This window comes from Homo sapiens, chromosome 14 (assembly GCF_000001405.40).
Source record: "Homo sapiens chromosome 14, GRCh38.p14 Primary Assembly".
In the NCBI taxonomy this organism is placed as follows: Eukaryota; Metazoa; Chordata; class Mammalia; order Primates; family Hominidae; genus Homo; species Homo sapiens.
In genome coordinates, this window is record NC_000014.9 from 96,654,565 (window position 1) to 96,942,922 (window position 288,358).

At 42.8% G+C, this 288,358-nt stretch overlaps 1 protein-coding gene and 2 long non-coding RNA genes across 12 annotated transcripts, besides 14 other annotated features; all 3 read left to right on the forward strand.

Annotated features, from left to right (window-relative positions):
• Window positions 6,083-6,172: an enhancer, noted in NCBI's record as "active region_8989". NCBI's record gives its function as "activates an Ori minimal core promoter by ATAC-STARR-seq in GM12878 lymphoblastoid cells {active_cell/tissue: GM12878}" and the evidence as "EXISTENCE:reporter gene assay evidence [ECO:0000049][PMID:35858748]".
• LOC105370645 (uncharacterized) lies at window positions 9,231-27,263 on the forward strand. Its single transcript, XR_944179.4, has 3 exons — window positions 9,231-10,202; window positions 12,831-12,915; window positions 26,631-27,263. It is a non-coding gene; the product is annotated as an uncharacterized LOC105370645 (long non-coding RNA).
• Window positions 21,563-22,228: an enhancer, noted in NCBI's record as "NANOG hESC enhancer chr14:97142464-97143129 (GRCh37/hg19 assembly coordinates)". NCBI's record gives its function as "activates a minimal SCP1, AML or CMV promoter by ChIP-STARR-seq in primed H9 embryonic stem cells {active_cell/tissue: H9 hESC(primed)}" and the evidence as "EXISTENCE:reporter gene assay evidence [ECO:0000049][PMID:30033119]".
• Window positions 39,237-39,837: an enhancer, noted in NCBI's record as "NANOG hESC enhancer chr14:97160138-97160738 (GRCh37/hg19 assembly coordinates)". NCBI's record gives its function as "activates a minimal SCP1, AML or CMV promoter by ChIP-STARR-seq in primed H9 embryonic stem cells {active_cell/tissue: H9 hESC(primed)}" and the evidence as "EXISTENCE:reporter gene assay evidence [ECO:0000049][PMID:30033119]".
• Window positions 44,640-44,839: an enhancer, noted in NCBI's record as "active region_8990". NCBI's record gives its function as "activates an Ori minimal core promoter by ATAC-STARR-seq in GM12878 lymphoblastoid cells {active_cell/tissue: GM12878}" and the evidence as "EXISTENCE:reporter gene assay evidence [ECO:0000049][PMID:35858748]".
• Window positions 55,790-55,849: an enhancer, noted in NCBI's record as "active region_8991". NCBI's record gives its function as "activates an Ori minimal core promoter by ATAC-STARR-seq in GM12878 lymphoblastoid cells {active_cell/tissue: GM12878}" and the evidence as "EXISTENCE:reporter gene assay evidence [ECO:0000049][PMID:35858748]".
• Window positions 86,293-86,793: an enhancer, noted in NCBI's record as "H3K4me1 hESC enhancer chr14:97207194-97207694 (GRCh37/hg19 assembly coordinates)". NCBI's record gives its function as "activates a minimal SCP1, AML or CMV promoter by ChIP-STARR-seq in primed H9 embryonic stem cells {active_cell/tissue: H9 hESC(primed)}" and the evidence as "EXISTENCE:reporter gene assay evidence [ECO:0000049][PMID:30033119]".
• On the forward strand, window positions 86,627-136,049 carry LINC02299 (long intergenic non-protein coding RNA 2299). Its single transcript, NR_146552.1, has 4 exons — window positions 86,627-86,647; window positions 89,597-89,705; window positions 98,705-98,762; window positions 135,808-136,049. It is a non-coding gene; the product is annotated as a long intergenic non-protein coding RNA 2299 (long non-coding RNA).
• Window positions 87,129-87,178: a silencer, noted in NCBI's record as "silent region_6057". NCBI's record gives its function as "represses an Ori minimal core promoter by ATAC-STARR-seq in GM12878 lymphoblastoid cells {active_cell/tissue: GM12878}" and the evidence as "EXISTENCE:reporter gene assay evidence [ECO:0000049][PMID:35858748]".
• Window positions 100,740-101,550: an enhancer, noted in NCBI's record as "H3K27ac-H3K4me1 hESC enhancer chr14:97221641-97222451 (GRCh37/hg19 assembly coordinates)". NCBI's record gives its function as "activates a minimal SCP1, AML or CMV promoter by ChIP-STARR-seq in primed H9 embryonic stem cells {active_cell/tissue: H9 hESC(primed)}" and the evidence as "EXISTENCE:reporter gene assay evidence [ECO:0000049][PMID:30033119]".
• Window positions 108,211-108,260: an enhancer, noted in NCBI's record as "active region_8992". NCBI's record gives its function as "activates an Ori minimal core promoter by ATAC-STARR-seq in GM12878 lymphoblastoid cells {active_cell/tissue: GM12878}" and the evidence as "EXISTENCE:reporter gene assay evidence [ECO:0000049][PMID:35858748]".
• Window positions 142,700-142,899: a silencer, noted in NCBI's record as "silent region_6058". NCBI's record gives its function as "represses an Ori minimal core promoter by ATAC-STARR-seq in GM12878 lymphoblastoid cells {active_cell/tissue: GM12878}" and the evidence as "EXISTENCE:reporter gene assay evidence [ECO:0000049][PMID:35858748]".
• Window positions 142,818-227,045, forward strand: VRK1 (VRK serine/threonine kinase 1). Of its 10 annotated transcripts, XM_047431753.1 has the most exons (15): window positions 151,749-158,528; window positions 159,649-178,046; window positions 178,903-179,067; window positions 183,198-183,253; window positions 191,531-191,600; window positions 192,693-192,780; window positions 198,267-198,375; window positions 198,510-198,602; window positions 200,660-200,792; window positions 201,566-201,686; window positions 201,964-202,022; window positions 205,993-206,171; window positions 221,466-221,556; window positions 222,938-223,009; window positions 226,613-227,045. In XM_047431753.1, coding segments are annotated over exons 2-15 (1,269 nt in total). In that variant the 5' UTR covers window positions 151,749-158,528; window positions 159,649-178,045; the 3' UTR covers window positions 226,645-227,045. The 10 variants fall into 10 exon arrangements, with proteins under 10 accessions (NP_001397980.1, XP_047287711.1, NP_003375.1 ...); NM_001411051.1 differs by lacking the exons at window positions 151,749-158,528; window positions 159,649-178,046 and adding an exon at window positions 142,818-142,883; XM_047431755.1 differs by lacking the exons at window positions 151,749-158,528; window positions 159,649-178,046 and adding an exon at window positions 142,818-142,883 and having other exon boundaries at window positions 221,469-221,556.
• Window positions 142,910-143,199: a silencer, noted in NCBI's record as "silent region_6059". NCBI's record gives its function as "represses an Ori minimal core promoter by ATAC-STARR-seq in GM12878 lymphoblastoid cells {active_cell/tissue: GM12878}" and the evidence as "EXISTENCE:reporter gene assay evidence [ECO:0000049][PMID:35858748]".
• Window positions 142,910-143,675: a biological region, named in NCBI's record as "H3K27ac hESC enhancer GRCh37_chr14:97264045-97264576".
• Window positions 143,144-143,675: an enhancer, noted in NCBI's record as "H3K27ac hESC enhancer chr14:97264045-97264576 (GRCh37/hg19 assembly coordinates)". NCBI's record gives its function as "activates a minimal SCP1, AML or CMV promoter by ChIP-STARR-seq in primed H9 embryonic stem cells {active_cell/tissue: H9 hESC(primed)}" and the evidence as "EXISTENCE:reporter gene assay evidence [ECO:0000049][PMID:30033119]".
• Window positions 241,071-241,120: an enhancer, noted in NCBI's record as "active region_8993". NCBI's record gives its function as "activates an Ori minimal core promoter by ATAC-STARR-seq in GM12878 lymphoblastoid cells {active_cell/tissue: GM12878}" and the evidence as "EXISTENCE:reporter gene assay evidence [ECO:0000049][PMID:35858748]".

The window sequence follows — 288,358 nt, forward strand, 5'->3', positions numbered from 1 at the left end:
ATCTTAGCTCACTGCAACATCTGCCTCCCGGGTTCAAGTGATTCTCCTGCCTCAGCCTCCTGAGTAGCTGGGATTACAGGCACATGCCACCACACCTGGCTAATTTTTGTATTATTAGTAGAGATGGGGTTTCACCATGTTGGCCAGGCTGGTCTCAAACTCCTGACCTCGGGTGATCCACCTGCCTCAGCCTCCCAAATTGCTGGGATTATAGGCATGAGCCACCATGCCCAGCCCATTTTAACCATTTTTAAATGTAGAGTTCAGAAGTGTTAAGTGTATTCACTTGTTATGCAACAGATCTCTAGAACCTTTCCATCTTGGAAAACTGAAATTCTATATTCATTGAACAACAGCTTCCATATTCTTCTTCCTCTATCCTTTGGAAACCACCATTCTACTTTGCAGTCTACAAGTTTGATTGACTACTTTAGATATCTCATATAAGTACATATATAATATATCAAAATATTAGTATATCATATAGCATTTGACTTTTTGTGACTGGCTTATTTCACTTACCATAATATCTGCCAGGTTTATCCGTGTTGTACATGTGACAGGATTTCCTTCTTTTTAAGGCTGGATAATATTCCATTATATGTATGTACCATATTTTCTTTATCTCTCCATCTACTGATGGACGTTTAGATTGCTTCCACCTCTTGGCTATTGTGAATAATGTTGCAATGAACATCCTTTTTTTTTTTTTTTTTTTTCACATAGGGTCTCACTCTGTCACCCAGGCTGGAGGACAGTGGCACTACATGGTTCACTATAGCCTTGATCTCCTGGGCTCAAGCAATCCTCCTGCCTCAGCTTTCTGAGTAGCTGGGACAAGTGTGCACCACCATGTCTGGCTAATTTATTTTTCATTTTGTAGAGATGAGATCTCCCTGTGTTGCCCTGGCTGGTCTTGAACTTCTGGGCTGAAGTGATCCTCCTGCCTTGGCCTCCCAAATTGCTGGGATTACAGACATGAACCACTGCACCTGGCCTAATTTTGTTAATTATTACTTCCTACCTTTTGGGTCTCTTTCATTACGTCTCTATATAATTGTTATATTTTATTAAAAATAAGTTGATCTCTTTAATCATTACAAAATGTCCCTCTTTATCTCCGTTTGTCTTGGATTGACATAGCCACTCCAGCTCTGTTATGTTTACTGCTTGATGGTATATCTTTTTCTATCCTTTTCTTTCAATCTATTTGTGTGTTTTAATCTAGAAGAGGTTTCTTGTATATACCATACTGTTGGATTAAAAAATAAAAATCAGTCTGACAATTTCTGCCGTTTGATTGAAGTGTTTTATCCATTCACATTTAATGTCATTATTGGTGTGACTGAATTCATCTTTCATATTGCTTTTTGTTTTCTATGTGTCCCATTCCTTTTTGCTTCCTTTGTTTCTTCTTTCCACTTTTTTTGTGTTAGATAATTTTTAGCATTCTAATTTATTTCTTGGCTTAAATTTTTTTAAAAAGTTTATTACTTGTTTATTTTTTTCCTTCAGTGATTGATCTGGGGATTACTATATGCTTCTTAATTTATCACAATATGCTTCAGATTAATACTAATTTAATTCATGTAAAATACATAATCTTTACTCCAATATAGGTCTATTTCCTCCTCCATCCTATATGCATATATATGTACATGTGTTATAAGACCAACAATACAGTGTTATATTGTTTTCTCCAATTTTATATCTTTTAAAGGAAAAAAATAATATAGTTTTTTATATTATTTATATATTTACCTTTTTTTGGTGCTTTTCATTTCTTTGCATGAATTCAAGTCTGATGTTATTTCCTTGCAGCCTAAAGGGTTTCCTTTAGTGTTTCTTATAAGGCAGGTCTGCTAGCAACAAATTATCTGGTTGCTTTTTGTTTGAGAATGTCTCCATTTCAATTTTATTCTTAGAGGGATACTTTTAGTGATATAGAATTCTTAGTTGACAGTTTTTTTTTTTCTTTAGCACTTTGAATATGTTATTGCACTGTACTTGGGTTTTCCTTGTTTGTGATGAAAAGGCAATCATTAATCATATTGGTGGTCCCCCTTGTATGTGATAAGTTATTTTTCTCTTACTGTTTTCAAGATTTTCTCTTTGTACAATTGCATTATGATAAATCTAGGGTGGACCTCTGTGTTTATCCTACTTGTGGTTCATTAAGCTTCTAGAATATATCATGTTTTTCATCAAATTTGGGAAATATTTGCCATTATTTCATTATAATTCTCTCTCTCCTTTTTGATGGTATTGTGAAATATTAACTGGTCTTCCCACTTCCTGACACACAACTCCTAAAACTCTTGGAATCTCTGGAGTAATGTGTCTTTGTATGCTAATTACAGGTGGCTGGAAGCTCCAGGTGTCTTTAGGATGGGGACTGGTCACAGAAAAAACCAAGGCATGATTAGAGGGCTGAGAATTTCAGCCTCACCCACTCAACCTCCAGGATGGGGAGAGGGACTAAAGATTAAGCTAATCACTAATGGCCAATGATTTAATCAATGATGCCTCTGTAATGAGGCTTCCATATGGGTTTGGAAAGCTTCCAGATAGCTGAATATACAGTGATTCCTGGAGCTAGCATGACTGGAGAGGGCATGGAACCTCCATGCCCCTTCTCTCATACGTCACTCTATGCATCTCTTCCATCTGGCTGTTACTAGTATCCTTTATAATTACCTTAATGATAAATCAGTAAATGTAAATAATGTATTTGTCTGAATTTTGTGAGCCACTCTAACAAATTAATTGAACCTGAGGAAGGGTTCAGGGGAACCCTCAATTTATAGTTGGTTGGTCAGAAGCTCATGCCACAACCTGTGCTTGCTACTGGTGTCTGAAGTGGGGGCAGCCTTGGAGACTGAGGTCTTAATCTGTGGGATCTGATGCTATCTCCAGGTAGACACTGTTAGAACCAAATTGAATTAGAGAGTACTCAGCTGGTGTCCACTGCAGGATTACTTGCTTGGTGTGTGTGGATAAACCCAAACACCTATGGGGCCACAGAAGTATTCTGTGTTGTGAGACTATAGTAGGAGAAGCTGAGTTGGTTTTTCCTACATCGTCTACTTTCTTTCTCTCTCTTCTCCTAGAATCCCCATTTCTCATATATTGGTATACTCAATATTGTCCCACATACCTTCAAGGTTCTGTTCATTTTTCTACATTCGTTTTCCCCATTTAGTTCAGATTGGATAATTTCTATGATGTATATTCAAGTTTGTTAATTCTGTCTCCTGGTCATTTCAATTCTGGTGTTGAGTCCCTCTAATAGTTTTTTCATTTCCATTATTGTACTTTTCATTTTCAGAAGTTCTATTAGGTTCTTTTTAATAATGTATATCTCTGTTGATATTCTCTATGTTTTGAGCATTGTTGTCATACTTTCTTTTGATTTTTTAAATGACAGTTACCTTTAGTTTTTTTTTTTAAGAAAACACATTTACAATAGGTGCTTTGGTGTTTTCGTCTGCTAATTCCAACATCTGGCCCCCCTTAGACAAAATTTCTACTGACTGCTTCCTCCTTTTCCTTTCTTTTCTCTTTTTATTTATTTATTTATTTTTATTTTTTGAGATGGAGTCTCACTCTATTGCCCAGGCTGGAGTGCAATTGTGCGATCTCAGCTCACTGCAACCTCCGTCTACTGGGTTAAAGCGATTCTCCTGCCTCAGCCTCTTGAGTAGCTGTGATTACAGGCATGCGTCACCATGTCCAGCTAATTTTTGTATTTTTAGTAGAGACAGGGTTTCACCATGTTAGCCAGGCTGCTCTCAAACTCCTGACCTCAGGTGATCCATTTACCTTGGCCTCCCAAAGTGCCTCCTCCTTTCTTATCATGCTTTCTTGTTTCTTTGCAGATCTCATAATTTATCGTTAAAAATGGAATATTTTAAGATTATATATTCTGGTAACTCTGGATTTTGATCCAAGGTGGTGGTTGTAGCTGTTTGATTGCTGTTTAACAACTTTCCTGACCAATATCTGTGGTATCTATTTTACTGCAGAAGGCAGCTGCATATGTCTCCATTCAGTTCTTAAAAATTCTTTGTTTTGTTTGATTTTAAGCCTGGCTCTCTAGGACTAACCCCTGTATCTGTACAGTCTGTCAGCCAGCCAATGATTGTCAATGTTGTGATCATCCACCTTGGGCAAGTAAGGCTTCTACCTTCTACTGATATATCAGTGTGTGCAGGTAACGTGTTCAAAGTTCAATCTGCTCTGCATTTTTCTTTCGTATCTCTCAGCACATGTACGCATGTTCACAGTCTGTCTGGAAAGTCTGGAGAGCTTGGGCCCTCTCAGGTCTCTCCTGCTTGGATGTGTCAAGAGTTTATCAAAGCTCCCTATTGTTGTCTCATTTCTATATCTCCCTGTGAAATTTCTGGCTACTCTGCTGGTCCGTGCTTGCCCCAGTCAGAACTTCAATCCCAGGCTAGCTGAACTGATCATTCCTGTTCATTTGCCACTGAGATTGCTACTGTTCCTGACAATGCCATTGGGTGTGGAGTTTTTCAGTGCTCTACTCCAATCAAGCCAGCCTCCTCTGGCATCAAAACTACTGACTTTCATGACTTGACTGGTCTTGGGAGAACAGATCAGGAGTGGGAGATGGGAGCAGCCCCAGGCAAGAATGCTACTTACTTCCACTTTTCTTATCTGAATAACCAGTTCTCGATTTGGTGCGATTTATAGGTTCTGCAACGGATGTTTTTTTGTTTTGTTTTGTTTTGTTTTTTTAAGATGGAGCCTCACTCTATCACCCAGGCTGGAGTGTAGTGGTGTGATCTCAGCTCACTGCAACCTCTGCTGCCTGGGTTCAAGCGATTCTGCTGCCTCAGCCTCCTGAGTAGCTGGGGCTACAGGCATGTGCCACCATGCCCGGCTAATTTTTTTTTTTTTGTATTTTTAGTAGAGGCGGGGTTTCACCATGTTGGCCAGGCTGCTCTCGAACTGCTGACCTCAAGTGATCCACCCGCTTCGGCCTCCCAAAGTACTGGGATTACACACGTGAGCCACTGTACCCGGTCTGCAATGGCTGTTTTTGACATTGCTGAGTTTATCATTGCTCTTCACTTTGCTATACTGAAAAGTCTTGCTAGCATTTACATTTAAGGGCTCAGATTTAGAGGTACAGAAGACCTGGAGGACATCTGCAAGAACAAACCTTCTAGTAAGCAGATTTACTAAATTTGCAAATGCTGACTCCTTGAGAATGGTGAGAGAGGAGCCATTGAGAATCCCTGGATTGCCGTCCGTCCATCCATCCATCTATCCATCCCATCATTTATCAAACCTTTATCAAGGGTTCACTGTCCAGGCACTGTGCTAGGAGCTCAGAGAACAAACACAAAATAAGCACTCTTGCTCTCAAGAAAAGCATACAGGAAGGAAGAAAATCATGGTGACAGTCAGTGCCCCAGCAGTAGCTCTGAGAGTCTACACAGGATCAGGGTAGGTTGGGTGGGTTGGGGTGGAAGTGCAGCAGAGTAGGGTATTCTGGCCTCGAAATAGCTTCTCCAACAGCCCTCCCCAGCCCTGCATTCCTGCCTGACACACTTCAGTCCTTACCTAGAGACTACTGCAGCTATATCTCTCATGTCTAACATGGAGCCCACTTAGCTTTGGGGGGAATTGTCTTCCCTGCTTCATATCACAAAACTCTAGACAGCAGTTCTTTATCTTCAACTGAGAACTGTTTCATGCTCTGGCATAGCAAAGTGTCTGCAGACAGAGATAAGCTGTGTTTTCACATTTTTGTCTACAAAATTAATGATCTATAACTACAATAAAACCATCATCTCCTGTCACCAGTGGGGATCACAGGACATTCTAAGCTTAAAAAAACACCAGCAACACAAAATCTCAATGGCAAAAAGTGCAGATGTTTTTATTTTTCCTTTTCCTTCAATAGCGTTTTCATTTGTTAGAAACATGGAATCATAAAATGTTATTGTTGGAGCATTCCTAGGAGATTTTCTAGCCTAAGTCCTTTATTTACCAGGAAGGGGATGGAGGACGTGTTCAAGGATGCTGGGTCAGCAGGGGTGCTCGGTCCAGGACCTGGCCTCTCCATCATCAGCCTTGTTTTCCCTTCTTCAAGTGCCCATCAGTAAGTTTCAGTTCTCTGGCTGAGCTGGGGGGCCCCAGCCCAGTTCTTGAAAAGCCAGCTGCTGGAAGTTCCCCACCCTGCTCATTTCCTGCTGCCTCAACTGCACCTGCTGTCTCCAGACTCCGCTCCCTGCTCAGGACTCTGCTTCTGGCCACCTCCCTTATGCTTCTCTCAGACTCAGGGAACCTCTGAGGCAGGCTGACATTTCGCCTGTAGGCACCTGCATGGTGTACCAGTTGTCAAAACACTAAAATGTTTGCATTCCAATTGGTAAACAGCCACTGCCGGATCCCTAGAGGGCCCTCCCGCCTTCTCTTGACCACCAAGTAATCCAGCAGCTGAGGGGTTAAGAACCTGCAGGGGCCTCCAGGCCCCTGCTCTAGCCCTAAGGCAGATAACTGTTTTAATACCCTCCTGATTGTTAAGTATTTTCAAGACAAACCCTGCTAAAGAGCATGGACTCTGAAAGAGCATGGACTCTGCAGCCAGCCTGTCCGGGTTGAAACCCTGGTTTCTCTCCAGCTCTGTGATGGGACAGGTTGTTTAAACTCTCTAAGCCTCAGTCTCCCCATCTGCAAATAGGGATACACACTTCATAGGTTTGCTTTGAGACTCACACTAATAAAAATGTTCTGGTTTCTATCTTGCCAGTTCTCACTGCTAGCACCTCATACTTTCTTTCCATGTCCCTGCATCAACAGTGAGGATAACCTGGGGACTTGTCCTTGGGCTATACACAGCCACATACCAGAGGCTGGGAGAGGACAGAAGGCAGGCTCTGCCTGGGGATTTTTCTCCTGTATCATGCTGGTGAAGGCTACAACCTTCTGGGCCCTGCCCTCTGCCTGCCCCAGTGGACAACTGCTTCTTCCTGAGCAGAACCTCTGGCTCCACTTGAGCCAGCTCTCCCCTCCTGTCACCCATATTCCAATGATACCCAGGGCTGCTCTCAGCCCATTCAATGCCTTTGTGAGAGCTGAGAAAAGGTGGCCACTCTGGACAAGCATATGACTTGGCAGGTGAACCACAGGCTCAATTTCAGGCTCCAATCACACTCCCTTGGCCAGGCACCCTTGTGCAGTGCACATTCTGTACAACTGTATTTGGCATTCCTGCTGGCAGCACTCAGGAGCATTTAAGAAAAGTGCTAAGAGATTTGCAAACACTGGAGTATGTAAAGAAACAGCTAACTGCAATCATTAGTCTAAGCTTTGCTTCATAACCAAACAGCATGACTAATAAAGTGTCCCAAACTTGTCATTTATTTTCCTTTACTTTCACCTTCAGCCAACTCACACCATCAAGTGTCCCAAACTCTTATTATTTATTAATAATCATTTGTTGAGGGCTTACTGTGTGCCAGGCTCTGAAGATACAGACATGACTACGACCTGAATTTTGAGAGAGAGGCAGCTGCATAGACCTGGTGCTCCAGCCCTGGGCTGTCAGAACACTGCACTGGGGTCAAGGGCAGAAGGCCCTTCTGGGGCTGGGGTCCAGGATGAGTGTGTGGCCTTGAGCAGGGAGAAACCAGCACTCTTCTCAGCTGGGCCTTTCTGGCAGGGCTGGCCTTTGCTCTGACTTCAGCTCCTCTAGTAGAGAAGCTCAGTTTTCATCACTTCCACCTGCACCCTCCCTGGAAGTCCCTCAACTAATGCATTTCTTTCTTTGGGAGGCCGAGGCTGAAGACTGACGTCTTCGCCCCGTTGGTCCCTGGAGGCGGGCTGCTGCCCCATTTGGGAGAGGACAGTGCACTCCTTGCACAACCTTTCAAGTACGGGCGCGTCAGAGCAACAGCACATTCAACCTGTGCGGGATTTGCAGACCAGCAAGTTTTGCCGACGCGTGCTCCCGGAACAGAATCACCTTTTGTACGGTATTAATGTAAAAGTTTCATTTAAAAGACACCAGCTGTGGTCCTACCCAGGTTTATTCATATGGGACCTTCACTGGGTCAACTTAATACTTAACTACTGCTTATTATCCCATCAGTCTTCAGGGACAACCCATGATCTAATTGCCTAGCATTTATGTTGCTTGGTAACCACAAATAGAGAATAATAGTTCTTAAAGGGGCAGTGTGGAATTTCATGCCCCTGCAGTGAAGTACACTTCATTTCCCAGAGCACCCTGTGTTTTTTAATTCAGTGAATAAAAATGTGTAATGAATAATTAATTATGTGCTTGGAGGCACAATAGCTGTCTACTTTTGAATATTCATCAGCGGCATTATTAATTCACTAGAAATCCCAGGGAGGAATGGGATAGGCTTTTAGCCTAGCTGGAGGACTTAACGATAATGCTTTGCAACACGCACAAACTTTTTTAAAGCTGACTTTTCTTTGGGAGTCGCTTTCTGGGTAATTTTCCTCTTTTAAGAACATTTCGCCGTGGCCCGGATTCCCGCGGAGCTGGTGGGACGCAGAGACCACCAGTGACCATGAAAAAGGCCCACTCTGGAACTCCTGTCTGGAAAGTCCATTAATAACCAGGCTCACTCGCCTCGTGAGGCCCGGGGTGTGCTAATGGGAGCGAGAAGCCTGGCCGCAGAGGCAGGAGCCCCCGTTCACTTCCAGAGAAGAAAGCAGCGTGCGCACTATGCCCTCTCTTAGAGGGGACCCTCTCCTGTCGTGGAGATGGGGACCTCGGCCATCCCTCTGCAGCCTGTGATGTATCCTGCATGGCTCCTGAGTAGCCTCTGAGGCCAGTGGTGTCAGACTCAGGGCTGGGATCCACGCCCCTAGGCCTCCCCGCCCAGTTCTAAACACCGATGCCAAGGCACCTCTCTGCCAAGGGTCCTGTACTGTTTCCTCTGCAGTTTTCTGAGATCTTCCATGCTAGTATAATTCCTCACCCCACTTTCTCTTTTAGTCCCAGAAAAATCTTCCTGGCCTCTCAATTGCGAGCTGCCTGCCTGACGCCCGCTCCTTCCTCCTCCCTTAATAACATAACCTCTACACCACGGGACAGCGCGGCACCCCACTGGACGATTACACTTCCCAGCCCACCTTGCGGCGGGAGATCATCATGTGACTGAGTTCTAGCCAATGAGAGGCATGTGGAAGTTGCTGGGCGGAACTTCTGTGGAGTCTTTCTGAAAGCAGGTGGAGAAGGAGTCCTGCTTGTTCTCAGCCTTCCTTTTTTCCTCCAGTCTGGGATGTAGATGAGATGGTTGAAGCTCCAGCAGTCATGGTGGATCATGAGGACACTCTGAGGATGGAAACAATGTGCTTGGAGGTTGAGTAAGAAAGACAGAAGGAGCTTGGATCCCTGCTGACTGTAGAACTCTCCCTCACAGCCTGAAAGTACCTCCTTCCAGCCTTTTTTCACATGAGAGAAATGAACCTCTAACTTGTTTAATCTGGATTATTCTGGGCTTTCTGTTGTGTGCAGTGGAACCCAATCTTCATCGAGTTCCCCTTCCCAAGAGTTCTGTCATTTTTCCTGCATTCTTTTTAGATTTCATAGCATTTACTCTTTCCGATAGATGTGAAAATTCTTTGAAAAGTTAACATCTTGAATAATGAAAGATAGCCTGTGCAACCCACGCAGAAGTAGGAGCTTTAAGCAAAGTTTTGTAGAGAGGACTGCAGAATTTCTCTGTGTGTCTCGCTGGGACCTCAGAATTTTTACCAGAAAAGGCAGGAGGGGACTGCCTGGTTTAAGCATCTCTCCCTAACTGTGGTTTGGAAAAGTTTTTTTAATTTGAGAATTTAAACAGTCAATACAAGGATTATTCCAACCTGGTTGATCCATGCTCTGAAATGAGAACTCCCATAGTTTATCATCTCTAAGATACTAAAATGCACAATATTTTAAATCAAGGAAGGAAAAATTCTGCCAGCTATAATTGTAAGATGCATCCTGATTCCAGAAATGTTAAATGTGAAGAGGTTGCTTTTTTAGATCAATGAAGTATGGTACATATAGTTAACCAAACAGTTAACTTAAGCATCATTATCCACAAGCAGCCAGAGACATACTACATAGAATTGTGCTGTTAACTTTCTGTTCTGCTCTTGCCAAGAAATAGGTGAGAACTTTCTGTATCCCAAGCAGATTTTGTTCCACAGTAAGTATACCAGGAAGGATACCACTTTCTGGAATTAGAACCTTATTTCTTTTGGAAAACATATTTGTCTCTAGATTGCTCAAAGTTTACTTTCTGTACTAATTCTCTCACTGGCGATGCTGGTGGTTTGCCTGCTCAGTAGAATACCCAGTGATGGTTACGCATTACCCAGATGTAGATTTTCTGTCGCTTGATCTTCTCTTCCTCTTGAGCTCTGTGTTCTCTGTGTGTGTTGGGCAGGTTGCACTTGCATTTTGATGATAAGAGGGACTTTCTTGTCTCTCTCTATCAGATGCCATCGATGGCCTGAGGCCACTGGATCACTTGCAGCTGGGGTGGACTGTTTCCAGCCCACCGACAGCTTCCCACCTCACGTACCTGGGGTTCTCTTGTTCTCTGTCTATGCGCTTTTCCCATTATCTCAGAAGTGGCTCAACCAGTGGTGGATGAATGCTCCAGCCTACCCATCCTCTGATGGGCAATTCTGAGGCCTGCCCACGTGGCTTCTCGGAGGGTCCCCAGCAGCATGAAGGTCCAGATTCCCCCAATAGTAACTCCTTAGCACATGCTCGTTGGGTTTCTTCCTTTCCCTGTCTGATTTTCCCTACTTCTTCGCTTGTACTTACTAGGATTGTCTCCCAAGTAAGCTACCTGCACCAAAGTCCTTTCACCAGGATCTACTTTGGAGGGAGCTCTTTATCAGAAAAAGCAACTTGCTTATTGGCATCCAGGTTGAAAATGTTTTCTTCCAGTAGGCAGGAATGTTGATACCATATAAAAAAATTTATTGCGGCCGAAGCTTAGGGGTTGTGATCTATTGTGTATGTCACAGTAATGGCTCCAGATGAGTCCACCCCCAGGTCTCTATGCCTGTGTGTAGTCCCCTCCTGCCTTGACTCTGGTCTAGGCTGTATGACTTTCTTTGGCCAATGAAACAACAGCAAATATGATGCAGGTGGAGACTGTAAGTGCTTGCACATTTGACTTTGCCCTCTTGGGGGATTTCTGCCAACATACAAAGAAGTCTGGTCTAGCTGTCTAGCCTAGTGGAGGACAAGACACCATATTGAGAACTGAGGCACCCCAACCAGCAGCCAGCACTGTCAGATGTGAATGGGGTTGCATTCACATGGTGGCTCAAAGGCCCTCCTGCACCAGACTCAAACTCGTAGACATCCAATTGTTTTAAACAGCCCCAATAAGCAAATTTTTAGCCAATTAGAGTGAGCGTTATTTGCATATCCTACAAATCAGTGCCCAACATCTGCTAACCATAGATAAGATAAACCTTGTAGATATAAAGATCCCTAATTTGCAGCTCTCTGACCCAGACTCCCCTCTGGGCTGCTGAATAACACCACGTGCATGTGTAAGACTCCTCTCCAGTCTCCCTCTCCCCCAGGAGTTCTTTTGCCCTCCGTCTTCCCTTTGCTCTCCTTTACCCTTCTGAGTGGTGGGCCCTGGACAGCGTCATACCGTGAGCAAGTTTTCTTGCATGCAAACCTGTCAAAGTGGCACCCAAATAAAGTTCACTGTGTACTACTGCCACCTCATGGTTATATCTTTTTACCTGATCAGCCATGGAATCCCCCAAACCCACTACAGTGGGGGAAGTCAGAAAAGACCGAACCCACTAAGGCTGATGCCCTGGGAGCTGTAAGCTGCTGAGAGGCTGCAAAAGCAGGGCACGATGATGGAGTAGAGACCCAGAGTAAGGAGGCCAAGAGAAGGGGGCAAGGAAGAAAGAAAAGTCTGCTGGGGCCAGAGAGGGAAAAGCTCCCAGAAATGGCAGAGTGTCAGAAGAAAGGAGAGGACAGCTGGTTTTATTAAGAGTTGCTATAGATTATGTAAATAATGGTCAAAATTCCTATTTGGATTTCCCCACTTTCAATGGGACGTTGTTTTGGGACTGTAACATTTGGGTCCAGGCTTTATATCTGACGCACAATGAATATCCTTCCCATATCTTTTTTTTTTAACCCTCTAGTAAAGCAATAAAAAGTTTCTTAGATTTTTCTATTTCTCCAAGTTCTTGACTGAGACATACTGCATTTGCTTTTAACAAGTGAAAACAATAATACCCTGCAGTCATAACTTAAGCCATCACCATTTTCCTCAGCAAAGTCACACTTTTATGAAAGTTTGCCAAGAAGTTTAAGTGCGTGGATTTAGATCAATGAAGACTTTCTTGCATTTTGTTCTTAGCTTGAATTGAGACTGGAAGTCATATTTACATGTATCTTTTACTCCTGGGAGTATAACACTGTGCTGATAATAACTGTAGGAAAGCAAGCAAACTCTACATTCCGGATTTGTCCCTGCTACCCCTATGCTTCAAGTGAGGAGTGGAGGAATCATGAGTAATAAATATGGAGATAAGAGAATGAAACTGGGAAATCAATTTACTGCAAAATATTTGCATCTTTTATTAAAAGAAACTGTGTATGAGACCCATAACAGGGTGTGATGATTTATATTTTGATTTGATGCATCTGCTCCATGCCTCTGGGAGAAGTGACGTTGCCCAGGCATCCATGCGGGACTCTTCTTTCCCATTGATCTCAAAGACTTGTGGTGTATTAGGGTTCAGAGGGACTGAATGTTGATTCTGTACCCCTTATTTTACAGAAAAGGAAACGGAGGTCTGGAGAAATGATGCAGGTTGGTGGCAAACCCAAGATTCACCTGGAAAAAATTCCATTCTCCTCAAAATGTAAGAAAATGTGATAAAGGGATAGAGTAAGAAAATGTGATAAAGGGATAAAGTAAGTCATAGAAGTGTGCATATCCACAGCCTTTTACATCTTTGCTAAAAGTTAGGGAGACAAGAATCCTTGTCTCCTATTCTGATAAAAACACACATAAACACAGCCGAATGCACATTTGAATATATTTGACATCTCTTTTGACAGAGATGGGAGAAATCGTTCACTGAATATATACGAGACTTTCCCACCCCCACCCTCTCCCTACTCCAAGAACAAGTTATAGCCAACAGATCCTCTTTTGGTGATGTGGTGGGGAATTTGTGGACTTGCTTTTTCCCTCTCCAAACCCTCTCTGTGACATAAAAATTATTTTTAAAAAGTGATGTCCCCATTGGCTACTGCTGATTATTTGACAATATGTGAAGCTTAGGAATTTCTACCCACTCAAAACCAGAAGGCCTGTGATGGTTAGCATCTTCCTTTTAGGTTGTCTGCAGTTGATGTCATTTGCAAGACCATAGTTCCATTTGGCGGCTTCCACTCTGGATTGATCTTCCCAGGAATCCACTCCTCCCTTTCAGCTGCTGCCCTACAGATTCGTGATGCTGCATTGCTTACGGTCCCCCATGCTGCTCAGGAAGCTCCCAATATTCATGGCCAGTACCTTCTCCCATTTCCTATAGAGGCTCTTCCAGACTCTCTCCACCATCCTTACCCTCTTTTCCTCTCAGAGTGTGACTGTGCCTTCTACTGGCTGGGGTAAACAGAAGCTGTTTGGATGTGCATGCAAAGCGTAGCTATTAGACTGCCTGCTTTTAGCATGATGCCTGGCATAGAGTAGCTACTGGATTCATGTTTGCCAAATGGTTGAATTAATGAGGCAGCAACCCTGGAGGTGCAGGTCCAGTGGAGCTGGGGTTCAGTCACAATGAACACAGGCATCTATGGATTAGGGGAAATGAAAGAATCCATTTGGATGTACCTTGTCTTAGAGTGGAAAGACTGGGATCTAGAGCGAGGTCTGTTGCCAGCTGTCCACATGACTTGCAGGAAATAATCCGTCCCCCATCAGTTCATTCATTCATACATTCACTCGTTATCCCATAAACCATCACTCAGCACTTGTTCCAAGCTGGGCATCATGGTAGACAATGAGAATGCAGACATAGTGAGATACGCTCACTGCCTATAGCATGCTCTGAGTCTTGTAAGAGACGTGAATAACTAAGCTAACATGGTGTGAATAGTCATGAGGCACTGAGTCAGGGGCAGTTCCAAGCAAGGAGATTTTATTCAGCTGGGGCAGGTGGTCAGGGACGAGAAGGGCATTGGAGCTGAGGCTTGACAGATGAGTTGGAATGTGGCAAGTGAAGAGAGATGGGAAAACAGGGGCCTCTCCTGGGCAGGAGGAAACTGGGAGGGAAGCAAGTTCTGAAGGTCTGAAGGATTAGGAGCCTTTGTGAATTTCTACCTACAGAGGAAAAGCTGGTGGGAGAATATCCTTTAGCCGGGCCACAAAGTTCCCATGAGGCTGCTGGGGAATCAAGTCCAGGGCTTGCTGTCATTTCAGATGGAAAAGATGGCTGGTGAGAGGGGCACTGACAAGATTCCTGGTGTCTATTTGTTATTAGCCTTTTGAACTTGTCTCTGCCTTGGGTTTGCAGGACTCCCGGGCTTGCTTGCATTTGCAAACACGGAGTTTGCCTTTGTGGTGTAGATGAGGAAATTGGGTCCCAGAGACGACAAGACAGGTCCAAAGTCACATACAGCCATGTGCAGCCAAAATGTTAGGTGGCATTACTCACAGAGGCATTCAGTGATGAACTGAAAGTAGTGCTAGAAAGAATGGAGGTCAGAGGGAAGAAATCCACAGGACCCCATTCATTAGCAATCTGGTCCACACAGAGCTTTTAAAGGTTGGAGTGAATATTGGATGCTTCCTCTGCTTCTTGGGCCTATTTCTCCTTCTAATTCTAAAGTACCCCAGCTGCCTTCTGGAGTATTACCTCTTCTCCTTTGCATTCTGGAAGGAGCTGTCATTCAAAGGGCCCTTTACTTCTCTAGACAAATAATGGGCACATGACCCAAGCTCAACCAATGAGATTCTCTCCTGAAATTTTTGAGCACAGACAGACATGTATTATTAAAAAAGGGGCTGATGCTGGTTCATCGCAACAATGGCCTGTGAGGGACACTATATAGTCCTGGCTATCTACAGAACCAGAGTTGCCCTGGTCCTGTCTGTATGTATCTAGTCTGGCTTTCCCTTCACTTCCGTGAGGACCTCCATATATGTGGTCTTTGGGTGGGCTAATCTCTCTCACTTAGCCTCAGTTTCTTCATTCATATAGTGAGATAATAATACCACCTTGCTGTGCTGTTGTGATGATCAAGTGAGCCAATGGGGTGAATGAATGCATTCTGCAAACCGTAAAGTGCTCTAGGCATGGGAGCGGCTGTTATTATTGTGAATATTATTAAGGGACAGCTAGTGGTCACAGAAAGCACAGCCTGAGAGTGTTTCAGCTGGTCCTAATGAGCATTCATTGTTGCTTTCTCCAGTGGTTCCTTTTAAAATGCATCATGGAGGGAGCTCAGGGGGAATATACTCTGCTGAATTCATAGTTTTGCATACTGTTCATTAAAATGAGTTTCTAAAAATAGATTCAGGTCAGAGAAGGTGTCCCAGACAGGAACGTTTATCAGAGCTTGACCCAAATCCCTGTGATCTCGTTTTCCAACAGCCCAGCTGCCTGGGGAGACAGACCTGACCCGGCTCAGACTTTGTGGCCATTTTCTGTCTGTAGAGAGATGTGGAGCCTTTCCCTGCACCTTTGTGACATGAAGTCCCACCTGGCACCAAAGCCTTCTAAAGTGCTGGAGCCGAAGTGGGCTCTAGGATCCTGTCCTTTCCTGCTTTGAAATAGCTTTCTTCTTTGACAGCAGTTGGAGTCATGAGTGCAGATCTGATGGGCTCACCTGTCATGTGCCCCATGACTCCAATTTGTGCCTCTAGTCCGGGCTGATTTTCTGAGTTTCAAACCTGTGCAGGCTGAGCATCTCTCCTGGAAGGTCCATGAACCCACTTGCCTAGGATAAGCTCATTCCATACCACACCCCATTCCCAAACTTGGCCTCCTGCTCCTCCACCCACTGTGAGTTCAAGCCTGAGGGTTAGCTCCCCCACCGCCCCCCTCACACCCAGGCCCTGGAAAGTCCTGCTATATTCATCCTCTAAATACCTGTAGGCTCTGCCTACACTCTCCATCTCTCTCCATCTTCTCTTCTGCAAGCTCAGAGTGAAAAACCAAAAGCCTTTTTTTTTTCCCTGAATAGGAAGGAAGGGAAAAGAAGTAATGGTACATGGGAAGGAGAGGGATCTAGAATTTCTAAGGACAGACCCCTAAAAATCTCTTATTTCATACAGAGAAAAACTGCAGTTCTAAACAGGCAATAGACCAGGGCTGCCACTGGCCCATGGAATGTCTTTGTGAGAACAAGGAAAATGCGCCCTTTTCTCTAGGCTGATGTAGCCCTGTTCCAAGGTGCATGGCTTGGCAAGCAAAGTGCAGACTAGATTTCAACCTCTAATCACTGCCTTGTGCAGTAAGCCACGTGCACAACCATATAGGGCAGACTTGAAAATGACGCCTGAAATTCCACAACCAAAAGGCTGATAGGACTTCAGATGCATTTGGGGCTTTTTCCAGTGTACTCCTTGAGCTCATGGGGACCCCTTTCCCTCCAAAGCTGCAGCAGTATTTCAAAGTCACTGAAAATGCAGCCCCTGCCAGTACCCTCTGTCCTAGCATCTCAGTGGATTGGGATCTTTGTGATGAAGAGCAACAGGGTTTGCTCAGCAGTCATGACAATCTGGTGCTCTCAGATCAGAGGTGCTTTTTGCCTTGAACCAATGCTGGTGACACCTCGTGGCAAAAAAGGCAGTGCCTCCTTCAGTCCATCACCCATGGAGGCAGAAGCCTGCCCTCTTTATTCTAGAACTGAATTGTAGTCGCCTACATAATTTATAGAGGTGGTAATCACTCATTCGCTCAGAAAGTCATGCCAAATAAATGCCAATCATATCAGGCAAACTCTGAAGTCCTTCCCTGTACATCCCATATATGTTACCTCATAAAATTATCCCAACAGCTCCATGAAGCAGCATTATATCCTCATCCTCCACATTCACTAATAGGTAAACTGAGGCTTAAACATGGTTCATTGCAAATAGGGGCCAGAGCAGCATGGGCATGCACACCTTGAGTCCAAAACCCTTGCTCTTCTATCCTGCATCACTCTCTAGCGACCAGAAGATCTAAGTTCCTGATCCTGTTTGACTTCTAGGTCACTGTGATTTTGGGCAGGTGACTCTATGTCTCTGAACTTCCATTTCTTCATCTAAGAATGTCATCCCAGACTACTTTACAGGTTGTTACGATAAAAATAACAACAAAAATACTCAAAACATTAGGTAAGGCACTTTGAAAGGTGATCAGTGATATACAAATATGAGGCATTGCCAACTGATCCCAGCACAGGTGAGCCCCAGCAGGTCAGAGTAGTGGAGCCCGCTGACCTGCTGGCTGCCAAACAAGTCTTTACATTTGTAGGCTCGAGTGCCCTCCAAACAGCCCAATCAAAGTGGAGGAAGGAAACCCACAGGGTTATTTCCCATTGTACTTCTTTATATCCAATGATGACCCAGAGGCATCCCAAGTAGTTCTAGGAAATCAAAGAGATTTGGAAATGCATTGAAAGAGATGGTGGAGTCATGCCATTCAATTCATTTTCTCTGTTTTCTAAGTTTTTGGTGTTTTGGATATGACTTATAATGAAAGGAATCAATCTGTTATTTATTTATTTTTGAGACAGAGTCTCACACTGTCACCCAGGTTGTAGTGCAGTGGCGCCATCTTGGCTCATGGCAACCTCTGCCTCCTGGGTTCAAGCAATTCTCCTGCCTCAGCCTCCTGAGTAGCTGGGATTACAGGTGTGTGCCACCACACCTGGCTAATTTTTGTATTTTTTAAATTATACTTTAAGTTCTCGGGTACACGTGCAGAACGTGCAGGTTTGTTACATAGGTATGCAAGTGCCATGGTGGTTTGCTGCACCCACCAACCCATCATCTACATTAGGTATTTCTCCTAATGTATCCCTCTCCTAGCCCCACACTCCCCAACAGGCCCCGGTGTGTGATGTTCCCCTTCCTGTGTCCATGTGTTCTCATTGTTCAGCTCCCACTTATGAGTGAGAACATGTGGTGTTTGGTTCTCTGTTCTTGTGTTAGTTTGCTGAGAATGATGGTTTCCAGCTTCATCCATGTCCCTGCAAAGGACATGAACTCATCCTTTTTTATGGCTGCATAGTATTCTATGGTGTATATGTGCCACATTTTCTTTATCCAGTCTATCATTGATGGGCATTTTGGTTGATTCCAAGTCTTAGCTATTGTGAACAGTGCTGCAATAAACATATGTGTGCATGTGTCTTTATAGTAGAATGATTTATAATCCTTTGGGTATAATTTTTGTATTTTTAGTAGAGACAGGGTTTCACCATGTTGGCCAGGCTGGTCTTGAACTCCTGACTTCAGGTGATCTACCTGACTTGGACTCCCAAAGTGCTGGGATTATAGGCGTGAGCCACTGTTCTTGGCCTATTTTTTCAAAAGTGCAGTTCTTTCTGGTTACACATTGGTCAAATGTTAGGTTTCTAGCTGCCTCTCTGCTGCAGCCAGGGCGTTTCAGTGGAATTCAAAATTCTCCCTATTTTTCTTTTCAAATTCCCACCATCGAAGGGCAGACACTGGTTTTGTCCTCTCAGACCGTTGTGATGTTGGAGGTGGGCTGTGGCTGGTGAGGCAGGAGGCCAGTTGGAGGTCTCACTCTGGATGTTTGGCCTGGAGCTGTAGTTCTCAACTGGGGGTAGTTGTAGCTTGCAGGGGGACATTTCACAGTGCCATTTGTGTCTAGAGATATTTTTGGTTGTGTGACTGGGAAAATGTTCCTGGGATCTAGTGGGTAGAGGCTGTGGATGCTGCTCCACAACCTGTAATACACAGGACAACCCCTCCCCTTCTCCCCTGCCTGCCCTCCCCCACCAAAAAAAAACGTGTATGGCCTCAAATGTCAGTAGTGCAGGGCTGAGCGTTAAGAAGCCCTGGTATAGAGGAAATCTCTTGGCCTCTCTGGGCCTCAGTTTCCTCCTCTGAAAAACGCAGGTGAGGAGGTCATGCACTAGATGATGCCTAAGGTCCCTTAAAGCTTCAGCCATCTAATTTTATCTCTGGTTCCAGAGTGACTCAGAGGTTCTGCATCACTGGCTTCCTCTCCCTGTGACACCAAGACCCCATTATAGCATCTCCAATGCCAGGGCACCGCGTGACATGGCACTCAGCTGGGAGACACCAGCGGGGGGCCCTTTGCAGAGACAGTTGCTAGAAAATGCCAGCCTGGAAGGCAGACACTCTCAGCCCCCAAATCCTTTCTTTATTTGCTTGTTTTCCTGTCTCCTCCTTCAGTAAGGCACTGTGGGTTCTGCGTTGGCAGAGCTTTGGCTAATTGGACCTTCTCATCATCCTATCACATGAACACAGAGCCCAGCAACTGGCCCAGCCTTTCCAGCATGTTCTAGCTTTGGCTGATTTTTTTTGAGATGGGTCCCAGCAGCTGATATTTGATATCAGAGCCTCTCTCTCTCTTTGGCTTTTCATTCTACCCACTCAAGAACTTCCTCAGGCTCCACTTGGGCTGTGCCCCCTCCCATCCCTCATGCTCCAAGGTCCCTTTGTTCTTCTTCATCTGCATTTGAGTTGGCTGTCTAGTGGGCCTTGAGTCCTGACTCCACTGCATCCTATTTGTGTGATGTGATAGCTATGGAGCGGCGGCCCAGGTCTCCCTCCAGAGACCCTGCTGAAAGAGAGTCATAGGTAGAGAGCCTTCAGCTGCTACGTCTTCCAGTCCTAGGTAGCACTTACCTGAGATCATGGCCTTCCATGGTCATGGTGGGGTGATTGAACTGGACCATTTCTGCCTGACCAGGACTCCTCTTACAGGCAGTTTTTGCTCTGGGGTTACCCATCAGAGTGACCAATGCTTGCTCAGAGCTCCCTGTGGTTGGAGTCTCTTCCTACCCAATCCCCCTTCCTTCCCTCTGTCCTTTCCCAGGTATCGGACCTGGTGGAGTCATGCTGTTCAATACATTTTCTCTGTTTTCTAAGTTTTTGGCGCCCTGGATATGATTTATAATGAAAGGAATCAATCTATTATTTGTTTATTTATTCATTTTTTATTTTTAGACAAAGTCTCACTCTGTTGCCCAGGCTGGAGTGCAGTGCACCACTGTCTAAAGGCTCTCCCCTCCCACTCCTCCTTTGTCTCCCCTTCATCCCTCTTGCCATCTGCTTCTTGAAGGATCTGAACAGATGCATCTGAGCATGTCAGTGAACATCCCTGAGTCTCAGTTTCCTTGTCTGTGTAACAGAGAATCAGATTTGCTGCATTTCACAAGGTGATTTTGAGGATTAAATGACAAAAAAGATGTATAACTTTGTAAACAACGCAGTCAGGCAAATGTGATGCATTATTTTCTCCTCAAAGATTGCAGGTCTTAGGTCCCATTCCTTGGAGACCCCTGTAAACCAACAGCAGAAAAATGAGATTGCTTTTGATGTTTTAGTTGCAACTATTCTGTGTCAGGTGGGACTGCATCATGTTAAGTATCCCAAACTCCCACCTGCTAAATGCCAATAGCTTTTGCCATCCCCATTATTGCAACCATGAAAAATGACCTCCTACCATTTCTAAATGCCAGCTATTGGGGCTGCCTGGTTCCTGGTTGAGAACCACTGTGCTGAACTCTGTCCAGCTGATATGTTAGTAGGTTAGTAGATCCTCATCCTCCCTAAGTATACACTTCAACTTGGGCCTTGGGGGCCTCAAGTCAGAGGAATTAGTGCTGTGGACCTTCTAAACACTGGGCCAAGGCAAGGATGAGTGGTTTCTGGGGAGGAATTAATCACACCCCAATCGGGTGTTGGCACAATGACTACCAAGGGCAACACCTGGTATGGCACTGAACACTCTATTGACAAAATGTAACAGAAAGCCCAATCACTAGAAGTTCAAATATCCTGGAATGGGCAGCCAGAGGCTGGGTTTGGAAAGTTCCATTATGCAGAGATAGGATTTTTAGGGGACATCAACCACAGCCAAGAGGAATGGCTGGCAGCCAGTCATTATCAGGCAAGAGATCAGAGGTGTATCAGATCTATTAGAGCCCAGTTGGATTGTCCCAGTTCATCTACAGAGAGAATCTGATTCTTGAGGGGCTGACCTTGGATCCCCCTGGTGAGCAGCTACCCATGGGTTACAAGGTTCTCCTCTGAGGGTCTCACCCACCAAAGGGCCAGCAGAGAGCTCAGAAGGGAGGCTAGGAGGCTAGGAAGGGAGGCTCCAGGTGTCTTTTTACAGCCTTTGATAATGTAAGATTTGCTTTGTGGCTGCTTCTTCTATTTTCACTGACATCCTCTCTTATTTATTTTTTGAATGTAGTTAACATTTGAATATAGTTTTGTTACATGCCTTATTCCTTTATGGAATAAGAAGGTGGGAGAAACAAATTTGTGAAATAATAAATACACCTTTTGATGCACTCAAATCACTCTCATATCAGGCTGACTACTGTATCAGCCAGAAAGTCTGCCCTGACCATGGTCAGCAGCTACAGCTGGTGGGAAACTCCATCTTCCAGAATCTTCTTCACTGCCCACTTGGAAATGTTTCCTGCTGTTTATCTTCTCCAGGCATCTTGTTGCCTTTGCTTTTGATTCATGGCATCTGGGGAAATTCTTGCTCTCCAAGAGGCCATGCAACTCTAGATGAATCACTTAGCCTCCTACAGTTCCTTAGCTTTAAAGTTGTGATAACAACAATACCTTCTCTGCCTGACTCAGAGGGTCATTGGAGAATGGTTGAGAAACTGTAACAGAGGTGAGATCTTGTTTGCAAAAATGGCCACAATTGTTCTTCAGCCTGTATCCTTGCAATCCAATTTTGTAGCTCCTCTCAGTGGGTGACATTTGTTTCTTGACCCCATGAATCTGGTTTTGTGACTTGCTTTCATCAGTAGAGTGAAGCAGAAGTGATAGCATGCCAGTTCTGAACCTCCACCCAAAAGACCCTGCATGCTACTGCTTGCTCTCTTGGACTCCTGCCTGCATTGTGTGAATGTGCTCAGCCTGGCCTGCTGGAGGATGAGAGCATATAAAGCAGAGATGAACTAGAGGCTGCTTAGACCAACACAGACCACCCAAACCTGAGCCAATCTGGAAGCTGACTACAATAGAATGAATGAACCCAGTCAAGACCAGAAGACCCAACAAGCAAAGCCCAGTCCAAATAGCCCACACCTGGAGTCATAAGCAAAATATATGGTCACTTTTTGAAGCCATGCAATTTTGGGATAGTTTGTTATGCAGCAAAAGCTGACTGATGCACTTGGTGTACAGTAGAGGAAAGCTCAGTGGCATTAAGGCCAGGTATTGTGAAGCCAGGATGGGGAGATCTGGGCAGCTCTTGAGGAAGTGCAGGGCAGTGAGATTCCAGAGCAGCTGCCACCCCTCTGCACCCTCAGGTCAGGCAAGGAAGTGCTGAGCAGTTGGGTATCAGATGTCAGGGACCCAAATTGCATGCAAGCAGAAAAAAAATATCTAAGGTTGTTATTTATAGCAAAAATTTAAACAGGGAAGCTCTGTCAGTTTTCTGAATTACTGACAGTTGCAGAAATGTTAATACAAAGCTTTATAAGACTGGCCAGATGTTCGATATTAAACAAGCATCTGTTTTGTATAAGAGACTTTTTATGCCCCCAGCACACTGTCTCTTTCTCTCTCTCCCCTTCTCATCCCCCTTTATTTGTCCTGATCCCAGGCTGGATCAGGGCAATGGCTGAGGGTAATTGCCTCAGCTACAGTTTTATTTAGTTTCTGAATGCTGGTGTCCATGGTGTCAAAAATACACCCCAAAAAATAACCCTGGGAAAGGTTAATAATGGCCTTTCTGGTGTCATATTCTGCACTTTATATGTTGTGGTAATTATTATCATTAGGGCTGTAAGAATGTCTAGTTATCTTTCTTAATCACATACTCTAAAGAAGTACTTCTGAACACATATCTATTATTTAATCAAAATCTCACAGTTATTGGCATTTGTGCTCCACCAGGGCTGTGTTTATTTTCTGTTTGCGAGGGGGAGCTTTGCCTCCCAGAAAAGAGGGGGCCCCGAGTCCATACCCACTTTCATCGCTGTCATAGCATGTGACACTTGGTGCTATTAATATCGGAGACACCAAACACATGTTATTACTCCCCACTCCCCCTTTTGACTGCATTCTAGGAAAAGCACTTTTATTAACAAATAAAGGGTCAAACACATGGCACAGATGAATCTTGCTGCCTGGAAGAGGAGATTTAGTGGGGCTGAGACCTTTGGGGATATGCTGTTTCCAGGGAGGGAGAGCAAAGCAGGTCAGTGGGGGCATTATGGACTCCCTGTGGTGGCCACCTTGAGGCGTACTTACCCATTGCTCAGGAGGGAACTGCTCATCAGAGGAAGGAGACTAACCCCTAAAGGGGGACCACTATGCTCTGCTTGTTTTGAGGGTGCTTCAAACCTCTCTTCTTCTTCGTAATCCTCACAATGACCCTGATATGGTTTGAATTTGCACCCCTGCCCAAATCTTATGTCAAATTGTAATCCCCAGTGTTGGAGGAGGGACGTGGTGGGAGGGGATTGGATCATGGGGGCAGATTTCCTCCATGCTGTTCTCATGATAGTGAGTGAGTTCTCATGAGATCTGGTTGTTTTACAGTGTGTGGCACCTTCCCTCTCTCTTCTTTCTGCTCCAGGCATGTAAGACGTGCCTCCTTCCTCTTTGCCTTCCACCATGATTGTAAGTTTCCTGAGGCCTCCCCAGCCATGCTTCCTGTACAGCTTCCAGAACCATGAGCCAATTAAACTTGCTTTCTTTATAAATTACCCAGTCTCAGGTAGTTCTTTATAGCAATGTGAGAATGGACTTACATAGACCCTATGCAGAATGTATCACTGTCACATTTTACAGATAGAGAAGTCAAGGATCCGAGAGACTTACTTGCTCAGGGTCACATAGCTTGTGAGCTGGAACTTGAGGCTACCGCTTGCTTGATTCTAATGTGTATGGTTTTATCATAAAGCCATGCATGCTTCCCAGCCAGCACTGGCCAAGACAGTGGCCACTCACCTTGTGTAGCTACTGAGCACTTGAAACGTGGCTAGTCCAAACTAAGATGTGCTTTAGATAAAAAAACACTCACTGGAGTTCCAAGACAAAGTACCAGGAAAAAAAAGACTATTCATTAGTAACTTTTAATATTGATTACATGTTAAAGAACATTTTGTATAATACATATTGGGTTAAACAAACTATATGATTAGAACTAATTTCACCATTTTCAAAACTTTTAAAAATGTCACTACTAGAAAATTTAAAATTATATCTGTGGCTTGCATTTGTGGCTCACATTGTATTTGGACAGCACTGTCCCCAACTGTAAGTCTCTGCATGCTTCTTCAACAACAGTTTGTCCTATTGCTTAAGAGCAGTGCTTTTCAATTGGGGGTGATTTTGTCCCCCAGGAGACATTTGGCAATGTTTGGAGGTGTTTTTGACTGCTGCAGCTTGCAATGGGGAGGGTGCTACTGTCATCTAGTGGGTGGAGGCTGAAGATGCTGCCAAACATCCTACCGCACACAGGACAGTCTCACAACAAAGCCTTGTCCAGCCCCAAATGTCACTCGTGCTGAGGGTGAGACGCCCCAGCGTAGAGACGTACCTTGTATACTTTGTTCTCCTGCTGGGGTCCCCAGGGATGTCAGCAGTGATTTAAGAGAAAGAGGAACACTGCTGTGATGGTGTCTGTATTGGTAGTTTCTTCCTCCATTTCCCTCTAGAACACCCTCCTTCCTGATTTTTTCACAGAATTAAAAACCAACATCTGACCATAATTGTCACATATCCCTGCCAAGTGACCTATATTTTTTGGAAACATATGCAAGGGTGGCTGTATGTCTTCAATGGCATTTTTAAGTAGCAAACTTCTTCTTTCCAGAAGAACACACAGCTCAAGTGAGGGCAGGAAATGCTATTGGAGTTGGGAAGATCTGGCTGGAGGAGGGGAAAGGGGGCTTCCTAGAGAAGAATGAAGGAGGGCTGACCCTGTGTTGGAAGCAGGCCCTCAGACAGACTTGGGGTGGAGGTCTTTGGGGCTGACATGAGCTCCAGCTGGGAGAAAAGGCCCAGGGAGAAGGAGCTGAGCCCTGGCTTGGGACACCTACAGCAGTGAAAATGATCCAGGCATGTAGCAGGTAAGGAAGGTCATTTTGCATTAGGGGTTGACTCTCCCTGGACCCTGGCAAAAGCGGTGGATTCTCTGGGCAACTGAGGTGGTACAGTGCTCCTGGAGGAGTTAGATATGGCTGAGGCAAACCCACAGGGGCCTGACAAGTGGAGGCCTGGGGGGGAAGTATGGAGAGCTGAGGTGCACCCTTCCCACTTTGAGCAGAGGGGAAGTACTCAGAGGGAAATGCAGTGCTGCCAGAAACTGGAGCCTTCAGGAGCAAGCAAAATAACTAATTGGCTCCAGTTTAGGGTCTGCTATGGTCTGATGTTTGTCCTGTGTTGAAACTCAACACCCAAGGAGATAGTATTAGGAGGTGGGGCCTTTGGGAGGTGATTAGGTCATGAGGGTGGAGCCCTCATGAATGGGATCAGTGCCCTTATAAAAGAGTCCCCAGAGTGCTACCTCACCCTTTCCACCAGTGCTTGCTTTCTTTTTTTTTAAATTTTTTTTTATTTTTGAGATGGAGTCTTGCTCTGTTGCCCAAGCTGGAGTGCAGTGGTGCAATCTCAGCTGACTACAACCTCTGTTTCCTGAGTTCAAGCAATTCTCCTGCCTCAGCCTCCCACGTAGCTGGGACTACAGGTGCATGCCACCATGCCCAGCTAATTTTTTTGTATTTTTCATAGAGATGGGGTTTCACCATGTTGGCAAGGCTGGTCTTGAACTCCTGGCCTCAAATGATTGGCCCACCTCAGCCTCCCCAAATGCTGGAATTACAGGTGTGAGCCACTGTGGCTGGCCTTCCACCGGTGCTTTCTGTGAACCAGAAAGTAGGCCCTCACCAGACGCTGAGTCTGCTAGCACCTTGATTTTGGACTTCCCTGCTTCCAGAACTGAGTGCAATAAATTGTGAAAAATAATAAGCTGTTGTTTAAAAGTGACTCAGTTTATCGTGTGTTATAGCAGCCCAAACAGAATAAAACAGGACCTAAATGTGTCCCCAGAGGGTGTGGCCTGGAAAATACATTTGTTACAGTTGTGTAATGGGCACAAAACTCAGACCATTAGCTTATGTGTGTAAGAAATTTTACTCATTTTCTCATTGCTAGCTGTGGCATAAATGGCCAGCTATTCACCAGGGATTCATGAATCCCTTCAGGAATGTCTGGGAATGGCTGTCCAGCCAGGCGAGCCCCTGGCCCCCAGCATCTAGGTGGGGTCACCGACTACTTCTCAGCAATGTCATTGCTAGGTTGTGGGTAAGAAACAGATGTGTCTTCTCTACCCAATCTTTTCTCCCTCATTCTTCTCCCTGTCTCTTGAACAACTTCCAGGTGGCTATCAAGGCCTAAGATGATCTTGGAAGCTGCAGGCTGAAGATGGCAGGGCCTGAGTCCCTGAGCTACTGTGTGGAGTAGAGCCCCACCTCCTGCTGACCAGGAATATAGGCACTGGTGGTTACATAAGTAAGGAATCAACTTCTGATACGTACAGTCGCTGAGATTTGGGGGTTTATGTGTTACGGCTGCTGATGTTACCTTAATTTCTATTTTGAACCCTGTAGTGGGCTGAATTATGTTCCTGCCAAGAACTATGTCTAAGTCCTCATCCCCAGTACGCGAGAATGTGACTTTATTTTAAAATAGCATTATTGCAGATGTATTGAAATTATGGATCTAGACTTGAAATCATCTTGGATTTAGGGTGGGCCTTGAATCCAATGATGAGTGTTCTTAGACAGAAAAGGAGGAGATGCGGAGAGAAACAGAGAAGAGATGATGTGAAGCCTGAGGCAGAGATTGGGGCGATGCATCTGCAAGTCAAGGTTAGCCCCCAGCAGGCAGGAGTGAGGCATGGAGCATATTTACCCTCAGAACCTCCAAGAGGAACCAATTTTTCCAACACCTTGATTTTAGTCTCCTGGTCTCTGGAGCTCTAAGAAAATAAACTTCCGTTGTTTTAAGCCACCCAGTTTGTGGTCATTGGTTAGGGCAGTCTTTGGAAACTAATCCAAATCCCATTCCACTGACTGATGTTCACCCAGTTGTGATTCTATGCGACCTCACTGCAGCTCTTTCCCGCCTCTCTCCAGGGTTCTAACTATGTCCCAGAGCCTTGCATAATGCGTGGAATGAGGCCAGGAAGCACAGCGTCTATTGCTCAGTCATTAGCCATCCATTATGCCACTGGCTGAGATGTGCATCATCTTCTCTGGTCTCCAAGCTTTGACCTGCTGATGTGCAGCTGAGCCATCGCTCATCCTGACCTTAACGCCTTTCCACATCAGACTGTATGGAAGTCACTTCCGCAGGCCCTCTCAGGGGGAGGGGCAGAGGCCAACTCTTGTCCTGGCCACTCTGAGGCTTCTAGAACATAGAAGAGACTGTCTCAGGTCCTCTCTGCCTAATACCCTGTGTAGCCATTTATACCTTAATGTTCTTTCTCCAGACTTAGTGCACCTTGCCTCTCCCCCATCATCATCCAGAAAAAGAGGGACAGACCCTATTGCTCCCAAGTCCTGCCCCATTACTTCTGAGTTTCTTCTCAATCTCCACTGTGCCTCCTGTGAGCCTCAGCCAGGTTTTAGAGGCAGGGCTGCTAGGGTTCGTGTTCCCTTCTTGGGCACCTACCACCATCAACCCTCTTAATTCCCTCCTGCCCTACTCTCTCCCCAGCAAAGGAAGTTTTAATCTCTAGTGTGGTGTGGTAGGTGGAATTCTAAGATGGTACACACACCCTGCATCTCGTTTCCTTGAGTGTGGGTGGGACCTGTGAATAAGCCATTTACATACCTTTTATAGATGTCACTGCCATGATTAAGTTACTCATAGGTTAGTTAGTTGGTTAGGCTAGTAACCTGCCATGATTAGGTTACTTATATGTAAAGATGAAGGGATGTTGCAGATGTAGTTAAGGTCTCTAATCCGCTGGCTGTAAATGGTTCAAAAGGAAGACTCTCCTGGTGGGCCTGACCTAATTAGGCAATCCCTTTAAAAGAGACACAGTGGGAGTTTGTGTACTGTGAGTCCCCGGAGGCCTCTCCAAGAAGCACAGGCTTTTGTTGCTTGAGTTAGGGACGTCTGAGAAATGGTAGGTGGGTTGCAGGTATTTTGAGAGGCATTCACGAAGCACCTATTATGTAACAGGCTGTGTGTTTAGACCACAGGGCTACAGAGATGGGTGTGAGTTCACAGCCAGCAGGAGAGGAGAGTCACATAATAATAATGATCACCTTGATTGAACACATCTTACTTTATGCCAGGCTCGACTGTAAGTGCCATATATTAGCTCACTTAATTCTTCCCATGACCTTGCTATGAAGGTGATATTATTATTGACATTTCATTTTCACAGATGCAAAAAACAGAAAGGTTGAGTAACTTGCCCAAAGTTATACAGTCAGATGGTAATAGATCCAGGATTGAGGCCAACCGGCTCCAAAATCCACACTCATTACTACCATGCAAGACTCCCTCTTGGGATAGAGAATAAAAAGCATACAAGTCTCCCTCCCCAAAAACAAAATAATCTGGATCCTCTTTCTTATTCTCTGGTAGGGTTGACTACACCCTTCACTTGTGTACCCATAGAATTTTGTTAAGATAAACTTAGAAATTTATATGTGTTCACAGTTTGTGGAGAAGAAGCGGGTGTATTGGTTTTGTAGCAATAATGATGTGCAGCAAATCCAAATCTCCAGGGTTTTCTAAATAAGCATTTCCTTCTCTCTGTGGGTCTTATGGCCTTCAGTTCAGATCCACTCTTGTCCCAGGATTGGGGCTGAGAATGCAATGACCACCTTGGACATGCCTTTTCCTTGCAAATGGCAGCAGCACAAGAGCACCAGGTCACGCTGTGCTCCTTAACGCCCCACCAAGAACTGTCATACCATCCTTCCACCCACGTTTCATTGGCTACAGCAAAGTCACCTGGTCAAGTCCACAGCCAATGGGGTGGGAAGTTGACTCCACTCCTAAGGAAGCCACAGTGAAGGCAGGGAAGGAAGGAAGACTGGTAAGAAAATGACAGGTGGCTTCCAGGCACTGATAGGAAGGGGTTTGAACCCAGAAGACAGGGAGAGATGAAGCTCATCCAGAAGGATGGGACCTCCCCCTGAGGGCTCGAGGAAAGTGGGCGAGGTCTGTGGCTGACACCCCTGAGCCTGTAGGTGTGGGGGCAAGAGGTGGCAGATGTTCAATCTCAGGCCTCTGTTTTCCCTGCAGAGTAGTGGGTGAGTCATTCCCAGAGGGTGAGCAGAGGAGGCCACGCCTCCAAAGAGTGTAGAGAGGGTTCCAAGTGCAGCTGACTCTGGGAATGTGTAAGGAGAGGAGCAGGGCCACGGCAGAGATGGCTGGGCAGTTTCAGGGCCCTACTGAAGCTGTAGAAGCTCCTGGCCTCAGGATGGAGGTTTTCTGGCCCCCACCTCCCGGAGGCTCCTTCCTTTTGCAAAACTATGACCTCTCTTCTGCCCACCACATTGACGCTGTCTCTCAGTCTGGGAATGAATAGGATGAGAGCGGTGGCAAACCATTTACAAAGGGAAGTTATGCATCTGGCCAATGGTGAAGGATTTCTTGAAGTCATTGCAAGTGATATTAGAGAACTGGTTGAACTACTGCAAAAGCCATTGGCAAAAGGAAGACCCACCTTAGAAGAGTTAGTGCTTAAAGTATAATAAAAATTAAAAAAAAAAAGAAAAACAGAAATGTAAAAAAAAAGAAGAGTTAGTGCTTAATTACCATCATGAGTGATGATCTGATTGATGTTTTGAATGATTTCATATCAACGGATAGAGAAAAGCCTTTGAGACAATGGATTAAATCCTTGATTTTTTAAAAAATAGATTTTATTACTATACTGGGAGGCCAAACATGGAATGAAGGATGTTATAACCTGTTGTCTTGCAATTTTGTTGGAAAAATCATGCCCCCTCACCAATTTACCACTTATTCATTCTAAGAATTAATGCACAGCTGCTGTTATAATTTAAATTTTATTAACTTTATTAAAAACAAGCTTGATTTTAAGATTTTTAGCTTAACTTTTTAAAACAAAGTGCATCTGTCACATTTTTAACCAATCGCATGTGGATTTATTCTTAGTAGAGATCTCCCATGCCCAGCCTTGAAGGATTCATTTCTTCCTCATGCTGCCTGGGAACTGCATGGCCCTGTGGCTCTTTATCCTTTTTGAAAACTTGGCCCTTTGGTGATGGTCCTATTACAACAGAGTCAGCCCTCCTCTGGGCCAAGGCCATGGGAAGGGTATGTCCGGGGCCCATTGGTGGGAAGTGTTCTGTCCTGGATGGAGTTCAACCCTTTGTTGTGTGATATTACGATGACATGACATGTTCTGTGTCGTACCAAAAATAACTGCCTTGGAAATGAAGGCTTAGGACGTTACTGTTGAATTGCGTCACGCCCAATATGAAATGGGCTATAATTACAGTCTGGGGAAGTCAAAATACAACCCAGCATGGGGGAATTGTTAAAGTGATTGAAACATGGAAATGAATCTGAACAGAAAGGTCTAAATCTTACCTGGGTTAGCATTATTCTTATAATAAATAATCACAATAATCCCATACATTTTATAGCTTACAAAATTCTTCTTATAGATTAATTCATTTGACTAGGTTAGGGAGAATAAATCTTAAGGTGTAATTTCTCTTGGAAATATCAATCTCTAGTCTATACTACACCTGGCTGCCTTTTTAATGGTCCCAAAGCACAGCTTCCCCATTCATTCTCCAGCTCAAAAACTTTTAAAAACTTTCTGCATCTAGAGAATAAGCTCCAAATTCCTTATCCTGGCATTCAAGACCCTCCAGTACCCTGACCCAACCTCTCCTTGCACTGTTTCTCTCGATCCTCCTTGTCAGGCATCTCACCTTCACAACTAACTGAAGCACCTGCTTCCTAGGTGCACAACCCGGTTCCTGCACTGGCACCCTTGTCCACAGAGCCACTTCCTTGTGAATGCTCTTCCCTCACCTCTTCATAGGCATGTGGCTGAGCCAACCCATCTTGCAAGACCCAGCCTCCAGACACTTCCTGAGTTCCCCTGTGGACCTGGACTTTCTGCCTTTGTGCTCTCTTAGCACTTTCTCTGATTGTCCCTGAAGACAGCCTGACCTGTAAAAGTCTAATAGCACCCCCAACTTATTTCTTGCAACTGTAAGCTCCTTGTGGGCAGGACCCAAATTTGATCCTGCTTTGTATCTCCTTCCTCTGCTATTGGGGCCCTCCCCACCCTGCCAAGTGACCAGCCCAAGAATCCACAAAACCTTTTCTGTAAATGTTTCTGATAGTAAATATTTTCAGCTTTGTAGGCTATAAGGACTCTTGCAACTACTCAGTTCTGCCATTTTAGAGTAAAAGCGGCCATAGCCAAAATGTAAACAATGGGCACAGCTATGTTCCAATAAAACTTTATCTACAAAAACATCAAGCTATCAAGCTGGATTTGGCCATGGGCTGTCGTTTGCTGACCTCTGGTTCAGCCAGTGTTTAGCAAAGGTGTTATGTAAATGTTTGTTGATTGTTGGGATGGATGGGTGGGGGTATGGATGAATGGATGACAGAAAGAACAGCTTGTGAGTATTTGGAAACTGGGTTAACCCAAGTACATAAAGTCGGAGCCCTGCTACTAACCACATGGCCACTTGCAGAAGAGGGAAAAAAGAGTTGCCTGTGTTCAGGGAGCATTGCCTCGCTAAGAGGAGGATGGTCTCTGAGAAAAGCTGGAGGGGCCCCTAGGTGTGGTGGCATGGGAGAAGGGTTGGAGGGTGCAGTGAGGCCAGCCTTGTGGATCAGTGATGTGAGCAGTAGCTAGCAGAGAGCAGAAGCTTGCCATAGTCCTGCCCAGGATGCTGCGCCACTTAGCTCACTCTTCTGTCACCCCATTGAGTAAGGAGGCTGGCGTCCTGGGGTTGACGCCTCCATGGAGTTGATATGGTTTGGGCAGTGTGGACCTTCTCAACTAGTATTGTTTCTTGTCTACCTTTAGTTGGCCCAAAGCCAAGACAGTGGCCTCCATCATCCAGAGAACCAGGCAGGTAGGTCCTGAGTAGCCTCTCCAGTGTGGCCAACATCGTCCTGTGCCATAAAACCTGGAGCCTGGCACCTGTACCCCTGAGGAGGACAGCTGACATCCATGTAACCCTTTATTGTCCACACAGGGCTCTCTGTGTCTCACCCCACTTGATCCCTCCTCCAACTTTTCAAGGTAAGCAGCAGTTATTATTACTGTTCCCATTTGCCCTGGAAAGAAACAGGCTTGGAGAGTGTATGCAGATTTTGCTCAGGACCACAAAAGGTGGCTCTGTCTTCTCTCCAAGCAGAGAAGAAGGTGGCTCTCAGGAAGCCCATCTCCAGCCTGGGGCTCCCTGACACCAGCTTTGCTACCCCGAGGTGGGGCCCATCCCTTGCAGACACTGCCGTGTTGTATTTGGTTTGAGTCCCTCTGTCACCACGGCACACAGGTATGTTCACCAGCTTTCCACAGGATTTGCAGAAACCCTCACCTTTAGGAAAACTGTTTGCCAAGGGAGCCCCTTTCAAAGGGCCGTGACAGGCACAGTTGAGGATTTAAACTGGGACCCACATCGGAAGGAAGGGCTATGAACTGCTGGGGCTGATACAAGGACAGGTGCAACATGGAACTGATGACCCACCAGACATTTAACCATCCACATATTTCCAAGCTGAAAGTGGAGAATTTTTCCGGCTTTCCCAGGTAATTAATGATCTGCTGATCATCTGAATTTCCCTCTCCTCCTTCTGTATAACGATGCAGGCAAAAGGAAAACAATAACCACATTTCTTAAAAAGAATAATATTATAGTGATAGAGTGGTGGTATAATCTCTCATCCATGGTTCTTTGGATAAAAATGCTTCCTTGGACAGAAATATAATTCTCTGTAATAACACCCATGATTTTTTTCCATACACCTGGAGAGCTAGGGGAGAACTTTAAGAAGTTGACGTGGAACACAAAGTTTGCTTTTTGTATTCTGTCAGATGGGCAAGTTCAGGACCAAACCATTTAAGAACATTGGGGAAATAACTTGAAATATAATGATCCATTCAATACTTTTATCTTTCTTTTTTAAGAGGTGAGATCTTGCTATGTTGCCCAGTTTGGAGTGCAGTGATTATTCACAGGCGAGATCATAGCTCACTGAGGCCTCGAACTCCTAGGCTCAAGCGATCCTCCTGCCTCAGCCTCCTGAGTAGCTGGGACTAGAGGTGCATGCCACCACACCCGGCTCTATACTTTTACAAATAAAACAGGCCAGGAGTGGTGGCTCACGCCTGTAATCCAAACACTTTGGGAAGCCAAGGTGGGAGGATTGTTTGAGCCCTGGAGTTTGAAACCAGCCTCGGCAACACACTGAGACTCCATCTCTATAAAAAATACAAAAATTAACCAGGCATGGTGGCACACACTTATAGTTCCAGCTACTCGGGAGGCTGAGGCAGGAGGATCATCAGAGCCTGGGGAAGTTGAAGCTGCAGTGAGCCGTGATTGCACCACTGCACTCTAGCCTGGGTGACAGAGTGAGACCCTGTCTCAAAAAACAAAAAATAAATAAAATAAAGGATCTTGAGATCCTCTTCATCTTTCTAATTTTTTCCTTTTAATGGACAAGAGAAAAAAAAATGATCAAATTATGACATGAAACAAAAAGGAACCCAAATGTGGGGTAATACGCCATTTCCTTCCATGATTCTAAGAGGGACAATAAAAACATCCACTTGGGAAGGGAGGCCCCACTCCTTTCCTCTCTTTGCCAAGGTTTCCGCTTGTCCCTGGATCACTTCTTTTACTTCTTAAGCCTCACTTCTCTTTCCTGTCTCTACCTCCTCCTTCAGTGTTTAAAGCTGTGCCTCCCCACTCTCTCAACATTTTAAATATTCTTAATGATGCAACCTGAAGTTGCCATGGCAACTAATTTCCTTGCTGAGGCAGAGGTAGAGGCCTGTGATCAGCCTGCCATTGAAATCTCCAATAATTTTCCTTTTCTTTCAAAATTAAGTAGGGCATCTCAAGTGTTCCACTGTGGTTTTCCCTGCCCCCAAAGAATCAGACTCCCATGCACTGAAATATCCAGTTATTGCATTTCCCTGGTATCTTTTATGACTTCCTTCTTCACTGGCATACACACTATCCCTCTGGAAAAATAACAACAACACAATCTTTGTTATTTCTCTTTTGTCAGTATGAGAAATGGTTCTGATGAAGTCTAATGACATTTGATGGGTTTTCCCTCCTCTCTCTCTCTGTCTTCTTAAAAATTGCCTTTAGTTTCCCATTCTTAAAAACAAGTTTCTTTCTCCTTGAATCTTGAGGACAGCTTTGTAAATAGCACTTCCATGCACAAAACTATTTGAGCCCAAGATGCTGCACTGGTGTCACCATGTGGACTTGCCCGGGAGCTGTGCCTGCCTCCTCTGTGTGCCTGAGTGGTTCTCAGTACAGGTGGGGCTGGGTGCCTTCTCTCAGGATGCCACTATTCCTGTAGCACCTTGAACTAGCCCCATCTTTCTGCCCTTCCTGCTCCCCATCAGTTCCTCCAGCCAGGGACATCCAGCTCCTTCCTGTAGCAGGCCACTGAGTCTGCTCTCCCCAAAGTCCAGTAACTCTGTAACACAATGTCAGTGTGGCATGCTTCCTGCCTCAGTTTCCATGGAGAGACCTGTCATTAAAGTGAGCAGGAGAATCTACAAAGGAAACAAGGAAAAATCAGTTCTGTGGTTCTGGGGCCCTCAACCAGGTCCAGAATATTTAAAAAGGAGTCAGAGTGTGGAGCAGGGAAGGGTTTTGCACAGAGGCCATCTCTGGGCAAGTTGGGCTGTGCTGAGGAGGGGGAAGGTGGAGAAGCAGGGGGCGTTTACCGTGGCTCTTCCCACTGCTAGCTGATGAGTCCAGTGAATACTTTTCAGTTCTTCTCGTAACCTCCCTAGGCCCAGGACACTGTTATTACTTCCTTCTTTTTGAATTCTTTCCTTCTTTGGCTTTTACAATAGCAGTCTCTCTGGGATTCCCTGCTACCCCTCCAACTATTCGTTCTCAGGACCTTCCCAGTCATCCTCTGACACTGACATTTGCCAGGGTTACAGACTCAGTTGCTGCTTCTTTCCTGCCCCCCTCCCCCACTCTCTGCGCCATCTCATTGTACCATCTGTACAACTATCCCAAATGTGCATTCCAATCCAAAGCTCCCTTCTAAACAAACTCTACACCCATGCAACTGGCTCCTGAAAGTCACATTGGGCTGTCCCACAGACCTCCAACTAAATAGGTCCCAAACATAACTCAACATTTTGCCCTCACACTCTTCCTTTGGTCTTATAAACATGGTAAGTTGTATCATCATCCACACAGGCCAGAAACCTGGGAGGCAGCTTTAAATCTTCTCTCCCACAAGCTCTGTGGTCGACCAGTTACCAGGGCTGTCAAGGTTCCATGTGAAGAGCCCCCTGGGCTATGCCCAGCAGGGCTCACCACCCCTTGGATGGCCCCCTATAGCAGCCTCCCCTTCATGGCACCACCTGCCACCCGTCCTGCCCTCTCTGCCCCAGAGGAGCTGTTTCTCCAATGCAAACATATCTGGGACAGGACCCTGCTCAGAGCAAACCATCCTTGCCTTGAGAATGCAAGTCCAAGTCCCTATTATGTCCTTCAGGTCTTGCAGAGATTTCAAGGGTCAGCGCAGGGCAGGGAATGCCTCCAGGCTGAAAGGAAATAGGAACAAAGACCAGAGTTATTGTGAAGGTCATGTTATTGTCCCTTCCTCACACACGATGAAGCAAAGAGGGGGTCTCTGCAGTATACTCGCAGTGCACTGGGACAGAGCCAGGACATGAACTTGAGCCTTCTAAGTCCTCTGCTTTTCCTAGAGGACTAGGACTCGTTGCTGCAGGCAGGGGCCTTGGAGTCTTTTTTCCTCTGTCCCTCAGACCCATGGATACAGCCCACAAACCATGACAGTGTGACTGTCTCTTGCCACTTGGCTGGCTCGGTTATTCATTCAGTTCCCATTTGTTGGTACACCTGCTCGGGGCCAGATCCTATGCCAAGTGCTGGGACGTGGAAACAAGTAAGAAACTCTCTCTGTCCTCCAATACCTCCCAGTCCTAGGGAGTGTTTGGGAGCTGGATGCTGGATCAGACCCCTATGAAACAATGGTGGAATCAGGGGAACCTCTTAACTTTTCTAGCTACCAGTTCAGCCTCTGTGAGATGAAGGAAATTATATTTTCCTATGGCTGAGCTTGGGAGCTACACAGGCCTGGGTCAATTCCTGGCATCCCCACTTAGTAACTGTGACCCTGGTCACATTGCATAACTACACAATCTTTGTTTCCTTACTTGCAAAATGGAAACAGTCAGAATCTCCACCTTACAGGACTATGGCAGTAGTCAGATGAGCTGATGCATGAAAAATACTCACTGCAGCAACCTAACCTCCAGTGAGCACTTGGGATACCTGAAGGAGAGAACTTAGAAGGGGAGTTGGTCAGGAAAGGTGTGCTGGGGGAATGAATGGCTTAAGTTAACGTGTGGGGATAAGAAACAGCGAGGGAGTGTACACTGTTGCTGGGAATGTGAGTTAGGGTTGCCATGATAGACAACAGTGTAGCAGTTCTCACCAAATTACCATATGACCCAGCAATCCCTGTTGGTTAGATACAAAGGAACTGAAATCAGCACCATGTAGAGATATGTGCACTTCCATATTCAATGCAGCTTTATTTACAATAACTGGGATACAGAAACAAAATATCCATGTCTCAGACAAATGGATATACATAATGTGTCTTAGTCTGTTTTGTGCTGCTGTAACAGAATACCGGAGACTAGGTAACTTGTAAAGAAAAGCTTATTCTCTCACAGTTCTGGAGGCTGGGAAGTCCAAGATCAGGGCACCTACATCTGGGAGGGCCTTGCTGTGTCCTCACATGGTGGGAGGCCAAAGAGCAAGAGAGTACCCAGCTCTCTCTGTCAAGCCTCTTTATAAGGGCACCGATCCTATACATGAGAGAGGAGCCCTCATACCCTAATCACCTCTTAAACCCTTACCTCTTAATATTATGACATTGGCAACACCTGAATTTTGGAGGGGACATATTCAAACCATAGCACAATGGAATATTGTTTAGCCTTTAAAAAAGAGATCCTGCCATTTGTGACAATATGAATGAACCTGGAAGATATTATGCTAAGTAAAATAAGCCAGACACAGAAAGAAAAATACTGCATGATTTCACATGTATTTGGAATCTGAAAAAACAAACTCATGGTGGGTACTGGGGAGAGGAATGGGAAGATGTAGGTCAAAGGATACGAAGCTTCAGTCACGTAGGATGAGTAAGTGCAGAGATATAATGTATAACATGAGGACTGGAGTTTAATAATATTGTATTGTATACTGGACGTTTTTTAAGAGTAGATTTTAGGTACTCTTACCACACACACACACATATGAGGTGACTATGTGAGATGATGGACATGTTAATTTGCTTGAGTGTGGTAATCATTTCACTATGCATGTGTATATCCAAACATCATGTTGTACCCCTTAACTATATACAATAAAAAATAGCAAGAGGGAGTGTGTGTGTGTGTGTGTGTGTGTGTGTGGTGTATACTATGTGTGTATATGGAGTGTTTGTGGGTGTGTGTGTGTGATTTTGTCATATGTGCATAGTGGTGAGAGATGAGGCTGGAGAAGGAGGCTTAAGGGTGGACTTAGGTAACCAAAGATGACCTTGGGCCTCGTTAGGTGGTTTTGGCTGTAACCTGAGGGGCCCTGGGAGCCACTGGAAAGTTGGTTGCAGGTAAGGTGATGTGTGGCCTGGTCCCTCCAGCAGGCAGGACTGTGGGGGATAGCCTGCAGGGGTGAGCCAGGGAGAAGAAAGGATGGCCAGGAGCTGTCTGTGGAGCCCCAGGGATAGAGGCAGGCCACGGACCAACTGGCGTAGAAAGTGTCTGGATGACTCCCATGGAGCCACCAAGCGAATACCTCTGAGCCCCCGATGGGCAGGTGTGCGCTGGTTGCGGGCATCAGGACACAAATAAGCCCAGCCCCTGTCGCTGTCATGTCCCTGAGATCTGAGACGAGTACACAGCTCTCTCCACAGATTCTTGATTTCTGATTTTCAGGCCTGTGATTTGGCAGCTTGGAATCACTATTATTTAGCACCTAAAATAAGTAGTCCCTGACACATAGTAGACACTCAATAAATATTTGGGAAAAGAATGCATGATTTCTGGGTGCATTTCCCATCTTTGTTCAAATGGCAGAAGTATTCATGTCTTGATTTAAAGCAGAAAGTGTCCTGAATTAAGGCCTTGGCCTGGCCCTGCAGACAAGCTCTGAGTGTCTTCAGCTGACAAACCTTTCCAGCCTCAGTTTCCTTCTGGGTCCTGCTGCCCTCTTCCCCTTGCACCAAGGTTAAAGGAGAGAACAGATGTGGTGCTGTTTTTGCAAACGGCAGAGGCTAAGAGGTCTTTGCTACAGTTTGCTGCATGAGCGGCTGGAGCAGTGGAGGGGACGGGACAGAATCCATCCCCACTAGCCTCAGGGCTATGCCAAGGGAGACTGCATTCCAGGACAACAGCAGGGCTCTTCTGCACTTTCTATTTTGTCTGCACCCGGGAGGTATTAGGTAACTCTGTGAAACCTAAGTGCCTTAAGGGATTAGAGAAATTCAATTAAATTCAGATAACCTTCACACTCATCATCCAATTTGCACATACCAAACCAAACAGACCCCCAAATCATCTCAAGTTCACCCAGCACTATCTCTCTTCTCTTTGTATTCCTCCTACTATCTACTGAGATAAATGGAGGTCCATGAGGAAAATTCCTCCCTTTGAGCCTTTTCAGACCTCCTAAGCAAAAATGACTTATCCAGCATCATTGGAGGTTAAAGAATGGCTCAAAGCCTTGAATGGAAACAGAAAGTGTATCTATTTACTTGGAGAGTTTCCTCTCCAACTCCTTCACATTAGGCATCAATAGCGCTGGTGGAACAATGCCTGCAACCCATCTGGCGGAGGAGCCCCAAAGCAGAAGGCAATGTGATTGACTGCGAGTCAAGGTCTCCCTGTGATGGAAGGAGAACACTCGGTAGCGATGATAAAGCACTCGGAAAGTAATGATGTACTTAAATGTACATATGAAGCACTTTTAATGTTTCTTCTTTTGACAAAGAGAAAACTGAAGTGGGCAGCTTTGGTGAAACGAACACCTCTGTCCCTAACTTATGCTGAGTGGTTGATCTAGGAATGTGAGCACTGTCAACAAAGGCATTATCACCAACAAAGGATTCTTTTAGAGGCTGAGAAGCAGGCCTTTGACTCTGTTGCTTTATCTTTGCCTGTGAAAACATTTCTGTTAACATGCTGCTGGAAGAGAGAGGTACTCCACCAGTGTCTGCAGGAGACAGACATTTGGAGCAAAACTTGTACATCAAGGAGGTGAGACAGTATGGCAGTGAGGGAAAAACATGCTAGATTCCTTTCCAGGAGAGATGGGGTCTATTTCAGGCGTCTAAGTTAGCAGACGGCAACCTAAGGAGCGCCCCACGGAAAGAGATGTATTGGTTAGCTATTGCTACAAAATGATGCATAACAAACCACCCCAAAACTCAGTAGTCTCAAACATCACTTATTCTTACCAATCTGCAGGTTGTCTGGGCTCAGATAGCAGCTCTGCTTCACACTTGGATCTGGTGGTGCTTGGTGGGGCATCTCTGCTCTATGTGTATCTCCTTTCTGCGCTCAGGCTAAGAGACAGCAGCTACCCAGGTGAAAGGTTTCTTACAGGAATGGCAGAAGCTCAAGACAACAAGGTCTCCTAAGGTTTAGGTCTGGAAATGTCCAGCTTACTCCTGCCCATATGCCACTGCCAAGGAAGTCACACCACTAAGCCCAAAGTCAGGAGGTAGGGAAAAGCGCTTTGTCTACAACAAGGCCATCTCAAGCTTGTGAGTGCAGGGAAAGGTGAGGAATTGGGGCCGATCATTTAATCTGCCTCAGGAAATGGCATCTGCTGAGCATCCACCATGTCCCATTCACATATGCGGGTCTGTGATACATACTTTCTCATTTGTTTTTCTCAGCAGTTCTGGAAAATAGGCATTACTATTTCCACAGATGAGATTTGACAAAGGAAAGTAACTTGAAGAAGCTTACACAGCAGCGTTGGGATTAGTACTTAGGTCGGCCTGATTCCAAAACCTAGACTTTTCCTGGCCATGCCACTGACCCATGCTGGGATTTTTCCTTTGGCAAACAGGACTGAAATCCCATTTTTGCCTCCCTTCACAAGCTTGTATGAAGCTCAAACAAGATAATGTATAGAAAATTGCTTTTGAATCTCAAAGCACCATATAAATGTAAGGCTATGTTGTTTAATATTATCCAAACCTTCGCTGTGATTAGTATAGAATTTGAGTGAGGCTACCTCAGTCCCAGTTCCAATTAACTTCATGAGTAATCCTGGTCATGTCCTCTTTCCTTGGTCTACCCCACTCTTTTCATTTTGAAGAGGGGATATGAATTATAGTATTAAATAGTGATGTTTTGAATGGCCATGGGCAAAAGGGATGGGATGGTTGACTTTGGGCACCTCTTGCCTCAGGCCTGACCTCGCCATTGGCTATTCCATTGGCTGGTGGAGTTGCGATCCCCCGGCCTAGCCTCTGACTCTCTGTTCTGCCATTCTCCTTAGAGCCTGTGTCCTTTTGCCCATTGGCATCTTCCTGGCTTGTTCTGACCTCTAGGATCAGTAAACAGCCTCCATTGAACTGATTAACATAACTAGCCTTATTTTGCCTTGACCACATTGCTTCCTGGGCTCCACCCTTCCTCTGGCTTCTCCCAGGATGTTTCTTAAAGGTTCCCAGCTGGGAAGTAAACCAGTCTCAGAAAGTGGGCTGTCCAGGGACTACAGGTAAGTAGGAGTTCTGGCTGGAAGAAAGGGAAAGCGGGCAGAAAGAAGAGTAGAGACTGCCTAAGAAAGACGAGTAAATGAACCCTTTGTGAAAAGACTGAGTGTTAGAGAACCATGAATTGCATCAATATTTTTAGTGGGCATATCATCTCCAGAGAGTTGTCTAGACCATTTGTGAATCCACCTTTCCATCTATCCATCATGTAAACATCAAACATCCATCCATCCATCCATCCGTCCGTCCGTCCATCCATCCATCCATCCATCCATCCGTCCATCCACATATTCACCCTTGCAACCAACATTTCTTGAGCACTGATCATAAGGCATACAATGAGTAAATAAAGGCAGTAAAAGGGCGAAGTTTTCAGAATGCCTACTCGCTTTACATAAAATGTCCAGTTTAATTCTCACAACAACCCTAAGATTATGTGTGGTTTGACAACAGTGAAAATGAGATTCAGAGAAGTATGTCACTTGCCCAAGGTCACACAGTTGTCAGAGACAAAGCCATAATTCAAATCCAGTCCCTCTGACTCTCAAAGCCCTCTTCCTTCCAAGTATGGTCCATCTACCCTCCTTAAGTTTGTTTCACTAGATGGGCACATGCCGCTGTAAGTCCTAACCATTTCTTGGTATGAAAATCCCATCATGGCCCTTGGCCATGACACCCAAGGAAGCCTGTGCTGCAAATTACAAGCTGGAATTTGCCCCACAACACTGCATCTCTGATTGCTAGAGATAGCAGAAGAGTGACGAGAGCTGGGACAGATGAAGAAGTTTCTTGGTTGCTCATGGTGCCATGTTGACGAGCCTCTTGCTAGAGCATCACCCGCACTTTGTGCTCCTTACCAGGCTTCTGGCTGCTGCTGAGAGGACCATTGTTACTTCTGGATGGCTGCAGTGTCTTCCTGAGCCCCCAGGAACAGCCTGCTGGGGATGGGAGTATTATCTTGAGGTCACATAGCCAGAGAAAGTTTGAGTTAGAGGAGACCTGAGCTCTCACCTTGTCCAGATGGCAAAACTGAGCCTGGAAAGGGTAGCAGAAGCTTCACTTGTCCCCTCAAGTTCACTTCTCCACTTCATCCCCTGTGATCACTTGATCATTTTCTGGCCCACAGGCTGCTGATGTGTCTCCACTCCCAGCAGCCTGCCGTAGGTCTTTGTGCTAGAGGACTTCCTTCAGCACATGTTCATGAAGGCCTGGCCGTGCTTGGGAACTGGGTTGATGTTCTGCAGAGGCCATCCCTTCTCCAGTGATGGACTGGTACAGAGGTATGAATGCTGCAGCTCCCTCACCCTGACTGGGACAACTCTCAGGTTGGGGCACTGAGCCGCAGTTGACCTCCATGGAACTTTGTTCGATGCCAATTCCTTGTTGGCCTCCTTCCCTCCCCTGTTCCACCTCCTCGTCCCCCTACCTGATTTTCCTGGAACACTTCCTCATTGATTATTTCACAGGAATCCGCATTTCAGGAGCTGCTTCTGGGGAACTCATTTTAAGTCAGAGAGGCAGAGTGGTCTCAAGGAGAACCAACTGAGAATCTTGCACCAAGCAGAGCCAAGCTCCGGGTTTTCAACTCTCCGAGTTTTCTCTGGGTCATATAACAGTGAAATTGGTTGCTGCTTCTACTCCTACAGCCTTCCATGATAGCTGCACCCGGAGTTATCAGCGGTTCAAACCCAAAAAGCTGATTTATCACTCACACTACAATCTAATGCAGGTGTTCCTGGCCAGTCAGCCACCCTGTGTTCACTGCGCCCCTTCCATCTTGTGTTCCTGTGTCTTCGGGTGCTCTTCTGTTCAGCCAGTGGATGTGGAAAGAGCTTGCAGGAGCGCATGGAAGGGTGTTATGTGCTGGGCCTAGAGGTGGTGCCCATCCCTTCAGCCTGCATTTCCTCGGCCAGAACCCAGTCTTGTTGCCACACCTAACAAAGAGGCCTGAGCATCTCATTAGCTGTGTGTCCCTGTGGAAAAGGAGAGGAGTTTCAATGAACACACACTGTAATCTCTACCACAGGCAAGAGACTTAACCTCTCTGACCTGGTTCTGCTGTAAGTGGGGAGCCATAACACCCCCGCTTCCTCTGGTGGTGTGAGGTTGCCTGTGCCAAGACATAGCATGAGCTTCCAGAGGAACTGCATACAGTAAGCGCATGGGACACGTTGACTCTCATTTCCTTCTTAAATTGTTGTTTTCAAATCTGGGCTCAGCACCACTGCATGGGGACAAAAACTATTAGTGCCCTTGGCAGCATCTCATAAAAACCTCCACTCTCCAGCCCAAAAGGAAGCCCCACAGCCTCCTCTTCCAGATCCCACAAGTTGTCTGAGAGCTGAGGTCTTTCATCCTCCCCTGCCTAAAAGCATGAGATAGAAACACAACATACGAAAGGGCACCGTGAAGCGTACATTAACCTCCGACCTCGTTAGAAGCCGCGTGCTCAAGGCCTGTTGGTGTCTCCGCATCACAGCCGGTCCCCTGTGCCCCTCATAGGTGTTGTCATTGTCATTCAAAATACCTGGGAAAATGTACTTTATTGAATCTGTTTCCACATTGAATGCAAACATGCAAGTCTGCTTCTTTCAGCAGAAATGCTCTCAGAGTTCTTTTTTTCCCCCTCATCAAATTCCTCCTTCCTTAAATAAAAGACTCCTTTTTTCCGCCCTTGGCAGTGTTGTTCAGCAGGTGGTATTATATGGATGTTTTTCTACAGTGGAGGCCTTCAGTGACCCTCATCTTAAGGAACTGCTTAAGCATTCAATAATAGCCCATACAGTGGCTCTCTAAAAATAAACATCTGCTTAGAAAGAATTTAACCTGAGGACACACTTTAGAGGAGGGGGCATCCTTAATGGACTTTTAGTGCAGAGCCGAAAAGGAGTCCATTGCAGCTGAAAACTGCCGGCTTCTCGTCGTCATGATACCCGGGATGTTGTTAACTACTGGGCCAGGTGGGCTCAGGGAGTGGAGGTGACGGCGGCCTGCCGAGGGCTAGAGCCGGGGAGAGAAGGCGCTTCCTGCCTGGTTCCTTTGTTAGTCTGTGGACCAGCCTTTCTGCACACATGAAGAGGAACGAAGGGGAGAGGAAGCGCCCTGGGTGTGACATGAGGACAGTCATGGGCTGCAGCCGGGCCTGGCGTCCTGTTCTGGTTTTGCCATGTCCTGCTTGGGTGACCCGTGGCAAGCTCTCTACCTTCTGAGCTTCACGTCTGCATCAGAAAACTGGAGCTGGGAAACCTCTCTCAGAGTGGCTGTGAGGATTAGAGACTGCATCTGGGAAACTCCAGCGTGGGGCCTGGCAAATCACGAACATTCGATAATACAGTGGGTGTGGTCACCAGATCCCCGAGCTGCAGAGGAAAGGAAGCGGCATTGCTGGTGCAGCTCGAAAAAAGATGAAACTCATGTGTCAAATCCCAGCAAGCAGAATGGGGAAACACCCAGGGCATGGTTTGGAAAGTCCCCGACATTGCGTAGGGGGTTATGTGAGGCAAATTCAAATAACGGATCATGCAAGTGTCATCTCAGGCTCTCCCCACGGCAGCCCCGTGAGAAAGGTCTCATGATCCCATTTTACAGGTGAGGAGACTGTGGCTCAGAGCTGTGCATATGCCACCCAGCCTGCAGGGGGGGGCCAGAGTTCAGTCTCAGAACTGGGCTCTTTCTACCTGGCAATTCTACTTCCCTTAGTGTCTGCCTTAGAATTTCTCCCCCAGAAGACACGACCTACTACTCTTCAGTATAGATTCCACCATTTTCCATTGCACAGAGTGCCTGGTATGGAGGTACAGGTAGGAGAGAGTGGCTAAGGTAAAGTTCCTGCACAGCTGCGGAGCTCCTTGCAACGGCATGGATCATGAGTTAGGGAGGACCAGATAATAACAGGTAATGGTGAGGATGCGGAGAAATCACAACCCCATACATGCTGGTGGACATGTAAAATAGCACAGCCACATTGGAAAGAGCCTGACAGTTTCCCAAATAGTAAACTGTAGACTTACCATATGACCTAGCAATTCTGCTCCTAGGTGCATACCCAAGAGAAATGAAAACATGTGCCCATGCAAAAACTTGTACAGAAATGCTCATAGCAGCATTGTTCATAATAGCCAAAAGGCAGAAACAACCCAAATGTCCAACAATGGGTGAATGGGTACACAAAGTGTGGTCTATCCACGCAGTGGAATACTATTCAGCTATAAGAAGGAACAAAGCACTGACACATACTACCATGTGGAGGAACCTTGGAAACACTGTGCTAAGCGAAAGAAGCCAGACATCAAAGACAACATAGTACATGGTTCCATTTATAAGATATGTCCAGAATAGGCAAATCTATAGAGACAGAAAGTAGGTTCGTAGTTCCTTAGGTCTGGGGAGATGGGGGAATGAGGAGGGAAGCTAAAAGGGGGTACATCATTTTATTTTCATTTATTTATTGTTTTGAGATGGAGTCTTGCTCTGTCACTCAGGCTGGAGTGCAGTGGCTTAATCTCTACTCACTGCAACCTCTGCCTCCTGGGTTCAAGCAATTCTCATGCCTCAGCCTCCCGAGTAGCTGGGATTACAGGCCTGCGCCACCATGCCTGGGCAATTTTTGTTTATTTAGTGCAGACAGGTTTCACCAGGTTGGCCAGGCTGGTCTCGAACTCCTGACCCCAAGTGATCCACCCGCCTTGGCCTCCCAAAGTGCTGGGATTACAGGTGTAAGCCACTGCGCCCATCCCAGGGTTTATTTTTGAGGTGATGAAAATGTTCAAAATTGGCTGTGGCGATGTTTGCACATAGCTGTGAATATATTAAAAACCACTGAGGCCAGGCATGGTGGCATACGCCTGTAATCCCAACACTTTAGGAGGCCGAGGCGGGAGGATCCCTTGAGCCCGGGAGTTCGAGGCTGTACTGAGCTATGATGACGCCACTGCACTCCAGCCTGGGCCACAGAGCAAGACCCTGTTTGTAAAAATAAATAAATAATAAGACAGTAAAAACCATTGAATCGAACACTTTAAATGGGTGAATTGTATGGTATGTGATTATGTCTTAATATAGCTGTTATTTGAGGAAAAAAGAGTTGTAGGGGGTGGGTGCCTAAAAAAGGAAAATTGGGTGCCATTTTTAGAAGATTGGAGAACAGATGCTGGGCAGGGAAAAACGGTCAATGCTCACTTTTACGCGACTGATAGATGAAACGCTCTCATCTGTGTAAAGGCGCCTCGCCTGTGCCTGCTAATGGCAGGACTTCAGCAAACATGAGTTTCTTTTCCTTTCCCTCCTCCTTGAATACCTTTCTGTAGACCCCTAGTCTCAATGGACTTACCAAGCAGAACAGAGTTTCCTCCCTGCTTTGAGGTGGGAAAGAAAACTGTTATAAGCCAGTATTTCTAAATGAGAGGGAGCGGATGGAAAGGCACCCATAGTCAAGGAATATAGGGCTGTGCTTGGTGACATAGAAGGTCACTGGCATCTTTTGGAGTGTGCTGTGTGCTGGGCCAGGACCCCCCCTCCCCTGCCCCTCCCACCTAGAAGCACCGAGTGTGACTGGTTTCCTATGGAACCCCCTTTGGAAAAGAGCTTGAGTCCACAATCAAAGTGTCAAGAAGTGACTGACCTCTCCCAGCCTCTACCTGCCATGGTCTCTGAGCTCTGGACTTGGTTCCCAGTGAGAGACTCCACATCCCCTGAGGATCCAGCCCTGGCCCGAGAGCTGGCCTGATCCTTTTGCCTGGGGCTCGGCAGTCAGTTGTACTCTGGATGCTCTTCCTAATTTCATCTGAGGCCTCACTGTGTTGACCTGGCCTCTTCCTGCTTGCCCCTCAGGCTACTCCACTCCTCAGCCAGCAGGTCTCACTAAATATTCCAAGGCCACTTGGTCTTAGGGACAAGGTGAGAGGTCAGCAAGGCTGGGAGCATCTCTTGTGTGTCTGGCCACTTAGGCCATGTGGCCAGGGGAGGGGCTTGATTCTCTTGGAGCCTGAGATATCTGTGCAGGCAGCACAAGGGGTTGGGTTCTGACAGGGTCCTTCTCAAAAGACCTTCTGGCTCCCCCACTTGACCTCTCCACTAGCATTGTCACTCAATCCTTCGAGGGCCAGCTCTGCATCTGTGAAATGGGGTCATAATGCCTATTTCTTGAATTGCAGGGAAGTTTAAATGAGAAAAGTTTTGTGGTAACACCTAACAGAGTGGCATAAATAGGTGCTTATTAAAGCTTTTCATCGTCACCATCATCATCAATGATATAGCCCGGGGGGGTCAGTCCTTCCAGATCATTCAGGTAGATGGGTCCTTTTTGCAGAGTATTGTGTGCTGTATCCATTTTATTTTTCCTGGATTGGAAAATGGCCTTCCCATTCATTTTGTTGTGGAAACTGAGGCACATCCAGATGACTTAGCTGGGGTAAGTTCCCCTGTGAGCATACGGTATAGGTCAGCTTTCAACCGAGATTGCTTGGGATGTGTGTCTCTCTCCTCTCCCTGGGAGCCCCTGCCTTCCCCTGGGATGAGCCTGGCACAGTTTCAGCAGGGGACTGAGCAGGTCATTAATGAGGGACCTGTTCAAAAAGCCAGAAAATATCACCCCAAAGACATCCACGTAATGTATTCATGCCATAGGTCATTGGCTGAGCCTCCCTAATTAAGGAGATCTGGCTGTCGGTACCAGTTTTGAGGGAGGTATGTGTCTGCAGAAAAACTGGCTGCTTTCATCAGCCTGGGCAGAATGTGGCAGGCCAAGCCCCTGGGCTGCTGATCTTAGCAGAGGGAAGGGCCTGGGAGCCAGGCTCTGGGGCTGGCTGAGAAACACCCATGGGGGACAGACCACCCCTGCCTGGTAGCTTGGTTGGTGCCTTGAGGGAGAGGGCCATTTGTTCATTCGCTTGACAGCTATTGAGCACCTACTACGCACAGCACAGTGCTAAATGGTAGCAGACACGCAGCTAGTAAGTGAGCATCATCCCTGCCCTCATGTTGGAGGAAGACAGAAATAATCACATGAGAAAACACAGTAGAGGGTATGGTAGTAAGTGCTACTGGGGAAAATAAGCCAGAGTGGGGGCGGGGTGAAGGGGGGTGGGAAGGACTGTGACCTCCGTTCCTTGTGGGATGAGTGGCCAGCAGGGTGTCTGGACCTGACTTACACTCTCCCTGGGTTGTCTGTTGACCAAAGTGAGCCTTTCTCCAAGTGGTTTGCTACTCACCTGGCACCCACTGTGGACGGGGCACAGGGGACAGACTGCAGGGTGGTGGCTTGGTGTTCTGAAAAGCAGAGCTTATGGAGGGAGGAAGTGGGGTTGCTCATAGTAACAAGGAACCTCGAATGTGGACGTTGGGTAGATTCTCCAGATGAGGTTACGGACACAGTCTCATGGACACACTGAAGGATGGAAACAAGGAGACTCTCTCTGTGCAACTTCTGTGTGTGTGTCCCACAGAGAACCTGATATGGTTTGGCTCTGTGTCCCCACCCAAATCTCATCTTGAATTGTACTCCCATAATTCCCACGTGTTGTGGGAGGGATCCGGTGGGAGATAATTGAATCATCGGGGCGGTTTCCTCCATACTGTCTCAAATAAGTCTCACAAGATCTGATGGTTTGATAAGAGGACCCATGACCTTTGCTTGGCTCTCATTTTCTCTTTGCCTGCCGCCATCCACGTAAGATGTGACTTGCTCCTTCTTGCCCTCCACCATGATTGTGAGGCTTCCCCAGCCACGTGGAACTGTGAGTTCTCCATTAAACATCTTCCATTTGTAAATTGCCCAGTCTCAGGTATGTCTTTATCAGCAGCATGAAAACGAACTAATACAGACCCTGTTCCTGGGGTGGAGGCAGGGTGGTAAAAATCCATTAAGCAAAACCAATGCGGTCATTATCTTGTGACTAGCACAGTAAATTATACTGTATTTTTTTTCATTAAAAGCGTTGGTTTAGTAAATGTACACATGTGATGTGTATCACAAACATTGTGACTGTTGTGGTGTTTCTGTTTTTCTGACCCTCTCTTGACCTCAGAGAAAGTAGTTCTGATACCTGGGCTGGCTCTCTTCGTTGTTCAGCATGGATTAAATACTTACTGACTGCCTACTGTATGGGCAGCTCTGCTCCAGGTGCAGGGATATGGCAGGGAGTGAAACAGGCCGAAGCATCTGCCCTCCTGAGGCCGTGCTCTCAGTGGGTGGAGACAAACAAGTGGGTGAATGTGTCATATGTCAAATGGATGTGCTATGAAGATGATGCAGGAGTTGAGGCTGGAGAGTGGGGAGCTGGGCAGGGGCAGGGGGTTGAGCCTGGGGCAGGGAATGGGTTGCATGGTGGGAGAATAGGTCCTGGGGGTTGCCTGGCTTCCCTGGACCATACAGGGATGAGGAATAATGTCGGAATTCCCAGCACCTTGGGGGAACTGATGAAGCCAGAGGGGGACTCACTGCACTATTTTTCCCCATGACCTCAAGGCAGATGGAGGGGTGAGGCTGTGAGTGGTGGTGGTGGTGGGATGCAGGGAGTGAGTGAGGGGCTTCCAGGAGCAGGCAGGCCTCCTGGGGCCCCCTCTTCACCTGTGCTTGGCCAGAGGCAGGAAGATGGAGCTAGAGCAGGCAGAGCTCCTGGGTTTGAGTTGTGGGTCCGGAAGGGGAGAGGAGGTAGAGAACACTTTGTTGGTGCCCACGCATGCCCCACGGCCTGTTCCAGAGGCTACCTGCAGGCAGCTGTTAGCCCCATGCCGATGATTTTCTGTGTCTTTCTCCCACCAAGGGTATTCCCTCCCCACAGGGCAGTGGTGAGGCCCGGGAGCTTGTAACCATGGAGGACCCTTCAACCAGTGAGGAAGGGTGGCTGGTAGACAAATGCTCCCCGGCCCCCACTTCCTTGTTCCTATGGGGGATGGGTCAAGGGTTCCCTGAGGGTCCCCAATGCCACCATTTACAGGCTCTTGCCCTACCTCAGCCTCACTTCCCAACTCCCTCACCTGCTTCCTGGGATCACCTCTGAAACAAACTACTTGCACCTAAGTCCTTGTCTCAGGAAGAGACGGGGGAACCCAAGCTAAGATGAGGAGAGAGGCATTCAACCCTCATGTTGCCACCAGCTCCCTTAGCCCTGCTGGAGAGACTCGTGGCCAGGAGGGAGGAAAGTGATCTTGCAAGATATGGACATCTTCTGGCCCCAAACCTCATGGATAAAACTGGTGCAGACACTGTCTCCATGGTGCCTCCTTCCCCTGCCTCCACATGCCCTGTGTGGCAGGGCGGCCAGCCCTCCCTGGTCTCTAGATGGTCTTAGTTCTCTCTTCAAATTTCACAAAGAAGCAGTGTCCAGGCAAGTTTACTAGGGCCAGAAAGTGACATTCAAATCTCACTCCCAGCCCTGGGAGAGAGATTCACTAAGCAAGTGTCCAGCTGTGACATGCTGGGCATGTGGCACGGGCCTCTCCGGGCTATGCTCTTCTCTTCCGTATGTTGGGGTGATCGTGCCCCTCAGAGCTGCTGTCATGTCACTGTGACAGCAAAGCTCACCGAAGGCCAGTGCATATCCATGGCAATGGTTATCCTCCATGGGAACTCAAAATCCTGAGTGCGAAGGCAGTGGGTGGGTGCTAGGGCAGTGGTGACTTAGTAGATTGGGGTGTTCCTGCACCCCAGATTTTCCAGAACCTCCAACAACTAAATAATGGATTAACTGATTCATTGCATTTTCCTCTCCCTTGCGTGGGGAACACTTTTCTCTGCCCCGAAGTTCCCAATTTGGCCCATAAATAGGAAGTGATGTCACCCTCTGCCTCACCAGGGAAGTGCTGGCCACCTTCCTGCAACACCTCAGCCGTTTGCAGGGAGGACTGAGTGGGAGTTTCCCTTTCCCTTTCCTCCCCTGGGGAAAAGGGTATCTTGAGAGGTCCAGGCCATGGGCTGGGGTCTCTCTTGGGCCAGGTTAATAGGACAGAATCGCTGCTCCTCCATGGCCCCTCTTGTTTTATCCCTTTCTTTGGATCAGCAGTGGCTCGCAAACAGTTTACACTGGCTGGATCAGCTGTTTACCATGGAGCAAAAGCCGGCCATGGTTCCATGCTGTGGGTCCCTCCTGCTGGCCAGTCATAGAGCCCCTGTTTTACCTGCGTGGAGCCCACAAGCCTGTTCCCAATCTCTTCTGTGTTGATCTTGGAGGGGGAAGAGAGGTGAACGATGTGGCTTAATATCAACCTTGGGCCGATTTTAAATTATGATTTTACTTTTATAACTTGACGATTGTGTCTTTCATTGTGAACTGTTTTAAATCCGCCCCAGAAAATACAGGATGTGGACAAATATAAAAAATTCTTTTGGGGGCTGGGTAAGGATGAATTTTATTTATTTGTTTGTTTCTAATGTCATTTTATTTTATAATAGGGGTTAAATTTAAAACGAAATGAGATTTAATTTTTCTCTCTAAAAGCAACCTGAAACAATTAGACATCTCTGTCAGCACTCACCAAAGTTCTTCACACACAATGGCTTTGTGGTCAGGCCTCTGTATGTTTTATCAATAAATTCACAAACTAGGGAGAACTTCATCAGACGACTTGGCTCCATTTGGATGAAGAAAATGTGGTCGCCAGGTGCGTTGTCACATGCCTGTAATCCCAGCACTTTGGGAGGCCAAGGCGGGTGGATCACCTGAGGTCAGGACTTCGAGACCAGCCTGGCCAATTGGTGAAACCCCGTCTCTACTAAAAATACAGAAAAATTAGCTGGCGTTGTGGTGCATGCCTGTAATCCCAGCTACTCGGGAGGCTGATGCAGGAGAATTGCTTGAACTCGGGAGGTGGAGGTTGCAGTGAGCCGAGATTGCACCACTGCACTCCAGCCTGGGTGACAGAGCAAGACTCCGTCTCAAAAAAAAAAAAAAAAAAAACAAAAAAAAACAAAAAGAAAAAGAAAATATGGTCTCCTTGAAGGGGATAGAAAGGACAGTGGCTTGGGAGCAGCTGCAGTCCCCACTCAGCCCCGAAATGGCAGTGTGGCCTTGGACGAGTCACGGCCTCTTAGTGAGGGGGGCCTCAGTTTCCCCATTTATAAAATGACATGGCTGAATGAGTTGATTGGAAAGCCTCTTTTGCCCTCTACTTCTAGGTCTCTATCAAATACAAATCAAAACAGTTGTTAGTGTGAGTGCTGACATAAATACCCATTTTCCAAGGCTCTGAATCCACCGGGTCAGATTGTATGTGCGCCTGCCCCATGGAGATTCAGTCTGCCTGCTGGGATGAAGCCTTTGTACACAGAGTCTTGAAGGATAATAAGTCCTTTGCTTAGGGAGCAGTGCATTAGGGAGAAGATGACTATAATTTCTTGTCTGCAAAGATACAGCTTCAAAAGGAGAATTCCTACTTGCAGAAGTGCAAGGACAGCAACGACAACAACAAAAACGTATGTGAAATTAGAGGGAAGAAAGGAAGACTCAGGCATAGCTATTTTGGAGATTTTCCATCATTCAGATTGTTTGGGAAATAGGAAAAGCACATTGTCTGCTTCAAAAACCCTTCAGGAAATTATTAAAAACGCTGAATTCCTGTATAATCACCAAATCTCCTGAAGTGCACACATTATACACATTGTGAATGAGAATAAATTTATGACTAGGAACTCGCTTGAAATGAACTAAAAGTTGGACACTCTTTGTTGTGGCGCTAAATGAGATTTTAAAAGAGAAATCTTGTAAATAGACACATCCATATTATACTCAAAGGGGAAAAAACCTATCAATAGATTGTTGGGACGTTTCTTTTTCATTTGTGTTGAGAAAACAATACGACAGCAACATTAAAGAGGATCGTGAAAAAAATCTCTTCTTCTTACTATACAAATCTTCCAACAATTATTTTCATTTTTCTATGTTTTATTGTCTATGAGCACACATATTTTATAATACTCTAAACACGGTATAAATACTTTGTTATGTCTTCATCTTTTTCTCTCAACAGTACATCCTAAGCATCTTTCTGGGTAGTACAGTTTTTTTTAATACCACAGTTGTTCAAAGCTGTGTAATATTCCCACCAGCAGGAATATACCAGTCGAGGGGTTCATTCCCCGAGACACAAACATTGGGTTCATCTCCCCTCTGTTTTTATTGTTGCTGATCAAGGTTCAGGTAATATATTTTTCTCCCACTTTGTCATCTCTTGAATTAGTCCCAGGAGTGGAAATTGTTGATTCAAGGGCATTTTTAAGGCTTTTGATAGTTCATATCTTTCACCATCCTAAAGCAGTCCATTGTAACAATGCACTATTTTATCAGGCCTTCAACTCTGTCTCACAAGCATGGCACAGGTTTATTTAAAATAGTTCCCCCCCCCAGTTAATTGTTATGACCTGGTATTTCAAGGGTGCTTTAAAGTGAATTTCTTTGCTTAATAGCTAGAAATAGTATTTTTGCTTGGGTTTACTCTTTGTACAGTTTCTTCAAAGAGTACACAAAAGTGTACAATTTGTACACTTACTATTGTACAGTGTGATTTTATACCTGTTCTTCGTTCTTCCTCAATTGGCAATAGCAGCAGTGATCACAGTAGAGGTAATAATAACAGTAGTAGCAGGAGTGGTGGTAGCAGCAGCGAGCAGTGGAAGCGGTCTCAGCAGTGGTGGCAATGCCGGTGGCACTAGCAGTAGTAGCAGTGGTGGCAGTAGCAGCAGCAGCTGTATTGATAGCAGCAGTACTGGCAGCAGTAGCAATCGTAATGGTAGTAGCAGCGATTGTGGTAGCAGTGGTAGCATCAGCGCAGTGCTAACAGTAGCAGCAACAGCAGTACTAGTGACGGTGGTATTAGTGATAGTGGTAGTGTTGTTTTGATAATAGTGGTGCTGGCAGTGGCAGTAATGGTGGTCATGGTGGTGGGAGCAGCAGCAGTGTTGGTCATTGTGGGAGTAGCAACAGTTGTGGTCATGGCAGTAATACCACTGGTAGCAATGGTGGTAGTGGTGACAGTAGCAACAGCGGTGGTAATGGTGGCAATAGCAGTAGTAGCAGTGGTGGCAGTGGTGGTGGGATTAGCGCAGCAGTGGTGGCAGTGGTGGTGGGATTAGCGGCAGTGGTAGTGGTGGTGGGATTAGCGGCAGTGGTAGTGGTGGTGGGATTAGCGCAGCAGTGGTGGCGGTGGTGGTGGCAGGATTAGCAGCAGTGATGGTTGTGGTGGTGGGATTAGCAGCAGTGGTGGCGGTGGTGGTGGCAGGATTAGCAGCAGTGATGGTTGTGGTGGTGGGATTAGCAGCAGTGGTGGCGGTGGTGGTGGCAGGATTAGCAGCAGTGATGGTTGTGGTGGTGGGATTAGCGCAGCAGTGGTGGCGGTGGTGGTGGCAGGATTAGCAGCAGTGATGGTTGTGGTGGTGGGATTAGCAGCAGTGGTGGCGGTGGTGGTGGCAGGATTAGCAGCAGTGATGGTTGTGGTGGTGGGATTAGCGGCAGTGGTAGTGGTGGTGGGATTAGCGCAGCAGTGGTGGCGGTGGTGGTGGCAGGATTAGCAGCAGTGATGGTTGTGGTGGTGGGATTAGCGGCAGTGGTAGTGGTGGTGGGATTAGCGCAGCAGTGGTGGCGGTGGTGGTGGCAGGATTAGCAGCACTGGTGGTCGTGGTGGTGGGAGCAGCAGTGGTGGCATCCGTGGTGGCAGTAGTAAAAGCTGCTGTGTCTTGAGCGTTGCCAAGTGCCACGCATTCAGTCCACCCAACAACTCTGTGATGGTTTTTGCCTACTCCCCTTTCACAGGTGAGGAGAGACAAGTGGACAGGAGAGTGGGGGTCTATTTGCCAGGCATTCCAGGGGTGAGTTCCTGCTGGGCCTGGACGGTGGGTGGAGGGGAGTGAGGGTGGGTGTGAGTGAGGGACTGATTCTGAAATTTGGCGCTCATTCTGGAAGCAACAGGAGGCCATTATCGCTTCGTTCTGCTAGCACCATAATTAAGCACAGGCCTTCTTTCCCCAGATTTGGGTTTTGTCCATCTCATATTTCTCCATAGAATCTAGCATCAAGCTATGCAGCAGTAGCACTGAATGAGTACTGAGTGAATTCATGATGTAGCCCCAGTGATGTTTCAAATGCAGTCCTGACCCTGCCAACACCTGCTCAGAACCCTCCCTCTGCTTCTCAGGGCCCCTAGGGTGGAGTCCAAGCACCTTCCCCAGCCTGCAGGTCCCACAGCAGCCCGTGTCCTGCCTGGGTTAAAATCCCAGCTCTGCCACTTACTAGCCATGTGACGAGTGGCATCTCTGTGCCCCATTTCCTCACCTTTGTGGAGAGAACAGGAGAATCTTACTTTAGGATTAAATAAGAGAATGCATAGAGGACATTGTTCCTGGCACAGGAGTGTTGCTCGCTATTAGTACTTTCTCCACCACTGTAACCTCACCAAGGGGACCCTGTGTGAATAAGTCACCATAAGAAAGTGACCGTAACCACCACGGACACACCCTGCACAGAGTCAGCTGCAGCCCTCTCAGGGTGTGGGCCCCATGGAGGGCAACAGGTGCAAAGATAATGATTATCACCCTGGTAATCAGAAAAAAACAACAAAACTCTTTGCATTTTAGGAAAAAAAAAAAGAAAGTGATCTCACTTAAAACTGGGCTTGTTTCAGTTTATCTGAAACCTTTTCATATTTTCAGTTTTAATAAGATGTGACGGAAGCTGACATTTTTGCAAGCACCAAGAACTCGCGTCACTTTGAAAACTTGCAAGTTGATTTGAAGAAGCACCAAGAGGTAGCCAAGACTCGCTCTGCTCACAGATGGTGGGTGATTAGGTGCCAGTTTGCCGAAAAGCTTGGAATTGGCAGACGGTGGAGGGCAGCCGGCTGAGCTGCCCGTGGGCAGGCAGGATGGGCTGCCTGGCAGGAGGGTCTTGAGGCCTCGGCCATACCCCACCTGGCCCAGGTGAGGGCTGCCAGGCCCAGAAGGCGATCTGAGCCTGGGCACAGCTTAACCTCTTCCAGGGGCTTATGTCCAGGGCAAGACTGGCTCCAGGGACTGGGAAATGTTGTGTGGCCTTGGCTCATGCAGATTCTAAAGCTCAGGCTGGGACCCATTTTTGTGACCACCTACCTGTGTGGCCTTGGGTGAGTCATTAACTCTCTGGGTCCAAGTCTCAGCATTGGGAGAAAATGAAATGAATATTTCTGTGAGGCAGCGAGAACCCCAATCTCTTAGGGTTACTGTAAGAAATAAGATCATACTGGAGAACCCTTTTTAAAGATAAAATCTAGCTAGTTAATTATCCAAATTGGGTAACATGGGGGTGCAAGGGTATATGGGGAAAATGAGGAATTTATAACTAATTATTAAATGTTTAAATGTATTTTTACTTATTATTACTATTATTATTTTTAAGAGACAGGGTATTGGTCTGTTGTCCAGGCTGGAGTGCAGTGACATGATCATAGCTCATTGTAACTTCAAACTCCTAAGCTCAAGCGATACTCTTGCCTCAGCCTCCTGAGTATCTGATCTACAGGTGTGCACCATCAGGCCCAGATAATTTTTTTTTAATATTGTTTTTTGTAGAGTCAGGGTCTCACTATGTTGCCCAGGCCGGTCTTGAACTTTTGGCTTCAAGAGATCCTCCTGTCTCAGCCTCCCAAAGTACTGGGATTACAGGCATGAACCACCGTACCTGACCTAGTTATTGAATTTATTAACCATGCCTATATTCAGTTATTCTGGGTGTGACCTGATCAAAAAGCTGAAGCTGCAAAGATGAACACCCCCGAGGAGTTTTGAGACCTTTCCTCAAATATAGCTGGGGGAGGGGTGATGGAGGGGCTCAGAGAAGAGGAAATGATTCCTTTGTCCAGGAGCAGAGAATGCAGACAGGCAACGTGAGAGAGCACCTGGCAGAGGGGAGGGCTGAAACAAGCCAGGGCCTGAATGGAAACGGGCCCCTGGGCCATTCAGGTGGCTGCAGCCTGAGGGAGGTCCGAGGCTGGGCAGGGGAGCACACATACCGAGTTAGGATATCCCGGGCCATTTGCTGCATTCCAGTTGTTTCAGTGTGGCGCGCAGTTGAGTTGTCCTAGCAGGAAATGCGTGGCTCTCTCGTGCCCTTCTTTGTGTCCAGGGCCTGAGCTTCTCCTCTGGGCCCTCCCTGAGGGCTAAAGGTGGCTCAGAGATGGTGTCTCTCCTCCTGAGAAGCTTGAGTGGATGAGGAGGGAGGCTGTTTCCTCTCCTGAGTAAGTCCTGGCTCCCCGAAGTGGCAATGCCAAGTGCCAGCCCCGCAGTGCCGGGCAGTGGGAGATGCATGGACAGGCCCTAGGGCTCAGTCTCCCCTCTTGACGCTCCGGTACCCTGCTCAGCACACGGTTCCTAATCCCTTAATAAACCTCTCCTTATCCTGCACCCCAGGAAGGCTTCAGGTTCATGGCAATGCAGAAATAATGATTTGCCTGTATTCACTGATATGATTGAACTAACAATAAGTTCACCCTTTCTGCAAGTCAGGAACTTGGGTCTGGAACGGAGCCGGTCTCCAGTTGCAGGACAGATACCTTTCTGAGTGTAGCCAGGAGGTCTGTGTGAGGAGGGGGTTTTTGGTCCCTGTGTGGGTCTTCCTCGGACACCCCCATCCCTGAAGGGAACCTACACCCTTCCAGGTGTGAAGTAATGAAAGACCAGTAGTCATTCAGCTCTAGCTGCAAATGCCTGCTCTCTCACCTCTAAGCTGTGTATCCTCGGGCAAGTCACCTGGCCTCTCTGTGCTTTCTGAGACTGTCCACTCATGCCGCTATCAAAGGGGTGAGAGAACTGAGATTAAACTAGGGGAGGAGGCCGGGCATGGTGGCTCACACCTGTAATCCCAGCACTTTGGGAGGCCGGGGCAGATGGATCACCTGAGGTCAGGTGTTTAAGAGCAGCGTGGCCAACATGGGGAAACCCCGTCTCTACTAAAAATACAAAAATTAGCCAGGTGTGGTGGCAGATGTCTGTAGTCCCAGCTCCTCGGGAGGCTGAAGCAGGAGAATCACTTGAACCTGGGAGGTGGAGGTTGCGTGAGCCAAGATCATGCCACTGCGCTGCAGCCTGGGTGACAGAGGGAGACTCTGTCTCAGGAAAAAAAAAAAAAACAAAAAAAACGAGGGGAGGTGCTGCTGGAAGTGCAGGGCCTAGAACAGAGGATTACTTGGAAAATTTTTGTTGACTCTGAATCCTAAGACACTCTTCCACCTGGGAATGAGAATAGATAGATCAATGAGAAGCGTGGGTTATTGGCCGATCAGAAGTGCCAGCTGTAGACGTTGGTTCATCCACATCAGGGTGAAAATGAAAATGCACTCTTGTCCCTTTCCCCTCTTTTTAAAAAGTTTCCCTACAACCCTCCATAACTGTGGTGGAAAGAGTATACAGCGAGGACGTAGGGACATTTAGCTAGAAGCATCCCAACCAGCCTCCTGCCTGATAATAACAACAAGAGCTAACATTTATGATTGTTATAATAAACACTAACATTGGTTATGGCTGGGTACTGTGTAAGGTGTTCTCCCAGCAGCACCCCATCCATGCTCACACCAATCCCCTGACCTGCGCCCTGGATTCATCCCTATCTGGCATAGAACGGAACTTTCTAGGAAACAGAGCTTGCCTGGCCACATCAGCTCAGTAAATGGCAGAGTTGAGACACAAACCCAGGCTGCCTCCCCCAAAACCCAAACCCACCAAATTAGATTGTCTTCCAAATGCAGAAATCCTCTCTGCAGCCCAACTTGGCCCAATTCTCTAGGTTTTGGGAGAAATACATTTCCTCTCTTCCCGTAGCCTAATTCGAAAACGAGGCATCTTTCACTTCACATTTCACAGCCGCAATTCTTTCTTGCACATAAAATCTATCCATCCCGCTGGCCCCCTTCCCTCTTCTGGGCACATTACAGGCTGTTGGCGTGTGTGTCTAAATAAACACCCATCAGCCTGGATCCTTGCAGGCTGATTCTAAACATTTGGCTCCGAAGGGTAGCACTGGGGGCTTGTAAACCCTTCACCTTTCTCCCAGCACACTTCAAACATTCCCCTTCTTGCATCTAGGAAAACCAGAGCGGTTGGTTTCTCTCTCTACTCTTACACAGAACTTTGTGAAAACCTCTGTTAGACTGAAATAACCTTCTTTATTTCTGTCTTGCTCCTCAAGCTGAGAGTGTTTCTAGGTCAGGGTGGAGGGCCTGACATTTACTGTCTCCTTGGTACTAGGCTCTGTGCCACACATTACACACCTTGATTTATTCTTTTTAACAGGACCACGTGAAGTATTAATGGTCCCCCTTCACAAGTGAGGAACAAGAGGCTGAAAGGAGAGGCACATTTTCTCAGATAACGTGGCCACTTTGAGGCAGAGCTGAGATTTCTGGCCCCCCCCTCACTGTGCTAGGGAGACCCTGTTCTATTTAGCCCCATCCGCCTGGAACCTCCAAAGGGCCTGGCACAGCTTTCCAGCAAATGTTTGTTGACTGACCAACTGACTGACTGAATAAAAGAATGAATGAGCAAGTGTCTAATTTCCAGAAGAACTGTGGAGTGGGAGCTGTAAAGTGGTCCAGGTGCCTTGCTTAGAAGCACAAACTAGGCTGGAAGAAAACTAGCTAATAGAGTTGCGGTCAGACATGGATTACACTTTTCCAAGCATTGGAATATGGCAATATTAATCATGTTTCTACAAATCGTCTTTTATTTCTTCTTCTTTTTTTTGAGACGGGGTCTCACTGGAGTGCAGTGGTGTGATCTTGGCTCACTGCAACCTCCGCCTCCTGGTTCAAGTGATCCTCCCGCTTTAGCCTCTTGAGTAGCTGGGATTACAGGTACATGCCACCACGCCTGGCTAATTTTTGTATTTTCTGTAGACATGATGTCTCACTATGTTGCCCAGGCTGGTCTCGAACTCCTGGACTCAAGCGATCCGCCCGCCTCAGCCTCTCAAAGTGCCGGGATTACAGGCATGAGCCACCACGCCCAGCCCACCTTTTGTTTCTTCTCATTCTGCATATGTGGAATTTGCTGCATCTGGTAAGTCAGGTCAACTACAGTTGACCCTTAGAGAAAACGGGTTTGAACTGCACAGGTCCACTTCTCTATGGATTTTCTCCCACCTCTGCCACCCCTGAGACAGCAAGACTACCCTTCCTCCTCCTCAGCCTACTCAACATGAAAGAGCAAGGCTGAAGCCCTTTATGATGATCTACTTCCACTTAATGAATAATACATAGATTTTCTCTTTCTTATGATTTTCTTAATAACTTTCTTTTCTCTAGCTTACTTTATTGTAAGAATACAGTTTATAGTACAACAAATAACATACGAAATATATGTTAATTGACTGTTTATATTATCAGCAAGGCTTCCAGTCAACAGTAGGCTATTAGTAGTTACGTTTTGGGGGAATCAAAAGTTATACAGATTGTTGACTGTGCATGGGGGGCGGGGTCAGCGCCCCTAACCCACATGTTTTTCGAGGGTCAACTGTACTTCATTTAGTCTGTTGACTGAGAGGAAGGCTTTGCACATTCTTTAAATTATTTAGAATCATTGTTCAACAAACATGCAGGTACAACAGATGCTGTGTGTGTACAGAATAGAGAGTGGCTAAATACTTTTTACCATGGTTTAATTTACAAACCTCATGGCTTGGACTTTTAAGATCAACATTTGGTTATCTGGCATGAATTGCTCCTAATTTTCCCTGGCTTTTCCCCTTTAGTAATGGTCTCCAAGAGGAGTTGCTATAATTTTCTTTCTTTCTTTTTTGCTTTTTTTGAAGACAGGGTCTCACTCTGTCACCCAGGCTGAAGTGCTGTGGCATGATCGTGGCTCACTGCAGCTTCAACTTCCCACACTCAAGTGATCCTCCTATCTCAGGCTCCCAGGTAGCTGGGACTACAGGCTTATACCACCACGCATGACTACTTTAATTTTTTTTTTTTTTTTTTTTTTTTTTTGGTAGAGACAGGTCTCACTAAGTTACTCAGCCTGGTCTCAAACTCCTGGCTTCAAGTGATCCTCCTGCCACAGCCTCCCAAAGTGCTAGGATTACAGGCATGAGCCACCTTGCCCAGCCACTAGAATTGTGATAGAAGAGAGCTTAAAGTTATCATCTGGGCTTCCTGTTTTAAAAACGAGGACATCCAGTTAAACGTGACTAGGAAATGGCAAATCTCAAACCAGAGTTCAGGTCTCCTATCACCCAGCCAGTGTTCTCTGCTTAAATGAAAACCAAGCAGATCAGCTTCACCATGCAACTGTGTACACTGCCGTCCTGCGTCCCCAAGGTTCCCCTCAGAAAACAGAGTTGATTTAAATGCATGCACTGATCATCAACCTGAGTCTTAAAAATGATGACATGGTTTGTTTCTATAATATCCCTCCTAAGAATTGACCCCAAGAAAATAATCAGAAATGTGGATAAAGATTTACGCACCAAGATGTTCATTACTGAATTATTTATAACAGAAAAAAAGAGAATGTAACCTAACAAAGAAACATCTATAGTATGGACTGTTAGTCTGCCATTAAAATAAAGTTCTGAAGACTATTTAATGACTTTAGAACTTATTCAGAATAAAATACTAAGTGAGGAATGTAGGACAAAAACACACGGTCATAGAACAATTGCAATAGTTAAAATATGCAATATACATAGAAAAAAGACTGGAAAGAAATATACCAAAATGTTAGCAGAGGCCATTCGTTCAGTGATCACACAGTGCATTTATGGATCACTGCTATATCTCAGACACTGAGCTCTTCACTGGAGTGGGTTCCCACCTTCCTGGGCCCTACTGTCTGGGGAAAGGATGGGCAAAGTGACATTATTTTTAAAATAATCATTAAGGCTGGGTGTGGTGGCTCATGCTTGTAATCCCGGCACTTTGGGAGGCCGGGGAGGGTGGATCACCCGAGGTCAGGAGTTCAAGACCAGCCTGGCCAACATGTGAAACCCTGCCTCTACTAAAATTACAAAAAATAGCTGGGCATGGTGGCAGATGCCTGTAATCCCAGCTACTTGGGAGGCTGAGGCTGGAGGATTGCTTGAGCCCAGGATGCAGAGGTTGCAGTGAGCCGAGATCGCATCACTGCACTGCAGCCTGGGCAACAGAATAAGACTCCGTCTCTAAAAAAATAAATAAATAAAATAAAATAATAAAAATAAAAATAATCATTAAAATAAACCTGTAATTACAAATCATGATCATTACTATTACGAAGGCTATTTCTAGAGGTTGGGATTATAGTTGAGTGTCATTTTTTTTGGTTTTGGTTTGTATTCTTTTATTTTTTTTCTTTTTATGTTCTTCCAATTTTTCTTCACATCTTAAATTTCTGACAGTGGGACTTTATTAGAAAAACAGAGGACTTTTAGAAACACACAAACACAAATGCCCAAGCACCTGCATGGCTTCCAGTGGCCCCACTGACGATGGAGCCTTGGAGCTCCTCAGAAGGAGCCTGGAGTGCCTGCGGAGGGGATGAAGCCCCCCCCCAACCCCACTGACAATGGAGCACTCGGAGCTCCTCAGAAGGAGCCTGGAGTGCCTGCGGAGGGAACGAAGCCCTGTCCCTGGAGCTTCATGACTGTCTGAATTTCCTTTGCTGCTGTAAAAATTCCTCAAACTTAGTGACTTAAAAGAGCAACATTTATTTTCTTACAGTTCTAGAGACCAGAACTGTAAGAAATTTTGTTCAAAATTGATGTCAGGCCGGGCACAGTGGCTCACGCCTGTAATACCAGCACTTCGGGAGGCCGAGGTGGGCGGATCACGAGGTCAGGAGATTGAGACCATCCTGGCTAACAAGGTGAAACCCCGTCTCCACTAAAAAATACAAAAAAAAAAGTAGCCGGGCATAGTGGCGGGCGCCTGTAGTCCCAGCTACTGGGGAGGCTGAGGCAGGAGAATGGCGTGAACCCGGGAGGTGGAGCTTGCAGTGAGCCGAGATGGAGCCACTGCACTCCAGCCTGGGCAACAGAGTGAGACTCCATCTCAAAAAAAAAAAAAAAAAATTGATGTCAGTGGGCTAAAGTCAAGGTGTTGATGGGGTCAGTTCCTTCTGAGGTTCTAGAGGAAAATCTGTTTCCTTGCCTTTTTCAGTTTCTGGTGGTCACCTGCAATCCTTGGCTCATGGCCTTTTCCTCAAATGCACCACGGCTTCCACCATCATGCGGCCTTTGACCCCCTCTCTCTCTCACAGCCAAGCCTCCCTCTTCATTTTAAAAGAACACTCATGATTATATTTAGGGCCTACCTGGATAATACAAGATCATCCCCATCTCAAGATCCTTAACTTAATCACACCTGCAAAGTGCCTTTTCCCGTAAGGTAACATACAGAGGTTCCAGGGCTGGGGACCTGGACATCTTTGGGGGCTATGATTCAGCCTTCCACAGTGTTTTGTCAAAAGTTTGCAGATTTACTGAATGCTAAACCTTGTTAGCCAATCCCAGAAAAGCTTTGCCTAATATGTGTGAGTTTTTTCCGTTTTGTTTTGTTTCTCTTGAGAAAAAAGAAAGAGTGGCATGTCTGAAAATTCATTTGTGCCATTAGCACTACTTACACCTTTGGTAACTCTCCACACACCCCACCAGGTCTACTCTGTTAAAGAATTTGCTTGGCAGTTTGTATCAAAAACAGGAGGGATGTCTGTATATGCAAATAAAAAGAGAGAGAGAGAGTAAGGGACAGAGACAGAGAGAGGGCGGGGGAGGATTATTGTAAGCTAATGCTTGCATTTCAAACATTCAGTCCAGTTAAAACGTTGACATCAAGCATTGTGTATGTTCCTGGGAGAGGGCTCTCTGAGTTGTGTATCTCATGGGTGTCATTGAATGTTATTGTTGCCTCGCTAAATATTCATGGATGAATATGTGGAATAAATTCTCTTGTAAGCTGACAGAGAGCAAGTAAGGCCTGTCCTTGAGTCTCTCATCTGCATCCTTATTTCTGAAAAACTGTCTATTTGGGCACGAGTGTGTGTGTGTGTGTGTGTGTGTGCATGCAAAAGTGCGGGCACTACGTGCTTGGTTAATTTAAGCAGAAGAATCCCATTTTCTTTTCTTTTCTTTCTTTTTTTTTGAGACGGAGTTTCGCTCTTGTTGCCCAGGCTGGAGTGCAATGGCACAATCTTGGCTCACTGCAACCTCCACCTCCCGGGTTCAAGCGATTCTCCTGATTCAGCCTCCCAAGTAGCTGGGATTACAGGCATGTGCCACCTTGCCTGGCTAATTTTCTACTTTTAGTAGAGACGGGGTTTCTCCATGTTGGTCAGGCTGGTCTCAAACTCCTAACCTCAGGTGATCAGCCCACCTCAGCCTCCCAGAGTGCTGGGATTGCAGGCGTGAGCCACTGCGTCCAGCCAAGAATCCCATTTTCAGAGTAGAAAAGATGGATCTCTCCAGTTTGGTGACCTCAAAGTGGGTGGTGTTTAAAGAAAGCAAGTATTGCTCATCGAATAGCTTTGATAAAACTGCTCCCTTTGCTCTCTTGTTTCAAACTTCAAAACCAGCCTCACTTTTTCTGTCTTTTTTGTTTTTTTGAGATGGAAGCTCACTCTGTTGCCCAGGCTGGAGTGCAGTGGTGTGACCCTGGCTCACTGCCTGCAACCTCCACCTCCCAGGTTCAAGTGATTCTCCTGCCTCAGCCTCCTAAGTAACTGGGATTATAGGTGTGTGCCATGATGCCCAGCTAATTTTGTATTTTTAGTAGAGACAAGGTTTCACCATGTTGGCAAGGTTGGTCTTGAACTCCTGACCTCAAGTGATCTGCCCGCCCCGGCCTCCCAAAGTGCTGAGATTACAGGCCTGAGCCACTGCGCCTGGCCAAAACCATCCTCTTTAGGGGTTATAGTTTGTTTGTTGAGAGGTGAGGTGGGTTCTAAGAGTTCCAAGAATGTACACACGCATGTGCACACTCACAGAGAAGAGCTTCTTTTGACTCAGAACAAAGTCTCTAGGGGTGGCCATGGGCCAGAGTGCTTCTGAGTGGAGAGAGAGAGAGAGTGGGGGTGGGGACACTGAGGACATTGAGTTACAGACCTATGAGACATAGAGGATGAGGGAGGAACGGTGATTCCTGGAGACTGCTTAGATGCTGCCTTCCTTAGGACACCTACTGTGACCCTGGGTCTTCTCCTCCACCAGGACTGGCCAGTTGCCCAGCCTTGGGGTTCCCACGCCATGCTGCATGGACACCCATGAGAGCAAACTATCCCCTGATGGTCTGAGGGCTCCTCAAGGGCAGGAACTCCCTTGCTGCTGTATCTCTAGCACCCCAGCCATGTGCCATGTACTTAGAAGGTACTGGTGGAAGACACTTGCCCTTGTTCACTCCATCCTCCATAGCCACAGAACTTTCAATGATGCCCACGGATGCTGAGAATGAGAACTGCATTTCTCTGCCTTCTTTGCAGTGAGGTGAGGCCAACTGCACCAGCAGGAATGGGAGGGAATCGATAGGATTAACTTCCACGTCCTGCCTTTTTAAGAGTAAACACACACCTTCCTCTGCCCCTGCAGGCTGGCTGGAATTTGGGCATGACAGAGAGCCCCCTTGAGCTGTGGAGCCAAGGGCAACGCACTAACAGGGCACAGCAACAAGATAGAGGGGGCCTGGCCCATGATGCTGTGAGGCTGCCGCCCAGCCCTGCACTGTTTGCCCCAGCTGTTTACCTGGGGAGATAATTACGGTTCTATCTAGGCAAGGATTTGGTATCTTGGGTCTCTGCTTCAGCAGTCCAAGCTAAACACTATACAATGCTCAGAATGTTTGCTCATTCACAGATGATAACAGGCTCAGAGCCTTCCCTCAATATCCCCAGCCAAGACTCTTCATGTCTCCTTGTTATAGGAAAGGGGTCCCGATCCAGACCTCAAGAGAGGGTTCTTGGATCTCATGCAAGAAAGAATTCAGGGCCAGTCTGCAGAGCAAAGTGAAAGCAAGTTAACGTAAAGGAATAAAAGAATGGCTACTCCATAGACAGAGCAGCGCTGAGGGTGGCTGGTTGCCCATTTTTATAGTTATGTATTGATGATATGCTAAACAAGGGGTGGATTATTCATGCCTCCCCTTTTTAGACCATATAAGGTAACTTCCTGACGTTGCCATGGCATCTGTAAACTGTCATGGTGCTGGTGGGAGTGTAGCAGTGAGGACGACCAGAGGTCACTCTCGTCACCATCTTGGTTTTGGTAGGTTTGGGTCAGCTTCTTTACTGCAACCTGTTTTATCAGCAAGGTCTTTATGACCCGCATCTTGTGCCAACCTCCTGTCTCATACTGTGACTTAAAATGCCTTAGCCTCCTGGGAATGCAGTCCAGTAGGTCCCAGCCTCATTTTACCAAGCTCCTATTCAAGATGGAGTTGTTCTGGTTCACATGTCTCTGACACCCACACTGTGAACAGAATAATCCCATCCCTCTAGGAGGTGTCCACATCCTAATCTCTGAAATCTGTGAATATGGTAACTTAAGTGGCAGAGAGATCTCTGCAGATGTGATTAAAATAAGGATGGGAGTGAGGAGGCCACGTGTTGTGTGACCCTGGAACCAGATCCAGGGAGCACAGGGCAATGCTGCAAAGACCAGTGGGTGCCAGAGCAGGGCATCCAGAGACCTGACAGCCACATGTCTCCTTACAGGACAGAAAAGGGACTAGGGCTGTCATCTGTCATCCCATGGGGTGGGTCACACCCTAACTGAAGGTCACTGGGAGCCTCAAGCAACATTTCCCCATCCCCAGCACCTCACTGACCCCTTGACCCCAGATTCCATCATGAAAGGAGAGGAAGATCCTGGAAAATGGAGCAGAAGCCTAGAAAGAGGTTAAGATCTCACCTGACAACCACTGAGCAGCCTTACTTGGCAAAATCGAGGTTTCTGCCATCACAGGATTGGGACTCGAGAGCAAGAGGAAAGCAGTTATAGACAACACAGCAAGTCACTTTTTTTTTCTTTTGCGCATTTGCACATCTGCACAAATCCCAGCCAGCTACTGAAGGGGAAGCGGAATGCAGGAGAGGAATGTGGAGTCCACTCCGGTCACTGACTTTCTAGAAACTTCTCATTGGCTTGTTGCTGGGAGAGTTTCACAAGGAGAGCACGGAAGTAGATACAGCAGGGTCTGTGGGCTGGTGGAGGCTGAGCCAGCCTCCCTCTGACCAAGTCTGTCCCGGGAGCTGCGGGGAGCAGCAAGGGGCATGGTCTCTACTCTCCAGACCTCTACAGGCTCCTTTCTGCTTTTTGCCTCACTCAAAATGCCCCAGAAGTGATCAACTGGGCATTCATCTTTTTCTTTTAAGAGTGAAGATTGTGAGCCTTCTCTGGGTATTCCTGAAGGTCACTCAGCTTGGGAAAAGTTGACACAGCACCTGCAGGAAGGATGGAGCTTTGTGAGAAATGGCCTTCCAATTGCTGGGGCCACTCCTGTTGGGGTCCTCAGTGCAGGGCTTGGAAAGGCACCCCGTCCCTCCATCAGTGCTGGCTGAGCTGGCCTGAGGGTGGAGTGACAGAACCCACATTATGCCCTTCCTGAGATGGTTTTCCTATCAGGGTCCCTTGAATGGAAAACCTTCTCCATGTCCAAGGGCTGGGGGCAGATGAGGCCTGAGGTAGTAATTATTATTGTTTTATTATATAAAAGAGAAATCTTTGAGGCTTTGACAGGATGGAAGTCTGTTCATGGCATATGACCAAGCAGATCCAACTCAGATGCTGAGAGTCACTACCTCTAAGCGTCTCTAAGGCTCTCAGTCTCTAAAGCTAACTCTTGCCATCATCATGATGGCCACGAGGGAGCTCATTGTCTTGTAAAATCTGACCCAAGCTTGGACACAGCTCTCCTCCCGAAAGATAAAACACTATGCTGACAAGCAGCAGGTGCCCACTAAAGAGTACTTAAGTAAGGAGTGCTTAAAATGACGAGGGGCCCTGTCTGCCTGGGGCGTACTCCCAACACCCTACTTTACAACTTCTATAGGGGCTGATAGGGTCTGGGCCATTGCCTTCTACCCAAAGTCCAGCTGAGGCTTGTCACAGCCAGGCCCGAATAAACACGCGCTGTAGTTGAAAGAGCTGAGACTCTCGGCTTGCTTGAACTATGTGGCCTCCCCTGACGTCTAAGATTGCAAGTTGAGTTGTCCATTTATTCATGCAGAAAGGATTTCTTCTGGGTGCTTGAATAAGTTTTATTTCCTCTCTTACTTCTGGGTTTCTCATTAATAAGAGTGACATTCCAACTCTCAAGACTAGGACCAGGGGTCAAATTTCCAGGAAGCCTCCATGGATGGGTGGGGCCTCTTTCTGCCCCCAGCCCTTTGAGCTTCCCTCTACCCTCGAGCGGCACTCGTCCTGCCGCTGTCTGCTGACATCAGTTTTCCCACGCAGAGCTTGAGCTCCTTCATTGTCAGGGGCGTGGTTCTCAGCTGGGCCTGGCACCATCTAGGCCCTCAATGCGTGTTCTTGGGATGAGCCAAGGAAGGCAGGGATAGATGCAAATCCATAATATAACCCTAGGGATAAGACTACCACACACCATGGCAGCAACGCCCTGGCAGCAATGCCCAGGTAGAGGTGGGACCTTTGCTCTGTGGCGAGAACACACTCTCCTTACTATGCATTCAGAGATTCGCATTCGGGAACATGACTTTCAAGGGGAGAGTTCCATTAGTGAATAGGAAGCTCTGACCTGCTGTGTTGCCATGACAGGCAAGGGCAATGGAGGGCCCTGGCTCATTTCTTTATAAACCATGTCTGCTTTAATGCTCTCTCCTCCTGTCTGTTCCCCCAAATAAACCATGAACTGAGGGATGACAGGAGACTGAGGGATGACAGGAGAAAGTGAGGCAAAGTCTTTATAGCTTCTGCTCCTTGATTCTGGCCTTCCCAGCTCTGGGCTGGCTACCTGGGTGGATAGGGGGTCCCCAGGGCCAGGAACTAGACCCATAGCACATGTAATTTCCTCCTGGGCCTGGTGTGTGGTGCTGCAGGTGGCACTTAATCTTGGCTGGTGACTGACTGACTGACCAGAAACCGGATTCCAGATGGGAAAGGAACAGGCATTTGCCCCCAGCCAATAGCTCATGAGGACAAGCAATCAATTATTCAGGGAGCAATTATTAAATTAGGGACCTGTCTGGACCTTCCAGCCTCGACTGCTCTGTTCCTGCTGCCTGGCGGGGTGGATTAGCACCCCTAGAAAGAGGAAAGAAAATGCATCCAAGCAAGGGCACCCCAGCTCTGTATCCCAAGAGACTGTGGGAGTGCAGGGGTTCCAGGACCTCCCGACTCGCTGAACTCTCGGGGACGAGCCCGTTCGTCTCTCCGAGCCTTGCTTTTCTTGTGTGTTAGGATTGTAAACCCTGTTCTGCCTAACTCTCAAGTCGGGTTGGGATGGGGACTTTGCTGCCTGTAAAATGTGTGCCACTATGAGCAAGCCATTGTAGGTAGCACCCCCCAAAACCTTGGCAAGAGAGGAAGTGGAGCCCATTTGCTGCTGTGAGGATCTGGGTTTTCTGTGGGTTTTGTTTGCCTGCCAGCCCCATTTGGCCAAGGCTTGGGAATCTGGCCCGGATTTTACCAAGCTGGACTCAATGCAAGTGGATGCTGTGGTCCATGTTCACAAGTCACTGTGTGGCCTTCCCTTCAACCCTCTGCCTGTGGAATCTGCACCTGAGCCCCACCTCCCCTCAGTGCCTACCCTGCGCCGAGCTCTGTATCCCTAGGGATAAGACTACCACACATCATGTGGATGCATGTGACACATGTGTGGGTTAGTTTCCTCCTGTGACTATAACAAATCACGACACATTTAGTGGCTTTCAATAACACAAACTCATTCTCTAACAGTTCCAGAAGTCAGAAATTGGGTCTTACAAGGTGAAAATCAAGTGCGGCAAGGCTGGTTCCTTCTGGAGCCTCTCAGGAGAATGGTTTCCTGCCTTTTCCAGCTTGCAGAGACTGCCTGGATTCCTTGGCTTGTGGCCTCTTCTTTAATCTTCAGAGCCAAACAGGGACTATCAGACTGCTCCCTCCTCGGTTATTATAGACCTTCTTCTCTGTCCTCTGACCCTAGCCTCCCTCTTACAAAGACACTTAGGATTATACTTAGGGCACACCCAAGATCATCCAGGAGCATCTCCTAGCTCAAGATCTTTCACTTAATCCCATTGGCAAAGTCCTGTTTGCCATGTAAGATGACATGTTCACAGGTTCCTGGGATGAGGCGGTGGGCATCTTTGGGGGCCAGGATCCAGCCTATCTCAGAAGTTCTCTGCCCTATGGGTGGAAGGGATGGGCAGCACCCCCATTCCAGTTCCCAGTAACCCTGGCCACCCTGGTCTGAGCACGCATCTGGGGATCCCCACTTCACCAGAACGCTCTACAGGAAAGGAGCACATCAAACTGGACTTAAACAATGGACCTAGTTAGTAGGGTGAAGGAATTGGTCTCCTGAGGAGTGGCAGCAAGACAATTTTTAATTATTTAGCAGTGTGTGCATTAGAAGGCCATTATATAGAATAGCAAATTATAAACAACAACTTCCACAATAAGGTAATAAAATAAATAATACATGAACAAGGTGCAGTGCTCCCGAGTCAGAGGGGCTGACAGTGATGGCGCCCTGCCAGACGCAGCGGTCTGCCGGAGCAGAGGCCAGAAAGCTGCGCGTACTAAGTGAAGCAAGTGAGTACTGGGGGCTGGGCCTCCCACCTTCCCAGCCCACAGGTGTCCAGGGCCCAATGAGGAAGGGTCACCACCAATGCTGAGACAGCTGGGCTGTGTCTGTCTGAAGCTTATTGTGAGGTTTCCTGTGAAGCCGCCCGGCCACACTCCCCTCAACTCTGGACTCTGGGATGACCACCACGGCGCTTACAGGTGCCGTGACGTTAGTCGCACAGGTTCTGGGTCTCGACAGCCTGGATTCAAATCCTGGCTCTGCTGCTTACTGAGCCTCCAGGTTCTCATCTGAGAAATGGGAGTGATGACAATGGTATGTCTCTCATAGCACTACCAATGCTGTGACCGGCACTCGTGAAGCTCTAAGAGTACTGGGCATACAGTAAACATGCGATGACTGTTAGCTCTTTGTTTTCAGCTATTATTATTATTATTTTAGCAATAGGGTCTGGCTCTATCACCCAGGCTGGAGTGCAATGGTGCAATCACAGCTCACTGCAACGTCGAACTCCCTGGCTCAAGAGATCCTCCCATGTCAGCCTCCTGAGTAGCTGAGACTACAGGTGTGCACCACCATGACCAGCTAATGTATTTATGTTACTATTATTATTATTTGTAGAGACAAGGTCTTGCTTTGTTGCCCAGGCTAGTTTTGAACTCCTGGGCTCAAGGAATCCTTTCACCTCGGCCTCCCAAAGTGCTGGGATTACAGGCGTGAGCCACTGCACCCAGCCAGCCATTACTATTATAGTAGGATGAATCATGGCCCCCAGAGATACATTTCCAGGCCCTAATCCCCAGAATCTGTGAATACGTTACCTTGCATGGCAAAAGGGACTTTGCAGATGGGATCAAGGGAAAAACCTTGAGATGGAAAGATGATCCTGGATAATCCGAGTGGGCCGTAAATGTAACCATGAGGGTCCTTCTAAGAAGGAGGCAGAGGGGAAATTGACACAGAAGAAATGTGACAACAAGCCAGATGCAACACTGCTGGCTTTGAAGGTGGAGGGAGGGGCCATAAGCCAAGGAATGGAAGAAAGGCAGCTCTGGAAGCTGGGAAAGGCAGGGAAATGGATTCTCCTCTGCAGCCTCTGGAGAGCACAGCCCTGCTGACACCTTGATCTTGGCCCAGTGAAACTGGTTTTGGACTTTTGACCTTCAGAATGGTAAGAGAATAAATGTGTGTTGTTTTAACCCACCCATTTTGTGGTGATTTGTTCTGGCAGCCATGGGAAACGAATATAGTTATTATGCACTGCGCGGTTTCTGTGTGTAGTGGTAGAGGATGGTATTAAGAAAAGTCGTGATGTTCCCTAAGTACGTCTTGTTCATGGATCTGCACATTTATTGAGTACCTGCTATGTGCTCAATACATTTTTATTTTGTGCTATAAGGCAAAGCTGTGCACAGCCTATTGTAAATAGGAAATGTCACTCAGACCATGAGAGAAGTAGGTGGTGGGCTCTGCAATCAGTGACCTGGATGGCAATTCTAGCTCTAATTAGCTATGTGCCTCTAGGCAAAGTGTTTAGCCTCTCGGGGCCTCCCTGTCTGAGTCTTTTCAGTGGGAATACTATTAGCATCTCCCTCACAGGGTCCTTGTGGCGATTAAATAAGTAAATACACAAAAGGATTTTGGAACAGTGGTCTGAGACATGCATTACTCACTAAGCAGTGGCTATCATTATGACAGAACAAAACAGGAGAACCATATTCCAATGAGAAGGTCAGGAGCATTCCTTCTGCATTCCAGTCAGAGAGAAGAGCATATGCAAAGGGCCTGGGGCAGGAAGAAGCTGTGAATTCAAAACAACTAGACAAAGGCCAGAACAGAGACAGAGTGGTGGCATGTGGGCATGTGGGGATGTGGGGCAAGTTGAGGCCAGATGCAGCAAGTTCCTGGAGGTCACAGTGAGGCTTTCAGGTGTATCCTCGGAACCATGGGAAGATTTGGAGTGGTTTTTAGGCAAGCAAGTGATACAATGTGATTTGCAGTTTAAAAAAATTACTGAGACTGGAACAGAGAGGAGTCAGAGAGGCTATTAGGGAATCTGAGACAGGGCTTTTGCAACTTGGGTGACACAGGTGTCTGGAATCAGGATTAAGAAAATTGAAAAGTCGAGAGGAAGTCAGAGGGGCAAAAGAAACAGCTTTTGTAGAGGTCCAGCTGCTGCATGGGGGAGGCTGGTGTGTGCAGTGGAGTGAGGAGGGGTGGGAAGCAGGCAGGGTCACATGGTGGGAGGAAATAGGAAGCAAGAGCAGCATGGTTGGCCAGGCGTGGTGGGTCATGTCTGTAAGTCTGTAATCCCAGCACTTTGGGAGGCTGGGACAGGTGGATCTTGAGGTCAGGAGTTTGAGACCAGCCCCTGTCTGTACTAAAAATACAAAAATTAGCCGAGTGTGGTGGTGCATGTCTATAATCCCAGCTACTCTGGATGCTGGGGCAGGAGAATTGCTTGAACCCAGGAGGCTGGGTCACAGTGAGCCGAGATCATGCCACTGCACTTCAGCCTGGGTTATAGAGTGAGATTCCATCACAAACAAACAAAGAAACAACCCCGGTGTGGTTCAGATGTCAGAAGGGACCCTCCAGGGCTGCCATGTGCAGTGGTGCTGGTTGTTCACTGCACAAGTATACACTTGTGCCCACTGGAGGTTGGGGCAGGTGAGAGGGGCTGACATCCAGCCAGTGTTCAGCCGGTAAAGCTGGGCTGGGTCTGCCCAGGGAAGGGCCACCTTTTCCTGTGTCCCACAAATATGCCCTATGGGCTCTGAGGGCAGCATTACTCTCATCACACCAGAGCAAGGTTGTGGTCATTTTGGGGTGAGACAGAACACATCTCGTGGCTCCCACACAATCTGTGGTGGGAACAGACCAATGGCGTGGAGCTCATGACTTGGGAGTGACTTGGGGTGAGCTGCCACTCACTCACGGAGTGACCTCCAGTAGAGTGACCTCCAGTAACCCCTCTGGCCTTGATTCCCTTGTCTGTAAAAGGGGACAATAACGCCTCTCATCTGCATTGCTCACAGGAGTCTCAAGGTTTAGAAAGGATGCAGAGAAGCCGGGCAACACCCGGCACTCCCTGCAGACCACAAAACTCCGGACTTCATGCACCCGGTCCAGCCTGGTTTTCCTCCTTGCCATGTTTACACCTGAGCCTCTTACCCAGCTCTTGGGGTGAGAATGAACTCCATCCGTGACCATCAGGAGACCCCTGCTGTTGTTTCTCTTAACCCTGCTTACTTTACCGCAATCATCCCAATTTATACTTAGTTTCTTTTTTATTTTGTGTTTCTTTTTTATTTTGTTTTTCTTTTTCTTGCCTCATAAAACAATAAGGTATCCATTCTGTCTCAGTCACTTTTGTATCTTCAGAGTCTAGCACAATGCTTGATGGATATTTGTGGATACTGATAAATATTTGTTGGTGAGTGAAGGGATTCAGTGCTCCTGGAGAACCCCATCAAATGGCTGGGAATATCTATCCCACACACACAGGTGCACATCAGCGCTGACCATGTACACACAGCAGGCGGCTGAGGCCAACTGAGATGAGTGTGGGGGAAAAGTGCCTGCTTCTAATTTCTAGAAAGGGGCAAGGAAATGGAGGAGATGAGAAATGGACACTTGAAAGGGAACAAAAGGACAGAGAAAGAAGATGTTTTTTTGGGGTTGTTTATTTATTTTGTTGGGGATTTTATGATGTACCAGGATTTGCCTGATGCCTGGAATGACCCAGATTTTCTCTAGCCCTGATACAAGCCTGAGACAAGAAGGTTGATCTGAAGTCACTTACGGCTGATTTCTGCAGAATGAGAAAGCCAGGGTACAGAGAGACTCAAAAGGGGCACGGCACCCGAAAAGCAGGCTCTATTGGTCCGATCCATAGCATATTAATTATGAATTATGAGAACATTTCAGAAAGGTGTGGTGGGCCCCTCTGGGATCCTTTCTGTGGATATGTCTTCGGGGAGGAATTTTAGACTTAACATTTAAGGAATCGCTCTGCGATCTTCTGACAGGCAGCCCCAGCAAAAGAAAAAAAAGCCTCCAAGTCTGGTCCTGCGTCCTATTTGTGTATCTGGGAAACTGGTCTTCCGCATCTGTTCTGATTTCCCTCTCAGCCAATGAAATAAGGTTTCTTCACTGCCTCACACTTGTCGGATATTTATTCAGGACTCATTTTAGAACCAGGAAGCTCCTTAGCCCAAGCGATTTGCACTTCTTGGTGAACTGTTCAACACAAATGTAGAAAAATTAAATGTTTTTTTCTGTAATGAGATTTTCCTTAATGTCAATTTCCTTGGACATTTATTTATTGGCTGCTTTCTGAGCTGTCTTCAGGTGCTGTGGCTGCAGCCCCAGCCCATGCTTAAGCTATATGTGATTTTGCTAATCAGAAGGGCTTGGGAAATATTTTACCCTTGACAGTGACCTGTATTACCGTTAAAGCTTATGATGTAGGTCTCTTATTTGCCTAAGGAGACAACAAGATTTGCTATGTAATTTGAGAAGCACTTACAATACAGCTATCCATGCCGTAAGCTGATTATAAATAAAGTTCAGCACAATTGCTTCCATCAGAATATCAGCATTCACAGTCAAATAAAAGGGCACCACCCTGATGCACAGTTGCTCTGTATTGCTTTTGTACATAAATCAGATTCTCTTAGCGACTGCTGCATATCATGTTTATTAAACACCTTCTGGTTATTACAGAGCAGGGTACTAAAAAATCACTCTCAAAGAGTCTCAGAAAATCTTTTCGCTTATCAACTATTTTTAAAGTCTACTTGAGATGAACAGTGTTTTCTGCAGAAGAGGCCCTTTGAGGGCTTGGCGTATTGGGTGGGCTCTGGAAGTCACATGAGCAGAGGTTTTTAAATTTTTTTGCTCACTTTGCAAACAGAGCAACATGTCTCCTGCCAAACCCTTTGCCTCATTGTGTCCGTTAGGGTTCATAGGACAGAAGGACATTTAATCGTTTCTCTTGTCATGGCAGACAGACAACTGGGGATTCTTTGAGCTGAAAGAGCTTCGTGAAGCTGCGGTATCCAGCTCCCTGGCTGGACAGACGAGGAGGCCAAGGAGCAAAAAGAAGAGGTGACCTGTAGACTATATGATCACCAGGCAAGCAAGGGGCGGGGCCCAACTCATAGTCCTGCGCTCATTTAGGGGTACAAGAGCCTTCAAGCTCCTTTAGTCATTCAGCTTATTTATTTATTCTATTAAACACAACTATATTCTTAATGTATATTATTCAAGCCATACATAATTAGTGGGAGCAAAAGGTGAAGTGTCCACTACTCTCCTCTCGATGCCACTTCTGTTCTCGATGCCACTTGACTACCGCAATGAGACACCTGAAGCAAGAGGCAGATGTGATTGAGTTAAGGCTCTTGAGATGGGGGAATTATTCTAGATGCTCAGGTGGGCCCCAAAATGTAATCACCCGTGTCCTTATCAGAAGGAGGCAGGGGTGGATTTAACACTCTCACCCCTTTTGCTCAGCATTTTATAAACCTATGTGTATTTGCACAAAAGTAGGTTGGTGTTCTTTTCATAGACAAGATCATACTGTACATATTGCTCTGCAAATCGCTGTTTTTTTTGTTTTTCTCTCCTTTAACATCTCAGAAATCTTTCCACGCTGGTGTACTGACACACACACACTATACATATACACACACACACTATACATATATACACACACTATAAATATATACACACACACTATACATATATACACACACACTATACATATATACACACACTATACATATATACACACACACATACATACATACACACACACATTGTATATAGATCGTCCTCTTTCATTTTAATGCTTACATAGTATTCCACAATAGTAATAAACATCATTTATTTACACTTCTCCATTATGAACATTTAGCTCACTCCCACTTTTTTGATACTATTAATACAATCAGTGTTTCCATGAATACCATATACAAGCTATTTGCATGGATGTTTGAGAAAGTCTCTAAGATAGATGCTGGGGAATGAATTTGCTGGATCAAAGGGTATGTGCAGTTTAAATTTTAATACGTGCTGCCCAATTATTCTCTAAAAGGACTGAAGTAATTCACATTCCCACCAGCAGTGTTAGAGGCTTTTCTAGGTAGGCAGACAACTTTGCTGATGATTTTATATCAAGGACTTCACTTTAAAAGATTATATTTAGACACTATCACGGGATCTTTTAAAAACAAACCCTTAAAATATTATGCAATCATCACTTCCTTTGTAGAAAAAATTAGAAAAAGTGGGAAATATATGTGTATATAATAAAAGTAAAAATCATCCAGTGATGATCGCATTAGTGAGCTTTTCTTCTAGACTTTCTGTAGGGAGAACATACATTTACATAATACAGGCCTAGGATCACAATATTATATATACTGTTTGTAGTTGACTGTTTACATTTAATGGTGTATAGCGGAGCCCTGCCCATTGAACCGACTACAAATCGACGTAACGTTTCAATGGTTTATAATATTTTTTAAATCCCCTATTGTTGGGCACAAGCGTTTCCAGGTTTTTGCCATTGTAGAAGATGCAGTCATGACTTCTGCTCTCAGATCTGTGTGTGCTTGCTTTGTGTCTCCCACGTATTTCATCTCTGTTTTCTGCTGCTCTGCTGTTCCAGAGCCTCTTCAAGATACTGGAAACGTGACGCTGCCTCAGATTTTAAGACTCTGAGGCTTACCACTAGTGCGTCGCTGGCTTTGGGGTGATGCTCATTTACCCGACTTCTGAGAGTGTGTGTGTGTGCGTGTGTGTGTGTGTGAGAGAAAGAGACAGGGTCTCACTCAGTTGCCCAGGCTGAAGCACAGTGGTGGTATCACAGCTTACTGCAGCCTTGACCTCCCAAGGTCAAGCAATCCTCCCACTTCAGCTTCCCGAGTAGCTGAGATGACAGGTGCATGCCATACCTGGGTAATTTTGTGTATTTTTTATAGAGACAGGGTTTCACTGTGTTGCCCAGGCTGGTCTCAAACTCCTAGTCTCAAGCGACCCACCCGCCTCAGACTCCCAGAATGCCGGGTCACACCTGTAATCCCAGCACCCCCCTCCACTCTCAATGTACGTCCATCAAGGATTCTTCCTCCCAGCCACTACCTTGGACTGCCCTGATCTCCTAAGGTGACAAAAACTCACCTCTGCCCAGAGAGGTCTGTATCAGCTTCTGGGGCTGCTGGAACAAAATACTATAAACCAGTGGCTTAAACCAGCAAAAATTATTCTGTCACAGTTCTGGAGGTCGGAAGTCCAAAATCAAGGTGTTGGCAGGGCCGCACATCCTCCAAAGGATCTAGAAGAGAATCTGTCCTTGCCTGTTCCAGCTTCTGGCGGTTCCTGGAGTTTCCTGGTGTTCCGTGGCTCATGGCAGCATCACTCCAATCTCCGCCTCTGTCTTCACACGGCCTTCTCGGCATCTGTTCTCTTTTCTGTGTCTCTTGTAAGGACCCACAGTTGGAGTTAGGACCCACCTGGATAATACAGGATCTTGAGATCCTTCAGTGAATTACATCTGCAAAGACCCTTTTTACAAATAAGGTCCACATTCAGAGCAGGCAACAGGATGTGGACACAGCTTTTTGGGAGTCACTGTTCAATCCACCATGAGACCCCTCCTGTGGCTGCCTTCCATACTAGTGCCTCCTGCCATCTTTACCCACCTACCCCTCGCCCTGTGAGCAGACAAAGCACCTTCTCAAACCACGCTGTTCTGGGGCTTTTGGTTCTGAAGGCCTTTGAAGCTGCAGCCTTTGGGGCTACTCCTCAAACCCTGATCACAGGATGAGACCTAGTGTTGGGGCATCCCAGTCACCTACATGCTTCTCAGAGCAGGTCTTAACAATTTGTCTCCTTCAAGGGCTGTTTCTAGACTTGCCTCTTCATCCAGCCTTCCCACCAGGCATCACAGCCCGAGGCATCCGGCCAAGACGGCTGGGGACCGAGTCTCTCAGCCAAACAGGAATGGCGCCCACCAAGATATTAAGGCCATGCATTAGAAAGCACAGGCCCAGAAGGTAATCAAAGGTAATGTAGCTTTGCTCACATTTCAGAGCTTCCGTTCCTCTTTTGAATCTCCCGGACCTTGGCAAATCTCCATTCTTTACGGGTAGATTTGATTTTTAGAAACAGTCAGTAGCCATGGGGGACTAAAGCAGCTCCTGAGATGGATGACGAAAAGCTGGAGAAACCATTTGGAGTCAAGAAGGATGGCGGATAAGGAAGCCGGGAGGGGCGCAAAGTAGAAAGCGGTTCTGAATGTGGCATGGGGGTTGAGCCCCCCAAAGTCACTGCTGCCAAGGGAACAACATGCACACTTGAAAATTCTCACATTTTTGTTCTAAAAAATACTCATTTTATTATTTGTATCACTCAAAAATAACTGTGAGTAGTTTTATGGGGGACATTTGCATTTTTGCCTCCCAGTTCTTCTTTCTCTTACCCTCAATAAGGGTTTAGAATTGGGAGATTTGATCAGAAATCTGAATGAAGCTGTAGCCTCAGCCATTTGTTCTAAGCCCTTTATGTTTATGAGCCAGAAAAACATGAAACAAATTTGGGGTGAGAGAGGCTAAGAGAGAGTCGCTAACTTTTGAATTTTGTCAAAGTTGAAAATGTAGAAAGAAAAAAAAAACAGCTTCTCACATACTGTCACCATAATTTCATAAACAAAAGGATGTTTAAACAGCAAAGAAGAAGTAGAAATGACATCATCTCATAATAAAACAGCCCTTCCGATGGAAAGGATTTTGCTTTATGAAAAACTCCACATATTATCTTCCTTGTTCTCACTTGGCTGTAGGTTAGTGAAAACTTGTTATAAACCAGCACCACCCGTGAGTCATGGGCTGCTGTGAATAGGAACCTGAAGGCTAAAAATCCTAGAGCCAGGTGTTTACCATACTTGACCTTTACTCCTGACAGCAGCGCTGCACCGCAGACACCGTTAGCTCCATTTTATGTATGGGAGAAGTGGGACTCTACTGGTCTAAGTGATTTTGCTCAAGGGCCACAGATCCAGCTATGGTAGAGAGGAATTGGAACTTCCGTGGCCTTGACTCCAACCCCTGTCTTAGTTTCCACCAAGGACATTGTCTCTCACTCAGCACAGGTGTGTTCTCCATTTGAACAGCCTTGGGCTCTACAAATTCACCGGCACAAGCATTCATGGAGCCATTTCTATGTGCAAGGCTCTGTGCTAGGTTCTGGGGTGACAGCGATACATAAAACACGATTCCTGACCTCAGCGAGCTCGCCCTCCCATTGAAACAACCAACAGATTCACATAAAGCCACTGATGAACGCAGTAGCGATAGTCATCCCAGTCACTGTGAGAGTTCACAAGGTCAGGTCCACGTGGAGTCTGGATGTGTAGACAATGAGCTTTAAAAGGGCCACACTTTCAGGAGACACTCTCACACTGCTGGCCAGCATGCAGACCTTTCCAGAGGGCAATTTAATAATATGTTGTTTTTTAAAATATGTATTTTCTTTGACTGCACAACTCCACTCCTAGGAAATTATTTTAAGGACATAGAGAAGTGTGCAAAGACAAATATACCAAGGATGTTCATTACAATCCTACTTACAACACTGAGACCTGTTTAGAAAATAAATCCTTGCCCTCAAAGAGAAATGTGCTCTATGAGAAAGTATAAGCAGAGATGTCTCTTCTTTTTCCATCAAAGAAGAGACAGATGTGCGGCCTGGGGTCTGACAATGCTGAAACCCGACTTTGTGACCTTGAGCAGTTACTACCTCCTTGGTCCTCAGTTTTGGGCTCAGGAGGTGGGATAAGAGAAGCAATGTCCCCAGAGCCATTGGAAGGTGGGCTGCATCATACAGGACACAGAGAACCGTGGGCTGCATCATATAGGACACAAGGAACCCTTGGCTCAGGTCCTGGGAGAGGGAAGACACCCCGGGGGTGGGAGCTAATTAATACTATTTTAAAAAGTGATTTCTGACCTCAGCTTAAAAACCCTTGGAATTACAGAAACCTGGAGCAGGGCAAGTTGAAGACAGGGATGAGCCAGGGGTGATGGGGAGGAGCTGCTGGTCTGTCCGAGGGGAGCTCCCGGGCTCCTGCCCCTGGGAGCCCCTCCGCTTGCAGGAGGGTGCAAAACCGCAGGTCATTTATGCTCCCCTGGTATTTAGCATGAGAGGAGGAGTAATTGCCCTGGCAGTGTCCTGGCTGAGTTCCAATTTGGGTGATTACATTCTGCCTACTTAAAATTCCCCTCTCTGGTATCCATGGTAGAAGCATTCTTCAAACCCTCTCCTGTTACGGGGAAAAATAAAATAAAATAAAAAGAAAGGAATCAGCCCAGCCTTCTGTATACACATGGTATAGAGGGTTGCTCTGTGCACCCCAGAAGTGGTTTCCTTTAAAAAGGGGGGTGGAGGATCCCCAGTGGAATAAATCCGTCAAACATGTTGAAATTTTCCAGAAAGAAAGATTTTGTTTCAGGAGGGAAGACAGTGTGGGTGGGAGCTCTGCGGCTGAGTATGGAGAACACTTAGGTGAAGAGAGTCTTTTAGGTGAGGCCGCTGTGTCACCTGCTTGGGGTCGCACTGGTGGGCTTGGGGCTCAGGCCTCAGTCCTTTAACCACTCCCCCACCCCCTCACCATAATGCCTCCTGCCTGTTGCATTCTTGATGTTGCTTAATTATAGAATATAAAATTGTTTCTTTTCATTTGGATGCTATTGGGAGTGATGTATGGATAACAGCTTGAGAATTCAAATTATTCTACAGATCAACATGACCCGAGAGAAGAAAAAATGTTTTGACTATTACACTAAACAAACCGGGCTGGATGTCAGAAAGATGCTGGGCTGTGCACATCTCCGCGTGCACGATTTGCACTCGTCCTAAGTGGCTTTATTAATTAAAGCGCACCAGGACTTTGAAACATTTGTACCAAATGTATTTTTTAGACACACACACACACGCACAACAAATGGTTCGGTAAAAGCAGTAAAGTTGGATTTCAGAAAGTAGCCCCCTCCCTTCGAGCTCTTCCCGACTTGCAAGTGATCCTTCAGAAGTCTCAGCTTCCTATTTCCATGGGTCTGAAAGAATCACAATTAACCCCTGATTTACGGGAGGGCTGTAGAGGTATGAAATGTGAGAAACCTCGGCAACAGAGACAGAAACGCAGGAAGACTCGTGTGCAGGGATGATGCGGGGAGAGCCTGTCTTCAATCACAGTGTCTGTGCCGGCGAATTTACGATAGTGTCAATGCACAGCTGAATAAAAAGCCAAAATATCCACTACAGATGAAACCTGTGTATCTCTATATGTATTTGCCCATCTACCCATCCATGTTTCACAAAAGGCAACTGTCCCTCGCATTCCTGTGTTCAACCTCTCCCTATTAGGCAACAATGGCTGCAAGCTCGTTGGTTTTGGTGGATTTGGCGATTCTCATGCCTCTTTTGATGACCAGGTGAGACTGAAATAACACATGGTTAAACTGCAGCTTCTCTCGTCTTAGTCCCCCACCCTTAGACGGACAAACAGCCAAGGTTGCATCTTGCCGCGAGTTTTTGTTCTGCTGATGTTCATGTGAGCAGAAGGAAATCTTTCTACTTGAAAATCCTAATGACTTGGAGGGATGTGTTCATGCACCTGGCTCCTCTGGAGGGATAAACCTAACTGCCAGTGTGTCTTCCACAATGAACCTGCGAGTGCTCCTGTCACTGCAGCTATAATTGCCTAGAAAGATCGACCCTCTGGTGAACAACTGACTCGACTCCATTGCTTAACACTTCGAATGCGTTTCCATCCCAGGCCTGTCCCACATGGTCGGGAAGGGGGTGTTTTGGTGTCAGAACAAGAGAGGGTTTCGGTCAGAGCCCTGGATCTGTGCAGCGAGGCTACCCAGTGCTATTTGCCTGCATATCTACATAAACTAATCCTGGCGAGTGTGATCTTTGGTGGCCCTCAGCTAGGAGGTTCTTACCACAAGTCTGGCTTGGGTTCCATCTGCAAAAAATAAGACACAATAAAAAGGCTGAGACTCAGCAGTAACCCAGAGAACAAAGTGACAGGTTTCAATTTCCTCCAAATTGTACATATATTTTTCCATAATCATATTTTCTAGTATCCAAGCCCTGTTTTAAAAAATTTTTAATGCATGCTTAGACAAATTATTTTAAAAGCTCTGTGAAATATTAGCACCATTTTAGTAGGTATGTCTCAAAACAATATCATACAAAAGAAAAAGAGGAAGAAAATAAAAGGAGATGTTTCCAGTAATGGTCAAAATATACCAATCTGTACACCCCTTTCAGAACTGAATATTAGTTTTCTTGTCCAAACCATGATGTATTAATATCACCACTTTAACAATAGGCTTTTATTTTCTTACAGTGAAGCTGACTGACAAGGGATGAAGAGTGAAAATTACAATTTGAGAACCTCTTTGGTCAGCTATTGGGAAAGAATGAACTCTCCCCTGTGCAAACCACCTCACGATTTTTCAGGAAGCCAGGGCGAGGAACTTGGATTCCAAAGCCTAGAGAAAGATGTGAGCTGCAAAACTTTCTTTTGGTGGGTGAGGAGACTGGCGTGGGGAGAAGCGGTTTCTGCTGGAGGCGTCTCCACTGCAGGGTGGGGGGGCGGTGTTGGGAGGACTTCCACTTGCTGGCGATATTGACTAGAAAACAAGACTCATTTTGTCTATCTTTTCCTGGATAAAGGACTGATAGGCTCCCCCCACTGCAGCTGTTTTGTTCTTCAAATATATTATCACTTTTTAAACGGATGGTAAAGGAAAAAAATGCATTCATTTTTTCAGCCTAAGGAGACTGCAGGAAAAAGCAGTTCTGCTGCTGAGGTACAACGTAGCATAATGTTGTTTTTCAAAACACCACCAGTTCTGCCTTCCCCTTTTAATGGTATTCATTTTCCTTCTTAGAAAAGGGGTTAAAATTAGTAGGCACATTTCATATTAGCGTATTTCATGCAATAAAGCATAAATTATTTAAAATAACACGACCTTTTATCTTGCACCTTTTGAAGGAAGCAAATTAAAAATGTAAATTGGGAGCTAATTAATATGCAAATGTATTCATTCGCAGTTAACAATTAGCAATTAAACCTGCAGTGTCTACAAAGAGCACGGACAAAATTAGTAACTTAATTTATCATTAAAAAATGAAAACGTACACAAAATTTTAATTGACTTTCAAAATATTTCCCCTGCTTTTTTCCTTTCATTTTTTAATACCAAAAAAAAATTTTTTTAATATTATGCCTTACCTCTACAGATGAAATTGGGTACATGCAGTGTTCAGGGGAGTTCATTAAATAGGATTGGAGAAAAGCATGTTAGGAAAAGTTTGCCTTTTACATGAGGTATTAAAAGATGACATTTAAGAGTGTTGACTTGTGTTGCATAGTCGAGTTCAAGAGAGAAATAAATACATAGATTCTCCTGTGTTTGGGAATATAGAGATGGCAGAGATTTGTAGAGATAAGGGGGAGTATATGCGGCTTATGCACATAGATGTGGGACCGGCTGTGTGTGTGTGTGTGTGCGCGCGTGTGTGTGTCTACACCTTCTAGAAGACACACAGCAAACGTACAGGGTCATTTAAATGCTTCTGGTTCAGCTTTGAGAATTCCAGTACAAAACAGTTGCATGGAAAATCAGCAACAAATAGCTTAAGATGTAAATAAGATACTCTCGGTTGATCATGAGACACATTAGCATTCTATGTTTCATCTATCCCTCCTCACTACAACCCAGACACACATATTTTCCACTTTCTGTTTTCCTGTAGAATTTAAAGAGCAAACCTTTTGCATATTTTCCTGAATTTGGGGTTCATTTGCTGCGTCTCCTCACCATCAGCCTAGCTCTGCCTGCAGATGTAGCCTTATATTTTTACACACTCCCTTTCTAATGTCATGCAGCATAGGAAAGAACCCAGCAAACATAGGATCTGTTGCTTGCAACCTTATTTTGGTTATTTAAACAGCACCTGCTGCTCCAGCTCCATTGAGAGCTTTAAGTTTCATTCACAAGTGTTTTCTTTTGGTTTTTCTTGCTTCAGGGCTGACTCGGGGCGGCTGCGCTGCGTTCTCTCCCCTGTGAACTTTGCTCACGTTTTGGACTGGGCAGCATCTCGCGGTCTGCTCGAGCGGGCTGCCCTTCTGCTTAGAGCTGGACAGTGTTCTCGTCTGCTAGAACGGGATTTTATGGTCAACAGGACATTGCCATGTGTCACTGCAACACTTAGAGGGTAGTTTGAACTGGGATTGAAGGTCTGTCTGGCTGCTTTCCCCGGCAGGCCCCAAACTGGCTTGGATGCAATTGAGCCAGCATTTTCCAAGGTACTCTCATTCACAGTCATAAGGGACAAACGCATCTCATGTGAAAAACTCAAAGGCCAAGGAGGCCAGGGCATGAAGTATTAAGTTGATTTTATTCGGTTTCACAGAAGGCAGTTCTGTCTTGTTGACTAGCAACATTGTGACAAATTGTTCTCGATTAAATGCTTATTATGTGTTTATTTAGCTGTTTGCCTGGAACTAGAGAAGAAAAAAAAATGTGTTACAGTGTATGGCAATATTCTATCCTTTCATAATTGTACCAGAGAAATATGGCATTTTCTCTCCTAAATTTGTACTTATTTCGGGCTCTCTCACACTCTCCTGACAAGTCTGATACTCCAGAACTTCCCAACAATAAGAGAGACCAGGGAAAACAAACAAAAAAACTTGGTTTTAATGGAAAATAAGAGAAGAAGCTAAATATAGCTCTTGACTTTCACAGAATTGTGATTCAGATCTGCTAATTTCTATTTGCCTGGGAGAAATTTTAAGAGTCTCATCGCACCCCCCCCCCCCACCGCCCCCCGCCCCATGGCCATCCCCACCTCCCTAGACTGGAGGGCCCGGAAATAATGACTGGGAAGGAGTTTACCTGTCATCTGTGACACACCCGAAAGAAAGGTTTTTCAGCCAGGGACCCAGCTACAATGCCCAGGCTGGGAACTGTGTGGTTCAGAGGTTCATAGAAGGCATTTAGGAACCAGCTTATAAAAATTAATGTTTTCTTCTTTTATAGGAAATATGCACCATTCTATTTCAGTATGGAAAAAATACGGACCTTGTCACTGATCATTTTTCATGGACTATTTATTTAGGTTTTGAGCAGCTCAGAAGCCTTTTTATTCCTTTTGAGCTCCCCTTGGGATGCTGAAGAGAATAAAGATTTCTCCCTTCCAATACCGTGCACACATTTCACTGTGGGAACTGTCACCAAACTAAACAAAAAACTGAGTCCAAGCACCTTCCACCTCGTTGGCCAAAAAAGACCCAAACGGCCCTCATATTTTTATTTTTGCTTGTGCGCCTGCGATATTAAGCAGCTAACAACAATCTGAGAATTAAGTTACCACAATTAGGAATTAGAAGCAGGTGGCATAATAATGGCGCTTTTTTCATTTCATTTATTAGCAAAAAGAGAGAGAGGAGCTTCATTTATTTTCATCAGCGCCTCAGTAAAAGCATAGCAATTTGCAACACAAAAATCATTTCAAGTACCTCAGCCTTGTGCAAACCTTTTTTTTTTTTGTTGTTGTTCCTTTAAAAGCCTTTTAAAGTTCACCACCTCCCCCGCCCAACCCCATTCTGAAAGGACGTGCGTGTGTGTGGAGAGGTGAGTACTGGTGGGATCAGACTATTTCTCCCCCAAAGCAGTTTTGGGGGTTCCATAACCCAGGGAGCGAGGTGTGGGGCATCTCCTGCCCTGCCTGCCTCCGCCTGTCTCTCATTTAGTTTTGCACCGGCTTGTTTCAGTCTTGCAAAGATTTAATGCAGGGGCAACCTCTCTCCAAATAAATAAAGTGAGCAACACCTCTTTGCATGGCACCCTCCCATCAGCCATCCGGGCCAGCGCCTCCAGCACCCCACTGCCCGGCTCCGCGGCACCCCACTGTCCAGCCCCTAGCACCCCACTGCTGGTGCCGACACCCGCAGGCCCTACGCTTTTTGCGTTTCTACCCGCCGCTCCTCGCAGACCTGGCGCGGCGCAGCAACCTTTGCGCGCCCTCTAGCGTCAGCATCGGGGATTACCACGAGCTGGCCCGCACGCCGCCGCCGCCTCCAAGCACCACCCGCCCGCGGGAGAAGCAGCCCGGGCTGCAGCAGAGGCTGGGGGGCGAGGGGGGCGAGGGGCCGAGGGGGTGCCTGGGCTCGTGCATTTACACGAAGTCCCTCCGAGACGGAGGCGGGCGTGGGTGATTTTATTGCAAACTTTGGGGAGCCCCTTCCTTGGCTGCGGCCGCCCGCTGGTGTTGCCCCCGAACCCTGGGCATGGGGCGAGTGGCCCAAGCCCGGACCCTTGGAAGTGGCGCGGCGGGGCTGCCTTTCCTCGGGTGTTCGCGGCTCGGCGCGACCCTCTCTCCCGTCTGCTCCCCGCCGCTCTGCTCGCCCCCTCCCCTCGACCAGGTTCTGGCTTTCTGGCCTGTTCCGGCCTGGGGGACTCCCTTGTCCTGTGCCTCCCCATTCTACTCTCTGTCCACATACCCCTGAGTCTCTCTTTTCTCCCTGTTTGATTTATTTTAGAGCAGCGGATCACAATTTCTGACTTCCACTTTGCTCTGTCTGCCTTTCCCCATCCTACAGCATTCTCGCCGTTTGTCTTTTTTTCTTCCCTGTAACTTTTTCTTCTCTCTCTCTCTCCCCTCCCTACCTGTCTCCCTCCCTCTCCCTCCCTCTCTCTCCCCCTCTCTCTCTCTTTCTCTCTTTTTGAGAGAGTCTCCCTCCAGGCTGGAGTGCAGTGGCGCGATTCCGGCTCTCACTGTCGGGTGCCCGCCACTATGCCCGGCTAATTTTTATATTTTTAGTAGAGACGGGGTTTTTCCATGTTGGCCAGGCTGGTCTGGAACTCCTGGCCTCAACTGATCCGCCCGCCTTGGCCTCCCAAAGTGCTGGGATTACAGGCCTGAGCCACTAGGCCCTGCCTCTTCTCTCCTTTTCTGTTTCTCAGCCTCCAACTTCATATTTCTGTTTATATTCTTTCTGCCCCCTGTTCCCCAGGGAGTTTCACAGAAGAGCCACAGGCCTCTAGCATAGTCATCTAGAATGCCAGCCACCTCTTTTCCGTCCAGCGTCTTGGAATTAGTCTCCACTGGATCTTGCTGCCTGAGCTTCTGGTCTGCAGGGTGACAGGTGCCTTCTGCAGCCCCCTCAGGCCAGGCTTGTTTTTGTTTGTCCTTTGCTTTATAAACACAGACAAATAGCCGTTTATTTGGAATTCACTGTCCTCATTGAAGAGGTGGCATTAGGTGAGTGTAGGAATGGTGATGGGGATGGGATACCAGAGTCCAGAAGGCCGTGGTCACGGAGAATCCTCCACAAGCTCCCAGAGTTTGGACTTTCCAGGACAGCCTTGCATCTTCCCTGCCGATCGGGCAGCCTTGGAACCTGGCACAATTTTATTAAAGATATGTCCAGTTTTAGTGGCCACCAAACTTTTCAACGGTTGTTGGTATTTGAGAGAAGTCTCCATCACCAAAATAATAAAAGGAATTCAGATAAAACAATGAGTTAGTACATGAACCTATGGAGTGAGGAAAGATTACAATAAAATCAAAGGCTGGTGAGGGAGGAGAGAAGACAGGATGTGCAGTGGCATAATCTTGGCTCACTGCAGCCTCAACCTCCTGGGCTCAAGCTATCCTCCCACCTCTGCCTCCCAAAGTGTTGGGACTACAGGTGTGAGCCACCACACCTGAGCTTTGGGGGTATAAATTGGTAAAAAGAAATTTGGCAATCTGTATTAAGAAACTTTAAGATACTCCCACCATTTTTTTTTTTTTTTTTTTTGTGATGGAGTCTCTCTCTGTTGTCCAGGCTGGAGTACAGTGGTGAGGTCTCCACTCACTGCAACATCTGCCTCCTAGGTTCAAGCAATTCTCCTGCCTTAGCCTCCCTAGTAGTTGGGATTACAGGCATGTACCACCACCTCCGGCTAATTTTTATATTTTTAGTAGAGACGGGGTTTGGCCATGTTGGCCAGACTGGTCTTGAACTCCTGGCCTCAGGTGATCTGCCCGCCTTGGCCTCCCAAAGTGCTGGGATTATAGGTGTGAGCCACCGTGCCCAGCCAGATACACATATCTTTTGATCCAGTAATTCCACTGCTGAAAATCTATCCCAAAGAAAGATTCTGAAACGTGGAAAAAGCTGGAGAAGTAAACCAAGCTGCCATACTTGAAAGAGAAATTGGAAATAACCTAGATGTCCAACAAAAGTGGATGACGATTTGAGTAAACCAGGGTCCACCCGCCACTTAAAATTGATGCTGCCGTGGAGAACCATGTTGGTAAGAGTACAGTAACCTGGGAGTGCAGGTGATCGCGTGCTGAGACAAAAAGCAGGATTCAAAGCTGAATCCACAGCATGATCACGAAAAAGATGCTCCACAAAGTAAAAGTTACACAGAAAATACCCGCACAGTGCCTGTCTTTGTATGGTTGGAACTATGGGCAAAGTTTTTCCTCCTTTATCCTTCCACTTCTCTTTTGCCTTCTAATTTTCTTGAAAGAGTGAGATTTTACTTTTAGAATAGAATAAAAGTCACCTTTGTTTTTCCTTTTTAAAGTGGCTGTGAAAGCGACACGGGCTCTGTGGGAAGAGAAGTAAGGAGGACTTCTGGGAAGGAAACGAGGTTCTCGGATGAGCAGGGGCTGTGATATGAAAGTGATCAAGAGGTGAGTGTGTGGGGGGTAGGGACGGAGCATGGGTTTTGGAGAAAAGTGTAGCTAGATTCCAATCCGGCTTCCACTCCATGAGGTGGGGCTGTGCTGGGCTCCACCAAAGGCTTGCTGCTGCCTTAGCTGTTAAACACGGGCTTGGTTTCCTCAGCAACTGACCCGAGCACTGTGTATCTGTGGTCATCACCATGCTCCTGTGTGCTGATGAAACAAGGAACATACACAGTACAGTCTCACTGGAGAGAAAGCTACTTCCCGATGGGTGTCTTAGCCCAAGCCGGATGATCTGTGGGCCAGCACCTGAGCACCTGAGCAGTAGTTGCAGCCCTGGGCTTCACCTGCTCACACAGGGCTGTGTTTGGACAGGTGCATCCCAAAGCGTGCTCCATGGAGCACTGTCCCCAAGATGGTCCAAAATGCCTTGACACATGTATTGAGCACCTACTGTGTACCAGGGCTGTAAATTCCTCAAGGGCAGGGAGCAGATCACCCAGCAAGGGTCTCACTACAGGGCCAGGTGTGGTGGCTCACACCTGTAGTCCCAACACTTTGGGAGGCAGAGGTGGGAGGATGGCTTGAGCCCAGGAGGTCGAGGCTGCAGTGAGCCAAGATTATGCCACTGCACTCCAGCCTGGGTGACAGAGTGAGACCCTGACCAAAAACGAAAGAAAGAAAGAACAAGCTAATGAACGAAAGAAAGAAAGAAGAGAGAGAGAGAGAAAGAAAGAGAAGAGAAGAGAACAGAACAGAACAGAAAAGAAAAGGAAAAAAAGGCTCAGCACAGTAGAGGAGCTCAACATCTTAACTTTCATTCATTCAACCCATCCTTCATTTGAGGCTGATCCTTGGTGAAATTGGGACATTGAGGAAGCTTATTTTAGCTGACCCTTCATCTTCCATGTCACAGCTTCTCTTCTCTTGCTAGAAATTCATCCTGCCTCCCTCCTTCCCTACAGTGCTAGCTAATAGAACATTCAATGAGGATGGAAATGTTCTAAAACGTGTGCTGTCCAATGTGATTGCCACTAGCCACATGTAACCACTGAGCATCTGAAATGTGTCTAGTGCCACCAAACTACTGAATTTTTAATTGTAATACATTTTAATCTAAACCAAATAGCCACATATGGTTAGTGAGTACAGTATTGGACAGCACAGCTCTGTAAAAACCTGTCCTCAGTTTTGCCTCTGGTCTCACTCAAACTCAAATCCATCTTTTGTGTCCACCCTGTGATGAGCCCTTCAGGCCTTGCTCTAGATGTCACTTCAGTGGCATGCTGGAGTCGGCCTCCACTGGCTGGCACCAGCTTGCACCAGCTTGCAGGAGCACATGTTTGCATCTCTTCCCAACCTGCAGTGACTTAACATTGGTAGCTTGACATCAGCAGCTATGGAAGCATTTACACCATGGGAATGGGCAAACACTACACATCAGGTCTGTTTCCCCCCAGAGCCAGTCATTAAATGGCAGCGTTTACACCAGGGGAGTGGGCAGACACTACACATCACGTCTGTTTCCCCCCAGAGCCAGTCATTAAATATTTTCCAGTGTATCCATGAGTCACAGGGCCAGGACTTGCATTCCCCACAGACTGAGTGTCTCCTCCAGCCTTGCTCACCCCCATCCTGGCTCTGCTTTATTCACCTGGCTTCCCAGTGTCAGGTTGGGCTCTTGGACTGGGATCCTGTGGCTCCCAGGGCTTCCAGTTCTCACTGGACTCTCACGCTGCAGTTTTATGTCTGCTTCCTCCATTAGTTTTATAATCTTTTGAGAATAGGTAGCTCCTGTGACCTGTGAAGTGCTGAATCCCCAGGGCCTAGCCCATAGTAGGCAATCAATAAGTAGGTATGGAATAAATAAAGACAGCATGGTGGAAAGAGTGTGCAACTGGGAGCCTGTATCTGGGGCCCTAAGTTGGAATCTTGCTCTGCCTGTTACCAGCTGTGTGACATTGAATCTGGCCCCTCTGTGAGTCAGTGTCCTTGCATGTTACACAGGCATAACAATCCCTTTCCTGTCCACCTCGTGGGGATATTGGAAGGGTCACGTGACATATAGGAGTGCTTTAAAAGACCATGCAAATAAACAAATCGCTTTTGAAAGTCCAGGAAAGCTGACCATGGTGGTGTGCCCCTCTAGTCCCAGCTACTCAGGAGGTGGAGGTGGGAGGATTGCTTAAGGCCAGGAGATTGAGACCAGCCTGGGCAACACAGTGAGACCCCATCTCTAAGAAAAGAAAAGAAAAGAAAAGAGAAGAGAAGAGAAGAGAAGAGAAGAGAAGAGAAGAGAAAAGAAAAGAAAAGAAAAGAAAAGAAGTCCAGGGACATTGTGAATTCAGTTTGGTCTTTTGCCGTCTTGGGTTTGTGAATCACACGGGCGAAAGAGGACCATAGGGAATCTGCATTCTCCCAGTGTGTTAAATGAAATGGGACAAGCACAGCAACCCTCAAGGAAGGGAGAGGAGGTTGCACGTGCAGCTGGCCGGGCAGGTGGCCTTGAAGGGCAGGCTGCAAGCCCCTTCTCTCCCTTAGCAGAAGAATTCAGCCTGGCTGCGCCCGAAGATGGTTCTGTCCATGGCCTTGTACGAGGAAGGAGGGACTGATGGTTCACGCTGAGCTCTTGGATGAGAAATGGTTTCTTTCTGGCATTTAAGAAAGAAGTTCTCTCTTTAAAACCCACAAATGTTTGTTAGTTATTTTTCTCCTTGAGAAATGTTTTCCTGAAATCTGCGACGCCGAGGCTCGTCGTGGGCATTTCGGCTTCTGTGGCCTGTGAAAGTTGACTGTGAACGAGGGCTGCTCCAAAGGGGTTAATTGCATGTAGGCATTGGAAAGTGATTATCTAATTAAACTTTGAAATGGAATGGTAAAAACACTGGGTGACAGACTGTCTGTAGGAGGGTCCCCTGAGGTGTTCTCCATTTATTGCTAATCATCTCTGCCCAGGCTGTGCCTGCCTCCAGCGGAGCCCGCCTCAGACCTCGCTCTCTGGAACTCTGGCTTGGCTCAAAGATTTGTCAAACAGACCTCCCCCTCGGTGTTCCGTGCCCTCCCTGAACTCTGCAGTTGAGCCTGGATGTCTTGGAAGACTTTCGTCACTTGTCTTCAGCTCCGCAATTTCTATTTAAAATTGAAAGGTTATTTCTATTCTTAGAACCATGAAATCAAAGAAATGTGAAGTGTTGGGAGTTAATTCTAGATATTTATGAATATTGCCCAGAATATCTGGGTTGGAGACCTAGCATACCAGCCATAAAGCACATGTATTGTACCCCTTGCATTTAAGTCTGCCGGCGTTTATTCAGTCCTCTGAGCCAGGCCCCTGCTAGACATTTTGGTGATGGAGAGGTGACGCTGATGAGTACCTTGCTGTAAAGCCACCTTCAGGCTGGAGGGGCACTGCTGGGTGAATGCACATTAACGTAGCTCTTTGTAACTTAGAGAGCTCTCCTCATTCCCGCCTGGCCATTTTATAGATGAGAAAACCGAGGCTCAGACTTGCTTAAGAGACTTACCGGAGCCCCTCAAAGCCAGGCGTCCTGACATTAAAAGCCACTGTTGCCTGCTGCCCCGGGGTAAGCAGCTGTCTGTGCTGGATGCCGGGGGGAATGGTGAAGATGGTACGCATTTCTGCGGGAGGCAAAGAGGGAAATTTCATAGAGGAGTTGGCATCTGAGTATGATTTTAACAGCAGGGGCCAGGCCAGGGAAGGCACAGAGAAAGGCAAGTGCACATTGACTTTGGGGACCAGCAAGTTGGCAGGAGTGATGTGAGACCTTTTTTTTCGTATTTTTAAGTTTTGAATGATTCCTTTATTCAGCAATAAATGCTCAGTGAGTACCTATCCTGTGTTGGTGCATGGAGAGAAACATTCTTGCAGAATAGTTGCAATCTTCTGGGCAAGACAGCATGTGCTCAGAGCTGGGTATTGGGAGACAATGCCGAAGAAGGCTGCAGGCATAAAGATGGGAGAACAGATCTGAAAGCAGCTTAAGCTGAAATTCCAGAATTGCTTCCACTTCCTTTTTGGTCTAGAATCAAGGTGCTGGAGTTACTCGATTTCCCCTCTGGAATTGTTTCGTGGAGCAACACTTTAATATTTTGCCCTCAGCAAAGGTTCCACGGTGATGCAAGAGCTGCCCAAGGAACATCACTGCATTTTTTTTTTCTTTTTGTAAAATGACTATTGGGGATATAATTCATTACACTGCTCAATGCCACTTAATGCAAATGTCTCTATGACAAGTGCATTCTAGGGCACTGGGCCAAGAAAAATTGGTTCTCTTGACACACGGGCTGGTCCTACCTCTAAGACAATAAGAACTCCACGCCCAGCCGGCCTTTGCTCCAGACTCCAGCTGTTGGGAAGCTCAGAACAAGATTTCGGGCTTAATTTCTACAGCATTACCTGTAATATTACACCTCCCTGCTTGATCTGATTTTACTCTGTTTTTATTGTAAGATGTTCTTCTGGAAAGAGGGGTGGCGAGAAAGGGGAGTGATGAAATCAATCAATAAATGGTTTGAAACAGCTTCTGGCAGTATTAAATAGTGTTTGCATATATCTCTCCAGCACCATTTCCAAAACTCCGTTCCATGGCACACAAAGGTTCCGTGAGATGTTCGTGGGTATTCCAAAGGACAGGAGCTCTCACAGCTGGTGGCATTGTTCGTCTTAAATTCATTTTAAAGTGTACATTAGAAAAATGCAAAAAATGTATAAAGTGGTTCTAATTATTAAAAGAGGCTGTGTGGTATAACAGTTAGGAGCACCGGCTCAGGAACCAGAATCCCCAGGTTCAACCTGACCTGGAAATTACTTGACCTCTTTGTGACTCAGTTTCTTCATCCATAAAATTACCCTGATTGTGGTATCAGCCTCAGAGAGTTAGAACAGTGCCTGACACATGATACATCTTTGACTACTGGTAGTTTTTATTAGTTTTATTTTATTTTATTTTATTTTATTTTATTTTTTGAGACAAAGTCTCACTCTGTTGCCCAGGCTGGTGTGCAGTGGTGTGATCTCAGCTCACTGCAACCTCCGCCTCCCAGGTTCAAGTGATTCTCCTGCCTCAGCCTCCCTAGTAGTTGGGATCACAGGTGTGCGCCACTGCGCCCAGCTAATTTTTGTATTTTTAGTAGAGACAGGGTTTCACCATGTTGGCCATGCTGGTCGTAGCTTTTATTTCTAAGTGCTGATCTTCCTTTGGGAAAGGGTCTCCTGTACCTGACAACAATAGGAAGTCCCCTGATAAATCACCTTAGGCAGGAAGCATGAGGTTCAGCAGTAGGTTGTATATTTTGCCTCTCACTGCCAGGCTGTGTGCGTTTCTATTTGACAATTGCCGGTCTTTGTTATGCATTTTATCTCATGATTTTAACATTTATTGGTGCAAATATTCAATGTTTACTTTATATTAAGCATATGAATCAAATTTTGATCATTTCTTACAGCAATTAATTCAACTCTGAGATCATTTTTTTTCTGTCTGCTTCAACTTAAACAGTATCACATAAGGATGCTCTATTGGCATCCTGACAAAAACAGAACAATTTAAATAACATGCAGTGGTCAGACAAGTTTGGGAAATGCTGCCTGAGGTTGTATTTTCATCACATATGACCCCTTTGAGCAAGTCTGCTTCAGACGCAGACACAGCACCAGCCAACGTGGCCTTCCAAAACACCACCATCCGTTATAATGAAAATTTGATGGGTCTAAGCCATAGGCATTTTTTTTTTCCCCGTGGGTAACAGGTCTGCCCACCTGTTCTCAGCTTTAAAGCAATGCCTATGTGTTTATCATTCATCCATTCAGGACTTATTTACTGAGTGCCCCTTGTGTGCCAGGCACCACGTTACACACTGGTGACATGGAGTTTTGCCTTCCATTATTCAGAGCTGCGCTGTCCAGTATGGTAGCCGTAAGCCACATATGGCTGTTAAGGACTGAGATGTGGCCGGTCTGAAGTGAGGCATGCCGTGCCTGTTAAATACACGCTGGACCTCAGAGGCTGGGCATGAAAAGGAATGCAAAATATCTGTTAAATAATGCGTATATATAATATATTAGAAACATATAATAATTTAAGTAATTAATGTTGGTTACATGTTGAAATAATATTTGGGGTATATTGGGCTAAATTTAATGTATTATTAGAATTAATTTCACTTTCTTTTTACTTAAACTAATTAATTGTTTATTTCTTAACTAATTAATTATTTATTTATTTTTGAGACAGGGTCTCACTCTGTCACCCAGGCTGGAGTGCGGTGGCACGATCACAGCTCACTGCAGCCTCCAATTCCTGGGCTCAAGCAATCCTCCTACCTCAGCCTCTTGAGTAGCTGGGACTAGAGGTGTGCACCATCATGCCCAGCTAATTTTTTAATATTTTATAGAGACAGGATCTCACTTTATTGCCCAGACTGGCCTTGAACTCCTGGCTTCAAGTGATTCCCTGCCCTGTAATCTCCCAAAGTGCTGGGACTACAGGTGTAAGCCACTGCACCTGGCCTCTTTTTTACTTTTTAATGTAGCTACTGAAAAATTTTAGATTATACACCTGGCTCACATTCTGTTTCTGTTGCACAGTGCTGGCCTAGAAGGTTCACAGACATGTAATTAATTCAATCCAGCACAACAAGGGAAATCCTATAATTTTCCAGATCTCCTCACCACCCCTCTGCCCCACTGCTGGGGCCTGACATGAGGAGGCCTCCCCAGAGGTGGCACGGAGAGATCAGCCAAGGTCCTAGCTGGATGGAGAGGCACGAGACCCTTACTGAAGTCGGGGTCAGGAGTCTGAAGTTGGAATCCAGGGAATTGGGAGTGAACACAAACACACTGGGAGCAGATGGTAGTGTGTGGCTGTAGAAGTCAGCTGTCGCTGGGTGACAAACAATCACAGATCCTCAGGGACATACCACAATATGCATTTGTTTCTCTCGCACACCTCTGCAGGTTGGCGGGGGTTCAGCTGATGTAAGCAGGACTTGGCTGGGTTTGGCTTCTCTCTGAGGACTGGGCTCAGATCTACTCGAAGGGTGTTCATCCCAGGGTCCAGGCTAAAGGGGCAGCAAGTTATTATTTAAAAGTCAAAAGATAACAGATGCTGGCAAAGTTGCAGAGAAAAGGAATGCTTATTTACTGCTGGTGGGGATGTGCATTAGTTCAGCCATTGTAGAAAACGGTTTGGTGATTTCCCAAAGTACTTAAAACAGAATTACCATTTGACCCAGCAATCCTATTACTGAGTATATACCCAAAGGAATGTAAATTGTTCTGCTATAAAGACACATGCACGTGTACGTTCATTGCAACACTATACACAAGAGCAAAGACATGGAATCAACCTAAATGCCCATTAACAGTGGACTGGATAAAGAAAATGTGGTACATGTACACCATAGACTACTATGCAGCCATGAAAAAGAATGTGATCCTGTCCTTTGCAGCAACATGATTGCAACTGGAGGTCATTATCCTAAGTGAACTAGTGCAGGAACAGAAAACCAAATGCTACATGTTCTCACTTATAAGTAGGAGCTAACACTGACTACATACGGACACAAAGAAGGGAACAACAGATACCAGGGCCTACTTGGGGGTGGAGGGTGGGAGGAGGGTGAGGATTGAAAACCTACCTATCGAGTATTGTGCCTAGTACCTGGGTGGTAAAATAATCTGTACACCAAACCCCTGCAACGTGTAGTTTACCTACATAACAGACCTGCACCTGTACCCCAAACTTAACATAAAAGTTAAAAAATAAAATAAAATTTTAAAAAGGGGCAGCAAGTACCTGGGAGAAGCTCTCCGCATGATGCCAGAGGTGCAAGGGGTGTGGCTCACTTGTGCAAGTGCTTTTCAAATTCAGCTCAATGATCTCTGCTAACATCCCATTAACCAAAGCAAGTCATGGGGCTGGGACCAAAATGCAACAGCAGGGAAGCAAACTCTGCCCACCGTGAGGCCAAAGCGGTCACATGGGCAAGTCCTGCATCTGCTGGATAGGGAAAAATATTCCTCCCCTGGGACTGGAGGTCAGGAGGGAGTGAATATTTGCTGAATAATCATCTACACTATCAATGGGGTGGGGACATGACTGGAGGTGGGATAAGGCAGATCTTTTCTGAATGCTTGTTCTGAAGGCAGGGGAAAACTCATGGCCCATGAGTGAGCCCATCATTCACCGTTCACTCTGGATGCTTCTGAGGGTCGAGGGGCCTAGGAAAAATTACACGGGAACAACAGGGATAATCCAGAGTTGTCTCGGGTACACGAGGACATATGGTCACCCTAGCTACAGGCCGAATTCCCAACACTGTTTTGTTTCACTGTCATAGCACTTTCTTTTAGTTTTTCTTCTTTTTTAAACAAAAATAAATGTGAATATTCTCCAGGGAGGCGTATGTTTTCATGCTCAACACAGGCCCAGGCATTCTCTTAGGTCCTACACATACTTGCATCACCTGCTTGGCCTCTCAAAGCGTTGGAGCTATGGCTCCCGGATGTAACATCTGCAGTTGGCTTTTAGTGGTCAGAGGCCACATGAGTGGTGTATTTGACTCATAGAACTGCTGTAACAAATTGCCACACATCTGGTGGCTTAACACAACAGAAATTTGTTCTCTTACAGTAATGGAGGCCAAAAGTCTGAAATCAAGGTGTCAGCAGTGCTGGTTCTTTAAGGCAGGGGTCCCCAGCCCTCAGGCCATGGGCCAGTGCCTGTCCATGGCCTGTCAGGAATTGGGTGGCCCAGCAGGAGGTGAGCAGCAGGTTAGTGAGGGAAGTTTCATCTGTAGGTACAGCCACTCCCCATAGCTTGCATTACTGCCTAAACTCCACCTCCTATCAGATCAGTGGTGGCATTAGATTCTTATAGGAGTGCGGACTCTGTTGTGATCTGTGCATTTGAGGGATCTAGGTTGCACATTCCTTATGAGAATCTAGTGCCTGATGACCTGTCACTGTTTTCCATCACCCCCAGATGGGACCATCTAGTTGCAAGAGAACAAGCTCAGGGCTCCCCCTGATTCTACATGATGGTGAGTTGTATAATTATTTTATTTTATATTACAATGGAACTAAAGTGCCCAATAAATGGAATGTGCTTGAATCATCCCAAAACTATCCCCCCACCCAGTCTGTGAAAAAATTGTCTTCCATGAAACCAGTCCCTGGTGCCAAAAATGTGGGGGACTGCTGCTTTAAGGGGTCTGTGGGAGAGTCTGCCCCATGCCTCCCTCCTGGCTTCTAGTGGCTGCCAGGAGTCCTCGGTGTTCCTGCCTCGTGCTGTGTCGCTCCCACCTCTACCTCCATCTTCACATGGCCTTCTCCGTGGGCCTTCCTGGGTCTCTGTGTTACATCTCCCTCTCCTTTCTCTTACAAGGGCACAAGTCCTAGATCCAGGATGATCTCATCTTGAGATGCTCAAGTTAATTACATCTGCAAAGACCCTATTTCCAAATTTGGTCACAGTCACTGGTACCAGGAGTCAGGATTTGGATATATCTTTTAGGGAGACACAATTCAATGCATGCAGGTGGACTGCTGAGTGGGCCATGGAGAAGAAAGTGTGCGTGGGCAGGTGCAGGGCACGATGGTGGCAGAGAGCGAGCAGGCTGCCACCTTTTCTGGGAAGGAGGCTGGCGGGGGGTGTTCTGCAGGGAAGCATGCCCTTGAGGGGGGTCTTGAAGGTGGCGTAGAGCGTGGGGGACATGGAGAGGACACCCGAGGCAGAGGAAATGAAATAAGCAAACCACAGACCTGTCCAACAGCCTGGGGGCAGCTTCGGGGGTCCTAACTCACCGGCTTTGAGGTGGCTGGAGTATACACAGGGTGTGGAAGGGGGAGAGGGAAGGCCAAGGAATGAGGCAGGGAGTTTGGATACCACATCGTGGTGTTTCACAGAGGAAATGCCTAATCGCTCATTTTCTTCGCTTTATATTTGAGATCCTGGGTGGGGAGTGTCAGAGACCAGCTAGTTGTTCATTTTTCATCCTGGGCACATAAGTGAACTACAAGTCCCAGGCTTCCTTGCAGTTAGGTGCCGCCATATGACTGAGTTCAATGGAATGTGGGAGAGATGAGGTATGCCCCTTCTAGACAAGGTCTTGGAAACCTCCCTGTTATTCTCCACACTCCCTTGTCCTTCATCTGCCTGCTGGACGCAGATGGGACAGTGTGGGACCCTGACCCCCAGATGGAGGAGGCCTGGCTGGTGGGATCACTGCATGGAGCAGAACACCCTCACCCACCCATGCTGGGCTGTGTTGTGTTATTTATTTCTTATTTAAAAAAAACTGTAGAGACTGGGTCTCACTATGTTACTCAGACTGGTCTGGGCTCCAGCGGTCCTCCCACCTTGGCCTCCTAAAGTGCGGAATTACAGGTGTGAGCCACTGCGAGAGGCCTACACTGTGTGTTATTGAGGGAAGCCACTGAGAGGTGGGAGTTTATCACAGCAGTGGTCTACTTTGACCTTAACAACCACTTCCCTGCTGCCAGAGCAAAGAATCCTCTGCAAACAACTGAGCCACATTAGGCAAAGGGCTCTGTGGGGGAGTGGAATGGGGCCAGATGGAGGCCTGGGCAGGGATAGGCTCAAGTGGCTCAGAGGAGGTAGTCCATCTGCCCCACAGGGGGTTGGGGGAGGTGGCCTGAGAAGATTAAATCCCACGGGACCAGCCAGGGCAGGCGTGCCTCCTAAGCAGATGCAGAGCAGATGGATGTGGAGCCAAGGATTGGGAATTCCAGCTGGAAGTCTCTACATGGGGCCCAGAGTCCTCAGCAGCCAGGGGGAGCAGCTGCTGCAGGAGTGGGAGCGAAAGCAAGGGTTGGAGGTGAAGGTCAGGCACTCGGCCTTTGTCCAGATCAAAGCAGGCGCAGGCTGGAATCGGGGGAGATGTCAGGGTCCCCCCGTACAGCCAAACCCCCTGGAGGTCTCTGCATGCTGCTTGGCAAGGATGGGCATGAAATGAGAAGGCATATGCCAGGGTGCCCTAACAAAACAGGCTGAAACCAGGATGCCCTGATGGAGGCAGCAGGTGTCATTCATTCATCTACTCATTCATTTATTCATCCACACACATTTTCTCAACACCTACCGTGTGCCCAGCCCTGAGCCAGAGAAGGGGAAGGCATACAGGCCAATGTATCTGCATCAACGTACAGCATGCTCAGAGCTCTGAAGGGAGGAGAGGGGCATAGGGGAGGGTCCAGGATGGCATCTTTCCGGAACCCTGGGGCCCGTGGTTCTGATGGCAGTGTCCACCCTGAAGTCAGCCCCTCCACCCCGAGAGTGAGTCAGAGCAGGCTCACCAGCTAGGAGATGTGCTCTGCTCATTCACCAGTGAAAGCCTCCTTTGTCCCTCCTCCATAGGGAAGGACAATGTCGTGCCCTGGTTTCTTTGTGTTCAGGGGCCAGCAGGCTCTTAGCGAGTGTTAAATGCAATAACACCCACTCATCTTAGCCTCTGCTTTGGTGCCCACTGGTAGCTCAAAAATTCACACACACACACACACACACACACACACACACACACACCCATGGGGTCTGGCAGATGCAATTAGCCTCTGGGTCCCTCAGAATTAGATGCAGGTGGCTAATTGTCCATGCCAGGAGGCAACTGTGGGCACAATTAGTCATGTCTCTTTCCCCACTCAGGGCTAATAATGGGTGGAAATCTGCAGGGGGAGCAGAAATCTGAGGGGGCTCAGGCTCTCCTTGCCTGGGCTGTGATGGGCAGCTCTTGGTGACATTGCTCTTCCCTGGGCCTGGAAAAAGCTGTGGGGTGGGCAAGAAGGGAAGGCGGAGGGGGCAGCTCTTCTGGGGATCTGGGCTGTGGTGCCCCTCCATCCCCTCCCTGGCCCTGCCAGCACACGGGCTTCTGCGCATCCGAATTTATTAATAATGCCAACCCCTTGCGTGCATGTAGCTTATTAGAATCTCAAAGCCCTTTTGCATACATTATTGCATTGCACAGCCACATGACAAGGAGGCAGGTGTAGTTATCACATCCCATTTTACAGATAAGAAAATGGAGGTTCTACTTGCAGAGCCTGTATTAGAATGCAGGCCTGGCCAGGTGCGGTGGCTCACACTTGTCATCCCAGCAGTCTGGGAGGCCGAGGCAGGCAGATCGCCTGAGGTCAGGAGTTCGAGATCAGCCTGGCCAACATGGTGAAACCCCCATCTCTACTAAAAATACAAAAATTAGCTGGGCATGGTGGTGCGCGCCTGTAACCCCAGCTACTCAGGAGGCTGAGGCAGGAGAATCACTTGAACCTGGGAGGTGGAGGTTGCAGTGAGCCAAGATGGCGCCACTGCACTCCAACCTGGGCAACGGAGTGAGACTCCGTCTCCAAAAAAATAAATAAACAAATAAAATAAAATAAAATAAATAGAATGCAGGCCTGCCTGACGCCAAGCCTGTGTGCTGCTTTTTTGCCACATCATGCTGCTTTTTGTCCCTCCTGCCCTTACTTTCTAGTGGGGGCAGAGAGATGGCTCCCCAGAAACTGAATGATAGCTTAGGGCAGAGCGGACTTGGGAAAGTCCCGAGGTAAAAGTTGCTTCAGCAAACAAGTTCTGCAGTTGTCCCCTGTTCAAACCCCATCCAAGGTGTGGTGGGGGGTACAGAGAGGAAGTAGCATACTCCCTGCTTATCAGGAGTTTACAGTCCGGTGGAGAGAATCAGCTATGTACATAATATCCATTCTATGAGAGAGAATGTGATAAGGGCTCTGGGTGCTTTCCCGAATCCAGAAACTTGTTGAGTGACTTTGGTGTTGCCTCTCTGGGTCTCGGTTTCCCCAGCTTAAGTTTCCTCAGCAGAGTGTTGAGCCTCATTGATGACTCAGGCTTTGTTCAGTTCTTTCTACCGATTTCCAACACAGTTGTGGATTTCAATAAGGAAGAGATTAATTCTGGTAGGGGGAAGAGGATGGAGGAGGGTGCACAAAGAAGCGGCATCTGAATTGGGCTTGAGAGGGAGACAGGAGAGCAGGGCTGCATCCTAACTTAGGCTGTGGTTATGGTTGTGAGTGGCAAACTTGCTTGTGGTTGCAAGTGGCAGAAACCTAAATTTACGGGCATCGAAGTGAATGTATTGGCTGGCATATCATGGTAGCGGGTCTCCAAAAGTAGCTTCTCGATGACTCATGTCTTCCGTGTATACATGCCCTTGTGTAGCTTCCTCCCCTTGGATCTGGGTTGGCCCTGAGACTTGCTGGTAACACATGGACATGGCTGGTAACCCATGGAAATAACGCTGCTGGCCTCCAAGGCAGAAGTTGAAGCTCTCACCTTGTTCCCTCGGAACACTCACTCTAGGGGAAGCCAGACACTAAGTAGGAAGTCCGGCTCTCCCGAGACCTCCGTTCTATGAGGAAGTCCACACCAGCCATGTGGGAGGCTGCATGGAGAGAGATGCCTGGCCGGTCCCCAGCTCATCCAGCTTGATTGGCATCTGAACACAATAGTGTCAACAACCCTGAGCAAGACCATCTAGTTGAGCTCATCAACCCACAGAACCATGCAGATAACGATAAATGACTGTTCTACACCACTGTATTTTGAGATGGATCGTTTGCAGAATCAGAATACATATATAATGTAACAGTCCAGGGAGATTTAGTTTCAGGCATTGCTGGATCCAGGAGCTCAAAGAATATCACTGGGTCTTGTTTTTCCCTGTCTCATGTCTTGCTCTCTCGTGCTGGCTTCTTTTCTAAACCACCTGGCTATCCCCCAGAACTCCCAGACTGGTTTCACCCCTGCTTCCAGCAATGCCAGTGAACAAACCTACTGTTGCTCACTACTTTCAACAAAAGTCCTGGAAATCCACCTCATTGGCTGATAACAGGCTCTTTTTTGAAACATTCCTGATGTGGCCAGAAGGGAGGGGTATGGAAGGAACATTCTCTACCCCTCCAAGATGGAACGGGCATGAGCTCTGCCCACATCAAGTCCTGAGCATGGGGGAAGACATCTCTTAAGAAGATCTCTAGGCCGGATGCGGTGGCTCATGCCTGTAATCCCAGCATTTTGGGAGGCCAAGGCGGGCAGATCATGAGGTCAAGAGATCGAGACCATCCTGGCCAACATGGTGAAACCCCATCTTTACGAAAAATACAAAAATTAGCTGGGTGTGGTGGCGTGCACCTGTAGTCCCAGCTATTCAGGAGGTTGAGGCAGGAGAATCACTTGAACCTGGGAGGCGGAGGTTGCAGTGAGCCAAGATTGTGCTATTGCACTCCAGCCTGGTGACAGAGCGAGATTCTGTCAAAAAAAAAAAAAAAAATATATATATATATATATGGGAAATATCTATTCTGAGGGGAAATGGACCCTGGATAGACACAAATAGACATCCGTTTCTGTGACCTTGTATAAGACACATAACTTTCCTAAAGCTTGTCCTGCCCAACTCATTGTAAGACTCAGGTCTGAAAACAGCAAGAAGCCTGGGAAAGCTGTCACAGAAGCAGTGTCTACCTGGGAGTGGGGGACTGTTTGCATCAGTAGCCATCTGGAGAGGGCTCAAAACTGAGCAGGACAAGGTGTGACTGCCCCAAACCCAAATCCTTTTCATAGAGAGGAAGGGAACTAGAACCCAAGGTTTCTGATCAGAAGGCAAAACAGAGTGGCCTCTCAACAGGAGGCACGTATCCTGTGTGTTCTGGAGTCACGCATTTCTGTACATTAGCAGAGTTTATGTCATCTGAGAATTCCCAGGAATGAAGGTCTCACATTGAAGTGAGTGGGAAGAGACTTCCTCAAAAACAAAAGCACATCCCGCTGAGGCAGGACAGAGATATCTTTGCTGGAAGGAGGAGGTTTCCCCTGAACCTGCAGAGGGATCAGAGACACTGCACAGGGGGCTCAATCTAGAATGATCAATTATACTGGAAGGCATATTGTTTTTTCTTTATTTATTATTCTCCAAAGGCTTTGAACATATCTAAAAAAAGGAGACTTTTATATTAGTCAAGGACACAGGGCAAAGCCACAAAGCAATATCAAAAATAAGGGCGACTACATGCTGGGGGTCAGAAAACCAGCACTCTTTCCACGATGAAAGCAACTTGGTTCTTGAGATTCCAGTTATTCCAGTCTGGAGTGCAGTGTAAGTGGTATGAATTCCCTCATCCATGTGATAATGCCTCCTTCGATGTATTCATTCATTCACCTGGGCATCCACCCCTTAATCTGTTCACTTAGTCAACCATCCAACAGGTCGTACCCACACCAATGTCAGTTAGGGCAAAGCTGCTATGCCTGCTAGAGGCTAGGAGAGAAATTCTCAGGGTAGAGAAATGGTTAAAATAAATCAAAATAAAATCTGAGTTGGCCGTGGTGCTTATTCTTAATGACACACAGGAAACTATAAACCAGCCATGCTACATAATTGACCACTGAGGATTTTTCACTCTCAGTCAGTTTGAGATGTACCGAATCCAATATCACATCAGTGATTTGATTTGTTAATAATCAAATTGCAAATACCTTTTCATTTGGCTTCAAAAAGCAAACAGCCATTCGGAATAATTTTTATGGGTCTTGGAATGCAATATAAACTTAAAATATTGTGTTTGCAAGTCCTATTGGCATGACCGTATTATAATTTATATTGGCCTATTTTGATGTACAGTGGCATAATGAAACTTTAAAAAATATATTTTGCAAAGCTGCATCTAAGCCCAAGCCGGCAGCACAGATTAATGTAAGAACAGCATGGGGATTCTTTGCATATTTTTTTTTTACGGAGATTTCTAGAGAACATTCTACTCACCAAAACTTTAACCTAAGCAAGATTTGCAAAGATTTTCAGAATCCGTCTCTTGTCACATTTCCAGGCACACTGCCTGATGCCTTTCTTCCTGCCTCACTCTTCCCCATCTCATACATCCCCTGTCCTGCCCTCCTATTTGCAATTTTATGAAGCTTTTGTGTGTATACATGTTTGCATTCTGTTTCTATTCCCTCCATCTATAATGCCCTTCTTCCCGTCTCTGCTTGGAGGATATCTCTTAGACATTCTTCAGCTCCTGGCTAACATGCTATCCCTGCTGGGAACCTTCTCTGACACCCCCAGAAGTTATTACTTCCATTCTTCCACAGCAGTTGAAAAGGAACTCTGTTACAGCTCTTGTCATAATGTGTTACTGTTATTTGTTTACATGCACAAACTCTGAAGTCCTTGACAGCCTGACCATGATATATTCAATTCAAAAACCCCAGTGCCTACCACCATGCCTGGTGCATAATACATGCTCTGTAAATGTTTGTGTAATGGTGCTGTGGATGAATGAGTGGGTAGATGGATGGATAAATGGAAAGATGGATGGAAGGATGAGGAGGTAGCGAATGAATGAATGGGTGCAAGGAAGGATGGGTGGGCTGTTGGACAGATAGGTGGATGGATGGATGGCTGGGTGGGTGGATGAATGATGGGTTGGTGGATAGATTGACAGAACAGATCCTCCTGGAGGATAATGCTTTCCCTGACATTGGAAGCATTTAAGCACAGGTTATAGAGAGACTTCAGGACCTAAATGTGTTGTTAGACAAATTAATCTATTAGATGTTTCCAACAAAAAAAGCCCTTGATTCCACCATGTTCCTGTAGAGCTACGCTTCAGCACAGAATTGCAGTAGAGGCTTACTTTACTTTTAAAGCCTGTTTTTTGTTTGTTTGCTTTTTGTTTTTTGGAGACAGGGTCTTCCTCTTCTGCTCAGGCTGGAGTGCAATGGCACAGTCATAGCTCACTGGATCCTTGAACTCCTGGGCTCAAGTGATCCTCCCACTTCAGCCTCCTGAGTAGCTGAGACTACAGGTGTGCAGCAACAAGCCTGGCCAGTTTTATTTTATTTTATTTTTGTAGAGTCGGGGTCTCACTGTGTTGCCTGGGCTGGTCTTTAACTCCTGGCCTCAAGCAATCCTCCTGCCTCAGCCTCCCAAAGCACTGGGATTACAGGCATGAGCCACGGCGCCCAGCGAAGCCTATTTTTCGAAAAGGGTCAGGGAAGGCCTCATTAACAAGATAACATTAAAACAGAGGCCTGGGGGAAGAACAGCCAGGCCTAGGGAACAGCAAGAGCTGAGCCTGCCTGCAATGTCCAGTAACTGCTAGGAGTGTGGCTGGAACAGAGGGAAAGATTTGAGATCTGACACTTTACGGCTTCTTTTGTGCCTTGCTGAGGGAGGTCTTGCTCACTTGGCATTCTAGAGACTGTTCCCCTATCTTTTAGTCATACACTTTTATAGTTTAGAATTTTACTCTTAGCTGTTTGATTTAACTAGAATCTATTATTGTATATGGTGTGAGGTAAAGTTCTAAAATTATTTCTAAATGGAGGGCCAATTATCTCAAGGTTATTTCTCGAATAGTCTGTGCTCTCCACTAATGTAAGATGCCATCTTTACCACCAACAAAATTGTCATTTATCCAACAGTTCTTTTTTGTATTCTCTCTTATTTCATTGATCTATTTGTCTGTTTCTGTGTCTGTTTCTAGTACTTAAGCTACTAGAACATGTAAGATGTTTGACATTTTTATTCTTCTTGGACTCAAACAGATGGACTTGAAAATCACTTTATCAAGTTCTATAAACTTTTTATTGGGAATACATAACATTTAAAAGTGAATTTGAGGAATACTGACATCTTTATAGCAGAGTACACCATCTACAAATAGTATGCTCTTGATTTTTTTAAAGCTGTCTTATATCATTGAGAAAAGCTTATAGTTTTTTTAAAAAATAGAATGTGCACATTTTTTGTAAAGTTTATTTCTACATATTTGTACTGACAAATGTTATTTTTTTTTTGTGAACAGGATTTTTTTCCTATTATATTTTCCAATTGGTCATTGTGTATAGAAAACCTATTATCAGGATAAATAGCTAATGCATGCGAGGCTTAATATTTAGGTGATGAGTTGATAGGTGCAGCAAACCTCTATGGCACAGGTTTACTTATGTAACAAACCTGCGCATCCTGCACATGTATTCCAGAACTTAAAATTTTTAAAAAAAGTAATAAAAAAGAAAACCTATTATATATATTCCAGAAACTTATTGAAATCTCTTATTCTTTCTAGTGCTTCTTCAGTTAGAAAGCAAATGATCATATTGCCTGCACAAAATGGGAACGTAAATTTCTTGCTTTCTTATATTTATTATTTTATCCCTCTTCTCACCTAATTGCTTTGACTAGTACCTCCAGCAAAATGTCGTATAATAAAGATGATAGCAGGTATCCTTTTCTTGTTCCTGACTTTAATAGGGAGGCTTCTAATGATTCATCGTTGGAAATTATGTTTGTGGGGTTTTAGGGCATAGGCTAAATGGTACAAGAAGACTCCAAAATACTATGGCTTAAATAAGATAGAAGCTAACTGATCTCTTACATAAGAGTTCACAGTGATAGTCCCGGGTAGGCAGCACAGGGCTGGTTCTGCTATTCTCCTCAGGTAGCTTCCAAACATGATCAGTCATTGCTGTTTTCCAGCTAGCGGGAGATAGGAGAGGGATGTCGAGCTTCCTCTTTAAAGCAGTAACAAGGCAAATTATAGGTATGCCTTCTATTCACATCCCATTGGCTGAAATTAATCACCTGACCACTCTCAATGGCAAAGGAGCCTGGGAAATGTAGTCTGTAACTTAGTGACCACATACCCACCTAAAGCTATAGTTCTAAACTACAACTAAAGCTAGGGTTTAGGAACCATTACAAAAGGGAGGAAGTGAGAATTGATGATGGGGGGGCTACAGCAATCAATGCCACAATGTTCTTTATCAACATAAGGAAATTTCCTCCTATTTCCAGGTAATAAAAAGTTTTTTTTTAATTTAAATCTGGGATTAGTTATTTTATTTTACCAGATTATTTTTCAACATATTTTGAGATGACCATATGATTTTCTCTTGTGATCTGTTAATAAAGTGAATTTCCTAATGTTGAACCATATTTGCATTTCTGGGATTAGGCTCTACTTGATTAAGTTGTGTGATTTCCATAACAGACCATTGATCATATTTTATTTAGGATTTGCTTCTATGTTTATAAGTGATACGGACCTGTAGTTCTCTTTATCTGTGCATTATTTTTGTTTTTAATATCAGGGTGATGCCAACCTGAAAGGATGGGCTGGGAAGCTTCCTATGCTCTATAAAAGTCAATAGATCTAAAACTATTTTTTAAAGGTTTGGGGGAATTTGTTCTTAAAACGATCTGGCATGGTGATTTTTTTTTTAAAGAGATAGATCTTTGATTACTGCGGCAGAGACTCCTAATTGTCCACAACCTTGGTTCTCTCCTTTTTCTAAGATAAGAGAACCCTTGACTTGTAGCTGAGTGAAATGCCTAGAAGGAGACACTTTCCTGGCTTCTCTGTGGCTAGAGGTGGCCAAGTTTCAAAACCCAGGCTGTGAAAAGTTTCAGATTTTCCGTTGTGAAGACAAGTAATGTTTGTGTGCCACTTCTGGCACAAGCCTTTAAATGTGGAAGTGTTCCCCTTATTTCCTCAATTTGCTGCTTTGAAAGGGGACTGAGAGGTGGGTCAGGTAGCAAGTTAGGGTGGCAAATCCAGAAGGCAGAAGGAGCCTGGGTTCTTAGTGCCATGAAGCTGCCATGCCAGCTCCTAGACAGGTGAGTGGACGTTTCTCTTTTCTTTGAGCCACTTATTTTGTGTTTTTGCTATAACTGCTAAGCCTACATTTAATTCATATAAGCCAGGGGTCCCCAGCCCCTGTGGTGGAAGGAGACAGAAGGAGGAAGGAGTGGCAGGCAAGCAAGTGAAGCTTCATCTGAATTTACAGTCACTCCTCATTGCTCGCATTGCCGCCTGAGCTCTGCCTCCTGTCAGATCGGTGGCTGCATCAGATTCTCATAGGAGCGCGGACCCTATTGAGAACTGTGCATGCAAGGGATCCCTGTGGAGGGAGCCACAGGCAAGCACCAGAGGGCAATCACAAGGAGCTGAGGGGACCCCCAGGTGATCGCCAAGAAGAACTTACAGTCCCAAGGAACCGAATTCTGCCAATAGCAGGAATTGCTTGGAAGAGGACACCAAGCTGCAGGTGAGAAAGCAGCCAGCCAACACCCTCAGTGTAGCCTTGTGAAGTCCTGAGCAGAGTCCCGCGATGTCATCATGACACCTGACCTTCTGAACTAAGATAATAAATGGATGTTGTTTTAGGTAGCAGTCCCCAACTTTTTTGGCACCAGGGACCAGTTTCAGGGAAGACAATTTTTTTTTTTTTCACGAACCAGGGGTTGGTGGGGGATGGTTTTGGGATGATTCAAGCCCTTTACATTTATTGTGCACTTTATTTATTTTATTTTATTTTTATTTTTTATTATACTTTAAGTTTTAGGGTACATGTGCACAACGTGCAGGTTTGTTACATATGTATACATGTGCCATGCTGGTGTGCTGCACCCATTAACTTGTCATTTAGCATTAGGTATATCTTCTAATACTATCCCTCCCCCCTCCCCCTACCCCACAACAGGCCCTGGTGTGTGATGTTCCCCTTCCTGTGTCCATGTGTTGTCATTGTTCAATTCCCACCTGTGAGTGAGAACATGCGGTGTTTGGTTTTTTGTCCTTGCGATAGTTTGCTGAGAATGATGGTTTCCAGCTTCATCCATGTCCCTACAAAGGACATGAACTCATCATTTTTTATGGCTGCATAGTATTCCATGGTGTATATGTGCCACATTTTCTTAATCCAGTCTGTCATTGTTGGACATTTGGGTTGGTTCCAAGTCTTTGCTATTGTGAATAGTGCCGCAGTAAACATACGTGTGCATGTGTCTTTATAGCAGCATGATTTATAATCCTTTGGGTATATACCCAGTAATGGGATGGCTGGGTCAAATGGTATTTCTAGTTCTAGATCCCTGAGGAATCGCCACACTGATTTCCACAATGGCTGAACTAGTTTACAGTCCCACCAACAGTGTAAAAGTGTTCCTATTTCTCCACATCCTCTCCAGCACCTGTTGTTCCCTGACTTTTTAATGATCGCCATTCTAACTGGTGTGAGATGGTATCTCATTGTGGTTTTGATTTGCATTTCTCTGATGGCCAGTGATGATGAGCATTTTTTCATGTGTCTGTTGGCTGCATAAATGTCTTCTTTTGAGAAGTGTCTGTTCATATCCTTTGCCCACTTGTTGATGGGGTTGTTTGTTTTTTTTCTTGTAAATTTGTTTGAGTTCATTGTAGATTCTGGATATTAGCCCTTTGTCAGATGAGTAGACTGCAAAAATTTTCTCCCATTCTGTGGGTTGCCTGTTCACTCTGATGGTAGTTTCTTGTGCTGTGGAGAAGCTCTTTAGTTTAATTAGATCCCATTTGTCAATTTTGGCTTTTGTCACCATTGCCTTTGGTGTTTTAGACATGAAGTCCTTGCCCATGCCTATGTTCTGAATGGTATTGCCTAGGTTTTCTTCTAGGGTTTTTATGGTTTTAGGCTTAACATTTAAGTCGTTAATCCATCTTGAATTAATTTTTGTATAAGGTGTAAGGAAGGGATCCAGTTTCAGCTTTCTACATATGGCTAGCCAGTTTTCCCAGTACCATTTATTAAATAGGGAATCCTTTCCCCGTTTCTTGTTTTTGTCAGGTTTGTCAAAGATCAGATGGTTGTAGATGTGTGGTATTATTTCTGAGGGCTCTGTTCTGTTCCATTGCTGTATATCTCTGTTTTGGTACCAGTACCATGCTGTTTTGGTTACTGTAGCCTTGTAGTATAGTTTGAAGTCAGGTAGCGTCATGCCTCCAGCTTTGTTCTTTTGGCTTAGGATTGACTTGGCAGTGCAGGCTCTTTTTTGGTTCCATATGAACTTTAAAGTAGTTTTTTCCAATTCTGTGAAGAAAGTCATTGGTAGCTTGATGGGGATGGCATTGAATCTGTAAGTTACCTTGGGCAGTATGGCCATTTTCATGATATTGATTCTTCCTACCCATGAGCATGGAATGTTCTTCCATTTGTTTGTATCCTCTTTCATTTCATTGAGCAGTGGTTTGTAGTTCTCCTTGAAGAGGTCCTTCACATCCCTTGTAAGTTGGATTCCTAGGTATTTTATTCTCTTTGAAGCAATTGTGAATGGGAGTTCACTCATGATTTGGCTCTCTGTTTGTCTGTTATTGGTGTATAAGAATGCTTGTGATTTTTGCACATTGATTTTGTATCCTGAGACTTTGCTGAAGTTGCTTATCAGCTTAAGGAGACTTTGGACTGAGACAATGGGGTTTTCTAGAAATACAATCATGTCATCTGCAAGCAGGGACAATTTGACTTCCTCTTTTCCTAATTGAATACCCTTTATTCCCTTCTCCTGCCTGATTGCCCTGGCCAGAACTTCCAACACTACGTTGAATAGGAGTGGTGAGAGAGGGCATCCCTGTCTTGTGCCAGTTTTCAAAGGGAATGCTTCCAGTTTTTGCCCATTCAGTATGATATTGGCTGTGGGTTTGTCATAGATGGCTCTTATTATTTTGAGATATGTCCCATCAATACCTAATTTAATGAGAGTTTTTAGCTTGAAGGGTTGTTGAATTTTGTCAAAGGCCTTTTCTGCATCTATTGAGATAATCATGTGGCTTTTGTCATTGGTTCTGTTTATATGCTGGATTACGTTTATTGATTTGTGTATGTTGAACCAGCCTTGCATCCCAGGGATGAAGCCCACTTGATCATGGCGGATAAGCTTTTTGATGTGCTGCTGGATTCGGTTTGCCAGTATTTTATTGAGGATTTTTGCATCGATGTTCATCAGGGATATTGGTCTAAAATTCTCTTTTTTTGTTGTGTCTCTGTCAGGCTTTGGTATCAGGATGATGCTGGCCTTATAAAATGAGTTAGGGAGGATTCCGTCTTTTTCTATTGATTGGAATAGTTTCAGAAGGAATGGAACCAGCTTCTCCTTGTACCTCTGGTAGAATTCAGCTGTGAATTCATCTGGTCCTGGACTTTTTTTTGTTGGTAAGGTATTAATTATTGCCTCAATTTCAGAGCCTGTTATTGGTCTATTCAGAGATTCAACTTCCTGGTTTAGTCTTGGGAGGGTGTATGTGTTGAGGAATTTGTCCATTTCTTCTAGATTTTCTAGTTTATTTGCGTAGAGGTGTTTATAGTATTCTCTGATGGTAGTTTGTATTTCTGTGGGATCAGTGGTGATATCCCCTTTATCATTTTTTATTGTGTCTATTTGATTCTTCTCTCTTTTCTTCTTTATTAGTCTTGCTAGCGGTCTATCAATTTTGTTGATCTTTTCAAAAAACCAGCTCCTGGATTCATTGATTTTTTGAAGGGTTTTTTGTGCACTCTATTGCCCAGGCTGGAGTGCAGTGGCACAATCTAGGCTTACTGCAACCTCTGCCTCCCAGGTTCAAGTGATTCTCCTACCTCAGCCTCCTGAGTGACTAGGATTACAGGCACCTACCACCATCCCGGCTAATTTTTGTAGTTTTAGTAGAGACTGGGTTTCACCATGTTGGCCAGGCTGATCTCGAACTCCTGACCACAGGTGATCTGACCGCCTCGGACTCCCAAAGTGCTGGGATTATAGGCATGAGCCGCCATGACCAGCCATGAAATAAGTGATTTTTATTTTTACCACCATACATTTTGAATTCTTCAAAATTTCTCTATTTCATGTAGAGATAATATTACATGTATTATTTTTATTTTTATGTTTTGTGATTAGGATGGTCCATTTAAAATGCTGGTATTTGACCAATTTTGATTTATGCAAATGGCAATTTCATGTAGTTCAAACTAAAATTTTATTTTCAGAAAAACAAAGCTAATAAGGGATCTAATTAAAAAAGAAATCGACCCTAATATAGTGGGGAATTTGGGGCAAAAAATCGGATAAGAAGCAGCTCTTCTGTTTAGATTGAAAATTGAAGAGGATGTCATGAAGGTCTCAAGTCAATGAAAGAAGCTGAAACAGATGGAAAGCAAGGAGGTAAAGCAGTGAATGGACCTTGGGGACCCACATTTATACATGAAAGCAAGGAGGCACTCCTAGAGAAATGCCCACAGAGGGCACACCAGGAAGGCACACTACAGTTGCAAGAACGAACGGGAAAACAGAGGAAGTGAGGTCAGCTGAAGGGAGATAAAGGGCAGAGCCTCCACAAGCCAGCCTATGAGTGCCCCTCTCCCCTTGCTCTCCTTCCCTTCCTCCTCCCTCCCTTCCTCCCTCCTTCTTTCCTTCCTTCCCAGCCTTGCTTCCCTCCCTTCCATCCGTCCTTTCTTCCATCCCTCCCTCCCTCCCTTCCTCCCTACATCCTTCCTCTCTCTCCCTCCCTCCCTTCCATCCTTCCTCCCTCTCTCCCTTCCATCCTTCCTCCCTCCCTTCTTCCTCCTTCCCTTCCTTCTTCCTTCCTTCCTTCCCTTCCTCCTTCCCTTCTTTCCTTCCATCCTTCCTCCTTCCCTTCCTTCCTTCCTTCCTTCATCCTTCCCTCCCTCCCTGCCTTCCATCCTTCCTCCTTCCTTCCTCCCTCCCTTCCTTCTTTCCTTCCTCCCTCCCTCCCTCGCTTGCTTCCTCTCTCCCTCCCTTCCTTCCTATCTTCATTCCTTCCTTCCTCCCTCCCTCCTTCCTTCTTTCTTCCTTCCTTCCCTCCTTCTTTCTTTCTTTCCTTCCTTCTTCCCTTCCTTCCTCCCTCCCTCACTCCCTCCTTCCTTCTTTCCTTTCTTCCTCCCTCCCTCACTCCCTCCTTCTTTCTTTCCTTCCTTCCTCCCTCCCTCACTCCCTCCTTCCTTCTTTCCTTCCTCCTCCCTTCCTCCCTCCTTCCTTCTTTCCTTACCTCCTTCCTTCTTCCCTCCCCTCTCCCTTCCTTCCTTCCTTCCTTCCTTCCTTCCTTCCTTCCTTCCTTCCTCTGTCCCTCTCTCCCTCCCTCCCTTTCTTCTTTCTTTTTCTCAGGTCATGTTATACAAGACACCATACCACACCCCACGTTGTGACGATAATGCTCACAGCTAGTGAGGAAGGCCATAGAAAGCACACTTCGGTGCCTGCATTGAATGGTACAAGACAGCACCCCCCAGCCTAAAAGCGGGTCAGCCTTGCCAACCCAGGCATGGAGAGGCAGCAGGGAATGAAGTTTCTGGTTAGTTCAGTGATCTGCCTTACCAGATGTATTCATGTGCTAAGGCTGCTGTCACAAAGCACCACAAACTGGGTGACTTAAGCAACAGACGTTCATTCTTTCCCAGTGTTGGAGGCCAGAAGTCCAAGATCAAGGTGTGGGCAGGGTTGTGCCCCCTCTGAAGGCTCTTGGGAGGGATCCATTCCAGGTCTGTCTCTGAGCTTCTGGTAACTCCTTGGCTTGTGGCAGCAGAACTCCCTTCAAATCGTATTCTCCCTGTATGTGTGTCTGTGACCACGTTTCCTCTTTTTATAAGGACACCTGTCATATTGAGGTAGGGCTCACCCTACTCCAGTATGACCTCCTCCTAACCATTACATCTGCTATGACCCTATTTCCAAATAAGGTCATATTCTTAGGAGCTCAGAGTTAGGACTTCAAGGTAGGAATTTAGGGGGATACAATTCCGCCGTGAATATTGGGTAATGTGGAAATCATTCTTATTTATTTCAGAAAAGTGGTTTTTATTTCAGAAAAGTTTCCTAAAACAAATAGTTATATCTCCCTCTACAGCATAGCAAAAAGAGTCTTGGCACTCAATAAGACAGGGACCTACTGTCTTGGGTTGGGGGTGGGGGAGTCTCTACCATCCTGAGGTCCAGGGGCAGGACTGTAGGGGTTGTGTGAGGCAGAGCTGGAGTCCTAGAAGCTGGGGTTTGTCTCTGAGAAGCCCTATGAAGAGCTAAGCCTCTGGAATCTGGCGCATTAACCATCTCACCCAAAGGGGATGTGTGACCTCAGCATGTCACTCGTTAAGCACCTACCTCCCCAGTCACAGCTTCTTACCTCCAAAATACAGGAGACATGCCTCATGGGGTTGTGTGGGGAACTGTGGTAGCCTGAATAATGCCCCCCAAATATATCAGGACCCAATCCCTGGAACCTGTAAATGTTACCTGATTTGGAAAAGTGTCTTTGCAGATGTGATAGAGTTACTGCCTCAAAATGGGCAGATCATCCTGGATTATCTGGCGGGCCCTAAATACTATCACCTATATCCTTATAAGAGAGAGGCAAGAGGAGATGTGACACACACACAAAGGAGAAGGCAATGTGATAATAGAGGCAGAGATTAGAGGGATGCGGCCATAGGCCAAGGGATGTGGGCAGCCACGTGGAAGAGCCACCAGGAGATGCAACAGATTCTCCTCTAGAGCCTTGATTTCAGCACAGTGATGCTGACTTCAGAGGTCTGGCCACTAGAACTGTGAGAGGGTCCCCTTCTGTTTGTTAAAGCCACCCAGTGTATTGTGATTTGTTATAGCAGCCACAGGAATCAACACAGAACTAAGCGAGGCAGCCTCCGTGGAGTGCTGAGGGCCCACCCGTGAATGGTTGCTGTGGATTGCAGACAACCTCAGTGGGGGCTACTGTGCATTCTTGAATGCCTGACAGGGCAATGCTATGTGTTCTTCAGTCCGTATTTTCCAAGTACTGTTCACGAGTCAGCCCCTGTCTCCTGGTGCTTTCAGGCAGCATGACAGGCACAGAAGCAAGGGATCGGAACATTCTGGATGCAGAACACCATAGAAGAGTATGAAGCAGAGGAGTGAAATCTCCAGGTGGGAATGGGAGAGGCCACTCTGGCTGCGGCACCAAGAGGCCAGAAGACCCTCAAGAGGCTGATGGAGGCCAGCAGGGCCACACTCTGGCTGTCATGAGTCTGAGACACTATTGTCTTTGCGGGTCTCTTCCTCTAAGAAAAAATATTAAAAATACTACCTCTCACCCATTGGGATGGCCACTATCAACCAAATCAAACCAAAAAACAGAAGTGAACAGTGCTGATGAAGATGTGGAGAAGTTGGAACCTTTGCCTACCATTGGTAGGAATGTAAAATGGTGTAGCTGATGGGGAAAACAATATGGTGTTTTCTCAAAAAATTAAAAATAGAATTCTCATATGATCCCCAGCAATTCCACTTCTGGGTATATACTCAAAAGAATTGCAAGTAGGGACTCACGGATATTTATATGCCCATGTTCACAGCGGCATTATTGACAATAATCAAAAGATGGAAGCAACCCAAGTGTCCACCTATAGACGACTGGAAAGCAAATGTGGTCCATCCATACAATGGGATATTATCCAGCCTTAAAGAGGAAGATGATTCTGACACGTACTGCAACATGCATGGACCTGGAGTTCATTATGCCGAGTGAAATAAGCCAGGCACAAAAAGACAAATACTACCAGGGCCAGGAGTTCAAGACCAGCCTGAGCAACACAACGAGATCCCTCTCTCTACAAAAAATTTAAAAATTAGCTAGGTATAGGGGTGCATGCCTATAGTCTCAGCTTCTTGGGAGGCTAAGGCAGGAGGATTGATTGAGCCCAAGAGTTCAAAGCTGCAGTGAGCTATGATCATGCCACTGCACACCAGCCTTGGTGACAGATTGAGACCCTGTCTTTTTAAAATAAACAAACAAAAAATATTGTATGATTCCACTTATATAAAGTACCAATAGTAGTCAAATTCATAGAGACAGAGAAGAGAATGGTAGTTGCCAGGGACTGTGGGAGAGGAGAATGGAGAATTGTATAACGGGTACAGAGCTTCAGTTTGGCAAGTGAAAAGAGTTCTGGAGATAGGTTGCACATCAATGTAAATGAATTTAACACAACTGAACTGTACACTAAAAAATTGTTAGGATGGTAAATTTTATGTATATTTTATCACAATAAAAAATTTAAATGTGTTAAAGCTATATTTTTTGAATGCATGAGTATAAAGACAAATATATTAACATTGCATATTAAAACGTTTTCTGTGATCTAAAACTTCTTTTTTCCTCCCCTCTAATTCTGAAAGAAAGTCAGACGTGTTTGTAGGCTCTGGAAAGTATCAGGGGCCTGGCTCTGGGCCTGTGCTGCCTGGTGGGGAAGTCAGCCCTGTGGGCAGGGCCAGTTGGCAGGTGCCAGGGCCTTTCTGAAAAGGGAGAGCCCAGGGTGGGTGCAATAGCTGCAAAGCCATGCTGCAGACCCACAGGACTCTACCCCCATCTCCGTGCCAGACCCCCGGGGTGTGCTTGTGGGAGGTTTCATGCCCCCTTTTGTTGCTCAAACATGCCCAGTGGTTTGTCCATCATAAGCAAAGCTTCTAGAACAAAGGTTTGAGTAGGGACATGCTCTCCTTAGATCTGAGCTTCCTCCTCCTTCTCTCAACTTCTGCACTTCAACTAAGTGGATAACGGGTTCTCCTGAAAGAACTGAACTCTGTATGCAAAAAAAAAAAAAAGTCATCCTTTGAACAACCTTGTCTGAGGGTTTGTCTGAGGTTTCTAATCCCCGCTGTTGGGAATAAAGGCAAAGCCCTACCTTGATGAAAAGACAAAAGGTGTAGGGGGTGGTAGGGGGCCCATGGCCAAGCTACTGGGTATGTTGGAAGTCCGAATTTTACAATTTCTCTCTGCACATTTTACTTTTTAGAATCGTACACATGAATCAACTGATCTACAGCAAGGATCTAATAAGTAAAATGAGGTAAATTAACATAAAAGAGCAATTCACAATAGGCTTCCATTTCACAATAACATGTAAGCACAAAGGCCCCAGGTTATAGCGTTCATTTTGAATTTGTTACTCCATAAGAATAACCTACACGAGGCTTGAATAATTGAAAATTCCTAATTACGGTTCCAAAGAGTGGGGTTTTCCAGCCTCTTGTGAGTGACGTTCTAGACAGTCTGGCTAAACCTGTCCTAAAGGGAGAGGGAGATGCTCTCCCTCCTGCCTTTCTTCCCTGAACAAAAGCTACGATGCCTTTGTCAGGCCCCTCTTGGAAACACAATATCAATCTTGCCTTATCCATATTATTGATGGGTTGTGGGTATTCTACTGTAATTATGTCAAAAATGAAATATTTCAAAATGTGATTGGCAGGCTGATTGCAATAATGCATGTGATTAAGCCCAGCGCTTGCTTATGCAACCTAAGAGAGAATGTCAGTGGCAATTAACTGTATTTTCTTTAAAGTTTGCCAAGATTTCTCTTATTTTTTCATTGTTTTGTTGTAAAATAACCCTCCAAGGCCCCTGGTGGTAGGCATATTTAAGTATTCTTCCTGGGAAGAACCAATGGGGTTGGAGGCAGGGATAATAGGAATCTTCAACTCCCATCACTGCTAGGTAAGCTTTGTCAGCCTCTGGAAGGGAGGAAGGGACTCGAACCAGGGACAAAGGCTGTGTGGATTGTGTGTGTGTGTGTGTTATGTGTGTGTGTCACTTTGTCCCAGGCTCTCTTTGTGTCTGTCTCTCTTTCACCATCTTTTTTCCCCATCCCTTCAATTCAGAATCCTCAGAGAAGGGGCTGATTGGCTCAGCTTGGGTGAGATGACCCGTGTACTGCCATCTTGCACGGTGTAACTTCCTGCTTCATGACCCATTGCGTTGGTCACAGATGGGCTGACTTGATGAGTAGGTCCATGCCCCCATGTGAAGGAGCAGGTGTCCCAGTTGTCTGCAGAAGCTGTGCAAACACTTCAAGGCCACTGCGGCAACTGGGACCCCAGGAATAGGCTGGGCTGAAGTCCAGCTCTTCTCTCACTTCTGTTCAATGAACAATTTCAGAGAATCTGCTATGTACCAGGCCCCAGTATGGATCGTGATAGGGGTAGAGTCAGGGAGATGAGACCCCTCCCTGTGCAGCGGAGTTCATGTGGAATTGCAGAATCATAAGAGGCCTGGCTGACCCTCCCCAGCAATCTGGCTGCTCTTCTGCTGACGAGAACCCCTCTGTGGAAAGGAGAGTCTTGTCTTGGTCACATCTAGATATTCTGGGTTTTGTCTTCAGATGGGAGAGAGTGAGCCCACTGCCAGAGTCCCCAAAGTGAAGCAGAACATGGATGCTTATGGAATGGAGAACTTGTCCCTCACAGTCCTGGGGGTTATCCAAATTTTGGATGTCACTTATTCTTATAAGCCCTTCCAGATTCCCTGGGTCAGGTTGGGAGCCTCTTCTCTGCATTGTGTTCATTTTGAACTTAGCACGTTGCTTTTCACATTGGTTTGGTCAGGTTGCCATAACAAAGTACCACAGATTGGGGAATTACACAACAGAAATTTATTTTCTCACAGCCCTGGAGGCTAGAAGTCCAAGATCAGGATGTCAGCAGGACTGGTTTCTCCTGAGACCTCTCTCCTCAGCTTATAGATGGTTGACATCTTTTTTTTTCTTTTTTTTTTGAGGCAGAGCCTCACTCTGTCACCTAGGCTGGAGTGCAGTGGCGCAGTCTCGGCTCAGCAACCTCCACCTCCTGGGTTCAAACCATTCGCCTGCCTCAGTTTCCCAAGTAGCTGGGACCACAGGTTCATGCCACCACGCCTGGCTAATTTTTTGTATTTTTAGTAGAGACGAGGTTTCACCGTGTTAGCCAGGCTGGTCTCGATCTTCTGACCTTGTGATCCACCTGCCTTGGCCTCCCAAAGTGCTGGGATTACAGGCATGAGCCACTGTGCCCGGCCAGATGGTTGACATCTTGCTGTGTCTTCACATCGTCTTCCTCCTGTGTGTATCCATGTCCTAATCTCCCCTTCCCATAAGGACACCAGTCCTATTGGATTGGGACCCACCCCAATGACTCATTTTAACTTAAGGCCTATCTCCAAATCGACCGTCACAGTCTGAGGGTTAGGACTTCAACATATGAATCTAGGGGGGACACAATTTGCTCATAACACTTTGTGATGAGTTTTTCTCTCAAGGGGACACTTGAACACAAAGAGACATGTGTCCTACTCGTCTCGGTACATGGGGCCCAGGACATGAGAGGAGTTCCAGGAAGGCACGTTTGCGAAACAAATCAACCTCGTATTAGTTTCCCAGGGCTGCTGTAACAAAGTACCACAAACTGCTTGGCTTAGAACAACAAAAATTTATTGTCTCACAGTGCTGGAGGCTAGAAGCCCAAGATCAAAGTGTGGGAAGGGCCATGTTCCCTCTGAAGGTGCTAGGGAAGGCTCTGTTCCAGGCCTCTTTTGGAGCTTCTGGTAGCTCCTTGGTTTGTGACCGCAGACTCTGATGTTCACACAGTATGCTCCCTGGGTGTGTATCTGTGTCCTACTTTCCTCTTGTATTAAGCATATCAGTTGTGATGTATTAGGGGCTCACCCTACTCCAGTATGGCTTCATCTTAACAAATTATATCTACAATGACCCTGATTTCAGGTAAGCTCTGATTTTAGGTACTGGGGGTTAGGACTTCAACATATGAATTTTTGAGAGACAAAATTCAACCACAACAATCCTTTAGGCTCATGGTAAGGCTCTTCCTCCCAGACCTGATAGATAGTTTGCAAGTTTAATACCTCAGTGTGACCCTGTGATACCTGCCACTGAGACAGAGAAGCCCCCATCATGAGACAGAGAAACCGTCATAATGTCACAGAGACTGTTAGGTTCAGAACCAGGAGCTGAGCACAGGTCTCTGATTATATTTCACTCTGAAATGTGAATGACACATAACAAAGCACTCTGAAACATGAGTGAAATATGATCAGAGACCTGTGCTCAGCTCCTCTCTGGCAGTATCTTGGTGAGGATGCTCTCCCTAGGACCCTCCCCAAACCCTTTCCCCTTCCTGCAGAATGGCTTCCCCTCCCCAAGGCCTCTCAGCACCTCCCCTGCACTTCCAATACCAAAAGCAATGGGAGGCTATGCTTCGTCTTCGGCAATGTCTAGGCAGACTTTGAGCCTTGGGAGAAGATGAATGTCTTGAAGTGCCCAAAAGTGCCTTCCTTGAAGGGAGGCTTTGGCTGGCTTTGCAGTGAGGTCTTCGATTTGACCCAGGAACATAAGAAATCACTGCAGAGATGGTCTTGCCATGGGAACAAAACGACTAACGTGGTGTTGTTGCTTGGCTCCTGGAATTGTATTAAATTCTTATTAATTAATGAAGCCCACCTACTAATGAGGTTCTCCATATTTATGGCCATGTTCCTTCTCAAGGGACACTGGACCCCAGTGCTTCAGAATTGTGGCTATGAAGTGACACATGCTAGGGCAGAGGACATGGTAAGATTGTGCTGTGAAATAGGAAATGTGTCTGAGAAGTGTGTGTGCGTGCGTGTGTGTGTGCGTGTGTGCATGCGTGTGTGTGTGCATGCGTGCGTGTGCACTGCTCCCAATCTTTTCACAAGACTGAGAAATTTTTAATTGTGTAAAATACACATAACATAAAATTTCCCATCCTAACCATTTTTAAATGCACACAGTTCAGTAGCATTAACCATATTCCCACTGTTGTGAAACCGTCAGTACCATCCATCTTCGGAATTCTTCATTTTCCAAATGGAGACTCTGTAGCTATAAAACAGTAACTTCTGTTCACAGGATGGTTTCACTAGATGAACTTCAACTTGAATTTGTCCAGTATCATGTTTATCTCTTGCAGTGTAACAAACCACCCCAAAAGTTAGTGGCATAGAACAATAGCCCCATTGTATTATATGCACAGTTTTGTAGGTTAGGAATTGGGGCAGGGCATGCAAGATAGCTGGTCTCCGATTCACAATGGCTCCACCTCCGCGAGGATGACCTGAACAATAAGAGATGGCTGGGGCACCTCCCGGAGCTGTGTTACTGGGGCCTTGGTTCTGGCTGCTGGCTGAACTCTTTAATTTGTCTCCATGTTGTGTTTTCTAGACCTGGATTACCCTAGATGGCATTTGCACTGACATGTCTGATGATTTGATTGGGATAGCTAGCACAGTGGGTCTCTTTGAATATGCACCTCTCCATGTGGCTAGCTTGGGCTACCCTTAGAGCAGCATGGTCTTTCCTAGGGGGATTGGACAGCTGACTCTCTCTAGGGCATGGGTGTCCAAACTTTTGGCTTCCCTGGGCCACACTGGAAGAATTGTCTTGGGCCACACATGAAATACACTAACACTAATGATAGCTGATGAGCTAAAAAAAAAAAAAAAAAAAAAAAAAAGTCCGTGAATAATTTTTGTGATACCCACCACCACAAAGTGTCCTCGCATTCAAAGGGTTGGACACTACTGCTCTAGAGTGAGTATTCCAAGAAGCCTAGGTAGAAACTGCAAGGATTCTTATGACTAGGCTTGGAAGTCCCTTCTCCCACATTCCATTGGCCGAGCAAGCCACTAAGTCCAGCCCAGGTGAAAGGGGAGGGGAAATAAACGTCATCTTTCAATCAGGAGACGGACAAGGAATGTGCAGCCATCTTTAACCTTTTAAGCACATCCTGCCTATGAGCCATTATCAAATGTTCTGGGTGGTTTCTCCAAGCCCACCTCCACAGGGTTTTAGGACTGTTGTTAACCACAAATCTAACCATGTCACCTCACCTCCACACTAAAAAATATTTGACTATTCCATTGCCTCTGGAGGATGCTTAAGGATACCCTTGGCATGCACGGCTCAGTACATTCTTCATGGCCTGCCCCCTACTTACCTTTCCACTCCTCTCCTCTTATCCCTGGCTCTCTATCCTAATTTAATTCCTTGTAATTCCAGAAATCCCCTCTGCTATCTTCCTTCTGGGCCTTTGCATGCATAGCCTGTGCTGCATCCTGCCTTCCTTGACTCTTTCCTAGGGGCAGCAACTCATCCTTCAAACAAGGCTTCTCCCCAAACCCTCTGCACTTCCACCAGGCACACATTTATCTTATGAGCCTTTTCACTCTTGTTTACCCACGTGTCTACCTTCCCTTTAGCCAGGAGCCATATTTTTGCAGGTGTTCTCTTTGCCTAGGAGAGTACATGGGAAGTGGAGTGCATTTTGTCAATGTGACTACATGCGCAGATCAATGAATGCTTTGAGAACAGTCAATGGTGTGGCCAAAGAATAGCTTGGCATTGGAATACCCAAATGGAAGCACTGAAGTGTCAGCAGGAATACTCAATGTAGGAAATAGTTTAAAAATTCCACTTGAGCTTCTGGAATCTTGGAGCCCTGCTCCCTCAAGTGTGCTCTGCCCTCCATCAGTGCTGTGAAATGGTGCTTGGGAAAAGGTGTTCCATGGTGAAATATGTTTGAGAAGTCTAAGATTAAACAAGATTATATTCCCCCTCTGACCGTAGAAATTAAACACAATGATGGGCATTGGAAATCTTGCAGAAAGTGCTGCACGCAATATTTCCTATACTTATTTCACTTTGGAAGTCTGATAGGGCCACTGGTCCATGGTGCACTCTCTGGGAAATGCTCTATTACTCCAGCTCTCATTGCCTCTCTGCCCACAGCCCCTTCATGGGATACTCCTGCCTATAGCCCCTGCTAACTTGGCAGTGGACCAAATTTCCCTGGTCCCCAGCTATTGATAAAGGGTGAGTCAATGACTAAGAAGTGCTGATCATATTCCCTTTTCCATGGCAGGAAACTGAGCTGAAAGGTCATGTGGAATTCAGGTCGGAGGCAGCCATATTGGTCCATACACAACATGAGTGACAATGACAGTTCTGTGACATATTAAAATGCCTCTTTATATTGAGGAAATGGAGGCTTAGAGAAGTGAATGAACTGCCCAGGGTAAAGCTAGGATGTCAGGGGTCTCCCTGCTGTTAAGTGTGGGTTTTTTTCCACTACATCTCTGTTCTCTGTGGGATCTGAATCCCTCAGTTATGAAGGAAGCACACCAAACAGGAACAGGGAAACTGCATTCACCAGGCACCAATATGGATCAGGTTTCTTAGAAACTGCAACTGACTGATCCCTACAGGAACACTGGATACTGGTTTTATTATTATTAATAATAATTTCTGAGACAGAATCTTGCTCTGTCACCCAGGCTGGAGTGCAACTTTGTCTCCCAAGCTCAAGCCATTCACATGCCTCAGCCTCCCAAGTAGCTGGGACCACAGGCATACGCCACCGCACCCAGCTGATTTTTGTATTTTCTTTTTAGTCGAGATGGGGTTTCACCATATTGGCTTGCCTGGTCTAGAACTCCTGGCCTCACGTGATCCGCGCCCCCTTCAGCCTCCCACAGTGCTGGGATTACAAGCATGAGCCACCACGCCCAGCCTGGATACTAGTATTATTGAACCTATTTTACAATGAAGTGACCTAATGGAGGAAACACACTGAGATTAATGAGGGGAGTTAAACTCAAACTTCATGGCCTTTCTGGATGGCTCAAATGTCTTTGCTTGGAGTGATGTGCTTAAAGCATTTTGTTGCAGCCCATCCAGAATGCTTTGGTATCTGCATATGGGCACGCAGAAAGCACAGCCCTCTGAAATGTGTCTTACTAACCCACAGGAGACCCGACCCTGCCATGGGATTTGCTTCTGCAACAGCTGCTTCCAGAAGCAGTCTTCAGGGGAAAAGGATCAATGGCAAAATTGGTAGATCTAGCAAGGCTTTTGCAATAAAAGCTTTTTATGCTTCTTGTTCAAAGCATTTAAGTGCCTTTTAGATCACAGATTGAACCATCGACATTATAAAGTGGAACCTTTTAATACCAAAATACACTTCCAGAGTAAAATTCCATTATGGGAAAAAGCATTTCACGGCACCAGGCTAGATAATAATTCTCTCATGTGTAATAGGAGGTATATGCAATGTTTGATGATAAACAGAGTTTCTCAGTATTGTAATAAGACAACTCACACTGCAATGTGAGTGTGTGCATATGTGTGTGTTGTATACACATAACAAGCCTCTTCTCATCTCTGGACACCAGTTTCTTTATCTGTAAATAGTGGGAATTGGACTTGACGGGCATTCAGGATTCAACTTCTTTATCTGTAAATAGTGGGAATTGGCTTGACGGCTTTCTGCTATCAGATTTTATGGAAAAGCTACTTTTTCATTCTGGGTTTCCATCTTCTCATCCTTAAAATGAGGGTTTTTTGGTATCAATCAGGAAACTTTTAGTTGCAAGTGATAACTTAAAGTGGCTTAAGCAAAAAAAGAAAAAATAGGAATATAATTACTCTGGCTTATGTAACTAAAATTAGAGCTTGGGCAAGAGTGTTTGGAGCATGAGTGTTTGGAGCTTAGGCAAGGTTGCATCTAGACGCTCCAGCAATGTCAGTGTTACCAGGACTCGGTTTACCATACTCAAGCTCCCCTTTACACTGACCTCCCTGGCTCACATAGTGGGATTCTCACTGCTTGGCAATGCCAGCAGACAGAGAACTTCTTTCTCCAAGTATTTTCAACAAAAGCCTCTGGACTGAATCTCGTTGGCTCAGATTGGATGGATATCTATTCCTGAACAAATCACAATCTTCAGGGTACAAACTGCTCTGATTGGTTAGGCCTAAGTCACATGCTCACTACAGAGCCGAAGTGGTCAGCTCTTTTCAACTGCAAGGTAAAAGTTATAGATGATGGTTCCCCACTGGAATGGTGAAGTGCAGGTAATAGAGGAAGGGGGAAACGGTGTCAGGCAATGGAAACAACCAATGTCTATTTGGAGTTTGAATTAGCTCTAGTGGGCACTGAGGCTTGCCCAAGCTCTAGGAGCTTCAGAATAATACATATTTAGTGCTAGAGGCACTTTTGAGATATTAAAGCCACGTTTTTGCTGAAAGTTCAGGAAACTGCCGCTCAGAGGGGAGAAGTGGCTACTCAAACTACTGAATCTCAGGTCTCTAACGCTCATTCCATGCTAAAACTCTCCTATCTGAACTGTTCGGTTATGGAGGCCTCCCAGAAAGGGCTGAGCATGGGGAATCTGGCTGAGACTTTGCTGTTTAAACTTGATTCCATTAATAGCAATCCTTCAACACAGCCAGTTTAGGATCTTTCAATTGACTGATGTCTTCCAAGTTTTCTGATGCGGAATCAGGATTCCCAGGTCTGATTTCTGATTTGCTATGTACTCCCGCTCCAGTCACTTAACCTCTCTGGGCATCAGTTTCTCAATGTGTGAGTTTACCCTTATACCAAAGCTCCATCTTAGTGTCTCTCCCTATGTGCGTGCCCCTGGGGTTTCTCAGGTTCTAGAAGAAGATGATTTAATATAGTCTTCCACAATCTGGGTTTCTAGCAAGTCTTGGGTAACCTCTCTCAGGAAGAGACTGTATTTTAACAAATGAGTTTTGAGAATACAGTGGCTCTTTAATAGAAGTGTTTCAGGCAGTGTGGGACGGCCATATCCCTGGCTTTGGAGAAGATGCACCTGAATTCAAACATTGCACCTCCATGTATGTGACCCTGAGCAGCTGATTTAACCTCTTTGGGTATGTATTTCCTTCTCTGGAAAGTGGGGACCTTGCAGAGTACTTGTGAGAATAAAACAACACCCAGTACTGGGCTTGGGTCAGAGCAGGCTCCAATTTGGAGAGAATATGTAGCCGTGGAGGCATGCCCAGCAACACCCGGGGGCAGGGGAAGTTGACTGTCAGGGCAGTCTCCACTCTTTTTTTTTTTTTTTTTTTTTGGTTATTTTCTACAAAAATTTAACCAAATAGTCATAATTATGACATAAAATATACCAAGACATATCAACATTTTAGGAATCATATAATTTTGGAACACCTGTTAATAATATGCATATATAAGATAACTCAAAGAAGGTTAAACATCATTTCTTTACTACTACAGTTTTTGCTTCCTATTAATACTACACAAACATCTTTTTCAAAAGAGAAAACCAAATTTTATACGTGTTTCTGTATTCATACTAAACCTAATTTTAATAAAACCTTATAAACAAATTTATCCAATCTCAGTAAGCTTTGACCACACAAAATTTCCATAAATCTTTTATAACCTCTTATATTTTTCTATTCTCTTTTTATATCTGTTTAGTTTTATCCATGTCATTTTTTTTATTCCTTCAATTTAGTCTCCACTCTTTACCTCCGTTAAAGGGAATTACGCAGCAACATCCGCTGCAGTGGGTTGAATTGTGTCCCCCAAAAGGGTACATCCAAGTTCTAACTCTGGGTACCTGTGAACGTGATCTCATTTGGAAACAAAGTCTTTAATTTAAGGATGTGGAGATGAGATCATCCTGGATTCAGACTAGGCCCTAAATCCAGTGACTGGTTTAATTAAAAGAGGAATGAAAGAGAGATCTGAGACATACAGGGGAGAAGGCCATGTGCAGACAGGGGCAGGGTTTGGAGAGATGCAGGCAGTAGCCAAGAAAAGCCAGGAGCCACCAGCAGCTGCAAGAGGCATGGAGGGATTCTCTCCTAGAGCCTTCGGAGGCAGCACAGCTCTGCGGGCACCTTGCTTTAGGACTTTGGCCTCCAGAACCGTGCACTTCTGTTATAGGTCTCTACGTTGGTGGTCATTGCAGCAGCCCCAGGAAATTAATGCAGCTGCCAGCCTAACACACAATGAAACAGAAACTTTAATGGCCCGGTGCGGTGGCTCACACCTATAATCCCAGCACTTTGGGAGGCCAAGGTGGGCGGATAACTTGAGGTCAGGAGTTCGAGACCAGCCTGGCCAACATGGTGAAACCTCGTCTCTACTAAAAATAAAAACAATCAGCCAGGCATGATGGTGCATGCCTGTAGTCCCAGCTACCTGGGAGGCTGAGGCAGGAAAATTGCTTGAACCTGGGAGGTGGCGGTTGCAGTGAGCCAAGATCGTGCCATTGCACTCCAGGTTGGGCAACAAGAGCGAAACACCGTCTAAAAAAAAAAAAAAAAAAGAAGCTTTACATGTTCAGTGGCACTGACTCAAACTGCTTTTCTGGCTACAAAAGAATTCTTACCTCTGTCCTTCTCTCTCCCTCTTTTCCCTCCCTTCATTCATTCTCAGCATGTGCCCTATCTTTATGTTCAGTCTGATTACCCATAGAAATTTTCCCTACTGAGCTGATTAATCAAAATACCGAGCCATTCATACTACGCTTAGGAATTCCTGATCATGCTTAAAAATAGTCAGTAACAGATATGTACAAATAAACCCAGCTGTAAACGAGAGTGATTATTGGTGATTTAATTCACTCCAGGATCACAAGGGGGTGAAATCATATGGCATGGATGCGTTTTCAATGATATATTTTTGCTACCAGGAGAGATATTAATACATTATACACGCTCAGGCATTGGTAAATCAGCCATACCAAATGATTCATTTATTCATTCAACAAATATTTCGTGGGTGTGCCAGGGGCTAGGTGAGCTCTCTGCCCAGGAATCTTCGCCTAGTGCAGAAGACAAACCACCAAATATGCAATTGTATTTGGATATTGAATTTGGTGATGGGTGCTTTAAAGGAAAAACGCAGGGCACAGAGACAGAGGCAGTGGAGGGCAGTGGCAAGGACATGGGCTATAGGGTCTGTCATCCCAAATCACGACCAGAGGGAGGCTTGCTAAAAGAAAAGCACTTTATTTGGGAACAGAGCATTGGAATGGGGAAATGCATGCTCTGGTAAACTACGTGCATACTCAGGAAGGTAAAGGAAGACAAAGGTTTTTAAAGAAGAAAAATGAGGAGGATTACACAACTGTTTGGAAATAATTATCCTTGGCTACAAAGATCAATAACAAGGGTGATGCCAATCTGAGGTTAGACAGGCAATTGCTGGGAAGATGTCCTTGCAGAAGGATTTTTTCTGCAATGGCCTTTGCGCAAGATTGTGGTTTTTGCAGTCTTTCGTGATAGCTTTTAGTCAAAGACATACAAGCAAGAGGAACTTCTCTTTATGGCCTTCCCCAGCTGTCTTTGTTAGGATTTCCTTAATATCCATGACTTCATTTTGATTCTGACAACTTCGACAGGCCCGACCAGGTGGGTTTGAATCCCAGCCCTAAACTCATTAACTATGTGCCTAAAACAACTACTTGACATCATTGCATCTCTGTTTCTTAGTTCCTTAGAACTTGGACATAGCCTTTCACCTTCAGTCATGGTCTTTTTGCAGGGTTTCAATGGACAGCCTGAAATGTTTATTAAGCTCCTCTAACTTGGCAGGACTCAAACCCCAAACTTGGTCTCCCCCAACAGTGGGCAGTTGCTGAAATCTGTGCACTGTTCTTTTAGCCTTCCAATTATTGTTTCCCCCTTGGGCTCCTTGAAATCTTGTTCATGCATGTGCAATTCACTAATCAGCCTGTGATTTTGGGGTGTATATATGGGGGTTTTAGGGCTGCCCCTCTTGGCTACCGCCATTGTGGGATGTCTGCCTTCCCTCAGTTTCCAATTGCTCTAGCAGTTCAGAACCCCATCCTCTGACTCCTCAGGGTAATAAAACTGTGGTTTTCCTCTTTTTTTTTTTTTTTTTTTTTTTTTTTTTGAGATGGAGCCTCACCCTATCGCCCAGGCTGGAGTGCAATGGCGCAATCTCAGCTCACTGCAACCTCTGCCTCCTGGTTCAAGCTATTCTCTTGCTTGGCCTCCCGAGTAGCTGGGATTACAGGCTCGCACCACCATGCTCGGCTAATTTTTTGTGTCTTTAGTAGAGACGGGGTTTCACCCTGTTGGCCAGGCTGGTCTCGAATTCCTGACCTCATGATCCGCCCTCCTCAGCCTCCCAAAGTGCTGGGATTACAGGCGTGAGCCACCGCACCCAGCTGGTTTTCTTCTTGAGTTCTAGCCACCCTGTGGCATGCAGAGTGGGAAGTGTCCTCAGTAGAAAAGTCAAATAACCAAGGCGCTCCCCCAGTGTGGCTCCTTCTTTCAAGGGTCAAATCCCCTTTGGTTTCTGCCTGCTTTTGGCTGCTGTCCTGTGGGAGGTTAGTATGATGGAAGCTACTTCACCATTACCACTGACTCTGATTTTTTTTTTTTTTTTTTTTTTTTTTTTTTTTTTGGAGACGGAGTCTCACTCTCTGTCGCCCAGGCTGGAGTGCAGTGGCGCGATCTCAGCTCACTGCAAGTTCCGCCTCCCGGGTTCACGCCATTCTCCTGCCTCAGCCTCCTGAGTAGCTGGGACTACAGGTGCCTGCCACCACGCTCGGCTAATTTTTTGTGTTTTTAGTAGAGTTGGGGTTTCACCGTCTTAGCCAGGATGGTCTCAACCTCCTGACCTCGTGATCCACCCACCTCGGCCTCCCAAAGTGCTGGGATTACAGGCGTGAGCCACCGCGCCTAGCAGGATTTTTTTTAAATCTGCACTCACTTCTTAGGGTAGCTCATCCGTCCTCATGAATGATCCACTCCCATCTCCAGCAGGCAACTAGATGTTAATAATTCCTAAGTTTTCATCTCCACCCCCTGATATCCACGTAGATTTGAACATAAAGATCCAAACATAAGCTGGGCGCGGTGGCTGACACCTGTCATCTCAGTTATTTGGGAGGCAGAGGCAGGAGGATCACTTGAGCCTAGGAGTTCGAGACCAGCCTGGGCAATAGAACAAGATTCCATCTCTTCAAAAAATTCTAACATAAAGATAGAGAAAAGGGCCTTGAACACTTAGAAATTGGAGCCAAAGAAGAAATGTTAGCATAAGGAGTTTTCGTAGAGAAAAACAGAAATCAGGACAAAGCAGTGTTATAGAAGCCAAGAGAAAAAAGTACTTGAAGAAGAAGAGAATGGTCAATTGTGGTGAATGTTGAAAGAGCCCTGGTGAGATAAAAACTGAACAATGGTAATTGTAATTAGTACCACGTGGTCATGGGTGGCCTTATCAAGGATGCTTTTGGTGGTGTGAAGGAGGTAGATGCTGCGTTAGAGACGGTTAACGTATGGCTGGAGATGAGGAAGTGAAGACAGAGATCCATCCAAAGAGAGAGGCCGGAGCTAAGCAGGTGCCATCCCTGGAGAGTCAAGAGATGAGGGTAGCAATTTCTCAAATGCACTGAGCTTCTTTCATACTTCCATGCCTTTGCATATGCCCTTCTCCCTGCCAAGAATGCCCTTCCCATCCCTATTTGCTTGAGTCATATCTACTCCTTTTTGAGAACCTCACTCAAGGGTCCAGCCTTACCCACCAGCCCCTTCCCTGCACTAGGTTGGCTATTTCTCCTCTTTGCTCATTCATTTCCTCCCTCTCACCACTGTCATAACTACTGGTGATTGAATAACATTCTTTCTTTCCCACTGAGTTTGGAAATAAATGGAAGTATAGGCATAGAACCACACAGATGATATCAAAATGCTAGCCTTATTATAGGTAAAGCTTGATTGGAGAATATGGGTTGACCTGTGGCCAATTGAGCTTCATTAGACTTTGGCTCCAGATCTAAATTTTGGGGCAACTCTGCTGAGGCCAGCCATTCACAGCCAAATGCAAGGAGTCCCTGCCCCACACCTATGAGCCTCCAGAGAGAGATTTGTCCTTCCCGATCTAGTTAGGAAGGCAGGTCTTGGGCCTAACCCAAGCTTTCTTACACCTTGGATGCAGGGGCAGGCAAGCAGATAAAGAGAGACAGTGAGAGAGTGGGTGGGTCAGGGGAACTCAGCCTCACGTTGGATGCTTTCTCCGTCTTACTGATCTGGCAAGTCACTTCTCTTTACTCAGGAGGAGTGAGTGGGAGAGAGGCTACAATTTCTTTCCAAGAGTACATCCCCTGGGGTGTGGAATCGAACTTTCCTCATGAAAACTGGCCGGTGGGAGCAGAAATTCCACCTCATAATGCCATCGCCCCCTTGTCCTATCACCATAAGTTTGTGTCCATCTGCCCCCTTAGAGTGTGGACACTTGAGGACAGCAATCTTTTCTTGTTCATTCCTATCCTGAGAGCCTATTGCAGTGCTTGGGACACACTAGGTGCTCAGTCTTTATTTGTTGAATGGTAAATGAATAAACATCAGGTTAAACCAACGGAGTTGTCCAAAGGCCCTACAATATGTCCTGACTCCTCTTAAAGCTGTCTAACAGATTTGCAAAACACCTGAGGCTTATCTCTGTGTTAAGCTGAGACCAATGACAGTGAGGGGAAAGAATGATCAAGTTCACAAATTATCCTTTGGTTTATATTTTAATTCCCAAAGATAAAGGGTACTTCAGTTAGATCATGCTTTCTGTCTCTTTTGCAGGTGTTAGCTTATGAAAACATTGGCTGAGCTCAGCTCCCTGGTGTGAAATGCAAGTCCTGGGAAATTGAAACATACTTGTGTGTGGTAGCCTGGTTTCTTTTATTAATGGCCACTAATGGTCAGCAATCAAGCCACACCTGTGAGGGACAAACAACAATTGGCTTGTTTGCTTGAAGGGAGTATAATTTATGAACTTGCTGATTGTTTATTCTCTCTCTTGAAGTATTAGCTAGAGACATTTGTGCAGAAAAAGAGAGAGAGGAAAATGCCCACTTATCTAATTTAATAGGCAGTATAGAGTTATCATGGCTTTGGAGTCAGATAGCGTCGGCTATAAAACCCCACTGTCACTAACTAGCCATAATTACAGCTAAAGATCCTATTTCTCATCTGTTAGGTTGTGGTAATCATACCTGTCTTTCAGAGTTGATAGTGGAGGTTAAACAACTCAGCATTGTCCGCAGGCCTCCCATAATAGGAGTGCAACACAATTCCTTTATTATTATTATTATTTTCTTATTAGGAATTCAATGTGGAATTTTTTTCTTTATTTATTATTTAATATTTTTTTCTTTTTAGGAATTCAATGTTGGACATCGTTTCATTCCTGTGCCATTCTGCTATGTTCCTAGGAGTTCTATCAATCTATTTAACATTTAAAAGTAGTTGCATCAACATCTCTCTCTCTCTCTCTCTCTCTCAATTCATGCTTTGGCCTCTTAGAAGTTTCCCTCTAATCTGAGTGACAGAAGAAGAAAGGACTCCTGATGGGGCTCACACATAGGTGGCTGCAAGATGCTGGTGCAAGATAGAGATGGAGCACTGAGCCCGGAGCCACAGCCCAGACCTCAGGAGTGGCAGGGGGAGCCAGGCTCTGAGGTGTGGGGATTGGCCCAGATCAGAGCCGTGCAGCTCTGCAGCTCTAAGGTCAAGTGTTAGTCCACTAGGGCAGTCATAACAAAATACCAGACAGTGAGTGACTTGAACAAGAGAAGCTTATTTTCTCACAGTTTACTTCTGTTCTCACAGTCCAAGATCAAGGTGTTAGTAGAGTTGGTTTCTCCTGAGGCCTCTCACAGCGTGTAGATGGCCGTCTTCTCCTTGTGTCTTCAGAGTCTTCCCTCTGCATGTCTCTGGGTCTAAATTTCCTGTTTGTATAAGGACACCAGTGAGATTGGATGAAGGCCCACCCCAATGACCTCATTTTTAAGTGATCACGTCTTTATAGGCCCTGTCTCCAAATGCAGTCACATTCTGACGTTTTAGGGGTTAGGACTGCAGCACAGGAATGAGAGGGGATGGAGTTTAGCCTGTAACACCACAGAACCAGTGCCTGAGGGAGAGAGTCCAGGATACAGGTGAGACCTGATGCTCTGAGACCCAACAAATGCATCCCATGTGAGATTCTGTCTCCTCCACTGTCTGGGATTTGGTCTTGGGGCAAGCTACAGAGAGGGTCCTTCTCAAAGACACCTTGGCAATGACACTCTTTCTCCCTTCCTTCTTCTCTCTGTTCCTCATTCTAGGAAACATATCCACTGTTACACTGGAAAAAGGTCTTCTGAAACTTCTTCTATGCTCTGGCCTTTCCTCCAAGGCCTTGACATTTGATACTCCAAAGCATACATTTCCGAAACTCTGAAAATCTTCTCTGAAATACATTGCTTCTACCATGAGTTTCAAGATTGTATTTTAAAATTTGGAAGCCAAGAATTGCCATCATCTTTGTTCCCTTTCTTGTGGCATTCTTTGAGGCATGGGGCTGGAAATCCCTTGTTGCCTGAACTAGGAGGAAACCAACCACGAGGCCAGAGAAATTGGTCAGGGAGCAGGGAGGGGACACGGTAATTCATATAAACAGAGTATAGCCTCTGAACTCTGTCTTCTCGAAAACCCTGGCTCACTAAGATTTCTGTGACACCTCAACTGCTGGGACAGCTACTAGTGTGCCAGTCACTTGACATTTATCTTGATAATCGGATTACAGATTTCTGAGGATCAGGGACATATACCCATCTTTGCTGTGCAATCCCGTATTCCCTTTGACATAAAGGAAGTACGTAATCATTGATATCATACAGCTGCATTCAAATCCTGACTTTGCCTCTTTTTAGCTATTTGCTTAGGCAACTTTAAGCAAGTTGCCTAAGTTCTCCAAGGCTTAATTTCCTCACCTGTCAAATGTGCTAATAATGATACCTACCTCTGGGAAGAGCTGCTGGGAAGACCGAATGAGATACAAGATGTAAAGTACTTGGGACCATGCTTGGCACATGTAACTGCCAAAAGATGTTAGTCATTATTATTTAAAATATTTGTAGATAGATTAATTGATAGGGTGTGGGTTTAGCTACAGCACGGTGGTGGCAATGGTGATGACGTGGGGAAAAAAGGAAAAACGCATTTTCCGTGCAGTAACTATATTTGGCAACAAGTCTTTCCAATTCTCTGTAATAAAAGGATTTTGTTTTGCTCAGAGCCCCCTTTGAGTCTCATAATAATGCTTATATATAGTGCCTTTTGTCCCAGAATCTTGGAGCAGCCCTGAAATCAAAACACAACAAGAGTTGGATGGTTGCAAAAATAAAAGCAACGATTTGCTTTTGTTTTTGACACAACTCTCCTTCCTTTCCCAGTTTGCAAGCTGGCGACTAGATATGAACATGTATGTATATTTGACTTGAGTCTATGTCTAGCCACGGACAATAAATGATAACAGCTGCTTGCAGCTTGGCTCTGGGACGTGGAGTGATGTGAGAGGCAGATCTCATGATGTTCAGAAGGAGAGCAATAAGAGAAGGATGAGCAGAAGGAGTAGGGAAAGCCTTTACTGAGTGCCTACTAGGGCCAAGAATTGTATAGAGGCTATCTCATTTAATCCCAACAGCCACTGTCATTTATAGATGAGAAGGAGACTCAGCAAGATTAATAATTTATACAAGGTCACACAGCAATTAAGTGGTAGAGGAAGGTTTCAGATTCAGGCCTCTCTCAATCACAAAACCCATGTCCTATTGCATTAACACATTGCTTCTCTCTTTCTCTAACAGTATTTGTCTTCACTTTCAAAGAGCGTAAAGTGAAAGAAAGGAGGAAGTCCACACCCTTGGGTTTGGGGGCATCGGATCCAGTGTGCAATGTGAGAAGTAAAATGAAGAGGAGAAATGATCTAGAGAGACTTTCTGATGAAGCAAACACCAGATATCCTAGAATTTCAGCAAATCTAAGACTCCGTCAAGTGTTAGATGCCCCATTATTTTATGTATTATTAATAAAGAAAAAAACACTGCCAATTATAATTGGCATTGATTGAAAGATACATCCAGATTTCAGAGGTATTCAAGTAGGAAAAGCATGCATCTTATAATTGATGATAGATCGCATTTATTGGTATCTCTTTTCTCTTCTGTATTAGTCAATATTTAACACGGGATACAGTTAACTGTGTCCTGTTAACCTGTTAACCTGCTAGGTGTTTAAAGCACAAAGGGATTTAGTATAGGGATTAAAAAGCACTAGCTCAAGCATTGCAGAACTGCCTTGTCAGGGGAGCCACCAGCTCTGCAACAATCTAAAGGGGAAGAATGAGGAGGCTGCCACTGGGGCTAGAGAGTTTGAGAACTCTGCAAGAGTGTTAGCCAACTGTACAGTTGGAGAGAACATAGCCTGTAAGACTTCCCTCACTTCTGAAATTAATTGCAAAATCTGAGGGGCTCCCTAAACCTTTTTCAATTTGGATAATTTGCTAGAAAGATTCCTAGAACTCATTAAAAGCTGTAATACTCATGGGTATGGCTTATTACAGGGAAAGGTTACACGTTAAAATCAGCCAAGAGAAGAAGCAGAGGCTAGAGAGGGTTCCAAATTCACAGTTGCGTGGTCTTCTTTTCATGGAGTTAGGATGGTGTTTCTTCCCAGTATCACTTTGTGAAAATACACATGGAGTGCTGTGGACCAGGGGGCACATCCAAGCCTTGGTGTCCAGAGTTTTTACTAGGACTCTTGTCACAAAGGTATGGTTGTCCATATGGCTGATCTCAGTCTCTGGTCCCTATGGACCACACTGATACAGTGTGACCCAAAGCACTCACCCTAAATTGCATTGCTGGTGTTTCTGGCATGAGCAACCAGCATCCTAAGACCATCTGATATGACCAGCCCCCACCCTACATTATATTTAGACTATCTGGTGACCCAAGGCCCCCAGGCAAACAAAGACACTTCTATCGAGGATGATATTCCAAGGGCTTCCAATTGCGGAGAATGAAGGCCAGACCTCTCTTTGGGCAAGTTCCATATCTTTACTACATAAACTCACAACTATATCAGGAAGCTGATACTGTTACCAACCCAACAGATGAGTGTCTTCTGACAGTCATGACATTAGGGACAAGGCAGTGGAACACGGCTGTGGAAAAATCCCAAGACAACACCATGACCATGTTGCCACCTCACCCTGCCCTCCAAATCTTCTTTGAGGACTTTAACTGGTGGAACTTTTTGCATCCAGAGCCCTAAGTACTAGGGTTTCTGGGAAGCGCAATTTTTAGTTTTGCAGCCTGTGCAGTAGGAAGGTACAGAAGAAGGCAGTAGAAATGGATGCTGAGTGTTGACAGATCATATCGAGCACACCTCCCAACAGGAAGGCAGAAAGCAACCCACCTGCAGGCAGCTTACAACATCCTCAGCTCAGAGAATTTCACCAGGGCACTGGGAAACAATTCAGTCATTGTGGGAGGCCCACACATTAAATTTCCCTCTGTTATTAATCCCTCAGGATTTCAGGAAGATAAAATAGCCGTGGCATTTTGAAAACCAGCTCAGAAGATATAAGCATATGAAATGGTGAGTGTTTGGTGAACCGCACGGTAGAGTGGTTAAGCATTTGGTCTTCTGAGTCAGTCGAAACTTTGGCTTAAGGCCCAACTGCATCATTTACTAGCTGTGTGACCTTCAGCAAGTGACTTACCTTATCTGAGCTCCAATATCCTTATCTCTATACTGGGGGTAAAGTTACCAACCTCCTAAAATATTGTGAAGATTTCTGGAAATGGTGTTTATAAAGTATTGGTGCGGTTCTTGGCAAATGCTTCAAACTCAATAAATGGAAGCTGCCATCGTCAGTGTCATCATCATCATCGTTACCATCATCACCACCACTGATGTCATTATCAGGAGGAAGAAAAGAAGAAGGAAACATTTTCTAGGCTTTTAAAACTTGTTTCATCCACTTCTGACCTCAGAATAATTACAATAATCTATTACTGTGTCATAATATCTAAAAGAACCTATCTCTACCATTGTGGGAGGAACCATATTAGTTCAGCAGAGTAACTGGGTTCACGCTGCCTTCTCTACCTTCTCAGGCTTCTCTGTGAGGCTTGGTAGAACGATTTACTCTTCTTCCTGCATTCTTACTGTGTGGAGTCTGTGTGCCTCCAGTTAGCCCTCGCCTCATTACCCTTTCCTGTGTCAACAGCTGTGATTGATATCGGGATGGATTCGAAGTGAGGCAGCTAGCAGCGTGACCTTGAGCAAATCAGTTCATTTCACTGGGGCTTTGTCTCTTCATCTGGACACTGGGGTCGTATCACCCACCTCACAAGGTTACATGAGATGGTTTTCCCAGCATGTAATAGGTTCTCATAAAGATCATAGTTACTAGAATTAGTGGACGTGTCTGGTTTTCCCACTGTATTGTAAACGTGTTAAGGACTGTATTAGTCTGCGCTCATGCTGCTAATAAAGTCATACCTGAGACTGGGTAATTGATAAAGGAAGGAGGTTTAATTGACTCACAGTTCAGAATGGCTGCGGAGGCCTCAGGAAACTTACAGTCATGGCAGAAGGGGAAGCAAACACGTCCTTCACAGAGCGGCATCAAGGAGAAGTATGAGTGAGGTGGGGGAAAGCCCCTTATAAAACCATCAGATCTCAGGAGAACTCACTCCTACCCATAACACGTGGGGATTATGGGAACTATAATTCAAGATGAGATTTGGGTGGGGATGCAGCCAATCCATATCAGACACTCTGCCTGACACATGGTAGATCCTCAAAAGTCCTTGCTAAAAGGGAAATAAGGGTTCTGGGCACTTGGGATGAGATAAAGCATCAAGAGCAGGTGGGGGAGTACAAACCAGGGTCAGGGTACTCAGAAGACCCTGATCACATTCTGCCCCTCACTCCTCTCTCCTTTCCTTTCTCCCAGGAAGTAATATTGTCTTGGGCTTTTCTTAGGCCACTTACACTGAGTAAGGACACCCTAGTGACTTTGTTCTGGATAGATCAAAGCCCTTCTCAAACATTACCTCATCTGCCTCCCATCAGCCTGGGGTGGCAGAGAGCCGGTTGGCCCAGAATGATTGCTCCCATTCTACAGATGAAAACAACAAGGACAAGGATGCATAAACTGACTCACGGGTTGAATCAGTGCCTCCTGGGCAGCCCGCCAGGACGATGTTGCTTCCTAATGACTATGGCGTTTGTTTGAAGTTTATAGATTGGGTTTCTGCCACGGTGGAGCCAACACCAACCTCCTCACACTTTCCCAAAGTGCCTGGATTATTTTTATTTTTCTATACCTTTGTGTTAGGGCTCCCAGAGATGAAAAAAAAAAAGGAACTCTGGGGTCTCACTATGCAGCAAATCAATACAGATCCCATGTATAAATTTTTAGTTGGTTTGCCTTTACTGGGAAGCTAGAAGATTTTTATTCACTAGGTCACCCTGCTTCATCTATGATGACCCCTTAACCAGGAATCTCAGTACTAGGCTATGATAGCATTCTGTACAAGTCTCCACCACTGTGCTAAAATTATTTCTTTGTAAGGACAGTCCTCATGTATTGAGGCTGGGCATAAAGGGGCAGTAAAAAGAACATTTGGAAGTAGATTCAGGGGACCAAGAATCATTGTCCAAATTCTTTGAGATTTTTTTCCCCTCTAAGAATTGGGGAAACAATATGTGTGAAAAATCACAGTGCCTGACAAATAGTAGGGCCTCCTTAAGCATTAAACCAGGGTCCCTGGAATTTGGCTCAATCCCTGGCTCACAGTAAGTGCTCTGTAAACATTTGTTTGGACCGTATAGATATTTTGAATATATGGCAGGATTACTTTTATGAACCTTTCCTGCCTAGTACAATTCTTAATTTCTTCTTCTTCTTCTTCTTCTTCTTCTTTTTTTTTTTTTGTTTGAGACGGAGTCTCACTCTGTCGCCAGGCTGGAGTGCAGTGGCGCGATCTCGGCTCACTGCAACCTCCGCCTGCCGGGTTCGAGCGACTCTCCCACCTCAGCCTCCTGAGTAGCTGGGATTACAGGTGCCTGCCACCACACCCAGCTAATTTTTTGTATCTTTAGTAGAGACAGGGTTTCACCATGTTGGCCAAGCTGGTCTCAAACTCCTAACCTCGTGATCCGCCAGCCTCGGCCTCCCAAAGTGCTGGGATTACAGGCGTGAGCCATCAATTCTTAATTTCTAAAGCCCACCAACAGCAAGTCCTCGCTGGTCAATCTTATGTATGACCCTGATCTTGACACCAAGCTATCAACTCATAAAAACGTGCCAAGGGTCTGCTAGCTTTGAGAGTTGTATCCCCATCTATAGCATTTCAGACATGTTGTCTCTGTGACAGCAGCTTGGACTGGTGACCTGCCATGCTCTGCACTGGGAAGACATCTCAGCATGTGTGGATGATGTTGTAGGTGCCGGCAACTGCCTTGGAACAGGGCTGCACGTAAGGAGTGTTTAACAGTGAGCCATCAGATCAAGGGTGCCAGGGCCAAGAGCTCCAGAATAAATACATTCCATTCTTACCTTACACTGTTGCTGATTTAATTGTGCTTTAAAGTCAGTCAATTGTCAACCCAGTGTGGAAACAGGGATGTTTCTTCACGTGTCTATTGTGAGGTTAGGGGAACATGGTCACACTATGACAGATAAGTCCTGTTCCAAGTTTTCTTAACATATGTGTGTATTTGTGTGGGTGTGGGTGTGGGTGTGTGTGTCTTTCTCTCAGTGGATTCTGGCCACAGAGTCTTGCTGGGGGATTCCACACCCATGAGATGTGTGAATCTTGAGACTTTTTTGCTGACAGATTTTATCGAGTGCTCACCTTGCCCATGCTCTGTTAGGGTCTCAACAGGAAGCAGATGACATAATTCCAAATAGGGTAATTTGAGGAAGGTTATTTGCAATGAGACTATTTACAACGGTGTTGGGGGTAGGAACCACGAGGGAGGATGCAGTAACTTGTGGGTCAGCAGCAGCCGTGATGTCATCACTTCCAGACCTGAGGCACAAAGGGAAGGGCTACTACCGCAAACTGGAGGGAGGGCCAGGGAGCAGTGACCTTCAGCTGAGGGACCTGCCAACTGGAGGTGACCTTGCCAGTCAGGATCCAGGGGCTTAACCTACTCTAACCAACCTTTCTTTTTCCTCCAATCTTCTGTGGGGTTCTCCACTGGGCACGCCCCAAAGCCAGGGGGCACAGGGAGCGCGAAGTAATTTGTAGAGGTCAGCCTCCTGGGGCAGAGGGCAGGCAGGAGAAGTATTTGGAGCAGATGAGGGTATCTGGAGGGGAAAATGTAAGACATCAGGCACAATATTGCCCTGTCTAATGGACAGAGTGATTCCAGGTTTTGTAGGGACTGAAGCTCACATAATTTTGGGGGATCTACTTTAAGAAAAATCAGCTGGGTGTGGTGGCTCATGCCTGTAATTCTAGCACTTTGGGAGGCTGAGGCGGGGTGGATTGTTTGAGCTCAGGAGTTCAAGACCAGCCTGGGCAACATGGTCAAACCCTGTCTCTACAAAAAATACAAAAATTAGCCAGAAGTGGTGGCCTGTGCGTGTAATCCCAGCTACTCGGAGGGTTGAGGTGGGAGGATTGCTTGAGCCCAGGAGGTCGTGGCTGCAGTGAACCGAGATCGCGCCAATGCATTGCAGCCTGGGTGACAAAGTGAGACTATATCTTTAAAAAAAAGAAAAAGAAAAGTAAAATCGACAAATAAACCCCCAAAGCTATGTAAACTCATTGAGGGACCTGCGCAAGTGAGGTCCTGAAGCTTACGCTTCATTGGCTTCATTGTTAATCTCCCTCTGCCTGTGACTTCAGTGATTTTGACCTAGAACAATGACCCAGTGCCCAATAAGCTCTCAGCCTCATGGGTGATGGAGACTTAGCTGATTATAATAAACACAATGCGGCCGGGCGCGGTGGCTCACGCCTGTAATCCCAGCACTTGGCGAGGCCAAGGCGGGCGGATCACAAGGTCAGGAGATCGAGACCATCCTGGCTAACACGGTGAAACCCCGTCTCTACTAAAAACAGAAAAAAATTAGCTGGGCGTGATGGCGAGCGCCTGTAGTCCCAGCTACTCGGGAGGCTGAGGCAGGAGAATGGCGTGAACCCGGGAGACGGAGCTTGCAGTGAGCCGAGACTGTGCCACTGTACTCCAGCCTGGGCGACAGAGTGAGACTCCGTCTCAAAAAAATAAATAAATAAAAATAAATAATAAACACAATGCAAACTGTGGCATACGTTGATTACAGATGAAACACTATAGATGATTAGGTAGACATTGAGATATGCTTTGAAATAGGCTTCGAAAAACAGGTAGGATTTAGACACATATCAATGAGTGGGCAGAATAATACTAACACTATCTGCTATTTATTGAGCACCAACTAAGTTTAAAGTACTGCCTATAGATTATTTCATTTAATCCTAACAGAAACAGGAAACTTATTTTACACCCAACTCTCTGCCAATACACTTAATAAATCAAGCTACTACGAACAAGGCTGTAAACCACATTTCCTAGAAGACCAGGGAGCAGAAGGACGGGGATCTCCCTTTGCCGCTAAGAGACTCCAACTCCCAGGATGCCTTGGGAGCGCTGGACCACAGCTCCCGGCATTCCCGGGGAGGCGCGGGGCTAGCGTAGCCTCCGCCCCGCGCCTCGCGTTACCACTCGTCCCGCCCCTCCTCGTCGCCTCCGAGCCAATGGGAAGGCTCCATACTGCAGGGTGCGAAGGGGCCGGCGCCGCTGCCGAGTTACGAGTCGGCGAAAGCGGCGGGAAGTTCGTACTGGGCAGAACGCGACGGGTCTGCGGCTTAGGGTAGGGAGGCCGCAGGCGACACGGCTCGAGGACTCGCGCGCCGAGCCGGGGGCGCGGAGGCGGGCGGCCGGGGCTGGGGCCGGCACTGGGCCTTCCGGGCGGCCTGTGGGTCCACCGGGGTGCGGGAGTCGCCGTCAGCCTCGGTCGCCCCGCGGGACCGCGCTCCGCCGCGTGGCTTCCGCCTGCGCGGGCGTCCGCTCCTTCCTTGTCTCGTTCAGGCCCCGCAGGCGCCCCCGGGGATGCCTGGACTGGCCAGGCCGGCCCCCATCTGAGCTCCACGTTCTGGACGCGCGTGGTGTCGCGGCCGAGCTCGCAAACGCCGCCTCGGGCCTCACCGGGAAGCCGGTTCTGTCAGGCGGGGCTCCGGGTGAACAGCGCAGGCGAGGCCCCTGCCCCGCAGAGCTCACTCTGTAGAAGGGAAACAACACACGCAGCTGCGATGTTTTGCGGATACGGAAATGCTTTCTTAGAAACGGGACAGGCAGTTGCGGGCTAGAGGAATGGGGGCGAGGCTCTTTAGGTTAGGTGATCCGGGAGGGCATCTCAGAGGATGTGACCTTTGACTTGAGACCTGAGAGGGGAGGCCGACCCCTGAGGATAGCAGCCAGGCCTGGGGACCGCGAGGCCGCCCGTTATTTCCCTGTCACATCGCGGGGAGGCCCCGTGATCCTGTACTTGAGGGTCTGTCTGGTGCAAGGCAGTTAGAGCCGCTTGTGTGTTTTGCAAGGGACTTTCATAACCGTTTGACAGTTCCTCCTCATTCTGTCCTTACCTGGCAGGGTGGCATCCTTTACTGTTGCAGCTCCATTCAGGGGCAACGCATAGTTTTTCCTACCACCGAAATAGTATTGTGGTTCTCGTCTCAAAACTCTTAGGTGGTAGAATTAAATTCGACAGACAGCAGCAGAGTCAGACACTATAGGTTCCTGTTGAGGCCACCCATTTTTCTGATGTCCTTTCTTTCAAGTCACTCATTTTTGTTTTCCTTTGTATAGACTCTTCCCTTCCCTTTCCTGTGTCCCTTTCTTGGAACAACTTGGAAATACAATTTGCTATTGGGAGGATGTTGGTTTTAGGGAACTGTTGAAGAACTTCATTAATTATTGTGTGTGTGTTTTTCTTTTCTTCTTCTTTTTTTTTAAACTGGAATTGCCCATCTGTTGAGACTGAAATTCAAGAGTAAAAAAAAGTAGGGCAGCATTTATTTTCAAGAGTTGACAATAAAGGCACCTTTCTTTATGACATGCTGAGCATGATACTTTGGGGGAGAATTTAATCTAGAATTTTGAAGCATTTTCAGAAGGAAGCAAGGGTTCTTTATATAGTCATTTTATGTAGGTTACGTTTATGTTCTTCAAAATGGCATGTAGTGATTGGAATTAAATTTCTGGGTAGATAAGATTATGTTCATCTGTTACCTATAGAAGGGAATGTAACTTAAGTAGTCACTTAATAATAGCTTTCTCTGTTGATGCTACCACAGATGGTATTCTCTACATCTCAACATTGCTGATCAGATTCTGTGTTAATACAGTAACACAACTTGAATTTAATAACAATAAACTTGTGTTAGGCGTTACTGTCAATTTAGTTCTGGTATCCAGTACAAATACCAGTTTTATAGTGCAATGTCTTCTTGTTATGTTCAGTGCTGCAAAAATTATGAGAGGATATTTGTTAAACAAATGAGATAATGGAGTAATGTGTTAAGCATAGAGCCTGGCATATAGTAAGTTAGTAAGTGCCCAGGAAATGGTTATATGGAAAGCTTATGCTAAGTTTTATTCCAGTATGCAAGTGTGTATTTTAAAAATAACAGTAATGCATTCAAAATGTTGACAGACCCTAAAATTAAATTTCTTAAAGGAAATAGGCCAGCTTTTTTTTTTAACTTTGAGAACTAATGTGAAATAATAATAAATATATAAGTGAAATGTCCCAGATGTCTAGAAATGAAAAAACAAGATTTTAATTTTGACAGCTATATTTTTTTTTCTTAAAAGCATCCCTAATAAGATATAATGTACTATGATTAGGATTATGATTTGAAAAATAAAACTTTAAAAATATTTTTGATTTGAAAAATAAAACTTATTTGGAAATGAAGCGAAGCTTTAAGATTTACCTTATATCAAATGAAGGATGTCTCCTGAATTTATGCAAATGTGCAAATGCTTATATCTCCGTAGATCAGGCAGTGAGCCTAATGGGAATTAAATGCTGCCTCTTTGTGCGTGTGAGTGAGGCTTTCATGAAAATTGCTCTTGATGGGTTCTGAGAATGGATTGGTAGCTGAATAGGACTGGAGAATATTTTTCAGACTGGTAGGATATTTTACATGCTTGCCAGGGTTATTTTTCGGAGTAAGGAGAAATGGACTCATTTATTCAGCAGAGATCACGTGCCCCCTATTTACAAGGAATTGTGCTAGGTGCAAAGTCTATTGCTATTGTAGTGTTTTGCTGAAGCAAGTTTTCTTTGTTTTAAATTAGTGTACGTCTTTTTTTTTTTTTTTTTAACTTTATCTAGCATCCAGCACAGAATAATCCAATAAATGTGTAGGGCGCCTTTGAAAAACTGCACTATTAATGTTAAAATGTAGAAAATGTTTAATAAAGGTACAAGATTAATTTAAAAGGGTGATAGAACCCTAATAAAACATTTAGGTAGGTGTTGTAACCAAGATGTATTTTTACTCTAGGATAAGTTTGGCTCTTTTGATCAAAATTCCTGTGAATATATTTCTACTTGCCATTATAAAGATGCAGAGGGCTCTGTCCTTTGAATTTTTTCCCTTTGGTGCTTGAATGATATTTAAGCACCCAGCATTCTGAAGTTGCTGTTTTGAAGTAATTTCATGCACTTTCCCAATTACTCCTGCTCCATCTCTCCCAATGTTGTCTTAAATCTTTGCACTCAAATTCAAGCACATCCTACTCCTCCTGTTCTGAGTGACATATGGGCAACACTTTAAAAAAGAAAAGCTCTCTAGAAAATCTAGAGAGGTACGAGCGATGGCCCTTCTCCCATATTAGGAGTTAGATTTTTAGTATTCATCAATAAATACTGATGAGAAGAAACTGCTCTACTTTTACCAACATTCTTCAGGAAATTTATTAAGATTTTTATTAGCCACAGTATCTTTGTCAGCTTGGAAACATATATGTTTGTGAATCACATTTATTTAGTCTTTAGGTAAGTATATGGATTTTGATGATTCTTTGCAGTTACTCCTATCTCTCTATGGGTTTCTTGCCCATAGGATGGGAACCAGTACTCTAGGATTTGAAAATTAAGGTAGATACTGTTCACACTGGCAAATATTTAAGATGAATATTAAACGTGTATACTAAAATGTTTATTGGTAAGTAATTCATTAAATGGGAAGATATACTAGATGAAGTAAATAATTAAATTGCAAGCACAAGCAAATTAAATTTGAGATTTGGGAATGGTCTGTCATATACTTTTAAAGCAAATATCATACTGATAATGGAAGGACACGTGTCTTGTGGAGCTCAGTATCAGGAACAATATAGTTGGTCCTGCAGGGGACTAAACATGAGAACTGAAAGTCATTAGGAACACGAGCAGCCTCATTCCACTGTTCCAGGGACCTTATAATTTCTTTCTGTGTATTTATTTTATTTTCTTTTTGAGGACCGTCTGTCTGGCTGTTTGTATGTCGGCAGATATGTCTGCTCTAGACTTAGATACTTGCTTTAAGAATCCAAAAGAGATTGCATTATCTAATTGTCATTTATATCTAAAATTAAACAAACCATGAAGTTAGACATAGCTAAGATAACCACAGCTTTATTTCAGGTTAATTGCTTTTCTTAGATTGTTTTTATCAAGTGACAGCTAAAGAAAAGTCATCATTTGATGACACTAAGTATTAGTGCATTGTGATTGCGTTTCACAATATTAAGTGTTAGAAAGAACTATTAGACCTTAAGTATTTATAGAATGTGTCTGGAAGACACAGGGAGAGAAACTGTTAATGTTTCTACTGTAGTCTTTAGAGTTGCTTTTTTCACATCTTATTGCAGTTTACTATGTAATTTGGCAACAGCTATCAACATAGAGATTATATGTAATTACAGTGTACCCTTGAACAACTCAGGGGTTGGGAGTGCTGACCCCCATGCAGTTGAAAATCCATGTATAAGCTTTGACTCCTCAAAAGCTTAACCACTCATAGCCTGTTGACCAGAAGCCCTACCAATAGCATAAACAATTAACACATATTTGTATATGTACTATATGCTATATTCTTACAATACAATAAGCTAGAGAAAAGAAAATATTATTAAGAAAACCCTAAGAAAGAGCAAATATATTTATTGTTCATGAAGCGGAAGTGGGCCATCTTAAAGGTCTTCATCCTCATTGTCTTGGTGTTGAGTAGGCTCAGGAGGAGGAACAAGAGGAGAGGTTGGTCTTGCTGTCTTGGAGTGGCAGAGGCAGAAGAAAATCTGTGTATAAGTGGACCTGCACAGTTCACACTCATGTTGTTCAAGGGTCAGCTGTATGCATTTTTTTCTTAGAGGTAATCTGTTATTTGGGAATCAGGAAAAAAGTTTTAAAATTCATTTTTTAAAAATAAGTTCAGGTTATAACATTTAAGAAGTTTAATCTTGTTTTTTCAGACTTGCAGAAAATACTTTAGAAATGCTGACTCTAAAATTTATCTTTCATATGTTGCTGGTAGGAATGTAAAATGATATAACCACTCTGGAAATTAGTTTGGCAATTTCTCGAAAAGTTAAACGTACATTTGACACACAATCCAGCGATTGCACTCCTGAGCCTTTATCCTAGAGAAATAAAAACGTTCACAAAAAAACCTGTACATGAATGCTCGTAGAAGCCTTGTTTATAATAGCTAAAAACCAGAAACAACTCACATGTCCTTCAGTGGGTGAATGGTTAAATAAAATGTGATAGTCTTGCGGTAGAACACCACCATCAAAAAAAGAAACAAACTGTTGGTTCATGCAGCAACTTGGTTGGAGTTTAAGGGCATTGTATTGAGTGAAAAAAGCCAGTCTCAGAGATTGTATGATTCCATTTATATAGGATTCTCAAAATGACAAAATTATAGAAATGCAGAACAGACCGGTTTTGCTGGGGTTAGGGCTGACTTTCTTTGAGATGATAGAACAGTTCAGTGTCTTGTTTATGGTGATGGTTACATGAATCTGTACACATGACACAATGTCCTAGAATTAGACACACAAAAGAATGTAAAAGCTGACATTTCAATAAGTAGTTCAGTGATGAATATTGTATTAGTGTCACTTTCCTGCTTTTGATAATTGCACAGTGCTTGTCCATTTTATGGCTGTATCACATTTAACCATTTACCCATGGAAGGCCATGTGGGTTGTTTCTGGTTTTTGGTGATTGCAGGTAAAGCTGCTATGAACATTAATGTACAGGTTCTTTTGTGACTGTAAGTTTTAATTGTTCTAGAATAAATATCTAGAAATTCAACTGCTGGGTCATATAGTGATAAAACCTTGAGCCCTCTTATTCTGTCCCAGGTGGGGTGTAAATCATCCCTTTGTCCAGCATATCCACACTGTATACACTACCCACCAGCTAGTTAGTCACTCTTGGTTATCAGATTGACTGTCTGGTGTCTTGGTGCTTGTGTTTGAGAATCCCTTATTGTACTTAGTAGTGACCCCAAGTGCAAGACTAGTGATGCTGGCATTTTTTTTTTTTTTTTTTTTGAGGCAGGTCTCTTATCTTGTCCCCCAGGCTGGAGTGCAATGGTGTGATCTCAGCTCACTGCAACCTCCGCCTCCCAGGGTCAAGCGATTCTCTTGCCTCAGCCTCCCTAGTAGCTGGGTCACAGGCGCCTGCTGCCACGCACCGCAAATTTTTGCATTTTAAGTAGAGACAGGGTTTCACCATTTTGGCCAGGCTGGTCTCGAACTCCTGACTTCAGGTGATCCGCCTGCCTCTGCCTCCCAAAGTGCTGGGACTGCAGGGAGTGAGCCACCGCATCTGGCCGCTGACATATTGTTATAATTACTCTTAGTATTGTTGTTAATCTCTTAACTGGCTCCAATTTATAAATTAAGCTTCATCATAAGTATGTCTATCTAATGTATGTATAGGAAAAAACGTATTTATGTAGGGTTCGATACTCTCCATACTCTCCACCATTTAAGGTATCCACTGAGGGCTTTGGAATGTATCCCTCACAGATGAAGGGGGTGCTGCTGTGTTTGAGAGATACAGTTTCTCCACAACCTCACTACCATTTGGTATTGGTGATATTTTTTGTGCGTACTGGTATCTTGTCATGGCTTTAATTTGCATCCTAATGGCTGATGATTTCATGTGCTTATTTGCCATTCATATTTTTTTTGGTGATTTGTCTGTTCAAGTCTTTTACCCGTTTTGTGATTGGTTTGTTTTCTTACTGATTTTAGAGCATTCTTTATATGTTGTGTATACAAAATCCTTTGCCAAATATATGATTTGTAAATATATTCTCTCAGTCTCTGGCTTGTCTTTTCATTCTCTTAACAGTGTCTTTAGCAGCAAAAAAGTTTCAAATTTTGTTAAAGTCCAACTTCTCAATATATGGATCGTGTTTTTAGTGCCTATCTTAGAACTCTCTGCCTAACTCTAGGTCAGGAGGTTGTTCTCATTTTTTCTTCTGTTTTACCCTTATATGTCTTACATTTAGATCCGTGATCCTTTTTGGTTTCATTTTTGCACAGGATGTGAGCTTTAGATCTTGGTACATTTTTCTTTTCCTTTTGTCCATGGATGTCCAGTTGTTCCAAAACCATTTGTTGAAAAGTCTACCCTTTCTCCATTCAATAAGTTTTAAAAATCAAAAATCAGTTGGCCATATACTGTAAATTAGGTATCAAAACAAAGACAGGAAGAAATGAATGAGCAATTAACTATTAATAAATACAGGTTTATTGAAGGTATAACATGGCTGGAGTCTGGAAAAAGTGGGAAAACATTTTAGAGAATAACATGGGCAAAGATCTGTTCTAGAGAAAATAAGTAAGAACTGGCTATTTTTGGGAGTCATGCAAGTGAAGGGAAGTAGAGAAGTAAAGGAAGGATCATTGGTTCGTGAAAAAGAAAGAGTATATAAACTTCTGGCTAGATTGAAGCATTTGTAATCAGTTTCATTGGCTATTAGGAAGGTGCTGTATATTCTTAATCAGGAAAATGGTATGATAGAAATGGTATTAAAGAGAAGTTGTTTTAGGACCATTTGTGGCAGTGATACGTTGGTAGGAAGAACAGGATATAATCATGACCCTTGACTTACAACTTTGTTTTACAAATATCTGCCAGAAAGCTAAAAAAGTGGTGTTACTTCAGAATGTTATAAATTCCTAGTATTTTCTAGAAGGCAGTGGTAGATTTCAAACTTTTGCTGCTGTCCTCAGTGATGGATATGGAGAAGTCAGCAGGACTTCCAAACTGTTTCGTATTTATGCTACTGTTATTAAGTTGTACATTTGGGAAAAAGAGTAGTTTCCGTTGGCTCATTGTTGATGTGGGTGACATTTCTTACCAGGCCTGAAAAGAGTCCAAGCGTTGAGCAACTGAAATGATAAAAACATGAAGAGTTCATAAATCGGTCCAATGAGGAAAAGTTAATGGGATCAGATTTATTTATCATGGCAAAGAGGAGACTCAGGGGTTATTTAATCAGTATGTCCTGATACTTGTATGTGAAGAACTATACAGAGAATGATGATGACCAGCTGTTCTTCAAAATCCTGAGGACTGCATAAGAACAAATGGCTCAAATTGCAGCTTTAAGGTTTTGGTCTTAGGGAAGAATTTCCGGACAGTAAAGACATTATATATTTCATGTGAGATATTAAAGGATACACTAGAAACCTAGATGTAGTATAGGAACATTTTGCTTGTAGTCAGGGGGATGTGAAAGATAACAGATCTATGTTTTTGCCCTCGAGTCCTATTAAATTCATGAGCAAAAGTACTCACTTTCCATTTTGTTAGTGCCTACTTCAGTTGTTAGTTTCTTTCTCCATGCAAATTATACTCTTCCCCTCCCCTGCCGTTTATCTGTGGGGATCTCTTTGGTTTCTGCTTTCTTTTGTGCATTTAAAAGATTATCATGGCTGTAGATTAGACTTAAGTCATTTTAAAAATAATCAGTCAACAAATAGAACCTGTATAGTGTCGAACTACTAGAAATCAATGCATTTCTGTTCCTATTTAGAACATGGAAAAATGTATCATTCCATTAAGAAAAAAATCAGTGATGACTTGTTGAGGCAAGGATTTTACAGTGTAAGAGGTTACCATTGACACATGTTAATGAAAGAAGGGCAGTGTTAAAAGCTTTCATGCAACATCTCACATGTTTTTAAAGTACCTGTTCTGTTTGATTTAACTTCCTTATTCTGATTCTTTTCTACTTGTCTAGATCTTTTTTTCCACTGAAATGTTGAGATTGACCAAGAATATTTCACTTGTGATTTGCAGCCCTTCAGTATTATCACAGAGAATTTTTCTTTTTTTTTTTTTTTTTCTGCAGAAGAGCAAGCTCTTATAGTGCTATGCAAGCTGCCCATTTAAAACTATCATTGCTTGGCACCTATGCCCTAGTGACAGTTTGACCAACATGTGAGCAGGCATACTGCCATCCTGACAGATGGGCGTGAGTATAGGCAGCCAAGAAACCATGTATCTGCATCTAGTGTATTTGTTAAGGGCAGGATTCCCAGTCGGGGATGTTCAAACGTCTGTCCATTCTGAGCTTTCACGCCTATGGATAAAAGGATGTCATCATTAATCCCATCCTCCATGGGTATATAAGAGCTTCTTGGCTCTTACAGAAGTAGGCAATTGGGGACAATCAGGATAATTGTTCTCTTCTTCATCACAGGACTACTTCAAATAATCCTTTCCTCTTTCTCCTAGCCAGCTAGGTTTACAGTGAGTACAAACCTGTTCAGACATTGTCCTGATACTTGTGGAATATGTGCTTGTTCATTTCTTTTCCAGAGTGTGAAAGCTTTGAAAGTCATTTGATGTTTATGCTTTGGACAGTGACATATAAAATTGGGTCAGGTAGATCTAGTTCAAATATTGACTGCTGTGTGACATTAGAGCAATTCAATTTAGCATCAAATCAAGGTAAAATAATACCTATCTTAGAGTTGTTGAATTAACTGCAAACTGTATACATGAGTCATTTGGTGTAATGTCTGGCCCACAGTAAGTGTTCAATAAATGTTTGTCATCATCATCATTTTCACTTTGATATACCTGAAGGTATTTTTCTCTGGAGAGGTATCTGAAACAAAACTTTTTTCAATTCACTCTCACTTCCCATCATTCCCCTCCCTCCCTCCCTCCCTTCCTTCCCTCCTTCCCTTCCTCTCGCTCTGTCAACCAGGCTGGAGTGCAGTGGTGCGATCATAGCTCACTGCCACCTTGATTTCCTGGGAGCAAATGATCCTCCTCCTGAGTAGCTGGAATGACAAGCCACCATTCCTGGCCCACCATTCTTGTGACATCATCACATGGTCTGGTCTATGATGAAATGCCTCCAACGACAGAGAACTCACTATCTCTAGGGCAGAATTTCTCAACCATGGGACTGTTGACATTTTACATGGGTCACTGTTTGTTCTCTGCACTGTGGGATGTTTAGTGGCATCTCTGGCTACAGAGACAAAATCATCTCTGGTTGAGAACCACTGCTCTAGAGACAGCCTATCCTATTTTTATTAAAGTTTTGACCATTAGAAAATTCTTTCTTACATTGAGTGGAAGTCTACTTAATTTCTTCTACTCACTTCTGCCTTTTGGAGAAATGTGGAACAGGCTGAATCCCTCTTCCACGTAACATCCTTTCAAATATGTGAAAATAGTCATCAAGTATTCTCAGTCTTTTTGATTTGAAACATCTCCAGTTCATTAGCTATTCCTTACATGGCATGGTTTCATGTCAGTTTACCACATTGGTGGCTTTCCTCTTTTTAAAAAAATTTCATTTTAAACTGTAGTGCTTTGAATTGAATTCTGTGCTCCAGACATGGCTTGATACGTGAGAAATAGAGTTGTATCTCTTGTTCTAGATATAACACTTTTCTTCTGTGAGTTAAGGGAAGAATATCACCTTCCTTCTTCTACATAATTTTATTAATATTAGCTATATCCTTTTGTGACCACATCATACATTGAACATAAAGTTGAATAAAATCCCTGCATCTATCTAAGCTATGTCTTTTCATCCTGTTTGTATGCATTAGTTTTGGGGTCCAACCATGGGAGCTTATGTTTGTCTTGTTAAATTTCTTTTTATTGAATTTAACTAACTGCAACTTTTAAAGATATTTTGGAATCCTAGTTCTTGGTTTAATTGGCAGTTTCTAGCCTAAAAGAACATGTATGTGATGATGCTATGCACTGAGATTGGAAATACAAGAGAAAGAAGTCACTCTCTCTGTCTCTCTCTTTCTCTGTCTCTCTCTCTGTCTCTCCCTCCCTCTCTCTCTGTCTCTCTCCCTCTCTCCCTCTCTCCCTCTCTCTCTCCCTCTGTGTGTGTGTGTGTGTGTGTGTGTGTGTGTGTGTGTGCATGTGATTGAAAAGAGATTGAGTATGGAAGCCTGGGTAATACCAATATTAAGAGGCAGCTGGGCAGAAAGGAAGTAAGAAAGGAGACCAAGAAGTGGTGGTCAAAAAGTTGGGATGAAAATAATAGGAGTATCTTGTAATGCTGGAGTGACTCTGTGTTAAGTACTGTGGTAGATACTTGAATAAAAAATGAATAGGACATGGTCCCTGCTTTCTGCCCCTGTTTTTGTTTAATTGTTCAGTTTATGGAACTGCCTAGTCAGTCATTCCTGAAGACTTGGAAGTCATCCTTTATTTCTCCCTCATACCCTTGCCTCTTTGGGTTACCAAGCTCCATTGATTAAAAAAATTTTTTTGAAGTGTAACAAAAAGGTGCAGAAGCATCAAGCTCAATTATTTTTAAAGTTTTACAAAGTGAACACCCTGTAATCACTACTACCCAGATCAAGATACTCATTTTCTAGCCCTCAGAAGCCCAGATTATGTGGGGATATCTTGCAGACAGTAGTTACTCCCACCCAAGGTAAACACGATTCTGACTTACATAACTATAGTTTTACCTGGTTTTGAACTCATGTGTAAATGGAATAATGCCCTCTGGACTTTTTTTTTTTTTTTTTGCTTGACTTCTTTTACTCGATGTTGTGTCTGAGATTCATTCATGTTGTTGCATGTAGTTTGTTATTTTTAAAAATAGCTCTGTAGTTGTGGTTATCTATCCCTGCATAACACACTAGTTTTGATTATTGGTTATTGCGTAACACACCACTCCAAACTTACTAGTGTAAAATAACAACCATTTTATTATGCTCATGGATTCTGTGGATTGGGAATTTGGTGGTTATGGCTTATCACTGCCCTACAATGCTTGGGGTCTAGAATCATTTAGAGGCTTCTCCACTTTCCTGTATGGTACCTTGACTAGAACGTCTAGAAGACTGGGATCATCTGATACTGTTGACCAAACCTACATGTGGGGTCAGGAGGTTTTGGCTTTTCACAGCATGTTGGCTGAGTACCTTGACTAGAACGTCTAGAAGACTGGGATCATCTGATACTATTGACCAAACCTACATGTGGGGTCAGGAGGTTTTGGCTTTTCACAGCATGTTGGCTGAGTGTCCAGAGGAAGCTTCCTGAGAGTGGCTTATCTTCAGAAGTCATATAATCTCACCTCCACCATACTCTATTGGTTGACAAAGACACAGCCTGCCTGGATTGAAGGGGAGGGGACATAGACCTCATGTCTTTATGAGAGGTGTGTCAAAGAATTTGTGGTCATTTTTAAAAACTACCACAAATTACATAGCAAAATTCATTTATTCATTCCATTTTAGGTATTTGAATAGTTTCTATTTTGAGGCAATTATGAACAATGTTGCTATAATCATATACTTATGTATATGTATGTATCTTTTGGCATACTTTTATATTCATTTTGGTTGGGTATATATGTAGGAGTAGAATTCCTGGTCAAAATGTATATGCATCTAGCTTGCTTGCTTGCTTGCTTTCTTTTTTTTTTTTTTTTTTCTGAAACGAAGTCTCCCTTTGTCACCCAGGCTGGAGTGCAGTGGTATGATCTTGGCTTACTGCAACCTCTGCCTCCCAGGTTCAAGTGATTCTCCTGCCTCAGTCTCACAAATAGCTGGGATTATAGGCGCCTGCCACCACGCCTGGCTCATTTTTGTATTTTTAGTAGAGACAGGGTTTCTCCATGTTGGCCAGACTGGACTCCAACTCCTGACCTCAAGTGATCTGCCTGCTTCGGCCTCCCTAAGCGCTGGGGTTACAGGTGTAAGCCACTGTACCTGGCCATGTGTCTAGTTTTAATAGACACTGCCAAATTGTTTTTCATCCTTGTTGTACCTATTTATACTTTTACCAACATATGAAAGTTCCGGTTACTCTGCAGCTTTGCTTCCCTTGATATTGTCAGTTAAATATTACAAAAAATTAATCACTAGTGGCTGTATAGAAGATCTTAGTGTGGTTTTCGTGGGCATTTCTCTAATCACTGATAATTTGAGCACTTCTTCATATGCTTGTTGGCCATTTGGATACCCTCTGTTATAAAGTTCCTGTTCAAGTCTTTTGTCCATTTTCAACAGATTGGATTGTCTTTTTTCTTATTGAAATGTGGAGTTTATAAGGTATCTGGATATGAATCCTTTGTCGAATATGTGAATTATAAAAATCTTCCTGTCTTACAGCTTGTCATTTCACTCTCATAAAGTTTTTGATGAACTGAAATTCTGAATTTTAATCAATTCCAATGTATCCATCTTTTCCTTTACGGGTAGTGTTTTTTTGTGTTTAAGAAGTTTTTGCTACTCTAGGGCGATGAAGCTATTTTCTTATGTTATCTTCTAGAAGCTTTAGTATTTTGCCTTTCAGATTTAGGTCAAAGTCCCCAGGAATTTGTTTGTGTGTTATGAGGTAGGGATCAAGCCTTCTTTTACTTTTTTCATATGGTTATCTATACAAGTAGTAACAGGTGGCATTGGGTCTGTTGGACACAAGCCTGGGAGTTAGGATTCCAGTATTCTCCACCTTAGATTACCTTTAATGAGCCTTCTGCACTTGGGCATATTCTTAAATCCGTCTTGACTCAGCTTCATTTGTGAAATGAAGGATTTGAATGGAATGTTTTCTGATTTTCATTCTGACTGTGGTTTGTTAGATCTCTACCTACTTTTGTAGTTGTATTGAGGCTTGTTAGAATCTTCTTATATCTGGATTGTGTTATCTAAAATATTCATAACATCTCCCAGCTTTATGTTGTTCCCAGTTCGAATGTGCTATCTAGAACTTAGCTGCTGATGAAAGATAGTTTTATTGATCACGTTGGCAAGTCCAAGATCACCTGTTCTTCTGATTTTTTTTTTTAATTTTTTTTTGAGATGGAGTGTCACTCTGTTGATAGTGCAGTGGCGCTATCTCGGCTCACTGCAACCTCCGCCTCCTGGGTTCAAGCGGTTCTCCCACCTCAGCCTCCCAAGTAGCTGGGATTACAGGTGCACGCCACCACGCCCAGCTAATTTTTTGAATTTTTAGTGGAGATGGGATCTCACCATGTTGGCCAGGCTGGTCTTGAACTCCTGACCTCAAGTGATCCACCCACCTTGGCCTCCCAAAGTGCAGGGATTACAGGTGTGAGCCACCGCGCCCAGCCTCTGATCTTACTAATATACTGTGTCCCTTGCCAGGAGCTCATCATGCTTTGTTTAGTAAGTCATGGTAGAAGACACCAATTCCATTAACAAAAAAATTAGCTATCTCCTGCAGAAGGGAGCAAATTCCATTTTTGAAAGTCATCTGCACATACTATTCATCTTACTTGTCCCTACCTTCAGTTTCGTACTTGAACTTTTAAGAATCACATACACAGCATAGAGTTTCATGAATCAGCAGAAGTCATTCAAGATCAGTGAGTTGTAGTCTTGGCAAATTCTCTCTTCCATCTTGGAAAGTGGCATACGTTCCAAATTACTGTATAATATGTTTGTGTCTCTAAGAAGAGTGAGTCAGGAACTACCCTGGATGACAGAACAGAAAATCTACCATTTGCTGGTTTCTTTGTGTTCTTAGTGGCCTGCTTTGAGGTGCTTTTAACCCTTCTTTGAAAATATTTAGTTTAGTTTCCACAGAACGCTATAATCCAGTGTAGCTATTTTTCTTTGTTATCCTTGCTATCACATTTTCCCTCTCATTAACCTTTTTTTTTTTAAAGCAAACAGCTTTAGTGAGATATAACTTACATACCATACAATTCATTCATTAAAAGGTATAATTCAGTAGCTTTTAGTGTATGCACAGGACTGTAACCATCACCATAATCTAATTTTAGAATGCTTTCATCAGTACTAAAACCCCCTACTCATTAACAGTCATTCTCCATTCCCTACTTGATCCCTAAGAAACCACGAATAGTTTTGTCTATAAATTTATCAATTCTGGAAATTTTACGTAATTGGAATCATATAATATGTAGTGTTTTGTGACCAGTTTCTTAACGTGTGTTCAGGGTTCATCCCTGTTGTACATGTGTTAATACTTTATTTCTTTTTATTGCTGAATAATATTCCATTGTATAGGTGTACCAAATTTGATTTATCCATTCATCAGTTGAAGGACTTTGGGGTTGCTTTTGCTTTTTGACTATTATGATTAGTGCTGCTATGGACATTTATGTACAAGTTGTTGTGTGGGTATGTGTTTTCATTTCTCTTGAGTATACCTAGGTAATTCTTTAAGTTCTTTAGGGACTACCAAACTTTCCCAAAGTGGCTGTATTGTTTTATATTCTTACTAACAATCTGTAAGGATTCAGATCTCTCTAGATCCTACCAAAACTTGTTACTGTCTTTTTGTTTATATATGTCCTAGTGGGTAGGAAGTGGCATCTCGTTGTGGTCTTGACTTTCATTTCCCTAACAACTAATGATACTGAGCATCTTTTTGTTTGCTTGTTGGCCATTTGTTTATCTGTTTTGGAGAAATGTCTGTCCAAATCCTTTACCCATTTTTAAACTGGCTTAGTTGTCTTTTTGAGTTCATTAACCTTTTAATGTTCACTCTGATTTACTTTTAACTCAAAATGTTTTTTCTTTTTCTTCCATTTTGTTCAGAGACTGTTCGTTCTGTATTAAGCAGGATGGTTAAGAGGGTTTTCAAGCCCTTTTATGTTTTCTTGGCAACAGGTTCCATTAGCAACATACATACATGTGGATTACTTTAGATTGGAAAATGTACATCTACTGGTTATTGGAATAGATCATTTGTGGTTCATACTGGTTATATTAATAAAATGAACTCTGCTCCTTTTCCTACAAACCAGTAGGTAAAATGCTTGGCTTTGACTTTAATCCTAGCCTTTCATTTTACAGGTAAGGAAAAAAGACCTGGAGAAGTTGGGTCTTGTCTTAAGTTCACAACAGGTAGACCTGGACCATGACTTTAATTCAGCCCATTCTTAAGAACTATCAGTTGGTTTCACATCATGTGGCAGATATGTTAGATTGAAGGGATACCAAGGTAAGACAGGGTCCCTGATTTGGCGATCCTCACAAACTGTGTCACAAGAGATTGACATATACATAACTAATGGTAATACAGTATCACAATTGCTGTGAATTGTGAACAAGGGTGTGTAGTCAGTCCAGTGCTCTTAACACTGCTCGGTGCTGACTGGGATTTTCACCTTACTTTCTTTTGCATATAGGCAGAATTAGATTCTTGAGTAGTTGATTTTGTTTGGGTCATTTAGTAAGAAATGATAACACAAATGCCATCATTCAAACCCTGAGATTACAGAAGAAACAGACTTTAGAATCTTCAGGGTTTTGGACTAGAATCTAGAAGATAGTCTCATTAAGTGCATATTTTATATGTATTATTTTCTTAGCTTTTTTCATATATTCTTCAGTGGCGTATACATCAAGTTTTTTTCAGCTGAATTTGTGTTAGTATATTAAAAAAACAAAACTTTTCGGAAGACGTTTTATTTACATCAGTGATTTATTTCATTACTACGTTTGTCCTTTGGATTTTTGGAAGTCATATTTCTTTTCACTTGACAGAGTTAGGCCATGGGATATGTATTTATAGTAATGTGTGAGTATGTTTAGGTTTGATCTTTTATACTATTTTTATGGCATTTATATTTATGGCTGTGTTATTAGTCATTAAAGCAAATATTTTTCCACCTTAAGACTTCTTGTTTTGCACATGATTTATTCTGCAGTATGTGCTCTCTTTTAATTAGCAAAAAGGCATTTTTACAAAAATTACACTTTCCTTGCAACTTACTGGTTGTAAGGCCGTGGACAAATTATTTAATTTCACTTATCCTTGGTTTCCTTATATAATGATACAGTCAGTATCATTATACCTTTGTTTTATGGTTATCCTAAGAATTAGAGATAATGTGTTTAAGTTACCCAGCATATAGCTTGCCATATAGATGCTTGAATATTGATGGTATTAATTGTAATATATTAGTTCATTTATACATAAGAGCTATAAATTCTAGTTAATGGTTAATCGATTCTTTGTGATATAGATTACTCATTTAGGATTAATTGAGCAAAAATAAGTGATCATATTAATGTAAGAACTTGATATCAGTATTCATTTTCAGTTACTTGTCTTTTAGAGACTGTAGTACTTTAAAGACTAGAGACTATTGCTCTTTAAAGACTGACCTCATCTTTATCTTCAAAACATGAAGGTATGATCCTGTCTGCAGATTAAGGTATTGAGAGTTATTTTTCTATGTTGTCAATTGCAGTGTTTTAACTTGTGGCAGTTGACAGGGCTGACTGTGTTGATCCTGATGCTTTAGAAGCACTGGTAAATTCTAGACTAATATTGGAAAGAATTACTTGACATTTTATTTACTAAAGTTCTTTTTGTTATTCATGAAGAATTCTTAAAAAATACCTCAATTGAAAAATTAATACATGCACACAATAATAAATTTAGACAATATAAAAGAGCAAAGAATGAAAATTAAGCTTCCCACCCTTAAGGCATTCTCTGCTACTAATTGATTATATAGCCTCCTAGTAATGTGCTATATGTACACGCGTGGGGATACATTGTTGCACAGCTCCCAGGGGTGCAGTCATACATATTCAAGCATATGCAGCATATGTATAATGGTCCTTTTATATGAATAGGAATGTTCTCATACAAGGTTCTTTCCTTGTATTTTTCACTTAATGATATATCTTGGCGAATATTCCATGCCAATGTATGTAGAGCTACCTTATTTTTAAAACTGCCTAATATTCCATTCTGTGGATATGCCATGCTTCATTTAATATTATGTTGGTGCAAAAGTAATTGCGGTCCAACCTAAAAGTCCCCTCTTGATGGTAATTAAGGATCTTTCTAGTCTTTTATTGTATATAATGCTGCAGTAACTATCCATGTATATTTGACAGTACGTGAGTATCCCTGCATGATAAATTACTGGAAGTACACTTTGTGAGCAAAAGGGAGTATGCATTTAAAATTTTGATAATGCCAAATTGTTATGCCTTTTTCCTCATACTCTTACCAACCCAGTGCATTTTCTTATTTTTTGAATATGACTAATGTGATAACTAAAAAATGTCATTTTAATTGTAAATTAAGTCTCATTGTAATTTTAATTTGCATTTTATTAATGAAGCTGAGTCTATTTGTTATTGATTTCCAGGATATATTGTTAGTGAAAGAAATCATGGTGAAGAACAAGGTGTATAATATTCTATCTCTCATCTAGGAAATGAGGGATGCAGATAAATGTATTTTATTTGTTATTTAAAAAGAGAAAACAGGAAGGATAACCCCAAAACTAGTGAAAGCCATTATTTGAGGGGAAAAATAATAAAGACGGAGGGGTAGAATCTAGGATTCTCTGAAGATACCTTATATTGTTTGGGCTTTGGAAATGTAAATGTTTTATACATTTTTAAAACTTAAAGAGGAAAATATATCAGTTAAATATTTAGGTTGACATTGTTAGGAACCAAGGTTTTTAACAAATGAGAAAAAAAGCCGGGTGCGGTGGTTCGTGCCTGTAATCCCAACACTTTGGAAGGCTGAGGTGGGAGGATCACTTGAGCTCAGGAGTTTGAGACCAACCTGGGCAACATAGCCAGACCTCACTCTACTAAAAAAAAAAAGAAACAGAACAAAACAAATTCGTGGGCATGGTGGCACTGGTCTGTAGTCCCAGCTGCTTGGAAGGTTGAGGTGGGAGGATTGCTTAGGGCCGAGGCTGCAGTGAGCCATGATTCTGCTATTGCACTCAGCCTGGGTGACAGGGAGACCCTGTCTGGAAAAAAAAAAAAATCTTCTTGCTCTGTCCACTCAAAAAACCTAGAAATAATATTTTAGTGCCCAGATTTTGGTCTCCGAGTACCACTTTCAACTAAAAGGAAATAGGGCCCCTTGTAGAAGTGGCTGATTGTAGGCTTGAGACAGGAAAATGTACAGAAGGAACCTGGAACATTTTGTACTAGGAAAGCAAGGAAAAGCTCCAAGACTAGTAGGGTTGTATCAGGAAACAGTGGCCACATTGAAGGGGCCCCCGTTGTCCAGTGGGAAAGAAAAAAGAAATGAGCAGCCCCTGATGTTCAGAAGCCTCACCGGTAGGCCATGTTCTCCTACTAAACATAAGCGGTCTCACAGAATACCTTCAACAAAGTTTCTCAGAGATCATAATAAAATGAGGCAAAGCATAGACAAAAACCAAGACCACTGTGCCACCTACAAAATACTTAGCCAAAATGAATGACTACCGCTGCTTTACCCATTACAGTTTTATCTTCATTCTCATCTCCCCTCCCTTAGGTAAGATTTATTGAGATACGTAACCACAGAATTACCCTACTTCCTGACAGCATCCAATGTAGAGAAACTCCTCCTTCTTTAGACCCTCCCCCAAATTACTAAACTGAGGCCCAAATTGTGTAATTGATTTTAACATCCTCTTACTGAGATGCCCCATGGTGCCCTGTGGTGTGTGTTCTCCCTCACTGCAATGAGTAATAAGCCTGTCTCGTTTAATTATTGGTGGTCTTGGCTGAAGGGCATTGATAACAGGTAGAGTAATTTGAGCAACAATATCAGTAACAAAAAATACAAGGAACAGATTAAGTGACAGTATAGGGTCACAATCAGCAAAATTCAAAATGGGAAATTTTACAGGACAAATGACAAGAAGAAGGACAAAAAAGAGAACAGTGGCACTCAAAGAGACTCAAAGACACATCAGCCACGTGCATTGACTAGTATTTGGGTCCTGAGTCAAAGTCAACTGTGAGAAGACATTCTTTGAGAAAACTGGATAAATTTGAACCCTTCTTATTAGATGACATTAAGGAATTACTGTTAATTTTGTTAGGTGTGGCAATAATATATGGTGGATTTATTTTTAAAAAGTACCTGTTAAAAGTATTTACATATGAAATGATGTGTTGTCTGAGGTTTGCTTTAAAATAATCTTGGAAGGGGTTAGTAGAAACAAACAAATTGGCCATGTGTTGTTGATAGTTGTTGAAATTAGCTGATGTTTAGGTGGACACTCATTATATCACTTCTCTACTTCATATGTATTTGAAAATTCTTCTAAGGAGAAGTTTTTTTCTTTAAAGCCATATTTATTTCTTTTTCTGTGAGTGTGCCTCTTCATATTCTTCCATTTTTCTGTTGGGCTTTAGTCTTATAATTTAAAGGGTTCTTTAAATACTAAGAAAATTTGCCTTTAGTCATATGTTTTGCAGGTATTTTTAATTTGTTTTTTGAATTTGTTTATGGCTTTTTTTTAATCTGTGGAGAATTTCTATTTTTATTTTGTTAAATTTATCAGTTTTCTTTATGGCTTGCGTGTTTTGTGTGTTTAGAAAAATCTTCTTGTCTCTGAGATTCTGAAAAGTTCTTTCATGTTTTCATGAATTTTTTTAATGACCACAGTACACTTCTGTTATACTTTATTTAGTCACCTTAATTTCCTCTTAGAGTATTTGGAAATATTCTCCCATAGAGCCCTGCCCCAAGACTATATAGGGAAAAATGTTGTTCAGTAGCTGTTCTATCAGATCTATTGATAGATTATTATATAGTGAACATCCAGAGAATTAATTGTAAAAGTTTGCTCACTAATTTTGCTCCCTAAATAGAATGAATGAGAAATCTATTTACCAGATTTTGAAAATATGCTAAGTGTTATGTAAAAGTATTAGCTATATAGTTCACAGTTTCTAATTTTAGAAAAGTTTCAGTGTTTGCTTTATATAAAGAAGCATTCCTTTGAGCTCTTCTCATGGGCCATAAGGTCAAGGAGCCAGGTGTCACCGCTTTTTGAAGTTGACATCTTTTGGCTTGCTCCTTTCCTAGGTCTGACTCTCTTGGATAGGCACAACAGTGATTCTGTTTTCTGGTCTCTGTAGGAATGGATGTTACTGTAGTGTCTTCATCACTTTCGTTTCTGGGAGACCTGTTGAGACCCAGGAATGGATCCTTCTACCTACTATCTCAAAAGTCAGAAACGGAAATACAGTTAAGGCTTCAGGGAATGCTTCCCTTGTAGGGGAAAGTGATAGCAGTGAGGTGTCTTGGGCTTGTGTTTGCAAATGTACCACACTGTGCATTCTCAGTTGAAAACTAACTCTGCAGTTAGTGTTTCTCTTTTAGAACTTTTAGAAGTTTTTTAAGGAATAAAAGTTGAGAAAGTACATTTGATACTATATTTTAAGCATTTTACTCACTATACCAAAACATTTTATAACCTAACGTTGATCACTTTTCTAATACAAGTAAAAAAATTTCTGACTAGGAAGAAATTTTTTCTTTTCTGAAGATAGCCACTTTCTTTTTCAGAGTTAGAAACGTGAGTCTTCACCTAGTTCTTTCCAGCTTAGGTGTGAAAACATGACTAGTGTGACAATTGCTGCTAAAGATTGTATCACAGTTTGAGTTTAGCTTAATGTTTTTCAGGGATAAATCTATGAATTTATGGGATCATTATCTCTGGAGGTTCACTTCTATATCTCATGGTTTGTTGTGTTATATTTTGATACTTATTTTTTTAATGTTATAAAGGTACCATATAGCCATGAATTTTTTTATACTTTCATTGATATGCATAATTCTCCTCTGAGTGAAACCTGGGGACAGATTGGGTGTTCCTAACAGGAACCTGGGGGCAGTTTCCTTAGGTTTTTTATGTTTAGTGATTTTGGTCATAAGTGAATTTTAATATCTAATGAATATCCTTACAGTTCTGTCTCAATCATAGGATTTTTGGGATCAAAATGAAGAAAATATATGAGGACCCTCTGTGTCACTGGGAAGTGGCTTTATAAACTCAAGATTCTGTATTTTATTTTTCAAATGATTTCTTAGCACTAATCAAATGCATTAATCAACTTCTGATTAGCTGGCACATTTATAAGAGGATTGTCTTTAGATGTATTGCTTTCAAATTGTTCCTGATGTAATTTAGCAAAGGAGGTGATGGAGTTCTTTGTTGACTGACTATCTTTCGTTTGATTTTATTCTGACTTACTGTAGTTTGGCAGGAGGCCAGTTATACCAAAATATGTAATTACTTCTTAATCCCAAATAAGTTTGAAATATAAATGAGTCATTTTGTCTTAGGGATATGATGGGTTGGGAAAAAAGTGGTGTTTTTGGCTCCTCCTAAATCACTCATGAATTTATTTTTTACCCAACTTCTAAAATGAACTGGAAAGGTCTTTTATTAAAATCCTCAGATACGGTAGACTTGTATGTAATAGAGCAATTAAAGTGAAAATGAATGACTTAATGAAGAAAGTAAGATGTACCAGAATATCTAGGTCAGTGGGTCAGTCTGTGCATCACAGTACCCTGTGTAGCATGAAAATATAAAGATGCTGGGGCTGTTGTGGAGTAAGGCCTTTACTGTTCCAAAGTTCCACTGATAATTAGGTTGGTGCACAAATAATTGCGGTTTTGGACTGTGAATTTTAAATCATTATAACTAGGCTCAAACACATCTTTATCAAAATAGGAGCCATTGCAGTCAACACATTTTTGCCAATGAGAAGTAAGTTAGTTTATTCCTGTAGTGTAAAAATCCGTGTTTTGGGATTCGATGAACTCTTGGAAAGCATTTTCTGCATCCTGCTGGTTGTGCAAGCGTTTTCCCTGCAAAAATTTGTTGATATGCTTGAAAAAGTGGTAGTCGGCTGGTGAGAGGTCAGGTGAATATGGCGGATGAGACAAAACTTTGTAGCCCAATTCATTCAACTTTTGGAGTGTTTGTTGTGCGACGTGCAGTCGGGCGTTACCCTGGAGAAGAATTGGGCCCTTTCTGTTGACGAATGCTGGCTCCAGGTGTTGCAGTTTTTGGTGCATCTCATCGATTTGCTGAGTGTACTTCTCAGATGTAATGGTTTCGCCAGGATTCACAAAGCTGTACTAGGTTAGACTGGCAGCAGACCATCAAACAGTGACCATGACCTTTTTTTGGTGCAAGTTTGGCTTTGGAAAGTGCTTTGGAGCTTCTTCTCAGTCCAACCACTAAGCTTGTTGTTGCCGATTGTTGTATAAAATTCACTTTCATCACTATCCGATCGAGAAATGGTTCATTGTTGTAGTGTAGAATAAGACAAGATGACACTTGAAAATGATGATTTTTTTTTTTTAATTTTTGCTCAGCTTATGAGGCATCCACTTATAGAGCTTTTTCACCTTCCCAATTTGCTTCAAATGCTGAATGACTGTAGAATGGTCAACGTTGAGTTCTTCGGCAACTTCTCTGTAGTTGTAAGAGGATCAGCATCGATGATTGCTCTCAATTGATCGTTGTCAACTTCCAATGGCCAGCCTCTACCCTCCTCATCTTCACGCCTCTCATTTCCTTTGAAAAACTTCTTGAACCACACCACACTGTATGTTCGTTAGCAGTTCCTGGGCCAAATGCGTTGTTGATGTTGTGAGTTGTCTCTGCTGCTTTACAACCCATTTTGAACTCGAATAAGAAAATTGCTCAAATTTGCTTTTTGTCTAACATCATTTCCATAGTCTAAAATAAACAAAATAAACAGCAAACAATAAGTCATTAGCCAAAAAACATAAAGTGAGAAATGTCCATTAAAATGATGTATAACATAACCACATTTATTTAAGAATGTATTATAATATCAAACAGCAAATTCCAACAATGCAAAAACCACAATTATTTTTGCACTAACCTAATAATTTTAATGTATAGTTAAGATAGATGTTACTGCCTTAGATGATGGATCGTTAGGCATTTGGCTTTATAATTTTGTTCTGAATTTCCTAGCATTCACTGCAAAAGAGGTAACAGGAGTTTCATAGCTCTTGATATCTTAAACACTTGCATCATTGGAAGAGACACTTTTTTCCCTACCATGAACCCTAGAGAGTTTGATTTTGTAGATGTCCACAACTGTTCACTATCTTTAATAAATACTTTTATTAAAGGCTTCAGAAACATTCTTTCCCTGGGAAGTTTTTTATTGATCCTTGTTTGAAGTTGATACATAATATTATATCATAACTGTGTGATGCTGTTTCTGCATATAGCTGAATGCAGCTTTTTGAGACTAAAGGTTGCATTTCCTTCATCTTTGAATTTCCAGCCCCTAGCACAGTTCCTGGCACATATTTTGGAGGTATTTTATAAATGCCTTTGGAAAAAAGGAGTTCAAGTGTTTAATTTCCTGGCAAACTAAATAGCTATAAAGAGAGAGCTTAGAAAGTCTAGAGTAAGAGATGATTAGCATGCTTCCTAGACCATCTGTCACTAATACCAATTGTTTCTACTTGGCACTGCAGACTTGTTTTTTGAGGGGGAGGGCAGCTTGTGTAAAGTTAAAAAAAACAAAACAAAACAAAATACCAGAACTCTTAGGTTATTCTATACCCCTCTGTTTAGTGGCTAAAAAGTCATTGCTGTTTTCTAAAAAACATTGACATTCTTATTCAGTAAAGATAAATGCAATTATTGCTTTTTCCAATAGCAATACAGTTGTAATAACTGGTAGCTGTTTCTGCCTTGCCCCCTTACAGTCTATTCTTGATGCGTCAACCAGAGTGATCCATTCAAAGTGCAAGTCAGAACATGTACACTCCTCTGCTCAAGACCTTCCAAGATTTCCCCATTCAGAGTTAACGTTGAAGTCCTTACAATAGCCTGAGTGTTGGGCATGTTCTCCACCTCTGTGCTTCTTTACATCTGACCCCAGCCATTGCTCTCCCCTGGCTAATTCTTCCTCAGCTGCACCAGTCCCCTTGCTGTTTCTAGAACAAGCTGGACATGTTCTTGCCTTAACGCCTTTGTAGTCGCTCCTCCCTCAATGTGGGATGCTATTCCTCTAGAGCATCTGTGTGGCTAGATTCTCTCACTTTTTTTTTTTTTTTAACAAGTTTTTGCTTAAATGTCACTTTCTTGTGAGGCTTTACCAGACCATCTTTTTAAATTTCATTCCCTCCCGCCCCCAACTCCCTGTCCCTGCCTTTTTTTTTTTTTCCTTAGCCCTTATACCATTGGACATATGACATGTTTTAATTTTTAGAAAATTATTTTTCTCTACTGAATAAAATATAAGCTCCATGAAGGCAGGAGTTTTTGTCTGCTTTGTTCACTTTTTATTCTTGTCTTGTAGAACAGTTCCTGCACAGAGTGTGCTGTCAATAAATACTTGTTGAGTAAACAAATTAATTAAGCAGGCAGTATGTATTGTAATAATGTAGAATTCCAATGGGACTCAGTATTGTTTTTATTTTAAATTTTAAGAGGGGTGTAGCATGGTAAAGTTTTTGTATTTCTTGTCAAAAAGTTGCAGACCATTCACTCTAATAGCACTACTAAATTACTGATATTTACATTAAAGGGAAAATAGGGTCTAGTCCTATTCTCTACTTTTTAGGCACAGAATTTGATTCATTGCAAAACCATTCCTATCGTGAGGTGACTTGTGACAGAGGCACTACAGAAGCACTTAACATTTTGGATTTGTATCAAGCTTATATAGTTTATAGATGGAATGTATTTTTAGAATGGACTAACACATTAGCAAAAAATATAACAAATGTAAAATCTTTGGTGAGAATTAAGTCAGCAGGAGAATTTTTCTTGACTTAGGTGTTCAGTGCATGATTTTCAATTTGATTGAAGTGTTGTGAACTACAATGCAAGTATACAGCAAGTTCCAAACCTTGTAGAAATCCATTTACCCTGTGGTGAAATTCAGAGTCCTGACAGTAGCCTTCAAGGCCCTACTTGATCTCTTGCTCCTGTGCTAACCTTTGGGACTTGATCTCCTGCTTCCCCCTTGCTCACGCCACACCAGCCACACTGGCATTCTTACTCTTTGGTTGCCAGGTGTGCTCCCACCTTAGGGTCTTTGCACAACTCGTCCCTCTGCCTATACTCTCTGCCCAGATACTCACATGGTCCTCTTCCTCAACTCCTTCAAGTCCTTGTTCCAATGAGCAAAGTCCTTTCAGAGGAGGCTGACCATGACCACTCTGTTTCACTGCAAGCTTTCCCCTTCTACCTTCTACTCCCTATCCTCTATCTCCCTTTACCTGCTTTATGTTTTTAAAACATGACTGGATTTTCTGAAATATTAGGTAACATATGCATTATTTGTTCTTTTTATCTGTCTCTTCCTGCCAGAATGTGTCAAAAGAGAAGGACCTTTGTTTTGTTCCTTGAGGTATAGCAAGTGCCTAGAACAGTGCTTGGCACATTGTAGATTATCAGTGACTATTTGTAGAGTGAGTGAATGAACAGACTATGTCATTACCCTTCATGAATTTACATAATCCACAGTTAACATTTATTTATTGCTGTGATAACTAGTAGATTTATGTAATTAGCATCTATAAGAATAACCTCTGAAAAAAATACCAATTGTAATGCTTTTCCAGTTGTGTGTGTATGGGGGCAGGAATGATTCTGTAGTCATCAGGAACACGTTGGTATTATCTTGATTCAACTTAATTTCTGCCTTTTTTATCTGCTGCATCTAGAAACTGTTTTCTTTTTTAAAAAATTGTGATAAGAAACATAGAAGATTTCCCATCTTAACCATTTTTAAGTGTACACAGTAGCGTTAAGTGTATTCATATTGTTGTGAAGCAGATCTCTAGAACTTAATTTGCAAATTCGAAACTCTATATACCACTAAACAACAACTCTCTTTTCTCCCTCCCTCCAGCCTCTGGCTTATTTCACTTAGCATAACTGTCCTCAAGATTCATCTGTGGTGTAGTGTGTGTCAGAATTTACTTCTATTTTTCAAGGCTGAATAATATTCCATTGTATATACATGCCACATTTATTCATTCATCTGTTAATGGACACTCAGGTTGCTTCCACCTTTTACTATTATTGTGGATAGTGCTGCTGTGCACATGGGTGTACAGATACCTCTTTGAGACTACAAACTTTTTCCTAGAGATCTGTTAACTTAAAGGAATAAACATCAATTATTTTTTCAAATAAATGTCCTGAATTTCCAAAGATCTTAATTTTATTGAGTAGCACATTTTTAAATATATAATTTATTTTCACATAATAAAATTTGTATTTTGGTGTAAGCTGTGGAAATGTAGGTGGTCTGCTTTTTTAACATGATAAAACCCTGGAAAACTGTATATGATAAAGTGGAACAAGCTCCCTGAATGAAAGCTCATTTCATCTTGAAAAAAGAATTTACTGTATTCCTCAAATTGCCTAGGACTGTGAGTAGCCTAAATGGTAGACTGGAATCCAGGATACTACTGTATTTTGAAAGCAAAAGGAAGAGAATGTTTCAAGAAAGAAAGAATGAGCAGTGTTGAGTGCTTCTGGGCAGGCAAATGAGATGATTCAGTGTCAGCTAGATTTCATAGCATGGAAGTCACTGGTGACCTCAGCAAGGGTTATTAGAGAGGAATCATGAAGGCGGATCTCGGAGTGAGTTGGATAAGTAGGTGAAAGGAAATATTGGCAAGTACAGACGATTATTGAAATGGCAAGTACAGACATTTGGCATTGAAAGGGAAAAGAAAGGATGATAGCAGAGATAGCAGAGGGGGATTAAAAACATTAATTTTTTTTTTTTTTTTTTCCCTCTGTCGCCCAGCCTGGAGTGCAGTGGCGCCGTCTCGGCTCACTGCAAGCTCTGCCTCCTGGGTTCACACCATTCTCCTGCCTCAGTCTCCCGAGTAGCTGGGACTACAGGCATCCACCACCACGCCTGGCTTATTTTTTGTATTTTTAGTAGAGACGGGATTTCACCATGTTAGCCAGGATGGTCTCGATCTCCTGACCTCGTGATCCACCCGCCTCGGCCTCCCAAAGTGCTGAGATTACAGGTGTGAGCCACCGCACCCGGCCAAAAACATTAATTTTTTAAAATGGCAGAGCCATAAGCATTTTTAATAGCTGATGGGAAGGATCTAGTTGAGGGAGACATTGAATATATTAGAGAAGGATTAATTAATAGTGTAAGTCTTGAGAAGGTTGGAGGGGATGGGATCCAAAGCAAAGGTGAAGGACTTGATGTTTGATAGGAGGAGGATAGTTTCTTTCAATGTGATAGGAGAGAAGGAAGCTAGGATTGGCTTGAAGTGGGTGCAGGTGGTTTGTAGGTGTGGCTCTTAGAAAGATAGGGAATTCCCATCTGAAGTTTCTGTTTTCTCTCTAAACTAGAGTAGGTCATCTGTTGATAATTATGGCTTAGGAAGGGGAATTAGAGTTTTGAGGAAGAATAAATAGAGTTTGACATAGTCATTGTAGAGGGTGGTTGCTGGACTTTTGAGGAATGACATTGTCCTTTGCAGTTGGGTGATGTATATTAAACATAAAGTTAGATATCTGGTAGTTGGGGAAAAATACTAAACTTTTTTGCTGTTTAATTTTATGGATTTAGTGAATTCCTGCTAACTACAATGTATTGTGACTAAGACATTTCTCATATACGAGGAGCTTATAAGCTTATAGGGAAAGTTATTTGTCACATGCAATAAGAGGTACAAACAGTACTGAAACTTCAGGTCATATCTGACTTCAGAAGAGATAGGTCTTTAGGTATGGGGAAAATGTCAATCAATGTATAAGGAGAGGTTAAATGAGAGAAAAGGCTTTGTGCTGGGAAGAATGGAGATAAAAATATGTTGGTTCCATGTTAATAGAATGGTGGAGTCCAGTTTGTCCAGAATTATCCTTGAATCAGAGTGTCTCTATACAGTGTAAAACATATCAGAGAAGTTTATGACTTTAAAGAAAATTTCATAAAAATACATGACCCCCTAAAGGAGTTTACATGCAGAACTATTTTGGGGAAAATTTATGAGTAGTCATTCAGTATATAACGAGCTTTATTCAGCATTGTAATTTTCCAGTTTGTGTATGATGAATTCATAGAGCTCATTAAGTGTAAGTGTCATTGTTGTGATTCATTCAAGCCTTTTTCCTCTCTTCAGCAGAAGGTTAAAAAAAAATTCCAAATTTGAATCCAGGACTTGAAGAATGCCAGTTGTCTAAATACAGTACCATATTGTGATAAATATAGCTATTGAAATTTTTAAAAATCTATTCACAAAACTTTATTTTAATATTCATAGCAGAACTTTTTTTGGAATGTTATCTGAAAAACAGAGGACCATTTTATCATCAGAGCTGACTATTAATTAGGGTATTGTTGCAGATATAAAAGTTGATCTGCCACTGAAATTCTATTTGAATATGTATAGTTCCAAGCTTGCTTTGTGTATTTAATAACTTTAGTACCATAATTACTCTGTTTACAATTAAATTTTGGTGAATATGCTAATATGGAATATACCAATGAGTGATTTCAGCAAAGGGCAGTATTGATTTGCATCTTGATGTGCTTTTCAGTTGCATCTGCATTTCATTTAATATCAGAGGAAAAGAAGTGGTCAGATTATGTAATGCTAAACTTTTTTTTCTTTGAAACCTCTCTGTTGCATTGGCTACTATAAAAGTAGACTTGCATAGAGTCAGAGGGGCTGAAATTATGTGGAAAGATTTAATTTTGTTAAAGTTTGTGCCTTTCGGTATATTCATTAATAGAAACCTTAATGCAAGCATCGGTTTCATTATTAGAAGAAACCTATAATGTACTAAAGTGATTGTTTAATTCTAATTAGTATTTTAAGTTCTTCAGAAAACTCACTAACTTACTGAAGCAAATACTTGTGATTATTTTATTTCTTTGAGCAGGGACTTCTGGTTTTAAATAATTCCTCTTTTAAGAAATTGCCTGAAAAGCAACAAGGAGATTGAGAAACAGTGATTTCATATTCTGAGAAACTGAGAAGCTTCTGTAGCCCTGAACTAGAAAATAAGGAGCTGCCAAATTCAGTGAAGGTCAAACAGGGTATGGGAGGATGCTGAAAGGGAACCTGAGACACAGATGTCAGGAAAGCTGGCAGAACTGTGTTCTCTAAAGAAAGGGGCACACCCTGAGAGGCACATTAATAAGCCTTTGTCTGGGAGAACAGGAATAGGTGTTGGCAGGCAGGGGCACTAGGGAACTTTATGGTGTGATGAAAATGTTCTGTCTGGTGGTCGCACAAGTGTATGTACGTTTGTAAAATTTTGTCAGTTTACTTTGTGCAAGTTAGTAATTTATTGCCTCTCAACTCCAAATTCACCCCTTTTTGCTCTATTTATATACTCGAGCCAGACCTTTTAAATATTTTTTCTTTTCCTGGACAGTGTTAGATTTTGTCAGTAGAAGGTGAGGAAGGGATACTGCAAGACTTAGCAGAGAAAGTGCTTCTCTTGTTGCCATGTGCTTGTTTTTTTGTTCGTTTGTTTGTTTTTCTTAATCTCTTAAGGTGTGGCTGTCAGCTCTACTTACTCTCCTGTAAGCTTCATTAGCACCCTGGTAGGCAGCTTCTTGCTCCCACCAGTATCTCGTGGGCAGCAGATTCCTGTGGATAAGCTGTAGCTCACTGGCCCTACAGAGAACTACCCTACCGCTCAGTGGGTCACTGCCACAGTCTGTCCAGTGAAGTGTTCCTTTCTTGGGCACTCTCCCTTAGCCTTGGAGACAGTAACTGCTCCCTATATTTGCTAGTTCCATATTCCTTCAAATTGTCTTTTACATCTATTAGCACTTGACAACTTTTTACAAATTAATAATTTTTTATTTATGTTACATTTTCTTGTTTTAATTGATTGTTTGTTTTCTAGCTCCTGAATGGACACTGACTGTTATCACACACTTGTGATTTGTGTACCTTACTTACTGTGTTAATTTTACATAAATAAACAGGATGAAATAATAAGTATACTTCTTGATTACTTTCTATAACATGAACCAATTGTTTAAACACCAAGATTGGGATATAGAATGCTACCAGATCCCTAGGAACCATCCACCTCCAGCCATTTCTTCTGACCCTTAGTCCCCAAAGTGATATCTGCTGTTTGACTTGTATCACCATTGATTTGTTTTATTATTGAAATTCATGTAAATGGAATATAGTATGTACTCTTCTGTCTGGTGCTGCTTTTTCTTAACACAGTGTTTGGTATGTCCATCCGTCTTACTATATTCATTTTCCTGTTGTTGGACATACAGGTTTCCAGTTTGTGGCTGTTGTGAATAAAGCTGTTATCATTCTTGTACATGTCTTTGGGTGGACATGTACATGCATAGAAGTTGAATTGCTGGGTCGGTTAGCAGGTACTGCCAAATGAATTTTCAAAATGATCGAAACAGTATACAGTGTAGGAGAGTTCTGTTTGTTCCAACTCCTTACCAACACTTTGTAGTGTCAGACTTTTGCAGTTGAAGTCTTCAAAACCTTAAGGAATAGATCAAATGCTGCTTAAACTCCTTAGATTGTGGTAAAGGAAGAAAAGCTTCCAAAATCTTATTATGAAGTGAGCATAATATTGATACTTAAACAGATAAATGTAGCAGAAAAAATAAACTACAGACCATTCTTATGAATATCAGTCTTGTCTATGGCTATACCACCCTGAGTGTGCCCGATCTCGTCTAAATATCAGTCTTGTTCCTAAATAAAATATTAGCAAATAGAATTCAGCAGCACACTAAAAAAATTATAACTGCCACCAAGTATAATTTTTTTTTTTCTAGGAAGGTTGTGTTAAATAGCTCTATATGAGTATGTGGTATACCAGCTGTATTTAAGTCTTTTGTGTTTCTCAAGATGCTAAAAGATAAGTATTGAACAAGTATTTATTAGTACACTGCCATTGGCCCTGCTTATACCTGGCTGAAGCAGGCCCTAAGGATTGACAGGGCCTTTGGTTGCCTGAGGCCACCTGAGATTATAGGGGCCAGCAAGAGCAAGAGGGAATCCTCCACATCTTTTTCCATTAGAAGCCACAGGAGGGAGTTTCATTTAGATACATTTTAAAGAAATATTTCTGTCATAGTGGCCTCTTGCAGAGCAGCTGAGTATATTTCAGTGACTTCTTAACGTTTATGCGCAAGACACAGAGCTACTCTGTTTAATATACAACATATAAGATGTGCCTGGAAATAAAAAGCAAGACTAATAATTCAAAAGAAAAATGAGCCGAGGTTACTCATAGTTTACAGGAAATAAAGTACAGATTTTGCTTAGGAGTGTTTTCTTTTAATTTTTTTTTTTTTTTTTGAGAGGGAAGTGGGAATGGACTGGGCATGCTCATTGAGTATGAGAGGATTTCCAGTTTTGATCCCTTGGTGAATATTAATTATAGGAGCAATAATCATTTTGTTAAGGAACCTGGTTTCTTTTCATGGGAAGTGGTATTTTAAGACTACAATTTGTTTGCTAGGGATGCTCTTTGCTGCTGGGTTGATTATTGTTTCTAAGCTTTTTAGTGAATGGGGCTAGGAAATACAAAGATGTGTTTCTGTGTATGTGTTTATTTTAAAGATACATTCTGAACTAAAAATATTTCCAAGTACAGCATTTTTACCTTTACCTATTCTATCTTTTATCTCTGTCTCTTTCTTCCATATCTGAATCCTGATGTTCAGGGACACAAGAGAATGATAGAATAATAATATCACATAATTACTCATTTGCATCATTCCACATGTATGCACACAACAGTCTTAGTTAACAAAATCAAGTATCACAATATGATTTCTGGAAAGTTGCCTTTTTTGCGTATGTTATCCCATTTTTTGATAGTTGTACTATATCTACAGTGTCAGTACATTTGCCCATTATATACTCTTTTCTCTCTTTTATAACCCTTGTTGAGTCTCAGTTCTACAAGTATATATTTACTGCTCACTGATATTGACATTTCTTTAGTCATTTTGGATATTGCTATGGGAGTGGCAGACCCCTTCTACTGGGCTTCTTCTCTAGTAGATTCTTATTGCTGTTTTCTATATTGATAACACTTAGCAGTCTTTATACTCGAAATTTAGCTGGGTATAAAATCTTTGGTTCATGTTTCCTTTCTTAGAGTCTTAAATATGTTACTTTTTTTCCCCTGGCATAAAATGTTGCTGTTAAAGTGATGACAATTTGATTTTATTTTCCTTATAAAATATCTGCAGATGCTCAAAAAGTATTTTCATTTACTATTAAGTTAACTAAATTATATCTTGGTGATGGTCATTCTGGGTTGATTTTTCAAATGTATGTGATATGACCTTTCAAAATGTAGTTTTATGTTTAAATGAAGTTCAGGAAAGTTTTCTTGAATTAAATGATTTTTAATATTCTGTTCCCTTGCTTTGATTTTCTTTGTTATATGTATGTTGGTTTTTTTGTGTATGTTTTCTTAAACATTTTTTGGTCCTTTTTGATTTTTTTGTTTTTTTCCTTTTCACTTTCTATTTCTCTTGTCATTAAAAAGTTTTATTTACTCTTATGTTCCTTCTCATGTAGTTTTTATTTCCGAACTGATTTTTGTCTTTCATTTTCAATTATTCTGTCATCTGATTTCTGAATTTTTCTAATTCTGATTGATGTTAGTCTGTACATAAAGTGTTTTTTAGCTTGTTTTGAAATACTAATTTATAGCTATCAACCTTTTGGGAGGCATGTTTTCTTATGTACTTTTCTAAAGGGATTTTTTTTCTCTTTAAAAATACCAACTTAGTGTGGCACTAGGCTTTGATCCATTTTTGTTGCTGAGTTTCGTATGCAGCCAGTTTTCCCTTATATGCAATTAGTTTTAGATAGTCTGGTTCAGGGTGAGTGTATGTCATTCTCTAGATCCCACTCTTCACTTGTTTTTGTGTAGTATTCCAAAATACTGAGGCTAACTTATAGATCCACTTTCATTTGAACTTTCTTTTTCCTTTCTTCGTATTATCCTTGTGATGTTCACTTTGGCTTCATCCCTAGCAGTTTCTCCTCAGCCTGAGGCTTTGACCTAGAAGGGGCTTTGGCTGGTTAGTTTTGAGAGTTGTAGAGGCAACAGGCTTCAGCCTCTTGAGACCTCACCAAGGACCCCTTGCACTTCCTGGCTGTGGGAGTGGCAGAGCCCTTCTTCTTTCAGTTGCTTTTCTCACAGTGTCTTGTGTGCTTCTAAGAAGTAGCTCCTGATAATTTTTGGATCCTAAGATTTATCAGAGGCACCATACTTTCTTCTGCTTCCTTCTTTACAGTTGCTGATACCACACAGATCTTACTGCTGTTTGTCATGGTCTGTCTTCACCTGCTCAAATTTTGTAGAGATAAAGGGATACTGTCCCTCCGTTTGGTTGGAGAGGTTGTCCATAGGTGTTGAGTTTTGCTATCCAGTTGTCCTGTCCAGTTTTATGGGGGAATTCAGGGAGATGAAACAGCTGTGCTGCTGCCTCCACCATGTCCAGCGTTAACCTTCAGGAGCTGTGATTTAGAAGCATATTGAAGATACTGACAGCGATGACGCTGTTCTGTGGGACTATTTTTAGGAAAGAAAGTCATTCCAAGCCTTAATTAATTATTACAATTAGTTTCAATTAGTTGGCCACAGAAATAAAACTAAAAATAAAAGCAAACAGCTTTATTTGGAGGAAAATCACTTTTTATTGACCACAATTTACATTGAATAGATGCTGAGCCAGAATATTTCATTTAAAATATATTTTTGTCACTTCTGGAAAGGAATTTCAGAAAAACACAAAAGATTGTCCAGTCACTATTTTGAGATATATAAAGATAAAAAACATGTTGTCCACTCATTTTAAACTATTTTGATTACTATAAGGAACCAGTCAAATAAGAGATTACTCTGATGATTTGATAAAGTGGGTTGAAATTCAGAAGGGCATCTGTTTTAATATTTGGAAGTACTATGTGTTTTAGTTGTTTCTTTTATTTGGTTTACTACCATAGGTGTAAAAGTAACCTTTCTTGGTGTTTTGAGTCTAGGCTAGCTTGGTTGGCACAGAAATTCCATTTTGCAAGATTTTACCATGAGTAAAAACACATTAATTAAGAGAACTAATTGACATGAAGAAATAAGAGACACTTTTATTTATTTTGAAGATGTTTTTGTTAACTTAGAGAAGATTTAGACAGCGAAGATGCATTAGTATTCTATAGGAAAAAATTCAATTTAAAAAGTCCCCAGTAAATTAATAAGGAACATTTTCAGATAAGGAGTTTGTGTATTTGGAGTGATAGTGGGTGAGTTGGTGAAAAATTCCAGTTGAATCTAGTGTGTATGTATGTAGCATGTCTAGGCTCAAAACTGAGCTCAAAACTGAGCTACAGACTTCTTTCATCTGAATAGCCATTTCAAGTGTTGCATACTGTCTTAATCATTCTTATTAACCTTCTTTCTTTTCTATATCTCCAGTATGTTTTTAGGGAACTGTGGAACCTAACAAATACTTATTTTAAATCTTTTTTGATTAACATTTATAGAACCGAGAGTTTGAAATCACACAACAAACACATGTTCACATGCATACTAGTACAAATTGAGTTCCTTCAGTCAACGAAGTGAGTTACACCTGAGGGCACTTGAAGCCCAGTGTGAAGTGACTTGATCAAGATTACCCAACCAGCTGGTGTCATACCTGCAATCCAGGTCTTTTGATTCCAGTCAGTACTCTTTTCACAATAAAACACTGCTTTCTCTGAATGTTATGTTAAACTTATGTGTCAGTGAGAAAAATGAATCAAGATTCATCTCCTAAAGGATAGCTAATGGGAAAGAAAGCTTAGGAATTCTGGGTGTCACCAGCCTTGCCCAGATGATTAAGCCACAGTTTTTCCTGTCACTCTTGAAAGTTGTGCTCCTTCCTCACAGTGACTTCCATAATTGTGGAGCATGTTGGTGAGGTCTTGGAGCCAGGTGGTCACCGGTGCAATTTTCTGTTGTTCCACCACTTACCAGCTTGCTGAGCCTTAGTTTCCTCGAAATGGAGGTGATAATGTAATCTTCACAGAGTCATGAGGATGGATGGGAACCTGTGTAAAGCATTTACTAGCATGTCCCGGGAACCTTTGCCCCTTCCCCTTGTGCTCAGTTGCCTTATGTTTTCAATCTCTGCACTGTGTTCTATCATATCGGTATTGACCTTAATAAACTCTTCATTTTGTTCCTATAAAATGTGCATTCTAATTGGATGCACCTTTCCCTCTCAGCTTCATAGAGCAATTCTTTGTTGTTATTAAATAGCATTTTTAGTTGTAGTTGATCATTATGCCATTGGACTTAAACCTAATTATTTCCTTGAAAATAGTTGCATATATGATTTTATTGTTTCTTCTCCAAAGTTAAGAGATAATCAAATAGGATTTGAGCCATTATAAGTCAGAATTAACAGGTATCCTTTAAGTTTTGGAGTAAGTAGGAATTTGAACAGCATCTCCGTACGGAAGTTTTCCTTAGGGAAAAATGTTTTAAACACTTCTAAGATTAGAATTCTGACCATTTCTTTGTTTTATGTTATAGTGAAAATGCCTCGTGTAAAAGCAGCTCAAGCTGGAAGACAGAGCTCTGCAAAGAGACATCTTGCAGAACAATTTGCAGTTGGAGAGATAATAACTGACATGGCAAAAAAGGAATGGAAAGTAGGATTACCCATTGGCCAAGGAGGCTTTGGCTGTATATATCTTGGTAAGTGTGTGACTGCTTCTAATGATCAATCCAAAGATTTATATGTTTTCTTATGAAAATGGTTTCTCATTTATGAGCTGTTATGGGATGTTCCTAATAATCTGCAGTCAACTTAATAGTTTCTGATTAAGCAAAAATGCATCTCTGACGTAGGAGTGGAAATTGTTAATGCAGTCACAACAGAAAAGGAGGATAAAATAGCTGTAATACTATCATTAGTGAGCACTAGGACTTTAGATTTTTAAGATACTTTATATAATCTTAATCTCTTTTGAGACCCAAAGAAACCCATTTACGTATCTTTCCCCTCCCACCTCCACCTATGTGGGATTTATTCCCTCCGTGTTTGTCTGATTTAGAGGTTTGCAAATCTTTTACAAGTGTGAGTTTCTTTTTTCTTTCAGTGCAACCCTCTTAGCCATCATACTGGAACTAGGAGAATTACCTAGAAACTGCATATTAGGCCTGATTAAATGTGCAGATAACTAGCATACTTATTCTGAAATTTTTGGGGACCCGTTGTGGAATCCTGAAATTATGTTAGGTTAACTAAATTATGGACTTAAAAAATATTTTACCTGATTGCTTCTAAAGCTGTCTGCTTCACCAATAAATATATTTGCTTCTGATTTTTCTAACTTTTCCATTCTGTGTTCTCACTCTACTTCCAATCTCAGATTAATTAATTAATTTCTACCATGGAGGTTTATAAAATTTTATTTTTAGCAATATCTTACTCAGAATACTAATAATACGACATAGATTAGTGTCACTTGGGAACTTGTTAGACCTGCAGATTTTTGAGCCTTACCTCAGACTACGAATCAGAAACTGTAGGGAGAGGGCCCAGCAGTGTTTGTTCAAGGTGATTCTGATGCATGTTGAAGTTTGAGAACCACTGGTTGGTAAAAGATCACTGGTCTTACTCAAGAGGAGTCCCACTTCACCTGCTCCAGGAGCAGTGGGCCGCCCTTGGTCAGTTGCAGTTTCTGGAGCTATCTTTATGAAACATAGCTTGAAATCTAGTGCTTTATCATATTTTATGCATATGATTCCTGTTGGCCAGTGGCACCCTTTTTGTGAAATATATGTTGATTCTCTGGTTTTGTTTAGAGCCAAACCCATTCCAGTGAACTAGGCTGTATCTCTGATTTATGGCAAAAATCCCTGTAAACCATTAAAGAGTAGTGGCTGTATTAGCCAGGTATATATTTTTGATCTTGTGATGGAGGAGAGATGGTAGATTAGATAAGCTGTCTTTACTACAGGATATGTGGACTTATGCCATCCTGTATTAATAGAAACCTGTCTCTAAAAAAATAGGTTCTTCATTTTATATTAATTTGCTTTTGTAACCTTTTGCAAAGTTAAAACTTGCCCTGTGTGTGTCTCATCTGTTTTATCTGTATTTATCATCAAAAGGTGCCATCTAATAGTATTTTTAATAGGCAATGATTTGACCTCTGTAATAAAACTTTACTTTTGTAAGGTTGGGATGACTAATCTGTAAAAGGAGGGACTTGCTTGAGTATTGTCGCCTCCAGTCTCTGTCTCTATGATACACTGAAACAGCCAGATTCAAGATCATCAGCAGTTTGTTAATGAATTAAAAAGATTGCTTTTGAATTTTCTTTGCATTTTCTTTTCTGTAGCATTTGATACTGTTTATCTTTGTTTCTCATAACAATTGCTTCCATTATCTTTTATGGTAGCATACCTTTTTCCTAGTTTTCTTTCTGCTTTTCTGGCTGTACTTGGTCATCTTTATAGGCACTTCTGTGTGCTCCGGCTTTTCTTCTTAGGTTCACTTTTTATTCTATATATTCTTTCTGAGTGATATCAGGCTTCTCCTGCTGTCTCTTTACCGTTGATTTCCCTGTCTTTTATCTGTAGCCTAGGACTTGATTTCCTGAGTCCAGGCCTGTAGCCACTGGCCTATAAGGGATCTCTACTTAGATGTTCCACAGGCATTTCTAAAACTTGTATCATCATCATTTATCTCCTGATCCTGTCATGAGGATTGTCTCAATGAATGACAGCCTTGAAGCCAGAAACTGGGAAGGCATTCTTGAGCATTCCTTCACTAATATCCTAGTTCCTTTTCTAGTCCTATTGCTTTACCTGGGTGACTTCTCAGATCCATTCATTTCTCTCCATCTTTGCAGCCACTGTCCTGGTCAGGTCATTATCATGTCTTGTCTGGACTCTGACTGTAGCACTGAATCTTCTCTGTCCCAGTCTTGCCACCTTGCACACCATTGTTTTCAGTATGGCTTTTATGACCAAGTATACTGATCAGATAATACGATCATCCTGTTTAAACCTCTCTGATGACTCTCCAGTGTCCTTCAAATAAGGTGCCAGACTTTTAAAGAGTGGCATACAAGTCCCTTCTTATACAACGTTTATCTTCATCCCTTTTGTCTCCTCAAAGTCTGTGCTTCAGCCGTCTTGCTGCCCTTTGGCTCTTGATCTTTGTATATGATGCTTTAAAAATTTTTTTAATATATTTTATTTTACATTGTTTTTGTACCAAGCCTTTGAAAAATTTTTAGTAGCTTTACTGAGGTATAATCCATATACTTAGACTATTGGTATAGCCTCTTAACTGATCTGCCTGCTTCTGCCCCTTGCCCCTATACTCCATTCTCCACAAAGCAGCCCAAAGAAGTCTTTATTACCATAGTCTGATTTTGCTAACCCTCTTCCAATGGCTCCCCATCTTATTCATAGTGACAGCCAAAACCTTTATGTTACCTGTTAAGCCCATCGTGTTTGTTCCCTGCTGCTTTCTGATCTGTCTCTCCTCTTCTGCCTCACTGTTTCCCCCAGCTACTTTTGCCTCCTTGTTTTCCAAACATGTCAAGCACACTCCTACATCAGGGTCTTTTTTTTTTTTTTTTTTTTTTGAGATGGAGTCTCGCTCTGTTGCCCAGATTGGAGTGCAGTGGCATGATCTTGGCTCACTGCTACTTCTGCCTTTCAGGTTCAAGTGATTCTCCCACCTCAGCCTCCCGAAGTAGCTGGGACTAACAGGTGCGTGCCACCACCATGCCCGGCTAATTTTTGTATTTTAAGTAAAGACGGGGTTTCACCTTGTTGGCCAGGCTGGTCTCGGAACTCCTGACCTCAGGTGATCCACCTGCGTTGACCTCCCAAAGTGCTGGGATTACAAGTGTGAGCCATTGTGCTCAGTCCAGATCAGGGTCTTGGTGCTGTTCTCCCTGGAGTGCTCTTCACTAAGATACATACATGGCTTATTCCCTTCCTGCTCTCACTGCTCAAGTAACACCTTGTCAGTAAGGTTTAGATCCCTCTTACCATGTAGCCACTCTGCTTACCTTTCTTTCCTGCTTAATTTGTCCTCTATAGCACTTCACACTGTCAAATGTACTTCATATTTTATTTCTGGTCTGCATCTTACCACTGAAATGGTGGCTTTGTAAGAGTAAGGATTTTTTCCTGTTCATTGCTAAATCTCTATTTCCTAGAAACTGACGTTTAGTATGTACTTGGTAAATATCTGTTTAATGAATATGGGCAACCTTATATTTCTAACTCAGTATTCTGGGGCAACTGTACTTCTTTATTTACATGAAATAAAATGATAGCCACATTAAAATTATTCTGATGGCAGTTGAAAGTTCTAGTGCCAACATCCTGAACTATTGGTTCAGGTGAGTTTTTCCTAAACTAGTGCTTTTTAGAACTTTAGCCCCCTCATTTCTTACTCTTCAGATGCTCCTCTCCTCTTAAAAGAATTTCATAGTTTATTAAATTTAAGAAATGTATTACTTATCCTCTGGGGAATTCACAATATCCACTAGCATATCAAAGGCTATTAGTACTTTTGAATTAAAGAAATCTTTAACTTATTTAACTCAGTTTCCCATATGTAATTGATAATCATATAGAAGAAACCAGAAATTGTAAGATGCATTCTCAATTCAGATATGTTAAAACATGAATAAAAGTCTTAAAATTTATGAAATGTACTGTAATGATATCCTGAAACACATACTTGGGAACTGAAGTGTATTCTATCAAGGGTTACAGATATACAAACCTAAATATTAATATATTTATAATATTACTTGTTCTGATATCAAATATTTTACTTTTTTAAACAGCTGATATGAATTCTTCAGAGTCAGTTGGCAGTGATGCACCTTGTGTTGTAAAAGTGGTAAGAAATATTTTAGCTAATTTGTTTCTTTTCTGTTGATTTGGTGTAGTATTTTGTAAAATGCCTTTTTTGATTAACTAGAATTAATTAAACCATAAGATACTACATTTTTAATAACTTAAAAAATATTTAATAAGACACAAAAGTAGCTTTATAGTTTTAAATCACTTGAGTGTGAAAAGTTCCTCTCTTGAAATAAAGTGGCACTGGTATTCGGGGGTAAATGAAGGAAAGCATAAAGGCATGCAGATGTGGAATAAAAATATTCAGCTCATTTAAGAAATTTCAGCTACTTTTATGGATACTTTTTATATTTATATCCTATAAGACTATACTAATTTAATATAATTTTATTGTATTTTATTTTGCATTTGCTTCTGGACTTCTACTTGGTCAATTTTTTCTGTTCCCAATTTTCTTCCATTTTAGTAAATTAAATTATTTATTTTATTGTGATTATTGGGCCTTTTTTGCTATAATAATGTTGAAATTAGTTTGTAATGAGTAAAGATTGGCAACATCCTATCTGACATAAGCATACTTCTAATAGCCAGATCCATTTATATGTTGGCGAACTAGAAGACATTTTACCGTTTTTTAAGTCAATTATGTGCCTTTTTGCTTACCAACATTTGTTACTCCCCTTCTTCAAAATTACTTGATACATGTGAAGAATATGTTTTGGTTAAATAGAAGAACCAACAGGATGTATTATCTGGGCAAATTAACATATAACTCCTCCCTTACTTTTTCTCTACGGGATACATGTATTAGGGTTCTCTAGAGGGACAGAACTAATGGGATAGATGTACATATGAAGGGGATGCCCCCATGACTTAATTACCTCCCACCAGCTCCCGCCCACGACACATGGGGATTATGGGAGCTACTATCCAAGATGAGATTTGGGTGGGGACACAGCCAAACCATATCAACCAGAACTCAGGAATTACAATTACTCTGAAGGTTTTCATTTTGTTTCGTTTTACTCTCTTTTATATTTTATCTCTTAGGAGTTAGGAGTCAGCTTTTTTGGACCTTTTTAGTGATTTTTAAACTTTTTTAAAAAAATTGAGGCATGATTTTTACGGGGAAATACATAGATATAAAATGAACAGTTTGAAGACTTTTGACAAGCACATATACCTGTGTAATCCTCACCTCTTAAAATGTAGAGCATTTCCATCATACTAAAAAGATTCCTTATGTTCTTATTCAGTCAAAACCCTACTCCCTTGCACCCTTGGAGGCAACCACTTGTCTTGAGTTTTTTTTTTTTTTTTTTTGCCGTGAATGAGTTATTCCTGTTCCAGAAGGTTATGTAAATGGTATTAAACAGTATATATTGTTTTGTAACTTCTTATGCTCAGCATAACGTTTTAATGGTTCATCCATATTGTTGGTGTATCAATCATTTGTTTCATTTTATTGCTCTCTTGATAGACATTGAGGTTGTTTCCAGTTTTTGGTATTATGAATAAAGCGTCTATAAACATTCTTGTACAAGTGTTTTTATGGAGACAGGTTTTTATTTTTCTTGGATAAATACTTTGAGTTGCTGGTTTATAGGGAAGATGTCTATTTAAACTTATAAGAAAGTACTAGGCAGATTTCCAAAATGGTTGTGCCCTTGTACACATTGGCCAATAATATATGACAGTTCTGTTTGTGTCCTCTTCAACATTTGGCATTGTCAGTTGTGTGTATTTGTTTTTTAGCCATTACAGTTAGTATGTAGATGTGACTTATAGTTTCAGTTTGCACGTGCTTGTTGCCTAATGATTTTGGGCAGTTTTTTGTTGTGCTTATTGGCCATTCATGTATTTTCCTTTGTGGAGTGCCTCTTCCATTCTTTTTGCCCCTTTCCTCTTATTTTTATCTTTTAAAAATAACTGGGTTGTTTTGCTTTTTATAATTGAATAGTAAGAGAGTTTTTTTCTGGATGCAAGTCCTTTTTCAGATACGTGTTTTAAACATTTTCTACTAGTTTATAGTTTGCCTATTCATTTTTTGAATGCTTTTTCTACATCTGAGATGAATCACAGGGTTTTTCTCCTTTCCTCTGTCAATGTGGCAATTACATTGATTGATATTTGAGTGTTGACCGAACTTTGTATTCTTAACATACACCCCACTTAGTCATGGTGTATTATAGTTTTTACATAATGCTAGAATTGATTTGTGAATACTTTGTTAAAGATTCTTGTGTCGTTGTTCGTGAAGGATATTGGTCTTTCGTTTTTTTCCCCACTGTTTCTCAATTTAAAATTTCCAATCTCATTGTTGATTTTGGTAGCAGAGTTCTGTACCTGGCACTCTGTTTGGTCTTCCCCCTTTTGCCCTGCAGGCTTAAGTCTCCTCCATTTTACTCCTAGGATCTCTAGGGGAAAAAAGCCAGGGCTGCCATGGACTCACTTTGTTTTCTGTCTCTTAGGGGTCACAGTCCTGTCCTGTCCATTGTCTAATTTCTGAAAATAGAAATTTTCTGTTTTTAAGTCTGTTTTTATCTTTGTTTGCAGTGGGAGGGCTAACTGGGTCCCAGCTATTCCCTCGTGCAGGGAAGCGGAAGCAAAGCGATGCCTTTCAAGTTGTGTCAAAGTGCTTTATTTCTCCTGCTTCTTTTCATGATGGCCTTTCATTGTGGATTTTTCTTCTTCTTCATTTATGGAATAGCATTCTTTTTGGAATATTCAGCCTGTTGCTGAATCAGAGGAACTAAAGTTCTTAGTATTAAATTGGGTCATTTGTATTTAATTGCAGAATATTGTGTGCATTTGTTTTTGATAATACAAATTAAAATATTAAAATCTATGGGTAAGATGAGTTTCTTCTTAGGCTCATTAGGAGTTCTGTTGTGAGAAGAAAGCAAGTCTCCTTCTGACGTCTCATAACGTTGAGGTTCAAATGATATGGTTACCTCTGACCCCTTGCAGTTAGTTGGCATAGCTGTTTCTGTGTCTTGGAAGGAAAGTGTGCCAGTGTCATATCTTAAAGGTGGAACAGTGTATAATCATGTCTTTTTTGTTCTGTATAACTTGAACTTTTTTTTTTTTTTTGAGACAGTGTCTCATCCTGTTGCCTGGGCTGGAGTGCATTGGTGCAATTATAGCTCATTGCAGCCTTGATCTCCTGGGTTCAAGTGATCCTCTCACCTCAGCCTCTCTAGCAGCTGGGACTAAAGGCACGCACCACCATGCCCGGCTAATTTTTTTGATTTTTTGGTAGAGATGAGGTCTTGCTTTGTTGCCCAGGCTGGTGTCAAACTCTTAAGCTCAAGTGATCCTTCCCTCTCAGCCTCCTAAAGTGATGGGGTTACAGGCATGAGCCATGGCACATGGCCTCTGAACTTAAGTTGTATTTTCTCTTAGAATGATGTGCTTCCTTATTGTAATTAGAAATATTTCTGTTGTTCTTCTTTATTGTGAGTAATTAGAAGTATTTCTGTTGTTAGTCAATGTAACTTTACTTTTACTGCCTTTTTAACTTATATAGTTAAGAAAAAACATGGCCAGGAACAGTATTTTCTATATGCTTAAGGTAATGAATTATATTTTTAAGTTTAAGACCAAGTACCTAGTTCAGGACTGTGTATCTCCTGTCTCCTAATTTAGTTCTGTTTCCATTATCCTTTATTACTTCTTCTCTTTGTAATTAGGACAGTGATACTCAGTTGATTTCTCTTTTGCATTTAATATTTTAGTAACTTTTTGGATGTTACAGTTATCCTAGAAGAATGTCATAAACAAAACAATACTACTGACCAGGCGCGGTGGCTCACGATCATAATCCCAACACTTCGAGAGGCTGAGGTGGGTGGATCACATGAGGTCAGGAGTTCAAGACCAGCCTGGCCAACATGGTGAAACCCCTAGCCAGGTGTGGTGGTGCCTGCCTGTAATCCCAGCTACTCAGGAGGCTGAGGCAGGAGAATCACTTGAAACTGGGAGGCAGAGGTTGCAGTGAGCTGAGATGGCACCATTGCACTGCAGCTTGGGCTACAGAGTGAGACTCTATCTCAAAAAAAAAAAAAATACCAAAAATAAAACAAAACAGTAATATTACTGACTTTCTCCTTCCCTTTGAAGGGGAAATTTGTAACTTCTATTTGCTTCTTTTCCCCTAGCACTCTCTCCTGAATAAACACCTACAGCACTCATTGTATTAACATTTATTTTACAGTTTCATTCTTCTTATGCCACTAGTTGTTTTTAGTTTTTTTAAATGTGTTTATTCTGTCTCTCTAACTGAATTTTAAGTTATCTGATAAGGACCTTGTCAATAAAGCTTGTTTTCCCTATGCAGTCTTTAGAAGCTTATTTCATTTATTCTTTTGAATACTTTTTAGCCATTAATTGTCCATTGCCTTTATACTACTCTTTTCATTTACTCTCAACTTCCTCATGTCATTCACTTTCCTGTCTTGTCTGTACCATAGAGAGCAGGCCCACTCATAATTTGCCTTCTTACAACTTTCTAATATTAATAGTTGAAATGTTTCACCAAATAACAAACATGTAAAATGAGCATCAGTTCTTTCTGGTATTAAAATCAGAACTGTTTATGAACATTTGTCATTTAAAACATTATGGACTATTAAAGATCGTGTTTTCAAAGAACATGTACTACTCTTTGGGGAAGTTTTATAATTATTTCTAAAAAAGCAGGATACAAAGTTCTATATATAGTATGAAGGTTGTCTTATAAAATGGCTATTTATGAAGAAAATACATCAAAATGTTTCCATATTTTCTAAAATGAGCATTATTTTATCATTAGAGAAAAAACTTGCAAATGTTACGAAATAAAGGCAAATTGATTTTCTAATGTGAAATTTTACTTAATAATGTAATAGCATATCACACAGTGGTTCTCAATCCTGGTTGTAGAGTATGATCAGAATCTGGGTGTAGGGCCTGGTTATTGGTATTTTTAGTAAAGCTTCCCAGGTGATTCTTTTGTGCATCAAGATTGAGAGCCACTGGTAGAATCTGGCACACAGAGCACCTTAATTATTTTAAATGGAATCTTGTGGCTGGCACATTTTTATCCTTGATTTCAGTAAGGGTGTGCAGGTACCCTCTGCTGCTGGTAAGGGTTTCTAACTTAATGTGGACGCTTTGTCAAAAAGTTGGTTATTGCTGATAATACATGTATCTGCCTTATGAAACAGCTCCAGATAGTTAACCCACAAATCTCTTATTTGGCATTGGAGTGAAGTTAAGACATACCCATTCAAGGTAGATGTTAGGCACATAATAAAAATGTTCTCACATGTACCAAATGTTGGTCTCTGGTTTTGGTTGGGGCTTTAATCCTTGACCTACAGAACAGACACTGTATTTTATTTCTGAAAGTAACTGTGCAGGAGAAATGTTGGATAATGCAAGGAGAAAGAAATTTTCTTTTGTGTTTTCTTGCTGACAGACTTAATATGAAATTAGTAGTTCTTTGAATTGCACTTACCCTTAGTCATGTCAGTAGCAGAACTAGAGGCAGAGGTCAGGCTTTTGGATGGTATCCTAACAGGTCATTGTACTGTGGTCCTTTTCAGATGTGAACTGATAAGAATCTGTATTTCACAGTTCCTTGGAAAGAAGTTTGCAGACTGATGTTTGATTTTCCTCACTGATGTTATGAGAAGTGACCTGAATTTTTAATTCATATATCATAATTTTTTGGTAGGAAGGAGAAATTTTGTACAGCTTCATTTTTAAATGGCAGCCAGTTGCTTTTAGCTGGTGCCATTGAAATATATCACATTTTAATTTTTTTTCTGTTGTCATCTTCATTTTGACACTTAGAAGTCTTAAAGAAACGTTTAGTGATATTCTAGTTAAAATGTCAGTCCCAATTTCTTTTCTAAATCTTGGCTATTATAGAGTTGGCAAAGTATTTTAGATTTGAAATATGTTAATAAAATTTTAGTTATGAGTTAAGGTATTTTCTTCAACAGGAATAGCTAGCTTTGGCTAGAGTGCAATGCCAAGGAAGTAGCTCCTTTATTTTGTGATAATGGAAGTTTATTGGATTAGAAGAAGTATGAAATGAGCTCAGAGAGCCTTCCTTGTAGTGGGCTTTCATTATAATAGCCTGATTTATATGGTTGATTCTCATTATTATAGGTTTAATAAATTATTGCCTGAAGGAAAACTTGAAAGTTAAAGTTGATATGACATAGGTTGAAACTGAATAAATCAGAATTTTATACTGATTTGTCTTAGGAAAACCTCTTTCAAACCTGAATTATATAAATGAGCTATTCCAAAGGTAAGCTTTGGAGAGGAACTTTACCAGAATTTCTCCTTTTGAATTTCTTTTTCTTAACGCTGATTCTGTGATTCCTACCAAAGACCTATTCTTAGCCATTGGCTGGAAACACTGCAAGTGTCTCTTGCAAATGCTTGCAAGTGTCAAGCTATTATTGCTGCTAGGAAAGGAGCCATAGGTTATAGAGGAACTTGGGTACTGAGTCCATAAGTTAAGGAATCAGCACTCATACTTTCAGTATGTTGGTTAGTTCCTCCTTCTTAAGGAGTTGTTGCATGCCAAGCCATGATACTACTGTCTTCCAAGGTTAAGGTGAAAAGTATACTTACCTGTAACAAATAAGGCACGCTTGTTTTCAGGTTGTGATCCAAGTGTTAATGTGTGTTGCCCATTTACTGTTAAATGCTCATTAATAACTGCCTGAGTCTGCAGATTGGCTAATCCGTTTTCCTCTAAGTACTTTATTTTTATTTTTGAGACAGAATCTTGCTTTGTTGCCCAGGGTGGAGTGCAGTGGCACGATCTTAGCTTACTGCAGCCTCCGCCTCCTGGGTTCAAGTGATTCTCCTCCCTCAGCCTCCTAAGTAGCTGGGATTACAGGTACTCGCCACCATGCCCAGATAATTTTTGTATTTTTAGTAGAGATGGGGTTTCACCATGTTGGCCAGGCTGGTCTTGAACTCCTGACCTCAAGTGATCCGCCCGTCTTGGCCTCCCAAAGTGCTGGGATGACAGGACAGGCATGAGCCACTATGCCAGGCCTTCTTCTAAGTACTTTAATTGGGGATTCCTATTTTCTGAATTATAAGAAATCTGAGATAATTAGAGCAGAGAGTATGGAGTGGTTTTCTACAGTTGAGGGTATCTTGAGTGAAGAAAAGGTGAACATATTTTAAGTGCTTGCAAAAGTCATCTCTAGCAACCCAAAACTATAAGTTGTCACTCATTTAAGGTAGTAGGCCTCATTACTCACTTCCCCCAATGCTCTATTTAACTTTGAACTCCAGTTAACCAAGATATTCTGCCCAAAATAATTTTTTTCTCATACCTCCTAAAAAGAAAAGCAACCCTAAAATTAGTTTAGAAATGTTAGCTTCCTCATTTGAAGTTTTCACTGCTTTAAAAACTTTTTTTAATTCCCAATAAATAATGACCAACACAAAATACCAGACATTAAATAAATACTAATTTTAATCAGATGAAATTTACTATTTAAAAAGTCCACAGAATTATAAGATCTTTTCCACTCTTACATATTTATTTAACAAGGCAAAACTGCTGACAGGCTGTTATTTCTTGTTTGTGCAAATACGTTTTTGTGAATGTATGTCTCTTTAGTAATAATTTTAATTGTTAATATCTCTAAAAACATAAAATGAATGTAGTCCATAACATTGGTAGAAAACAATTGTTAATGAGCCCCATGTTTGGTTTGACAAATGTAGGAATCTGTGTCAGAAAGGAAGGATGCAGGTTAGTGGACAGTGCATGCTTGTTCAGGAGATGCATAATATGGGCTCTTCTTTGTGGTAAGGTCTGTTTTTGCCAGTCCTGATAAAGTAGATATAAGTGTAATGAAAACAGGAAAGGAATGGGATTTTGGCATTAATTGGTTAAATTAGGTATTGAAATTTTATTAAATCTGAGAAATATCTTATAGCCCCTTGGTGATACAGTTAAGATGATTGCTCATCTTTGCTTAAGGGAAAGCTTAATAAAGATGAAAATTAGTTTAAACATTTTTCTTAAACTTCTGCAGGCTGAGCTATATATCTGATTTTGTATAATTTATCACTTATAGAAATGGAACTTGAGCAATATAAGAAATATAGACTAATATTTCTCTGAACATTTCTAAGGAGTTTGACTTAATCTTAACACAGTTATAAACTTAAGTATCAAAATTACATTGGACAGAAAAATAGATTTGTTGGTCTTTTTTGAAGGTTCATTGAAAATATCTCAGTAATTTTAACTACTGCTAGTACTAATTAACTCTTATATTTTAAGGAACCCAGTGACAATGGACCTCTTTTTACTGAATTAAAGTTCTACCAACGAGCTGCAAAACCAGAGCAAAGTAAGAAATACAGTACACATACGTTTACACTTTTAAAATGACCAGTTTTTTGTTTTAAGCCAAGACCTAGAGCATTGTATCTTATTTTATGACTCTTTGTTATTTTTTTGCTTTATAAATTCCACTTACATGGGATTTGTGTGAAAGAATTCTGGTCTTTTAATGGGTTTGTTGCATCAAGATTTTATCTATATAGATACATAGAATGAAGTTAATAATAAATGACCTATGATTTAGGAAATATTGTTAAACATTGAGAATTATTGATGAAATAGAACAGGATATCAAGGTAGAGAGCCAGAACCTCTCCTAGTCACTTTGGTCCCTTCTGTCCTTCTTCCATGTCTCTTAGATCTTGATTTCCTGGTTGAGGACTTTTATATTGAGGAAGAAAAACCTTTTAGATTGGTATGAAAAATAGGTCTTCCTGTAGAAGCAAGTAAACATTACATAATTAGAGAGAGAAACTGCAACTTCAGGATAGTCCACCCCCGTATTCTCAGATTCCACATCCTCAGACTCAACCAACCAGGGATAAAAAATATTCCAGAAAAAAAAAAAAGCTACAATAAAAAATAACAATTCAATAATAAAAAATAATACAAATAAAAAACTAGTACAGTATAACTATTGACATAGCATTTACATTGTATTACATATTATAAGTAATCTAGAGATGAGATAAAGTATATAAGAGGATGTGTGGAGGTTATATGCAGATATTACACCATTTTATATGAGGGACTTGAGCATCTGGATTTTGGTGTCTTGAGGGGTGGGGGTTCCTGGAACCAAGCCCCTAGAACAAAGGAATGACTGCACTGTAGTTTTGATTTAAAAAAAATGCTTTTTGTAGATTTTTCATTTTAAAGACAATTTTAAGGGCAGGATAACAATTTTGTAGGTTAATAAAAATGTTTTCATCGTAAAATGCTTTTCGTTATTCGTTATACTGTATTCTTCATTTTCTTTTTTATGAATACAGGTGAATTCTTATTGCATGTATAAATACATTTTGCTCTTAATGATTTTTTAAAAAATTATCATTTATGTATAACAATTGAAATCACAAAGATCTGTTTTAATTTGTAGTTCAGAAATGGATTCGTACCCGTAAGCTGAAGTACCTGGGTGTTCCTAAGTATTGGGGGTCTGGTCTACATGACAAAAATGGAAAAAGGTAAAAATATGTGTGATTTGTCTTTCTCCTTCCCTTTTGCAACATTCACTATTTAGTTGGTTTAGTCAGTAATTATTTACTGATCACTTACAATATTACTAGGCCTCCCTCTGGAGTATGTGGAGTGTATGTGACAGAGAGGAATAAGATGTTATCTCTGTCCTCTGCTTTCCATAGCAGCAGGCTATGATGCCTTATTAGAATAGGAGTGCCTCTCTAGTCAGGGAGCTTCTGCAGAGCAGTATCAACTGACTGGAACCCAACTGACAAGGAGGAACAAAGCCAAACACCCTGCCTTTTTTTCCTCCTTGCCTTTAGAAATAAACAAACAAAAACGCCTCTGTTCTTCATGCAAAAGGGAACCCCTTCAGGATTCCATTTGGTATTTCTGCCCACACAGAAATGTTGGATACATAATCTGCCCACACAAGATTAGGCTCACCCTTTATGAGGGTTTTAGTCTAGCTGGTGAGTGAAAACAAAAATGTTTGAAACAATTAGAGAACAATTAAGTGCTAAGTTGTATAATACTGACTTACGTGTCTTAGGAGTTCAGAGAATGGAGAGAATGAATTCTTTGGGATAGTTTATTTGGAGAAAACTTCTAATACTTTGGTTCATAAGCAGCACTTGATACATATTTGAATGAATGAATGGAACTTCATGGAGTAAGGCTTTGGTAGCTGAGACTTGACGGGTAGATTTAGTTTGGAACTGGGGATATATTGCTTAGGATGATTTCAGCTGCAAGTAAAGGAAAACTTTGACTCAGGCAGTCATCAAGGGCCCAGGTTCCTTATCTTGCACCTTTGCCCTCCTCTTCTTGGTTTTGTTCTCTGTTAGTTCTCCATTGTGTGGTCGCCAGGTGGCTGCTCCATTTCTAGGCTTCACATGCAGGCACAGTACCCAAGGGCAGAAAATGGTATCTATCGTGTGTTGTGAGTTTCACTTTCCTGGCAAAGAAAGCTTTCCCAGGAGCCCTGTGGCAGACTTTCTCTCACGTTTTCTTGGTCAGAATTTTATCAATACTTAAACCATTGACTGGCAAGGACAAAGTGATCACAGCGATCCATGTGGAAAAGGATGGAATGCCGGAACCAAATTGGTGCTCCGTTAGAAAAGATTGAGAGGAGGGGTAAGTAGTTGGGTAGGCAGCCAGTGTTGTTTACTTGGGATCCATGCCTCTCTTAGGGAGTGTGGGGATCCCTGAAGTCACTTTTAACATTTTATTTTATATGGTTTTGCTGGGATAGCAAAATATATTATAGTTTTTATAATATTTTCTGGAGAAATACTATAGAATAAGGATTAGTTAAGTTAGTTAAGAGCAAGGATTCTAGAGCTAGACTGCCTAGTTTTAAAACCTTGTTTTGCCCCTTAAAATGTGTGTGAATTTGGGCAATTTTTTGCTTTAATTTCTTCATCTGTGAAATGGAGTAACAGCTACCCACTTAATGATGTTTTAGTATAAAGCTACAAGAGTATATGTAAAACATAGATGTTAGCTTTTGCTCTCAAAGGGGTCTTTAATCGCTTAAATGTTAAAACCTACTGGTTTAGAAAATCATTGAAGAGGCAGAACAGCATCTTAAGTGGGAGATGAACGTGAGCACAGGCAGGATAGACTTTTATTCTACTGTATGACCCAATGGCCGTCTTCCTGTAGCAGAGGAAGAGGGCATGTGTGTAAGAGAGAAGGAAATAAACTTGGAGAAGGAGTCGGTGGCAGATAATGAAGACCCATAGAGGAAAGAACAGTTTGGAACCCATGTATAGTAGGTAGTCAGAAGCTATCACTTGCTCTTGAGCAAGGGATGAGGTGACATGGTGGTGAAAGTGGCATTTGGGAAATGGCTTACATGGTGAATTAAAGACTGTCTAAAGGGGAGTAAGACAAGAAAAACCCTTAGTGATGACTTGCTAGGAAGCAAATCTGTTTGACTGTGTGCTCCAGTATACAATAGTTATATTCCTAAGGAACAGTACATTATGAAAACCACATTTCATAGAGATGATTGGAAGAAAAGTGTACCTGGGGCTAGAGCATTTTTAGACTTGGAATAACAGCCTTTTCCTCTTTCCATAATTTGAGTATAAACGTCTTAAAAAAAAAAAACCAAGCACGGTATATTGCAGCAAAACCTAAACACCAAACAAATCTAGCACTAGATTGATTGTACTTGACTCCATCAGGTGTGGTCATGGGCTAGTTAACTTTCTGTCTCTCTTGTTTCCCTATGTGTGAGATGAGGATAATAGTGCTTACTTTATGAATTACTGTGAAGATGAATTGAAAACATGTAAATTGTAAGGGGCACAGAGTAAGTGCTGAGGAAATGTTTCTTGCAGTCATCATCACTGTGATTATCATAATTGGTTTCATTTGTTTGTCTATGATTTTTGTTTGTCAGTGGTGGTATGTTGCTTGAGAATGATGGTCTTTTTAAAAGTAGCCCACACTGTCATATCACATTTTACCATATACATTCTTATCACCCATTTTATGATAAAGTTCAGAACCAGTTAAACAGGGCTTTTGTTTGTGTGACTCCTGTGAGGTGACCAGGGACTAAGTGGGTCCAAGGTTGACTCTGTAAGCTGACTGACTTGGGCACTGCTGGAAAGAACTTCCCTGGTGTGGATCAGAAGTGCCTTAGAGTGTGGTGACAAATGAGAACACAGTCTAAGTCTTAACTCACCACTTACTAGTGATGACTTTACCTCCCAGCCCATTTCTTCTATAAAATGAGGTTGCTAGAAATGTCTCCTTTAAAAAGATGGCATTAGTCATATATCAGGCATTGATTTACTTTTTAGGTTGAAGCTCTTAAAAAGAATCATTATAGGTCTTAGAAAGTAAAGAAATAGAAAGTAGATTATTCTTCCAGCCCCCTTCCATGCCAGACATGCTTAGTTTTCCTTGTAACTCATTTGAATTAATATGTATGTAGGGCTTAGAGCAATGTTAGCTGCTACCATTATTAAATTATTTTACACTGATTTATATTTTTCTTTTACTTGCACATTTTATCCAAGTCTCCAGAAAAGTATACATCAAAGGTTTTACTTTAGAGGAGTTACTTAGAAATAGCTTTCATTTTACTACTCAATGGTAGAGCCGTCTTTCCAGAAGAATGTGGTAATGGTTTCTGTGAAATTTGTGGAATCATGTTTCAGTTGATGTTTATGATTTAGGTATGGTGACAAGATTAAGGTCTTATTAAGAGTAGTGGTAGGGTGATTTGTGAATAAAAACAAAGACCTATGTAACAGAATTTATTAATAGACCCCATGTTGAATTAAGCAGTTGTGTTTTAGCCACCTTTCAGGCTGTTACAGAGGTTGTATTTTTGTTACCTGTGTATTACAGGTTAAGTATGCCTTATCTGAAATGTTGGCACCAGAAGTATTTTAGATTTGGGATTTCTTAAGGATTTTGGAATATTTGCGTTAATACCTACTGGTTGAGCATCCCAAATCTGAAAATGGGAAATCCAAAATGCTCCAGTGAGCATTTCCTTTGAACATCTTGTTGGCACTAAAAACACTTTCTAATTTTGGAGCACTTCTGATTTCAGATTTTCAGATTTGAGATGCTCATCCTATGTTATAATCATTACACACATCACCTATTTAGTAAAAGCCAACATGTATATGTGCCCTGGTCTCATCTCTCAACCTTGCAAAATCTGTTACACAAAGGAAACCAGGAAGTCAAAGTTACCATTTTCACTTTATTATCTTACAAGCCAAGGTGCTAGGAAATCTTACATGAATGAATATATTTTGTCACAAATTTTTTTTTTTTTTTAATTGAGGTGGAGTTTGCTCTTGTCGTGCAGCTGGAGTGCAGTGGCTCAATCTTGGCTCACTGCAATCTCCGCCTCCCAGGTTCAAGCAATTCTCCTGCCTTAGCCTCCCGAGTTGCTGGAATTACAGGTTCCTGCCACCGTGCCCGGCTAATTTTTGTGTTTTTAGTAGAGACGGGGTTTCACCATGTTGGCCAGGCTGGTCTCGAACTGCTGACCTCAGGTGATCCACCAGCCTTGGCCTCCCAAAGTGCTGAGATTACTGGCGTGAACTACCAGGCCCGGCCACCACTGACTAATTTTATAACCTTGGACAAATCACTTTACCTCCAAAGACCTTAGTTATTTTATTTATTAAAAGATGTTTAGACAAGATGATTTTCTAATTTTCTTCCAGTTCAAAAATGAATAGAATTCTGAGTTACTTGTTCAACATCTTGTCTTTTAATGTTAGTCAACTCTTCCTTCCCTATTGAACTTGTCATATTGTTATCATAGAAGCCTATAACATATAAATGGGATTTTTGTATCCTACTGACATTTATTTCAGTTAATATGTAGTACAGGGGTTAAAAGCATGATTTTGCCACATACTAGAGGACAAATTATCAGTTTTCTTCTGCTGTAAAATGGGTATGATAGGAGTTACCTACTTTATAGAGTGATGTGAGGTTTAAATGCATTAATAACGTTTTAAGTACTTACAGTAGTGCTGTGTGCATACCAGGTGTTCAGTAAATGCTAGATGTTATGGTGTTGATGATTCATAATCTTCCTCATTGGAGATGTCCTGATACATTCTGAGTGTGGTTTTGATTTTTATTGATTTACTGAATGATTTCACCAGACAAGTTAGAATCTGGAAAACTATTGAAGATAAAAGTGGTCCTCAGAGCAGAAGCTAAGCAGTGTTATTGCAAATAGGTGATGCTTTTCTGTACATACTGAAATATAACGTGATTATTGAATCTGAGTTTTGGGTGTTGAAAGTGACCTTAGAAAGGGTGAGTCCCTGCTCTCTCATTTTACTTCTGTGGAAATTGAGGCCCAGGAAGTAATGTGACTCAGCCAAGGTGACATAGCTGCTTTATGCAAAGCCAGTTATCTTCATGTTTTTTCAGGATATTTGTTTTTCCCCAAATCTTGGCCATTGAGTGTTTAATGTACAATCCTTTTACGCCATTTAAACAATGGTATTGAATCTGGCTTTTGTTAAAGCATCTCACGAGAATCTTGATTTTAGCAGAATGTTGTTACTGCTGAAATATACCTTAAAAATAAGGAGAAACAGTCACAGGAAGGAAGCTGATATCCAGAAACATGAATTAATTTTAACTATGAGAAAAATCAATGCTGTCATTTTTATTCAGCTTGTTTTATTTTTACCGTGAATAAACTTGTTGGGTTCTCTCTGTGAGCATTATCTTAAATTGAATAGTCTCTTGAAACTAGCTGCGACCAGGAAGAGGCCCTCCAGGTAAAAAGCAGGACCTGAAAGCACTCTGAACTCTTTGAGATTTCTAGTTGGGAGAAATTGTTTCAAATGTTTGTATTTCTTTTTTAAAGAATACTTCTTTACTAAACATTGTCTTGAAAAAATTACTTTGAGAGTACTCATTACAAAGTTGGTTTTCTTGCATTGTATTTTGTTCATTGGCTTTTCATATTTGTCTTCAGTTACAGGTTTATGATAATGGATCGCTTTGGGAGTGACCTTCAGAAAATATATGAAGCAAATGCCAAAAGGTTTTCTCGGAAAACTGTCTTGCAGCTAAGCTTAAGAATTGTATGTGAGCTATGTTCTTCTTGTTTTTAAAAAATTGTTTTGAGTACAGTAAAGGCTAGTTTATGTTGAAGCTTGGTCCTCTGCTGGCTGGTGTTAGGTACTGCATTAACTTATTCTGTATGATACTTTCATAGCTGGATATTCTGGAATATATTCACGAGCATGAGTATGTGCATGGAGATATCAAGGCCTCAAATCTTCTTCTGAACTACAAGAATCCTGACCAGGTAGTTTTATAACTTTAATTTCTACTATTTAAAGCGTGTTGTTTGAAAATAAATATGGTTGCTTTGAACTTTTGAACCTGTGTAGAAGTTTTACTTTTTGAAGTAGATATGGTAATAATATTTCTTCTTGACACTTTGATCTAGTTAACATTCTACATTTTTGATGTGATTTGTTGGCACTTTATCAAGTTGGCTATTTTGCCCTAAATAATATTCAGAAGAAGTGCTTGTGATACAAAATGAATTTCAAATAGCTATTTGGGGGTGGAAGCTTAAAATTATATAGTACACCAATGAATTATGTTTGCCTGTCTGCTTTGTCACTTTTTTTATTCCTTTGTTCAAGAAATCCATCAAATGTAAGTGTTCTATTACTTGGAAAATTTGGTCTTTAACATGTTGATTATTCAAATCAATTGGTTTACAGAAATATCTTAGCTGTCTAAATTTGTATACCCTTAGTGTTTGGAATTCAAATGTGCATTTTTTTTTTAGCTTATTACATTCCCTTTGTAATTTTTACTTTCTAAGGAAAGGAGAAAAGCTAATGTTATTATACCTTTATTTAGGTCAGTTTAGTTGAAGTAGAGGGATCTATACAATTTTCCTGTATAACTGTTTCTGTGATTTCGGTGAAAGTAAGGTTTAGTTGACATTCATACTTAATGTATGTTCTCACTTCTTACTTGATCTTACATAAAAAGGAAGATTTAAACATTTTAAATGTGTTTGGGTACTTTGATTATTGTAATTATTTGTCAGTACTCTGTACTTCATTCTTTCTCTCAAATGTACCTTTAACTACCTTTGCTTAGTTTTTCCTTTTTCCTTTGGCTCTCTTTTCTTTTTCTGTCGTCTCGTATTTGCTTCCCTTCCTCCAATGTCAGTTATGGTGGATAGAAGGGAATCTATATAAGTATAAAAGAAGAAAGTTACTATACTATTAAGATAGTGTGCTAATGGAGAAATCTTAAAAAGGCAATCATCAAATTCATCTCTGCTCTTTCTAGCCATTTCTTTTTAGATATTTCTAGGCTAAGAACAAAGAAAACGCAGCTAACAACCTGAACAATAAGGGTTCCATTAATTGAAATAGTCTGGACTTGTACAGTATAATAAAATACAACTTATATCACTTTGTAGGTGACTAAAACATGCTGCCTTTGTTTATATGGAAATATTTTTGCAGCTCTGTTATCCTTCAGACATATGCTTTGGATGGGATTATTTTTCCAGTGTTAGATGTATGTGCTAGATCTAGCCACATATTTTTACTTCAGTTTCCTCTTGTGCCCAGATGCATGCATTTGTGACATTTACTCAGAATTAGAGATGTAATGTGTGGCTATGGAATGGAAGAAAGCCAAGTTTATTAGCTTTGTATGCTAATCAGACCCACATGTATATGCCCACGAATAAGTATGTATATAATATTAAAATTTACTTTTAATCATGAAGACTTGGCTTTAGAATATAGTATTTAGATATAGATAAAAGCCTGATCTAACAGTTCTTTAGATCATTATTATGATGTATGAAATGTTTTTATAAAGTAAATTGAAATTTGATTATTTTACAAGTGAAGAAACAGAGGAATAGAAGGTAACTAACATATCATGTGTCAGCATCATTAGCAGTCTTCTACTGGGTGTGCTTTTCTGTGTGGAAAGTAGCAGTTGTATTGCAACAAGTATTGACGGTTTGCTCTGTGCTCAATTTTAGAGTCTGTAAGATAAAGTATAAAATGTATAATTTTCGTTCAAATTGAGACAAGATTAATTACAAGTATAACATATACTTATCTTAAAAAAGTATATAAAGTCAAGTGATTACACTGTAGCTATGTGGTCATTTAACATTTTTATTAAAAATAAAAAGCCTTTCAGAATTAAGTATTTGCTGTTGTTTGCATTTTGGATCTAAATTGTTTGGAGTGTTATGGAATGACCTTGTAGGTGAACCCACCTTCAGATGCCAGTATTTTGTTTCTGTGCTTTAAAGGGTTATATGTGCAGTGATTTTGACTTTAGTTTGTCTTGGTGCTTGGAAATTTATAGGTGTACTTGGTAGATTATGGCCTTGCTTATCGGTACTGCCCAGAAGGAGTTCATAAAGAATACAAAGAAGACCCCAAAAGATGTCACGATGGCACTATTGAATTCACGAGCATCGATGCACACAATGGCGTGGGTATGTCAGTAGTACTGGAGTGAGAAATAGACTGCTAATGTTTTCACCCAGATTCCTACATAGTTCTTAATTATGCATAAGTAAATGAATAGATAAATAAAAATTGAAAAGGCACAGTGGCATGAGGAAAGAAGGCAGAGGTGAGACTCCTACAATTGTATTCCAGGACCATCTGTGTTCTTCTGTCCTGCCTTTTCCTCGCAGCCTTCAAAGATAACCAAGAAGGTGGTAGTGGTTCATTCAGCTGCCATGAGGATTTCTTTTTGGTTTTATTTAGTTTAATTGGAATGTTTGTTTTTGTGTTTTTTCTCAAGTTTCTTATGTATCTACAACTTTGTAACAGCTAACTTTTATTTTGTTACCTGTTAAGTTAGTTTATTTCTTCAGCAGTCATTTCTTCTGTGCTCAAAGCTGTGGAAGAACTCAAATACCCAGTTCTCTGGGCCTCTTAATAGCATATAAAAATTTTAAGAATATCTTCAAGTTTTCCAAAGGAAAACTAGTTTTATTTCTAGACTAACAGTCTCCGCTTGAAACCCTGAAATTTACCAATTTGGGTTTTAAAGTAGATTATTAGCTAGAAGTTAATTGGGAGGTAAGCTATTTCTTTTATACTGTCCAATGTTCAGTACCTAGGTGAAATGCAGTCAAAATTTTATGATGAAAAACAGACTGTGGAGTTGACTTGTTTTATGTTATTACTTTATATATACTTTAAATTATACATTAAAAATTATTTCAGTCTACCTAATGTTCTTCTCTTGCATTTGTAGCCCCATCAAGACGTGGTGATTTGGAAATACTTGGTTATTGCATGATCCAATGGCTTACTGGCCATCTTCCTTGGGAGGATAATTTGAAAGATCCTAAATATGTTAGAGATTCCAAAATTAGGTAAAGGAAAACTTAAGTTATTTCTAGCAAAATCATGATAAGCCAAATGTTTTTAGTCACAATTTCTTGATAGGAACTATAGTTTCAACTGATACTGATATAGAAATAAGAAAGTACTTGTTAAACAGTAAGGTTCCTTGGTCTTTTGTTTATTTTAGAAAAATGTCTGTAAGCATATTTAGGATGTAGCACAATATAGCTTAATGTGCTATATATTTTTATTTCATATTAACATATGACATCAAGCTTCAGTGACTCATTCTTTAATTTTTAACAGATACAGAGAAAATATTGCAAGTTTGATGGACAAATGTTTTCCTGAGAAAAACAAACCAGGTAGGAAATGACTTCTTCAGTGTTAATAGGGATTTTGTTTTCTGGGGATAAAAAGGCATGATATCCATGGAATAGCCCTTAATGTAAGATGTTAGGTGGTGGCCAGGCATGGTGGCTCACACCTGTAATCCCAGCACTTTGGGAGGCTGAGGTGGGTGGATCACGAGGTCAGGAGATCAAGACCATCCTGGCTAACATGGTGAAGCCTCATCTCTACTAAAAGTACAAAAAATTAGCCAGGCGTGGTGACGCACGCCTGTGGTCCCAGCTACTTGGAAGGCTGAGGCAGGAGAATCGCTTGAACCCGGGAGGCGGAGGTTGCAGTGAGCCGAGATTGTGCCACTGCACACCAGCCTGGGTGACAGAGTGAGACTCCGTCTCAGAAAAAAAAATATGTTAGATGGTTTGTTAAATGAATACTTGAGCCTCATTCAATTATTATTCAGTGCTTTTAGCAAAGGAAGCAAATTTCATTCATACATTAAGTTAGTAAATATTGAGGCTTTATTGTGTGCCAGGGACTGGGGGTACATCAGTGAACAAAACAAATATCCCTGCCCTCATGAAGCTAGCATTGTAGTTGGAGGATTTTAGACAGTAAACACATGAGCAAAATTTATATGTTCCCCCTGGTTAGTACTGTGGAACTAGAAGAAAACAGGGAATAGAATTAGGGGGATGGGGATGGGGTGGGTAGTAAAGTAGTGAGGAGGACTGTAATTTTAAGTAGGCTGTCCAGGGACAGCCTCACTTGGAAGGTGACATTTGAGCAGTTGTAGGAAGGAGGTGAGGGAGGGAGTGAGCTGTGTAGAAGTCTGGGGAAGAGAGTTCTAGGCAGAAGGGACACTAGTGCCCAGGAGATGCGAGGACTGTGTCTTCATAGGTAAACATGAGGGCTTTGGCTTTTACTTCAAGGAAGAGTGTGAGGTTTGTAGTAGAAGAGTGACATGAACTGCTTATCCTGAGGGGAAGGGTCTCCTGCTTCTGGCATGGGGATGGACTGCTGAAGGAGCAAGGATGGGCCTAGGCAGAAAGCAGGTTAAGAGGCCACTGCAGTAACCCATGCAAGAGAAGTAGCAGCCAAAGAGTGAGAATTGGTCAGTCTGGATATATTCAGAAGTCTTTCTAAGCCTTTGCTCAGTTGTCTCCTTTTCAGGGAGGTCTATCCTGACCTTATGCTATTTAAAATTGCAACCTACTCCCCATATCAATAAATACAATGTGGGTTTCTCAGAATTATCCCATGGACCTCATAGCAATCAGTAGCCTCTCCCTCCTGGCCGAATGAGTCACTTACCTTAATTTCCAACACCAAATATTTGTGTTTAAAATTTATAGAAATGGAGTTAATACAGTGAATGAAATATGTAACAATTCCTGTCCTCTTGAAATTATTGTTTACTTCTGTTAGTGTCCTTTTCTTTCACTTAGTAATGTATTTGTGAAATTCATCCCCATTATCGCATGTTTTTTTTTGTTATTGTTGTTGTTTTGTTTTTTTGAGACAGGGTCTCACTCTGTTGCCCAGGCTAGAGTGCAGTGGCACAGTCACAGCTCACTGCAGCCTTGACCTCCTGAGCTCAAAGCCTTGACCTCCTGAGCTCAAGAGATCTTCCCACCTCAGTCTCTGAAGTAGCTGGGACTACAGGCACACGCCACCACACCTGGCTAATTAAAAATTTTTTTTTGTGGACATGTGGTCTCACTATATTGCCCAGGCTAGTCTTGAACTCCTGGGCTCAAGCAGTCCTCCTACCTCAGCCTCCCAAAGTGTTGGGATTGTAGGCATCAGCCACTGCCCTTGGCCCTATTATTGTATGTTTAACAGTAGTTTCCTCATTGTCATTTCTATATGATATTCTATTGTAGTTACATACCATTATGTATTTATTCTGCTCTTAGGTCGTCTCCAATTTTTGGCAGTTGCAGCTTGCCAATTATGCATACAGATGTATAGTCTACCTGCAGTTGGTTTTTGGGTATTATTTGAGGAGGGGTCATGTATCTTTCCTATCCCCATATTTATATCTAATTGACCCAGCAGCCTTTCTTGAAAAGACCATTCTTTCCCTTTGTTGTCATGTTTGTCATCAGTCAAGTGTGGATGTGTGGATCTGTGCACCTGTTTCTGGACTCTCTTTTTTCAATTGTCCTTTTTGCCTGTTCTTGGACCACACTGTCTTAGTTACTGTAGCTTTATTTAAAGCTTGATATCTGGTAGTTGAAATTCTTTGGCACTGCTTTTCTTTAACTGGACTTTGCTACTTTGCTATTCTTTGCCCTTTGCATTTCTATTTAAATTTTAGAATCACCTTGTCAGTTACACACACACTCACCCACCTCCAAGTTTGCTGGAACCTTGGGATTGAATTTGACTCTGTAGACCAATTTGGGGAGCACTGACATCTTTATACTGTTGAGTCTTCCAGTCCACTTATATGGTATATATTTTATTAAATTTGGTCTGTCTTAATTTCTCTCAACTGTGTTTTATAGTCTTCTCTAGGAAACTCTTGCTCATCTTTCATTGTATTTGTTGCAAAGTATTTAATGCTATTTTAGGTATTTTTTGATAGTTTATTTTCCAATTGCTTTTTGCTGGTATATAGAAATAAGATAGATTTTTATATATTTACCTTGCATTTTACGACCTTGTTAAATGTATCTACTAGTTCTAGTAGTTCTTTGTAGATTCTGTAGGATTTTCCACATGTAGTATTATGTTGTTTGTGAATAAAGACTGGTTTACATCTTCTGTTCCACTCTTTATGCCTTCTATTTATTTTCCTATCGTACTAGCTAAAAGTACACATAACTATTCTGTTATACTGAAGGGATATGGCAAAAGTGGACATTTTTCTCTCCCAGGGGAGCATTTTCAATGTTTTATCATACATGGTGATATTTGTTTTAGGTTTTTTGTACATCTCCTTTATCAGATGAAGAAATTGGAAGTTAGGGATTGTTGTCCGTTTTTTTCTTGGTATATTCCAAGTATTTAGGAATAGTGCCTGGCACATAGGAGGTGCTTAATAAATATTTGAGTTAATGAATGTGTGTATATATGCACACGCTTGTGTGTGTGTGTGTAGAACTGATAAGATCTCTTGAAGGACTGGTGTGAGAAGAAATGATTCAAGGGTGACTAACTCAGATTTTGGCTTGAGGAGCTAGAAGGATGAAAATCTCAGTAACTGAGACAGAGAAAACCTCAAGTTTTAGGGATAGGTCAAGAGTTTAGACGTGGGTTTGTTGGAATTAATGGTGATATTTACACATCCAAGGACCAGTATATGAAATGATGGATATACAAGTCTGGAGGTCGGGGGAAAGGTCTGTGTGTGAGTCATTAGCTCAAAAATGAATTTTTAATATTGAGAAGTGTTGATCTTGACTAGTAGGATTTCTTTTTTATGGTGTGGTTCTGTCTAAGTGTACAGTACACTTTTATCATTTGGAAGCTGATTTTTCTCTTTTATAGGAAAGCCAGATCTTATTTCTTTCTTCTTTCTTTGGCCTCTTTTTGGTGTGTTTTATTTCTCATTTACACGAAGAATATAGCTATCTGCTATAGAGCTAATGGCTTTGATGGCAAAAACATATTGGCTATGATATTCATTGTATTTAAGGACATTTTACTTTCTAATCTTTATTCTAGATCCCTTTGTATTTTTTTATAACTTTAATACTATAATAGTTATTTTTATGAGTATTTACATTTTAAGTTGTCTTGTTTCTCACAATTACAAAAAGTGTGTTTTACATTGTATCTCAAAATACTTTTTAAATTTCAGTTATCTGACAATTCCTGAGTTCAAAAGCATACTTTTCATTGAAGTGATTGAAAAAAATAGGTATCTTAACAAGATGTGTATTTGCATTCTAACTTTACTATAACCATGAATTATTTTTTTTAGAGGTTAGAGAGAAATATATTGAAAGTTATAAAATGATTGTGTTATTCTTTTAGGTGAAATTGCCAAATACATGGAAACAGTGAAATTACTAGACTACACTGAAAAACCTCTTTATGAAAATTTACGTGACATTCTTTTGCAAGGACTAAAAGCTATAGGAAGTAAGGATGATGGCAAATTGGACCTCAGTGTTGTGGAGAATGGAGGTTTGAAAGCAAAAACAATAACAAAGGTGAATTTTGTTATTAAATTATTCTTTGGTCTTCTTGTGTTTATAATTGCAATAAATACTAAAAGAAAGTATAGCAGTAGTTCAATGAAGAACAATAACAGATTGCATGGCAATTAAGGCAAACATTTTTTGTAATACAGAAAATGTGTAGAGGGTTGTAGAAAAATAAATATTTATATATTTCTTATGTTTAGTAGCAAGTTACTAAATTCCTGAACTGATTTTAACTTGGAATACTGATATCTGACAGGGAAATTTTGATGGTGCACTGAATTCATAATTTATATGTTCTTTTCTCCCAAGTCACCACTTAGGGTTCATCTTGTCTTGGTTGTTTCTTATTTGTGGATATGGTCAGAGTATTTACCAGTTGAAAACGGGCATTTGAAAAATTACCATTTGAAAATTTCCTTGTTTGTTGGTGTGGTGCATTTTACCATTTGAACATTATTTTGCTCTGTGAAGAAATATTATATAAAGCTATATATCAGCATATAAGGGGATTAATTGTTTGGAGAGAAATGTTAAATAATGAACTTTATGGTAGAAGTATTATACAAGCATGTAAAGAACTTCTGGCATCACTTTAGATTTTACAGGTATGCATTAACTTACTGATTTGCTATTGATTATTTTTGATAATTAACTTACTGATAAACTTACTGATTTCCCTTATAATCTGAAATTATTTAATACAATGTGTTAGCTATTTTTATATGAGGAAGGAAAACAACTTTTAGAAGAAAAATTTTTTTTACATTATTAACCATTTTTACTGTCATTAACTTTGCAAATTCTAATAGATTTATTTGGAAATCTCGTATTCCAAACTGAGAAAAAGCGTTAAAACAAATTTTTCTCTCTTTAAAATCAGACGCAGCACATTGAAAAGTTTTTATCTTTTCAATTAACAAAGGAGATAGGAATTTTGAAATTGGACCAAAAATTTAACTTTGCCAAATAGCAGGTCTCTGTAATTTCATCATAGAATCTGAAATTATATACATGCATCTACATATACTTTTTTTTCTTTGATAAGTTTTATCTTAATTGCATCTGCTCCAGTTTTGTGGTCAACAAGTGTGCTGAAAACTGTATCTGTTTGAAATGAAGAGGGTAAAATGGAAGCCTGAGTGGAATTTTTTAGTAAGGTATTATAGTAAACTTACTCTTTGCATACATGCATAAACAAGCAGCATGTTTCTTATTGCTCAGGATAGATTTCTCTGCGTTAATATTTATAGGTAGCTTGTATAGTGTTTTTCTCTAAAATTTTGGTGATTGAGAAGTAAAGATCTCTGCTGCTATGTGAGAACTTGTCCAGAGCAACCACCTCCCTCCGCCCAACCCCCATCCCCCTGTCCCCGCCCCTACCTTCCTTTGCAAATCCCTTTGTTGTTTGGACTTACATGCTGGAGAAAATGTAGTTTCTGCAGGTTGGCTGACTTTACAGCTGAGTAGGTCAGTCTGCTGCAGAGCTAACATCTGTGACCTTATAATTCTGTGGTGTCCTTGGATAGTTCAGAAGGCTGGAAATTTCCTGTTGGATCATCCCTGACATGTATAAAGCTTCATTTAGGGGAAAAAAATGAATACTAAGTTGAACAAGTTGAACTATTAGGAGATTTATTTCATTAGTTTACTACTTTTTGTACACTCATTGCTGACACAGGGTTATTCTTTGTATTAAAAAGAAATTAATAAAAGTTAAGGTTAGGTAAGATCATGAGCTGCTTGATAGCCATGTAACTGAAGTGAGTTATTAATTTTGTTAGCTTTTTTTTTTTTTGTAAAGTGAAAGAACTGGACCAGACCAGTTTTTTTTCAAGCTTTTCTTTTAAACTGCAGAACATTTTCTTCATATAATTTGTAAATGCTGTCACTGAAAACAGATAAAAGCAGAGCTCTGCTGGATGAGAAGTTGGGGGCTCCCTGCAATGAAAAGCTTTCTCCTTTGAGAAACTAGCTTGCTGCCTCTGTTTTTCAGCAAGATCTATAACCCAGATGTCTTTTTTTGCTCTGGATGTCAGGAGGCTCAAAACTAAATATGATGCTTAGTTCTAGAAACTGTTAATTTTAATAATTAGTACATTTGTTTCCTCTCTTTTCGTTTGTCATAATTTTTGAAAGTGTGAAGTATATTTTCTGTGTATATATCAGACTCAGATCTCTTTTGGAAAGGGGTAGGTTTAATCAGTTTAATATATGTTTGTATTTAGGTTCCTAAGAAATATTCTTTTTGGTAAAAACCTACAGGAATTGATGAACAGTGGAATGAAGCAAGGTTTCTTGTCTATGTTTTTGCAGCCATGCTTGATTATGGTGCAGTATATTTGGAAACTAGAGTGAAACATGAATTTACCCACTTGGAAATGTTTTCTGCTTAATAATCAAGGAGCTTTATTTAAAGCATAGAATTTTGGGATGACATAAGGCTGAAGGAGAACAGAGAGATCAAGTATACATCTGCCCTTAAAAAGTACAAAGTCAAATATTTTTATTGTTGATTAGAACTAAACATTTTCAGTTTTTAGAATCTGGCAGTACAGTGCAACAGTTATTGGATTCAGTGTATACTCATAAATTAACATTCAACAATTACATAAAAAGTCTAGTTTATGTACCTGATCTAGGCTAGGTCTCTAGGGCTACGGAGATCAATGACATGTGGTCCCATTCTTAAAGAATTCCTTCCTGTTCCATCTGGGTTAAGAACAGCTTAATTTACTGGAAAGAGCTCAGCAAGTTAAAAGGACATTAACACTTCCATGAACTATTTTAGGGTTTTAAGTTGCCTGCCTAAGTCAACAAAAAGGGTTGTTGACTGGAATCTCATCCCTGGAAAGTCGTTGAGTAAGGTCTAGATCATGGCCTTGCAATTTGTATTTTAGTTTTTCATTTTCAGACAGCCTATATTGTTGCTCCCTATGAATGATTATTCACATACCTTTCTTTCCTTCTCTATTTTACCTCCTAATTTTAAAATTTTAAAATTTTATTTTTCTGGCTGCATTATGCTAATTGGTCTTTCTAGAGTTTCTCTTATTTAACCATTGTTAAATAAACCCTTGCTGGCATTTAGCCTGGAACAGGGTACAAAGAGTTGAATAAGTGCAAAGCCCTTCCATTGCAAATCAGTAGCCTGCAGCTGCTCCGGTGGACAGCTTTCTTCCTTTCTTTCTGAAGGGATTGCACCTCGTACAGCCTTTATACCATTGTAGCCTATAGTTTCAGTCGGGTTGCCCTGAATGTGCTCTAAATTTGGTGAAAATCTATCTAGCTGTTTTAGCCTGATACGGTAATAAAGATAAACTGTATTTTAATTATATAAATTTTAGATTGTTGAAGTACATTCCTGTTTTCTAATGGTTTGATCATAGTACTGTAGTTAAGTCGAGTCAGCATTTGCTAACAATTTTTTTCTTTAGGTCTGTTATTGAATTCTTTATTTTGAACTTCTTATTTGGCTGAATTTTGTCAAGTGGACTTTTTTGCCCTAATTAAGTGAAGTTGTTACGTATGTATAGAAAAGTACATGAATAAGTACACTTTTACACAATACTCATTTAAACATCACCCAGATCAAGATGTGGATCATTGCCAGAATTAGTTTTGCAATTTTTGGGGAAATTTATAGTAATGGTATCATATATTACATACTCTTTTGTTTCTTTCATTTAATTGTATCTCTGAATTTCCATGCTGTTGCATGTAACAAAAATTTGTTGTTTTTCATTGCTGTGTAGTATCCCATATGACTATACCGTAATTTATTGATGGACATTCAAATTGTTCCAGTTTCCGGCAGTTGTGATAATGCTGTTAAGAACATTATTTTAATTTTTGGGGGGAAACATGTACATTTATTTCAGATTGGGTCTGTACGTACTGGGGTTGCTGCAGCCTAGGGCTTACTTATGTTGAGGGTTTGTAGATATTGCCAATTTTCCAAAGCTGCTCTCTCAGCTTACATTCTTATCAGTAGCATGGAGGAGTTCCAGTTGCTCACTGACACTAGCTCTTGCATTATATTTAATTTCTCCTATTTTGGTGGACGTGCACTGATTTGTTTATGGTTTTAATTTAATCTCCTTGAAAAATATTGATTTGAAACATTTTTGTATGCCTGCCAGCCTTGATAATCCTTTTTTTTTGGTGAAGTACATTTCAAATCGTTTGCCTATTTAAAAAAAAAAAATTGGGGTCGTTAGCTTTCTTTTGATTTGCCAGAGTTGAATACTTTGTATGTAAACAATGTATGTGTTGCACATATCATCTTCCAGTTGGTGTTTAATCTTTTCACTCTTAATATGGTATCTTTTAATGAATAGAATCTCTTCATTTTCATGAAGCTCAGTTTATCAGTCTTTATGGTTAGTGCTTTTTATATTCTATTTGGGAATATTTTGTCTACTTAGGATCATGAAGATATGTTATTTTCAAGAAAGTTTATCTTATCCATCACATTTAAGTCTACAGTTTAACAGAAATTGATTTTGTGCATGGTGTGAGTCAGTATTTGTTTTCCTTCTTTTGGATATCTAGTTGATCTCAACCATTTGTGGAAAAGACGATCGTGTCCTTACAGCATTGCAGTGGTAACCATAGGTATTTTAGTCTCTTTCTAGATACCCTATTCTGTACCATTGGCCCGCTTGTCCATCTCTGTGCCAGTGCCACACTGTTTGAACTATTGTCTTCATAATGATACCTGATAGCATATATTCTCCAACTTTTATTTCTTTAGCATTGTCTTTGCTATTCTTCGCTCTTTGAATTTACATACAAATTTTAGAATTGGCTTATTAGTTTCCTCAAAAATACTTCTAGGATTTTGACTAAAGTTGACTTTACTCTATAGAGCAATTCGGAAAGAACTGACATCTTCTCTTCCATAGCCATAGTAGGCCCCTATAGTTACTTAGATGTTCTTCCATTTATCTCAGTCGTGTTTGTAGTCTTCTGTGTCTGTAGAGGGAATACACAACATCCATGTCTATTTTCTTATAACTGCTTAATTCTTCTGTTTTTTTTTTTTGGATTATCTGTGATTATACAAAGTCTTTCCTTTATGTCATCTGATTGTCAGATATGTTTGCTCTGTTTTTTACTATTCCTAATATATATAAGTTCTGTAATGATTGTTTTGTTTAGCTGTGTGGTTTCATTGTTATCCTTTTGTCTTTTAAATCATTTCCTCTATTTTTTAAAAAAAGTAAGTATTTTTAAATGTAGTTTTTTAAGCCTCTGATGCATTTTATAAAATTTTCTTCCTTGGGGGAGGACTGTTTTCTTTCAGAGGTGGAGTCTTCAGCTATCTTTTGGATGCTATGAGCTTCTTTTTCAGTTTCTTTTCTTGTCTCCTGGTATTCTTTGTTCGTGTGCTTATTCTATCTTATTCATATTGGATAAGGAGAGCTTTATGTGAATTTACTAGATTATTGTATTTGTGAATCTTTGACTTTCCCATCTTTGAGAATGTTATTCTTTATAGTTTGGATTTTAGGGCTTGATATATTGCCAATTCATTTTCTTTACCTATGAATACATATTTGGGGGTGGATCTGATGAGCCATAGGCCAAATTATCAGTCATTTTCCAGTATTTGCTTCGGTTCTCTGCCTACCCAGAAGAAGCAAAAATGTGAGTTTATTAATTTGGGATGTTCTTAGTGAATCCACAGTGAAAGAAAGACTATATTGGCGATCTCTTCTCCATGACTTTAGTTCTTTATGTGTTTCTTATTTATGTTCTCTTTTCTCAACAGTTGTGGCAGTTCCCTGTTTACTGTTGAGGATAATTAGTGATTTTGATTATTCTGCCGTCTTTCTCCAGGTTTCTTCCCAGCCAGGGAAGAAACAAAATTACAGGTCCTGCTTTTGGGGAGTCACTGGGGAGTAGGGAGGGTTTCCTCTTTTCAACGGGCTTAAGTCTTTTCTCCCCCAAGCTGCCTGACTTACATCTTCTAGACTGGGGGCCACTGGTGAAAAATTTCAGAATGGTGTTTGCTCACATTCTTGAAGTGTCTGACAAACTTCATGGTCATCACTTTTCAAAGGTTATGCTGCAAAGCTATGATACTTCTGTTTGCTGCTGAAATATTTCTTAATTGTTATTTTGGGTTCATTACTTCAGATTTTAGGTGGAGGGAAGTTGTGAAGTCTTAACCTCCAAAATGTCTCCACTCATTTTTTAACACATTTTAATTTGTTTATGTGTGTGAACATTTAATTAGAATTTATGTTCTTTTCTCACGAGTAAACAGAGCTTGTTTTTACTTTTACACTCTGAGCCCTCCACAAACCATCTCTCATACTGCAGTCATCTGGAATTTTTAGTTCTAGTTTTTTGTGTCATTTGTATACTATGTATTATTTTTTAGAGTTAATCATGAGTCTAACGTATTTTGTGTTTTTTGTTTGTTTGTTATCCATGTCCTTTCTCTTGACTTTATGTTTCAGAGTATATGCTCAATCTTTTTTTAAAGAAAGCTTCTGGATGGTAAACTTGTAAATCTTGGGAAGTCCAAAAATGTCTGTTTTTTCCCCAGTTGAAAACTAATGTGGCTATATAGTTTTTAATTGAAGACATTGCTTTGTTGCCTTCTAACATCTAATTTTCCTAATTTTTGTTTTTTACTAGATTTCTATTTTTTCCACTCTTGCTTTGAAGCTTCTTGCCTTTCTCTTTGTCCTGGCATTCTGCAGATATCTGTGCACAAGTGTGTGTGTGTGTGTGTGTGTGTGTGTGTGTGTGTTCTAGTTTGTTTTTACACTTTAATTAGTTATCTTTCTTGGTACTTGGCAGACCTTTTTCATCTAAAGGCTTAATGCCTGTCTTAGACGCTTGAACAATTTATTTTCTGTGTATGTGAGGCTTTCCTTTCCTTTCCTTCTCTATTCTGTCCCTCCGGAACTCCTACCACATGAATATGGGAACTCTGGAAGCTAGCTTCTTTTCTCCATGTCTCCTAACTCTTCGACCACATGTTCATTTCCTTAACGCTGTTTTGTATAGATCTGTGGGCTTCTTCTTGCCCATTTGTTACATCTGTTTTGTTTTTTAGTCATATTTTAAGGGTACTAGTTCTTTTTTTAATATGTCAGCATATTCTTGTTTTATTGGTAAGATAGCCTCTTAAATCCTTTGAGAATAGTAATTATGAGACTTTTTTATATTAACTGTTTTGGCAGAGGGATTGTTCTTTTTGAGTTTAATGCCTTTCTGTTTTGGTTCTGTGATATTGCTTAGATTTTTTTCAATGTTTATTATCTAGTCATGTTTTTTGTTGTTTGACTTATTTTAATAGTGTATACCTCAGTCAAAGTTGGAATACCTATTTTCCTGTTAGTTTAATAGAATTTTCATTACAGACATCTACTTCCAGTGATTTCAGAAATGAGTGAAATTTGTGGCCAGATAGCTTGTTTTTTAGGTGCCAGGACTCACTGCTTCTCCAGTTTCTTTTTCTGGTCCATTAACACACAAATACCTCAGATCATTTTAATGGAGGTGCTTGTGAGGCTGTGGGTGGCATCCTTAGTTGCATATTATAATAAATTCACCTGGGAGCTTTTAAGTATCTGTGCTGCACCCTAGACCAAGTAAATCAAAAGCTATAAGGGTGGGACCGTCGGGATTTTTAAAAAACTTCCTAGGTGATTTCATTATGCAGACATAGTTAAGAACCACTGCATATTAAAATTTGAGTGTCTGAATAGCTTCTGTGCAGAAAACAGCCCTTTTGTAAATAGGCATAGCAAATACAGGGCATTTTAGACTTTACATTGTAGCATTTATCAGCCCCATGACCAGCTTTTGCATGTGGGCAGTGATGCACACATACTATTTTTTGATCTCTGTATATATAAGTACTTTACTATAAGTGATACAGAAGGAAATTTGGTGTCATATAAATGTCTTGAATGGTGCCCAGCAGAATTTCTTGAAGTAATGAAAGGACATGCTTATAAGAAGTACTCAAAATTGAGATCTCAAAGGATATTATTAGATTTATTTTTCTGATATAATGGCCAGTTCTTCGGAAATGTTAAGCATTTCTGTGCTTTTTTTTTTTTTTTTTTGAGACAGAGTTTTGCTCTTGTTGCCCAGGCTGGAGTGCAATGGGACGATCTCGACTCACCGCAGCCACCGGGTTCAAGCGATTCTCCAGCCTCAGCCTCCCAAGTAGCTGGGATTACAGGCATGCGCCACCACGCCTGGCTAATTTTGCATTTTTAGTAGAGACGGGGTTTCTCCGTGTTGGTCAGGCTGGTCAAACTCCTGACCTCAGATTATCTGCCCGCCTCAGCCTACCTAAGTGCTGGGATTACAGGTGTGAGCCACCACGCCCGGCCTCGTGTAAAAATGGATGAATTTTTTCAAAAAGTTCTTTCAGTTGAAATAAGAGTGTTATCTGTCTTGCTTATAAGATTGTTATGAGGAATAAAAGATATAAAGTGCTTAGAGCAGTGGCAGGCACATAGCAAGTGACCAGTAAATGTTAACTGCAATATTATTGTTAATGCTGTTATTTAATCCACTATTTAACTTTTCCCATCTTTCTAGTTTCTTGATGATAAGAAAATAACATGGAACGTTTTCATTTGAATCTGTTTTCATTTGAACCTTCTAATAAACTAAGATCTTAGATCTTTAAAAGTTCAGTTTATGAAACAGGGTATTAGGCACATGTGAATGAAGACTGGGTTATATTTTACTTAGTGAGTATGTGTGTTAAAATAGGTTGTTTTGAATAGTAAACGATTATGAATTGGTAAAAGTTGATTTTTGCAGTGAAAGACAAGATGTTAATTACTATGAAATAAAGACTAAAATGTAGCTCCATCTTGTTAAGGCAGAATATAAACAGATTTTTTAAATAAGTAAAATATAGCTCCATACCTTTTAAGAACATATAAGTCAAATTAATGAGTTTGTAGTTATCCCTTTTTTCTCTTAAGCTAAATAATTGATACGAGAAGATAATAGTACTTGACATAAAGCAGAGGAGTCCTGACCACCAGAGAATTCTGTGTCTGCCATTTTCTGCCTGCGTGTTTAGGAATTAGGTGTTTTGTGGACATAAGTTTATTGAGGGAAGATCAGGTAGTATGTTTTTAATAGTAACTCTAATGTAGCCCAATTTGTTCTGTAATACGCTTGTTCATGTGTTGCCTTGAGATTAGTTAACTCCCCACCAGTATATATATAGGTTTTGGTTTTCATTGATGTATTTATAAAGATTAGCCTCCTTAGTTTATAGTATTATATTAAATAGTTTTCAAAATCTTACATTTTTAATTCTTGAGCATTCCTCAGAAGACTTGATTGTGCTCAGTACAGGTAATAGGATATTGACCCTTTAAACTTTAGGTTATCACTGAGCATTTATGTAGTTTCTATATTCTTTCAGGACCTTTAAATTATTTTTTATAACTTTTGCAGCATGCCTGTGAAATATATTTGTTCATAAATGATGGGACTAAAACTCAGAAGAGGCCAGGTGACTTGTTCAGGGCTGTGAAATCATTATTATTATGCATTTATATAGAAAGTTCAAGGCATCCTAGTGATTTTAGGCATAAAATATTAAAGATAATTAAAGCATGACCCGGCCACTCATTTGCCTTTTCCCATAAATTGTACTTGAACCATCTTAACTTTGCCAAAAGTTTTCGACCTTAATGGTGCATGTCATGGAACCCTCAGAGGAAAACATGAGTGAAGAGATGTGACATTGACTTTAATCTAGAATAGAATACACTGACATATTAGTCTTCTAGACCGTAGTTCATTGAATCTCTGGAAACAGCTTTCGTCTTGTTAACTGACTATACGTTTGATCATATTAAAGTTTCATGATCTCCTTGTAACATGAATGATGTTAGAATCATGAAAAGCCATTGCTGCCAACAAGTTGGAAGTTGAATTTACGGTTTTCAAAAGTGTCATTAGGAGATTTTTCTAGGTTGTGCTTGCTATTATTGTATGACATTTTGATGAAAGTTCTTAAGCATGTAGTACTCTTGTAGATCATGTAATCAAGGGTTAGCTTGTTTCACAGCTAATCTGCTTGTTAGCTGAATGTTTTTTCTAGGAGAATGGATGACAGTAGAGCTTGAAGGCAGCTTTCCCTAGTTCCTTAGTAAGCCAAGCTGAAGGGACATACATGTGCTCTAAAATAAGTGAATAGACAAATTATGCTGACTTTATGAAAGCAGTGCTTTTGCTGAAAAAAATGTGTTGCGCATGGAGCAATCAACCCTGATAGCCAACCAGATGGTTTTTTTCCTCCATTTATTCTGACAAAGTCTACCATTGTATCAGTATTTTTTGGCACATTCATATAAATTACCTGTAATTTTTGGTGTGCTATTTTTTGATAGTTACAGTAAATTCTTAATTTTTCATGGTATTGTAAGGGTGGGATACCTTGAACTAGTGAAGAACATAGATATTCCAAACTTTGTGTGCCATATATTTAATCATTTTATTTTGCTAACCTTGTTCCTTCAGACCTGTTAATTAGCAAAATTGCTTGAGTTGTACTTCCTTTCTATCTCCAGAGTAGGTAACTAAAAATGTTGACAGGAGAGAGATCTAAATTTAAACAAGTAGACAACAACAACAAAATCAAGGGTGGACTGTGATGTAATGTGTGTGTTACATTTACATATGGATTGATACTTCAATGAATGAATTTCCATGTTAGTGGGATTACACTGGACACTTATGTAAGAACACTCATTTATGGAACCCTAAAAGGATTTCTTATAGTGCTTATAGCAAAACAAATAGTTGCAGAAATTAAACGTGTGTGTATTTAATGTTTTTATAAAAGATGAAGTTTCTCTTTTGCTTTAACTATTTTATAGTGTCTATTTTTCAGCTTGAAAATGACAGTGCCAGGCACACAGTAGATGCTTAATAAGTACATGGTGGTGATCTTCACCTCTGTTCAGATGGAGGTCAGTGCTGTTGTGGAAGGAAATTGCAATAGTCATTATTTTTATTACAGTCTTCATCACTGAAACTCATTGAAAACAATAAATCACTTTAATAAATTCTAGCAAATTTTTATTTTTATTTTTATTTTTTTTTGAGACGGAGTCTTGCTCTGTCACCCAGGCTGGAGTTCATTGGTGTGATCTTGGCTCACTGCAACCTCTGCCTCCTGGATTCAAGCAGTTCTTCTGCCTCAGCTGGGACTGGTGTGTGCCACCACACCTGGCTAATTTTTGTATTTTTAGTAGAGACGGGGTTTCGCCATGTGGCCAGCCTGGTCTCAAACTCCTGACCTCAAGTGATCCACCCACCTAGGCCTCCCAAAGTGCTGGGATTGTAGGCGTGAGCTACTGCGCCGGGCCTCTAGCAGGATATTTTTAGATTATTCCTCAAATTTGTCTGTCTCTTTTCAAGTCATTCATTCATTTCCTAACTCTCCATCTTTTTATTTCTTCTCCCTGTAGTTATGTTTGACCTTTCTCTGCATTTTCTTAAAACATATATGTAATTAATGTCCATTCAAATATTACAGTTTTTGAGAGACTTAGAGGAAGATATGAAATTACCTCTTTATTACAAGAATAGTTCAATAGTTACTCTACAGGTGCACATCTGTATATGTGCAAAACACTGTGCCAAACTCATTAAGGGTTAGATAAATGAGGAAAACCATAGTCCTTGCCCTCAGGGAACATACGTAGTAGAAGAGAAATAGAGGAGGTTATGAAAATAGTTTACATGAAATACACAAATGTGTGTACTATAATATAACTCTGGAAAAAAATACATTAAGAACACAGCAACTAGAAACTGCTGCTTCCTACTGAAAGCTCACATAGGAGACCGCATAGTGCTGTGGAAAGGAAATTGCAATAAGAATAAAGAGCTCTGAGTTCTAGTCTTTTCATCACCATCAGCTGAGAAATACTGAGCACATTCTCTGGCTTTTTTCCGTCCCTAGCTTCAGTTTTTTCTGTGTATATAGTAGATTTTAACTAAATCTATTAGTTTCATAAATATTGTGGCATAATAACATGTTTGCTGTAACCTTCATAGAAGATGTGTCCTTTTTCTTTTAGTTACTACTAATATTCTATTTTCAGCCACTTTTAGGGAATGTAATAATTTAATCAAATAAATAAAATAAGATTAACTGATTAGTCACATGGACTGATTAGTGCAGTGTTTAGAACAAAGAACTTTGTTCTAAACTGTGTTCTATAGCACATATGACATATGTGCTATATGAAGCATTTTAAAACTTCTAGGCTGTATATTTTAAGTTTCTAAAGTAGACATGTAGACTTTTGTCTTATGGGATGGACAAAACCCAAATAACACTGCCCGAGTACGCATCTCTTAGAGACAGCCATGAATCTGATTGGCTTTTCTTAGAAGCTGTTGAAAGCATCTAGAGGTGATCTTTTGATGCTTGACTTGGGAAGCAAAGAATTGGTCTTTGGTTTTTGCTTCTGAAGATTTTTTTTCTCTTTTCTATTAAAACAGCTTTAAGTCTACAGCAGGTCTCCAATCGGTGTTTAGACTATTAGTAAATTATCAGTTCAAATGCATCTAGCCTGTTTGTCTTCCTGTTTCTAAATTGGAAGTGAGAAGCTGCTAATTAACTAAACTTTAGCATATCTGAACACTTCAAAAATATAATGTGTAATATATATGCTGGTGCCCTTTGAAATCTAAGTTTTGAAGATATTTTAGCTGTGCTGAATTAAAAGAATACTCAAGTTTATTTTATAAGTTATTTTAGTATATCATACAATATTTTGGTTTCATATTAAACGCAAAGGCACCTGTGAGACCTGATACAGAATGTGACAAAAATCAGAGATTAGCATAGTCACTTTGTGAAGACATTTTTCTGTTCAAAAGGAACCAAAATATGCACTATCTGAAGCCTAAGGATGTTGACAAATAACAAAATGAAGCATTTGGAAAGATTCAGAAGGAAGAAGCTGGGAGCAGATTGCTTAGAATTTTACTCATTGCCTTATAAAATTGATAACATACTTAGGTACTACTAAACTTGAAGGGTTTTATTTTGGTTTTTTAATTGGTCTGTAGACCACTGGCCCTTTCTATGCAGACTACGTACATTATTAGAAAAGTTGGGCAGGAGTTACCTGGCTGAAGTGTGGATTAATGCAGTAGAGTGCTTTACGTAATGCATACTGCTTAAAGCACAGGTGTTTCTTTTGTTGGTTGAATACTGTCTGATTTTCCTTCCTATGTAATTTACCTGCATGGAGATTAAGAAAGCCCCCTTTTATTAAATAAGCTTGAAAACTAGATGAATGCACTTAGGTTCTTGGGTAGAATGTATTGGATAGCTAGCTCCCTTTATGATGAGCATTTAAAAATCTGCTCTCCAAAAACTGGGAAATGCATTCTCTGCTGTATGGAAAGCAATATAGTACTGAAATATTCCTCCTTAATTTTGGTCTGAACAAACAAAAGTGTCTGTGTTTATTCTTGCCTAATGCATCACAAATCTGCTGACATGCTAACCTTGGAGTCTTGGCTGGCGTTAATCAGGCCTGTGCACCGGCAGGAAAGATGTACCTAATGCACTCCATCAGTGCAGTTTGCATATGGAAGTTCTCACAGGGGAGCTGCCCTGTGCCAGCTGAGGGTTACCTGCCCACTGCAGTTATTGTATGTAATTATCGAACCAATCTGTTCAGCCCAGCAGGGTTTAGACGGTAATCATGAAGCAACACTGGAAAAGAAAGATGTAAGGCATTCTCCCCTTTTCTCATCAGTTATATGAAGTTATAGCCACTCTTACAGCTATTTTTGAGAGGCAATACCCCCATATACAAATCTGCTAAATGAATGCCTTTGAAAGTTTCTCAAGGTTCAGTCAAGTTGTTATTTTTGTATGTGTGAAGCATTTTCTTTAGGAACATGGTGGGTATCTCTGAGTTCTAATTTTCCACAGCCACCTTAAGAATGTTTTGAAACAGTGGGATTAATTGTAATACATAGATAATAACAGTTCTGACCGTTTGGAGGTTTTAAGGTAATGTGCCTTGAATAGAGTTCAGCTTTCCCATGTAGTTCTCTTTGGAACAGAACCCATGGTTGCCATTAGGAAAAGGAACAATGTGCTGTCAGCAGGCATTATCCTCTTTTCTAGCTGTACACAAAATGGCCTGCAGCAAGGAACATTCTCAGATGAAGTTTAACTTATTGTTAATTGTTAGAAAATATAAATGAGGACATTCTGTTGCATTGTGAACCTGTGAGATTTGGGGCATGTCGGATGGTTTTCTAAATGATACAGACTTATTTTAGGCAACCAAGAGAAGCTTTGGATTAAAATTTGTATTTTAACCTGCTTAAATTTGAAACTACAGAAGATAAAGTTATATAAAAAAATTCAAAGTTTTATATTTATTCCTAATGCCCGTCTATAATTTTACCTATGTATAGAGATGTTAGAGAATTTAGAAACTTAACGCAGGATTGGACCTGTTAGAAAATGTTGTAGTGGTAGAAACACATAAAATGAAATTGAAGGAACATTTGGGAAGAATGGATGGTGACAGAATATAAGCACTGACTCCTAAATAACACTTCACTAGAAAAATAGGACAGGCCCAAGAGAATGTAGGAAATCCAGACGATTTTTGAGATTTTCGGAGAGCTTTGTACTTTTAAGACTATTCATGTACAGTAAGGTTTATGGCCCTCTTAAACTTTTAATAAAAAGTATGCTAAAAGAGAAACAATTATTACAAGTTTTTCATTATTGATTCATAAATAGAATTCTACCACCAATGTTATGTGGTACAAACACTGATTTAATAAATGGGGCAAGACATACATTTTTTCCATTTATCAAATAGATTATCCTCTCCACCCCACCCATGTTGTACAATGTGGAGAGTATCATTGGCCTGAGTGGTGATCGTGAGTTTGTAAAACATTTTGTTTTAAAAGAGTTTCTGTATGATTAGTCCTGATGGTTAAACCATAGCTTTGAATAATGAAGTATATAAAGCATGAAAAGTTAGAGGTGGATATAACAAATATATCTACCATCTGGGTTAACTGTCTAGTTGAAAGTTCTTGTACTCCCCCTTTCTTCCATCCCTCATCCATTCCTTTAGGTAACTACTATCCTGAAGTTGAGAATATTCTTCCTGTGTGTTTTGACACACCCACACCTATATACATTTATACACACACACAGACAAATATGTGATGAGTTTGTAGTTTACTTGACTGTCAGATATCTCTCTCTCTCTCTTTAATTTTATATGTAAGAAGCGAAAGAAAGAAATTGAAGAAAGCAAGGAACCTGGTGTTGAAGATACGGAATGGTCAAACACACAGACAGAGGAGGCCATACAGACCCGTAAGTTGAACAGTTTTGCCTAGCTGCTTTCATAGGTAAACACAAATTTCATTTCCTCCCATTAGATGAGGGGTCAACTATTTGGGTCATGACCTTTTGATTTTATAATAAAATACCACAAGATTTTTATATAGTATGTATTGTGTCTTTTGTACACAGGTTAGATTATTTTCTCTCCACAATAATTATAAAGTTGAGACTGGGAAGCTTCCTTCATTTTGCAGATTTGGAACCCGAGACACTGAATGATTAAATGGCAGAGCTGCCAGGCGTGGTGACTGATGTGTGCCTGTAGTCTCAGCTACTCAGGAGGCTGAGGCAGGAGGATCACTTGAGCCCAGGAGTTTGAGTCCAGTCTGGGCAACATAGAAACCCCATCTCTAAAATAAATAAAATAAATGACTGAGCTGTTGTGAAAGGGTTAGTGATAGAGACCAGAACTCTTAACTGTCAGGCCAATGTCTTTCCACTTCCTCACACTGATCCCACATAACTCTGGGTATGATAGTGAGTGTCAGGGGTCAGACATGGGTCTGTTGCAGCTGAGCTGCCTGATTGTTCCTTATAAAGTTTGTCAACCTCTTCTTTTTTTTGAACAAGTTAAGAGGAAAGGAATTAAAGCTTTATGGATGATCACTTTTCAAAGTTCTTGAAGCAAAAAAAAAAAAAAACACAAAAAAACAAAAAAAACAAGGTATGAAGTCATTTTTCTGAGATGGCTTATAAACTGGCACTGAAGGCACTTCCAATAGTTCCAGAAATGACATTAGCAAAGGCAGCATCTGCAAAGGGCAGAGCTAGGTTGGACTTTGGTCTGATATGTTTAATAAACTGCCAGCCAATGTGTTCCAGGATTCATGTGATATGATGATGTACTTGACTCAATAAAGAGAGCTATTCAGTGTGGCCCACAATACATTTTTTTAAAAAGATTTTTCCTGTCTGCCTTTTTTTTTTTTTGAATTATTATTTTGTTTGTCCTGAAATATTTCTTGGTTGCTAACAGAAAAGGCTTATTTTTGGTTAAAAAAAAATTTTACAGCATAGGTGCCATATTGAGTAATGCCACCAATTTATTTTACCTTCCTTTTGCTAGTGACATTAGTGCATGTTTGTGGAAAGCACAGTATTCAACTTTCAAAGAGAATCATTTTTGCCCTGATTTTATTACTATGTTCTTCATTACATATTATGGTTAGAACATCCTTTGGTTTAATCTGTTTTAACCCAAAGAATACTTGAGATACCTGAAGAGGGAATATATAACTTCACACTGAAGGCGAGAGGTTTTGAAGTAGTCCCTCTCTTTTTCCCGCTGCTGTCTTCCTTTCGCTACTGTCTTTTTTCCTCCTTTCCCCTGTCTTGTTCATTTTGTTATTAGGAAGTGAGGAGTCCCAAGGAGCAATACATCGAAGCATGTCTCAGCCAGAGGCTAGCAGCAGCAGCTATGACAGTGAGTGGGAACAAAATTAAGGAGTATTTATAAATATACAGCAATATTCTTAAAAAACAATCCCTTAAATTTTAAAACTGGCAATTTTAGTTTCAGAAAGATCCTGCATTGTTCTAGTGAGATTGACACTCATTAAGTCTAAGGCAGAGTCTCAGCTGCGCATCAGGAAGACTCATCCCTTTCTTGACTGCCTGGACATCATTTGTTACCTGAACTTTGCTTAATGAGCATCAAGCGTTTTTGTTTTGATAGATAAATGCCTTTAAATTCTAGTATAATTATGAATTTTTTTTTAACCTAAGTTTTTAGTTTAAGGTCTTCTACTGATGCTTTTTCCCATGAGAAAATATATCAGTATTTTTGTTATTTTATTAATGACAAAAGAGTATAGTAAAGTCATAAATAATTTAAGGAGAACAATTCAGTTTTTTTGACCTAACTTTTTCAGAAGATAAAGAATAGTCAGATTCACCCTTATTCATATAAACTCAAAATTGCCGTTCTTAAAATGCTGTTTATTTCCCCCATTACAGTTCACTTTTTTCCCCTAAAGTACAATGCGAGTTAAGGTATTTTACTATCAAAATAATCATAAGTGAGAGAAATATTATCTGATGGTAAAATATTATTGCTTCCAGCAAAAAGAAAAAGCCAAGAGTTCATGTAAATGTATATTTTTAAATTTATCAGTTTAAAAGTTACTTGAAGGAAAAGACACATTATTACATTTGTTTTTTTAATTTTTAAGATATATAGTACAATTCAGTGAACACTGTGTTTTAGGGCTTTAAGATTTTGTGTCATAAACGTGTTTCAAGAATGGTTACCTCTAACAGCAGCTTTAGAAATGTCAGTTTCTTCATTAACAATTTTATTTTCAAACACAATTTATGATTTACAGTATGGTAAGAGATTTTTCGCACTGTGTGATCTTTCAGAATGCTGTGCCTAGCAAAATGGGAGCAACTTTCCTTTAATATCTATTTAGACCATTTTAAAAATGTGTATAATTTTCTAGATACACCTAAACTCATTTTGAATAGTTGGGGGTCTATTGTGTAAGAACACATTCTGAAAGCTTTCAAAATGTGTATTGTGTAGGTTTTCTCAAATAAATAGAGGAGGTGATGGGATGGTTTTCAAGAAGAACAGAGGCCTCTAATCCTTTTATTTTTATGCAAGGCATAATTTTTACCAGTTGAGAAAATTTGGTTACTGGCTGCAAGTAATTTTTCCCCTCACAAAATGAGGAGCCTTTAAAAATCATGCATATTTTGGCATTTCAAAATCATGCCAGTATTTCAGAATTGTGCTAAAAATTAGCTAATATAGCCATGATATTTATGGCTGGTGTACTTTCCCCCCTCCTGTTCATAAAATGGAGGCTACTTTTGTTGGTATTATTTTTAAGAACCTTGGATTTTGGACCATTCCTGAGGAATCTTTGGAGAAAGCATGACTAGTCAAAAAGTAGATATTTTTAAGGGAACCCTACAAAGAAATTTCCTACTTTTTTTTTCCTACTGCATTATAAAATCATAGAAAAGCATCCCAAACTTGTATGTTATTTTCCAAATATCAAATTATATACATTAGTCTTCTGATTGGACCCTTTGCCAGTAGTGTATATTATGAAAATGGTTATATATTTAATTAAAGAGATAAGGTAGTTTTTTTTGTAACAATCAGAATTGATTATTAGGGAAAATATTGAATTGATTTATGCAGCAAAGTCAACAAGGTGCGTAGGACTGATTATATAATAAATTCCAGGCAGTAGTAGCCCTTTTAGTTGCAGTGAGAAACTTTGGATTGAAGGAGATGAGCAGCAGTGATATTTAATTTCAGAGTAAAATGGCAAATTAAGACATTAATGAGAATAATGCTATTTGAATGTAACTTTATAGTTGTTAATTTAGTGTTCTTTGTAGTGTGGTTAAAGATTTAAAATGTGTTGAAAGGGAGATATAGTATTGATTATTGACCTTGATTTTGTAATACCCTTTATGCCAGTCTCACTATCGCAGCATTTTCAGTTTTCTGTGCAGAATTAATTTCAAATTTCTTGAAATAGGCCGGGCGCAGTGGCTCATGCTTGTAATGCCAGCAGTTTGGGAGGCTGAGGCGGGTGGATCATTTGAGGTCAGGAGTTCGACACCAGCCTGACCAACATGGTGAAAGTCTAAGTCCTACTAAAATACAAAAATTACCTGGGCGTGGTGACAGGCACCTGTAATCTCAGCTACTCTGGAGGCTGAGGCAGGAGAATCACTTGAACCCAGGAGGCGGAGGTTGCCTGAGCCAAGATCGTGTCACTGCACTCTAGCCTGGCAACAAAGCGAGACTCCCTCTCAAAAAAAAAAATAATAATAATAAAAATAAAATTTCTTGAAATAAAAACCTAAAAATCTACTGTGGGATATTTTTAATAGATGGCCGTGTTACAGAAATTTAAGAAAAAAACTCAAATTTTAGAATCAATCATAGTACAGTATATAGGGTATGTATTATGAGTGGCAGAAAAAAGGATATTCATATAAGCTTGAAATTTGCTTTCATTGAACTGTATGATTGAATAGAAACTATAACTTGGAAAAATTAAAAATGCTAGTTTTGAAACTGACCTTCATGTTAAGTAACTAAAACCCATGATCAGAAAACCTTTAGATACACATGGTAGAATTTTGTTCCACATTCAAAGAATGTTTCGTACTTTTCAGAAAAGAAGTATTGATCTTTTGTTTTTTTTCGTGCAGTCATTGATTAATTATGAGCACCATGCTGTCCCTGACTCTGGTGCCCCTGCTCTTTCCTGGCAGAGCGTAGCATGCGGCAGTGGGAAAGAAATGGCCCTGCTTCTTTCACCAGCACTAGGCAGCCGTGATCAGGCTAACTGCTGTACCCAGAGGTGGAGTAGGAGTAGTAGGTGGGGTGAAATGTCTTGGTGAGGCAGAATTCCCATGCCCCCAGCAGAGAGTCATTGATTTATTCCAAACCAGAATAGTTAGATAGGTACTGTCATAAAGGACTTAGACCAGTATCACATATGATCCTTTTCCAGGAGGCTACTCATTTGGGACCTGTATAATTCCTAGCGGAAAAGACTTTCCATTTCAGTATATCCCAGTGCTCTCCTGCCTCAAGGGTGTAGCTAATAGTCTTTAAAAAGCAACTTATTGCTTTGCTTTTCATAACATGTGTGACCTCATCGCTTCCACCTTAGGAGTGAATGCTTATCTATATTGCTAAGGTTTATATTTGGAGATAATGTTTTAAATTTTACAACAAATTTAAATTTTGGAGAGAAATATTTCAGTATTAGTAAAAATTAGATACGTTTTATCAGTCAGTATTTTTATATGGCTTAAGAGAAGGTAGGTTTTGTCAGCATATTTTTTGACATATTAAAAAATGACCCAATTTTCTAAGATTTTCAGAGTATTAGCAATCATACCTTTGTATGTCAGTTTTATCTTTGCAAATCACGAGAGTCGATTTGATTTTAAAATGTTAATAACTATATTTAGGGATATTTATATTTCTGTTCTTTTGCTTTTGTAAATTATTGACTAGTGATTTCAGTTTCTTTGATTTTTCTTCAAGGTTCAAGAACCAGAAAGAGAGTCCAGAAGTAATTCAGATGCTGTGAACCAGATTTCCTTTTCTTTGTTTTCTTTTGACTTTTTTCTCCTTTTCTATTTGAACTGTTTTATTTTCCTGTGAGTCTTGCGAGGTGGAAGTAATGATTAAATACTCATGTGTTCAGAAAACATAAACTTTTTTTATAAAAATATTTTGTACAATTCATTAAAGGCTAATTTATGAAATTTGAAAATCTTCAGGTTATACTCCTTAAGTTATCCCAAAGCCGTGTGTTTGTGATGTTTTGGAGTACATATATATGAAAATTATTATGACACGCACTTTTCTAATCATTGTACATTTCTCAGAGTGGATAAAAATGTTTGACAAAGTCCTCACTTTTAAGGAAATGCAAAGCTTAAAATAAAACTCTCTTTTGTTTGATGCAAACACACAGTATGTTGTGGCTGTAAGGTTTGGTTTGTATTGATTTTGTTCTGTTCCCAAAATCTTTTATTAAACACCTGCTGTATGAGACAGGAGGTACAAAGACAGGAAAGGAATATGAAATAAAAAGTGGAGGAAGCGTATCCATGAGAGAGAAAATCTACATATATGAAAGATTACATAAGAATTATGTCAGTATGCAAGCCGTATGACAAGAAAACAAGTGACAGATGATCAAATGGTGGTGTGATTAAAGATTGTGTAAAGACTGGCTTCATCTACGGAAGTCCTATGAACTAGATATTAATAGATAGAGCCTATTGTTCATTCACAGAAGTTTATTTTTCTTAAAAGTTTCACTTTCATAGCATGTAATATTTATACAGTAAACCAAGCACTTCAGAGTTTCAGTGATCAGAAAGTTTAAGATCTGAAATGTTTTTAGTTGCCTTGGGAACAGAAGCTTGTAATTTTAACACATTTATGAACAATTTCATGATTCATTCCTCAGAGTTTTCTTGGTCAGAGAAATTGGTATTGGACTATATTTTCTGATGGATGGCATGCCTTACCACTTAATAACATGCACAGTGTGTTTAGAAGGTATATGGACATAGTTTCACTTAAATATTTAAGTATATTAATGTGTATTCAGAATACAGCTAGCACATTAAACTGGTGATTTGTCTACTACTTAGGACAAGCCTAAAGTAGGTATTTCAATTTTTAAAAGCAAGTCGATTTGAGGGAAAAAATAAGTAAATGTACAGGTGGGATATGGACATACCAGAAATTGTGAAGGTTGGACCAAATTTGAGAAACTATGAACCAATACAAAGACTATAACTTTTGGCTCTCTTATGTGGATATTTAGTTGTCATGTGAAGCATTTATCACTGAAATGGTTAGATACTGAAAAATGCAAAACATCTACAGACTTTCCTTTGAAGATTAACCTTTTAATGCCTCCTGAAGTTCTAGAGCAATGTATCTTTACAGATTAGAAAATTTGACTTTGGGCAGAGGCTCCTCCTGCTTTCTGTAGAATGTTACGTTTTAGTACTCATCAGTGTTAATCCCCCAAGTTTATTTGTAACACCTAAATCAACTCTCAAGTTCCATTTTAAACACATTAATGCTTAAAATAGAGTAAACTGTGTGTGGTATGTTTTTCTGTATATGCTGTAGCCTCCTTATTTTTCAAAACATAAAACATGGAAAACTTGGTTAAATATTAAGAAAACAAATATTTCCTCACATTATTGTCTTAAATAAGTGCTGGCATTTTCTTGAATGTTCCTATATTGGCAGGGCTAGAGAAATTAATGAAAAACTACTAGCCATTGTAGCCAGTTTGATTCATCAGCTACATCCCTTGTTCGGCTATTTTATTCCCTACCTTGTATTGTTTTATTCTACTCCCCTTTTAAGAAATGGTTAAGCTGGGTCAAATGGTATTTCCAGTTCTAGATCCCTGAGGAATCGCCACACTGACTTCCACAATGGTTGAACTAGTTTACAGTCCCACCAACAGTGTAAAAGTGTTCCTATTTCTCCACATCCTCTCCAGCACCTGTTGTTTCCTGACTTTTTAATGATTGCCATTCTAACTGGTGTGAGATGGTATCTCATTGTGGTTTTGGTTTGCATTTCTCTGATGGCCAGTGATGAGCATTTTTTCATGTGTTTTTTGGCTGCATAAATGTCTTCTTTTGAGAAGTGTCTGTTCATGTCCTTCGCCCACTTTTTGATGGGGTTGTTTGTTTTTTTCTTGTAAATTTGTTTGAGTTCATTGTAGATTCTGGATATTAGCCCTTTGTCAGATGAGTAGGTTGCGAAAATTTTCTCCCATTTTGTAGGTTGCCTGTTCACTCTGATGGTAGTCTCTTTTGCTGTGCAGAAGCTCTTTAGTTTAATTAGATCCCATTTGTCAATTTTGTCTTTTGTTGCCATTGCTTTTGGTGTTTTAGACATGAAGTCCTTGCCCATGCCTATGTCCTGAATGGTAATGCCTAGGTTTTCTTCTAGGGTTTTTATGGTTTTAGGTCTAATGTTTAAGTCTTTAATCCATCTTGAATTGATTTTTGTATAAGGTGTAAGGAAGGGATCCAGTTTCAGCTTCCTACATATGGCTAGCCAGTTTTCCCAGCACCATTTATTAAATAGGGAATCCTTTCCCCATTGCTTGTTTTTCTCAGGTTTGTCAAAGATCAGATAGTTGTAGATATGCGGCGTTATTTCTGAGGGCTCTGTTCTGTTCCATTGATCTATATCTCTGTTTTGGTACCAGTACCATGCTGTTTTGGTTACTGTAGCCTTGTAGTATAGTTTGAAGTCAGGTAGTGTGATGCCTCCAGCTTTCAGCCGTCCCATTACTGGGTATATACCCAAAGGACTATAAATCATGCTGCTGTAAAGACACATGCACACGTATGTTTATTGCGGCATTATTCACAATAGCAAAGACTTGGAACCAACCCAGATGTCCAACAATGATAGACTGGATTAAGAAAATGTGGCACATATACACCATGGAATACTATGCAGCCATAAAAATGATGAGTTCATGTCCTTTGTAGGGACATGGATGAAATTGGAAAACATCATTCTCAGTAAACTCTATCGCAAGAACAAAAAACCAAACACCGCATATTCTCACTCATAGGTGGGAATTGAACAATGAGTTCACATGGACACAGGAAGGGGAATATCACACTCTGGGGACTGTTGTGGGATGGGGGGAGCGGGGAGGGATAGCATTGGGAGATATACCTAATGCTAGATGACGAGTTAGTGGGTGCAGTGCACCAGCATGGCACATGTATACATATGTAACTAACCTGCACAATGTGCACATGTACCCTAAAACTTAAAGTATAATTTAAAAAAAAAAAAAGATACAAGTAAGTAGTCTAAAATACAGGTAACTTTTTAACATTAAAAAAAAATGGTTAAGCAACCTCGTCATTCAGAGTTATTTTTTTTTCTTGTCCTTTTCAGTTCTATGTTTAGTATTTTTATCTTGCATTGTTTTTATTTTCTTTCCAATCCCTGAATGGAGTGGATTTGCCATTTTTTGTTCTTTCACAATCCAGCTTCCATATTTTAACATGTTCTTCGTTCCATTTTCTCTTGCCTTCTCTGCCATTTTCCTTAGGTCCTTATTTAGCTGAGGTTTTCTAGTCTGTTGAGGATCAACAGCACTGCCAGGCTCTTGTCCTTCACACAACAGGATGTGTATGTGCTCTACATTTTCTAGAAAGCAACTGATAAGTCTTTGGTAACTAAGCCCCGAAGTAAAATGGCTTCTAGGTGTTCTTCAATAGTGATCTAAGACAGATGAAACACTAATAAGCCAGTTATAAAACCCTGATTATTGCTTTGAATTAATAAATTAAGTGTGCATATAAAGACCCAAGTTGTGTAGCAATAAAGTAGTGGTGGAAATATAAACAATTTATTTGTATTTGTGTGGGGAGATACATATGTTCACAGTTGAACATTATATGTTTGTTAATTCTTTAAAATTCTGTTTTAATGCTCTATATTCTTTGGATTATAAGAGTGTATTAATAATACATGGCCATTTTATATAATTTAGAACATACAGAAAAGTGTCAACGGACAAACCAGCGATAATACTACCCTACCACCCACAGGCAACCACTATTAATGTTTTGACACATTTTCTTCAGTCATTTCTATGCATTTTTATTTTTAAATAGTTATGCTTCGTATACAGCTTTATATTCTTCTTTTTAAAGTTAACATTAAATACTTTTTATGTTATTATGAATACTTCATGAATATAACTTCTATGTTTTCTTAACTTTTTTAAATGAATTTGTGATACTTTCATGACCATTTTCGTATTATTGGGCATTTAAGTTGCTTTCAATATTGGGATATTATAAACAATATTTTTGAACAAAATTGGGCAGAAATCTTCATTGACATATGAATATTCTTAGATTTTCAAAAGGGAGCCACTGGGTCAAAGACTATGAAATGAAAAGTTGTGGATCCTTATCAAATTGCTTTGCAAAAATCTATCAGTTAACACTTTGCCCAGTAGATCCGAGTGCCCAACCTACATTTTTGTCATCCTCGAGGGTTATAGACTGAAAGTTTGTGTCCCCTGCATTGTTCCTGTGTTTAAGCCTAACCCCTAAGATGATGGTCTTTGGAGGTGGACCTTTGAGAGGTGATTAGGTCATGAGGGTGAAGCCTTCATGATTAATGGGATTAATGCCTTCATAAGAGACAGGAGAGAGATGATGTCTGTCTCTGTCATGTGACCGTCTGCAAACTGGGAAGATGGGCCTGGCCAGGAATAGAATCTGCCAGAACTTCTATTTCTCAGCCTCCAGAACTGTGGGAAATAAATGTTTGCTATTTAAGCCATCCAGACTAACACATTAAATTTTATTTTTATAATTTGATAAGGTAATTTTTTTTTTTATTGCTAGTGCACCCAAACCTTTATTTGTAAACTAATCACTCTTTTTGGTGTGTTGATAAGTACTGTTTATACAGTAATGACCTTAACTCTTTGCCATTTTTGTTGCTGACTTTTTCCTGTTTATTTTTTGTGTATGATATATTTTTAATTTTTATGAAGTTTAGCTTCTATCACTTTAATCTATTGATCTTTCATTGTAATTTCTGTTACTTTAAAAATATTTTTTCATCCAGAAATTAGAAATATTTACCATGACTTTTTCTAGGCTTTTTTGTTTTAATGCTTCTAAATTTTCAATCCATATGGGACTTATTTTGGTAAATGTATGCCATGAGGTGAGGATCACAAAGATTTTTTTCTAAGCAGCTAGCCAGTAGCTTCAGTACCATTTGTTAAATAAATGATCTCCTCCACCCTTCCTCCACCCTGGTTTGTGATGCCTGCTTTATTACATACTCTTGTTTCTAGACTATCTGTTTGATTTCATTGATCTGTCTGTTCTTATGCCCGCACCACACTGACTTAATTAATGCCATTTTACTTATTAATTCTAATTTATTGCCCAAACCACATTAACAGAAATCAAAATTCGCTTATGATCCTACCACCACTACAGAAATCTAACTCTTGTCCTTTGGCTGTGTTATTCTTAGTCCTATTTCATGTCTGTTTAATTTTTTAGTTATAGCAGTTGCATGGAAAAAATTTTATAGTTTTTTTTAAAGTTCCACAGGTTATTCTGTAGTCTTCTAACTTACTAAGTTCTACTGATAAAGTACAAGTCACATTAAAGAATTAATATTATAAAAGGGTCTTGATATGTAGATAGCCTTATACACTACATTAGTAATTGTATGCAGTCTACTGCTGACCAGATGGTTTAGACAATTCTCTATCACATGTGTGTTACACAAATAAAATGCTTACCATTTCCACTGTACTCAGGATGCATTTGTACGTACAATGGTGAGTTTATGATGGCATAGCATTTTATAACTTATGAATAGCATTCTTGAATTTTTGTAGTTTGGCTTGTCATGAATTCAGTTCCCTGTAAAACTTCTGCATTGAGAAAATTCAGCTTCATTTGTAAACCACTGCAGATGATCTTCAAAAAACCGTCTTTTTAGTTAAGTCCAATGTTAGAACGTTGTTCTGAGATGTCAGCCATGTGAGTGGAGATGATAATATAATCTTTGTGCCTGGGATGCAACAGGGAGGAGTGAATCCAGAGTTTGGGGAGAGGGTGGGACAGTCGTCTGAATGCTCTTTCCACTTTCCTGTGTGTTGGCTTTCTGCTTCTGATCCTATAGAAGCCAGTGAAAAGCCATCACAGTTACTTAAAATGAACACCGTACAATACCTGGGCAACAGTTTCTTTAAAAGTGGAAAAATTGCTGTACTCAATATTCTCTCTGGCCTTGACACAAAAATCATAGTTCAAAAGTTCATGATGGTGGTCCTTGGTATAATTCTCAGATGTGAGAAAGGTCCCTACACACTTTCGTAGTCTTTTCCCATAAGGGACCAATATGTGTTAGTACTTAAAAGTGAAAGTAGAGCCACTGAAGGGTCTGGTCAGCTAAGCCTGAGGACTCGAAAGTTCTAGGACAGTGTATTCCAGGGAAAGTTACAACTGGGAAGTGATTCTATTAGATTGTCCGGTGAAGAGAGAAAAAAGTACATTTACTTCTTGAACTTTTGTAGGTCGAGAAATGTGCCTCCAAGGTTCTTAGGAAGACCTTTGACGTGGATATTTTAGTTCTTCCCTACTCCTTCCCCTGCCCCAACACAAACAGCCTCACGTCTTCATTTACTTCGTTAACTATTATGGAACATTTTGGTGCAAACATGTGAATCAGTTTAACTGGAGAAGTAATAACGTACATCCCAGTCTGCTTGACATTGTAATTGCAGAAGTATATGATCTAATCCCTGTGTACCTCCCCACCCCAAGTTTCTAGTCCAGAAACCCTTGACAGATAATTAAACAGTTATGGCAAAGTATTAGATTGATGCAAAAGTAATTGTAGTTTTTGCCATTTTTTAAATATTGTGCCTTAGCATTCATAATTTTAAGTAGGGTCATTTAGACATTTCTTAAGATATGCACACAGTTGCAATGGGTTTTTTTTTCCTTTTTTTAAGTTTCTAACTAGACTTTCAAAAGAGAAGCCGTCTGTATTCCAGGTGCTACAGTCCCAAAATAAGTCTCTGATATGTCATGCAAAGTGTTCAGAAAGCAAAGGTGGTTGAAATTACATCAAAATGGTTTCCAAGGCCCTGTCTGTTCTTGTAGAGGTCAGAGAAACCACAGCCTGCAAAAACACAATTGAGGCCAAAAATCTGAAACACCTGCTGTTCCCAATGAACTGTGTGATGCACATAGAAAGTGTTTGGAAGGGAGGGTCAAGCTAAGTGAACAGTCATGATAATACCTGGTTGGTCTTGTAGCAGCAAAATTGAGGGGAAATATGAAAGTTTTTAAAATGGATTTTTTTTAATGTTATTGTTGATACCCCTATTTGAATGTAAAGTCCCTAACACAAAGAAGCAAGCTTCCTTTAGACTGCATTTACTGCTCTTGATGACTCCAGTTGTGTGTAAATATTAGAAAACAGCAGGGTCCTGCATTCCAAGAATCACTTGAGCAGTGCCACGAAGACAAGTGTCCTTACTGGTATTGTAGTCATACTCCCAAGCTCTCCTGCTGTTTCTAATCTGTGCGCACAGCCGTGAAAAAACTGGACTGACATTTACAGGCACAGCAGGGAGACACTTGACTAGGGAATGTTGAAGACTACAGCACCTCCAATTCAAAGTGGCCACCACACATGATAAATCTTCACAGGAGAGCCAGTCTGCACTTCAGCTGATGCCATAATGAGGGTATCTGTAATGAAGCAAAAAGCAGAACATTATTCTCCTCTAAACTCAACTTTTTAGCAGTCAGATGTTTATTGTTGCCTTTTTTAAGACCTAAATATCTAAAGGAAAAATCTAATTCTGCGTGGGTGTCGGATCTATTTCTTTGAAACTTTTTTGGAAGGTCTGTTTCCTTACTGCTCAGTCCTTACTAGGGTTTTACAGGAATGTTCCTTAGTAAAAGAGCATTTACTCATCAACTCTGAATAGAAATAACATTTCCTGGAATCTTTTCTAACTGGCATGTAAACGAGGGTCAGTCGCTTTCTGCCTCGAGTTCGGCAGATTTTATTCCCTGTTTTGTCCCAGGGAGCTGCCAGATTCGTATGCCATAATACCAGTAATGCAATTAGGTTTGCTGCACATTGTCTGGTTGACTTCTCAGTTAAGAGTTTCTTTCCCTGTGGGAATAAGACTAGACAGACTGCCATTTGCTATTACTAATTCTGCTTAGCATTATCACTGGAGCTTTTTTTGTAATTAGCTATCTTAGTTGGCTCTTAAATTTTAATAGCCAATTGAAGCTACGTTTTCGCCAAGTTCCATATCTAAATTGCATTCAGTCCATTAACAAAGTTGGTTAAAAGGCTATTAAAAGCCAATATATGGTGGTTCGCACTTTCATCTTTGCGGCAGTAGCAATGCTGGCTTCCTCCGAGTTCTCTAAAGGAACTTACTCTCCTCAAAGTTACACATAAACTGGACACAACTTCTGAGCGGCAAGAAATTAATGACAAGATTTTTAGCATGCTAACATATTTCAAAAATGTCACTGCCTACCCCCTTTGCCTTTTGGTGAGGGTTCTTCCAGGGTTTGGTTTCATTTGGTTGATGGCGATGAAGGAAGGAAGAAAGACATTTAATATTGTAACTTAAAATTGATGGTTTTTGAAAAGTGAATAATTGAAATGATGTTTTTCTCCATTTTAGCTTATCAAAATTATTAGCAAAACCATCTGAGGCACCTTCTGGTAGAATTATAGTCTCGCTGGGTTTAGTTTGTAAAACATTCTGCCAGACATTTAAAAAAAAAAAAATTGTAGTGGAGCCAACACATAGGCTCAGAGCACTCTTTGCCTAATTGATAGTCCTCGTTATTATTATGGTTAAAGTCAGAAGACCATTTCTAACACTCCCCCACCCTTGGCAAATTAGTTTACCATGATTTTAATTTCTACATTGAGTCCCCCTTCCTCCAAATTGGAACGTTAGTTCAGTTTTCCATTTTCAAAGGTACTTAATTTCAAAAATTTTTACAATTTGTAATGCAGGCTGTCAAAAGAAATTAGACTGGTACAGGGTGCATTCAGTGTACATTTATCTCTGAATCGTTAGTATCCTGGGAATGAAGACGTGGAGAGAAACTAGTGGGCAAATACATCCTGTCACCTTGACTCAGTCCAGTGCAACTGAAACAGCCCTCCACCCCCACCCTGCCCCATTTTGCCAGTGTCCTATTTTGAAAAGAATAGTTTTTCTGTTTCAAAAATCTACAGATTTTTTAAGACTCCAAATGATGGCTTTTTCTATTGCCCCATTCAGAAGCTATTAGAAATTGTATTTAATCTTAAATTTTTCAAAGTCACAAGAGGTTCAAATACTTTCCATCTCCCTCTATTTGACCATTCTTCCATAGCTAGCTTTCTCTATCACCCCCAGAACTGTGATCAGGCTTTGTCTTTGATGATGTTATCTTCCCTACTGAAAGCCACCTGGCAGACAAAATCTGGGTGGAGGTAATTCTGCTAAAATTACGTTTCCATTTTAGGAGTCCATATTCACATGGGATTTTTCATACAAGTTTACTTTTTCAGTCTTTGGCTAGATGGCTGAGGCAACATCAATGAAAGTATAAGAGCTTCACATGTCTTAGCAAAGCAACAGCTGGATGGTCTCTGATGATTTTTGTTCTATACCAGAAGCTGATAGAAAAGGACAAGAGAGGTCATTTTATCCATGTTAAGATTATAATGCAGTAAAATTAATATGTTATTGTATATGTAACTAATTGAGCTTTAATAAAAATAAAACTGGCTTTAAAAATCATGTCACAAAACTCTCTAAGAGATGAGTTTGATGGCTTCTCCTATGGAAGACAAAGCAAGAACAGCCCTGCTGTGTGTTTTTTGTTTTGTTTTGTTTTGTTTTTTGAGATGGAGTCTCTGTCGCCCAGGCTGGAGTGCAGTGGTGTGATCTTTTGGGTGCTAACTTTCCCATGCTCCTGAATTGCACATGTGGAATGCAATGTTCCTGGTAGGCATCTCATACAACCCCTAGAGAAGGAAAGGAGAGGGGCCTTCAGGAACCTGGTAGAAGCCTGGGCAGAGTTGGCTGACGTCACTTGGTCTGGAATGAGAGAGGATTTGACATTGCACACAGTACAGGAGGCACCTCACGTGTTACCATGTGATTCACTTAAGGTCTTTTCTCTTGGACTGGTCTATTTCCTTAGAGAAGGTTCTATCTGTTGCCCAGAGGGCTGAATTTTGAAGACCATAGTTAAGAGAGCACCATCCAATTCATCAGCTTTGCCTTTTAGGGATTATGCTTTTGGTGTCTGGTCTAAGAATTTGGCCTAGCCCTAGATTCTGAAGATTTTTCAATTTTCCCTGAAAGTTCTAGAGTTTTATGTTCTACATCTAAGGCTTTGATCTATTTTGAGGGTTTTTTTATATCTATATAAGCTGTGAGTTTCGAGTCAAGATTCTGCTTTTTGCCTATGGATGTCCAATTGTTTCAGAACAATTTTATTATTACTATTATTTTATTTTTTCCAAGACTGAGTCTCGCTCTGTTGCCCAGGCTGGAGTGCAATGGCGCAATCTCAGCCCACTGCAACCTCCGCCTCCCGGGTTCAAGCAATTCTCCTGCCTCAGCCTCCCAAGTAGCTGGGATTACAGGCATGCGCCACTAGGCCCGGCTAATTTTTGTATTTTTAGTAGAGACAGGGTTTCACCATGTTGGCCAGGCTGGTCTCAAACTCCTGACCTCGTGATCCATCCACTTTGACCTCCCAAAGTTCTGGGATTACAGGCGTGAGCCACCGCGCCTGGCCTCAGAACAATTTTTTGAAGAGACTTTTCTTCCTCTTCTGAATTGATTTTGCACCATCAGAAAAAATTAGACATATTTGTAGATGAGTCTATTTGTGGATTTTCTATTCAGCTAGCTCTATGTCCACTGATCTGCCAGTATCACACTGTTTTGATTACTGTAGCTATATAGTGAGCTTTGGTATTAGATTCCTCCCGCTTGGTCATTTTTAAAGATTGGTTTAGCTATTCGAGAACTTTTGCCTTTCTATACAAATTTTAGAATGAAATTGAGGTCTACAAAAAATGGTATTGAAACTACAGACAATTTTGGGAGAACTGACATCTTTATTGTGTTAAATCTTTCGATCTATGAACACAATACTTTGTTGTTGTTGTTGTTGTTGTTTAGGTCTTTGAGTTTCAATATACAATCCTGTACTTAGTTTGTTAAGTGTATACCTAAGAATTTAACTTTTTTCTGAAGCAGTTGTAAATGGTTTTGTGTTTTTTTTTTGGTGGGGGGGGAGGGGTTGAAGTCTTGCTCTGTTGTCCAGGCTGGAGTGCAGTGGTGTGATCTCAGCTCACTGCCACCTCCACCTCCCAGGTTCAAGCAATTGTCCTGCCTCAGCCTCCAGAGTTGCTGGGATTACAGGCACCCGCCACCACGCCCGACTAATTTTTGTATTTTTGGTAGAGATGGGGTTTCACCACGTTGGCCAGGCTGGTCTCCAACTCCTGACCTCAGGTGATCCGCCCACCTCGGCCTCCTCAAGTGCCGGGATTACATGTGTGAGCCACCGTGCCTGGCAGGTATTGTTTTTAATTTCAGTTTCCACAGATTCATTGTTAGTGTAAAGAAATACAATTTTTGAGTTTTGTGTTTTGCTGTCACATTGACGAATTTACTATTTATCAATTTTAAAACTTAAGTATTGAGTTCTTATTATGATAGATGAGATTTTAGCTCTCTTGTACTCTTCCCCTTCCCCTATCCTTTCGTACAATTAGGTATTTTTAGATAAATTGGTAGTCAGGGTTTACATTGTTTCAACTAGGTAGATATTACTTATTTCAGTGTATTGTGATGTCGTTTCCTTTTTTGGTAAAACTTTTTGCTTCTGTTGGAATTAAAAATTGCCTCATTAATCTTTTTCTAAGTTTTTTACATATTTTTGACTATTTACAGTTATTCCATCAGATCTATTATAACACCCACCAGTAGTTTTTTATTTCACATGTTCAATCATATCAGAAAATTCATCAATTTGTTTTTAAATTGGATGCCTCCCTTCTGGAGTGTTTCTTTTTGTTCCACCTGATATCAAGTTGTCTTTGGGATCCTGTGCAGAGCTTCACCTAAAGCTTCTCCTCACCATAATTTTGGACTTCTCTTTACCACTTTGCTGTATTGTATCTCCCGTTCCTGATTTCTGTAGCTTCTTTCCTGATTTTGTCTCTTGCTTTGCACTAGTACATCCTGCAGAAGCTTCTTTAAAAAGATGTATGGGAAGCTATTATTTTTAATCCTTGCATGTCGGAAAATATCTGAGTTACCTTCACATCTGTTAGATAGTTTGGCTAGGTGTAGCAGCCTGGTTTGAAAATTATTTTCCTTCAGATTTTAAAAAGATGTTGCACCGCTCATTGTGTTTTAGCATTTAATGTTGCCTAGGGGGAAGCTTAGTGCATTCTGATGCCCTTTCCACTTTGAAACTCTTGGGATCTTCTCTTTGTCCTTCTGTTGTAACATTTCATGGCCATGCACCTTCATGAGGCTTCCTGTCATTTATTGTGTCGGTAACTCAATTATTTGTCAAATATTGAATGCTTACTTTGGCACTATTCTGCACTCCAGAGATACTGCAGTGAATAAGACAAGGTTTTCACCTTATGGAGCTTATAACCTGGTAGGGGAAAAAAGATAAGAAATATATAAATACAATAATTTCAGTCAGTGACAAATACGATGAATATAAAACAGAAAAGGGAAATTGAGGAATGTTTTTTGGACTGTAGGTGCTATGTTAGAGTGACCAGGGAAGATCTCTCTGAGGAGGCGATGTGAGTGCTGAGGCCTAGAGGTGAGAAAGAAGAAGCTCCTGGGGAAGACAGAGGATGGAGGCAGAAGCGGGTGGAAAGGACCTGTGGTTGGCGTGTGGGAGGAACAGAGAGCACCGTGTGCCTGGAGTGGGTGAGGAAGGAGTGCCAGGCAGGAAGTCTGAGAGTCCAGCAGAAGCCATATCACGCGGGGCTACCGAAAGGAGTTTGGATTTTATCCTATTTGAAATGAAAAGCCCTTGGAAAGTGACACGCGCAGGGGTGAGAGGCTCTGCTTGACACGGCTCCGGGAGGACAGACTGGAGAGGAATACAAGTTGTAGCAGGGTGACCACAGAGGAGGCTGTTTCAGACTTTCCTGTGATGGGTTTTGACTCAGTGGCCCTTTCAGACCAGCACACTGTGCTTTTCAGTTCTGGGAAGTATTCTTGTATTACTTCTTTGATGATTTTCTCCCCTCCAGCTTCTCTGTTCTGTGTTCCCAGAACTCTCAGCAATTATTTGTTGCACTTCTCTCCTGTTTTTTTTCTCTTTGTTTTTTCATTCTATTTTTTTTGAGCTGTTTTCGTTTTATCCTTCAGCATTTTTAGAGATGTTTTAATAAGATTTTGGAGGGTTAGGCCTTGCTGAGTGGAGAAGGAAGGCTAGGGTCCAAGTGAGCCCCCTTATTTTCAACCCTGTGCTCTGTCCCCAGCTCCCAGAGGAACCTGGAGGGCCATGTCACTCAGGAGAGCCCTCCAAGGGCTGCTTGTGCTCTGTTAGGTCAGTTATTCCTCTTCCATCCTCTCCTCTTCTCAAAAATATATTTATTTAATGTGTTTACTTATCGATCACAATGCACTTACCTAACATATTTATTGGGTTTTCACACTCTGCCAGGCACTGAGTTAACGTTGCTAGATGAAAAGACCGGCAGAACTATTTGCCTGCTAATTTGTTTCCGTTTTCTTCAAAGGAAAATACTTCCTTAAGGGATGCTCACAGCTCTCTTGAGCTTTGAGCATGTCAGGAGGATAGTTAACGCAGTTCAGAAGAACCCAAGTGTCCAAGCATTGGCCTGTTGCGCACTAGGGATAGCTGGAGTGTGCTGGTGTGTGATGGCCAAAACACTGGTAGGGATTTCTGAGTCATCACGGAAAATGTAAAGAATGTCAGAGACCTGAAATGGGAAAATATTCTACTTGTTTTCAAGCATCAATGCCCTATAATCTGCGTTTACGAATTTAAATATATGATGCTAACCTAAATGTTTCCTTCTTCTTCTTTGTTTTTTTTAAGTTTTCTGTCTTTCTTCCTCCTTCCTTCTCTCCCTTAGGAGAGAATAAAAAGAGTGAAAGTTTATTTACTTTGCTAGTACTTAGGAGGAATAAAAGGAGTGAAAGTTTATTTTTAACAAGACCAAAGGGCCTGGAAAAAGTGCAGAATCTTGGCATGGTAGCCTCAGGCGGAGTTGTAGCTAGGACGCAGTCATCCAGAGGAGTCACCACTCTGCTGTGGGCGCTCAGTCCTTATTTCCACACTTTCATCACATTTCTATGTGAAGACACCTGCATTAGTCTGTTCTCACGCTGCTGATAAAGACATACCCAAGACTGGACTGGGTAATAAGGTTTAATGGACTCGCAGTTCCATGTGGCTGGGGAGGCCTCACAATCACGGAACAAGGCAAAAGACACATCTTACATGGCTCGGACAACAGAGAATGAGAAAGTGAAAGGGATTTTCCCTTGTAAAACCATCAGATCTCATGGGACTTATTCACTACCACAAGAGCAGTACGGGAGAAACTGCCCCCATGATTCAATTATCTCCCACTGGGTCCCTCCTACAACATGTAGGAATTATGGGAGCTACAATTCCAGATGAGATTTGGGTGGAGACACAGCCAAACCATATCAACATTGAAGTCAGGCTCATCATGCTTGCAGATGAAATGGTTGGTACTTTGCATGATATCAAGAGTCAGAAGATTCTGGAGGATGTTTCTGTTTCCAAATCGGTCTCCCTCAGCAGCCTGTGAACCTCTTGTCTCTTGATCTTTTTAGCCTCTGTACCAAGCACAGTGTCTGGCTCCTACATGTGGTTGTGCAGGAGAAATATTTGTTGAATAAATGAATGAATGGTTGGGAAATGAGGAAAACTAGAAAATGAAATCAATCTGCCAAACATTTATATTAAGAAAAAAGAATAGCAATTACCCAAGAATAGGCTGAAGGAGACGTGGCCTAGCAGCAGATCGCGTGGGAAAGAGCAGCAGGCTTGTGTTGATCGCCGCTTCCTAGGCTGAGTGGAAGCTGCTTAGCCCATGCGCTCTCTCTGCACCCAGTGGACCTCATCTTGGTGCCCTCATTTGTATGGACCTGGAAGAATTGAGGTGGCTCCATATGAGGGCAGGCAGCATGGAGAATGGTTAAGCAACCCGTTACACAAGGAGATGGGAAAACTGGGACATCTAGAGAGGCACACAGAGGTGGTCATGGGGAATGTGGTGGAGAAGGCCAGTGTCTACAGATATTCAAAAGTTTGTCATGGGGGAGAAGAGCACGACTCTTCAGAGTCACTGGAGAAGGTAGAACTAGGCCCAGTGAGGTGCAAGTTAATGGGAGATGTCACAGTACAGAGGTGTCACTGATAGGTATTTAAGTTCAAGTGGAACCAGAAGACCTAAGATGCTGTGAACTCACCTTTGGAAACTTGAAGCAGAGATTGCTGAATGTATTACTGTGGGGACTCTTATATTAGAACCTACATCTTTTAATAGTCAAATTATGAAGCACTAATATTAACTGTCTTTTATGGGGAGCTTGCTATGTTCCAGGCACTGTGCTATTTTATGCACATTGTGTCATTTAATCTCCATTAGCAACCCTGTGACAGGAGTGCTAGGATTTTCTAGGAATCTGATGCTTAAAGAGGTCAAGTGACTTGCCTGAAGTCATAGCTAGTAAGTTGTACAGTAGTATCTGAGCCCACACTCGCATGGCTCCAGAGCCACCCTCTTCACAGCTATACCTGTGGCCATAATATCTGACTTGATACCATGTACAGCCATTGCAGCGTGGCCCTTGTAACTCCAAAATATTTTCTACCCTGATTGTATTAGTGTGAGCTAAGTCCTACTGCAATAACAAACAATTCCAAAATCTGTGGCTTAAAAATCACAAGGCTGATACTATCATGAAGAATACATATCATTATACACTTGTCCAAACCCATCAAAATGTACAGTGCTGACAGTGAACCCTAACGTACACTGTGGACCTCGAGTGATAATGATGTGTCAGTGAAGTTTGTCAGTTGTAACAAATGCACCACTCTGATAGGGGAAGTGGATAATGGCGGGGGACAGGGAGGCTACGCACATGTGGGGGCAGGAGGCAAGGGGCAGGCACCTCTCTCTTAATTTTGCTGTGAACCTAAAACTGCCCTAAAAGAAAAAATAACATCTTCGGGGAAAAAAATCACAAGGATTTGTCTCTTTTCCATGTCCCATGACCTAGGCTGCTCTGTTCCCAGAGGAGGTATATGTGGTGACCAACGTGAGTGGCTTCCACACCTATGCAATAAGACGTTAAAGTAATAAGTTATTGGTGTCAGATCATGGCCTAAATGGCATGCATGTTAAGTAATAAGATTTGAATTCCCTTGTGGCTCATGGAAAGATATCTTCTTGTTTTATAATTACCCATGGACTTTCTCATTTTGTAGCTCTCTTGGGTATAATAAGCCTTGGTGGTAGAAGGGTGAGCTATGCTATCACTGCTGCCACAGTCAACTGAGATATAGGAACTTTGGGGTGCACTCCATGCCTCTCTTCTGGCGTCTGGCATTTGGTATAGGAACATAGGCGGGCATCCATCAAGCATTTTCTGTCTATAGCAGAGGGGATAAGTCCTGTGTCTACACAGTTTCAGATTCTCTCTCTTTCCCTTTCTCCGCTCTTACTCATAACATAATTCTCCATCCTTGTTTGCAAAATTAGGCACCAAATTCAGAAATAAACCAATGTGCAAAAGGGCAGAGGTTCTTACCTTGACTGATAGATCCCTGCCATTTTCAGAACATAGATATGGTGGATAAAGTGGCAGGAACTACTGATGGGGCAGTAATTGAGGTCAGTTAGGAGACATTCCAGATGGCAGAAGTTGTGTTCTATGTATGTGAAGCTTAGGGGGACTTTTTTCTTCACTTTTTTTCTTACTGCAGGATACAGGAATAACTCTAAAATTAATGATGTTTCAAAGGTAGGAAGTTGTAATTTCAAGTCAGTAAAATGTTGCCATCGTTCATCTCTTGTATATGCCCCTCCCCACCAGCCGGAAGGATTAGAGTTGGCAAGGGTGCATGATTGACAGTGATGCCCATCCCTCCGAACACAAAATAAGGAACATGGCCAGAGCTGCTTCAAGTGGAACCTCACGAATTTCTCTTACTCTTTGATTTCTTGAATTTTGCTAAAGTTAGGGTTGCCAAATAAAATACAGAACATTGTCTTAGTTGATTTCTGCTGCAAAATACCTTACACTGGGTAGTTTATAAATAATAGAAATGTATTTCTCACAATGATGGAGACTGGGAAGTTCAAGACCAAGGTGCCAGCAGATTTGGTGTCTGGTGAGGACTCATCCTCTGCTTCTGAGACATCCTCCTCCCTGGTGTGCTCACATGGCACGCGGCAAATATGTTGTCCTCACGTGGCAGAAGGGCAAAAGGGCCAGGCAGCTCTCGAAAGCCTCTTTATAAGGGCATGTAATTCCATTCACAAGAGCTGTGCCCTCTTGTCTCAATCACTTCCCAAAAGGCCCCTCCTCTTGATAACGCCACAATGGGGATTAAGTTTCAACATGAATTTTGGAGGGGACGCAAACATTCAAACCATAGCAGATGCCTGGCTAAATCTGAATTTCAGATAAACAACGAAGAATTTTTTAGTGTAAATATGTCCCCAATATTGCCTAGGACATCCTTATACTAAAACCAGTGTTCATTATTCATCCGAAATTCAGATTTAACTGGGCGTCTTATATTTCTGCTTGCCAAGCCCCACCTAAAATGCAACTGCTTCTAACTATCAAATGATAGGAGACAGAGCTCAGGAAAGTGCACGCCAAACAGCTACACGGTTGCAATGTCTCAGATTGCATTCCCGAACACGTAATTTGGGAATCAGTAAGGTGCACAACAGAATGCTAAAGACAAATGCCTTTCATCTGCTTCCAAGAAAGGCATGATTGTGCGTCTTGGGTTACTAGAAATCCTCTTCATTACCCTCCACAAGGAAAGAACCGCAGCAGCGAACACACTCCAAGGTAACAATTAGCCCTCAACTGTAGCTGGATGGAGGTAGATAGGGGTAAGACTAATCTGCTCCATGAAGCAAGAGAGTAATGCCAAAACCCAAGGCAGAGCCTTTTCTGTGCACGAGCCAGTAGCCTAACCATGGGAGGCAAAACAGAATGCTTCCAAAGAGGTGGTTTCATTCAACTCTTTGGCCATTAAAAGCTTGTCCTTGTGTTTATGGGGGCAACAGAGAAGAAATGGGAGTGAAAATCGTACGTTTGAATTGGTTGGTCCATCATTTCTCTCCGCACTGTGTTCGGCTATGCAAAGAGACAGACCTGGACTGTTTCATCGAATCATTTGACACATTTTTGAGCCACTAGGTTCTCGGTGAGTAATGAATCCTCCCCTCTTGGGACCACAGTCTGGGAGCATTTGATGTATCACAGTATTTTGTATTCATTTGTAGAGAGGGTTTACTGGGCTAGGCACTGAAGTAGGAGCTTTTTTGTTCCCGGGTCTCATTGACTCCTCACAGCCACCTGAGAGGTTTATCCTGTTTGATAGATGTGGCCTCTAATGCTTACTTCTCAGGCAACATGGATACTCGTTATCCTTTCCACGAACTTAGAGATGCCCTGAGCACTCAGCATCCACTTAGCACAGCCCCCAAACACATAGATCCAGGCCCCATCTCTCACTTTGAGATGAGAAAACTGAGGCTCATTGAGATTAAGTGAAATATCCAAAGTCACAGTTGTTGTGACGACATTGATTTGCAGATACATCTCACCTAAGGTCATCTGGTGTCTTAAATTGGGTCCCCAGGAAATAGACCCTGAAATGGAAAGGACTCTCGTGTTGAAGTTTGCTGAGGAGTGCCTTGAGATTCACAGCTGTAGACAGCCGTGTGCTGCTGAATGAGTTAACAATCCTCTGGCATGGGGGTTGGGGGATCTTGATTTGTGGAGTTCGACAGTTTTAGTGTAAATTCTCCCACCATGGCCTATTTCTAAGCTACCAACTTGATGTCACTGAATGTGGCACTGGGAAGAGGTGCACGGAATCGGCTCTCACCAGCTGGTGCCATCAGTACCAGCGCACCCCTGCCTATGGGGGGGTGAGGGAAGCTGGGCTGTGCAGAGGGAGAAATTAAATCATAGGGTAGTCACAAGAAAGGCCTCGGCCAATCCCAGAAAGCTTGAACTGGGATGGTCCTTCAGCAAAGTCCCAAATTGAGGCACAGGGTAGAACCTTTGTGCCCCCTTTCCCCATATGGACTGTTACTAGATATGGGTTGCCCCAAGTTAAAGCAGCTCCCTTCCACCAAGGGCAGTTCTTGAGCAACTCTCATCAGTCAGTGCCCATGTTCCCAACAGCTGGAGGAAGACACTTCAGTCCTGCAGGGGCATCGGGGTGATACATCACTGCATCTTGGTCTCCTGGCAAGCCAGCAGTAGGTCTGGAATCCAACCAGGTCCTTCTGAGCGAGTCCAAGACTGCTCTTCTCACTACACATGCAGCTCCCGTAGATGTTCGAGTCATTGCCAGGCATGTCACGGACGTCTCCAGTGTGAAGCCACCATAGGACCGTGTATGCCTAGATCGGGGACTGGTAAGATTCCAGGATTTGTCCTGAGAATCAGGGGTCTCTGCAGGTCCTCCCTATCTTTCAAGGTCTGGAAGGAATACTTAACCCACATAACATCTACCCTGTTTAAAGTGAGGGTGGGTGGTGCTCTCCTTCCTCTAAATCCCCATAGCACCATACATGCAGCCCTCTGAAATGCCAATCTAACATCGCAGTCATGTCTCCACTTCTTACTCTCCCTAAGCAAGAAACACTTTGCTTCTGTTTCCCCTTTGTATTCCCCATGATTTTTTGGCACCTAGAAGGCACTTGGTAAACATTGGGAGAGAGAGAGATGGATGAACCAGTGATTAAATAAATGCTCAATAAAGATCTGGTGACTAGATCTCCAGTTCAGTTCATACAGTTCAGGCTTTTGGATGCTTTCTGTTGTGTGCTGTTATTTCCTTTGTGAAATCTCGTTTTCCCACCTGGGACCGAGAGTTCATTTGCATGGGGCCTAGGCCTTCCATTTCTTCTGTGATCACAAAGCAGCTAGCCTATCTCACTCATTTTTAAGAGAGACTGGTTGAGTGTGGAACTAGTGCGTTGGCATAATCAATGAATTTGATAAGGAATTTCCCTTTGGTAATTGACTTTTTGGAAGAGTTTGGAAGAGTTCCAGTTGTTATATTTCCCTTTTCTTTGGGGAAATGGAAATACAGGAAATCTAGAAATCAAGAAAACAATGCAGTTACTACAGATTTAGAAATTCCAGGGCCAGGCACGGTGGCTCACGCCTGTAATCCGAGCACTTTGGGAGGCCGAGACAGGCGGATTGCCTGAGCTCAGGAGTTGGAGACCGGCCTGGGCAACACGGTGAAACCCAGTCTCTACTAAAATACAAAAAATTAGCTGGGCATGGCAGCATGCGCCTATAGTCCCAGCTACTCAGGAGGCTGAGGCAGGAGAATTGCTTGAATCCGGGAGGCAGAGGTTGCAGTGAGCCGAGATTGTGCCACTGCACTCCAGCCTGGGCGACAGAGCGAGACTCTGTCTCAAAAAAAAAAAAAAAAAAAAAAAGACATTCCAGCGAATGGAAAGTGCTAGATGATAGTTGCATTACACATTATGTGAGTGGGCACCACAAATAAGCAGCACTTCTGGAAGACCTCAAGAGGGCAAAGTCACTCCCCTCCCCCATAGTTACAGACACTTCCTCTCCTGAGAGGGCAGGTGGAATCGTGGGGATGCCCTTGTTTCTGTGACCAGCATCCTGGCAATGCCTGTGATGTAGACAACTCAGCCTCCAGTCTGCAATTACTCCTTTTTGATGAAGTGGCCCTTATTCCTGGGCTTTCTTCCCAGGCCATGCAACAACTGTCACTGGTCTAGTCAGCCCTCTGCCTGCGTAAATGACCCAAGAGCCTCCCCCAGTGTTCCCTAGTTGTGTGTGTTTGCAGCCACACAAACACGCATTCAGGGAGACGGGACGGTGGAATTCAAGCCCTCTGATGGATTTTGCATCTACCATTTTTTTCTGTGATAGTCAGAGTCACTTCCTATGGCCTTTGATCCTTCTTTTGCCAGGTTTTTCCAGGAGCTTCTCTGCTCCCAGAAGTCCTTTAACTCCCATTCATCTCTCTAGAAGCCTCTGATACCCTGGCATATATGTTCTTTCTAATATTGCCTGTCTTCCAAAACAAAGATACAATAAACTTAGCGACATTGATTCACACACATACCTTAAGGGGAAAAAGGAGGAAAATTCAAGAAGGTCCTCTATTTATTGCACAGAAAACCAACTAGAAATAAGGGACTTGCCACTCACAGTTCATATCGATGTGATGCATCTTAAAGACACGACTTGTGGTTTTCAAATGAGCTGCTCTCTCTATCAAGCCTTGCAGGTGGCACAATCTCTGCCCCCAAATCCCTTTCTCCTTTTTTCCATTTAACTAATTCCTACTAATTCCTTAAGAGTCTGGTATCACTTCCTCTGGGAAGCCTTACCCAATCCTGTCACTCTGGGTGAGGAGTCTCTCCTATCTGCTCCCTCTTTTACAACTGTTTTTATAATGATATATGTTATAGTGCCCCGACAAACTCATGGAAATACTGGAACAATAATTGTCTGCTGACTTACTCTTTGATGCTCAATGGCTAGAACATAGTGGACACTCAACAAATGATTTTTTTTTTGGGGGGGTACAAATGAATTACAAAATGATTTTAAAAGAACTGTATCACTTTAAAATGGGCTTGATCTTTGAATGATAAAGCACCCATATTTGCAGAGTTGGGGTGGCATAGATTAGATACCAAGCAAAAGAACAAGAGACAATGGAGGAAGTGATTTTCACTCACCTTATTTCAAAATCTGACTGAACAGACGGAAGTCAACAAAATGTAATTCATTCAAATAGCATACTATGTATGCTTCCAAACCTAATGGATGAAATTTATATCTTTTCTATCTTCATAATGAAAATTCAAGGACAAAGTAAAAAACAATGATTAGTCACATTATTTAAGTATGAAATGAACACAAAGACTCAAGTTTATATGATGTTTTCATGCTGTTTTCACAGATTGCTTCATATGTAGTCATGTGATAGGGGTGGGGGCATAAAGAATTTTGGTATTTTCTCTGCAACTAGAGGAGGCCTGAGGTCTGATGTATTTGAGCTGCTCTGAGAGGTGCCTCGCTTCCTATCCAGCCCCGAGGGTTAGCCGCTCTGAGGAGTAATGTATGCTTTTTCATATCTCCCCAGTAATTAGGCAATTTTTATGTACGAGATGGTTTATAGCACACACACCTACATCATTCTGACCTTTCTTCTGTTTACCTGCAGCGTGTGGTATTTTAGGAAGTGACTTTTCTTGGTGAGTGACAGTGTCACACTGCTTGCCGGCTTCCGTGGAAAGCAGGGCAGCCAGCCACCCTGGTTGCCCTCAGGAGCAGGAACTGTAGACCTCACAAAGGCGCCTCAATCTGCAGTCCCCAGCTTGGAAATGCCAGTCTTTCTCTGTGATGCCCTGTGTGGTTCTGGGGTTTTGTTTTCAATAGTTCACAGCATGTAATTTTGAGAGCCGAAGTGGACATTGTAGAACTATCGTTTCCTCCTTGAGGTGAGGGTTCTGGACTGGGGGCTTACATACCAGTATTAGAGAGGTGGCATGCGGGTGGGGGAGGCTCCTCTGTACATGAAGGCAGGTGCTCAATGCACTGAAGGAGGAGAAGCTTGTGACTAGTATGCTGGTTTAGAAATGGGCTCTTGGTCCCCATTGTCTATCTAGGTTCAGAATCTTGCTCCTTTCTTAAAAAGGATTTTGCAAACGTTTTTAATGGAAAGTGCTTTGTTCCTTTCCCTGGCACTGACCGTATACAAGGTGTGGCTTTTAATGAATGATCAGACTTTTAAAAACAAACATTCCACATTGCTTGCATCTTAATCAGTATGTGGTCTGTCAAAGTAAACAGAGTCTCCTATTGCTCCCTCACTCTCAATTCAAACCGTGGGATGTTTTAGGCTCCTCTGGCAGGCCTTGTGCTACAAGAATCTGAAGTGAAAATGAGCATGTTGAGATGAGAGTGAATAAGTTGGCTGAGTCCTCAAGGCAGAGGTGGTGACAGAATCAGCTTAATAATCTCAATGAATGGAGGGCAAGTGCCACCCACAGACATAGTCCTTGGTCTTCCAGCACCAGGCACCCTGCTCAGAGTAGCTGAAGATGGAGGTTCCCTTCCCCTGGGCAGAGGTGAGGAAGGGGGCAGACTGAGATGTACCCTCTTCCTACAAGAGCACATTTCTTTGAACACGCTCAGTGCAGTGGCCATCATCAACTTTGAGGGTACATTTAATGTTGCAAATGCTTCCAAATTCTTTAGAGCCAAATTTAGCAACAAAATGGATAGTCGTGCTAAGGAATATAGCACCTGGGATAAAAACAATGTATTCCTGTAAAAACAAAAGCATTATATGGCTTACAAATGGACTCCAGTGGCAATTCTAAAATAAGAATCCAAATGAGGTTGGAGCAATGACAGCCAATTTCCCCAGAGGATATCATGAAAGCTTCCACGGAAGCACAGAAGTGAACGTATTTGCCAAACAATTGGACAGCACACAAGCATGAAAACTATGGATACCGAGTCAAGGCTGGGGACTTGAGGTTAGTCCACACTCTGCTATATACCCTTGGCACATGGGTCCTGGAAAACCTCTTCCTTTCCTGCAGTAGGCAGCATTTGTTTACTGCTCTAACTGGAATGTCTTAGCCTCCCTCTTCAACAGGTTGACTTCTAGGCATCCTTCAGGACTCAACTTGACTTTCATTTCCTTTCACTTCCTCAATCCCCAGAGAGTTACTGTCTTCTGTGCTCCATCTTGCATGTGTATAAATCTCTATAATGTTGACTTTCCCACTGCATTATTATAATTTTTTGCTTTTTGGTTTTCCCCATCCATGCCCCCATGTTGTGAACATCTTGAAGGCAGGTGTTGCTGTATTCATGTCTGTATTTCCAATGCTTGGCATATAGTAGATGTGCAGTAACATGCTTCATGATCCAATTTTGATGAATCTAGTGTCCTCATTTGTTTCTTGTCCTTTTAAACTCACAGGGTCAGGAAAAATGAGAGAAAAGATGTGAGAATTCTGTGATCGTCTGTGTGGTTGCTGCATGCACACACAAATAATGCTGCGATTTCTGTACACTGATAACTGTGTGGACATATCTCATGGGCCATGTTTCTTGAACATTAGTGTGTGGCTGGCACTGAGGGAGTGCCTCAGATCTGTAGAGCTGGTTCCCTTAATGAAATCCACTTCTAGATCCATTGTATAGCTCAACCCTGCCAGAAATACTCCTGTTTAAGTATGATATGTAACAAGTATTATTTGAAAGTCAATTACCAAAAGGACACCACTGCAGAATAAAAAGGAACTAACTGTGGAAAATTAGAAAGCTACTCAGAGCAGTCTTTAGTCTCAATTAGCCACATTTTCCTGTCTTCTAGCAGCTGAACTCAGAGTGTCATTTGAGTAGGAGCTTGGGCCTGGCAGCTCACGGCACTCTGTTGCTTCTGAGGTCCCCAATTATGCAATAATGGTAATCACTGATGGAGGGCTTGGTTGAGAAATGCCTGTTTCCTCATGTCTAGAGCTCAGTAATCATAGGGGAGGAGTATGTCAGCACAGGATTCGTTGATTTCAAATTATTGTTTGAGAAGGAGCTAAGTGAGATCAGGCTTTTACAGACTGGATTGCGGAGGCTGAGGCTTGGGGATGCCACCTTCAGAGGGTGCTACAGGCGGACAGCCCTGACCACTCTCTGAAAGATCTGCTCAAAGCCTGCACTCTGTCCTCCATCCCCAAAAGTTCGAGGGCCATTTGAGACAGAGCAGAAACCTACTTCTGGCATAGCCCACTTGCCACTCAAAATAACTAGTTCTTATCACAGAGGGCTGGGAAGTAAGGATATGGAATGGGACAGGCTGGTTTCCCATTTCTCACACCCAGTAGGGCTTCCAGTCTTTCATCAAATCTGGTCATTAGCAGAGGCCTCCTGAGTTCTCTTTAGATGCCTTTGCCATTTCTGAAATAGCAAGGGCAGTCATAGATTGCAAAAATGGCCACACATTCTTCCCCTCCTATTAAGGGGTGGAGCCTGTTTCTCTACTTCTTGAAGCTGGGTTGGCCATGTGATGTGTTTTGGCCAATGGGACATATTTGCAAAATGATACAAGCAGAAGCTTGAATAGTGCTTGTACACTGGGGTTTGCTTTATCTTTTTGCACTTGGAAACACTGCAGCTGCCACCACATGAACAAGCTTGAATTGATCTGCTGGACGTTGAGAGAGACACATAGCCCAGGTACCCTGTAACCCCAGCTACAGCCAGATAACCATACAACATGCGAGTGAGGTCATTGATTGCCAACTTGAGCAGGAGTGAGCCCAGCCAAGACCAGCAGAAGAACCTCATAGTTGATCAAGATGATCCCAAATTGCCAAACTACAGAGTCATGAGTTAAATAAAAGATTGCTGTTTTAAGTCACTAATTTTGGTGGGCTTGTTATGTAGCAAAAACTGATACATGACTATTATGTTACCATCATGCCAGGTACTGTCCTAAACACCACACGTATGAACTCATTTCATCCTCTCAAAACCTTATGAAGGAGGTACTATTTTCATCCCCATTTTGCAGATGAGGAAGCTGAGATTGAGTGACTTGCACAAGGTTACAAGGCTTGTGTGGGGAACAGGGGCCACACCTGGCAGCCGGGCTATGAAGTCTACACTCCTAACCATTGCACCCACTGCTGCTGTCAGGCAGGTCTGAGAATGTCTCAGCTCTACCCAGACCCTACAGTAGCCACCCCAGTGCCTCAGGAAGCACGCTACACTCCTTGGCATGGGATATAAGGCCTTTCATGATTTCATTTATTCAACAAAGCTTTTACTGAGGTCTACTACATGCAGGCACTGGGGATGTGGCAAAGGAGAAAGCACACAAAAATCCCTGCCCTCATGGATTTTACAGTCTTTGGGGGCAGAAAGAGACAACAAGTAAATAAGCAAAATAATCAGTTTGTTAGGAGGGTGGCTGGAAGGAAGGGCAGATGGACAGTGGCTCGGGGACAGAAGCTCTGTGCCTTGCCTATAGGTCAGACAGAATGGGGGTGTGGCAGAGATGCCTGTGATTGTCTGTCCAGCAAGCCTGCCCCTGTGCTGAGCTCAACCATGCCTGCTCGTCCACACATTTACCTGCAGCCAGTAAGGCCACCTGACTGCCATGTAGCTTCATGGCATGAGATGGGATTTCCCCCTCCCCACTGGTTGGTGCACCGCCTCCCATGTTCTCCCAATATACAGAGCCTCTCTACTTCTTGCAGGCATGGCAGAGCCTCTCTACTTCTTGCAGGTATGGCCCTGGGTTCCAGTTCCTTGGGATTTCTTCTGCCTCCCTTTTCTGGCCTGAACCTTTGATAGGTACATGGAGAAAAAGGCACATCATGGAGAGACCACAAGTTTTGGAGCCTCACACCTGGGCTCAAATCTCAGCTGGTTCTTATAAGCTGTGGGTCCCCAGGCAAGAGAGTTCCCCTTTCTGAACCTTAGTGTCTGCCCTTGTAAAGTGAGGGCAATCTCTCTGCCTTGGCAGTGTCGTGAGGCTAAGCCTATCATGAGGCTAATCCGGTACACAGTAGGTGCTCATAAATGGGAGGTCTCTCTCTCCTGGACTCGATTCCCCATTCCACTCTCTCAGATCCTTGGTTTCCCCATCTCTGCACTACAGATGGTAGGAGTTGTGAGTATTAAATGAGTGTAACATGTGACCTCTCAACTTTTGCAAGACCCCTTTCTTGTTTTTATCATTGTCGTTCTTGTTAATTACTTATGTAGTTACTCCACTTTCTCTCCACTCTCTTCTCCTTTTCTCCTCCCTCCATATAAGCAACTGTTCCAGTAAGTTTTGTGGAAATTACCGTTTTGATTTACATGAACAGTTGTGTGTGTGTGCCCTCTGTCCAGTGCTTCTAGCTGCTACACAGAGCTCCATGGCGTGTCTCTGCTTCATTTTCCCCATTTATGTTAGTCTGTTCTCAGACTGCTATAAAGAAATACCTGAGACTGGGTAATTCATAAATAAAAGGGGTTTAATTGGTTCATGGTTCTACAGGCTGTACAGGAAGCATGGGGGCTGGGGAAGCCTCGAGAAATTTACAATCATGGTGGGAGGTAAAGGGGAAGGAGGCATGTCTTCACATGGCTGGAGCGGGAGGAAGAGGAAGAGCAAGGGGAGGTGCCACACACTTTTAAACAACCAAATCTCAAGAGAACTCTATCACCAGAACAGCACAAAAGGGAGAAAACCGCCCCTGTTTTAGTCCGTTCTCACACTGTTATAAGGTCATACCCGAGACTGTGTAATTTGTAAAGGAAAGAGGTTCAATTGACTCACAGTTCCACAGGGCTGGGGAGGCCTCAGGAAACTTACAATTATGGTGGAAGGGGAAGTAAAGATGTCCTTCTTCACATGGTGGCAGGCAAGAGAACCTGTGCTGGGGAACTGCCCTTTATAAAACCATCAGCTCTCGTGAGACTTATTCACTCTCATGAGAACAGCATGGGAAAACTCGCCCCCATGATTCAATTACTTCCTACCAAATCCCTCCAATGACATGTGGAGATTATGGCAGCTACAATTTAAGATGAGATTTGGGTAGGGACACAGCCAAACCATATCAGCCCTCATGATCCAGTCATCTCCCACAAGGCCCCACTTTCAACATTGCATTACAATTCAACATGAGATTTGGGTGGGGACACAAATCAAAACTATATCACTGTCATTCCCAGATGGCTACCAAATCCACAAACACCATGTCTTAGAGATTCGAAGATGCACATTGTTGATTATTTTAACATCTCACACTGGGTGGCTTCTTGTGCTTGCTGTCTTCAGTAGTGACAGTTGCTACTGCCTGCCCTGCACAAACATTATCAGTATTAATGTTGGAACTGGCTCAAGGGGCGACTGTACCCTGGAAGCATATCAGGAGGTGATAGTGGAGCATGCTGAAGAAATGCTTCATGATCACACTCTTGAAGGCAGTGCTGTGTGGGTAAAGATGGACACTGATAACTTCTGGGTCAGAAGGTGATTCAGAGAGCTGGGCTTGGGATGTGAGGGAGAGCTAAAAGACTCACTCAATTTGCTTTACTTCTATTTTTCTTTCTATATATGCCTAAGGGTGAAAAATGATTTGAAAAAAAACCCATATCAATGAGGTTAAAAGATTCAAAATAGGCATTTTTGAATTCCAATTGTATAAAAGTCTCTGACGGGAGAGGATTTTTTCATTGTTTTTCCTTTCTTAGTGTTACATAAAATACTGGTGTGTCTCACAGTGGAATGAGCCTTGGTTTGAAGGGAATACAGTGATCCTGCAGAATGACCTTCTAAGTCACCATGTAGGCCACTGTGGGAATTCCTGTGGACTGTAAACCTGGAAGTGGAATTGTTTGTGGCACAGGATGTCTAGTTTGGCTAAGTCGTGCCATGTCATATCTTCACCAGCACTTGGCACAACTCATCTTTCTAATTTTTGTGAGTCTAATATGTGTACAGTGATCTTTGTTTTAAATAGCATTTCTCTAATTGCTAATACTTTTGAGTGTCTCTTCAGGTACTTGCTGGTTCTTTTGTTTTCTTCCTCTGTAAGTTGCCTGTTCTTTTCTTTTGCCCATTTTCCCATTAGGCCTGCTTTTTCTTATCTATTTGCAGGAGTTTCTTGCACATTCTAGATGTAATCCATTGCTGGCTTAGATGTTTCAAATATGTTTTTCTTTTCTATCCCCCAGAGCTCTTTGGAAACTGCCATGTGCCTTCTGGGCACTGGTTAATTACAGGTTCTCAGTGTGATGTGGATATGGGAAGATTTAGCTTTGCCAAAAGAGCACCCTGCCATGACCTGGCCCCTCAGTGTGCTGCGCCTTCCCCTAAAGCAGTTCCTGAAGGAGCTGCATTTTGAAAGAGTGCTCATGCCACTCAGGAGACCCACTTTCAGCTCTGCAGTTGCCATGCACCAGACTGGCAAGTTAAACTTTGCATTGTTGTTTAGAAACAGCTCCCTGTGTCTGTGCCCCGGGTGTCTCCATGAAGCCAGCTAGTATTTTCTGAGCACAAAGTTGCTTTTAGGCTCCAGGCTTCCACAGATGACTGGGGGAAGCTCAGATATGGCAGAGGCACTCAGACTAGCACAAAGTGTAATGTGAAAGGGGCAACAGGGAGCAGCTTGCCAGGTGCTGCTCAGGCACAGAGCAGGTATGGAGGGACAAGGAAGGCTTCCTGGAGGAGGCAGCATGAGACTCAGGTGCTGCCTGGGCACAGAGCAGGTATGGAGGGACAAGGAAGGCTTCCTGGAGGAGGCACCATGAGACCAGGGCCTTGTGGATGAGAAGGATTTCTGGCCTTCCTTCCCAGACTGTAAGGTCCTGAGAGCAGTGATCAAGTTGGGGGACTCTGCTTCTCTTGAACAACAACCACAGCTCCCATGTAGAGAGTACTTCAGAGTTGGGCAAGCACACTGACAAGGAGAGACTGCAGCTCTCACCCAAGCCTGCAGGGTGATTTCACTCTGCAGAGATAGGCACTAGGGCTCACCTAGGATCTCTGAGGCTCTGTGACTTTTCCAAGGTTACCCACTCTAAAAATGACAGCCTGCATCTAGAGCCTGACCCCATGTGTTCCTCATGCTTGTAACCAGTCACGTGGCAGGAGCAGGGGTGATACTTGGTGCTGCTGTCCAGAGTTACAGACTCTTCTCCATCCCAGACCCCAGCACCCAAAGCTTGGGATGCCCACACAGATCTACCGTGCCCTCTTGAGCCTGTGGAATTTCATTCTCATTAGGCAGGTGAGGGTGGGAAAGAGTGGAGAAGGTCGGGCTTCTGCAAGTCTTAGGGATGGACCCAGGGAAAAGAGAGTTAATTCAATTCTCTTTTGCTTTTTCTTTCCCAAGAAGTCAAAGACACTCGAGTTTAGCATGCCTGTTGTCTACTCACATAATATTTGTGGTAGAGAGAAACTCATTCATGTTAAGAAAAAAGAGTTATCAAAGATACACATTGATAGAAAACATATTGCTGGAAAAAAAAAGTAATGAATAACATTCCACATAATAGTGACTAAAAGCAAAATAGTCTTTGGCTGTGGTTACAAGTTGAGTTCAAATTGAAGGTGCTTTGTAATACTGATAAAACAGCTGTCCTTTCCAGGAAAAAATATTGTACTATATTTTATCAAGTGGCAAACGGAGGGGAAATGAACTAGGAAGAAAATCGCTCCGGGTGGATATTGTGGGTGGGTGATTGGCACCGCAGCCTTCCTGCCTCAGTCAATGTGCTGCTGACTTCAGAGAGGACCACAAGCATTGCAAAAAATGCAGGGCTTGATCAAAGGAGTGATTGTTATTCACAGCCAAGTGTTCTATCTCTGTCCTTGCACTTCTGTTGCACTTCTGTTGAAGGGGAAGCAGCTGTGACCTATGACGTTTGCCTCATGGGCTGTTTCCAGAACTTCCCCCCTTACTTCTCATGGAGTAGGACTTATGGGAACTGGATTGAGGATGCTAGACTGGGCCATGAGAGACTTCGGCACAGGCTGCCTCTCCTCTAGTGAATTAGGGAAACTTGGGCAGACCATGCCAACTCTGGCCTTGCCTGGTCCCTCTCACAGGCTGGCCTGGACTCCTCCACTGTGCAGGCTCTGCAGTGCTCCACTTCTGAGACTGCTTAAGCAAGGCTGTTGGCAAACCTTACTAGTTGCCTAGATAGCATCCCTTCCAAACTCACCTCAACCTCACCTACCTTCTACTCTAGAGGCCCAAAGACCCTAACATGCCCTTTCCCAGGCTCCCTTGAAACTAAAGGTGGTCATGTGTGCTGGGTTTGGATGATGAAAGTCATAGGAAAGCTTCTGGGAAGGATTTCCTTCTCTGATGAGGAGAGAGAGGTGGATATGGGGAGCGCCCCTTCTTGCCTCTTACATTGGGGGCTGCAGTGTAATGTTATTCTTGGAGTCATGGCAGCCATCTTGCAACCATGGGGAGAATCATGAAAACAGGAGCAACCTCACTGAGGATGGTGGCTTTTAGTTTTGTGGTAGACATGCTTCCTAAATGGGCCCAGATTCAAGAGCTGGAAAAGGCCGGTCTACATTTCATGGTGGGGCTGGGGCAGAGTGAACAGGGAAGGGGGATGGAGAGGAGAGGAGATGAGGTCTAAGAGAACATGAGTTGTGACCCCTGGGTCACTTCGAGGACGCTGGCTTGGGTGAGATGTGTCGCTAATGGGCAGTTTTGGCATAGAACAGATCTCCAATTCCGTTTTGAAAGGATTATTCAAGCTGCTGTGACGAGAAAGGGCTGGAGGAGGAGCAGGTAGTAGCTCTAAGCCCAGTGAGGAGGTAACCGTGATTACCCAGGTGAGAGATGATGGTGACGTGGACCAGGGTGATGGAGAAGAGGCCAGGGTCTAGAGATGCCAGGGCAGAGCCAGAGGGATTTGCTAATGGATTTGCTGTAAGGTAGAAAGCTTGAAGAGTTCAGGGTGAGTCCAGGGGTGGACTGGACCACTGGCAGAGTGGTCTCTGTGGGCAGATGGGGGGAAAGGGAGAGAGCCCAGGCACTTGAGGACGTAATGAGCCGCTGAGCCTCTGACCTTCTTTCCTATGGGCAGACGCTGGCTAGCTCCTCACCAAGCCCCTTTCCCTTTCTCCTGGGTGTGCCGCCAGACTGTTTCCCAGTCTCTTTTTGTGGTTAGGTGCAGACCTGTGAATGGGTTCTAGACCATAAATTGTAGGTGGAGGTGATGGGCACTTCTTCCCCATCCACAGCCCCCAGCCCATCCTCTGTGCTTTTTGCCTTTCTGCATGTTTGATGTAGTTTCCATGGCGACATTGGGAGCCACATATTGAAGATAGGGGACTCACAAGATGGAAGGAGCCTGGGTCTCTCAATCACGCCTTGGAGAAGGGACACCTGCTAATCAGAACCCTGCACTGGGCTTCACATGAGTGAGAAATAAAGCTCGATTGTGTTTGGAGCTCAGTATTTAATCATCTGTGAGTTTGTTTTTGCTTGCTGCTAGGGATCCTTGAACGAATACAATGTGCCTGGAGTTTACCCCAATTCTAGTCTTGTAGTTTTAGCAAGGAAAACATTTCCTTTAAGAGAAAGGCAGCTCAAGGCAGAGCTTTGGTTTATGGCAGCCCTGCTATGGTCTCAATGTTTGTGCCCCCCCCAAATTAATGTGAAACCTAATGCCCCACGTAATGACAACTGGAGGTGGGGCCTTTGGGAGGTGATTGGGTCATGATGGTGACTAGGCCATGAGGCCTCATGAATGGGATTAATGCCCTTATAAAAGATTTCCAAGGGAGCTTGTTTGTCTCTTCTGTCGTGTGAGGTTACAGTAGAAAGATGGCTGTCGACGAACCAGGAAGCAGGCCCTCACCAGGCACTGAATCTGCTGGCACCCTTATCCTGGACTTCCCAGCCTCCAGAAGTGTGAGAGATAAATTTCTTTTGTTTTTAAGCCACCAAGTTTATGGTATTTTGTTATAGCAAGCTGAAAACCTAAGACAGCAAGTGTGGGCTTTGGCTAGGCAGCCTGGAACAGCTGTCCCTGGTGGGCAGAGCACCTCTAGAATCAGGGAACAAGCAGCAGGTCCCCTCCCTTCAAGCCCCAGCCACCCTGGAGAGATGAGTCTTCCTTAATGTGCAGACAGATTCCTAGAATTACCTGGTAAATGTCCCTGTTAAGGCTTCAAGGGCAGTGGTTGTGGGTTTGCTTCGTGCTGGTTTAGGAGTCCTGCCCCATGGCTGGGGTGAGCCAGGAGCCATACCCATCCCTCCAGCTTCTCTGGCCACACGATCCAGCTTCTATTCCTTTCCTAGGTCCAGCCACATCAGAAATCCTTTAGGAGCTTTCTAGGTTGGGGATGGTCAACCTCAGAAAGCTTAGATTGTCTTGGAAGGAACTGGAGGCCTGTGGTTTCCATGAGTGAGAAATAAACCTCTGTTATGCTTGGAGCCCTAAACATACACTCAACACTTCTGCCCTACTCTTCGTATACACTCCAGAGTTTGTGGCAGATTGTGCTTTGCCAAGATGGGTGGTACAGTAACTCCTGTCCCATGTGCTCTGCTGGAACCCTGCCACTTTCCATCAAGAGGTGGAAATTCCCTTCCCCTTGAATGTGGGTGGGCTTGTACATTAGTTTCCTAGGGCTCTGTAACAAATTAGCACAAACTGGGTGACAAAACAACAGAAATGTATTCTCTCACAGTTCTGGAGGCAGACATCCAAAATCAAGGTGTTGGTTGGGCCAAACTCCCTTTGAAGGCTCTAGGGGAGAGTCCTTTCTAGCCTCTTCCTAGTTCCTGGTGGCTGGCAGCCATCCCTGGCGTTCTTTGTAGCTGCATCGCTTCAATCTGTCTTCCTCTTCACATGGCCTTTGATATGGTTTGGCTCTGTGTCCCTGCCCAAATCCCCAGTGTTGGAAGAGGGACCAGTGGGAGGCGACTGGATCATGGAAGTGCATTTCCCACTTGGTGCCATTCTCGTGACAGTGAGTGAGGTCTTATGAGATCTGGTTGTTTTAAAAGTGTGCAGCCTGGGCCACAGAGCGAGACTCCGTCTCAAAAAAAAAAAAAAAAAAAAAAAAAAGTGTGCAGCACCTCTCCCATCTCTCTCAGTCCTGCTCCAGCCATGAGGACTCCTGCTTCTGCTTTGCCTTCTGCCAGGAACAAAAGCTCCCTGAGGCCTCCCCAGAAGCAGATGCTGCCATGCTTCCTGTACAGCCTGCAGAACCACGAGCCAGTTAAACCTCTTTTCTTTATAAATTACCCAGTCTCAGGTTTTTTTTTTATAGCAATGCAAGAACATAGGAAGGCAGCCTTTGTTCCTGCCTCCTCTGTGATGCCTTTGTGTCGGAACCTCCCACTCCTTATTAGGACACCAGCCATATTGGATTTAGGGTCCACCCTTGATATGGTTTGTCTCTGTGTCCTCACCCAAATCTCATCTCGAATGGTAATCCCTGCATGTCAGGGAAGGGGCCTGGTGGGAGGTGACTGGATCATGGGGACGGTTTCCCTCATGCTGTTCTCGTGATAGTGAGTGAGTTCTCATGGGAGCTGATGGTTTTAAAGTGTTTGGCAGTTCCCCCATTGCTCGCACTCTCCTGCTGCCATGTAAGATGTGCCTTGCTTCCCCTTTTGCTTCCCCTTTGCCTTCTGCCATGATTGTAAGTTTCCTGAGGCTTCCCCAGCTGTGTGGAACTGTGAGTCAATTAAACCTCTTCTGTTTATAAATTACCCAGTCTCAGGTAGCATCTTTATAGCAGTGCAAAAATGGACTAATACAGCCCTTCTCCAGTAAGACCTCACCTTAACTAAGTACGTCTATAATGGTGCTGTTTCCAAATAAGGTGGCATTCTGAGGTTCTGGGTGGACATGAATTTTGGGGGCAGTACTCAGCCAAGCACGGTGTGACTGTAACCAATAGAGGAGGCGGAGGTGGTGCTGCAGCATGGCTCTGTACACCTGCCATCTTGCTCGCTGGACCCCCTGGGTCTCACACCCTGTACTGCTGTACAAGCAGACTGACTGCCTGAGGGTCACCATACCATGAGGAAGCCCACACTAAACCACATGGAGAGACCACCTGGAGAAGCCTTGAGACTATGTGAAGAGAGAAATGCTGGGCCAGTCTCCGGGTGCTCCAGCCCCCAATGTTCCATCTCCATTCCCCCATCTGAAAAAACAATGGCATGAAAGAGATGCTGAGCCTAAACTGCCCAGCTGAACTTTCTGGAATTCCTGACCCACAGAAACAGTGAGAGGTCATGCTGTGGACTGAATTGTGTCTCCCTCCACAACCAACCCGCTGTCCAAATTCACATATTGAAGTTCTAACCCCAGTGCCTTAGAATATGGGTGTATTTGGAAACAGGGCCTTTAAGGAGGTAATTAAGATCAAATGAGGTCATAAGTGTGGGCCCTAATCCAACAGGATTGATTTCCTTACAAGAAGAGGAAGAGACACCAGGAGTGTGCATGAACAGGGAAGAAACCACCAAGGACACAGCAAGAAGGCAGCCGCCTGCAGCCGAGGAAAGAGGCCTCGGGAAAAGCCAACCTGCCGGCACCTTGACTGTGGACTTTTAGCCTCCAGAACCATGAGAAGATAAATGTCTGTTGTTTAAGCCACCCAGTTTGTGTTTTTTTGTTACGGCTGCCTTAACAAACTAATACGATAATAGAATGACTGTTACTGTTTTAAGCCATTATGTTTTGGGGATATTTGCTATGCAGCAAGAATAATGGATGCATATGAACAGAGAGGGGGGTTATGAGGGGAAGCTTAGGGGCTGGGCTTCACCTCCTTGCTCTGCCACTGACTTGCTGGGTGGCCTTGGCCTACCTGTCTCCCTTTCTCTGGGCCTTGTTGTCCCCATCTGTAAAATGGACAGATCAAATGATTTCCAACAACCCTCATAGCTCCATGTTGTGCTAATTTTCTCTGTGAGTTTTGGGAAGAGGTTAGTTCAACAACAATAATTTCAGCCATGTTCCTGGAGACTTCTTGGGTTTGAGAGACATTTGCTGAGGTATTATTATTAATAATAATAATACCTGCTGTTTAAGAAGCTCGTTCTCAGTGTCAGATCCAAAGTGATTTACATAGATTACCCCCATTAAATTAAATCTTCACAAGAACTCCACAGGGAAGGAGTTATTTTTATAGCTAAGACGCTGAGCAGAGAAAGTACAACGACTGGTTCAAGGTCACAGAGCTAGTGATGAGGAAGCCAGGATCTGAAACACAATACAATTGACTCCCAAGTCCACATCCTTTCCATGTGGCCCTGTAAGCCAACACTTAGAGCAGAGGTGGGTGGGTTACACCTGTCCCACCCCAATTGAAATACTCTGCCTATGAGTGCTTGTATCAGCTCCATCCTCACTGTAAAGTACCCACCCCCACCCCTAACTCTCTCAGGTGGTGTGGTAGATAAGGCAACAGGCAACTGTCCAGCCATCTGTGAGAGGAGCCGGAGAATAAATTGGTTCTTATGTAAGAACGGATAGGGTATGCATGTCAAGGCCAAGTGAAGGGAGATTGGATCTGCCCTTTGAGGTCCTCGGAGGATCAGACCCAGGACAGATGGCAAACTGTTGTCACTCGATATGGAATTAGGCCAAGTCGAAGTTCAGGTTGAGAGGCTGCAGTTCAAGTTTCCATTCAGCTGTCAGGCAAATAAGCCCCCTTAATGAATGGCCTCCCCCGGCCACTGAGATCCTCTTTTCCTTTTCGAAAACAGCTTTTGTGTCTGTTGCTCCTTTCTGGTTACAATGAGACAGTCCAGTTGGGTGATTTATGGTGATCTGGCTGCCTGTTCAAAATGCTCCTTTGATCTGAGTGCCTGATGTTTGATGTAGAAGACAGTCCAGAGAGTGGAAGTGACTAAGGCCTGGGCGCGAATCTTGTCTCTACAACTTTGTACCTGTGTGATCTTGGGCAAATAAATCATTTAATGTTTTCAAGCCTCAATGTCCTCATCTGTGCATTAGGGGTCAAATACTGAACCCCAAGAGGGCTTGTGATGATTAAATGGATCATGCGACTGCACCCATATGGCAAGTGCCCATTTAATAATTCCTTTTCCACTTACTCCTTCCCTTCAGGGAGTGATATGGTTTATCTCTGTCCTCACCCAAATCTAATCTTGAATTGTAGCTCCCATAATTCCCATGTGTCGTGGAAGGGACCTGGTGGGAGGTAACTGAATCATGGGGGCAGGTCTTTACCCTGCTATTCTTGGGATAGTGAATAAGTCTCACAAGGTCTTATGGTTTTATAAAGCGGAGTTCCCCTGCACATGCTCTCTTGCCTGCCACCATGTAAGACGTGACTTTGCTTCTCATTCACCTTCTGCCATGATTGTGAGGCCTCCCCAACCATGTGGAACTGTGAGTCCATTAAACCTCTATTCTTTATAAATTACGCAGTCTTAGGTATGTCTTTATTAGCAGCCTGAGAACAGACTAATACAGGGAGTGACCTGTTATTCCTGTATTTGCTTGCTTCTTTGACGGTTATTTATTGAATGCTTGCTGTGTGCTGGGCCCTCATCTGGATGCCATAGCTGTGGAGACACACTGGTGAATGAGACCACCAATTCTCCCTTTCTAGTTGGGGGAGGCAGGCCATGGACAGGTGAACAAGTAAAGATAATTCCATAAATGTTAAGTGTGGTACAGAAATGTAAAAGGGGGATGTTAGAGAGTGACTGGGTATGGGGGACCGCTTCACTGAAGCTCTTGATCTCTATGCACAGCCGTGTTTGATCCTCTGCTGTGCGGGATACTTCCACAACAGAGCCCTTCCCAGGCCTTCCTAGAACAGCTTTCCTATTTTCACAAGAAGGGTTATTGCAGTTTCCTTAACCTCAGTCAGAAAGGCTCTTTATTCCTTTCTACACCTGTTCCAAATTTCAATTACACAAGATATCTTTAGCACAGAGTTCAACCAGATTCCTTAGGAGGAGGAAAAAAAATGGTGCTTTAAGTATTCATAATGTGTTTGCATTATGGAATAATTATACATAATTGCTCTGCCTCGTAAATAGTATAAAACATTTACCAGTCGACAGTGGGAGCAACCGTGAACTTACATTCTCCCACGGAGGATTCGCTGGTGGGAATAGGCCGTGACATCAGCAATCTTTTTAACTTGCCAGGTACCTTTGTCTGTTTCCATAGACAAGTACAACTAGTGGTCATTTCTTAGCCTGTGCAAATTATGCCAACTTATTGGTTTATATTTTATTCCCTCATTCTCTTTCTTACTCGCCTCTCATGAATTAAACACTCTTGAGGTGCCAGAGACTGGAGATACAGAGACTGTTATTACAGTTACCCTCTGCTGATGGCTCACTGTGTGATGGCACTGTCCTGGGCATTTCACCTGCATCCTCCATTTTAATTCTCACAGTCACCCTAGGGGATAGATACTATTATTTTATTCTCATTTTACAGAAGAAGGAACTGAGGCTTGTTGGGTTTTAAAAAATTGCATAAGGCCACAGAGCTAGCAAAGAACAAAGCTGGAGATTCAAACCCAGGCAGCATGGCCAAGGGCTGGCCCCCTTGCCAAGACAACCCAACAAATATCACCCCCAATTTCTCTTTATTCCCCGTCTCCAGCTCCCCGAGCCACAAATGGTTGACTGACTTCTGGAAGGATCTGTGCCCTCTAGTCACTTAGATGTGAGAAAGAGCAGGATCAACATTTTTTGGTTGTTGTTCCAGTTTTATGGGTTGAATTATGTCCCCAAATACCTCAGAATGTGCCTTTATTTGGAGATTGGGTTTTTACAGAGGAAATCATGTTAAAATGAGGTTATTAGAGGGGCCTCTAATCCAATATGGCTGGTGTCCTGGTAAAAAGGGGAAATTAGGGCATGGACACACAGAGGGAGGAGGATGTGAAGACACCAAGAGAATTCAGTCATTTATAAGCCAAGGAACACCTGAGGCTACCAGAAGCTAAGAGAGCAGAGTGGAAGATTCTTCCTCAAATTGCTCAAAAGGAACCAACACTGCCGACACCTTGATTTTAGACATCTGGGCTCCAGAACTGTGAGGCAATACATTTTGGTTGCTTAAGCTGCTCAGCATGTGGTACTGTGTGCCAGCAGCCCTGGCAGACTAATACATCCAGGAAAGTGCCCTTTCTCAATCTCATCCAGGGTAGACGTGTCTTCCCCGTGGTGACTTTGCTCTGAGCAGACTAAGGTCACCAGACACCCACCATGGCCCTCTGCAGATGGCTGTGCAGGGTCCAACTACTAACTCAGTTGTCAGTGAGGCCACCAGCAAGAGGGCTCCAGATTTCCCAGAGAGAGAAATGACAGACCCACAGCCACACACCAATAGGAAGGTGGAGCTGGGGCTGGAATCCAGCCCAGGGCTCCCCTACCACCTCTCCTTGGCTGCTCTTGTCTAACAAGACTGTGTGTGTGTGTGTCTGTTACTTCCCCCAAGCACAGCATTGACATTGGAGAAAATAAGCAAGCCCACACCAAGAGGCCTCTGTGACAAGGCCCAGAGCTGCTAATGGTGCAGAGAGACGGCCGGATTCAGTTGGTCGGTCGGCTTGCCCCCAGCAGCTCCCAGGCCACCCTCCCTGGAGGCGGTGGATCTGTGTGTCAGCCAGACCTGTTGCTCCTTCCTCTTGTCAATCAAGAAAAATAACAAGACAAATCTCATTCATTTTAGGAAGTCGATTTGCCAAAGTTAAGGACATGCTCCCAGGAGACAGGTTTATGCCTTTCTCTAAAGATGATTGTGAGTGCTCCAAATTTAAAGGGAAAAGGGCAGGATATTGAGAAGTACACAATTTTTATGTAAGTGGGGGTAGGGGAAAAGAGTCATTCATGCCTTTGTCTGGCTCAGTGAGTCTGCATTTTTACACAAGGAAACGTAGACAAAATGGGGCAGGGGAACAATCAGATATGTATTTGTGTCTGGTGGGCCGGGGTGACTGCACCTGTAAAGATAAGCTATCGATTTACATGGCCATGGTGAAATTTTAACAGAAACACCTTAGGGTTAAGATCTTGGAGCTCACTAGGAATTTCCTTGTGGGCAAAATATGGGGGAGACATGTAGCTTTTTATCTTGTAGTCATCTTATTTAGGAACCAAAAAGGGGAAGCAGGTTTGTGTGACCCAGTTCCCAGCTTAACTTTTCCTTTGGCTTAATGAGTTTGGGGTTCTAAGATTTAATTTCCTTTCACACTCTGCAGTAACCAAATGGGATGCATTAGCTTTCTGGGGCCACCATAACCAATCACCACAGACTGGTGGCTTAAAACAATGGAAATTTGTTCCCCCTCAGTTCTGGAGGCCAGAAGTCTGAGGTGAAATCAACATGTGGGCAGGACCGTGCTCCCTCTGAAGGCTTTGGAGTAGGATCTTCCAGTCTCCTAGTGCCCTTGGCTTGTGGCAGCATCACTCCAGTCTCTGCCTCTGTCTTCGCATGATGGCCTCCCCACTAAGCCTGTCTGTGTCTCAAATCCCCTGCTGCCTTTCTCATAAGGGAAAACCAGTCATGGAGCTGGGGCCCACCCTAAACCCAGGGTGACTGCACATAGAGATTCTCAACATAATTATGTCTGTGAATACCTCTAATTCTAAAGAAGGTTCTATTCACAGGTTCTAAGGGTTAGGAGTTAGACAAATCTCTTTTGGGGGACACAGTCCAACTCCCTACTCAGGGTCTGGACCATTTCCTCTGAACTCCATCAGACCTCCAGCCATATTGCTTCTGTATCCTTCTGAAACAGGGACCAGTGTGAATTTAATAGTATCCTATAGAGGAATTCTTACAGCCTCCAAAGAAAAAGACTATGTCTGTTCTTCCATCACCCCTGTCTCCTGCAGAATGCAGCCCCTGATTTCTTGGGTTCTGCCTTCTCTGCACTCCTGCTTCAGGGGCGACCTCACAGACTTGTTCCAGGACAGTTCATCTGTTCCAACCCACAGGCCCCAAACATAATCAGTTCAGGCACTGTTAAGGTCTCAGGAATTTTTCCACCCATCCCTCAACCAAAAGAAACACCCAGGAGTTCTGTTTATTATATTAGGTAAAAAAAAAATAACATATGTATGTCCTAATGATTTAGTAGCCATTTGAAAGACATAGTACATATACATCTAAAAATATATATTCTTACTTTATTCTTGAATAGCCACAATTGCTTCCTAATGGAAAGTGTACCTCATTGGATCCTCCAGAACTTCTCAAGCTCACAGACACCAAATTTGCATCTTTGAATTATTTTGGAGCAGAACATCTTTTTACGTGTTTGTGGGCTATTTTGTTTACGTGTTTGTGGGTGTTTCTTCTTCTGTGAAAACCCTGTTCAAAGTCTTTCCTCTTGGGTTGTTTTTGTCTCCTTCTTACTGATTTGTAGATGTTCTTTATATATGTTTGGATCCTCTCCCTTTGCTGGTGATACAAATGGGAAACACCTTCTCCCAATCTGTGGTTTGTCTTTTCATGTTATGATGATTGGAAGTTTTTGACTTCATTCTTCCCACACTTGTCCCAATGATCAGGCGGTCCCTCTGCTAAACCCCTCTGATGGCTTCCCATCCTGAGCCCGTAGGGTAAAAGCACACCCAGGGGGCAGCATGATCTGCTTCTCCCTCCTTGGGTTCCTCTCTCCTTCTGGCTCACTCTGCACCCTCCCTCCCCCTACTGCATTGTGCGCTGTTTTTTTCAGTTTCTGAAACATGCTCGTTACAGGTGGCAGTCAGGCAGACGTGATGAGCAGAGCAGGAGAGGCGCCCCTCACCAGGAATGTCAGGCAACCATCAGGTGATGGTCAGGAGGTTGTTAGAACTGTCTCTATAAAATAATAATTGGTTGCAGCCAGTGCCAGGGAAAGGTCTCCCAATAGACAGGAACACCTGAAACTGGTGATCAGCAGCTTCCCAGTAAGATCTCAGGAGTTGGGTGAGTGGGCTCAAGCATGTGCACTAACAGGCAAAATGGCGGATTAAACACTCAGCTGGTGAAAGAAAAATGCCTCAAGTGAGCATGCGCACAACTTGAGTAAACACACTGCGCATGCAGCCCCGCCTGAGTGCTGGCAGGCCGCTGTGAGTGCAGACAGCTCACCCCAAGGGGAGAATCAGGGGAGAAGGAGCGCAACCTCCCAGAAGCATGCCAACATATAAAACCCAAGCCAAAGATCAGATTATGCACTTGACTCTCTCCAGTCGCCCGCTGGAACCTCTTCCAAGTGTGCTTTGCTTCCTTTCATTCCTGCCCTAAAACTTTCTGATAAACTTTCACTCCTGCTCTAAAACTTGCCTCAGCGGAATTCTTTCTTTTGAGGAGTTAAGAACTGAGGTGGCTGCAAACCCGTATGGATTTGCTGCCACTAACGTAATTTGGTGCTGTGTGACTTGGATACGTTCCTTAGTGGTAACATGGCCAGCTCATTTTCCTCTGTGGCCCATGTAAAACACACTCCTCCCTTTGCCTGAGTAACTACCTACCCTCCCTGCACCCAAGCCTTTCTCCTCCTTACCTTCTGCCCTCAGTCACTTCCCCCAAGAGGCTCAGGCTGTGTCCACACTGGTCCCCTCCCCCCAGGGGCTCAGGCTGTGTCCACACTGGTCCCCTCCCCCCAGAGGCTCAGGCTGTGTCTACACTGGTCCCCTCCCCCCAGAGGCTCAGGCTGTGTCTACACTGGTCCCCTCCCCCCAGGGCCTCAGGCTGTGTCCACACTGGTCTCCTCCCCCAGGGGCTCAGGCTGCGTCCACACTGGTCCCTTTCCCTCAGGGGCTCAGACTCTGTCCACACTGGTCCCCTCCCCTCAGAGGCTCAGGCTCTGTCCACACTGGTCCCCTCCCCTCAGAGGCTCAGGCTCTGTCTACACTAGTCCCCTTCCCTCAGGGGCTAAGGCTGTGTCCACACTTGTCTCCTCCCCTCAGGGGCTCAGGCTGTGTCCACACTGGACCCCTCCCCTCAGGGACTCAGGCTCTGTCTACACTAGTCCCCTTCCCCTCAGGGACTCAGGCTGTGTCCACACTGGTCCCCTCCACCCAGGGGCTTGGGCTGTGTCCACACTGGTCCCCTCCACCCAGGGGCTCAGGCTGTGTCCACGCTGTCCCCAGCCAGCTCTGGTCATCTGTACTCTAGGGTGTTATGTATCCTGGTGTGTAATCATTTTCTTTATCCTTCTTGCTCTATGTGGGTGTCTTCAACAGGAGCTACAGGACAGAGCGACTTTGTCACTGTCACTGCTCTTTCCCAGTGCCCAGGACATAGTCAGCATTAGCCTCCTGCCCCTGGAATCTCTGGATTGGGACTTCTGTGATCACTCTGGGGTCTCAGCGGCCAGACCAAGGACTCACAGTCCATACCGTAACACAACTGAAATTGGTAACCAGGCTGGGCATGGTGGCTCACGCCTGTAATCCCAGCACTTTGGGAGACCGAGGCGGGTGGATCACCTGAGGTCAGGAGTTTGAGACCAGCCTGGCCAACATGGTGAAACCCCGTCTCTACTAAAAATACAAAGATTAGCTGGGTGTGGTGGCGGGTGCCTGTAATCCCAGCTACTCAGGAGGCTGAGACAGGAGAATAGCTTGAACTCAGGAGGCGGAGGTTGCAATGAGCTGAAATCACGCCACTGCACTCCAACCTGAGCAACAAGAGCAAGACTCCATCTTAAAAAAAAAATAAATAAAAGAAATCTGTAACCTCTGAAGACTCACTTGTTGCCGAGGTGAGGAATGGCAGCCTGGGGCCACCATGATTTTAATGTCTGAAACCTCCCTGGAGCTGCTGGATGACCTCCTGGGGAGGGCTGGTGCCAGGGAGGGGGCCTGACAGAAGGAGCTGGGCTGGCTGGGGACACATTTGCATGAGAACTAGACTTCAGTGGAGAGGAGCAGGGGGAGCAGTTGGTCAATTGGAGGTCTGGGATTTGTCTTTAGCAAATTCTCTGTGATTTCCCCAAACACTTGAAATTAATTAGTGGACTGGAGCCTTCATGAACCTCTCTCTCAGCTGGGATCTCACCCCTGCCAGGGCTGAGCTTGGCACAGCATTCTGCACAGTGCCCTGGATGTTCTGTGCGTTGGTTTCCTCCCCACTGCACCACTGCTTGGGTGGGAGAGCTTCACATGCAAGTCTTCATGCATTTGCACACCTGCCCAAGTACCGAGGCTGGGCCCATGGATTCTGGGGCTCCTGTCCTACGGGGGTCAGAGGGCAAGGCTATGCCTCCTTGGGAGCAGCTATTCTCGCTGTTAGTTGACCCACAGACAGGCCCACCCTTGGACAGGAAATTCAGGCTAGGAGGGGGCTTTCTCTCTCTGGGCCTCATGGGATGTGGGGCCTGGACTTGGAGGTGGCTCCCATGGTATGGCTTGAGTGGCCCCCGGGCTGGAAAGTGGGAGCAGCGTTCAGCAGGGTCTGTGGCCTCTGGGTCCCCCTATCCAGAAGCAGAGGTCCTGTCTGCTTTGTCAGGCTTGAGGTTTCCCTGATGAATGGAAAGATATGCAAGCCTGGTCTCGGCTGTGTCTGAGAGAATCAGGGCAGGGGCCCCTCCCTGAGGCCAGAGGGCAGTGTTAGCAGCCACCACCATGGGGGAAAGGCTCTTCCGAGAGGAAAGTGGCCTCCTTAGGGCTATGGGCATCCACAGCCACCCCTGTGACAGAGTGGCTTTATAGGAGGCCCAGAGAGGCAGGAGACTGGAACTTCTCAGTAATACCAGCACACTCATGGGGTGTGTGTGTGTAAGTTTCTCCATGGGTGTGTGGGGGGCTCAAAGTCAGTATTAATGGTTTTTACAAAATAATTTTATGTATTTTTTTAATAGGTTATGCATTTATTTTTAAAAATAGGTCAAAGTTCAACATTTAAAAGGTAGGAAAGGCCGGAGTGATGTCTCACACGTGTAATCCTAGCACTTTGGGAGGCAGAGGGGGAGGATCACTTGAGCCCAGGAGTTTGAAACTGGCCTGGGCAAGATGGTGAGATGCCATCTCTACAAAAAAATTAAAAAAAAATTACCCCAGTTAAAAAAAAAAAATTACCCAAGTGTAGTGGTGCATGCCCCGTAGTCTCAGCTGCTCAGGAAGCTGAGGTGGGAGGATTGCTTGAGCGCAGGAGGTCGAGGCTGCAGTGACCCATGTCCACACCACTGCACTTCAGCCTGGGTAACAAAGTGAGACCATGTATCAAAATAAGTAAATAAATAGGTCGGGCACGGTGGCTCATGCCTCTAATCCCAGCACTTTGGGAGGGCGAGGTGGGTGGATCACCTGAGGTCAGGAGTTCGAGACCAGCCCGGTCAATATAGTGAAACCCTGTCGCTATTAAAAATACAAAAATTAGCCAGGCGTGGTGGCACATACCTGTAATCCCAGCTACTTGGGAGGCTGAGGCAGGAGAATTGAGCCTGGGAGGTGGAGGTTGCAGTGAGCCAAGATCACGCCATTGCACTCCAGCCTGGGTGACAGGGCGAGACTCCATCTAAAAAAAATAAAATAAATAAATAAAATAAATAAATAAATAAATAGAAAGAATAGCAGTGAAACTTGTCCTATCTACTCCCGTGCCTCAGCCATTCCTCCTCTACCTAAAGACAACCAATGTCACCAGCTGCCTCTGTGTCCTATCGGAGACATTTCACAAATATTCAATTGACTGTATATATATCCCCTTCTGCCCAATGGCAGTATTCTGTGCATTCTGTTCTGTGTAATAATTTCTTCATTTCATAATATATTTTGAAATTATTTCATATTGATACATTCTCTTTTGAAACATATCAGTGCTTTCTCTTTGTGATTAAAATGTATTCTATGATAGATGTGACATAATTAATAACTTCCCATTGATAGACATTTAGGCTGTTTCTAATCTTTTGTCATTGAACAGTGGGCATTTAATGGAAAAGTGACCTTATTTTGTTGTCCCAGGCTGGGGCAGCTTGGATATGCTGTTTATATCTAAGGTAGAGACAGGAAAACTCACTTAATATTCCATTCACCTTCCCACATTTCTCAGCTTCCTTGCAGGTAGGTTGGGTCCTGTGGTCAGTTCTAGCCCATGGACTTGAGAAGGAATGATGTCTGAGACTTCTGGGCAGGGGTAGTGGAAAGCCCATGTGAGATTCTCTAATCTCTCTTCTTCTACCATTGCAACTAAAGAGGCAGAATCTCACAGATGGTGAAACTGTTCACTGGTAGAACATCTGTCAGCCTGGATCTCTGAGGGACGCTATGGAGCAGAGTCTCCCGTAGATTCACAATGGACATTGTGACATTTAGCAGGAGCAAAAGTAAACTCCGTTGTGTTAAGCCACTAGATATTTAGGTTGCTTACTTCAACTGGTCTATCTAGGCCAGTCAGAAGCAATACATAGATGTTTGTGACATTGAATTTAATAAGTGACTTTTAAATGAATAGTTTATTAAGAAATGTCCTGGAGAGTCTCCATGAAGCTTGTGGAGCTGCAGAGGCAGACAGGAATTCTTAGAAGAGCCACCTTGGATATCTTCATCTTTCCTTTCAGCCCAGATGGTGTGTGATCCCTAAATTACCTCTCACCACTGGACCTCTTGTTCCCAGCATGTTCACTGAGAGCACCTTAGCTCTCTGCATGTTCACTGAGAGCACCTTAGCTCTCTGCATGTCACCTGTCCTCTTCACCCTCCCTTTGATCACAGTCAAACTCTTGGGAGCCCTTGCAAAGATCAGTTATTTAGAACCAAAATCACAGGAAGATGCATATGATAGTGAAAACCTAGAAATAATGTAAATGCCTGACCATAAGAGATAGTTTCAGTAATTTATGACATATTCATAAATTGAAACAGCCTTTAAATGATGTGGGAAAAAAAGGATAAATGAAAATGTCCATGATATTTTTATTGAGAAAAGAAGCAGATTACAAACTAGTGTTTAAAACTTAAAAGATGTAGATTTTCACGTAAGAAACGTGCTATAGAAATGTGTAAATGTTGCCCCTTGAGTCTGCTCCAATTTTGCTAAAATAAAGTCTTTGATTTCAGAGTTCTCTCTTCTACCCTTGCAGCTTGAATTCCCATCAGTGTGCTGAGGGCTCCCAAATCTAGATTCCTTCCCAAGATTTCAGCATTTTCCAAATGGTCAGTTTATCACTGCCTTCTAAAACCTGCTCTTTCTTTATGTTGCTGTCATAGTCAGTAGTTCTAATATTCTACCAGAAACCTGGGAATCATTTAGGATTTCTCTCTCCACTATACAAATCCAGCCAGTTAACCAATTTCTGTTGATTATTGCTTTCTAACATCCCCAACCTGTTCAGTTCTCCTGATCTCTTTCAGCACTTTCTCTTGGGCTGTATTATTTCATAGGTGGGAGTTTGCAGCAGACTCCTCTCTCATCACCTTGCTTCCATTATCACTGCCCACTTTGCTTGCACACACTGAAGCCAGAGCAATCTTTCTACCATGCAGACCTGGCCATGTCGTTCCCAACTTCAAACCCTCCACCTTGAACATAATCTAAACTCTTAGCAAGATATTTGATACCCCAAAGGGCCGGCTCCAGCCTTACCTGCGAATCATCACTTTTTGACTCACCTCTGAGCTCATCTATCCTTCCATCCATTTAGGTATCCATCCATCCAATTCCCCCATATGTCCCCCTATCCATCCACCCATCCATCCATTTCTCCACCTATACATCCATCTATTCATCCCCCAATCTGTCTACCCAAACATCCCCTATCCATCTACATAGCCATCCATCCATCCTTCCATCCATCCATCCATCCATCCATTCCCCTAACCATCCACCTAACCATCTAACTATCCCTCCAACTATCCATCCACCTATCCAACCAACTATCCCTCCACCTATCCATCCATCTACCCATCCTCCCATCCATGTATTCATCCATCCATGTATCCATCCATCCATCCGTGTATCCATCCATCCATCCGTGTATCCATCCATCCATCCATCCATCCATCCATCCATCCATCCATCCCCCTATCCATCCCCCTTTCCATCCACCTATCCATTCACCCATCCATCCAACTATCCCTTCACCTATTCTTCTATCATTCCCCCATCCATCGACCTATCCATCCCCCATCCATCTACCTAACCATCCCTTCATTCATCTACCTATCTATTCCCCATCCATCTACCTATCCATTCACCCATCTATCCAGCTATCCATTCCCCTATCCATCTACCTATCCATCCATTCATCCATCCAGCTATCCATCTATCCAATAAAATCCAACAGCACTCCATTATGCATCCATGTGACTTGGGTATAAAAATATTTTTGTTCACTGGGACAAGCAACAATTCCAGAGGTCCCATACAGGAAATTAAAGACAACAAAATGAAACAAAACAAAGCATAGCAAGACAAAAAATTGGTGATTCTAACTTCCTTTCTGAATGCTTCCTATTTTGTGGCCTTGAGTTAATTTTTCGTGATGGTATATCTCACCTGTCTGTACACCCTCCTCCCAGTTTCTGGCTCTTTGCTTGGGGTGAAAATGCCATTATTTTCATTGGAGACCAGTGAGAAATTCACTTGTGGGGTGCCTTTGTGAAATGTCTCTGTGACAGCCTCAGCTTGGCAAATGGGACCATCTCTCAAAGTGCTCATGGAAATATTTGTACAAACACACAGAGAAAGAATTATTTCATTCTGGAATTTGTGTTTCCTTGATCTTGGTGAAGTTAAAGGAAGAAAGGAAGAAACAAATCATGAAGATGGAAGATGAGGTCAGGAAGAAAAGTTTATTTTATTTTAAGCCCTCAAGAAGAAATTTACAAACATTTGGATTTATTTTTTCTTTTTTTTCTTTCTTTCCTTTTTTTTTTTTTAAATACCAGAGTAGGCCTTTGTCCATGTGTTGTTCACTTAGGAGCTTATTTATTATTTATTTATTTTAATGATGGAAACTCCCATCCAAGGAGGTGCAGAGCCCTAATGAGAACTCGCAGCATCCGGAGTGCTTCCAGCATTCCGCCCTCAGCCCCATGCATCCCGAGGCTTACTGGCATGCATATGCCTCATTACGGACACATGCCCTGTCATGTGTTATTCCTCACTTAGTGACAATTTGTCACTGTCACCCTTGACATGTCACTCCTCGGCAGACGGATTTGACTCTGGTGCCAAGTCTGACACTTAGATGAGAGGCAGTTGTAATCTGAATTGAAATAACGGGTCGAGAGTGGCTAATTTCACTCTGACATAATTCTAATACCACGTAAAGAGACAGAAGTGCGGTATTTAAAGGGGAGTTTTTTTTTTTTTTTTAATAAAGCTTTGGCCGCCCCCTCCCCTTGCTCTGAGTCTGAGTATTCAATTATTCTTTAGGATAATGCTTTTATTTTTGAAGGATTAAGTCTTGGATTTTAATAACATTCATTTTCAATTAAGTGCACTAAGATCCATGGATATAACTATTACTTAAACTATAAGTAATGGTTGCCTGTAAAAATTAGGAAACACTGTGCTTTAGATAAATTACATTCAAATTAGATCTTATTATAAATGGGATAGAAAATGGATTTTTTAGCTCTGGCTGGCCAAAGAGCCAACATTTGTATCTACTTCATTTGTTTAAATATATTTCAAGCCAGATTGAAATCCATACGGCCTGACATTAATTGAGTGCTGCCACATCAACGTATTCAAGTTTCATAAACCACTGAAGAGTGAGTTTTTACTGGCTTGAATTAGAAATATTCCAACCCTCTTATGCTAAAATGGTATTGTTTATGTAGCGATTCTTTAAGCCATCATTAAGTGGTATAACTCTTAATAAAATGCATTTAAACAGACCATATGCAGAGTATGGCTGTGTTTTTAAGAAATTGCATTTTTTTTTTCACTAAATAGATGATTACATCTTTTTTCTTGTGGGGAGTGATTCTTTTGTACAATATATTTCAGTAAATACTGCTTTTCTTTTGCAAAGAGATGAGACAGATGCAAGATTACTGTCAATTTTTCCTGTCTTCTCTCCACCCCTCCTTCTTTTCTGGGGGGTGGGAGGAGACCAAGTGGGGACCGTTTCAATATTTGTCCTGGGAGAGAGGGTGGTAGTGGGCAAACCTGTGGTCAATTGCCTGCAAGGAGTCACTGTGGTACTTGGTTTTATTTTAATGAAGCCAGAATCAATATGCTCAATTCCAGTGAGAATTATAAACAGTGTGTCGTTCAGAATTCCTGAGTTATGACCGAGATGTTCTCTCCTATAGGTGGGCCTCATGAGAGATGTGGAGTCCTCATCACGGGGTTGCCTGGTGATTATGGAATAAGCAGCGGACTTACAGACACTCAGCGTCCAGGCGCACCAGGCCACCACATCCCAGACATGAGTACCTGTGCAAAATGCATTCATTCCTCCATCTTGGACGAGTTTACTGAGCACCTGTGATGTGCCAGGCACTAGGGGTGCTGCAGCGGAAGAGCTAAGCATTGAGGGTTTGTTTGTTTGTTTTTTGTTTTTTGAGACAGAGTTTCGCTCTTGTTGCCCAGGCTGGAGTGCAATGGCGCGATCTCGGCTCACTGCAACCGCTGCCTCCCAGGTACAAGCGATTCTCCTGTCTCAGCCTCCTAAGCAGCTCGAATTAACAGGCATGCGCCACCACGCCCCGCTAATGTTTTTGTATGTAGTAGAGACGGGGTTTCACCATGTTGGTCAGGCTGATCACCAACCCCTGACCTCAGGTGATCCACCCGCCTCAGCCTCCCAAAGTGTTGGGATTACAGGCGTGAGCCACCGCCTGGGCGGTGGGCGCGCCCAGCCAGGTTTGATGGTTTTTGATAGGGATGCAGCTGGAGGAGAGTGCTGCGGAAATGCAGGCAAGATGGGGGCTTGTCCAAGAGGGAGGGAAGGACGGCCTTCTGGGAACGCCACATCTAGGCGGAGGCTGAAACCACAGGGAGGAGCATACAAGTGGTTTGAAAGCAGCGGTCAGGGCCCGGCGGTGTCTGGGGGACGCTGGAACAGTAGGAGAGCTGGGATTCAGAGTGCACGGGGAAGTAGAGGAACTGGGCGAAGTCAGGGGCCCAAACGTTCAGGTGAAGTCCCTCCACATCCACTGACCACTGGGCTATGATGGCTTTGCCTCAGCCTCTGCTTGACCATGCATCACTGAGCTTGAGCCTCACTTCCACAAAAATGCAGCTTTGAGTGTCGCTGCTATGTAATCACCCCCGTTTAATGTTGTGTGCTGGGCTTCTGTAAGTACGCAGTGTCTCTGGAAGAGGTTGGAATAACCTGCATAGAAAAGACCTTCTGAGAGCCGAGGAGCCTCTCTCTGGCATGCTGGGTACCATGGTCCTGGTTAGAGTTCAGTCCCGTTAGCTTACCTTTCTTTATTCATTACTCACCCATTCATGCATTCAATACATGGTTAGTGTCAGTGCTGCGCCAGGCTCTGGACAAACTGGCGAAACTCGTCTCTATCTCAGCCCTCCTGGAGGTTATGGCTTAGTAGGGATGGGAGACAGGATCATGAGGAATGCAGGTGCCATGGGCACAGACTCCTGCAGGAACTGGCATGAAGACATGGTCTGAGGATGGACAGGAGCCACCAGAGAAGGTGGGATGAGAGCTGGGCATAAGAGGGAGGGCGTCTGCCAAGTTCTGGAAAGGAAAGAGACCCCGGCAGTCTGGGATCTGGAAGATGGGGTTCCAACCTGAGCTTCAACAGATGATGACTTAGGTCTCGGGTGAGTCAGCTGATGCCGGAGCCTCAGTTTCCTTACCTGTGAAATGTTGACAGTAGTCATGGTGAGCATTGAATGGATGACGCTCATGAAAAAGAGTCTGGGACATGGCAGGGCTCAACAAGGGTCAGGTGAATCTGAATCTAGCACTAAGTTTCCTGTGTTTTTAAAGTAAGATATCTGTAATCCCAGCACTTTGGGTGGCCGAGGGGGGTGGATTACTTGAGGTCAGAATTCGAGACCAGCCTGGCCAACATGGCAAAACCCTGTCTCTACTAAAAATACAAAAATTAGCTGGGTGTGGTGGTACAAGTCTGTAATCCCAGCTACTGGGGAGGCTGAGGCAAGAGAATTGCTTGAACCCAGGAGGTGGAGGTTGCAGTGAGCCAAGATCATGCCACTACACTCCAGCCTGGGTGACAGAGCAAGACTCTGGCTCAAAAGCAAAACAAAAAAAAAAGGAAGATGTACAGTTGCATGATAGAGCAATGCCTATTGACTGTCAGCATTACTCATGGCTGCTACCCTCAGCAGCCCTAAGGCACATGTCATTATCCCCATTCGATAGGTGAGGACACTGAGGTTCAGGGAGGGGAGACATCTTGCTCCTGGACACCTCAGCTGGGGAGGAAGGCAGTGGGGATCATTCTCAGGAATCTCTGACCGCCATGGGCTCTTGCTCTGTGCACCCTCAGGAGCTTAGGGTCTGGCCCAGGCGTGCTTAACCAGGGGCCGTTCTGCACTCTCGGGAACCTCTAGCAATGTCTGGAGAAATGTTTAGTTGTTACAATGCACAGAAAGTCTCTTCACAACAAACAACTAATGGGCCCCGAACATCGGTAGTGCCAAAGGTGGAAAACCCTGGTCTAGCCGGGAAGGACACCCAAACAAATAATTTCAGGTCTCTGCAATGAATGCCGTGTTTGTGGTTAACATAGGCTATTGTGGGAACAGAGCGAGGGAACTTCAATAAGAACCATGGGGATGCGTGGAGGTCCCAACCGGAGTTTTCTGCAAGGGAATAAATCTGCAGTGAGGCCTGGAGGACAGAAAGAGGGGGGCAGAATGACTTTTGGGAAGGGGGTGCAGCTGCAGTAAGGCTCAGGGTGCAAAACAACAAAAGCACATGGACCCTAACCCTAACCCATAGCACCTGGGTATTTCTAGGGATCAAGTCTGAGGAGGCACATGGGGGAGGGAGGTAAGACTGGAGATGCAGACTGAGGCCTTGTATTACACCCTAAGAAGCTTGGATTTTACTCAGAGGACAACAGGGAGCCATTGAAAGATTGTGAGCAGGGAGGGGCCATCGGCAATCAGATTTACATTTTACGTAGAATAGGAGGTGTTGCAAATCTTAGCAGGCTATAGTCAAGGTGAAACAAGGAGGTTCTGGAGAAGAAGAAATCCTTGTCCCATTCCATTTGGGAAGAGCACATTTGCCTGCCTCTCCCTTGGGCATCTTGGGGACTGACCTTTCTGGCTGACCCCACTTTTAGCATAGACCCATTTTCCAGGCAGCTGCTTGAAGTCTCTGGTCCTGTGAGCCTCACTCACTGGGGTCATTATCAGGCTCCTAATGAGTAGAAATGGACGTGTGGCATGTTGAGGATAAAAATTGATTCTTGGTCACCGAGGGGCCTGGTGTCCACTGCTCAGATGTTGGCCACACAGGCCTTTTTCAGGGCGGGAGAGCAATTACATCATACCAATTTAGGCCTTTTTCCAGGGGCTGGCCTGGGAGTCACTTTGCCACTCTGGTTTTTAAGCCCGGGATTAACTGGGGACTGCTGTATGTTGAAAGGGAGTCCTGAGATGAAGCTGTGTGCGCTCTCTGTTGTTCAATAGTCCATTAGGCAGGGACTTTAGAGTCGAAGTGGTCATATGAATCTCTGGAGAGAAAACTCATTAATGGGACAGTAAGTTCCAATTAGTGGCATGGCCCAAAAGCACCAAGGTGCAAAAAAACTCAGTCCTCAGCTCCTCTCCCAGAGGGGCTCCATTACCCAGCTGCCTGCTCTGTGCTGCACAAACACGGTCACAAACAACACAAATATTTGCTCAGAAAATCCATCTTTGTCATCCACGTTGTCAACTGGAAGGCAAAAAACCCTTCCAACCATTGAGAGAAAATAAAAAAGGCCACTGGCTTTCACAAGGCAATTTCCTCTGTCGGCAAGGAAAGAAAAAGCCATTTAGGTGTGGCCCAGAACCGGGGAACTCTTTCTGTCTGGGCGTGTGAAGCTGTGGGATTCCAGTTCTGGGATAAAGTGCATCATCGAAAGGGTCCATTCTTCAGCGACTGCCCCTCTTTGTTCTGCTCGGGCACCCCGAGGAAGCCCCATGGGAAGTCTCTGTGACTCCACCCACTGAGCGGCTACAGCAGAGACGTGGCATGGAGAGTGTTTGCCTTGGCCAAGGATGAAGATATTTCTCCCTAGGGTGGTGGATCGTGGGCTTTAACTTCAGAAGGACCTGATTTCTAGCTTTCCCTGTAGCACTGATGAATCAGTTAACTGTTCCGAGTCTTCACGTGGCCATCTTCAGAATAAAGACACTGATGACACTGATGCAGTAAAGTTCTTGGTATATTTGCAGATGTTTGATACACACTGGCCCCCCAAGAGTGTGCTGTGGCGAAGGCGATGTGTAAACTGACATTTTTCATTCGCTTTCCCATTCATTCCATTGTCCCAAGAGCCTGCGGTTTAGGCAGGGTGTGTTTTTATTCCCATTTTAGAGATGAGGGAAGTGAGGCCCAGCAGGGGCCGCTGGTTTACTGAAGCCTTGACCCTCAGCCTTATTTTCATGACATCGCGAGGCCACCATGGTGGCTTTTGCCAGGCTCTGCAGCCTACATTGATTCTGATAGAACGTGGGCTCCTGAGGGAACCCATCAACCCTTGCCTCATAGCTGTGACAGGTTTTAGGAGGCCTGCCTTCTGGAAAGTTCCAAGTAGAGAGAGAAGCAGGACCCAAACGAGAGATGCTGAACTGAACAAAACTGCATGTGAGGCAGCGTTAAAGGCAGAGGCTTTGGGCTCAGACGGACGGGGTGTGGGTCCTGTACCCACTTCCTGGACTGTTAACAGGTCTTCTGAGCCTCAGTGGCCTTGTCAGTACCGCGGGGACAGCAGGACGTACCCTGTTGGGCTGTTGAGAGTCTAAACAAGCTCACACTCTGCAAAGGGGACACAAGAAGCAGCTGAAATGGCCCCTGTTGTTCCTGTTCTGTTTCTTTGCAAAGAGTAGCTCAGAGGACCAGACACTGGGAGTCCCTTCCTCAGGGAGGTCCCTTTCATCCACACTAGGTCACCTCCCACCTCCCTTCTCCCTCGTCACCCTGTTCATTTCCTTCAGAGCATTCATCACAATCCGCATTTTCCTTGATTGTATACTTATTCACTACACACTTTGGTCTCCCCCCACCGGACTGTAAACTCTGTGAGGGCAGAGGCTTTCTGTGTTTGGTTCTCTGCTGAGCCCCCAAAGCTTAAACCACTGTTTGTCCCTAGCACCTGCTCATTGACTGGTTGACTGCACCAATGAGCTGGCATTCTCGCCCACATGTTCTTCCGGGCTCATCAAGCTGATCTCTGCTTTCTTTCCAGAGATAGTGGCCGCACCCTCTAGGCAGCCCTTCTCTCATCTCCTCCTCAGCAGAAGGGCCTGCTGATTCTGACCAGATTCCAGAATTGGGAAGCGTGGGTTCAAATCCCGGCTCTGCTGTGTGGCATCCTCTGTAAGCCTCTTTCTCTTAGGGAGAAAGACTTTCTCCTAAGTCTCTTTAGAGACTTTTTTATCTGGGGTGGTCAGAGCCTCTTATGGTAGAGGAGGTATTTCAGCTTGGACATGGAGAGATGGGCCAGAGGGGTCATGGCAGGGCTAAAGGAACAGATGAGAGACAAGGACTGGTTACCTATGTGCTGCATAGGTAACCACACCCCAAATTACAGAACTTAGTTAAAATACTTCCTTACTGGTTTTATGTTGCTAACTTATGAGTATATTATCGCATTGGTCCAATCTGTAACATTTGTATAAAACTTACCTTTTTTAGGTCTCCCTAAGAGAAAGAGACTTTCTCCTAAGTCTAAACCAGGAGGCTAGACTTTCTGATCCCTAAGGTCTCATCCTAGGCCTGACCATCTGTTCTACTAGAGAACACTTGGGTGTAGGTTAAAACTGGGCAACAGGTTAAAATCCATTTTCTCACGTTCAAAGGGCAGAGGTCTCTCAGCTGCAAATCGGATAAATTCTGAGACAAGATATTATGGGCTGTGTACTCGCTGGAGCAAATGCCTGTTTCAGTGGGTACGTGTGCTTCCTGTGCCTTAGATGCTATGATATAGCCATTTCTTGGCATATTTTAACTTGACTGTCTCTGTCGCACAGCCATGATAATGGACAGTGAATATTACCATGACATTCTGAAATTATGTTTAGCCATGCAGCAGAAAAAGAAAATTAATTTCATTCATTGACAGGCTTGTCAATTTACTCATATTGACTTTTTGATGCCTCTACCACAGATAGCAAAGTTCATATACTGTAAAATACATCATTATTAAGATTGTCTTGAGCCATCCTAAGTCTTTGGGAGTGGAGAGATAGGGGGCTATTTCTTCAAATCAGATAAGTATTAAAGAATATATGATCGTGTGTGTTCATATTTATATTTTATATTAAAAACACCAAAGGCATCTTGAATAAGTCATCTTTGACTGGCTTCATTCCCCCACATCCAATCAGTTGTCGAGTCCTGTCAATTCTATTCCATCATATTCTTCAGTTCCATCCCCCTCTTTCTATCACTGCTACCTCTACTCTGGTTTAGGCTGTCATTACTTGATGCCCGGATGATTCCAACAGTTTCCCAGGAGGGCTTCTTGCCTCCAGTTTCTCTCCTTCCCAAATCTATCTTTCATCTTACATTCACAGCAATGATGGTGCCACTTTTCCACTCTAAAGCCTTCTCTGGCTCCCTTCAGATTAAAGTTCATCATCCAAGGGCCATTGTGGTCTGCCCTTTGCCTATAACCTCATCCTCCCTCCTCATTTGGAACTTGTGGGTCCACCCAGAGCTCTGCTTCTGCACCTGAATCTTGTTCAGGAACTGGTTAAAGAGAGATTCCTGGGTTCCTCTGTAGCTCCTGATTCCGGAAGGGCCTGGGAAACTGTTGAAGATCTGATGTAGTGGACCCAAGGCCTGCTGATCTGGTGAAACCCAACCAGTCCTTGCCTCTCATCTGTTCCTTCAGCCCCTGCCCATGCCACGACCCCTCTGGCCCATCTCTCCATGTCCAAGCTGAAATACCTCCTCTACCGTAAGAGGCTGTGACCACCCCAGCTAAAAAAGGACCTCTTTCTTCCCTGAGCTCCCACAACCCTTACAATCTTATTGGATTACACTTTTCATCATTACCGGGATTCCCTGGCTTCCGTTAACTCGGGGGGTCCCCAACCCCTGGGCCATGGACTGGTACTGGTGGATGCCCTGTTAGGAACCGGGCTGCAAAGCAGGAGGTGAGCAGCAGGCAATTAACGCCTGAGCTTCGCCTCCTGTCAGATCAGCGGCGGCAGAAGATTCTCATAGGAGCTGGCCAGGCGCAGTGGCTCACGCCTGTAGTCCCAGCACTTTGGGAGGCTAAGGTGGGTGGATCACAAGGTCAGGAGTTCGAGACCAGCCTGGCCAACATAGTGAAACCCTGTCTCTACTAAAAATACAAAAAATTAGCCGAGCGTGGTGGCAGGCGCCTGTAATCCCAGCTATTGGGGAGGCTGAGGCAGGAGAATTACTTGAACCTGGGAGGCAGAGGTTGCAGTGAGCCGAGATCGCGCCATTGCACTCCAGCCTGAATGACAGTTCGAGACTCCATCTAAAAAAAAAAAAAAAAAGATTCTCATAGAAGCACAAACCCTATTGTGAACTGTGCATGTGAGGGATCTAGCCGCGTGCTCCTTTTAAGAATCTAACTAATGCCTGATAATTTGAGGTGGAACAGTTTCATCCTGAAACCTTCCCCGCCACCCCCATCCTGCTGGTCCATGGAAGAATTGTCTTCCACGAAACTGTTCCCTGGTGCCAAAAAGGTTGAGCACCACTGCATTCACTGAAACATAAGTGGATCTTCTATCTTTCTGTTTCTTCTGATTTTCATATCTGTGGCAGAATGGCTAGGACATTTAGTGTTTCTGCTGTTAATAACAATTCACGTTCTTTTGGCACTTTACAGTATTTTCACAATATTTTCCGTTGTCTTTATTCACTTGGCTAAGATGGAGCGCCTCCTGTGGGTGAGCTGTGGTGATGCACCGTGGTGCTCGCACACTGAGAAGCCACTGTCTATTGGGTGAAACCATGGGTCAGCAGATACTTATCATAAAATATAGGCATTTGATGGCTGACAGTGTGATTCCCGTGTCCACCATTAAAGTTCCAATGTCTAGCACAGCGCCTGGTGCATAGCAGGTGCTCTAATGACAATATGAGTGGCTAACATGCACTGAGTAATTACTTACAGCAAAGCAAAGTGCCCCAAATTAAAAATGAGTGGACACTTCAGGAATATCAAGAGGCTGCTCTGTCCAGCAGGGCATACAGGGGTGGAGAAGTGTGGGTGGAGGGCCAGTAAGGTTCCGTGATCTGCCCAACCACCCTGAGAGACAGGCAGGTGTCACGAGCCCAGTGCATAAGCCTTCATTCGGTGTGGCTCATGGAGTGACAGTGGGTAACCAGGAAAGTGGCACCAACAGGCTGAGCACCACAGGCTCTGACTTTTGGGCTGATGGACTGGACTGGACTGATGGACACTTTTCATCATCACCAGGATTCCCCTCGCTCCCATTAACTGAAATGTGAGTGGATCTTCCTTCTTTCTGCTATTTGGACTAGCTTCCTGCGGGGAGTGGGGTAGCTCCCCAGGGCCAGAGAGGAGTCAGAGCCAACCTGAGCAAAGCCCCGTGGGCTTCTCTCCTATAAGGGGGAATTACAGGAAGCATCAGCTTGGGACTCAGGTGAGGCCCATGGGAGGCCTGAGAACCTTGCCTTCAATTAAACATCTGCCCTTCTTCTCTCTCTGGCCCGAGGATCAGAGCCCAGTGGGCTCCAGCCTCCCACTCCCCCACTCACAGAGGGTGTCAGAATACCTGGCATCTGTGGGGCTCCTGTCAGTTTGGAGGAAAATGGCACCTGGAAAAAGTCTCCAAGTGCAGTGCTGAAACATTGAATTGAATCCAGCAAAACTTGGCACCTGGTTTGCTAATAGTGCCACAAAATGTCATAAGAGGAGAAAGTGGCCCTGAATATGGATTAGGAGGACAGGTCATAAAAGCCCTAGTGGGGATCTAGGTAAGAGCTGCATGCTGGGTGACTGACACATGGGATGGCCGTGTCTCTGTCCCTGGTGCTGACCAACCACCCCCCTTGGGTGCTGTGCCTTCCCCTTTGGTGTTGGTGACTCCCGACCAGACGTTCCCAGGAATTTCCAGCCTGGTGATAGAGTGGCAGTGAAGGAGAGTGAGGACAGGCAGATAACTTGGTAGAGGTTGCTGGAGCAGCCTAGCCATACAAAACTGTGAGGCAGAGAAAACTGACTTTTCATGTCATTGCAGTTGTCAAGAAAGTTTTTAGTTTACTCTCCAGGAATTAAGGAGAAATGTATTTCCCTGGGTCACTCAGATGCACAGTACATTGGAATTTTAATCTTGACTCCCCGAGCCTGGTGCCAGGCCACATCAATTCATCCTTCAAGGCCCAGCCTGAGTCTTTCTAGGAAGCCTTCCCTGGCTTGTCCAGGCAGAGTTAGTCATTCTGTCCCTCATGCCCCCTCCAAATTTCACTTAAATGGTCTGTCACTTTGTGCTGTGAGACCTCACCTGACAGGAACTGAACGTTATTTATTTCTGTCTTTCAAGCACGAACCCTGGGTCTGAATAGACCAACAGCCCAGAAGATGTGTGTTGGGTGAATAACCCGCCCCCCTACCCAATACTGTCCACCTGCCCATGCCCTGGGGTCATTTTCTCCCAACGTGCTCCGACACCTGCCTTGAAGGGAACAGTCCGTGGGTATCCACTCATAACCGCCATATTGTCTGATGGCTCTGGTGCATTCATGGGGTTTCCAGGGCCCTACCCTCTAGTCTGACCTTGCAGACCTTGATCCCCATGCATTGACAGGTGAGATGGAGATAGTCTTCACCTGACTGTACAGGGCAACTGAGGCTCACAGAGAGGAAGGGAGTTTTCTCAAGCCCCATGGCTCTGTAATGGTGGAACTGTGACTCTAATCTAAGCCTCAATTAAGCTGGTTGTTTCTGTTTTTTTTCTTTTCTTCAGGTTTTTTCTTTCTTTCGTTTCTTCTTTTTTCTTTTTTTTGAGGGAATTTCTAAACAGTCAATGTTACCTGAACCTTTGACAATGCCAATTCTACTCGGCCGTTGAAAAGGTCTCACTGCCCATATCAGGCCTCTGCCATGCTCTGGCCTCTTGATTCTTCTGCTCTGAGCTTGCCCTGTTCCCCCATTCCACTTTTTTTTTTTTTTTTTTTTTTTTTCTGAGAGTCTTGTCCTGTCACCCAGCCTGGAATGCAATGGCACAATCTCAGCTCACTGCAACCTCTGCCTCCCTGGTTCAAGTGATTCTCCTGCCTCAGCCTCCCAAGTAGCTGGGATTATAGGTGTGTGGCACCACGCCCAGCTAATTTTTTGTATCTTTAGTAGAGACGGAGTTTCAGCATGTTGGCCAGGCTCGTCTCAAACTCTCAACCTCATGATCTGCCCACCTCGTCCCGCCAGAGTGCTGGGATTACAGGCGTGAGCCACCGCGCCTGGCCTCCACCATATCTTTATCACACATTTACTGGGTGCCAGGAACTCACAAGAGCCCTGCACAGTAGATATTATCATCCCCATTTTATGGATGAAAACTTGAAACTCTGCAAGGATAAGTGGCTTGCGCCGTGTTGCAGAGTCAATAGGTGCAGCAGAAAGGATTCAAACCCAGAGCGAGCTAGCTCCTCTGACGCCATGTCCCCCTTGCCCTGAAATCCCTCATTATTGATGTCTAGGGAACATCTGGTCAGGTATCCAGAGCAACGAATCTGTGGGAAGGAGCCCACTGTGATTTATTTTCTCTGAGGTTCCCAGGGTATTTTTTTCCTCCTTTTAAAATGCAGCACTGCCATATTCCCACTTGAGGTCATTAGCCCCAGCATAGGTTAAAAACAAAGTGTTTGTGTCCATCCGTCTAATTGCACAGAAACCATCAAACCCTCATTACCATCAGCCTAATTATTTTGAAATCTAGCATATTATCGTGTTCCACAATTAGGCAGATGATAAGCATTTGCCTCACCTGCCCAGGGATAGGAGGTAAGCTTGGCATGAGGGAGGTGGAGAGGAGGGGGCCGTGGGCTGCCTTGTGAGGAAGTGAGATGTCTACACTTGCAGGAGTCCACCCACCCGCTTCTGATGATTTCCCGTCCCCCAACTTGCAAAGCCACTAACAAGAGTTTCACCCTAATGAGCAGGGAGGATGGGACCTGACTGGTTGAAGGGGACAGTGTTACAGAACTGGAAACTAATTGTCATCATTCAGCTTTCTAGGCATAAATAAAATGCCTACCTGGATATAGTGAAACAGACCAGCCTACAAGGTTCCTAAGAACAGTTGTAAACCTCAGCACGAATGCTTCTGCTTGTCCGCTGGCAGGAGTTGTCCCTTCCTGCACTGTGGCCTCCCTGCCTCTGCATGCTGGTGTGTTGGTTTGGTGCTGGAAGGGGACAATCCTGGGGACTGGGGGAGGACTTTGCATGACCGTCTGAAATGCACCTCCAAATCAGAAAACATAGAGTGGGACAGAGGTTGATGATCAGTTCATTTAATCCCCTTGTTTTATAAATAAGGGGACTCTTCTGCTGGGGTAAGATCATTTGCCTTTGACTCATGTACCAGATGTTGGAAAGAGAGATGGGTCAATAATGAGAAGAAAAGTTGCCATTTACTGAGCACTCACTGTGTGCCTGACCTTTTTCCAAGTGCCTTATGTGGATTTGACCCACATAATGGCCGTAAGGGTTACTTGTATTCTCCCCATTTTATGGACGAGGAAG

Coding starts and splice junctions, on each gene's coding strand:
- VRK1 (XM_047431752.1), top strand. Junction 183,254..191,530: donor CACCTTGTGTTGTAAAAGTG/GTAAGAAATATT, acceptor TTATATTTTAAG/GAACCCAGTGACAATGGACC. Junction 200,793..201,565: donor CGATGCACACAATGGCGTGG/GTATGTCAGTAG, acceptor TTGCATTTGTAG/CCCCATCAAGACGTGGTGAT.